General features: G+C 39.1%; 4 protein-coding genes and 1 long non-coding RNA gene across 11 annotated transcripts; 4 read left to right on the top strand and 1 right to left on the bottom strand.

Moving 5' to 3' along the window:
• The first annotated feature begins 5,127 nt into the window (after positions 1-5,127).
• Positions 5,128-32,496, top strand: LOC142109085 (gremlin-1). Of its 2 annotated transcripts, none has more exons than XM_075193115.1 (2): positions 5,128-5,351; positions 31,888-32,496. In XM_075193115.1, exon 2 carries the CDS (start codon positions 31,889-31,891, stop codon positions 32,435-32,437), a length of 549 nt encoding a protein of 182 aa, XP_075049216.1. In that variant the 5' UTR covers positions 5,128-5,351; position 31,888; the 3' UTR covers positions 32,438-32,496. The 2 variants fall into 2 exon arrangements, with proteins under 2 accessions (XP_075049216.1, XP_075049218.1); XM_075193117.1 differs by lacking the exon at positions 5,128-5,351 and adding an exon at positions 26,556-26,625.
• A 36,244-nt stretch (positions 32,497-68,740) lies between these two features.
• On the top strand, positions 68,741-69,948 carry LOC142108242 (gremlin-1-like). Its single transcript, XM_075191868.1, has one exon. It carries the CDS (start codon positions 68,741-68,743, stop codon positions 69,287-69,289), a length of 549 nt encoding a protein of 182 aa, XP_075047969.1. The 3' UTR covers positions 69,290-69,948.
• A 28,307-nt stretch (positions 69,949-98,255) lies between these two features.
• On the top strand, positions 98,256-104,787 carry LOC142109059 (gremlin-1). 2 transcript variants are annotated; one of them, XM_075193079.1, is made up of 2 exons: positions 98,256-98,341; positions 103,579-104,787. In XM_075193079.1, the coding sequence occupies exon 2, from the start codon at positions 103,580-103,582 to the stop codon at positions 104,126-104,128; it is 549 nt and encodes a 182-aa protein (XP_075049180.1). In that variant the 5' UTR covers positions 98,256-98,341; position 103,579; the 3' UTR covers positions 104,129-104,787. The 2 variants fall into 2 exon arrangements, with proteins under 2 accessions (XP_075049180.1, XP_075049179.1); XM_075193078.1 differs by lacking the exon at positions 98,256-98,341 and adding an exon at positions 99,590-99,610.
• Positions 104,788-111,010: 6,223 nt separating this feature from the next.
• Positions 111,011-279,318, bottom strand: FMN1 (formin 1). Of its 5 annotated transcripts, XM_075193565.1 has the most exons (20): positions 274,427-274,764; positions 253,193-255,081; positions 225,465-225,613; positions 220,625-220,742; positions 199,116-199,177; positions 182,086-182,677; positions 181,890-182,049; positions 180,906-181,050; positions 172,992-173,079; positions 141,132-141,193; positions 140,581-140,669; positions 139,732-139,861; positions 138,950-139,096; positions 136,510-136,569; positions 135,847-135,967; positions 128,908-129,000; positions 124,079-124,130; positions 123,485-123,634; positions 119,772-119,856; positions 111,011-117,074 (listed from the first exon to the last, which is right to left on the bottom strand). In XM_075193565.1, the coding sequence occupies exons 2-20, from the start codon at positions 254,961-254,963 to the stop codon at positions 117,030-117,032; spliced, it is 4,119 nt and encodes a 1,372-aa protein (XP_075049666.1). In that variant the 5' UTR covers positions 254,964-255,081; positions 274,427-274,764; the 3' UTR covers positions 111,011-117,029. The 5 variants fall into 5 exon arrangements, with proteins under 5 accessions (XP_075049666.1, XP_075049665.1, XP_075049664.1 ...); XM_075193564.1 differs by lacking the exon at positions 274,427-274,764 and adding an exon at positions 279,282-279,318 and having other exon boundaries at positions 181,890-182,677; XM_075193563.1 differs by lacking the exon at positions 274,427-274,764 and adding an exon at positions 274,792-274,872 and having other exon boundaries at positions 181,890-182,677.
• On the top strand, positions 119,809-120,943 carry LOC142109400 (uncharacterized). The gene is made up of 2 exons (XR_012680364.1): positions 119,809-119,863; positions 120,796-120,943. It is a non-coding gene; the product is annotated as an uncharacterized LOC142109400 (long non-coding RNA).
• Positions 279,319-288,358: the final 9,040 nt, after the last annotated feature.

The following is a 288,358-nucleotide window of genomic DNA, read 5'->3' as shown; positions in this document are numbered from 1 at the left end:
GCTTACTCACAGTTCAGATTGTGCAAATGTTATAAACCTGCACTTCCATAAACATGAGTAATCCTTAGACCCCTGGTGGTTTTATATTGTGACATAACCCAATACAAACAGTAGGCAACCTATGGCCTTACGATTGTTCGTATCAGGGGCAAAATTAGATTTATGCTCTTGAAGGACAATGTAGCACCGGTAACAAAACCTCAAAGTTCCCACTTTTTATGTTCCTCGTGTTATTGTCAGGGAGAAATATACCAGAAAATTTTGCAGAGCCCATTTCATGCTTCAAAATAAAAAACATCAAAAATAATATCACCGACTTTAGCCGGGGTTGAATTCTATTTTTGTAAGAATCATAGGCACCACGATCCCCTCCTGTGCCAATGTGATGCAGCTGAAGCAGAGATAGGTGACATAAGTACCAGATTCAGCCTTGTGAGAATGTGGCTGCCCTCTAATTGCAGCAATATTTCTGTGATGCCGTACATAGAGTTTGATGGTAGAAAAAAACCTACAGGTCCATCTAGGTTATCCCTTTGTGTGATTTTTTTTTGTTGTTGTTGTATAGTTTAGGTAATTTATATTCAAGCCTTAACAATAGCCATATGTTTGTCCCATTATGTATTCTTGAATTCTTTTACGGTCATTCCATGGATCTATCACAGTTTCTGTAAAAGAACAAAAAGCAAAAAAATCATTTGCTATGTTACCTTTCAGTCTTCACCCCTGTAGTTCCAAATGTGCCCCCCTTGTACTAGAAATCCTCATGTTTGAAAATATGTTGCTCCTGAACTCTATTAATACGTATGATGCTGTTTCTATCATTTAAACTCTGTCCCTTTTCTCCTCTAAACTGTACCCCATACCTCCCAGCTATCCCGATTTCAGCAGGGCAGTCTGGGGCTTACAGTGAAGAGGAAGGGGGTTGGGCCAATTACGGTGGGTTTTGTACAGGGCTTATTTTGTTCCGATTTTGCCTAGTTAAATGTTAAAAGTATAGTACTAAACTGTACATATCGAGTGTAGGTACAAATACAGACTGTACACTGTAAAGTAAGTTCTTACCAGTTATTTAACATTTACAATAAGTTTTACACATTTATTCTACTATGTAATTCCCAAATGCCTAAGTAATATCATTGACTTTTAATTTTCAGGTAGTGATAGGTACCCAGGTCATCCTTTCCCTGGCATTATTCAGGCTGACATCGGATGTGGTGCGGTAATGGTTAGGACGTGTATTTTGTAGCTGGCTGTCCTGCCAATATCTCAGCCAGCCACATGATTCTGTAAAAGAGGATAAACAGGGTTGTAATACAAGAATTATTAGTCTGTGGGGGTGTGATAGTAAAAGATACCACTAAACACCAACATGTAAACTTTCATACATGAAGATAAATTATGCTGTTCAGTGTTACCCTTTTATTCTGCTGCTCTGTGAGATAAAACTACTACATCTATTAATGACATTGATAAATATAGATGTGTCAGGAGCTAAACAGGACCAGTACCATTGTTTGTTTAACACTCCCCTCCTATACACCTCTCCTCAGCCATTGCTGCAGACCTTTAGCCAGCACGTCCCTGTGTATGAAAGAAATTAAAAGATTAAGTTCTTTGTTAATTGGTCTAGGAACATTTTAGAATAGGATAACTTTAGTCCATTATAAAGGTGCTTGGCTGCAGCATTAGGATGAGGTTACAATTTGACCATCCATGTAAATGACCAGCCAGATGCTACATCTTTAGCACAGAGTTCTAATTGTCAGAGCACCTTCCTCCGACGAGGCAAATTGCTGCACGTGGCTGAACGGAAGTTTGATGGACATATAGCTGTGGTTGGACTGAGCAGAGAGCTTTAAGTGCCACACTGAGTATTGGGCAGGAGATTTCAATCTGCAGAGACTGCAATGAAAAAGTGGATGCAGCATCTGATTGGACAGCTTCCATCTGATTGGACATGGAAGCTGCAGTCACCCAGTTACACATTCACTCCAAACATCCCATCCTAATGCCCTGAAATGATGTGTTCTTGTGGTGCTACTGCAAACGCAACCAACACAGGAACCAAGCTGTCCCTGTCTGCGGCCTGCACCATAACCAGGTGTTACGCTCTGTATTGAACACCATGCATGCAGAGTGATGTGCCCCCTTCTACTTCCCCTGGAAACCCCAGTGACATTATCCATAAGGTTTATATACAGAAGGGAGAGCCTCTGTGTCTACAAAGATCCGGTCCCTATCTTTACAACATATACGAGGGGGGTACCCAAAAGAAACCAGAATCATGTTCTAGAAGGCGGGGAACTTGTAGTATGGGCTTCCGCTGCTAGTTGAATGTTTGCAGAACAATTCTGAGCCAGTACGCCTGCCGACATTGCGGGAGGAAGGCAGCGTTTGACTCCAGTGATTTTTTTTTTGTCAACGAGTTATTCAATCGTTCGCCTATTTTTTGTGATGGCTGATTCACACGAACAACGTGCTGCTGTGAAATTTTGCTTTCTTTTGTAAAAAATGCAGCAGAAATGGTTGTTATGCTACAAACAGCATACAAGGAAGCTGTCATGAGTAAAACACAAGTTTTCGAATGGCTCTCCAGTTTCAAACGAGGTGAAATGTCAATTGACAATCAAGCTCGTTCCCGATGTCCTTGGACAACCTGAACAGGGGAAAATGTTATGAAAATTTGTCAAGCCATTCTGGAAGATCGCCGTCGGACCATTGATGAACTCGTGGTGTGGACTGGGATTTCATGGAGTTCCTGTCAGTGAATTTTAAACAAGGACTTGGGCATGAAATGAGTTGCAGCAAAATTCATGCTCCGAGTGTTTGCCGTTAACCAGAGAGACTAACGCACCTGCCCACACAGCGATGTGTGTTAAGCAATTTTTAGCCTAAAACTTAATGATACCTTTGCCTCACCCACCGCATTCACCCGATCTTGCCCTGTGCGACCTTTTTTTTATTTTTTTTATTTCTTCGGATGAAAAAAAGACCGTAAAGGAAAATGTTTTGCTGAAATTGAAAGGTGAAATAAAAAAGGCAAAAGTACTAAAAGGCATCAACGACGATGAGTTTAAAAAATGTTTTGAGCAATGGAAAAAACGTTTGGACAAATGCATTGATTCAAGTGGAGAGTACTTTGCAGGTGACTGAAGTTTTAAAATGTACAAATAAATACACTATTTTTTATAAATTGATTCTGGTTTCTTTTGGGTACCCCCTCGTATTAATATGCTTTACCATTGGCTTAGATTTATGTCACTGACATCTATCCTAATGCGTTTTGCATATACTCATATGCTGATCCCATCAAGTGTAAACAAACAAGTCCCATTTAGCAATAGATAGGTGATTGGTCACATCTTAATTGCCACTATGGCAAAAATAGCTCAATCTGGAACAAGCCAACACCGCCAACTCTCCATAGAACAATTTCCAAGGTTCAATTTAGTTTTTAAGATGGCAACACTGGGTATGCCATATTTTACTGCAGTATCTTAATAAAGTGCTTCAGCCGACATGATTACATCACCAACAGAGAAGGATTTCCACAAGACCAGACAATTTATGCCACATCCCCATTACAGGCAAATTTGATAGAAACACCACAATCCACACACTCTAAAAAGCCGATTTGGTATCTTTTTATGTAATGAATGTTGCCTGTACTGTTTGAACTGTGTTCGCTGATATGACTGTGATTGTCGTCTTATCCAACTATCTACCACTTCTCCCCTTTTGTATACCCCCCCCCACACACACTTTTTACATCCCCATGTTTGATAAAAATTCAATAACAATCAATGATAAAAAGTGTAAACAAAAATAAAACAAAAAATGTCTCCCCTTAGAAGAACATAAAATCCCCCAAACTAAAAGGCACATACACATCATTTATATATAGCAGATCACTCAGCACAATCTGTAATAAAATACACATATTAGTCTATACCTATAAGCATTAGTTGTAGGATAAATTTAGCAATATATTTGTGGAATTACACTGCATAAAAATAACAATGGCAAAACTACGACTAAGCATATGTGTTTCCTATTTGTGCTTATTTATCTCTGTAAAATCAAATTTAAAAATATGTATTTATACCAATGTGCTACAATAGGAAGTACAATTTATCCCGAAATTGAAAGTCTAAAATTCACTTGGGTAGACTACAAAACAAAAACAAAATTGAAAATTTGTCTGGTCATATGGGCCAAATCTTCCTTTGGTTCTAAAGGGTGATTAACAATATTCCATTCATATACATACTTTGTTTGCAGAAAATTAAGTCTTTACTTGTCCAGGCAACTATTATTATATGAGATGACTTAGTCATGTTAAATATTGATACTGGTTAAATGCCACTGAAATATTTATAATTCAGATTGAGATAAAGTTTGCAACCTAGCTGGAATATTATTATTAATTATTATAATTATTATTATTATTATTTCAGATGACCAGTTAGAACAACATACCTCCTGTAATCTCTGCTTTCAATAGTACAAGGTCTAGTAACTAATATACAAGAAGTAAGACGTTGGTATTTTATATTTAATAGTGACACTTGGGGCTTATCAAGCTGCGAGTTTGAAAAGTGGAGATGTTACCTATAGCAACAAATCAGATTCTAGTTGTCATTTTGTAGAATGCAGTAAATAAATGATAAATAGAATCTGATTGGTTGCTATAGGCAATACCTCCACTTTTACAAACCCACAGATTGATAAATTTACCCCAGTCTCATACTTGGCACACAACTAGTAATAAATGTAAGGCATTGATTCCATACACCTTGTTTTTCTTATTCATGTTTGTAATCTGAGTGTTGGATTCTACCCAGCTTTTTCCTGGATTTGAGTTGTGTTGTTGCTTTTAATGTACATAGACTATTGCAATTAAATATAACCCCCGCTTCCTTTTAGTATTCCGCATATACTTTTATGTATCGACTTGTATTGGTGCTGCCATTATTTCTCTGTTCTCTGGAAGCTTTGTGACGAGACATCCAGATGTCTATTTTGGGACATGTCACTTTCCACTGCAAACCCCGTCCCAGAAGTCACTCACTTGGACCACGAGTCTGTCCTACTCCTTGTGGAGGAGGTCGGGGAAGTGTTAAAAGGGGCGGATAAGACCGAGCACACAGCCTGAGTGCTGTGCTGTCCACCGGCCAATGATGTGGGAGGTTTGGAGAGCAAATCTCAGCTGGCAGACATTTAAATGAGAGACAGCTCGGCGCTGCTGCAATTTGTAGCCTGGATCTGAAGGATTTCCTCCATCCTCTCGTATGGACAGCTCATCTAGGACACAACTCCTGTGAGGCAGGAACAGCCGGACATTGACACAGGTAAGACTGCTGGGACATTACTGTACATGGGATAAGCATCAAATACGTCATTAGGTAACTTTTGATCTTTGTATGTATGTATGTGTGTGTGTGTGTATATAGATATGTAGCTATACATAGATAGATATCGATGTATATTATTCTCATATGTGCATTTAAAAAAATAATTGGGAAACGTATATGGATACACAGTCCTTTATAAAGAAAAGGTGTAAGCATGCCCAAGCACATTATTTTTAAACACATTTTGCTGTTTGTATATTTACATGGTATATACAGTATGTGCTTCTTTGATTATTTACATAAACTATTACTAATTACTTTAGGGCATGTCTAGTACACTCACATTATATGTACAAATAAATAGTTCTAGCTCTACCAGACTAGACAACCATTGTATATATTGATGTGCTTGAACAAAATAGCATGTGCTATATGCATAGTGTGTGTATGTGTGTGTGTGTATGTGTGTGTGTGTGTATATATGTGTATAATATATATATATATATATATTACACACACTATATCTAAGTTATTAATTCACAGACTAGGGTAAGCAAAGCAAAATTTAATTATTAACTCTATGTGAAAAGTAAATATTATGTATGAAATTCCCATTATCCATAAAAAATACATGCATTGCTTGTATTTTACATGTCAATTCCAATGTAATATTTGCAAATCTTTTGCATATTCCTAAAGTGCTACACAATATCTATTGCTTCTTTTAGCCCAATTAACTCTTTGGCTTATAGTTGAAATTATCCTATTGCTCAGTTTTAAAAAAATAACTTGTACAATAAACAGTGGCACAGCACAACATGTTATGATTATAAAACGGTAATAAAAAAAGATACTAAAAGCATATATTATAATTTCTAATATAACTACAAGGAATGAGACTTCTCTACCCACAGTTTTTAACAAGGGTTTAATAACTTGATCGATTTTTGAGGATTTTCTGCCTCAATGTCTGTTATGTAATGAAGCAGCTTTTTATCAAACAGACTTCCAAGAGAATTTCCAAAATTGCAATTTATTATTGTCGTAAATTTGTAAGCGCCACAGTGCTCCGCAGCGATCAAAGAATTAAGTAGTTCCGCTGTAGTGGCAATTTGCAGATGTAACGGCCTTATGCATATTTATATATTGTACCTTTCGCACCAGGTATGTATATGAAGTTTAGGTGATAAAAAGGTTGATGGTTTATAACAAGGGCCTAGTTTTGTTTATTTAGTTCTCAAATAAAAGCTTGGAATGGGAGAGTCACTTGTGATGTGTAATTGCCGACTACATTTCATTTTTTAACAGAGATAAAGAATCGTGTCTTTACTTCAGACTCCGTAGCAATCACTGGAGGTTACCGTAGTCCATGTGTACAGGTCACTTGCAGTGCTTATATGGGCTGTAGGGCACAAGAGCTTTAGCTGGGAGCTGATAATAGGGCAGATTAAGGAAAACAGGGATTTAGGGGAAGTGGTTTCTACCATACGGGTAAATCTAATATTAGCTAAAAAAAAATATTTTCTTTTATATTGTAAATTATAGTATTCGCAAAGTTTGTATTCACTTGTGTAAGAGATGAACATGGCACTGTTTAGTTGCTATATGCCCAGTGGTCCTGGATATGTTTTGGTGTGACCGATATGCTAGCTCTTAGGGATAGATTTTTTTTCGGTGGTGCTTGTCTGTCAGTTCAGGATTTCAGTGATGTTTAAAATATACATATAGTGCACTGTATATTGTACACTGGTAATTACTGTTTTGTGGGTCTAACTAAAACCACATTTCTAATTTATGTGCTATTAACCTTAGTTAGGTTTTGTTGGTATTTATTTCCACATAGAGCTTATTATGGTGGTGTGGAAAGCACAAGAATAGTTACATAACTGTTGGGGATCTGTAGAGATTTAATTCTGATGAATGGTCTCCCAACAGTTCTTTCACATTGAGTGGTCTAACTACACTCATTATAAATCAATCAGATTGTATTCTAAAGGAATATAGTGGACTGGTCTCTGACTTCTGGGATCCCTGTATAAGCTTCACATTACCATGTCTTGGCATAACTTTCTTTGAAATCAATATTTTCCTCATGCAGTCATACACTTATTTGGTATCCTCGCATATTGGAAAAATAAATACAATTATTGAACATTTTCCACAGGTGTAAACTGTTTTCTACTGGTTTACCTGCTGTTACATACAGATAATATGTTGTCTGTGACATGTCCACAAGGCAAGCAGGGTTACAAATGACCTGGCTAATATATAGCCAGTAGTAGACATGTTTTTGTTTGTGGTATAAAGTATTTACCAGGAAGAAATACATTGAGATACCCCCCCCCCCCCCCCCCTCCTCTCCCTTTTTATTTTTATTGGGCTTATACGGGGGAATGCTGATATGAAACGAGTCCAAGTCTCTTCATAAGTAGTTACCCCAGTCTTTTGAGAATGTCTGTACACAGATGCTGTTTAAATACTACAGATGGGAAACGTTGCTTGCTGCAGAAACTCTTATCCTTGTCAATCAGAGCTATTATACTGTGATTTGATGTTACACAGAATTGTAATGTCAGACACTGTCTGTTAATCTGTAATGCCAGTATCTGCTCTTATATTTTTCTATCAACTAAGCAGGAGTTATTGGATTATTAACTGCTGACCTGGTCACGGACCTGTGACCATTTCATTATTACTTTTTTATGTACCTCAATAGCAATTCTGCTATAAGTATGTATTATGATTTGAACCCTTCCAATAACCTAATTCTTCATACTTTGCACTTGTTTGTTCCCCGCATATGCTTTGAGTCCCATTTACATTTCAGCTGTTAGGGTTATAGCAAATGAGCGATGATCCCATGTTATCCCTCCACTTGAGCTGCATCACACATAGGATAAATGTATTCTGATTCACTCAGTGCAAGGTGAACAGAACACAGTGGAGGGGCAACAATAACTCACTGTCCATGTTCATGCACTCAGATGGGTTTTTAAGTTGCATATCCTACTCTCCCTTTCCCTATTCCATTTTAGGTTGTCTAGCTTACAAGTTTGGTGGAAATGTTCAGTAGTAATTTGCAATAAACAAGTATGACGTTTCAGACAATGCACCGTTTACCAAATTCATGTAATCCTGGGAACAATGTTCCCCTGTTCATAAGTGGCAAATGTGAGCAGGTGTGTAGGAGAACTTGGAAACTGTCAGGGTCTGACACTCAGTCATATTGATACACTCCAAAAACAGAGGGTTTTTGTATATTAGGGAATTTAGACTAAGTTTCAATGGAGCAGGGACTGGTGTCAATGATTCAATATTCTCTGCACAGAGTTATATAATATGGTAGCGCTCTATAAATAAACAATAATAAAAGCAACCAATCAGTTTCTGTGATATTGCAGATATTGGGATGACCTGAAATAACATTCACCAAACTCTTTTGGGAGATTGTTTCCCATTTTCTGTTTTAGAACATTAGTGCATGTAAGCAGGTATCGAATCCTTTCCTAAAATGTAGAACAATCCTAAATGACAGGCTATAGAGCAGTGCGTTTCACGTCAATAGTTGGGCACACGTTTTGAAGGGTTGCTTAATAAAAAAAAAAATCTGACCACAAAATGATTTAGTAACAATGTGGAATGCACTAGCTGCTCTCTGAAAGATGATATCTGTGTTAGCCGACACTGCTGTTCAAAGAGAAACGACACTATTTTTACTGTCTTTAGTGCATATTTAGTGTGATTTGTAGGGTTTTGTTTGCTTTAATGGTATGATTCTACTTTTAGCATGTAATCTATTGATCAGGTTTATTTCTAGTCATCCTAAACAGCTATATTAAAGCGACACCTATAGGCCATAAAAAGGTACAACATAAAATTGAAAAAATAGGAGCATCATAATAACTTTAATGGGTTAAATAAATAAAACCACAAGTTAAAAAACGAAAAGTATAAAAATAATTATGTACTTTTTGTGGGCAGTAAAATAGTAGTAGTACTCCTTCTCTTGTAGTTTATCCTGCAAGCAGAGGTGTAACTAAGTATCAGAGTGGATGCAGCTCCTTTCTACAGCTGAGGGCGAGTCCTCTTCCCTGCCGAAGCATCATGTATATATGTGAGTTTTTCACCATAGGGTGGTACATGGGGACCTGTACAAAGTTTTGCTATGGGGCCCACAAATGTCTAGTTATATCCCCACCTGCAGCAGGAGAAAATTGGAAGAGGTGGCGAGTGCTACTGTTATAATGTTTACAGCCAGTGGGCAAGTACATGGATATTGTGGGAGGTTTTGGAGGAAAACCTGTTATATACCAGATATCATTAAAGTGCACACATATTGAGGCTTATACCTTTTTTCTCACTTTATTGAAAACTGAAGTATGTCACAATGTCTCCTAAGACATGTCATCTAAATATATAATAGATATTTTGATTCAGAAATCTGAATGTAGCTTTAGCGATGATGGATCATCAGTGGAGTACAATAGATAGGTTTGAACCAATGAACCAACACACTATGAAATGTGCAGTATAAAGGGTGGTCCAGGGCAGTCAGTAGCCGTAATGAATTTAGCCCATGCCTGGTGACTGCTGTAGAGCAAACTGAATACAATGCGATGGATGTACAAATTTGTTGTTTTAACTGACAAATAAATTGGCTGGGTAAACTTGTAGTACAACCTTTATTTGTATAGATAAGTTTACCTTCTTTCATCTGGTTGAGCGGTGTGGTTAATTTAGAATTGTAATGTGGAAGCTGCTTGTGACCCCATTATGAGTGTAATACAGATGTGCTCTTAGTAAAGTAATTAATACCTGACGCTTGACTAAAATGTATCTGCCTTTTCCCATTACTTTCCAAGATTTATAACATGAATGAGGGTCAGAAAAACCAGTAAAACATTTGCACTATGGAGGAATTCGGGCTTTACTGCGTTATTTTGCACTTCAAATAAATTATTAGTTCCGACGGCAATGTCCTTGTTAAACATATTTCACAATTCTCATCTCGTCGCGCTGTTTACTTACATTCTTTCTTTAGTCCAGTAGTGAAGATGATTACCATGGATCTCCTAGTTTAAGGTCCTGTCACCTATTGACAGTACCACCGAACCTAAAATATAAGTCGCCTTACATGAAAGACTGCTAATAACATGCATCTGTAATGGTCCCTATACATTGATTTTAAAGCATCTGCATTAATCTCTTCCAATCTAAAGAGACCATTCCGTCACTCATCTGCCTTGCGTGACTTCTCTACTGGAATATCCACCCTCTGAATTCTGTCCAATCTTTTTTCAAAGTGGGCATGGCCATGATGACGCAAATGACATTAACATGGCCCGGCTGTGTGATTATATGAATCATGTCGTCATGCTCCCTGCACTTGGCTCTTGGATCACTCTGAGGGGAAGGCCAAAAAGTAGGCAAGTATGCCCTACCCTCCCCTTAGCAATGAAGCTTTTTCCAAATCTGCTTTTGATCTAAGGGACACTGAGGACACTGTCTAACTTAAGCTTATTGCTGATTGGTTGCTAGGGTTTTAGTGCAGATCTGCACCCTTGGGCAATGGTTGTAAATATTGCTTTATCTTGGTTTTCATCCTATCGTGCATCTCTAGTTGTTCTCAAAATCAGCGCTGCGGAATTAGTGGCGCTATATAAATAAATGGTGATAATAAATAAAATCTTCCCACTAGAATCTGTGCTGGGTCCTCTCCTATTCTTATTACTCTTTCTTCATTGGAAAACAAAAATGTTTTATATTTCTGTGCTAAACGTTTACCCTGTCTTCAAATTCTAATCTACACTGACCAATACCAATTTCACATTGCTGCCCAGCACTATCCCGGGTATATGAACCCGGGATATTGCCAGGTGACAGAGCCTCCCAATTCGACAAAGTGCCGGGTCGACTGGGTCTCCCTGGCTTTGATTGGCTCCTCTTGTGATATTGATTTTTTTTATTTTATAATTTATTTATGTTTTAACTTTTTCCATATATTTCGTTGAGACCCGGGTTGAAAAACTCAGGGCTCACTGTTCAGACTGGCATGTACCCAGGTTGGACCCGGGAATAACCCTGAAAAATTCCCTGGTTCAATTCCCGGGTCTTCCAACCTGAGTAGATGCAGGGGACCCGTTCACACTCCCCCTGGCAATAATCCTGGGTTTTAAGGCAGTGTAAACAGGGTATAATTGCAATCTCCTCTATGATATCCGATTTTTACCTAAAATGTAATCTCTTTAAGGGGTCTATTTATTAACTAGATTAAACACCACTTTAAAGGATATTTATTGAGAAAGTGAATTAAAACAAGCATTTTCACATGATATGGTAATAACCGCTAAGATATTATCTGTTCTAATTCAAGTTTCAAATGATAGCTCACTTTTAGTTGTAGCTTGTGTGATATCGTTACACTATTAATGTTTTTTTATATCTGCTGCACTTAAGACGATTTGTCTGTATTTTGTTGCTTGTTTTGATATCCCCTCTGTATTTGTATTGCAACATTTAATGAAACAGATTTAAAAAAAAAAAAAAAAAAACAATTTTCTCAAAGGGGAATAAATAAAATTATTAAAAAAAAATATTATTTTATAACTTTTTTGGTGGAAAATGGAACTGGAAGTCGGGGTCTTTGTGGGTGGTGTTGCGCCACCTAAGGTGCCTACAGTGCTTAGGACGGCCTTTCAGAGGCCTGCTCTGTACCTTTTATGACTGAGCTACTAGTATTCATACCTTCTACTAACATTCCCCCACTAATTGTTTCATTTGATTTTTGCCCTGTCCTCTTACCGTGTTCATGCACTCTAAAAACATCTGTCACTTCCATCTCAGATATGTCTACCACAACTGTTATAACGTGAAAACTGGAATATTAAAGGGCTTGTTTACTTTTGCAGTGTCGATGCAGGAGGACCCCACTATTTGTTACAGAGGACGGTAGACTGTTTTAAGGGGTGGTTTCCAAAGTTGACAGCCCCTTGAAATCATGCCCTTATTATCTTTTACGCTAATTATTGCAGCCCTTTACTAGCATATCTACATAAGTTGATTTATGTTTAATTTATTTTGAAAGGAACTACGTGACTAATTTCACTTGCTAATCGTTTGCTGAAACACTCTGCTAATCTGTGCAAGGGGTGTGGTTAGCCCTTTACAAGCATTGACCCACCATCTAACCCCACCCATTCTCCCCATTTTTGCTTCTTATTGATCTATGTGAACTCTTCGTCCCACTGGCCTGAGGACTGAGCAGGCTGCCCCTGTAGTGTATCTATGTATCCTATGCATTTATATATCCTACTTGTAAGATTAATAGTATGACCCTTCCATTTCTACAGTTTAAGACAAGACGGATTTTCCCTCTAAATTAAGCTGGGTACACACTACACAGTTTTCATCCAATAATCGGCTAAATCGGCCGACATACGACCGCTCGTTCAAAAGTCGGGTCAGTGTGTACAGTGACACGATGGTCGAAAGTCTGCCCAAATGGACGATTTGTTGCCTCATTTGGTTGGTCGTACCGTTTAATATTTTCGTTCCAATCTCGTTTCCGCTGTGTAGTGGATCGGTCAGAAGTTTATACACACAACAGTGAGTATGAAATTACAGTCATTGCTCACGACAACATGGCTGTAAAAAGTCGCTAAAGCGACATCAGCTCTTCCCTTTATCTTCTAAGACAAGGCTAGTGTGTATGCAGTCCATTGACCGAGCGATCGGAACATCAATCGCATGTAAAATCGCACGGCATAAAAAGTTGGTCGAAATTTCTGTAGTGTGTACCCAGCTTTAGGTAGAGTGATGCGAGGACTTCTCGTTGAACTGATAGCAAGCCCTCACCTGGAATATGCTGTAAAGTTCTGATCACCAGCTCTAAAACAGACATAAGAATTAGAAAAGAATTCAGACAGGCAACCAAATTGGGTTTGTTTACTTTAGAAAGTGGCGCCTCCAAGGTGATTTAATTAACTTGTATAAATATATAGTCTCTGAACAAGAATCTTTGCAGACCAGTTCATCAACCACACTCAAAATCTGTAAAAGGTTTTTCACATCAATACTAATAACATTGTAAAATCTCATACTACTTAGCCTGTGAAATCCCTGGCTAAGGAGAGGGTATAGAGTGTGGAACCCTTTTATGCTCAGGGTTCACAGTTACTCATTTTGGATATTTTCATTTGTGATGTCATAAGGCAGTACAGACTGAAATGAGCTTGGGGGGGGGGGGGCTTAATAATGACGGATATGTACACAGAGACGTTCAATTGATATGTTCTTCTAAAGTGCAATTTCAAGGCATTAATGAACAGTAGGGACTCTTAAATGTGGGGCTATTGATGTTAATTTTGGTGGTAAATTTGAATGTTACCAATTTAATATTGGGGTTGGTTGGGGGGAAATAAGGCCTATTAGATTCAGAGACATAGAAGTAATTAGTGCATACGAATTTGGGTGTGTACTTAATTTAAATCTAGAATATATATGTATTTATTTAAAGGTAATTGGTTAATATAACATAGAAATGTATAATTACATTATACATTCAATAACATTCTAGGATGTCTGCTTATGCTTTCCCAACACAGACTATAGTTGCTGTAATATTAATTACATTATATTTAAGCATTTTCATGTATGTAAATTGACTACAACAACAATTAAAAAAAAAAAAAAAGAATTGCTTCTAAAAACCTACTACCCAAAAAGATAGTAGATCTTTAATTTTTATAGTAATTTCAATATTTTACCCATATTTGACTCTAACTTTATACAATACCCCGTAAATGTGAAGCTGTGATGCAGCCTTTGCAGGTAATATGAGGGAGATTATTAGACATTGTAGGTGGGCTTCCATGCAAGGACGCGTGTGGGGGAAGCTATATGTAGTTTATTAGTATTGTCACATGCCCTCTAACATTAAGTGATGTATCCTGTTCATTTTTGACACTTTATTTGTAGTGTATCCATGAATCAGAACTTGAACTCATTTCCTACAGATCACATGGAAACATAACACGCAAGGATACTATGGAACCTTGTGGCTAATCAAATAGCCCTGTTTGAATAGTGTTTTGTTTTTTCTTAAATCTGAGAATAACTTTATAACTACATATTTTTGCTTTCCCACATTTCCTCTACACATGACTGAATAATTTCTAGTACATCTACTTAGCAGACACCTTTAAAAACATGCATTAAAATATTTAAAAATTATGGCAGAATGACATCTCTGGCTTACTCCAAATATGTGATGTTATCTAATGAGAATAATATTTCAGAGAGCATCCGCTTTGTTTGCAGCAATTTACAATTAGCCATGCAGTATAAATCTATGTGATAGGAGACAACTTGGTGACTGAATGACGTTATATTATATGTGACAGAAGGTGATAGTAAGACAAAGTATAATCTTTATGCATCCAGCTGCAATGAGTATGACCATAAGAAATGTATGCCATTTGAAAGTGAATGATATGTGATAGAAGATGGCAGCTGATGATGGCAAATGTTGACAGAAACTCCACTCAAACATACAATACAGGGGCGCACGCAGGATTGTCAGGGGGCCCCAAAAAAAAAAAACACACACGAGAGAGAGCTGCTGCGCATCCGCTCCATTTCGGCAGCGCTGTCCTATACAGCAGCCGACAGCGCCGCGGCTGCTGTATAGGACAGTGCCGATATGGTGGCCACTTGGTTAGCGCAGGGGGATTTTCTGGAGACTCAGAACCCCCCCTGCGTGCGCCACTGCATACAGGTTGCATCCAGCATTTAGCAGTATGGGATTAAGTGCATGGCATATGACACAAAATGACACTTTAATGATTTAAGTAGCCCATCCCAAACTGCGTCAGCCAATGACATTACATCAAGTAGTTGTCTGGTGAAGGTCTTGTTGATGAGCTTTTGGGATTTCTAGTACCTTAGGTCCGTTTCTCTTGTAAGCCTGTATAATGATTTCTCTGATTCATTTCAATGTGGTCTGTTTGGATGGTGCACACCTTTCCCTGGGTTCTGTCATAATCACAAACCGTTGTTCTGTGTTCCTAAATCCCTCTGTTCAGGATAAGTAAACAGAGATTTGCTCTGACTAAATCCAATGTGCGTAGTGTGTTTGTAAACAAAAGGATGGCCCTATGATTTCCTGAATACTATGAAAAGTTGATACCACTGGATTAGTCCTTATCTGTGTAGACATTCAAAAAAGATTCTACCACAGAGCCTGTAGTTCTCCAATTCTAGAGGCAAAAGTAATTGCCACTAGGAATACCACCTCCAGTGTAAGCCATCTAATAGAGACCTCTTGTAAAGGCTCAAAGGGATCAGACACCAGAGTATTGAAACATAAATTGAGATCCCACGGTGCCACAAAGCTCTTAACATGAGAACAAATGATCTTTACTATTTGAAAAAAAAGTATAATAAAGGTCTAAATCTAACTGTGTCTAGCAATACACTGGTTTCTAAAGGTACAGTTATTTGCACTAAGAGGCTAGCCCGGTGGTTCCCAAAGTGTGCGCCGCGGCTCCCAGGGGTGCTGCGGCGCTGTCACTGGGGTGCCGCGGGCCAGCCATAAAAAAAAAAGAAAGAGCACATAAACTTACCAATCCGCCGGGACCCAGCAGCCTCCTCTCTCCCGCAGCTGTCACTGAATATCGACGTCAGTGACAGCTGCGGGAGAGAGGAGGCTGCTGGGTCCCGGCGCCCCGCTGATTGGTAAGTTTATGTGCTCTTTCTTTTTTCATGGCTGGCGCAAGGCAGAGGAGTGAGAGGGATTGCGACAGCGGGGCAGAGGAGGGTGACAGCGGGGCAGAGGAGGGTGACAGCGGGGCAGAGGAGGGTGACAGAGAGGCAGAGAAGGGGGGCAGAGGAGGGGGACACAGCGTGAGAGGGGCAGTGGAGGGGAACACAGCGTGAGAGGGGCAGTGGAGGGGAACACAGCGTGAGAGGGGGCAGAGGGGAACAGCGTGTGAGGGCAGAGGAGGACAGCGTGTGAGAGGGCAGAGGAGGGGACAGCGTGTGAGAGGGCAGAGGAGGGGACAGCGTGTGAGAGGGCAGAGGGGGACAGCGTGACATCGTGAGAGGGCAGAGGAGGGAGGACAGCGTGACAGAGGGGGCAGAGTGTCTGGATGCAGAGGGGGCATTTTTGCATACAACTAAATAAGTATTTCTGTCCTGACCTAAATACTTATTACAATTTTTTTGACCCAACTACTTCTAAAACAGGACTGCTCAATAATTATTTTGGAAGGGTGCCTTGAAAAAATTTGGAGACTCTAAGGGTGTTGCGAACGGCAAAAGTTAGGGAACCACTGGTCTAAGGCCATTATTCTGTTGGCACATTGGTGGAAGAGTGTGCCCCCCCCCTCCCCCCCAAAGCCAAAACTTGCCAGCCAGCAACCACAGATCTTTCTTATGAGCTTATACAGGATGTGTATTTTGTATTATAATGTAGGTATTATATACTGCGTGATCTGTGTTAAGTTCTATATTCACTTATTGATCGGCTTTCTATATTTCTTGTCAATAGTACATACAGCTATGTAGGGTTTTAATTGTAACGGGAGGCCTAGCGCGTCTCACATGCTAGGCACTCCCCTAAAGAGGTGCAGCCATGGCCAATTCTGTCCTAAGCATCTATGGAGTGAGACCAAGAAGTTGTTGCACTGGGTCCCCAAATTCCTCTTAGTGGCCCTGAGCAGTTATATACAGGGATCATAGGTTGTAGTGAGAAAATGTACACATCAGTTTCTCTCATTAATCCCTGAGCCACATACATTGCTGATGTCTGTGTGGACAGAAGTGCTGTGACATTTATATGCTGCACAATTTCACCATTAGTACATCATTGTTTTTTAATTTGCATTGCTTTTCTAATGCAGCTCAAGAAGCCACTTGAATAGTAGACACACTCTAATGCTGGCTAATGTGTCATTTTATCAGGTCAGCAGTTCGCCCAACTTTGCATAATGTTGATAAATCTAATAAAGGAAAGTAAAACCTTCCTTACAACAAGGCTATGCTGCCCATGCTGGACGAGACTGAGGTCTTTCCTTGCTTGACACAGTTGTGCACAAATGTCTGCATACTTTCAGCACTGCAGGCTTCCCATTACCTGCAGTGCTGACTGCTGCACTCCTAAAACACAGTCTACTGAAAAATACCTTTTCAAATTTAAATGAGACTCTCTGAAGCAAACTTCGAGTATGCATATTTGGTATTAGGATTACCAGCTAATTACATTTTACGGTAAATTGCTTTTGTTATACTAATTGTCCTTGTATAATGCCAAGGAAATTAAAAATCTATTTATGTAACAACCTCATCTCTTTACAATTTCCATCTACAGAAGTATCTAAGCAAAGATATCAGGTTCTTCAGGAGACTTGAACCTTTTATATCCCTGCTCTCCTATGTGTGGCACTGTGGCTGTTTATTATAGATATGGATAATTGTTTCTCTTTGTCTAATCCTATACTCTAAGGCAGGGGTCAGTAACCTTTTTCTATCAGTACGCCGGCAAAAATTCTTATTTTATCACGCCAATATCATTATAATATTGATAATAATGGGACCAAGAAATAAACGTATGTTATATCATACAATAGTGCCCATAGTTCATACTATGCCACATAGTTGTGCCCCAGATCATATTATGCCTCACACCTGTCCCCCCCCCCCCACCTTCTGTTATCCCTGATATTTACCTCTGAAGTCTGAATTGGCACAAGGATCGGCAACCCCCGGCACACGTGCCAGACGTGCCAATCGGACCACTTCTGTCTGGCACGCGGAGCTCCGGAGCCGTCAGGCTAAGCTGCTGAAGATGGGTGAAACAGAGATGCTATGCATTCACCCATCTTTGGTTTCTTTAGCCTGACAGCTCTGGAGCTCGGTGTGCCAGACAGAAGTGGTCCACGTGCCATATCTGGCACACGAGCCGGGGGTTGCCGACCCCTGGATGTAGAGGAATGTGTCATATTATAATAGTGTAATTTTTTACACATGATGTATGGAATCTTTAATTAAGCTCAGTTCACAAGATGAATATTTGAGAATCAAATCAATAAAAGAGACACCTTTCTGATAGAACCAATTACAATTAATATAACTTCTTATTTTATGAGCGGACAATTCGGACCTGTTTAATAAAGAGCAATAAATTTATAAATGTGAATTCATTGTGTTATCATATATCTACAGAATCTTATGACGACGTGGCAGGGTAGTATATCACTACCATTTTAACAGTTAAATGTATTTATCTGGTTCAAGTATATTAAACACATTCTAATATTTTGCTGTAGGTTATGGAGATTACCTTGAGTTATAAAGAGTATTTTTAAAAATTAAATTAATGAAGATAATTATTTTAATATAATTGATGAAAGAGTTCCCCAATTATACACATTTTCTGTCTTTTTTGTCTCATGGTTCTTTATTCAGACCTATCAGCAATGATAGTGATCAATGGCACCCCATCCAACTGGGTTAATATCCGAAACAGTACTAGACAAAGACGTCCACTCTCGCCCCTGTCTTCACTCTGGTTATTGAACACTTACCTGCAGCCATTAGATATTCACAACTATTCCAGGAAAGTTTTCCTCCACTCTTTTCCGGATTACAAACTGATCTGGCTTTGTGGCGCCCCTTTATAATTTTGTGGTTGGGCAGGATAATTATGTATGTTATGTATCCCTTATTTATCTTTAGACTTTAGTTTTGTTTTTAGACTTTTAAACGTGCGTTTATTTTGCACCATTTGTGCAGTGTGCATTTAGCATGTACATTATCCCCCTTAATACGTAAAAGATGACAGGAGACCAAATTCTGCTTTTTTTTTTTTATTCCATACACCTACAGTAACCTTAATGAAACTAACTTAATAGCAAAGCTTAGTCACATTAATACTTTTTCTTTTATTCCTTTTCTTCTTTGTTCCTTTTTTTTCCATTTTCAGATGATCTTTAGGGGGTCAGGCGAAGTGGTTCTTTAACCTTAATGATAACAATGGTCCCATGCAGAAGAAAGATGACACTGTGCTAGCGTGCTAGGCTTAATCACACTAATTCTTTTTCTTTTTTACCTTTTACCTTTTCCTTTTTTACCTTTTTCTTTTTTACCTTTTAACCTTTTTCTTTTTTACCTTTTAACCTTTTTCTTGTTTACCTTTTTCTTTTTTACCTTTTACCTTTTTCTTTTTTACCTTTTTCTTGTTTACCTTTTTCTTTTTTACCTTTTACCTTTTTCTTTTTTACCTTTTTCTTTTTTACCTTTTTCTTTTTTACCTTTTTCTTTTTTACCTTTTTCTTTTTTACCTTTTAACTTTTTTCTTTTTTACCTTTTACCTTTAACTTTTTTCTTTTTTACCTTTTACCTTTTTCTTTTTTACCTTTTACCTTTTTCTTGTTTACCTTTTTCTTTTTTACCTTTTACCTTTTTCTTGTTTACCTTTTTCTTTTTTACCTTTTACCTTTTTCTTTTTTACCTTTTACCTTTTTACCTTTTACCTTTTTCTTGTTTACCTTTTTCTTTTTTACCTTTTACCTTTTTCTTTTTTACCTTTTTCTTTTTTACCTTTTACCTTTTAACCTTTTTCTTTTTTACCTTTTTCTTTTTTACCTTTTTCTTTTTTACCTTTTTCTTTTTTACCTTTTACCTTTTTCTTTTTTACCTTTTTCTTTTTTACCTTTTTCTTTTTTACCTTTTTCTTTTTTACCTTTTTCTTTTTTACCTTTTTCTTTTTTACCTTTTTCTTTTTTACCTTTTTCTTTTTTACCTTTTACCTTTTTCTTTTTTACCTTTTACCTTTTTCTTGTTTACCTTTTTCTTTTTTACCTTTTACCTTTTTCTTTTTTACCTTTTTTCTTTTTTACCTTTTACCTTTTTCTTTTTTACCTTTTTCTTTTTTACCTTTTACCTTTTTCTTTTTTACCTTTTTCTTTTTTACCTTTTACCTTTTTCTTTTTTACCTTTTTTTTCTTTTTTACCTTTTTCTTTTTTACCTTTTACCTTTTTCTTTTTTACCTTTTTCTTTTTTACCTTTTACCTTTTTCTCTTTTACCTTTTACCTTTTGCCTTTTACCTTTTTCTTTTTTACCTTTTTACCTTTTTCTTTTTTACCTTTTTCTTTTTTTTTACCTTTTAACCTTTTTCTTTTTTACCTTTTTCTTTTTTCTTTTTTACCTTTTAACCTTTTTCTTTTTTACCTTTTTCTTTTTTACCTTTTACCTTTTTCTTTTTTACCTTTTACCTTTTACCTTTTTCTTTTTTACCTTTTTCTTTTTTACCTTTTACCTTTTTCTTTTTTACCTTTTTCTTTTTTACCTTTTACCTTTTTCTTTTTTACCTTTTTCTTTTTTACCTTTTTTCTTTTAACCTTTTTCTTTTTTACCTTTTACCTTTTAACCTTTTTCTTTTTTACCTTTTTACCTTTTTCTTTTTTACCTTTTTCACCTTTTACCTTTTTCTTTTTACCTTTTTCTTTTTACCTTTTTTACCTTTTTATTTTCTTTTTCTTCCTCCTTTTTCACCTTTTTTTCTTTTTCTTCTTCCTTTTTCACCTTTTTCTTTTCTTTTTCACCTTTTTATTTTCTTTTTCTTCCTCCTTTTTCACCTTTTTCTTTTCTTTTTCTTCTTCCATTTTCACCTTTTTCTTTTCTTTTTCACCTTTTTCTTTTCTTTTTCTTCCTCCTTTTTCACCTTTTTCTTTTCTTTTTCTTTCTCCTTTTTCACCTTTTTCTTTTCTTTTTCTTCCTCCTTTTTCACCTTTTTCTTTTCTTTTTCTTCCTCCTTTTTCACCTTTTTCTTTTCTTTTTCTTCCTCTTTTTTCACCTTTTTCTTTTCTTTTTCTTCCTCCTTTTTCACCTTTTTCTTTTCTTTTTCTTCCTCCTTTTTCACCTTTTTCTTTTTCCTCCTTTTTCACCTTTTTCTTCTTCCTTTTTCACCTTTTTCACCTTTTTCTTCTTCCTTTTTCACCTTTTTCACCTTTTTCTTCTTCCTTTTTCACCTTTTTCTTCCTCCTTTTTCTTTTCTTCTTCCTCATTTTTCACCTTTTTCTTTTCTTTTTCTTCCTCCTTTTTCTTTTCTTCTTCCTCCTTTTTCACCTTTTTCTTTTCTTTTTCTTCCTCCTTTTTCTTTTCTTTTTCCTCCTTTTTCACCTTTTTCTTTTCTTTTTCTTCCTCCTTTTTCACCTTTTTCTTTTCTTTTTCTTCCTCCTTTTTCACCTTTTTCTTTTCTTTTTCTTCCTCCTTTTTCACCTTTTTCTCTTCTTTTTCTTCCTCCTTTTTCATTTCTTTTTCTTCCTCCTTTTTCATTTCTTTTTCTTCCTCCTTTTTCGCCTTTTTCATTTCTTTTTCTTCCTCCTTTTTCGCCTTTTTCATTTCTTTTTCTTCCTCCTTTTTCGCCTTTTTCATTTCTTTTTCTTCCTCCTTTTTCGCCTTTTTCTTTTCTTTTTCTTCCTCCTTTTTCGCCTTTTTCTTTTCTTTTTCTTCCTCCTTTTTCGCCTTTTTCTTTTCTTTTTCTTCCTCCTTTTTCGCCTTTTTCTTTTCTTTTTCTTGCTCCTTTTTCGCCTTTTTCTTTTCTTTTTCTTGCTCCTTTTTCGCCTTTTTCTTTTCTTTTTCTTGCTCCTTTTTCGCCTTTTTCTTTTCTTTTTCTTGCTCCTTTTTCGCCTTTTTCTTTTCTTTTTCTTGCTCCTTTTTCGCCTTTTTCTTTTCTTTTTCTTGCTCCTTTTTCGCCTTTTTCTTTTCTTTTTCTTGCTCCTTTTTCGCCTTTTTCTTTTCTTTTTCTTGCTCCTTTTTCGCCTTTTTCTTTTCTTTTTCTTGCTCCTTTTTCGCCTTTTTCTTTTCTTTTTCTTCCTCCTTTTTCGCCTTTTTCTTTTCTTTTTCTTCCTCCTTTTTCGCCTTTTTCTTTTCTTTTTCTTCCTCCTTTTTCGCCTTTTTCTTTTCTTTTTCTTCCTCCTTTTTCGCCTTTTTCTTTTCTTTTTCTTCCTCCTTTTTCGCCTTTTTCTTTTCTTTTTCTTCCTCCTTTTTTGCCTTTTTCTTTTCTTTTTCTTCCTCCTTTTTTGCCTTTTTCTTTTCTTTTTCTTCCTCCTTTTTTGCCTTTTTCTTTTCTTTTTCTTCTTCCTTTTTCGCCCTTTTCTTTTTCTTCCTCCTTTTTCGCCTTTTTCTTTTCTTTTTCTTCCTCCTTTTTCGCCTTTTTCTTTTCTTTTTCTTCCTCCTTTTTCGCCTTTTTCTTTTCTTTTTCTTCCTCCTTTTTCGCCTTTTTCTTTTCTTTTTCTTCCTCCTTTTTCGCCTTTTTCTTTTCTTTTTCTTCTTCCTTTTTCGCCTTTTTCTTTTCTTTTTCTTCCTCCTTTTTCACTTCTTTTTCTTCCTCCTTTTTCACTTCTTTTTCTTCCTCCTTTTTCACCTTTCGGGATGCCAGAGTCTTCTTTATGGCCATGTGGCCCCTCCTTCTTTTTCTGCGCCTGCCCATGTTTGTAGCCAATTTGCCTTCAGCCAGGAGTAAATGACTTGTGGGCTCACAGCCCCCTGTTTTATACCCTGAGACTACTGTGTCCTTTATGATGTTATATGGGTGGGGTTTGGGTGTGGTCTGGCCAATTGGTTGTTACATTGTCAGCTTGTCATGTGGGCGTGGCCAATATCCAGCCCTAAGGTTTATACTAAACATTAACATCTGAGCTCACAGCAACAATAAACCAGGTGACTGGAATATATGTTCCAGGAGAAGAACCAAAGAACCAAGCTTTATATTTGGATTGTAAACACAATCACAAATGTTTGCAGATGGCAGGAAAAACAGCTCAAACACCTCATGTAGTGGTAGGGTACAGTCAGGGTTTCCAACTGTCATTTAATTTATTGACTGTAAAATAACTGAATTTGCTACCAGTCAAGGGGTGCTAGGGGAGAAGTTTCCCCATTCCTCTGATGGGTGGGGTTTTAAATTTATGCATTTGCTAATTTGGCAGTTTCCAAGTAATAAAAGTTGAAACCTAGCGCCTAAACATGTTTGCATGTAACTTGGCATAACACACAGTCGCATGCACGTATTGCTGTCTGTGCATGATGCATCTATCCACAGACACATGAGAACGTCACGTGTTCTTGAGATTTGCTTGGGCGAGTGACTCACAACTTCACAGGGGAATAGATTGTTTATAATTGGGAAACTGGACTTATACTGTATTTTCTCCAGCTGTGGAAACCACACACTAAACCTTGTGGGTGTTGACTGCTCTGTATCCTGTAAGAAGAAAATTATTTAATGTGGAACTGTGCAACAAATGTACAATATCTTCAGTTCCTCTCCACAAAGGTAGGAAATTCTGAAAAAGCATCTACCTGCTCACGTCATAATATCCACAACTAGGTGGTCTGTATGCATTGATTCTGTTAAACTAGTTGCACATCATTTGCATTCTATGGGAACGGCTTTATCAAATATTGAAATTCTTAATCTTGTTGCACAAACTCGATCAGAAATTCAGTCCATTAAGAAGTACTTGTCGAAATTTGAATTTGTTCTAATGTCATCTTTGTGGATAACGCTACTTACAATGATCGACCAAACTACCCTCCTTATTGAATGATACAGTGGACGTTGAGCTGGACAACATCAAGGGGGAAATTCAATTGACTGTGTTACTCATGAGATTAAAGCGGCCTATTATTGTCACTACGGTAATAGTGCGCATTATTAGAGTTAGAGCAAAATTGAGCTTTGACATTTCCGTACTATTTTATTTTTTGCTTATTTTTGCTCACAGCTCTGAGTAATGCAGTCAATTGAATTCCCACCCCACCCTAAATGTCTTAACAAAGACATTGAACATATGCGTGATAAATGGGAATGAGATTGCCACTGTGTGCAAAATTGTAGCAAAAAAACATTGAGCCTCCAGCTGAGTCCTCCACCAGTTACCACTTACCTTCTCAATCCGATGCCGAAAAGCAGTGTAGGATCAACATTTTCTATGTAGCCATAGACTTCATTCTGTTTGGTCTTCATTGTCGATTTACTTCATTGGAAGTAATTTGTAACTTGCTTAAGTTTCTTGGGGAGTTCAACAAAATGAGTAATGGAGACCTGTGCTCCGGATGGGAAAAGTTTCAGCAACAATACAACAAAGATATTGCCCAACATTTCAGTGACAAACTGGTTTTCCTAAAGTAAATTTATAACACTAACTTTTAGTTAGAATGCAAGCCAAAGGAACTTCTTACACAAATCCTAGAACTAGGACTCTCTGGGGTGTTTCCCAACATCACAATTTATTTGCACATTTTCCTCAGTTTTCCAGCATCTGTTGCTCCTGGTGAATGAAGTTAAGTGTGCTGAAGAATATAAAAAACTATCATCGCTCAACTATGGGGCAAGAGCGATTAAATGGGCTCACCATGCTTAATATAACTGTGGTGTGGCATGAAAGTTGGATTTTTCAAAATTGATTGCCGCTTTTGCAAAAAATAAAAAAGCTTGAAAAACACTTCAAAGTTGAAATCTCCAATAATCCAGTACGTCAGTATACATATACAGTATTTCTTTACAAATTTTAATAAGGTTAATCATTAAAATCAATTTAAAATAAAGAAAAATGTATTTTGTACATCTTCATCAGAAGCCCTGCTATGCTTCTATCTTTGATATAAAAGTGTTCAATAGAATATGGTGGAAATTCATGTCCCTCACTCTGGAAGCGGTTGGCATCTCTAGAGATTTCCTTACAGCCAATAATATTTGCTCTTTATTCAGGATATAGTAAAAGGGTCATCCAGAGAGGCCAAAACGCTGTGGACTGCAGAGACAGAGGTACCCTCATTTATCCCCCCCGTAAAATAAATAAGTCAGTCGACGCCAAAATAAGGATGGTTGGAAGATTTTGCATTGAATGGCAGGAAATAGCAAAGGTCTTTCAGAAGATTGGCACATCTTGTAACTTAGTCATTGTTCTTAGCCATCCTCCTATGGATCATTATCTCCATAAAACAAAGATGATGATGATGATGATTGCAAAAGCTCTCTGGTTGGCAAACAAGTATGGCTACCGATTTGTCACAGCTCTTAACAGGCCATGTCGTGGCAGGGGGTGGGGGGAGGGGAGATGTGCACAGAGCAGATACAAGAGGCTCACAGACAGGGGACAGGGGTGTTAATGTACTGAAAACCACAACGTTTATTGTTCATTAATAAATAAATACATATGAAGATTTCTACAATCTGTCTTCAATGTTTCCTCAATAGAACATATAAAACAGATAAAATACTATACCATGTTTCATACAGCATCTGGTAGAGTAAAACATTGATCAATTGTGTTCTCATTGCTATTAAAATGCATTGAATGAGAGTTAATAATTCCAATACTTTATTCATCTACTATGAATGGTGACCAGTCAGGGACAAATACAAGATTAAAAGTGCATGAAAACCGAGTATTATTCTAATTACATTCAGTCAGAGGACATGCAGTTTAACCTTAGGCAATTAATATGTTAATATGTTAACCCTTAAACAGTGTCACATCTTAAATCCTGGAATGGTCCCAGCTGTGCCCTACATCTGCCCTACATCTGCCAGGCTCAGTGATACTAATATTCTACATACAGACAGAGCACATATAAATATAATATACAGTGTACAGAGAGAATATTCGGTACAAGATACATACTATAGACAGATGTACTGACACAAGTGACTCCTTTCTCCATTTTACATCCCCTAGGTTACTGGGGCCCTCAGCTATACCCACCCACCCCATGCATTCCTGCACAGGTTCCCCACTAAACCACACATGGAGATCTGAATTTCACATGTTCTTAAATCCCCAGGCTTCTCTCACCTCTTCCCAGTTCTACTGCTTCCTTCAGCTGAGAGCTCCTGCTAACACACAAGCTAACAGCTCAGTCACGTCCACTTAAGAACAGGCCAGCAGCGTCCAACACTGAACAAAGCAATAAAGCTTTTCATAAACAAAAAAAAAAAAAGATGAAAAAAAAAAGTGCAGCGCTTGTAAAGCCCAAAAACCCGCAACCCACGCACAGTTGCCAATTCCGCTTATAACAAGCAGAATTGGGCTTGGTTTTTTTTCAGAGTTGCTGGGTTTTTCTGGTGGTCGCGGGTTGCGGATTTTTGGGCTTCACACCTTTTTTTTTCTTTTTCAAAAAACTTTATTGCCTTGTGTATAATAACGCTTTAGTCAGTGTAAGGACGCTGCTGGTCTCTTACGTGAGCGTGACCTCAGGTGTTGGTAGGTAAACTTCAGCCTTGGCTCCTCTTGGGGGAACCTGTCTGTGTTGTATGCAGTAAATATGGAGAGTATATATGCGACCAGACAGAACATGATGTGTGTAATTATAGTGTAAAGTTGGGGATATATTGTAGTGTACAGAGAAAACAAACCCCTAAAGTGCAGCTATAACTCCTGAATCTTCATCTTTAGCTGCTGTAACAGCAGAAACTGCTGCAGATCCCATTACTATTAATATTATCTTGATATTTGTATCAAATAAAAAAATAATAAATTTTTGGCTTTTTGGGCTTTTTTTAGGATTGTTTATGCTTGTTTTTCACTTAGCGGATGCTTGTTTTTCATTTCAAAGTTGGCAACCCTGAACCCACGGCAAGCAGAAAAAGACAGCAACTTAAAAATAAAACAATCCCAATTCCGTTTGTTATAAGCGGAATTGACAACTATGCTCACAGTCCTCAGCATGTCATGTGACAGAGAGAGGAGGAGGGGGATGATGTTGCAATGAAGAGAGCTGTTAGGGGCAAGTCTCTCACTACATCATGTGCCATGTAACTGTTGTTGCCATCATAGTCCATGATACTGGGGAAAATCTGAAGAATTATTGATCACTAATAGTAATCTAAAGACAAACTAAAGAATAAGGGTATTTACTAATCTTTACAGCCTGCCACAGTGATTTCTGTTAAACACTTAATTCATGGGATTGCTGCTTTAAATTAGCATTGTTCTCCACAACACATTTTGCACATTTCAGGGGGGGTTATGTGGAAACTCACATTTTCAGATATTTTTCACCTGCACAACTACCAAAGACTCATCCCTCTCTCACAGGACCAGTTCCAAAGACCGCAAAGGGGCCTGCACCTTGAAATGTGCTTGGCATATAAGCATATTTATAAAAAATAAATAAAAAGCCAATGTAATAAACACCACCTAACTGCTAGGACCTGCAGTTTGTCAGTTGGCCGAGGTCTGGGTGAAGCTTTGATGACACTGTGAAAAAGCACAGAGCTTTCAATTCCATGGACTCTACAGCTAGCACAGAAATGAATTACCTGCTGCCCCTTGCTGCCATTTAGACAGCATCATATTCTCAAAGAGAACTCTCCTCTCACTATCCCCCAGTTGTGGATTTGGGTGCAAGCAACTCCTTCACGAGCAGAGCAGCATGCAGTGGAACAAAAGTCATTTGGGACAGTTCCCCAAACTCAGGACTGTAACACCAGAACTGGACATTTGGCTATGTGCGTGGATATCTCATACAGGTTCTTGTAGCTTTGACTATCTAGTGCTGCTGCCTTAAGCTTAGCTACCCCTTGTCTGGATCCAGGACTCTTGGGGCCCTGTTTGGGGAAAAAGATAGGTACTTTTTACCTCCTGGAAGTGAGCGAACTCTAGATCTCCATCCCCCCCAATAAGCTCCAACATCAAATTCATAGCAAATCACACTAAATAATTACACTCTCTCCTCCCCCCCCCAACAAGCAACAGCATTAAATTTATTGCATTTGCATTTAATAAATAGGTCCATTTCCCCCAGTAAGCTCTGACATCACATTAATAGCCCCTACATAACATTAATATCCACAACACCAGCCCCCACACATAATACTAAAAGCACCACTACATAATATTAAACCCCCCATCCACCCCAAGACACTTAAAACCTGTGGGAGGCAGGCCTGTGTGTAGAGAGAAGAAAAAAAGCGTAGAGAACAAGAAGTAAGTTCTGAGAGCAAGTAAGGGTCTCAATTTAATTTTTTTTAAATGTATTTATTTTTTAAAATGGTAATTTGGGCAGAGGCAGACACCCTCTCAGGACCCTTCCACCTAGTTTGCCTGCTGGGTGATCTGATCCTTCATACATGTATTGACAATAACATTAGAGCTCCAGGTGCTCCTACAGCAGTGAACTCCATTGTATGCTGAAGGTCATTGCCACTCTCAAACACTAGTAAATGTGCAGGGTGGTTGGGCTCCTGCACTCAGTGGCAGGCTGCAGCAGGAATGAGTGATGGGGATATGGACTGTATTCTGCTTTCCACACTAGCTTTGGGTCTGCTTTGTAGACTTCAACACAATGGCCCCAGATACTATACATAATGTATATAGCGGATCACATTTAGAAATCTGTCTCTTCACAGAAATGAAGCACTGTTTGTGCAGCACAATATGAATCGTGGTAGATGATTACATTGCATTTGTTTTTTTGTTTTGTTAAGTATGGAGAGTATGTTGCAAATATGTATCCCTAGTTTTGATTTTAAAAACTTGGTCACCCTTTTAATACTTAATATACAGTACATTAACATATTTAGCTTATTTGTGAGCAGTATCTTCAAAAATGATGTAATAAGTGTGGAATTGTTGTGAGATTATTCTAGTAATCAATAAGGAGTTGTATATAAAGATTATGTTCAAGTCTAGAACAATACTATTGTTGTCGGCTTGATCATATTGCACTAAAATGTGACTTTACAGCTTTGCTATGTGAAAAAAGGAGAAAAAGAAGTAAACAAACTCAGACATTCACGAAACTGTGCGATTGTTTTGAGGCTTTCAGCTGCTCTAAATATCTAATGACCTAGTCTGTATTACATATGCATATTGAACACAAGGAAACAGGGTGCCAGATAGTGCAATGGATACTCTGAGATTAGTAGTTGTAATATTTCTGATAACATTGTCACAGAACTGGCTCTGATTAAGGTGCACTATGTAGTCCCTTCAGTTATACTTGACTACGCATACACCAAGCATTTAACAGTATAAAACATAACTTTGTCATCAAAAAATATAAGGTATAAATTCTTGTCTGTAGTTGCGAGTCTGATTGGTAATGACGGACTGACAGCAGTTTATCTCACCTGCTGTATTCATTATACAGCTCGTCAATGATATCTACTAGCTTAAATGGCAATGTGAATTACTGTAATAAAGAAAATCCTGCTACAGTCTTAACAACCTAAAAGGCTAGAATTACAATAAGACATCATAGGCGATATGCAAGAGAAGCTAATAGCAGTTACTTTTACTATGAAAATATAGCAGACAAATATGGATATATGACTTATGGCCACACAAGATTTCTATTGGTTGTAATTAAAGCAGACGGCTAAAATAACTAGCGTGATCATTTTCCATAGGAACAATACATATTCGTATGTTGAATATTGGGACGGATAACAATAAAGCGCGAGAATGCATTTCTATTCCAACAGCTGACAATCATCAATAGGGTGTTTTTGCAATAAACAAAGATTCATATACATTTATAGAATAAGAGTCATGCACAGCAACTTTTAAATCACTATTTCAAACTTTTTCACTTTTATATGCTGCTTTTAAATGTACTTCTTTAAAAAAAATTGATGAATAAAAGTGATGTTTTATACTGTTAATAATGCTTGGTGTATGCGTAGTTAAGTATAACTGAAGGGGGGACTACATAGTGCACCTCAATCAGAGCCAGTTATTTTCCCTTCCGTCAGACTTGATAATCAACGTACCGGCTGGTAGCACCTCAATGAAAAAAAAATGTTACAAATAAATATCTTGGAATTCTAAGATTAAGAAATAAATAACTTGGTAATAGATATTTGTAGTCCCACTATTTTGACTAGTGCAACATAAACCTTTATTTTTTTGAAACATTTAGTTGCAGTCACAAATGACTTGGTGTTCTCAGAAACTGACATGGGGATTCTATTTTACGAATGATAATTCAGTTTGGGTGCAAGATAAAGGCAGAAATGAAATATGTATCATTTACATGTCCTTAAACTCTTTTAGCCACTTCATACTTTGCGGTCTTGCCAGTTTCCAATCACAAGCTTCATGTCTTGTCAAGGACCTACATAGTAGCTAATAATCACCAACCAATGAGAAACAATGGGCGTCCAACAGGCGGGGCGACTGTGTGTCATAGAAGACTTGGCAGTGCAGCTGGTAAAATAGGTGGTGATTGTGGACTTGCCAACACATGCACACACTGAAAGGGGGGACCAAAGCGGATTTCACCCCTATCGCTTCCTCCGGCTAATGGGCTCTTCTTCCATTATTTTGTTTTGCTGCATCTACAGATTATGTATAGATGTACCTTTTGCTTATTTACATTAATGGGCATAGGGGGGGTTTGCTAATAGATAGATGCTGCTTTAAACAACTTTTGAAGCTATATCTGGACAAGGCATCGGGCAGGAAACTAATTCTGCACTGTCAATGAGTTGCTCTTGAAATCCAGGGCCATATGCAGAAAGTAACTATTATAGACTTAGTCTAATTGAATAAATGGATTTGAAGAAGCCTTTAATTTCTAATCTGTGGTCTTGAAGTATTTAAAATGGTGCATGCCAGCTCTATTACTTGTAAGATCTAGGAGACCAATTATAAATTACATACTCATACAGATGTCTTGGTAATCTTCATAAAATGATTTCAAGTGTACCAGACATATGTTCAATGGATAAGGGATCTATTTTACAACCCTAAATTTCTGAACTCTGAGATCAAGAACTCTCTATATTAGTGCACTTGCTTAATGGAGATCAGGCTTAAACTGTAATAACATTTTTGGTATGTTGAGATGCCTTCCTATTCTACATATTGGTATATATGGTTGGCTTCTATTTAACTATATCCCTTCCTGAATAAAATAAATATATGGTAAATATCTTAGGTCTACTCATATCAAGACATCTGTACATCATTGTCATGTTCCAATTAAGTCTTGACAGGTTGGTATTACTTGCAAAGCATCTCTTTATTTTAAGAAGTCGGGTCAAAATGTATTCAGTTTTGTTATTAAAGTCAAACTTGTTTCTACAAATTCTTCTGCTTGCTAGAAACAGTTACAGTCTCAGCATTGACATAATGATCCATTACTGTCAGAGTTTGCAACAATTAAAAAAATTACCTTTTAGAATAAATTTGACTTTTACATATTAAATAAAAATTTATTGAAGTTCACAGTTTAGTCAATAAGAATCAATTACATTATTAAAAGACATGTTGTCTCCTGCATCAGCTGCACGTAATTAACTGTGACACTCATGTCTCACTGACACCTGACACATAAGTACCCCCCCATACTGTGGATTACCATTCTATTGTACATTGAAGTGTATTTCTTTCTCCCATTTTTTTTTTTATTAATTGTGGATTTAATTTCTTTGTGGAATTTGGTTTATTTGTTTCTCTTTCCTGTTGAATTTAAATTAAAGGACAATATTATGAAATATATATATTTTCTTTATCTAGGATGAACCGTTTGGTTTATTCACTGGGACCCATGTTCCTACTCTTTGGACTGTTGGTAACCAATACTGAAGGAACTAAAAAGGTTCGTGGATCTCAAGGAGCCATTCCACCTCCTGACAAAGGGCAGCCCAATGACTCTGAACAAGGTCAGAATCAGCCAGGAGGTAAGGTCAGAGGAAAAGGGAAAGGACAAGTTTTGGTGGCCGAGGAGGTGCTGGAGTCCAGTCAAGAAGCTCTACATGTTACGGAGCGGAAGTATCTGAAGAGGGATTGGTGCAAGACTCAGCCACTCAAGCAAACCATCCATGAGGAGGGATGCAACAAACGTACCATCCTCAACCGGTTCTGTTATGGGCAATGCAATTCCTTCTACATTCCCAGACATATACGCCGGGAGGAGGGATCTTTCCAGTCTTGCTCTTTCTGTAAACCTAAAAAATTTACCAACATGATGGTCACACTCAATTGCCCCGAGCTACAACCACCCATAAAGAAGAAAAGAATTACCCGTGTCAAGCAGTGTCGTTGCATCTCTATAGACTTGGACTAATAATGAACTGCTTATGTTAAAGCAAGGACAGACCAATCACATGATACACCCATTTCGCTGAACTGCGCCCCCGCAGATGGTATTGTCATGTTTTATCAAACCACAATTATTCTCTTAGACATTAAATAACTTTCTGTCAGAGTTACTTTCAACCTCCCCAATACAAATCCTGCTAAGGATACAGACGAGTGTTCTCTTCACCAAAGATGATGAACTGAATGCTCCAGTAAAGCACAAAGTGCACCCTTACTTGGAGTACAAAATGCCCCTGAGTGCAAGTACCCATGTATACATTGTGTACATATATATTATTTATTCACACTTACATGTTTCTGATGCACATAAGAGGGCCAATTAAACGTACTGTCTGACTATGCAAAGGATAGAACCCGACTGATCTCTGCAAAAGGTGACCACAACAGAAAAGGCATTTTGGGCAAACCACTGACTTTTGACAAACTACATCACTTATTGAAGCATAATTGCAACAAGTGTAATAAAGTTTCTTATAACTGGTTAAGCTTTAAAGAAACCAGAAATATATCACAGTCTGTTGTTTTTCCTTCCCTAACTCTGTAGAGGTTCATAGTTTCATACATCACATCATAATACAAACCGTTGTCTATAAAAATTAAAATTGCACGTTTTTGCAAAACTTATCTAGAAGCAAATTATTAATTTTGGCTTGAGTGACATTAATGCACCCTTACTAGAATGTCAGAGCAATATGATGGAATATTTATATGTTTTACAGCTTAATTCATAAATTGTAGCGATAGCAACAGTCACTACTAGAGGTTGTGCAAGGTGGAGAATCATCAGCAAACTATTAAATCAAACTGTGCATTTTTTTCTAATGAAATACTCCGCAGAATCCTTTTACATTTAGTTTTATATTCTGACTATTTCAATAATGTACAACATCCAGTACTGACAGGGAAATTATTTTTATGCAGCTCAAATCCCACTGGTACGTCCGTGAGACACTAATACATGTGTATTTACTCCCCTACATACATTTAAACTATAGTCAATCTCAAAATACATGTGGATAAGTAGGTCCAATAGGTCACCAAAAGGTTAAAAAACAAAAAAAAAACCTCCAAAAAAAAACCTATTTCCAAATTATGTGTCTCCTAAGCTGTAACAAATCACGAGTCTACTGCCATTTTGTTGTGGATTGAAAATGTTTTTCATGTGATTTGAAGTAAACAGCACTATAAAAAAAAAACATAATATAACAATACAATTAAAATAATTGAGCATGCACTATATGAAGCACGATTGGTGTGGGTGACTGATGACCCACTCGCACAATCAGATATTGGTCATTGTAATCATTGTCCACTCACATTTCCTAACAGTCCTGACTCAATTCCCGTGATGTTCCTTGGGATTCCTGGTAGTTTTGTGACCATACATCCAGAGATTGTGACTAAAATGAACTGCTTTCAAATAGGATAAAATTCACTATAGCGTGTATATGAGCTCACAGTCATATGGGACCAGGAGGGAGTCGCAGCACTTTAATCCACTCATTGAGCACATAATCTTGTACGGGGCCGCTCTAGCTTACAATTCACCACGTTTATCACAAGCACATTCAATGAACATAAGAAAAAGTGTAGATTAGTATATTCTTTGAATGCGTTTCTGGTAAAGTGATATTTGTAACCAAAAAACATGTTAAGCTTTTAAGAGAAACATGTTTAAATCAAGATTTTGAGGCCACTGGCTTTAAAACTCTGGTACTTTAGGCTTCTACAGCCACAGTGGTGTATTGAAGCCTTATACAAGTTTATCCTTTATGGCACTCGTTGAGAATGAGTATGCAGCTTGGCCCGTACAAGACCTGCAGGGAACATATGAAGGACAGAGAATACATGGCGGTAAATCTAGAAAAAAGTGATACTTAGCTGTTAAGTAGCCACGGAACGCTGCGTTGAGTATCTGGATTTCCCGAGTGTGGATGTCCCAGTGTGGTACAGGTTCCAGGGTTCCGTATGGAGGAAAATGAGGGAAATGACCTGGATTGTGGATATGGAAGGTGTTGGTTGCTGCGAAATGTAAAACATATTATAAGAAGCAGGAAGTTAACATGCACCAGTGGTAATGAAAATGCTACAAGTTAAATCATAAAAACATTGTAATAATTATAAAAGTTAATTTGGATGTAGTGGATAGTAGAGCTGAATAAGTGGTAGAAATATTTGAATGATGTTAAAAGTGTAAATATTTTTTTTATTTTTTTTTGTTTCTTTTCTTTTTTTGGGGGGGTGGGGGGAAAATCCAGAAAAATAGGGACAATAATCTGATCTGAAGTGAGAACAATATAAAGTAAAGTAGCTATTAATAACACTAGTGCAGTTAGTTAAAATATGATTGAAGTAGAGAGATGAAAATAGAAGGCAGAGTGATAGTGGCATGGGATATGGATTGGTCCAGAATGTATAAATAATAAGGTATAGGTAGAAGATAAGTACTTCCTTTACCTCCCCCATCACCACTTCCCTCCATTCAATTCTATACACACTATATCTAAGTTATTAATTCACAGACTAAGGTAAGCAAAGCAAAATTTAATTATTAACTCTATGTGAAAAGTAAATATTATGTATGAAATTCCCATTATCCATAAAAAATACATGCATTGCTTGTATTTTACATGTCAATTCCAATGTAATATTTGCAAATCTTTTGCATATTCCTAAAGTGCTACACAATATCTATTGCTTCTTTTAGCCCAATTAACTCTTTGGCTTATAGTTGAAATTATCCTATTGCTCAGTTTTAAAAAAATAACTTGTACAATAAACAGTGGCACAGCACAACATGTTATGATTATAAAACGGTAATAAAAAAAGATACTAAAAGCATATATTATAATTTCTAATATAACTACAAGGAATGAGACTTCTCTACCCACAGTTTTTAACAAGGGTTTAATAACTTGATCGATTTTTGAGGATTTTCTGCCTCAATATCTGTTATGTAATGAAGCAGCTTTTTATCAAACAGACTTCCAAGAGAATTTCCAAAATTGCAATTTATTATTGTCGTAAATTTGTAAGGCGCCACAGTGCTCCGCAGCGATCAAAGAATTAAGTAGTTCCGCTGTAGTGGCAATTTGCAGATGTAATGGCCTTATGCATATTTATATATTGTACCTTTCGCACCAGGTATGTATATGAAGTTTAGGTGATGAAAAGGTTGATGGTTTATAACAAGGGCCTAGTTTTGTTTATTTAGTTCTCAAATAAAAGCTTGGAATGGGAGAGTCACTTGTGATGTGTAATTGCCGACTACATTTCATTTTTTAACAGAGATAAAGAATCGTGTCTTTACTTCAGACTACGTAGCAATCACTGGAGGTTACCGCAGTCCATGTGTACAGGTCACTTGCAGTGCTTATATGGGCTGTAGGGCACAAGAGCTTTAGCTGGGAGCTGATAATAGGGCAGATTAAGGAAAACAGGGATTTAGGGGTAGTGGTTTCTACCATATGGGTAAATCTAATATTAGCTAAAATAAAAATATTTTCTTTTATATTGTAAATTATAGTATTCGCAAAGTTTGTATTCACTTGTGTAAGAGATGAACATGGCACTGTTTAGTTGCTATATGCCCAGTGGTCCTGGATATGTTTTGGTGTGACCGATATGCTAGCTCTTAGGGATAGATTTTTTTTCGGTGGTGCTTGTCTGTCAGTTCAGGATTTCAGTGATGTTTAAAATATACATATAGTGCACTGTATATTGTACACTGGTAATTACTGTTTTGTGGGTCTAACTAAAACCACATTTCTAATTTATGTGCTATTAACCTTAGTTAGGTTTTGTTGGTATTTATTTCCACATAGAGCTTATTATGGTGGTGTGGAAAGCACAAGAATAGTTACATAAGGGGTTGGGGATCTGTAGAGATTTAATTCTGGTGAATGGTCTCCCAACAGTTCTTTCACATTGAGTGGTCTAACTACACTCATTATAAATCAATCAGATTGTATTCTAAAGGAATATAGTGGACTGGTCTCTGACTTCTGGGATCCCTGTATAAGCTTCACATTACCATGTCTTGGCATAACTTTCTTTGAAATCAATATTTTCCTCATGCAGTCATACACTTATTTGGTATCCTCGCATATTGGAAAAATAAATACAATTATTGAACATTTTCCACAGGTGTAAACTGTTTTCTACTGGTTTACCTGCTGTTACATACAGATAATATGTTGTCTGTGACATGTCCACAAGGCAAGCAGGGTTACAAATGACCTGGCTAATATATAGCCAGTAGTAGACGTGTTTTTGTTTGTGGTATAAAGTATTTACCAGGAAGAAATACATTGAGATACCCCCCCCCCCCCCTCTCCCTTTTTATTTTTATTGGGCTTATACGGGGGAATGCTGATATGAAACGAGTCCAAGTCTCTTCATAAGTAGTTACCCCAGTCTTTTGAGAATGTCTGTACACAGATGCTGTTTAAATACTACAGATGGGAAACGTTGCTTGCTGCAGAAACTCTTATCCTTGTCAATCAGAGCTATTATACTGTGATTTGATGTTACACAGAATTGTAATGTCAGACACTGTCTGTTAATCTGTAATGCCAGTATCTGCTCTTATATTTTTCTATCAACTAAGCAGGAGTTATTGGATTATTAACTGCTGACCTGGTCACGGACCTGTGACCATTTCATTATTACTTTTTTATGTACCTCAATAGCAATTCTGCTATAAGTATGTATTATGATTTGAACCCTTCCAATAACCTAATTCTTCATACTTTGCACTTGTTTGTTCCCCGCATATGCTTTGAGTCCCATTTACATTTCAGCTGTTAGGGTTATAGCAAATGAGCGATGATCGCATGTTATCCCTCCACTTGAGCTGCATCACACATAGGATAAATGTATTCTGATTCACTCAGTGCAAGGTGAACAGAACACAGTGGAGGGGCAACAATAACTCACTGTCCATGTTCATGCACTCAGATGGGTTTTTAAGTTGCATATCCTACTCTCCCTTTCCCTATTCCATTTTAGGTTGTCTAGCTTACAAGTTTGGTGGAAATGTTCAGTAGTAATTTGCAATAAACAAGTATGACGTTTCAGACAATGCACCGTTTACCAAATTCATGTAATCCTGGGAACAATGTTCCCCTGTTCATAAGTGGCAAATGTGAGCAGGTGTGTAGGAGAACTTGGAAACTGTCAGGGTCCGACCCTCAGTCATATTGATACACTCCAAAAACAGAGGGTTTTTGTATATTAGGGAATTTAGACTAAGTTTCAATGGAGCAGGGACTGGTGTCAATGATTCAATATTCTCTGCACAGAGTTATATAATATGGTAGCGCTCTATAAATAAACAATAATAAAAGCAACCAATCAGTTTCTGTGATATTGCAGATATTGGGATGACATGAAATAACATTCACCAAACTTTTTTGGGAGATTGTTTCCCATTTTTTGTTTTAGAACATTAGTGCATGTAAGCAGGTATCAAATCATTTCCTAAAATGTAGAACAATCCTAAATGACAGGCTATAGAGCAGTGCGTTTCACGTCAATAGTTGGGCACACGTTTTGAAGGGTTGCTTAATAAACTAGCTGCTCTCTGAAAGATGATATCTGTGTTAACCGACACTGCTGTTCAAAGAGATATGACACTATTTTTACTGTCTTTAGTGCATATTTAGTGTGATTTGTAGGGTTTTGTTTGCTTTAATGGTATGATTCTACTTTTAGCATGTAATCTATTGATCAGGTTTATTTCTAGTCATCCTAAACAGCTATATTAAAGCGACACCTATAGGCCATAAAAAGGTACAACATAAAATTGAAAAAATAGGAGCATCATAATAACTTTAATGGGTTAAATAAATAAAACCACAAGTTAAAAAACGAAAAGTATAAAAATAATTATGTACTTTTTGTGGGCAGTAAAATAGTAGTAGTACTCCTTCTCTTGTAGTTTATTCTGCAAGCAGAGGTGTAACTAAGTATCAGAGTGGATGCAGCTCCTTTCTACAGCTGAGGGCGAGTCCTCTTCCCTGCCGAAGCATCATGTATATATTAGGGATGTGCACCGGCGACTTTTGAGGTCTCGTGTTTTGTGTTTTGGATCCGGATTTTCGTTATTTTTGGGGTTCGGATTTGTCTCGCAAAACACTTGACGAAAGGTCTCGGTTCGGATTTAAGGTTTTGGATTCGGATTTTTTTTGAAAAAAACATAAAAAGTTTAAAAATCAAGTGTTTGGGCTTATTTTCACTCCTAGGCTATTATTAACCTCAATAACATTCAATAACAAGCATTTCCACTAATTTACAGTGTACCTGGACTGCGTAGAGGAGTGGGTCACCACAATATATTAAAAACCCTGAACTTTTATGAATCGCACCAATAAATGTACCTGGACTGCGTAGAGGAGTGGGTCACCACAATATATATAATAAGAAAACCATCAACTTGTTTGATTCGCACCAATAAATGTACCTGGACTGCGTAGAGCAGTGGGTCACCACAATATATTAAAAACCCTGAACTTTTAGGAATCGCACCAATAAATGTACCTGGACTGCGTAGAGGAGTGGGTCACCACAATATATTAAAAACCCTGAACTTTTATGAATCGCACCAATAAATGTACCTGGACTGCCTAGAGGAGTGGGCACTGGGCACCACAATAAAACATATAAAAAACCTTCAACAGGTCTGCATTACACTACACATACGGCTGCTCCTCTATCCTCTCCATCATATACATGTTGGAGTTTTAGCGTGTGACAACCTCTTGTTTTTGATAATGTCAGTGCATTTTGAATATTTTTCAATTTGCCCCACACCACTGAATGTACTTTATCTATGATACGCATCTATCTATCTTGACTGCGTAGTGTGGTGGCCCCGGTACACAATTTGGTACCAAGGCCACAATATAATTAAAAAACCCTACACGTGTCAGAATTCCACCAAACAAGTATCTGGACTGCGTAGTGGGGTGGCCCCGGTACCCAATTTGATACCGGGGCCACAATAAAATAAATACACCCTCCACGTGTCAGAATTCCACCAAACAAGTATCTGGACTGCGTAGTGGGGTGGCCCCGGTACCCAATTTGATACCGGGGCCACAATACCTCCTCCAAACATGGTACAGACAATTCGTCATTGAGATCCCATCAAGTATGTTAAAGACAGACAGGGTCGAAGTGTTATTGGTTGACTTTGTAAACAAAAAAACTGTCCCTGTTGCACATAGTCGTGCAATGAAGACTGACTTTTTCATTTAAAGGCACCATCTTTCAAGTGTAGTGTTTGTAAGTCTAAGTCATATTATACTTTTGGTAAAATTGGTTTATTTTATTCCTCTTTATGGTAACTACTAATAGAATTAAAGTATTAAATAGAAGCGGCAGTTCCTCTTTATGGTAATTAGTAATAGAATTAAAGTATTAAATAGAATTAAAGTATGAAATAGAATTAAAGTATTAAATAGAATTAAAGTATGAAATAGAATTAAAGTATTAAATAGAATTAAAGTATTAAATAGAGTGGTATAGAGTTGTAGTGTGGTATAGATAGAGTGGTCCCCACAATATAATAATAAAACCCTCAACTGGTCTGAATTCCACCAAACAAGTATCTGGACTGCGTAGTGTGGTGGCCCCGGTACACAATTTGGTACCGAGGCCACAATATAATTAAAAAATTGGGCATCAACTGTCACCGTTGTTTAATATCTGATACACCTAAATATGGACTGCACAGTGGAGTGGCCCCGGTAGTAAATTTGGTGCCGGGGCCACAATACCTCCTCCAACTTCCAAGTGTAGTGTTTATAAAGACAGACAGCGTCGAAGTGTTATTAGTTGACTTTCTTAACCCTAAAATTGTCCCTGTTGCAAATATTCGTGCAATGGACAGTTACTTTTTTATTGAAAGACTCAAGCTTTCAAGTGTAGTGTTTATAAAATATAAACAACAATACAGTAGTTTTAGAGCACGTCAATACCTCTTGTTTTAAATTATGACACGGCATTTTACTTTTGGTTTAATTTCTTGAATTTTTTTAAATTTGGTTTTACTTTTTGAACATGGCAAACGACTGTTGATTGGTCATATAATGCAAAAAAAAAAGTTCCAAGATGGAATTGTCCTTGGGCCCTCACACCCACCCTTATGTTGTTGAAATAGGACATGCACACTTTAACAAACCAATCATTTCAGCGACAGGGCCTACCAAACAACTTTGGCTGAAATGATTGGTTTGTTTGGGCCCCCACACCAAAAAAGCTATTCATCTCTCCCTGTACAGACTAAACAGGCTCTACTGAGGCAAGATGTCGTCCTCATCCTCAACCTCTGATTCCTCTCCCCCTACAGTGTGTACTTCCTCCTCATCACACATTATCAATTCGTCCCCGTTGGACTCCACAACCACAGGTCCCTCTGTAGTATCTGGAGGGCAGTGCTGTACTTCATTGAGGAATTGATTATTCATTTTTATAAACATCATTTTTTCAACGTTGTGAGGAAGCAACCTCCTTCGCCGCTCACTGACCAGGTTCCCCGCTGCACTAAAAACTCTTTCCGAGTACACACTGGAGGGGGGACAACTCAGGTAAAATAGAGCCAGTTTGTACAGGGGCTTCCAAACTGCCTTTTTTTCCTGCCAGTAACAATACGGACTGTCTGACATGTCTACTTGGATGGTGTCAGCAAAGTAATCATCCACAATTTTTTCTATTGTGACAGCATCCAATGCAGCGAGAGTAGACATGTCTGCAATGGTTGGCAGGTCCTTCAGACCGGACCAGATGTTATCAGCATCCCCGCCAGTGCCTCTTTTGGGAAAACTGAGCTTTTTCCTCGCAGCCATAGATGTGGAAGAAAATGAGGGTGGAGCTGTTGGCATGTCACGGTCCTCTTCAGAGGACAATCTCCTGACCAGCAGGTCTTTGCACCGCTGTAGACTTGTGTCCGCCGGAAACAGAGACACAACATACGCTTTAAACCGAGGATCGAGCACGGTGGCCAGAATGTATTCCTCTGACTTTAAAAGAGTGACCACCCTCGGATCCTGGCAAAGCGTACGAAGGGCTACATCCACAAGAGCTACATGCTTGGTGTAATCGCAATGGCTTACCAGCTCCTCCCTCACTTTCTCCAGCTGCTTCTGCAACAGCCTGATCAGGGGAATGACCTGACTCAAGCTGGCAGTGTCGGAACTGACTTCTCGTGTGGCAAGTTCAAATGGCTGCAGAACCTTGCACAACACGGAAATCAGTCTCCACTGCGCTTGAGTGAGGCGCATCCCCACTCCTTTGCCTATGTCGTAGGTGGCTGTGTAGGCCTGAATGGCCTTTTGCTGCTCCTCCATCCTCTGCAGCATATAGAGGGTGGAGTTCCAGCGCGTCACAACCTCTTGTTTGAGGTGATGGCAGGGCAGGTTCATGCTTTTTTGATGTGCCTCTAGTCTGCGGTAGGCACTGGCTGAATGCCGAAAGTGTCCAGCAATTTTGCGCGCCACCGCAAGCATCTCCTGCACACCCCTGTCACTCTTGAGGTAATGCTGCACCACCAAATTAATGGTGTGGGCAAAACATGGGACGTGCTGGAAATTGCCCATATTTAATGCCCGCACAATGTTACTGGCATTGTCTGACACCACAAATCCCCATGAGAGTCTAAGTGGGGTAAGCCACTGGGAGATAATTTCCCTCATTTTCTCTAATATGTTGTCAGCGTTGTGCCTCTTATTAAAGCCTGTAATACACAATGTTGCCTGCCTTTGCATGAGCAGCCATTTTGTAGATGCTGCTACTGATGCAGCTGTTGCTGTTGCTGCGGAAGGGGATGCATCTACCCAGTGGGCTGTCACAGTCATATAGTCCTTCGTTTGCCCAGAACCACTTGTCCACATGTCCGTGGTTAAGTGGACAGTGGGTACAACCGCATTTTTAAGAGCACTGAGGACACTTGATCGTACTTCTCTGTACATTTTTGGTATCGCCTGCCTAGTGAAGTGGAATCTCGACGGGATTTGGTACCGGGGACACAATACCTCCATCAACCCTCTAAATCCCACTCCACTGATGGCGGACACCGGGTGCACGTCTAACACCAACATTGCAGTTACAGCCGCAGTTATACGCTTTGCAATAGGGTGACTACTATCGTATTTTGTGGTCATGGCAAACGACTGTTGGACGGTCAATTGTTTTGTGAAAGACTTAGCGGTCTTACGACTTCCCCTCTGGGAAGATGACCGACTAACAGCAGCAACAGCAGCAGTGGCAGTAGTAGGCGTACCGCTGCAGGATTCCTCGGATGAATCCCGTATTGAGGAGGACTCAGTCTGGCTGCTGACTTGGGCTGCAGGACTGAATCTGATGGAGATTGTGGAGGAAGTTGACGAGGAGGGTGTTGCTGGTGTGTATCCAACTGGACCACGGGATTTAGGTGTCCCTGTACCGATGAGGGTCCTAGCCCCAGTTCCTGAACTAACCACTGAACTATGAAGGTTATTCAGGTGACGTATAAGGGAGGATGTTCCTAGGTGGGCAAGATCCTTACCCCTGCTTATTTGAGCTTTACATAAGCTACATATGGCCATACATTGGTTGTCTGGATTTGGATAAAAATAACTCCAGACCGAAGAGGTGCATTTTTTGGTCTTCTGACCAGGCATGACGATGGGCTTTTTCATCCCATGGACATCAGCTGTTTCCCCCCCTGGTGCCTCATTTACAATAACCACATCACCATCCTCATCATCAAGTTCCTCCACAGCGCCAGCTACATCATCAATAGCCTCCTCCCGAGCCACCTCTTCCCGTACAGTGATGGGAAGGTCAGGCTTGACAACCACCAACATCCTTGGACTCGCCTTGCGGATTTGTGATAATTTCTCTTTAGAAGGCAGAGTTGTTTGCTGTTTTGTTGCTGACAGCATAACTCTCTTCAATTTTTTGTACGGGGGGGAGGAGGAGGAGGGCTAAGATCCGTGGGTGAAGCTGAACCACTAGTCATGAACACGGGCCAGGGCCTAAGCCGTTCCTTGCCACTCCGTGTCGTAAATGGCATATTGGCAACTTTACGTTTCTCCTCAGATGATTTTAAGTTTCTCTTTTTGCTACTTTTTCTTAACTTGGGCTTTTTGGATTTTACATGCCCGGTACTACGAGATTGGGCATCGGGCTTGGAAGACGACGTTGATGGCATTTCATCGTCTATGTCATGACTAGTGGCAGCAGCTTCAGCATTAGGAGGAAGTGGGTCTTGATCTTTCCCTACTTTATCCTCCAAATTTTTGGTCTCCATTATATGTAGCACAAGATACTGCAGAATGTGTGAACTTGGTAATATTGCAGTACCAATGGACTTATACTGCTGGATTGGTTTTGCAAATTTGGTTATAATTATATATATTTTTTTTAATTTTTAATTTTTTTTTACTTTTTTTTTATTTTTAAAAAACTTGGGAATAATGGGGAAATAACTATGCCCTTAGAAGCACAGAGCACAGGACACAGCACCACTGGACTGAACAGGACACGGCACAGGACCCAGCAGCACTACGGAACTCAGCAGGACAGAGCACAGGACACAGCACCACTGGACTGATACTGCAGAATGTGTGAACTTTGTAATATTGCAGTACCAATGGACTTATACTGCTGGATTGGTTTTGCAAATTTGGTTATAATTATATATATATTTTTTAATTTTTTATTTTTTTTTACTTTTTTTTTATTTTTAAAAAACTTGGGAATGATGGGGAAATAACTATGCCCTTAGAAGCACAGAGCACAGGACACAGCACCACTGGACTGAACAGGACACGGCACAGGACCCAGCAGCACTACGGAACTCAGCAGGACAGAGCACAGGACACAGCACCACTGGACTGATACTGCAGAATGTGTGAACTTTGTAATATTGCAGTACCAATGGACTTATACTGCTGGATTGGTTTTGCGAATTTGGTTATAATTATTATATATATATTTTTTTTTTAAATTTTTTATTTTTTTTTACTTTTTTTTTATTTTTTAAAAACTTGGGAATAATGGGGAAATAACTATGCCCTTAGAAGCACAGAGCACAGGACACAGCACCACTGGACTGAACAGGACACGGCACAGGACCCAGCAGCACTACGGAACTCAGCAGGACAGAGCACAGGACACAGCACCACTGGACTGATACTGCAGAATGTGTAAACTTTGTAATATTGCAGTACCACTGGACTTTTACTGCTGAATGTGTGAACTTGGTAATATTGCAGTACCAATGGGCTTATACTGCAGGATTGGTTGTGCAAATTTTGTGGTAATTAAAAAAAATTAAAGTAGTTTTTGGTATTTTTTTAAAAAACTTTTTTTTATTTTTTTAAACACAGGGGAATATTGGGGAAATAACTATGCCCTTAGAAGCACAGAGCACAGGACACAGCACCACTGGACTGAACAGGACACAGCACAGGACCCAGCAGCACCACTGACCTCAGAAGGACAGAGCACAGCACACAGCACCACTGGACTGATACTGCAGAACACAGCACAGCACAGCACAGCACAGCACAGCACAGCACAGCACAAAACAGCACAAAACAGCACAGCACAGAACTAAACAGCACAGCACGAGATCTACCAGGACAGAGGACCACCTAACACACCCTCCCTCTACCCTGATCAATGCCCGAGTGAAGATGGCGGCGACTAGCGGGGAATTTATAGGATCCGAGTATCGCGAGATCCGACAACGGGATTATGAGTCAGAGCCTCAGTTTCAGATTTGAATTTGGCGCCAATACCCGGATCTGTCTCGGATCCGACTCGGATCCGCAACGTTTGGGTGGGCTCGGATTTCATAAATCCGAGTGCGCTCATCCCTAGTATATATGTGAGTTTTTCACCATAGGGTGGTACATGGGGACCTGTACAAAGTTTTGCTATGGGGCCCACAAATGTCTAGTTATATCCCCACCTGCAGCAGGAGAAAATTGGAAGAGGTGGCGAGTGCTACTGTTATAATGTTTACAGCCAGTGGGCAAGTACATGGATATTGTGGGAGGTTTTGGAGGAAAACCTGTTATATACCAGATATCATTAAACTGCACACATATTGAGGCTTATACCTTTTTTCTCACTTTATTGAAAACTGAAGTATGTCACAATGTCTCCTAAGACATGTCATCAAAATATATAATAGATATTTTGATTCAGAAATCTGAATGTAGCTTTAGCGATGATGGATCATCAGTGGAGTACATTAGATAGGTTTGAACCAATGAACCAACACACTATGAAATGTGCAGTATAAAGGGTGGTCCAGGGCAGTCAGTAGCCGTAATGAATTTAGCCCATGCCTGGTGACTGCTGTAGAGCAAACTGAATACAATGCGATGGATGTACAAATTTGTTGTTTTAACTGACAAATAAATTGGCTGGGTAAACTTGTAGTACAACCTTTATTTGTATAGATAAGTTTACCTTCTTTCATCTGGTTGAGCGGTGTGGTTAATTTAGAATTGTAATGTGGAAGCTGCTTGTGACCCCATTATGAGTGTAATACAGATGTGCTCTTAGTAAAGTAATTAATACCTGACGCTTGACTAAAATGTATCTGCCTTTTCCCATTACTTTCCAAGATTTATAACATGAATGAGGGTCAGAAAAACCAGTAAAACATTTGCACTATGGAGGAATTCGGGCTTTACTGCGTTATTTTGCACTTCAAATAAATTATTAGTTCCGACGGCAATGTCCTTGTTAAACATATTTCACAATTCTCATCTCGTCGCGCTGTTTACTTACATTCTTTCTTTAGTCCAGTAGTGAAGATGATTACCATGGATCTCCTAGTTTAAGGTCCTGTCACCTATTGACAGTACCACTGAACCTAAAATATAAGTCGCCTTACATGAAAGACTGCTAATAACATGCATCTGTAATGGTCCCTATACATTGATTTTAAAGCATCTGCATTAATCTCTTCCAATCTAAAGAGACCATTCCGTCACTCATCTGCCTTGCGTGACTTCTCTACTGGAATATCCACCCTCTGAATTCTGTCCAATCTTTTTTCAAAGTGGGCATGGCCATGATGACGCAAATGACATTAACATGGCCCGGCTGTGTGATTATATGAATCATGTCGTCATGCTCCCTGCACTTGGCTCTTGGATCACTCTGAGGGGAAGGCCAAAAAGTAGGCAAGTATGCCCTACCCTCCCCTTAGCAATGAAGCTTTTTCCAAATCTGCTTTTGATCTAAGGGACACTGAGGACACTGTCTAACTTAAGCTTATTGCTGATTGGTTGCTAGGGTTTTAGTGCAGATCTGCACCCTTGGGCAATGGTTGTAAATATTGCTTTATCTTGGTTTTAATCCTATCGTGCATCTCTAGTTGTTCTCAACAATCAGCGCTGCGGAATTAGTGGTGCTATATAAATAAATGGTGATAATAAATAAAATCTTCCCACTAGAATCTGTACTGGGTCCCCTCCTATTCTTATTACTCTTTCTTCATTGGAAAACAAAAATGTTTTATATTTCTGTGCTAAACGTTTACCCTGTCTTCAAATTCTAATCTACACTGACCAATACCAATTTCACATTGCTGCCCAGCACTATCCCGGGTATATGAACCCGGGATATTGCCAGGTGACAGAGCCTCCCAATTCGACAAAGTGCCGGGTCGACCGGGTCTCCCTGGCTTTGATTGGCTCCTCTTGTGATATTGATTTTTTTTATTTTATAATTTATTTATGTTTTAACTTTTTCCATATATTTCGTTGAGACCCGGGTTGAAAAACTCAGGGCTCACTGTTCAGACTGGCATGTACCCAGGTTGGACCCGGGAATAACCCTGAAAAATTCCCTGGTTCAATTCCCGGGTCTTCCAACCTGAGTAGATGCAGGGGACCCGTTCACACTCCCCCTGGCAATAATCCTGGGTTTTAAGGCAGTGTAAACAGGGTATAATTGCAATCTCCTCTATGATATCCGATTTTTACCTAAAATGTAATCTCTTTAAGGGGTCTATTTATTAACTAGATTAAACACCACTTTAAAGGATATTTATTGAGAAAGTGAATTAAAACAAGCATTTTCACATGATATGCTAATAACCGCTAAGATATTATCTGTTCTAATTCAAGTTTCAAATGATAGCTCACTTTTAGTTGTAGCTTGTGTGATATCGTTACACTATTAATGTTTTTTTATATCTGCTGCACTTAAGACGATTTTTCTGTATTTTGTTGCTTGTTTTGATATCCCCTCTGTATTTGTATTGCAACATTTAATGAAACAGATTTAAAAAAAAAAACACAAAACAATTTTCTCAAAGGGGAATAAATAAAATTATTTAAAAAAAATATTATTTTATAACTTTTTTGGTGGAAAATGGAACTGGAAGTCGGGGTCTTTGTGGGTGGTGTTGCGCCACCTAAGGTGCCTACAGTGCTTAGGACGGCCTTTCAGAGGCCTGCTCTGTACCCTTTATGACTGAGCTACTAGTATTCATACCTTCTACTAACATTCCCCCACTAATTGTTTCATTTGATTTTTGCCCTGTCCTCTTACCGTGTTCATGCACTCTAAAAACATCTGTCACTTCCATCTCAGATATGTCTACCACAACTGTTATAACGTGAAAACTGGAATATTAAAGGGCTTGTTTACTTTTGCAGTGTCGATGCAGGAGGACCCCACTATTTGTTACAGAGGACGGTAGACTGTTTTAAGGGGTGGTTTCCAAAGTTGACAGCCCCTTGAAATCATGCCCTTATTATCTTTTACGCTAATTATTGCAGCCCTTTACTAGCATATCTACATAAGTTGATTTATGTTTAATTTATTTTGAAAGGAACTACGTGACTAATTTCACTTGCTAATCGTTTGCTGAAACACTCTGCTAATCTGTGCAAGGGGTGTGGTTAGCCCTTTACAAGCATTGACCCACCATCTAACCCCACCCATTCTCCCCATTTTTGCTTCTTATTGATCTATGTGAACTCTTCCTCCCACTGGCCTGAGGACTGAGCAGGCTGCCCCTGTAGTGTATCTATGTATCCTATGCATTTATATATCCTACTTGTAAGATTAATAGTATGACCCTTCCATTTCTACAGTTTAAGACAAGACGGATTTTCCCTCTAAATTAAGCTGGGTACACACTACACAGTTTTCATCCAATAATCGGCTAAATCGGCCAACATACGACCGCTCGTTCAAAAGTCGGGTCAGTGTGTACAGTGACACGATGGTTGAAAGTCTGCCCAAATGGACGATTTGTCGCCTCATTTGGTTGGTCGTACCGTTTAATATTTTCGTTCCAATCTCGTTTCCGCTGTGTAGTGTGTATAAACTTCTGACCGATCCACAACAGTGAGTATGAAATTACAGTCATTGCTCACGACAACATGGCTGTAAAAAGTCGCTAAAGGGACGTCAGCTCTTCCCTTTATCTTCTAAAACAAGGCTAGTGTGTATGCAGTCCATTGACCGAGCGATCGGAACATCAATCGCATGTAAAATCGCACGGCATAAAAAGTTGGTCGAAATTTCTGTAGTGTGTACCCAGCTTTAGGTAGAGTGATGCGAGGACTTCTCGTTGAACTGATAGCAAGCCCTCACCTGGAATATGCTGTAAAGTTCTGATCACCAGCTCTAAAACAGACATAAGAATTGGGGGCTATTAATGTTAATTTTGGTGGTAAATTTGAATGTTACCAATTTAATATTGGGGTTGGTTGGGGGAAATAAGGCCTATTAGATTCAGAGACATAGAAGTAATTAGTGCATACGAATTTGGGTGTGTACTTAATTTAAATCTAGAATATATATGTATTTATTTAAAGGTAATTGGTTAATATAACATAGAAATGTATAATTACATTATACATTCAATAACATTTTAGGATGTCTGCTTATGCTTTCCCAACACAGACTATAGTTGCTGTAATATTAATTACATTATATTTAAGCATTTTCATGTATGTAAATTGACTACAACAACAATTAAAAAAAAAAAAAAAATTGCTTCTAAAAACCTACTACCCAAAAGGATGGTGGATCTTTAATTTTTATAGTAATTTCAATATTTTACCCATATTTGACTCTAACTTTATACAATACCCCGTAAATGTGAAGCTGTGATGCAGCCTTTGCAGGTAATATGAGGGAGATTATTAGACATTGTAGGTGGGCTTCCATGCAAGGACGCGTGTGGGGGAAGCTATATGTAGTTTATTAGTATTGTCACATGCCCTCTAACATTAAGTGATGTATCCTGTTCATTTTTGACACTTTATTTGTAGTGTATCCATGAATCAGAACTTGAACTCATTTCCTACAGATCACATGGAAACATAACACGCAAGGATACTATGGAACCTTGTGGCTAATCAAATAGCCCTGTTTGAATAGTGTTTTGTTTTTTTTTTAAATCTGAGAATAACTTTATAACTACATATTTTTGCTTTCCCACATTTCCTCTACACATGACTGAATAATTTCTAGTACATCTACTTAGCAGACACCTTTAAAAACATGCATTAAAATATTTAAAAATTATGGCAGAATGACATCTCTGGCTTACTCCGAATATGTGATGTTATCTAATGAGAATAATATTTCAGAGAGCATCCGCTTTGTTTGCAGCAATTTACAATTAGCCATGCAGTATAAATCTATGTGATAGGAGACAACTTGGTGACTGAATGACGTTATATTATATGTGACAGAAGGTGATAGTAAGACAAAGTATAATCTTTATGCATCCAGCTGCAATGAGTATGACCATAAGAAATGTATGCCATTTGAAAGTGAATGATATGTGATAGAAGATGGCAGCTGATGATGGCAAATGTTGACAGAAACTCCACTCAAACATACAATACAGGGGCGCACGCAGGATTGTCAGGGGGCCCCAAAAAAAAAAAAAAACACACGAGAGAGAGCTGCTGCGCATCCGCTCCGTTTCGGCAGCGCTGTCCTATACAGCAGCCGACAGCGCCGCGGCTGCTGTATAGGACAGTGCCGATATGGTGGCCACTTGGTTAGCGCAGGGGGATTTTCTGGAGACTCAGAACCCCCCTGCGTGCGCCACTGCATACAGGTTGCATCCAGCATTTAGCAGTATGGGATTAAGTGCATGGCATATGACACAAAATGACACTTTAATGATTTAAGTAGCCCATCCCAAACTGCGTCAGCCAATGACATTACATCAAGTAGTTGTCTGGTGAAGGTCTTGTTGATGAGCTTTTGGGATTTCTAGTACCTTAGGTCCGTTTCTCTTGTAAGCCTGTATAATGATTTCTCTGATTCATTTCAATGTGGTCTGTTTGGATGGTGCACACCTTTCCCTGGGTTCTGTCATAATCACAAACCGTTGTTCTGTGTTCCTAAATCCCTCTGTTCAGGATAAGTAAACAGAGATTTGCTCTGACTAAATCCAATGTGCGTAGTGTGTTTGTAAACAAAAGGATGGCCCTATGATTTCCTGAATACTATGAAAAGTTGATACCACTGGATTAGTCCTTATCTGTGTAGACATTCAAAAAAGATTCTACCACAGAGCCTGTAGTTCTCCAATTCTAGAGGCAAAAGTAATTGCCACTAGGAATACCACCTCCAGTGTAAGCCATCTAATAGAGACCTCTTGTAAAGGCTCAAAGGGATCAGACACCAGAGTATTGAAACATAAATTGAGATCCCACGGTGCCACAAAGCTCTTAACATGAGAACAAATGATCTTTACTATTTGAAAAAAAAGTATAATAAAGGTCTAAATCTAACTGTGTCTAGCAATACACTGGTTTCTAAAGGTACAGTTATTTGCACTAAGAGGCTAGCCCGGTGGTTCCCAAAGTGTGCGCCGCGGCTCCCAGGGGTGCTGCGGCGCTGTCACTGGGGTGCCGCGGGCCAGCCATAAAAAAAAAAGAAAGAGCACATAAACTTACCAATCCGCGGGGCGCCGGGACCCAGCAGCCTCCTCTCTCCCGCAGCTGTCACTGAATATCGACGTCAGTGACAGCTGCGGGAGAGAGGAGGCTGCTGGGTCCCGGCGCCCCGCTGATTGGTAAGTTTATGTGCTCTTTCTTTTTTTATGGCTGGCGCAAGGCAGAGGAGTGAGAGGGATTGCGACAGCGGGGCAGAGGAGGGTGACAGCGGGGCAGAGGAGGGTGACAGAGAGGCAGAGAAGGGGGGCAGAGGAGGGTGACAGAGAGGCAGAGAAGGGGGGCAGAGGAGGGGGACACAGCGTGAGAGGGGCAGTGGAGGGGAACACAGCGTGAGAGGGGCAGTGGAGGGGAACACAGCGTGAGAGGGGGCAGAGGGGAACAGGTTGTGAGGGCAGAGAAGGAGGACAGCGTGTGAGAGGGCAGAGGAGGGGACAGCGTGTGAGAGGGCAGAGGAGGGGACAGCGTGTGAGAGGGCAGAGGGGGACAGCGTGACATCGTGAGAGGGCAGAGGAGGGGGGACAGCGTGACAGAGGGGGCAGAGTGTCTGGATGCAGAGGGGGCATTTTTGCATACAACTAAATAAGTATTTCTGTCCTGACCTAAATACTTATTACAATTTTTTGACACAACTACTTCTAAAACAGAACTGCTCAATAATTATTTTGGAAGGGTGCCTTGAAAAAATTTGGAGACTCTAAGGGTGTTGCGAACTGCAAAAGTTTGGGAACCACTGGTCTAAGGCCATTATTCTGTTGGCACATTGGTGGAAGAGTGTGCCCCCCCCCCCTCCCCCCTCCCCCCAAAGCCAAAACTTGCCAGCCAGCAACCACAGATCTTTCTTATGAGCTTATACAGGATGTGTATTTTGTATTATAATGTAGGTATTATATACTGCGTGATCTGTGTTAAGTTCTATATTCACTTATTGATCGGCTTTCTATATTTCTTGTCAATAGTACATACAGCTATGTAGGGTTTTAATTGTAACGGGAGGCCTAGCGCGTCTCACATGCTAGGCACTCCCCTAAAGAGGTGCAGCCATGGCCAATTCTGTCCTAAGCATCTATGGAGTGAGACCAAGAAGTTGTTGCACTGGGTCCCCAAATTCCTCTTAGTGGCCCTGAGCAGTGATATACAGGGATCATAGGTTGTAGTGAGAAAATGTACACATCAGTTTCTCTCATTAATCCCTGAGCCACATACATTGCTGATGTCTGTGTGGACAGAAGTGCTGTGACATTTATATGCTGCACAATTTCACCATTAGTACATCATTGTTTTTTAATTTGCATTGCTTTTCTAATGCAGCTCAAGAAGCCACTTGAATAGTAGACACACTCTAATGCTGGCTAATGTGTCATTTTATCAGGTCAGCAGTTCGCCCAACTTTGCATAATGTTGATAAATCTAATAAAGGAAAGTAAAACCTTCCTTACAACAAGGCTATGCTGCCCATGCTGGACGAGACTGAGGTCTTTCCTTGCTTGACACAGTTGTGCACAAATGTCTGCATACTTTCAGCACTGCAGGCTTCCCATTACCTGCAGTGCTGACTGCTGCACTCCTAAAACACGGTCTACTGAAAAATACCTTTTCAAATTTAAATGAGACTCTCTGAAGCAAACTTCGAGTATGCATATTTGGTATTAGGATTACCAGCTAATTACATTTTACGGTAAATTGCTTTTGTTATACTAATTGTCCTTGTATAATGCCAAGGAAATTAAAAATCTATTTATGTAACAACCTCATCTCTTTACAATTTCCATCTACAGAAGTATCTAAGCAAAGATATCAGGTTCTTCAGGAGACTTGAACCTTTTATATCCCTGCTCTCCTATGTGTGGCACTGTTTATTATAGATATGGATAATTGTTTCTCTTTGTCTAATCCTATACTCTAAGGCAGGGGTCAGCAACCTTTTTCTATCAGTACGCCGGCAAAAATTCTTATTTTATCACGCCAATATCATTATAATATTGATAATAATGGGACCAAGAAATAAACGTATGTTATATCATACAATAGTGCCCATAGTTCATACTATGCCACATAGTTGTGCCCCAGATCATATTATGCCTCACACCTGTCCCCCCCCCCCCACCTTCTGTTATCCCTGATATTTACCTCTGAAGTCTGAATTGGCACAAGGATCGGCAACCCCCGGCACACGTGCCAGACGTGCCAATCGGACCACTTCTGTCTGGCACGCGGAGCTCCGGAGCCGTCAGGCTAAGCTGCTGAAGATGGGTGAAACAGAGATGCTATGCATTCACCCATCTTTGGTTTCTTTAGCCTGACAGCTCTGGAGCTCGGTGTGCCAGACAGAAGTGGTCCACGTGCCATATCTGGCACACGAGCCGGGGGTTGCCGACCCCTGGATGTAGAGGAATGTGTCATATTATAATAGTGTAATTTTTTACACATGATGTATGGAATCTTTAATTAAGCTCAGTTCACAAGATGAATATTTGAGAATCAAATCAATAAAAGAGACACCTTTCTGATAGAACCAATTACAATTAATATAACTTCTTATTTTATGAGCGGACAATTCGGACCTGTTTAATAAAGAGCAATAAATTTATAAATGTGAATTCATTGTGTTATCATATATCTACAGAATCTTATGACAACGTGGCAGGGTAGTATATCACTACCATTTTAACAGTTAAATGTATTTATCTGGTTCAAGTATATTAAACACATTCTAATATTTTGCTGTAGGTTATGGAGATTACATTGAGTTATAAAGAGTATTTTTAAAAATTAAATTAATGAAGATAATTATTTTATTATAATTGATGAAAGAGTTCCCCAATTATACACATTTTCTGTCTTTTTTGTCTCATGGTTCTTTATTCAGACCTATCAGCAATGATAGTGATCAATGGCACCCCATCCAACTGGGTTAATATCCGAAACAGTACTAGACAAAGACGTCCACTCTCGCCCCTGTCTTCACTCTGGTTATTGAACACTTACCTGCAGCCATTAGATATTCACAACTATTCCAGGAAAGTTTTCCTCCACTCTTTTCCGGATTACAAACTGATCTGGCTTTGTGGCGCCCCTTTATAATTTTGTGGTTGGGCAGGATAATTATGTATGTTATGTATCCCTTATTTATCTTTAGACTTTAGTTTTGTTTTTAGACTTTTAAACGTGCGTTTATTTTGCACCATTTGTGCAGTGTGCATTTAACATGTACATTATCCCCCTTAATACGTAAAAGATGACAGGAGACCAAATTCTGCTTTTTTTTTTTTATTCCATACACCTACAGTAACCTTAATGAAACTAACTTAATAGCAAAGCTTAGTCACATTAATACTTTTTCTTTTATTCCTTTTCTTCTTTGTTCCTTTTTTTTCCATTTTCAGATGATCTTTAGGGGGTCAGGCGAAGTGGTTCTTTAACCTTAATGATAACAATGGTCCCATGCAGAAGAAAGATGACACTGTGCTAGCGTGCTAGGCTTAATCACACTAATTCTTTTTCTTTTTTACCTTTTACCTTTTTCTTTTTTACCTTTTACTTTTTTACCTTTTACCTTTTTCTTTTTTACCTTTTACTTTTTTCTTTTTTATCTTTTACCTTTTTCTTTTTTACCTTTTACTTTTTTACCTTTTACCTTTTTCTTTTTTACCTTTTACTTTTTTCTTTTTTATCTTTTACCTTTTTCTTTTTTACCTTTTACCTTTTTTACCTTTTTCCTTTTTACCTTTTCCTTTTTTACCTTTTACTTTTTTACCTTTTACCTTTTTCTTTTTTACCTTTTACTTTTTTCTTTTTTATCTTTTACCTTTTTCTTTTTTACCTTTTACCTTTTTTACCTTTTTCCTTTTTACCTTTTCCTTTTTTACCTTTTTCTTTTTTACCTTTTAACCTTTTTCTTTTTTACCTTTTTCTTTTTTACCTTTTACCTTTTTCTTTTTTACCTTTTAACCTTTTTCTTTTTTACCTTTTTCTTTTTTACCTTTTACCTTTTTCTTTTTTACCTTTTACCTTTTTCTTTTTTACCTTTTACCTTTTTCTTTTTTACCTTTTACCTTTTTCTTTTTTACCTTTTTCACCTTTTACCTTTTTCTTTTTTACCTTTTACCTTTTTCTTCTTTTACCTTTTTCTTCTTTTACCTTTTTTAACTTTTACCTTTTTCTCTTTTACCTTTTTCTCTTTTACCTTTTACTTTTTTCTTTTTTACCTTTTACCTTTTTCTTTTTTACCTTTTACCTTTTTCACCTTTTACCTTTTTCCTTTTTACCTTTTCCTTTTTTACCTTTTTTACCTTTTTCTTTTTTACCTTTTAACCTTTTTCACCTTTTAACCTTTTTCTTTTTTACCTTTTACCTTTTTCCTTTTTTACCTTTTACCTTTTTCCTTTTTACCTTTTCCTTTTTTACCTTTTAGCTTTTTCTTTTTTACCTTTTACCTTTTTCTTTTTTACCTTTTAACTTTTTTACCTTTTTCTTTTTTACCTTTTACCTTTTGCTTTTTTACCTTTTACCTTTTTACCTTTTACCTTTTTCTTTTTTACCTTTTACCTTTTTCTTTTTTACCTTTTACCTTTTTCTTTTTTACCTTTTTCTTTTTTACCTTTTAACCTTTTTCTTTTTTACCTTTTACCTTTTTCTTTTTTACCTTTTACCTTTTTCTTTTTTACCTTTTACCTTTTACCTTTTTCTTTTTTCTTTTTTACCTTTTAACCTTTTTCTTTTTTACCTTTTTTTTTTTACCTTTTACCTTTTTCTTTTTTACCTTTTACCTTTTTACCTTTTTCTTTTTTACCTTTTACCTTTTTCTTTTTTACCTTTTTCTTTTTTACCTTTTACCTTTTTCTTTTTTACCTTTTACCTTTTTCTTTTTTACCTTTTGCCTTTTACCTTTTTCACCTTTTTACCTTTTTCTTTTTTACCTTTTTCTTTTTTCTTTTTTACCTTTTAACCTTTTTCTTTTTTACCTTTTACCTTTTACCTTTTTCTTTTTTACCTTTTACCTTTTACCTTTTTCTTTTTTACCTTTTTCTTTTTTACCTTTTACCTTTTACCTTTTACCCTTTTCTTTTTTACCTTTTAACCTTTTTCTTTTTTACCTTTTTCTTTTTTACCTTTTTCTTTTTTACCTTTTTCTTTTTTACCTTTTACCTTTTACCTTTTTCTTTTTTACCTTTTTCTTTTTTACCTTTTACCTTTTTCTTTTTTACCTTTTACCTTTTTCTTTTTTACCTTTTACCTTTTTCTTTTTTACCTTTTACATTTTAACCTTTTACCTTTTTCTTTTTTACCTTTTACCTTTTTCTTTTTTACCTTTTACCTTTTTCTTTTTTACCTTTTAACCTTTTTCTTTTTTACCTTTTTTCTTTTTTACCTTTTAACCTTTTTCTTTTTTACCTTTTTCTTTTTTACCTTTTTCTTTTTTACCTTTTTCTTTTTTACCTTTTTCTTTTTTACCTTTTTCTTTTTTACCTTTTACCTTTTACCTTTTTCTTTTTTACCTTTTTCTTTTTTACCTTTTACCTTTTTCTTTTTTACCTTTTACCTTTTTCTTTTTTACCTTTTACCTTTTTCTTTTTTACCTTTTACATTTTAACCTTTTACCTTTTTCTTTTTTACCTTTTACCTTTTTCTTTTTTACCTTTTACCTTTTTCTTTTTTACCTTTTACATTTTAACCTTTTTCTTTTTTACCTTTTTCTTTTTTACCTTTTACCTTTTTCTTTTTTACCTTTTACCTTTTTCTTTTTTACCTTTTAACCTTTTTCTTTTTTACCTTTTTTCTTTTTTACCTTTTTCTTTTTTACCTTTTACCTTTTTCTTTTTTACCTTTTACATTTTAACCTTTTTCTTTTTTACCTTTTTCTTTTTTACCTTTTACCTTTTTCTTTTTTACCTTTTACCTTTTTCTTTTTTACCTTTTAACCTTTTTCTTTTTTACCTTTTTTCTTTTTTACCTTTTTCTTTTTTACCTTTTAACCTTTTTCTTTTTTACCTTTTTTCTTTTTTACCTTTTACCTTTTTCTTTTTTACCTTTTACCTTTTAACCTTTTTCTTTTTTACCTTTTTCACCTTTTACCTTTTTCTTTTTACCTTTTTCTTTTTACCTTTTTCTTTTTACCTTTTTCTTTTTTACCTTTTACCTTTTTCTTTTTTACCTTTTAACCTTTTTCTTTTTTACCTTTTTTCTTTTTACCTTTTTCTTTTTTACCTTTTTCTTTTTTACCTTTTACCTTTTTCTTTTTTACCTTTTACCTTTTTCTTTTTTACCTTTTGCCTTTTAACCTTTTTCTTTTTTACCTTTTACCTTTTTACCTTTTTCTTTTTTACCTTTTTCACCTTTTACCTTTTTCTTTTTACCTTTTTCTTTTTACCTTTTTTATCTTTTTATTTTCTTTTTCTTCCTCCTTTTTCACCTTTTTCTTTTCTTTTTCTTCTTCCTTTTTCACCTTTTTCTTTTCTTTTTCACCTTTTTCTTTTCTTTTTCTTCCTCCTTTTTCACCTTTTTCTTTTCTTTTTCTTCCTCCTTTTTCACCTTTTTCTTTTCTTTTTCTTCCTCCTTTTTCACCTTTTTCTTTTCTTTTTCTTCCTCTTTTTTCACCTTTTTCTTTTCTTTTTCTTCCTCCTTTTTCACCTTTTTCTTTTCTTTTTTTTCCTCCTTTTTCACCTTTTTCTTTTCTTTTTCTTCCTCCTTTTTCACCTTTTTCTTTTCTTTTTCTTCCTCCTTTTTCACCTTTTTCTTCCTCCTTTTTCACCTTTTTCTTTTTCCTTTTTCACCTTTTTCTTCTTCCTTTTTCACATTTTTCACCTTTTTCTTCTTCCTTTTTCACCTTTTTCTTCCTCCTTTTTCTTTTCTTCTTCCTCCTTTTTCACCTTTTTCTTTTCTTTTTCTTCCTCCTTTTTCTTTTCTTCTTCCTCCTTTTTCACCTTTTTCTTTTCTTTTTCTTCCTCCTTTTTCTTTTCTTCTTCCTCCTTTTTCACCTTTTTCTTTTCTTTTTCTTCCTCCTTTTTCACCTTTTTCTTTTCTTTTTCTTCCTCCTTTTTCACCTTTTTCTTTTCTTTTTCTTCCTCCTTTTTCATTTCTTTTTCTTCCTCCTTTTTCATTTCTTTTTCTTCCTCCTTTTTCGCCTTTTTCATTTCTTTTTCTTCCTCCTTTTTCGCCTTTTTCATTTCTTTTTCTTCCTCCTTTTTTGCCTTTTTCATTTCTTTTTCTTCCTCCTTTTTCGCCTTTTTCTTTTCTTTTTCTTGCTCCTTTTTCGCCTTTTTCTTTTCTTTTTCTTGCTCCTTTTTCGCCTTTTTCTTTTCTTTTTCTTGCTCCTTTTTCGCCTTTTTCTTTTCTTTTTCTTGCTCCTTTTTCGCCTTTTTCTTTTCTTTTTCTTGCTCCTTTTTCGCCTTTTTCTTTTCTTTTTCTTGCTCCTTTTTCGCCTTTTTCTTTTCTTTTTCTTGCTCCTTTTTCGCCTTTTTCTTTTCTTTTTCTTGCTCCTTTTTCGCCTTTTTCTTTTCTTTTTCTTCCTCCTTTTTCGCCTTTTTCTTTTCTTTTTCTTCCTCCTTTTTCGCCTTTTTCTTTTCTTTTTCTTGCTCCTTTTTCGCCTTTTTCTTTTCTTTTTCTTCCTCCTTTTTCGCCTTTTTCTTTTCTTTTTCTTCCTCCTTTTTCGCCTTTTTCTTTTCTTTTTCTTCTTCCTTTTTCGCCTTTTTCTTTTCTTTTTCTTCCTCCTTTTTCGCCTTTTTCTTTTCTTTTTCTTCCTCCTTTTTCGCCTTTTTCTTTTCTTTTTCTTCCTCCTTTTTCGCCTTTTTCTTTTCTTTTTCTTCCTCCTTTTTCGCCTTTTTCTTTTCTTTTTCTTCCTCCTTTTTCGCCTTTTTCTTTTCTTTTTCTTCCTCCTTTTTCGCCTTTTTCTTTTCTTTTTCTTCCTCCTTTTTCGCCTTTTTCTTTTCTTTTTCTTCCTCCTTTTTCGCCTTTTTCTTTTCTTTTTCTTCCTCCTTTTTCGCCTTTTTCTTTTCTTTTTCTTCCTCCTTTTTCGCCTTTTTCTTTTCTTTTTCTTCCTCCTTTTTCGCCTTTTTCTTTTCTTTTTCTTCCTCCTTTTTCGCCTTTTTCTTTTCTTTTTCTTTCTCCTTTTTCGCCTTTTTCTTTTCTTTTTCTTCCTCCTTTTTCACTTCTTTTTCTTCCTCCTTTTTCACCTTTTTCTTTTCTTTTTCTTCCTCCTTTTTCACTTCTTTTTCTTCCTCCTTTTTCACCTTTCGGGATGCCAGAGTCTTCTTTATGGCCATGTGTCCCCTCCTTCTTTTTCTGCGTCTGCCCATGTTTATAGCCAATTTGCCTTCAGCCAGGAGTAAATGACTTGTGGGCTCACAGCCCCCTGTTTTATACCCTGAGACTACTGTGTCCTTTATGATGTTATATGGGTGGGGTTTGGGTGTGGTCTGGCCAATTGGTTGTTACATTGTCAGCTTGTCATGTGGGCGTGGCCAATATCCAGCCCTAAGGTTTATACTAAACATTAACATCTGAGCTCACAGCAACAATAAACCAGGTGACTGGAATATATGTTCCAGGAGAAGAACCAAAGAACCAAGCTTTATATTTGGATTGTAAACACAATCACAAATGTTTGCAGATGGCAGGAAAAACAGCTCAAACACCTCATGTAGTGGTAGGGTACAGTCAGGGTTTCCAACTGTCATTTAATTTATTGACTGTAAAATAACTGAATTTGCTACCAGTCAAGGGGTGCTAGGGGAGAAGTTTCCCCATTCCTCTGATGGGTGGGGTTTTAAATTTATGCATTTGCTAATTTGGCAGTTTCCAAGTAATAAAAGTTGAAACCTAGCGCCTAAACATGTTTGCATGTAACTTGGCATAACACACAGTCGCATGCACGTATTGCTGTCTGTGCATGATGCATCTATCCACAGACACATGAGAACGTCACGTGTTCTTGAGATTTGCTTGGGCGAGTGACTCACAACCTCACAGGGGAATAGATTGTTTATAATTGGGAAACTGGACTTATACTGTATTTTCTCCAGCTGTGGAAACCACACACTAAACCTTGTGGGTGTTGACTGCTCTGTATCCTGTAAGAAGAAAATTATTTAATGTGGAACTGTGCAACAAATGTACAATATCTTCAGTTCCTCTCCACAAAGGTAGGAAATTCTGAAAAAGCATCTACCTGCTCACGTCATAATATCCACAACTAGGTGGTCTGTATGCATTGATTCTGTTAAACTAGTTGCACATCATTTGCATTCTATGGGAACGGCTTTATCAAATATTGAAATTCTTAATCTTGTTGCACAAACTCGATCAGAAATTCAGTCCATTAAGAAGTACTTGTCGAAATTTGAATTTGTTCTAATGTCATCTTTGTGGATAACGCTACTTACAATGATCGACCAAACTACCCTCCTTATTGAATGATACAGTGGACGTTGAGCTGGACAACATCAAGGGGGAAATTCAATTGACTGTGTTACTCATGAGATTAAAGCGGCCTATTATTGTCACTACGGTAATAGTGCGCATTATTAGAGTTAGAGCAAAATTGAGCTTTGACATTTCCGTACTATTTTATTTTTTGCTTATTTTTGCTCACAGCTCTGAGTAATGCAGTCAATTGAATTCCCACCCCACCCTAAATGTCTTAACAAAGACATTGAACATATGCGTGATAAATGGGAATGAGATTGCCACTGTGTGCAAAATTGTAGCAAAAAAACATTGAGCCTCCAGCTGAGTCCTCCACCAGTTACCACTTACCTTCTCAATCCGATGCCGAAAAGCAGTGTAGGATCAACATTTTCTATGTAGCCATAGACTTCATTCTGTTTGGTCTTCATTGTCGATTTACTTCATTGGAAGTAATTTGTAACTTGCTTAAGTTTCTTGGGGAGTTCAACAAAATGAGTAATGGAGACCTGTGCTCCGGATGGGAAAAGTTTCAGCAACAATACAACAAAGATATTGCCCAACATTTCAGTGACAAACTGGTTTTCCTAAAGTAAATTTATAACACTAACTTTTAGTTAGAATGCAAGCCAAAGGAACTTCTTACACAAATCCTAGAACTAGGACTCTCTGGGGTGTTTCCCAACATCACAATTTATTTGCACATTTTCCTCAGTTTTCCAGCATCTGTTGCTCCTGGTGAATGAAGTTAAGTGTGCTGAAGAATATAAAAAACTATCATCGCTCAACTATGGGGCAGGAGCGATTAAATGGGCTCACCATGCTTAATATAACTGTGGTGTGGCATGAAAGTTGGATTTTTCAAAATTGATTGCCGCTTTTGCAAAAAATAAAAAAGCTTGAAAAACACTTAAAAGTTGAAATCTCCAATAATCCAGTACGTCAGTATACATATACAGTATTTCTTCACATATTTTAATAAGGTTAATCATTAAAATCAATTTAAAATAAAGAAAAATGTATTTTGTACATCTTCCTCAGAAGCCCTGCTATGCTTCTATCTTTGATATAAAAGTGTTCAATAGAATATGGTGGAAATTCATGTCCCTCACTCTGGAAGCGGTTGGCATCTCTAGAGATTTCCTTACAGCCAATAATATTTGCTCTTTATTCAGGATATAGTAAAAGGGTCATCCAGAGAGGCCAAAACGCTGTGGACTGCAGAGACAGAGGTACCCTCATTTATCCCCCCCCCCCCCGTAAAATAAATAAGTCAGTCGACGCCAAAATAAGGATGGTTGGAAGATTTTGCATTGAATGGCAGGAAATAGCAAAGGTCTTTCAGAAGATTGGCACATCTTGTAACTTAGTCATTGTTCTTAGCCATCCTCCTATGGATCATTATCTCCATAAAACAAAGATGATGATGATTGCAAAAGCTCTCTGGTTGGCAAATAAGTATGGCTACCGATTTGTCACAGCTCTTAACAGGCCATGTCGTGGCAGGGGGTGGCGGGAGGGGAGATGTGCACAGAGCAGATACAAGAGGCTCACAGACAGGGGACAGGGGTGTTAATGTACTGAAAACCACAACGTTTATTGTTCATTAATAAATAAATACATATAAAGATTTCTACAATCTGTCTTCAATGTTTCCTCAATAGAACATATAAAACAGATAAAATACTATACCATGTTTCATACAGCATCTGGTAGAGTAAAACATTGATCAATTGTGTTCTCATTGCTATTAAAATGCATTGAATGAGAGTTAATAATTCCAATACTTTATTCATCTACTATGAATGGTGACCAGTCAGGGACAAATACAAGATTAAAAGTGCATGAAAACCGAGTATTATTCTAATTACATTCAGTCAGAGGACATGCAGTTTAACCTTAGGCAATTAATATGTTAATATGTTAACCCTTAAACAGTGTCACATCTTAAATCCTGGAATGGTCCCAGCTGTGCCCTACATCTGCCAGGCTCAGTGATACTAATATTCTACATACAGACAGAGCACATATAAATATAATATACAGTGTACAGAGAGAATATTCGGTACAAGATACATACTATAGACAGATGTACTGACACAAGTGACTCCTTTCTCCATTTTACATCCCCTAGGTTACTGGGGCCCTCAGCTATACCCACCCACCCCATGCATTCCTGCACAGGTTCCCCACTAAACCACACATGGAGATCTGAATTTCACATGTTCTTAAATCCCCAGGCTTCTCTCACCTCTTCCCAGTTCTACTGCTTCCTTCAGCTGAGAGCTCCTGCTAACACACAAGCTAACAGCTCAGTCACGTCCACTTAAGAACAGGCCAGCAGCGTCCAACACTGAACAAAGCAATAAAGCTTTTCATAAACAAAAAAAAAAAAAGATGAAAAAAAAAAGTGCAGCGCTTGTAAAGCCCAAAAACCCGCAACCCATGCACAGTTGCCAATTCCGCTTATAACAAGCAGAATTGGGCTTGGTTTTTTTTCAGAGTTGCTGGGTTTTTCTGGTGGTCGCGGGTTGCGGATTTTTGGGCTTCACAACTTTTTTTTTTCTTTTTCAAAAAACTTTATTGCCTTGTGTATAATAACGCTTTAGTCAGTGTAAGGACGCTGCTGGTCTCTTACGTGAGCGTGACCTCAGGTGTTGGTAGGTAAACTTCAGCCTTGGCTCCTCTTGGGGGAACCTGTCTGTGTTGTATGCAGTAAATATGGAGAGTATATATGCGACCAGACAGAACATGATGTGTGTAATTATAGTGTAAAGCTGGGGATATATTGTAGTGTACAGAGAAAACAAACCCCTAAAGTGCAGCTATAACTCCTGAATCTTCATCTTTAGCTGCTGTAACAGCAGAAACTGCTGCAGATCCCATTACTATTAATTTTACCTTGATATTTGTATCAAATAAAAAAATAATACATTTTTGGCTTTTTGGGCTCTTTTTAGGATTGTTTATGCTTGTTTTTCACTTAGCGGATGCTTGTTTTTCATTTCAAAGTTGGCAACCCTGAACCCACGGCAAGCAGAAAAAGACAGCAACTTAAAAATAAAACAATCCCAATTCCGTTTGTTATAAGCGGAATTGACAACTATGCTCACAGTCCTCAGCATGTCATGTGACAGAGAGAGGAGGAGGGGGATGATGTTGCAATGAAGAGAGCTGTTAGGGGCAAGTCTCTCACTACATCATGTGCCATGTAACTGTTGTTGCCATCATAGTCCATGATACTGGGGAAAATCTGAAGAATTATTGATCACTAATAGTAATCTAAAGACAAACTAAAGAATAAGGGTATTTACTAATCTTTAGAGCCTGCCACAGTGATTTCTGTTAAACACTTAATTCATGGGATTGCTGCTTTAAATTAGCATTGTTCTCCACAACACATTTTGCACATTTCAGGGGGGGTTATGTGGAAACTCACATTTTCAGATATTTTTCACCTGCACAACTACCAAAGACTCATCCCTCTCTCACAGGACCAGTTCCAAAGACCGCAAAGGGGCCTGCACCTTGAAATGTGCTTGGCATATAAGCATATTTATAAAAAATAAATAAAAAGCCAATGTAATAAACACCACCTAACTGCTAGGACCCGCAGTTTGTCAGTTGGCCGAGGTCTGGGTGAAGCTTTGATGACACTGTGAAAAAGCACAGAGCTTTCAATTCCATGGACTCTACAGCTAGCACAGAAATGAATTACCTGCTGCCCCTTGCTGCCATTTAGACAGCATCATATTCTCAAAGAGAACTCTCCTCTCACTATCCCCCAGTTGTGGATTTGGGTGCAAGCAACTCCTTCACGAGCAGAGCAGCATGCAGTGGAACAAAAGTCATTTGGGACAGTTCCCCAAACTCAGGACTGTAACACCAGAACTGGACATTTGGCTATGTGCGTGGATATCTCATACAGGATCTTGTAGCTTTGACTATCTACTGCTGCTGCCTTAAGCTTAGCTACCCCTTGTCTGGATCCAGGACTCTTGGGGCCCTGTTTGGGGAAAAAGATAGGTTCTTTTTACCTCCTGGAAGTGAGCGAACTCTAGATCTCCATCCCCCCCAATAAGCTCCAACATCAAATTAATAGCAAATCACACTAAATAATTACACTCTCTCCCCCCCCCAACAAGCAACAGCATTAAATTTATTGCATTTGCATTTAATAAATAGGTCCATTTCCCCCAGTAAGCTCTGACATCACATTAATAGCCCCTACATAACATTAATATCCACAACACCAGCCCTCACACATAATACTAAAAGCACCACTACATAATATTAAACCCCCCATCCACCCCAAGACACTTAAAACCTGTGGGAGGCAGGCCTGTGTGTAGAGAGAAGAAAAAAAGCGTAGAGAACAAGAAGTAAGTTCTGAGAGCAAGTAAGGGTCTCAATTTAATTTTTTTTAAATGTATTTATTTTTTAAAATGGTAATTTGGGCAGAGGCAGACACCCTCTCAGGACCCTTCCACCTAGTTTGCCTGCTGGGTGATCTGATCCTGCATACATGTATTGACAATAACATTAGAGCTCCAGGTGCTCCTACAGCAGTGAACTCCATTGTATGCTGAAGGTCATTGCCACTCTCAAACACTAGTAAATGTGCAGGGTGGTTGGGCTCCTGCACTCAGTGGCAGGCTGCAGCAGGAATGAGTGATGGGGATATGGACTGTATTCTGCTTTCTACACTAGCTTTGGGTCTGCTTTGTAGACTTCATCACAATGGCCCCAGATACTATACATAATGTATATAGCGGATCACATTTAGAAATCTGTCTCTTCACAGAAATGAAGCACTGTTTGTGCAGCACAATATGAATCGTGGTAGATGATTACATTGCATTTGTTTTTTTGTTTTGTTAAGTATGGAGAGTATGTTGCAAATATGTATCCCTAGTTTTGATTTTAAAAACTTGGTCACCCTTTTAATACTTAATATACAGTACATTAACATATTTAGCTTATTTGTGAGCAGTATTTTCAAAAATGATGTAATAAGTGTGGAATTGTTGTGAGATTATTCTAGTAATCAATAAGGAGTTGTATATAAAGATTATGTTCAAGTCTAGAACAATACTATTGTTGTCGGCTTGATCATATTGCACTAAAATGTGACTTTACAGCTTTGCTATGTGAAAAAAGGAGAAAAAGAAGTAAACAAACTCAGACATTCACGAAACTGTGCGATTGTTTTGAGGCTCTCAGCTGCTCTAAATATCTAATGACCTAGTCTGTATTACATATGCATATTGAACACAAGGAAACAGGGTGCCAGATAGTGCAATGGATACTCTGAGATTAGTAGTTGTAATATTTCTGATAACATTGTCACAGAACTGGCTCTGATTAAGGTGCACTATGTAGTCCCTTCAGTTATACTTGACTACGCATACACCAAGCATTTAACAGTATAAAACATAACTTTGTCATCAAAAAATATAAGGTATATTCTTGTCTGTAGTTGCGAGTCTGATTGGTAATGACGGACTGACAGCAGTTTATCTCACCTGCTGTATTCATTATACAGCTCGTCAATGATATCTACTAGCTTAAATGGCAATGTGAATTACTGTAATAAAGAAAATCCTGCTACAGTCTTAACAACCTAAAAGGCTAGAATTACAATAAGACATCATAGGCGATATGCAAGAGAAGCTAATAGCAGTTACTTTTACTATGAAAATATAGCAGACAAATATGGATATATGACTTATGGCCACACAAGATTTCTATTGGTTGTAATTAAAGCAGACGGCTAAAATAACTAGCGTGATCATTTTCCATAGGAACAATACATATTCGTATGTTGAATATTGGGACGGATAACAATAAAGCGCGAGAATGCATTTCTATTCCAACAGCTGACAATCATCAATAGGGTGTTTTTGCAATAAACAAAGATTCATATACATTTATAGAATAAGAGTCATGCACAGCAACTTTTAAATCACTATTTCAAACTTTTTCACTTTTATATGCTGCTTTTAAATGTACTTCTTTAAAAAAAAATTGATGAATAAAAGTGATGTTTTATACTGTTAATAATGCTTGGTGTATGCGTAGTTAAGTATAACTGAAGGGGGGACTACATAGTGCACCTCAATCAGAGCCAGTTATTTTCCCTTCCGTCAGACTTGATAATCAACGTACCGGCTGGTAGCACCTCAATGAAAAAAAAATGTTACAAATAAATATCTTGGAATTCTAAGATTAAGAAATAAATAACTTGGTAATAGATATTTGTAGTCCCACTATTTTGACTAGTGCAACATAAACCTTTATTTTTTTGAAACATTTAGTTGCAGTCACAAATGACTTGGTGTTCTCAGAAACTGACATGGGGATTCTATTTTACGAATGATAATTCAGTTTGGGTGCAAGATAAAGGCAGAAATGAAATATGTATCATTTACATGTCCTTAAACTCTTTTAGCCACTTCATACTTTGTGGTCTTGCCAGTTTCCAATCACAAGCTTCATGTCTTGTCAAGGACCTACATAGTAGCTAATAATCACCAACCAATGAGAAACAATGGGCGTCCAACAGGCGGGGCGACTGTGTGTCATAGAAGACTTGGCAGTGCAGCTGGTAAAATAGGTGGTGATTGTGGACTTGCCAACACACGCACACACTGAAAGGGGGGACCAAAGCGGATTTTACCACTATCGCTTCCTCCGGCTAATGGGCTCTTCTTCCATTATTTTGTTTTGCTGCATCTACAGATTATGTATAGATGTACCTTTTGCTTATTTACATTAATGGGCATAGGGGGGTTTGCTAATAGATAGATGCTGCTTTAAACAACTTTTGAAGCTATATCTGGACAAGGCATCGGGCAGGAAACTAATTCTGCACTGTCAATGAGTTGCTCTTGAAATCCAGGGCCATATGCAGAAAGTAACTATTATAGACTTAGTCTTATTGAATAAATGGATTTGAAGAAGCCTTTAATTTCTAATCTGTGGTCTTGAAGTATTTAAAATGGTGCATGCCAGCTCTATTACTTGTAAGATCTAGGAGACCAATTATAAATTACATACTCATACAGATGTCTTGGTAATCTTCATAAAATGATTTCAAGTGTACCAGACATATGTTCAGTGGATAAGGGATCTATTTTACAACCCTAAATTTCTGAACTCTGAGATCAAGAACTCTCTATATTAGTGCACTTGCTTAATGGAGATCAGGCTTAAACTGTAATAACATTTTTGGTATGTTGAGATGCCTTCCTATTCTACATATTGGTATATATGGTTGGCTTCTATTTAACTATATTCCTTCCTGAATAAAATAAACTAAATATATGGTAAATATCTTAGGTCTACTCATATCAAGACATCTGTACATCATTGTCATGTTCCAATTAAGTCTTGACAGGTTGGTATTACTTGCAAAGCATCTCTTTATTTTAAGAAGTCGGGTCAAAATGTATTCAGTTTTGTTATTAAAGTCAAACTTGTTTCTACAAATTCTTCTGCTTGCTGGAAACCGTTACATTCTCAGCATTGACATAATGATCCATTACTGTCAGAGTTTGCAACAATTAAAAAAATGACCTTTTAGAATAAATTTGACTTTTACATATTAAATAAAAATTTATTGAAGTTCACAGTTTAGTCAATAAGAATCAATTACATTATTAAAAGACATGTTGTCTCCTGCGTCAGCTGCACGTAATTACCTGTGACACTCATGTCTCACTGACACCTGACACATAAGTACCCCCCCATACTGTGGATTACCATTCTATTGTACATTGAAGTGTATTTCTTTCTCCCATTTTTTTTTTATTAATTGTGGATTTAATTTCTTTGTGGAATTTGGTTTATTTGTTTCTCCTTCCTGTTGAATTTAAATTAAAGGACAATATTATAAAATATATATATTTTCTTTATCTAGGATGAACCGTTTGTTTTATTCACTGGGACCCATGTTCCTACTCTTTGGACTGTTGGTAACCAATACTGAAGGAACTAAAAAGGTTCGTGGATCTCAAGGAGCCATTCCACCTCCTGACAAAGGGCAGCCCAATGACTCTGAACAAGGTCAGAATCAGCCAGGAGGTAAGGTCAGAGGAAAAGGGAAAGGACAAGTTTTGGTGGCCGAGGAGGTGCTGGAGTCCAGTCAAGAAGCTCTACATGTTACGGAGCGGAAGTATCTGAAGAGGGATTGGTGCAAGACTCAGCCACTCAAGCAAACCATCCATGAGGAGGGATGCAACAAACGTACCATCCTCAACCGGTTCTGTTATGGGCAATGCAATTCCTTCTACATTCCCAGACATATACGCTGGGAGGAGGGATCTTTCCAGTCTTGCTCTTTCTGTAAACCTAAAAAATTTACCAACATGATGGTCACACTCAATTGCCCCGAGCTACAACCACCCATAAAGAAGAAAAGAATTACCCGTGTCAAGCAGTGTCGTTGCATCTCTATAGACTTGGACTAATAATGAACTGCTTATGTTAAAGCAAGGACAGACCAATCACATGATACACCCATTTCGCTGAACTGCACCCACGCAGATGGTATTGTCATGTTTTATCAAACCACAATTATTCTCTTAGACATTAAATAACTTTCTGTCAGAGTTACTTTCAACCTCCCCAATACAAATCCTGCTAAGGATACAGACGAGTGTTCTCTTCACCAAAGATGATGAACTGAATGCTCCAGTAAAGCACAAAGTGCACCCTTACTTGGAGTACAAAATGCCCCTGAGTGCAAGTACCCATGTATACATTGTGTACATATATATTATTTATTCACACTTACATGTTTCTGATGCACATAAGAGGGCCAATTAAACGTACTGTCTGACTATGCAAAGGATAGAACCCGACTGATCTCTGCAAAAGGTGACCACAACAGAAAAGGCATTTTGGGCAAACCACTGACTTTTGACAAACTACATCACTTATTGAAGCATAATTGCAACAAGTGTAATAAAGTTTCTTATAACTGGTTAAGCTTTAAAGAAACCAGAAATATATCACAGTCTGTTGTTTTTCCTTCCCTAACTCTGTAGAGGTTCATAGTTTCATACATCACATCATAATACAAACCGTTGTCTGTAAAAATTAAAATTGCACGTTTTTGCAAAACTTATCTAGAAGCAAATTATTAATTTTGGCTTGAGTGACATTAATGCACCCGTACTAGAATGTCAGAGCAATATGATGGAATATTTATATGTTTTACAGCTTAATTCATAAATTGTAGCGAAAGCAACAGTCACTACTAGAGGTTGTGCAAGGTGGAGAATTATCAGCAAACTATTAAATCAAACTGTGCATTTTTTCTAATGAAATACTCCGCAGAATCCTTTTACATTTAGTTTTATATTCTGACTATTTCAATAATGTACAACATCCAGTACTGACAGGGAAATTATTTTTATGCAGCTCAAATCCCACTGGTACGTCCGTGAGACACTAATACATGTGTATTTACTCCCCTACATACATTTAAACTATAGTCAATCTCAAAATACATGTGGATAAGTAGGTCCAATAGGTCACCAAAAGGTTAAAAAACAAAAAAAAAACCCTCCAAAAAAAAACCTATTTCCAAATTATGTGTCTCCTAAGCTGTAACAAATCACGAGTCTACTGCCATTTTGTTGTGGATTGAAAATGTTTTTCATGTGATTTGAAGTAAACAGCACTATAAAAAAAAAGACATAATATAACAATACAATTAAAATAATTGAGCATGCACTATATGAAGCACGATTGGTGTGGGTGACTGATGACCCACTCGCACAATCAGATATTGGTCATTGTAATCATTGTCCACTCACATTTCCCAACAGTCCTGACTCAATTCCCGTGATGTTCCTTGGGATTCCTGGTAGTTTTGTGACCATACATCCAGAGATTGTGACTAAAATGAACTGCTTTCAAATAGGATAAAATTCACTATAGCGTGTATATGAGCTCACAGTCATATGGGACCAGGAGGGAGTCGCAGCACTTTAATCCACTCATTGAGCACATAATCTTGTACGGGGCCGCTCTAGCTTACAATTCACCACGTTTATCACAAGCACATTCAATGAACATAAGAAAAAGTGTAGATTAGTATATTCTTTGAATGCGTTTCTGGTAAAGTGATATTTGTAACCAAAAAACATGTTAAGCTTTTAAGAGAAACATGTTTAAATCAAGATTTTGAGGCCACTGGCTTTAAAACTCTGGTACTTTAGGCTTCTACAGCCACAGTGGTGTATTGAAGCCTTATACAAGTTTATCCTTTATGGCACTCGTTGAGAATGAGTATGCAGCTTGGCCCGTACAAGACCTGCAGGGAACATATGAAGGACAGAGAATACATGGCGGTAAATCTAGAAAAAAGTGATACTTAGCTGTTAAGTAGCCACGGAACGCTGCGTTGAGTATCTGGATTTCCCGAGTGTGGATGTCCCAGTGTGGTACAGGTTCCAGGGTTCCGTATGGAGGAAAATGAGGGAAATGACCTGGATTGTGGATATGGAAGGTGTTGGTTGCTGCGAAATGAAAAACATATTATAAGAAGCAGGAAGTTAACATGCACCAGTGGTAATGAAAATGCTACAAGTTAAATCATAAAAACATTGTAATAATTATAAAAGTTAATTTGGATGTAGTGGATAGTAGAGCTGAATAAGTGGTAGAAATATTTGAATGATGTTAAAAGTGTAAATATTTTTTTTATTTTTTTTTTGTTTCTTTTCTTTTTTTGGGGGGGTGGGGGGAAAATCCAGAAAAATAGGGACAATAATCTGATCTGAAGTGAGAAAAATATAAAGTAAAGTAGCTATTAATAACACTAGTGCAGTTAGTTAAAATATGATTGAAGTAGAGAGATGAAAATAGAAGGCAGAGTGATAGTGGCATGGGATATGGATTGGTCCAGAATGTATAAATAATAAGGTATAGGTAGAAGATAAGTACTTCCTTTACCTCCCCCATCACCACTTCCCTCCATTCAATTCTATACACACTATATCTAAGTTATTAATTCACAGACTAAGGTAAGCAAAGCAAAATTTAATTATTAACTCTATGTGAAAAGTAAATATTATGTATGAAATTCCCATTATCCATAAAAAATACATGCATTGCTTGTATTTTACATGTCAATTCCAATGTAATATTTGCAAATCTTTTGCATATTCCTAAAGTGCTACACAATATCTATTGCTTCTTTTAGCCCAATTAACTCTTTGGCTTATAGTTGAAATTATCCTATTGCTCAGTTTTAAAAAAATAACTTGTACAATAAACAGTGGCACAGCACAACATGTTATGATTATAAAACGGTAATAAAAAAAGATACTAAAAGCATATATTATAATTTCTAATATAACTACAAGGAATGAGACTTCTCTACCCACAGTTTTTAACAAGGGTTTAATAACTTGATCGATTTTTGAGGATTTTCTGCCTCAATATCTGTTATGTAATGAAGCAGCTTTTTATCAAACAGACTTCCAAGAGAATTTCCAAAATTGCAATTTATTATTGTCGTAAATTTGTAAGGCGCCACAGTGCTCCGCAGCGATCAAAGAATTAAGTAGTTCCGCTGTAGTGGCAATTTGCAGATGTAATGGCCTTATGCATATTTATATATTGTACCTTTCGCACCAGGTATGTATATGAAGTTTAGGTGATGAAAAGGTTGATGGTTTATAACAAGGGCCTAGTTTTGTTTATTTAGTTCTCAAATAAAAGCTTGGAATGGGAGAGTCACTTGTGATGTGTAATTGCCGACTACATTTCATTTTTTAACAGAGATAAAGAATCGTGTCTTTACTTCAGACTACGTAGCAATCACTGGAGGTTACCGTAGTCCATGTGTACAGGTCACTTGCAGTGCTTATATGGGCTGTAGGGCACAAGAGCTTTAGCTGGGAGCTGATAATAGGGCAGATTAATGAAAACAGGGATTTAGGGGTAGTGGTTTCTACCATATGGGTAAATCTAATATTAGCTAAAATAAAAATATTTTCTTTTATATTGTAAATTATAGTATTCGCAAAGTTTGTATTCACTTGTGTAAGAGATGAACATGGCACTGTTTAGTTGCTATATGCCCAGTGGTCCTGGATATGTTTTGGTGTGACCGATATGCTAGCTCTTAGGGATAGATTTTTTTTCGGTGGTGCTTGTCTGTCAGTTCAGGATTTCAGTGATGTTTAAAATATACATATAGTGCACTGTATATTGTACACTGGTAATTACTGTTTTGTGGGTCTAACTAAAACCACATTTCTAATTTATGTGCTATTAACCTTAGTTAGGTTTTGTTGGTATTTATTTCCACATAGAGCTTATTATGGTGGTGTGGAAAGCACAAGAATAGTTACATAAGGGGTTGGGGATCTGTAGAGATTTAATTCTGGTGAATGGTCTCCCAACAGTTCTTTCACATTGAGTGGTCTAACTACACTCATTATAAATCAATCAGATTGTATGCTAAAGGAATATAGTGGACTGGTCTCTGACTTCTGGGATCCCTGTATAAGCTTCACATTACCATGTCTTGGCATAACTTTCTTTGAAATCAATATTTTCCTCATGCAGTCATACACTTATTTGGTATCCTCGCATATTGGAAAAATAAATACAATTATTGAACATTTTCCACAGGTGTAAACTGTTTTCTACTGGTTTACCTGCTGTTACATACAGATAATATGTTGTCTGTGACATGTCCACAAGGCAAGCAGGGTTACAAATGACCTGGCTAATATATAGCCAGTAGTAGACATGTTTTTGTTTGTGGTATAAAGTATTTACCAGGAAGAAATACATTGAGATACCCCCCCCCCCTCTCCCTTTTTATTTTTATTGGGCTTATACGGGGGAATGCTGATATGAAACGAGTCCAAGTCTCTTCATAAGTAGTTACCCCAGTCTTTTGAGAATGTCTGTACACAGATGCTGTTTAAATACTACAGATGGGAAACGTTGCTTGCTGCAGAAACTCTTATCCTTGTCAATCAGAGCTATTATACTGTGATTTGATGTTACACAGAATTGTAATGTCAGACACTGTCTGTTAATCTGTAATGCCAGTATCTGCTCTTATATTTTTCTATCAACTAAGCAGGAGTTATTGGATTATTAACTGCTGACCTGGTCACGGACCTGTGACCATTTCATTATTACTTTTTTATGTACCTCAATAGCAATTCTGCTATAAGTATGTATTATGATTTGAACCCTTCCAATAACCTAATTCTTCATACTTTGCACTTGTTTGTTCCCCGCATATGCTTTGAGTCCCATTTACATTTCAGCTGTTAGGGTTATAGCAAATGAGCGATGATCCCATGTTATCCCTCCACTTGAGCTGCATCACACATAGGATAAATGTATTCTGATTCACTCAGTGCAAGGTGAACAGAACACAGTGGAGGGGCAACAATAACTCACTGTCCATGTTCATGCACTCAGATGGGTTTTTAAGTTGCATATCCTACTCTCCCTTTCCCTATTCCATTTTAGGTTGTCTAGCTTACAAGTTTGGTGGAAATGTTCAGTAGTAATTTGCAATAAACAAGTATGACGTTTCAGACAATGCACCGTTTACCAAATTCATGTAATCCTGGGAACAATGTTCCCCTGTTCATAAGTGGCAAATGTGAGCAGGTGTGTAGGAGAACTTGGAAACTGTCAGGGTCCGACCCTCAGTTATATTGATACACTCCAAAAACAGAGGGTTTTTGTATATTAGGGAATTTAGACTAAGTTTCAATGGAGCAGGGACTGGTGTCAATGATTCAATATTCTCTGCACAGAGTTATATAATATGGTAGCGCTCTATAAATAAACAATAATAAAAGCAACCAATCAGTTTCTGTGATATTGCAGATATTGGGATGACATGAAATAACATTCACCAAACTCTTTTGGGAGATTGTTTCCCATTTTTTGTTTTAGAACATTAGTGCATGTAAGCAGGTATCAAATCCTTTCCTAAAATGTAGAACAATCCTAAATGACAGGCTATAGAGCAGTGCGTTTCACGTCAATAGTTGGGCACACGTTTTGAAGGGTTGCTTAATAAACTAGCTGCTCTCTGAAAGATGATATCTGTGTTAACCGACACTGCTGTTCAAAGAGAAATGACACTATTTTTACTGTCTTTAGTGCATATTTAGTGTGATTTGTAGGGTTTTGTTTGCTTTAATGGTATGATTCTACTTTTAGCATGTAATCTATTGATCAGGTTTATTTCTAGTCATCCTAAACAGCTATATTAAAGCGACACCTATAGGCCATAAAAAAGTACAACATAAAATTGAAAAAATAGGAGCATCATAATAACTTTAATGGGTTAAATAAATAAAACCACAAGTTAAAAAACGAAAAGTATAAAAATAATTATGTACTTTTTGTGGGCAGTAAAATAGTAGTAGTACTCCTTCTCTTGTAGTTTATCCTGCAAGCAGAGGTGTAACTAAGCATCAGAGTGGATGCAGCTCCTTTCTACAGCTGAGGGCGAGTCCTCTTCCCTGCCGAAGCATCATGTATATATTAGGGATGTGCACCGGCGACTTTTGAGGTCTCGTGTTTTGTGTTTTGGATCCGGATTTTCGTTATTTTTGGGGTTCGGATTTGTCTCGCAAAACACTTGACGAAAGGTCTCGGTTCGGATTTAAGGTTTTGGATTCGGATTTTTTTTGAAAAAAACATAAAAAGTTTAAAAATCAAGTGTTTGGGCTTATTTTCACTCCTAGGCTATTATTAACCTCAATAACATTCAATAACAAGCATTTCCACTAATTTACAGTGTATTCTGAACACCTCACAATATAGTTATTAGTCCAAAACGTTGCAACAAGGTATCTTTCTGGACTGCGTAGAGGAGTGGGTCACCACAATATATATTAAAAACCCTGAACTTTTATGATTCGCACCAATAAATGTACCTGGACTGCGTAGAGGAGTGGGTCACCACAATATATATTAAAAACCCTGAACTTTTATGAATCGCACCAATAAATGTACCTGGACTGCGTAGAGGAGTGGGTCACCACAATATATATAATAAGAAAACCATCAACTTGTTTGATTCGCACCAATAAATGTACCTGGACTGCGTAGAGGAGTGGGTCACCACAATATATTGAAAACTCTGAACTTTTATGAATCGCACCAATAAATGTACCTGGACTGCGTAGAGGAGTGGGTCACCACAATATATATAATAAGAAAACCATCAACTTGTTTGATTCGCACCAATAAATGTACCTGGACTGCGTAGAGGAGTGGGTCACCACAATATATTAAAAACCCTGAACTTTTATGAATCGCACCAATAAATGTACCTGGACTGCGTAGAGGAGTGGGTCACCACAATATATTAAAAACCCTGAACTTTTATGAATCGCACCAATAAATGTACCTGGACTGCGTAGAGGAGTGGGTCACCACAATATATATAATAAGAAAACCATCAACTTGTTTGATTCGCACCAATAAATGTACCTGGACTGCGTAGAGCAGTGGGTCACCACAATATATATTAAAAACCCTGAACTTTTATGAATCGCACCAATAAATGTACCTGGACTGCGTAGAGGAGTGGGTCACCACAATATATATTAAAAACCCTGAACTTTTATGATTCGCACCAATAAATGTACCTGGACTGCCTAGAGGAGTGGGTCACCACAATATATATTAAAAACCCTGAACTTTTATGAATCGCACCAATAAATGTACCTGGACTGCGTAGAGGAGTGGGTCACCACAATATATATAATAAGAAAACCTTCAACTTGTTTGATTCGCACCAATAAATGTACCTGGACTGCGTAGAGCAGTGGGTCACCACAATATATTAAAAACCCTGAACTTTTATGAATCGCACCAATAAATGTACCTGGACTGCCTAGAGGAGTGGGCACTGGGCACCACAATAAAACATATAAAAAACCTTCAACAGGTCTGCATTACACTACACATACGGCTGCTCCTCCATCCTCTCCATCATATACATGTTGGAGTTTTAGCGTGTGACAACCTCTTGTTTTTGATAATGTCAGTGCATTTTGAATATTTTTCAATTTGCCCCACACCACTGAATGTACTTTATCTATGATACGCATCCATCTATCTTGACTGCGTAGTGTGGTGGCCCCGGTACACAATTTGGTACCAAGGCCACAATATAATTAAAAAACCCTACACGTGTCAGAATTCCACCAAACAAGTATCTGGACTGCGTAGTGGGGTGGCCCCGGTACCCAATTTGATACCGGGGCCACAATAAAATAAATACACCCTCCACGTGTCAGAATTCCACCAAACAAGTATCTGGACTGCGTAGTGGGGTGGCCCCGGTACCCAATTTGATACCGGGGCCACAATACCTCCTCCAAACATGGTACAGACAATTCGTCATTGAGATCCCATCAAGTATGTTAAAGACAGACAGGGTCGAAGTGTTATTGGTTGACTTTGTAAACAAAAAAACTGTCCCTGTTGCACATAGTCGTGCAATGAAGACTGACTTTTTCATTTAAAGGCACCATCTTTCAAGTGTAGTGTTTGTAAGTCTAAGTCATATTATACTTTTGGTAAAATTGGTTTATTTTGTTCCTCTTTATGGTAACTACTAATAGAATTAAAGTATTAAATAGAAGCGGCAGTTCCTCTTTATGGTAATTAGTAATAGAATTAAAGTATTAAATAGAATTAAAGTATGAAATAGAATTAAAGTATTAAATAGAATTAAAGTATGAAATAGAATTAAAGTATTAAATAGAATTAAAGTATTAAATAGAGTGGTATAGAGTTGTAGTGTGGTATAGATAGAGTGGTCCCCACAATATAATAATAAAACCCTCAACTGGTCTGAATTCCACCAAACAAGTATCTGGACTGCGTAGTGTGGTGGCCCCGGTACACAATTTGGTACCGAGGCCACAATATAATTAAAAAATTGGGCATCAACTGTCACCGTTGTTTAATATCTGATACACCTAAATATGGACTGCACAGTGGAGTGGCCCCGGTAGTAAATTTGGTGCCGGGGCCACAATACCTCCTCCAACTTCCAAGTGTAGTGTTTATAAAGACAGACAGCGTCGAAGTGTTATTAGTTGACTTTCTTAACCCTAAAATTGTCCCTGTTGCAAATATTCGTGCAATGGACAGTTACTTTTTTATTGAAAGACTCAAGCTTTCAAGTGTAGTGTTTATAAAATATAAACAACAATACAGTAGTTTTAGAGCACGTCAATACCTCTTGTTTTAAATTATGACACGGCATTTTACTTTTGGTTTAATTTCTTGAATTTTTTTAAATTTGGTTTTACTTTTTGAACATGGCAAACGACTGTTGATTGGTCATATAATGCAAAAAAAAAGTTCCAAGATGGAATTGTCCTTGGGCCCTCACACCCACCCTTATGTTGTTGAAATAGGACATGCACACTTTAACAAACCAATCATTTCAGCGACAGGGCCTACCAAACAACTTTGGCTGAAATGATTGGTTTGTTTGGGCCCCCACACCAAAAAAGCTATTCATCTCTCCCTGTACAGACTAAACAGGCTCTACTGAGGCAAGATGTCGTCCTCATCCTCAACCTCTGATTCCTCTCCCCCTACAGTGTGTACTTCCTCCTCATCACACATTATCAATTCGTCCCCGCTGGACTCCACAACCACAGGTCCCTCTGTAGTATCTGGAGGGCAGTGCTGTACTTCATTGAGGAATTGATTATTCATTTTTATAAACATCATTTTTTCAACGTTGTGAGGAAGCAACCTCCTTCGCCGCTCACTGACCAGGTTCCCCGCTGCACTAAAAACTCTTTCCGAGTACACACTGGAGGGGGGACAACTCAGGTAAAATAGAGCCAGTTTGTACAGGGGCTTCCAAACTGCCTTTTTTTCCTGCCAGTAACAATATGGACTGTCTGACATGTCTACTTGGATGGTGTCAGCAAAGTAATCATCCACAATTTTTTCTATTGTGACAGCATCCAATGCAGCGAGAGTAGACATGTCTGCAATGGTTGGCAGGTCCTTCAGACCGGACCAGATGTTATCAGCATCCCCGCCAGTGCCTCTTTTGGGAAAACTGAGCTTTTTCCTCGCAGCCATAGATGTGGAAGAAAATGAGGGTGGAGCTGTTGGCATGTCACGGTCCTCTTCAGAGGACAATCTCCTGACCAGCAGGTCTTTGCACCGCTGTAGACTTGTGTCCGCCGGAAACAGAGACACAACATACGCTTTAAACCGAGGATCGAGCACGGTGGCCAGAATGTATTCCTCTGACTTTAAAAGAGTGACCACCCTCGGATCCTGGCAAAGCGTACGAAGGGCTACATCCACAAGAGCTACATGCTTGGTGTAATCGCAATGGCTTACCAGCTCCTCCCTCACTTTCTCCAGCTGCTTCTGCAACAGCCTGATCAGGGGAATGACCTGACTCAAGCTGGCAGTGTCGGAACTGACTTCTCGTGTGGCAAGTTCAAATGGCTGCAGAACCTTGCACAACACGGAAATCAGTCTCCACTGCGCTTGACTGAGGCGCATCCCCACTCCTTTGCCTATGTCGTAGGTGGCTGTGTAGGCCTGAATGGCCTTTTGCTGCTCCTCCATCCTCTGCAGCATATAGAGGGTGGAGTTCCAGCGCGTCACAACCTCTTGTTTGAGGTGATGGCAGGGCAGGTTCATGCTTTTTTGATGTGCCTCTAGTCTGCGGTAGGCACTGGCTGAATGCCGAAAGTGTCCAGCAATTTTGCGCGCCACCGCAAGCATCTCCTGCACACCCCTGTCACTCTTGAGGTAATGCTGCACCACCAAATTAATGGTGTGGGCAAAACATGGGACGTGCTGGAAATTGCCCATATTTAATGCCCGCACAATGTTACTGGCATTGTCTGACACCACAAATCCCCATGAGAGTCTAAGTGGGGTAAGCCACTGGGAGATAATTTCCCTCATTTTCTCTAATATGTTGTCAGCGTTGTGCCTCTTATTAAAGCCTGTAATACACAATGTTGCCTGCCTTTGCATGAGCAGCCATTTTGTAGATGCTGCTACTGATGCAGCTGTTGCTGTTGCTGCGGAAGGGGATGCATCTACCCAGTGGGCTGTCACAGTCATATAGTCCTTCGTTTGCCCAGAACCACTTGTCCACATGTCCGTGGTTAAGTGGACAGTGGGTACAACCGCATTTTTAAGAGCACTGAGGACACTTGATCGTACTTCTCTGTACATTTTTGGTATCGCCTGCCTAGTGAAGTGGAATCTCGACGGGATTTGGTACCGGGGACACAATACCTCCATCAACCCTCTAAATCCCACTCCACTGATGGCGGACACCGGGTGCACGTCTAACACCAACATTGCAGTTACAGCCGCAGTTATACGCTTTGCAATAGGGTGACTACTATCGTATTTTGTGGTCATGGCAAACGACTGTTGGACGGTCAATTGTTTTGTGAAAGACTTAGCGGTCTTACGACTTCCCCTCTGGGAAGATGACCGACTAACAGCAGCAACAGCAGCAGTGGCAGTAGTAGGCGTACCGCTGCAGGATTCCTCGGATGAATCCCGTATTGAGGAGGACTCAGTCTGGCTGCTGACTTGGGCTGCAGGACTGAATCTGATGGAGATTGTGGAGGAAGTTGACGAGGAGGGTGTTGCTGGTGTGTATCCAACTGGACCACGGGATTTAGGTGTCCCTGTACCGATGAGGGTCCTAGCCCCAGTTCCTGAACTAACCACTGAACTATGAAGGTTATTCAGGTGACGTATAAGGGAGGATGTTCCTAGGTGGGCAAGATCCTTACCCCTGCTTATTTGAGCTTTACATAAGCTACATATGGCCATACATTGGTTGTCTGGATTTGGATAAAAATAACTCCAGACCGAAGAGGTGCATTTTTTGGTCTTCTGACCAGGCATGATGATGGGCTTTTTCATCCCATGGACATCAGCTGTTTCCCCCCCTGGTGCCTCATTTACAATAACCACATCACCATCAAGTTCCTCCACAGCGCCAGCTACATCATCAATAGCCTCCTCCCGAGCCACCTCTTCCCGTACAGTGATGGGAAGGTCAGGCTTGACAACCACCAACATCCTTGGACTCGCCTTGTGGATTTGTGATAATTTCTCTTTAGAAGGCAGAGTTGTTTGCTGTTTTGTTGCTGACAGCATAACTCTCTTCAATTTTTTGTAGGGGGGGAGGAGGAGGAGGGCTAAGATCCGTGGGTGAAGCTGAACCACTAGTCATGAACACGGGCCAGGGCCTAAGCCGTTCCTTGCCACTCCGTGTCGTAAATGGCATATTGGCAACTTTACGTTTCTCCTCAGATGATTTTAAGTTTCTCTTTTTGCTACTTTTTCTTAACTTGGGCTTTTTGGATTTTACATTTTTTTTTATTTTTTAAAAACTTGGGAATAATGGGGAAATAACTATGCCCTTAGAAGCACAGAGCACAGGACACAGCACCACTGGACTGAACAGGACACGGCACAGGACCCAGCAGCACTACGGAACTCAGCAGGACAGAGCACAGGACACAGCACCACTGGACTGATACTGCAGAACACAGCACAGCACAGCACAGCACAGCACAGCACAGCACAGCACAGCACAGCACAGAACTAAACAGCACAGCACGAGATCTACCAGGACAGAGGACCACCTAACACACCCTCCCTCTACCCTGATCAATGCCCGAGTGAAGATGGCGGCGACTAGCGGGGAATTTATAGGATCCGAGTATCGCGAGATCCGACAACGGGATTATGAGTCAGAGCCTCAGTTTCAGATTTGAATTTGGCGCCAATACCCGGATCTGTCTCGGATCCGACTCGGATCCGCAACGTTTGGGTGGGCTCGGATTTCATAAATCCGAGTGCGCTCATCCCTAGTATATATGTGAGTTTTTCACCATAGGGTGGTACATGGGGACCTGTACAAAGTTTTGCTATGGGGCCCACAAATGTCTAGTTATATCCCCACCTGCAGCAGGAGAAAATTGGAAGAGGTGGCGAGTGCTACTGTTATAATGTTTACAGCCAGTGGGCAAGTACATGGATATTGTGGGAGGTTTTGGAGGAAAAACTGTTATATACCAGATATCATTAAACTGCACACATATTGAGGCTTATACCTTTTTTCTCACTTTATTGAAAACTGAAGTATGTCACAATGTCTCCTAAGACATGTCATCAAAATATATAATAGATATTTTGATTCAGAAATCTGAATGTAGCTTTAGCGATGATGGATCATCAGTGGAGTACATTAGATAGGTTTGAACCAATGAACCAACACACTATGAAATGTGCAGTATAAAGGGTGGTCCAGGGCAGTCAGTAGCCGTAATGAATTTAGCCCATGCCTGGTGACTGCTGTAGAGCAAACTGAATACAATGCGATGGATGTACAAATTTGTTGTTTTAACTGACAAATAAATTGGCTGGGTAAACTTGTAGTACAACCTTTATTTGTATAGATAAGTTTACCTTCTTTCATCTGGTTGAGCGGTGTGGTTAATTTAGAATTGTAATGTGGAAGCTGCTTGTGACCCCATTATGAGTGTAATACAGATGTGCTCTTAGTAAAGTAATTAATACCTGACGCTTGACTAAAATGTATCTGCCTTTTCCCATTACTTTCCAAGATTTATAACATGAATGAGGGTCAGAAAAACCAGTAAAACATTTGCACTATGGAGGAATTCGGGCTTTACTGCGTTATTTTGCACTTCAAATAAATTATTAGTTCCGACGGCAATGTCCTTGTTAAACATATTTCACAATTCTCATCTCGTCGCGCTGTTTACTTACATTCTTTCTTTAGTCCAGTAGTGAAGATGATTACCATGGATCTCCTAGTTTAAGGTCCTGTCACCTATTGACAGTACCACTGAACCTAAAATATAAGTCGCCTTACATGAAAGACTGCTAATAACATGCATCTGTAATGGTCCCTATACATTGATTTTAAAGCATCTGCATTAATCTCTTCCAATCTAAAGAGACCATTCCGTCACTCATCTGCCTTGCGTGACTTCTCTACTGGAATATCCACCCTCTGAATTCTGTCCAATCTTTTTTCAAAGTGGGCATGGCCATGATGACGCAAATGACATTAACATGGCCCGGCTGTGTGATTATATGAATCATGTCGTCATGCTCCCTGCACTTGGCTCTTGGATCACTCTGAGGGGAAGGCCAAAAAGGAGGCAAGTATGCCCTACCCTCCCCTTAGCAATGAAGCTTTTTCCAAATCTGCTTTTGATCTAAGGGACACTGAGGACACTGTCTAACTTAAGCTTATTGCTGATTGGTTGCTAGGGTTTTAGTGCAGATCTGCACCCTTGGGCAATGGTTGTAAATATTGCTTTATCTTGGTTTTAATCCTATCGTGCATCTCTAGTTGTTCTCAACAATCAGCGCTGCGGAATTAGTGGTGCTATATAAATAAATGGTGATAATAAATAAAATCTTCCCACTAGAATCTGTGCTGGGTCCCCTCCTATTCTTATTACTCTTTCTTCATTGGAAAACAAAAATGTTTTATATTTCTGTGCTAAACGTTTACCCTGTCTTCAAATTCTAATCTACACTGACCAATACCAATTTCACATTGCTGCCCAGCACTATCCCGGGTATATGAACCCGGGATATTGCCAGGTGACAGAGCCTCCCAATTCGACAAAGTGCCGGGTCGACCGGGTCTCCCTGGCTTTGATTGGCTCCTCTTGTGATATTGATTTTTTTTATTTTATAATTTATTTATGTTTTAACTTTTTCCATATATTTCGTTGAGACCCGGGTTGAAAAACTCAGGGCTCACTGTTCAGACTGGCATGTACCCAGGTTGGACCCGGGAATAACCCTGAAAAATTCCCTGGTTCAATTCCCGGGTCTTCCAACCTGAGTAGATGCAGGGGACCCGTTCACACTCCCCCTGGCAATAATCCTGGGTTTTAAGGCAGTGTAAACAGGGTATAATTGCAATCTCCTCTATGATATCCGATTTTTACCTAAAATGTAATCTCTTTAAGGGGTCTATTTATTAACTAGATTAAACACCACTTTAAAGGATATTTATTGAGAAAGTGAATTAAAACAAGCATTTTCACATGATATGGTAATAACCGCTAAGATATTATCTGTTCTAATTCAAGTTTCAAATGATAGCTCACTTTTAGTTGTAGCTTGTGTGATATCGTTACACTATTAATGTTTTTTTATATCTGCTGCACTTAAGACGATTTTTCTGTATGTTGTTGCTTGTTTTGATATCCCCTCTGTATTTGTATTGCAACATTTAATGAAACAGATTTAAAAAAAAAAACACAAAACAATTTTCTCAAAGGGGAATAAATAAAATTATTTAAAAAAAATATTATTTTATAACTTTTTTGGTGGAAAATGGAACTGGAAGTCGGGGTCTTTGTGGGTGGTGTTGCGCCACCTAAGGTGCCTACAGTGCTTAGCACGGCCTTTCAGAGGCCTGCTCTGTACCCTTTATGACTGAGCTACTAGTATTCATACCTTCTACTAACATTCCCCCACTAATTGTTTCATTTGATTTTTGCCCTGTCCTCTTACCGTGTTCATGCACTCTAAAAACATCTGTCACTTCCATCTCAGATATGTCTACCACAACTGTTATAACGTGAAAACTGGAATATTAAAGGGCTTGTTTACTTTTGCAGTGTCGATGCAGGAGGACCCCACTATTTGTTACAGAGGACGGTAGACTGTTTTAAGGGGTGGTTTCCAAAGTTGACAGCCCCTTGAAATCATGCCCTTATTATCTTTTACGCTAATTATTGCAGCCCTTTACTAGCATATCTACATAAGTTGATTTATGTTTAATTTATTTTGAAAGGAACTACGTGACTAATTTCACTTGCTAATCGTTTGCTGAAACACTCTGCTAATCTGTGCAAGGGGTGTGGTTAGCCCTTTACAAGCATTGACCCACCATCTAACCCCACCCATTCTCCCCATTTTTGCTTCTTATTGATCTATGTGAACTCTTCGTCCCAATGGCCTGAGGACTGAGCAGGCTGCCCCTGTAGTGTATCTATGTATCCTATGCATTTATATATCCTACTTGTAAGATTAATAGTATGACCCTTCCATTTCTACAGTTTAAGACAAGACGGATTTTCCCTCTAAATTAAGCTGGGTACACACTACACAGTTTTCATCCAATAATCGGCTAAATCGGCCAACATACGACCGCTCGTTTAAAAGTCGGGTCAGTGTGTACAGTGACACGATGGTTGAAAGTCTGCCCAAATGGACGATTTGTCGCCTCATTTGGTTGGTCGTACCGTTTAATATTTTCGTTCCAATCTCGTTTCCGCTGTGTAGTGTGTATAAACTTCTGACCGATCCACAACAGTGAGTATGAAATTACAGTCATTGTTCACGACAACATGGCTGTAAAAAGTCGCTAAAGGGACTTCAGCTCTTCCCTTTATCTTCTAAAACAAGGCTAGTGTGTATGCAGTCCATTGACCGAGCGATCGGAACATCAATCGCATGGCATAAAAAGTTGGTCGAAATTTCTGTAGTGTGTACCCAGCTTTAGGTAGAGTGATGCGAGGACTTCTCGTTGAACTGATAGCAAGCCCTCACCTGGAATATGCTGTAAAGTTCTGATCACCAGCTCTAAAACAGACATAAGAATTGGGGGCTATTAATGTTAATTTTGGTGGTAAATTTGAATGTTACCAATTTAATATTGGGGTTGGTTGGGGGAAATAAGGCCTATTAGATTCAGAGACATAGAAGTAATTAGTGCATACGAATTTGGGTGTGTACTTAATTTAAATCTAGAATATATATGTATTTATTTAAAGGTAATTGGTTAATATAACATAGAAATGTATAATTACATTATACATTCAATAACATTCTAGGATGTCTGCTTATGCTTTCCCAACACAGACTATAGTTGCTGTAATATTAATTACATTATATTTAAGCATTTTCATGTATGTAAATTGACTACAACAACAATTAAAAAAAAAAAAAAATTGCTTCTAAAAACCTACTACCCAAAAGGATGGTGGATCTTTAATTTTTATAGTAATTTCAATATTTTACCCATATTTGACTCTAACTTTATACAATACCCCGTAAATGTGAAGCTGTGATGCAGCCTTTGCAGGTAATATGAGGGAGATTATTAGACATTGTAGGTGGGCTTCCATGCAAGGATGCGTGTGGGGGAAGCTATATGTAGTTTATTAGTATTGTCACATGCCCTCTAACATTAAGTGATGTATCCTGTTCATTTTTGACACTTTATTTGTAGTGTATCCATGAATCAGAACTTGAACTCATTTCCTACAGATCACATGGAAACATAACACGCAAGGATACTATGGAACCTTGTGGCTAATCAAATAGCCCTGTTTGAATAGTGTTTTGTTTTGTTTTTTTTTAAATCTGAGAATAACTTTATAACTACATATTTTTGCTTTCCCACATTTCCTCTACACATGACTGAATAATTTCTAGTACATCTACTTAGCAGACACCTTTAAAAACATGCATTAAAATATTTAAAAATTATGGCAGAATGACATCTCTGGCTTACTCCGAATATGTGATGTTATCTAATGAGAATAATATTTCAGAGAGCATCCGCTTTGTTTGAAGCAATTTACAATTAGCCATGCAGTATAAATCTATGTGATAGGAGACAACTTGGTGACTGAATGACGTTATATTATATGTGACAGAAGGTGATAGTAAGACAAAGTATAATCTTTATGCATCCAGCTGCAATGAGTATGACCATAAGAAATGTATGCCATTTGAAAGTGAATGATATGTGATAGAAGATGGCAGCTGATGATGGCAAATGTTGACAGAAACTCCACTCAAACATACAATACAGGGGCGCACGCAGGATTGTCAGGGGGCCCCAAAAAAAAAAAAAAACACACGAGAGAGCTGCTGCGCATCCGCTCCGTTTCGGCAGCGCTGTCCTATACAGCAGCCGACAGCGCCGCGGCTGCTGTATAGGACAGTGCCGATATGGTGGCCACTTGGTTAGCGCAGGGGGATTTTCTGGAGACTCAGAACCCCCCCTGCGTGCGCCACTGCATACAGGTTGCATCCAGCATTTAGCAGTATGGGATTAAGTGCATGGCATATGACACAAAATGACACTTTAATGATTTAAGTAGCCCATCCCAAACTGCGTCAGCCAATGACATTACATCAAGTAGTTGTCTGGTGAAGGTCTTGTTGATGAGCTTTTGGGATTTCTAGTACCTTAGGTCCGTTTCTCTTGTAAGCCTGTATAATGATTTCTCTGATTCATTTCAATGTGGTCTGTTTGGATGGTGCACACCTTTCCCTGGGTTCTGTCATAATCACAAACCGTTGTTCTGTGTTCCTAAATCCCTCTGTTCAGGATAAGTAAACAGAGATTTGCTCTGACTAAATCCAATGTGCGTAGTGTGTTTGTAAACAAAAGGATGGCCCTATGATTTCCTGAATACTATGAAAAGTTGATACCACTGGATTAGTCCTTATCTGTGTAGACATTCAAAAAAGATTCTACCACAGAGCCTGTAGTTCTCCAATTCTAGAGGCAAAAGTAATTGCCACTAGGAATACCACCTCCAGTGTAAGCCATCTAATAGAGACCTCTTGTAAAGGCTCAAAGGGATCAGACACCAGAGTATTGAAACATAAATTGAGATCCCACGGTGCCACAAAGCTCTTAACATGAGAACAAATGATCTTTACTATTTGAAAAAAAAGTATAATAAAGGTCTAAATCTAACTGTGTCTAGCAATACACTGGTTTCTAAAGGTACAGTTATTTGCACTAAGAGGCTAGCCCGGTGGTTCCCAAAGTGTGCGCCGCGGCTCCCAGGGGTGCTGCGGCGCTGTCACTGGGGTGCCGCGGGCCAGCCATAAAAAAAAAAGAAAGAGCACATAAACTTACCAATCCGCGGGGCGCTGGGACCCAGCAGCCTCCTCTCTCCCGCAGCTGTCACTGAATATCGACGTCAGTGACAGCTGCGGGAGAGAGGAGGCTGCTGGGTCCCGGCGCCCCGCTGATTGGTAAGTTTATGTGCTCTTTCTTTTTTTATGGCTGGCGCAAGGCAGAGGAGTGAGAGGGATTGCGACAGCGGGGCAGAGGAGGGTGACAGCGGGGCAGAGGAGGGTGACAGCGGGGCAGAGGAGGGTGACAGAGAGGCAGAGAAGGGGGGCAGAGGAGGGTGACAGAGAGGCAGAGAAGGGGGGCAGAGGAGGGGGACACAGCGTGAGAGGGGCAGTGGAGGGGAACACAGCGTGAGAGGGGGCAGAGGGGAACAGCGTGTGAGGGCAGAGGAGGAGGACAGCGTGTGAGAGGGCAGAGGAGGGGACAGCGTGTGAGAGGGCAGAGGAGGGGACAGCGTGTGAGAGGGCAGAGGGGGACAGCGTGACATCGTGAGAGGGCAGAGGAGGGGGGACAGCGTGACAGAGGGGGCAGAGTGTCTGGATGCAGAGGGGGCATTTTTGCATACAACTAAATAAGTATTTCTGTCCTGACCTAAATACTTATTACAATTTTTTGACCCAACTACTTCTAAAACAGAACTGCTCAATAATTATTTTGGAAGGGTGCCTTGAAAAAATTTGGAGACTCTAAGGGTGTTGCGAACTGCATAAGTTTGGGAACCACTGGTCTAAGGCCATTATTCTGTTGGCACATTGGTGGAAGAGTGTGCCCCCCCCCCCTCCCCCCCAAAGCCAAAACTTGCCAGCCAGCAACCACAGATCTTTCTTATGAGCTTATACAGGATGTGTATTTTGTATTATAATGTAGGTATTATATACTGCGTGATCTGTGTTAAGTTCTATATTCACTTATTGATCGGCTTTCTATATTTCTTGTCAATAGTACATACAGCTATGTAGGGTTTTAATTGTAACGGGAGGCCTAGCGCGTCTCACATGCTAGGCACTCCCCTAAAGAGGTGCAGCCATGGCCAATTCTGACCTAAGCATCTATGGAGTGAGACCAAGAAGTTGTTGCACTGGGTCCCCAAATTCCTCTTAGTGGCCCTGAGCAGTGATATACAGGGATCATAGGTTGTAGTGAGAAAATGTACACATCAGTTTCTCTCATTAATCCCTGAGCCACATACATTGCTGATGTCTGTGTGGACAGAAGTGCTGTGACATTTATATGCTGCACAATTTCACCATTAGTACATCATTGTTTTTTAATTTGCATTGCTTTTCTAATGCAGCTCAAGAAGCCACTTGAATAGTAGACACACTCTAATGCTGGCTAATGTGTCATTTTATCAGGTCAGCAGTTCGCCCAACTTTGCATAATGTTGATAAATCTAATAAAGGAAAGTAAAACCTTCCTTACAACAAGGCTATGCTGCCCATGCTGGACGAGACTGAGGTCTTTCCTTGCTTGACACAGTTGTGCACAAATGTCTGCATACTTTCAGCACTGCAGGCTTCCCATTACCTGCAGTGCTGACTGCTGCACTCCTAAAACACGGTCTACTGAAAAATACCTTTTCAAATTTAAATGAGACTCTCTGAAGCAAACTTCGAGTATGCATATTTGGTATTAGGATTACCAGCTAATTACATTTTACGGTAAATTGCTTTTGTTATACTAATTGTCCTTGTATAATGCCAAGGAAATTAAAAATCTATTTATGTAACAACCTCATCTCTTTACAATTTCCATCTACAGAAGTATCTAAGCAAAGATATCAGGTTCTTCAGGAGACTTGAACCTTTTATATCCCTGCTCTCCTATGTGTGGCACTGTTTATTATAGATATGGATAATTGTTTCTCTTTGTCTAATCCTATACTCTAAGGCAGGGGTCAGCAACCTTTTTCTATCAGTACGCCGGCAAAAATTCTTATTTTATCACGCCAATATCATTATAATATTGATAATAATGGGACCAAGAAATAAACGTATGTTATATCATACAATAGTGCCCATAGTTCATACTATGCCACATAGTTGTGCCCCAGATCATATTATGCCTCACACCTGTCCCCCCCCCCCCACCTTCTGTTATCCCTGATATTTACCTCTGAAGTCTGAATTGGCACAAGGATCGGCAACCCCCGGCACACGTGCCAGACGTGCCAATCGGACCACTTCTGTCTGGCACGCGGAGCTCCGGAGCCGTCAGGCTAAGCTGCTGAAGATGGGTGAAACAGAGATGCTATGCATTCACCCATCTTTGGTTTCTTTAGCCTGACAGCTCTGGAGCTCGGTGTGCCAGACAGAAGTGGTCCACGTGCCATATCTGGCACACGAGCCGGGGGTTGCCGACCCCTGGATGTAGAGGAATGTGTCATATTATAATAGTGTAATTTTTTACACATGATGTATGGAATCTTTAATTAAGCTCAGTTTACAAGATGAATATTTGAGAATCAAATCAATAAAAGAGACACCTTTCTGATAGAACCAATTACAATTAATATAACTTCTTATTTTATGAGCGGACAATTCGGACCTGTTTAATAAAGAGCAATAAATTTATAAATGTGAATTCATTGTGTTATCATATATCTACAGAATCTTATGACGACGTGGCAGGGTAGTATATCACTACCATTTTAACAGTTAAATGTATTTATCTGGTTCAAGTATATTAAACACATTCTAATATTTTGCTGTAGGTTATGGAGATTACCTTGAGTTATAAAGAGTATTTTTAAAAATTAAATTAATGAAGATAATTATTTTATTATAATTGATGAAAGAGTTCCCCAATTATACACATTTTCTGTCTTTTTTGTCTCATGGTTCTTTATTCAGACCTATCAGCAATGATAGTGATCAATGGCACCCCATCCAACTGGGTTAATATCCGAAACAGTACTAGACAAAGACGTCCACTCTCGCCCCTGTCTTCACTCTGGTTATTGAACACTTACCTGCAGTCATTAGATATTCACAACTATTCCAGGAAAGTTTTCCTCCACTCTTTTCCGGATTACAAACTGATCTGGCTTTGTGGCGCCCCTTTATAATTTTGTGGTTGGGCAGGATAATTATGTATGTTATGTATCCCTTATTTATCTTTAGACTTTAGTTTTGTTTTTAGACTTTTAAACGTGCGTTTATTTTGCACCATTTGTGCAGTGTGCATTTAACATGTACATTATCCCCCTTAATACGTAAAAGATGACAGGAGACCAAATTCTGCTTTTTTTTTTTTTATTCCATACACCTACAGTAACCTTAATGAAACTAACTTAATAGCAAAGCTTAGTCACATTAATACTTTTTCTTTTATTCCTTTTCTTCTTTGTTCCTTTTTTTCCATTTTCAGATGATCTTTAGGGGGTCAGGCGAAGTGGTTCTTTAACCTTAATGATAACAATAGTCCCATGCAGAAGAAAGATGACACTGTGCTAGCGTGCTAGGCTTAATCACACTAATTCTTTTTCTTTTTTACCTTTTACCTTTTTCTTCTTTTACCTTTTTCTCTTTTACCTTTTTCTTTTTTACCTTTTACCTTTTTCTTTTTTACCTTTTACTTTTTACCTTTTTCTTTTTTACCTTTTACTTTTTTCTTTTTTACCTTTTTCTTTTTTACCTTTTACCTTTTTTACCTTTTTCCTTTTTACCTTTTTTACCTTTTTCACCTTTTAACCTTTTTCTTTTTTACCTTTTTCTTTTTTACCTTTTTCTTTTTTACCTTTTACCTTTTTCTTTTTTACCTTTTAACCTTTTTCTTTTTTACCTTTTACCTTTTTCTTTTTTACCTTTTTACCTTTTTCTTTTTTACCTTTTACCCTTTTCTTTTTTACCTTTTACCTTTTTCTTTTTTACCTTTTACCTTTTTCTTTTTTACCTTTTACCTTTTTCTTTTTTACCTTTTTCTTTTTTACCTTTTAACCTTTTTCTTTTTTACCTTTTTCTTTTTTACCTTTTACCTTTTTCTTTTTTACCTTTTACCTTTTACCTTTTTCTTTTTTCTTTTTTACCTTTTAACCTTTTTCTTTTTTACCTTTTTCTTTTTTACCTTTTACCTTTTTACCTTTTACCTTTTTACCTTTTACCTTTTTCTTTTTTACCTTTTACCTTTTTCTTTTTTACCTTTTACCTTTTTCTTTTTTACCTTTTACCTTTTTCTTTTTTACCTTTTACCTTTTTCTTTTTTACCTTTTACCTTTTTCTTTTTTACCTTTTAACCTTTTTCTTTTTTTACCTTTTTCTTTTTTACCTTTTACCTTTTTTCTTTTTTACCTTTTACCTTTTTCTTTTTTCTTTTTTACCTTTTAACCTTTTTCTTTTTTACCTTTTTCTTTTTTACCTTTTACCTTTTTCTTTTTTACCTTTTTCTCTTTTACCTTTTTCTTTTTTACCTTTTACCTTTTTTTTTTTTACCTTTTACCTTTTTCTTTTTTCTTTTTTACCTTTTAACCTTTTTCTTTTTTACCTTTTTCTTTTTTACCTTTTACCTTTTTCTTTTTTACCTTTTTCTCTTTTACCTTTTTCTTTTTTACCTTTTACCTTTTTTTTTTTTACCTTTTACCTTTTTCTTTTTTACCTTTTTACCTTTTTCTTTTTTACCTTTTTACCTTTTTACCTTTTTACCTTTTTCCTTTTACCTTTTTCTTTTTTACCTTTTTCCTTTTTCTTTTTTACCTTTTACCTTTTTCTTTTTTTACCTTTTACCTTTTTCTTTTTTACCTTTTTCTTTTTTACCTTTTACCTTTTTCTTTTTTACCTTTTACCTTTTTCTTTTTTACCTTTTTCTTTTTTACCTTTTACCTTTTTCTTTTTTACCTTTTACCTTTTTCTTTTTCACCTTTTTCTTCTTCCTTTTTCACCTTTTTCTTCTTCCTTTTTCACCTTTTTCTTCTTCCTTTTTCACCTTTTTCTTCTTCCTTTTTCACATTTTTCACCTTTTTCTTCTTCCTTTTTCACCTTTTTCTTCTTCCTTTTTCTTTTCTTCTTCCTCCTTTTTCACCTTTTTCTTTTCTTTTTCTTCCTCCTTTTTCACCTTTTTCTTTTCTTTTTCTTCCTCCTTTTTCACCTTTTTCTTTTCTTTTTCTTCCTCCTTTTTCACCTTTTTCTTTTCTTTTTCTTCCTCCTTTTTCACCTTTTTCTTTTCTTTTTCTTCCTCCTTTTTCACCTTTTTCTTTTCTTTTTCTTCCTCCTTTTTCATTTCTTTTTCTTCCTCCTTTTTCATTTCTTTTTCTTCCTCCTTTTTCATTTCTTTTTCTTCCTCCTTTTTCGCCTTTTTCATTTCTTTTTCTTCCTCCTTTTTCGCCTTTTTCATTTCTTTTTCTTCCTCCTTTTTCGCCTTTTTCATTTCTTTTTCTTCCTCCTTTTTCGCCTTTTTCATTTCTTTTTCTTCCTCCTTTTTCGCCTTTTTCATTTCTTTTTCTTCCTCCTTTTTCGCCTTTTTCATTTCTTTTTCTTCCTCCTTTTTCGCCTTTTTCATTTCTTTTTCTTCCTCCTTTTTCGCCTTTTTCATTTCTTTTTCTTCCTCCTTTTTCGCCTTTTTCATTTCTTTTTCTTCCTCCTTTTTCGCCTTTTTCATTTCTTTTTCTTCCTCCTTTTTCGCCTTTTTCATTTCTTTTTCTTCCTCCTTTTTCGCCTTTTTCATTTCTTTTTCTTCCTCCTTTTTCGCCTTTTTCATTTCTTTTTCTTCCTCCTTTTTCGCCTTTTTCATTTCTTTTTCTTCCTCTTTTTTCGCCTTTTTCATTTCTTTTTCTTCCTCTTTTTTCGCCTTTTTCATTTCTTTTTCTTCCTCCTTTTTCGCCTTTTTCATTTCTTTTTCTTCCTCCTTTTTCGCCTTTTTCTTTTCTTTTTCTTCCTCCTTTTTCGCCTTTTTCTTTTCTTTTTCTTCCTCCTTTTTCGCCTTTTTCTTTTCTTTTTCTTCCTCCTTTTTCGCCTTTTTCTTTTCTTTTTCTTCCTCCTTTTTCGCCTTTTTCTTTTCTTTTTCTTCCTCCTTTTTCGCCTTTTTCTTTTCTTTTTCTTCCTCCTTTTTCGCCTTTTTCTTTTCTTTTTCTTCCTCCTTTTTCGCCTTTTTCTTTTCTTTTTCTTCCTCCTTTTTCGCCTTTTTCTTTTCTTTTTCTTCCTCCTTTTTCGCCTTTTTCTTTTCTTTTTCTTCCTCCTTTTTCGCCTTTTTCTTTTCTTTTTCTTCCTCCTTTTTCGCCTTTTTCTTTTCTTTTTCTTCCTCCTTTTTCGCCTTTTTCTTTTCTTTTTCTTCCTCCTTTTTCGCCTTTTTCTTTTCTTTTTCTTCCTCCTTTTTCGCCTTTTTCTTTTCTTTTTCTTCCTCCTTTTTCGCCTTTTTCTTTTCTTTTTCTTCCTCCTTTTTCGCCTTTTTCTTTTCTTTTTCTTCCTCCTTTTTCGCCTTTTTCTTTTCTTTTTCTTCCTCCTTTTTCGCCTTTTTCTTTTCTTTTTCTTCCTCCTGTTTCGCCTTTTTCTTTTCTTTTTCTTTCTCCTTTTTCGTTTTTTTCTTTTCTTTTTCTTCCTCCTTTTTCGCCTTTTTCTTTTCTTTTTCTTTCTCCTTTTTCGCCTTTTTCTTTTCTTTTTCTTCCTCCTTTTTCACTTCTTTTTCTTCCTCCTTTTTCACTTCTTTTTCTTCCTCCTTTTTCACCTTTTTCTTTTCTTTTTCTTCCTCCTTTTTCACTTCTTTTTCTTCCTCCTTTTTCACCTTTCGGGATGCCAGAGTCTTCTTTATGGCCATGTGGCCCCTCCTTCTTTTTCTGCGTCTGCCCATGTTTGTAGCCAATTTGCCTTCAGCCAGGAGTAAATGACTTGTGGGCTCACAGCCCCCTGTTTTATACCCTGAGACTACTGTGTCCTTTATGATGTTATATGGGTGGGGTTTGGGTGTGGTCTGGCCAATTGGTTGTTACATTGTCAGCTTGTCATGTGGGCGTGGCCAATATCCAGCCCTAAGGTTTATACTAAACATTAACATCTGAGCTCACAGCAACAATAAACCAGGTGACTGGAATATATGTTCCAGGAGAAGAACCAAAGAACCAAGCTTTATATTTGGATTGTAAACACAATCACAAATGTTTGCAGATGGCAGGAAAAACAGCTCAAACACCTCATGTAGTGGTAGGGTACAGTCAGGGTTTCCAACTGTCATTTAATTTATTGACTGTAAAATAACTGAATTTGCTACCAGTCAAGGGGTGCTAGGGGAGAAGTTTCCCCATTCCTCTGATGGGTGGGGTTTTAAATTTATGCATTTGCTAATTTGGCAGTTTCCAAGTAATAAAAGTTGAAACCTAGCGCCTAAACATGTTTGCATGTAACTTGGCATAACACACAGTCGCATGCACGTATTGCTGTCTGTGCATGATGCATCTATCCACAGACACATGAGAACGTCACGTGTTCTTGAGATTTGCTTGGGCGAGTGACTCACAACTTCACAGGGGAATAGACTGTTTATAATTGGGAAACTGGACTTATACTGTATTTTCTCCAGCTGTGGAAACCACACACTAAACCTTGTGGGTGTTGACTGCTCTGTATCCTGTAAGAAGAAAATTATTTAATGTGGAACTGTGCAACAAATGTACAATATCTTCAGTTCCTCTCCACAAAGGTAGGAAATTCTGAAAAAGCATCTACCTGCTCACGTCATAATATCCACAACTAGGTGGTCTGTATGCATTGATTCTGTTAAACTAGTTGCACATCATTTGCATTCTATGGGAACGGCTTTATGAAATATTGAAATTCTTAATCTTGTTGCACAAACTCGATCAGAAATTCAGTCCATTAAGAAGTACTTGTCGAAATTTGAATTTGTTCTAATGTCATCTTTGTGGATAACGCTACTTACAATGATCGACCAAACTACCCTCCTTATTGAATGATACAGTGGACGTTGAGCTGGACAACATCAAGGGGGAAATTCAATTGACTGTGTTACTCATGAGATTAAAGCGGCCTATTATTGTCACTACGGTAATAGTGCGCATTATTAGAGTTAGAGCAAAATTGAGCTTTGACATTTCCGTACTATTTTATTTTTTGCTTATTTTTGCTCACAGCTCTGAGTAATGCAGTCAATTGAATTCCCACCCCACCCTAAATGTCTTAACAAAGACATTGAACATATGCGTGATAAATGGGAATGAGATTGCCACTGTGTGCAAAATTGTAGCAAAAAAACATTGAGCCTCCAACTGAGTCCTCCACCAGTTACCACTTACCTTCTCAATCCGATGCCGAAAAGCAGTGTAGGATCAACATTTTCTATGTAGCCATAGACTTCATTCTGTTTGGTCTTCATTGTCGATTTACTTCATTGGAAGTAATTTGTAACTTGCTTAAGTTTCTTGGGGAGTTCAACAAAATGAGTAATGGAGACCTGTGCTCCGGATGGGAAAAGTTTCAGCAACAATACAACAAAGATATTGCCCAACATTTCAGTGACAAACTGGTTTTCCTAAAGTAAATTTATAACACTAACTTTTAGTTAGAATGCAAGCCAAAGGAACTTCTTACACAAATCCTAGAACTAGGACTCTCTGGGGTGTTTCCCAACATCACAATTTATTTGCACATTTTCCTCAGTTTTCCAGCATCTGTTGCTCCTGGTGAATGAAGTTCAGTGTGCTGAAGAATATAAAAAACTATCATCGCTCAACTATGGGGCAAGAGCGATTAAATGGGCTCACCATGCTTAATATAACTGTGGTGTGGCATGAAAGTTGGATTTTTCAAAATTGATTGCCGCTTTTGCAAAAAATAAAAAAGCTTGAAAAACACTTCAAAGTTGAAATCTCCAATAATCCAGTACGTCAGTATACATATACAGTATTTCTTTACAAATTTTAATAAGGTTAATCATTAAAATCAATTTAAAATAAAGAAAAATGTATTTTGTACATCTTCCTCAGAAGCCCTGCTATGCTTCTATCTTTGATATAAAAGTGTTCAATAGAATATGGTGGAAATTCATGTCCCTCACTCTGGAAGCGGTTGGCATCTCTAGAGATTTCCTTACAGCCAATAATATTTGCTCTTTATTCAGGATATAGTAAAAGGGTCATCCAGAGAGGCCAAAACGCTGTGGACTGCAGAGACAGAGGTACCCTCATTTATCCCCCCCATAAAATAAATAAGTCAGTCGACGCCAAAATAAGGATGGTTGGAAGATTTTGCATTGAATGGCAGGAAATAGCAAAGGTCTTTCAGAAGATTGGCACATCTTGTAACTTAGTCATTGTTCTTAGCCATCCTCCTATGGATCATTATCTCCATAAAACAAAGATGATGATGATGATTGCAAAAGCTCTCTGGTTGGCAAACAAGTATGGCTACCGATTTGTCACAGCTCTTAACAGGCCATGTCGTGGCAGGGGGTGGGGGGAGGGGAGATGTGCACAGAGCAGATACAAGAGGCTCACAGACAGGGGACAGGGGTGTTAATGTACTGAAAACCACAACGTTTATTGTTCATTAATAAATAAATACATATGAAGATTTCTACAATCTGTCTTCAATGTTTCCTCAATAGAACATATAAAACAGATAAAATACTATACCATGTTTCATACAGCATCTGGTAGAGTAAAACATTGATCAATTGTGTTCTCATTGCTATTAAAATGCATTGAATGAGAGTTAATAATTCCAATACTTTATTCATCTACTATGAATGGTGACCAGTCAGGGACAAATACAAGATTAAAAGTGCATGAAAACCGAGTATTATTCTAATTACATTCAGTCAGAGGACATGCAGTTTAACCTTAGGCAATTAATATGTTAATATGTTAACCCTTAAACAGTGTCACATCTTAAATCCTGGAATGGTCCCAGCTGTGCCCTACATCTGCCAGGCTCAGTGATACTAATATTCTACATACAGACAGAGCACATATAAATATAATATACAGTTACAGAGAGAATATTCGGTACAAGATACATACTATAGACAGATGTACTGACACAAGTGACTCCTTTCTCCATTTTACATCCCCTAGGTTACTGGGGCCCTCAGCTATACCCACCCACCCCATGCATTCCTGCACAGGTTCCCCACTAAACCACACATGGAGATCTGAATTTCACATGTTCTTAAATCCCCAGGCTTCTCTCACCTCTTCCCAGTTCTACTGCTTCCTTCAGCTGAGAGCTCCTGCTAACACACAAGCTAACAGCTCAGTCACGTCCACTTAAGAACAGGCCAGCAGCGTCCAACACTGAACAAAGCAATAAAGCTTTTCATAAACGAAAAAAAAAAAGATGAAAAAAAAAAGTGCAGAGCTTGTAAAGCCCAAAAACCCGCAACCCACGCACAGTTGCCAATTCCGCTTATAACAAGCAGAATTGGGCTTGGTTTTTTTTCAGAGTTGCTGGGTTTTTCTGGTGGTCGCGGGTTGCGGATTTTTGGGCTTCACAACTTTTTTTTTTCTTTTTCAAAAAACTTTATTGCCTTGTGTATAATAACGCTTTAGTCAGTGTAAGGACGCTGCTGGTCTCTTACGTGAGCGTGACCTCAGGTGTTGGTAGGTAAACTTCAGCCTTGGCTCCTCTTGGGGGAACCTGTCTGTGTTGTATGCAGTAAATATGGAGAGTATATATGCGACCAGACAGAACATGATGTGTGTAATTATAGTGTAAAGCTGGGGATATATTGTAGTGTACAGAGAAAACAAACCCCTAAAGTGCAGCTATAACTCCTGAATCTTCATCTTTAGCTGCTGTAACAGCAGAAACTGCTGCAGATCCCATTACTATTAATATTATCTTGATATTTGTATCAAATAAAAAAATAATACATTTTTGGCTTTTTGGGCTCTTTTTAGGATTGTTTATGCTTGTTTTTCACTTAGCGGTTGCTTGTTTTTCATTTCAAAGTTGGCAACCCTGAACCCACGGCAAGCAGAAAAAGACAGCAACTTAAAAATAAAACAATCCCAATTCCGTTTGTTATAAGCGGAATTGACAACTATGCTCACAGTCCTCAGCATGTCATGTGACAGAGAGAGGAGGAGGGGGATGATGTTGCAATGAAGAGAGCTGTTAGGGGCAAGTCTCTCACTACATCATGTGCCATGTAACTGTTGTTGCCATCATAGTCCATGATACTGGGGAAAATCTGAAGAATTATTGATCACTAATAGTAATCTAAAGACAAACTAAAGAATAAGGGTATTTACTAATCTTTACAGCCTGCCACAGTGATTTCTGTTAAACACTTAATTCATGGGATTGCTGCTTTAAATTAGCATTGTTCTCCACAACACATTTTGCACATTTCAGGAGGGGTTTATGTGGAAACTCACATTTTCAGATATTTTTCACCTGCACAACTACCAAAGACTCATCCCTCTCTCACAGGACCAGTTCCAAAGACCACAAAGGGGCCTGCACCTTGAAATGTGCTTGGCATATAAGCATATTTATAAAAAATAAATAAAAAGCCAATGTAATAAACACCACCTAACTGCTAGGACCCGCAGTTTGTCAGTTGGCCGAGGTCTGGGTGAAGCTTTGATGACACTGTGAAAAAGCACAGAGCTTTCAATTCCATGGACTCTACAGCTAGCACAGAAATGAATTACCTGCTGCCCCTTGCTGCCATTTAGACAACATCATATTCTCAAAGAGAACTCTCCTCTCACCATCCCGCAGTTGTGGATTTGGGTGCAAGCAACTCCTTCACGAGCAGAGCAGCATGCAGTGGAACAAAAGTCATTTGGGACAGTTCCCCAAACTCAGGACTGTAACACCAGAACTGGACATTTGGCTATGTGCGTGGATATCTCATACAGGTTCTTGTAGCTTTGACTATCTACTGCTGCTGCCTTAAGCTTAGCTACCCCTTGTCTGGATCCAGGACTCTTGGGGCCCTGTTTGGGGAAAAAGATAGGTTCTTTTTACCTCCTGGAAGTGAGCGAACTCTAGATCTCCATCCCCCCCAATAAGCTCCAACATCAAATTAATAGCAAATCACACTAAATAATTGCACTCTCTCTCCCCCCCCCCCAACAAGCAACAGCATTAAATTTATTGCATTTGCATTTAATAAATAGGTCCATTTCCCCCAGTAAGCTCTGACATCACATTAATAGCCCCCACACATAATACTAAAAGCACCACTACATAATATTAAGCCCCCCATCCACCCCAAGACACTTAAAACCTGTGGGAGGCAGGCCTGTGTGTAGAGAGAAGAAAAAAAGCGTAGAGAACAAGAAGTAAGTTCTGAGAGCAAGTAAGGGTCTCAATTTAATTTTTTTTAAATGTATTTATTTTTTAAAATGGTAATTTGGGCAGAGGCAGACACCCTCTCAGGACCCTTCCACCTAGTTTGCCTGCTGGGTGATCTGATCCTGCATACATGTATTGACAATAACATTAGAGCTCCAGGTGCTCCTACAGCAGTGAACTCCATTGTATGCTGAAGGTCATTGCCACTCTCAAACACTAGTAAATGTGCAGGGTGGTTGGGCTCCTGCACTCAGTGGCAGGCTGCAGCAGGAATGAGTGATGGGGATATGGACTGTATTCTGCTTTCTACACTAGCTTTGGGTCTGCTTTGTAGACTTCAACACAATGGCCCCAGATACTATACATAATGTATATAGCGGATCACATTTAGAAATCTGTCTCTTCACAGAAATGAAGCACTGTTTGTGCAGCACAATATGAATCGTGGTAGATGATTACATTGCATTTGTTTTTTTGTTTTGTTAAGTATGGAGAGTATGTTGCAAATATGTATCCCTAGTTTTGATTTTAAAAACTTGGTCACCCTTTTAATACTTAATATACAGTATATTAACATATTTAGCTTATTTGTGAGCAGTATCTTCAAAAATGATGTAATGAGTGTGGAATTGTTGTGAGATTATTCTAGTAATCAATAAGGAGTTGTATATAAAGATTATGTTCAAGTCTAGAACAATACTATTGTTGTCGGCTTGATCATATTGCACTAAAATGTGACTTTACAGCTTTGCTATGTGAAAAAAGGAGAAAAAGAAGTAAACAAACTCAGACATTCACGAAACTGTGCGATTGTTTTGAGGCTCTCAGCTGCTCTAAATATCTAATGACCTAGTCTGTATTACATATGCATATTGAACACAAGGAAACAGGGTGCCAGATAGTGCAATGGATACTCTGAGATTAGTAGTTGTAATATTTCTGATAACATTGTCACAGAACTGGCTCTGATTAAGGTGCACTATGTAGTCCCTTCAGTTATACTTGACTACGCATACACCAAGCATTTAACAGTATAAAACATAACTTTGTCATCAAAAAATATAAGGTATAAATTCTTGTCTGTAGTTGCGAGTCTGATTGGTAATGACGGACTGACAGCAGTTTATCTCACCTGCTGTATTCATTATACAGCTCGTCAATGATATCTACTAGCTTAAATGGCAATGTGAATTACTGTAATAAAGAAAATCCTGCTACAGTCTTAACAACCTAAAAGGCTAGAATTACAATAAGACATCATAGGCGATATGCAAGAGAAGCTAATAGCAGTTACTTTTACTATGAAAATATAGCAGACAAATATGGATATATGACTTATGGCCACACAAGATTTCTATTGGTTGTAATTAAAGCAGACGGCTAAAATAACTAGCGTGATCATTTTCCATAGGAACAATACATATTCGTATGTTGAATATTGGGACGGATAACAATAAAGCGCGAGAATGCATTTCTATTCCAACAGCTGACAATCATCAATAGGGTGTTTTTGCAATAAACAAAGATTCATATACATTTATAGAATAAGAGTCATGCACAGCAACTTTTAAATCACTATTTCAAACTTTTTCACTTTTATATGCTGCTTTTAAATGTACTTCTTTAAAAAAAATTGATGAATAAAAGTGATGTTTTATACTGTTAATAATGCTTGGTGTATGCGTAGTTAAGTATAACTGAAGGGGGGACTACATAGTGCACCTCAATCAGAGCCAGTTATTTTCCCTTCCGTCAGACTTGATAATCAACGTACCGGCTGGTAGCACCTCAATGAAAAAAAAATGTTACAAATAAATATCTTGGAATTCTAAGATTAAGAAATAAATAACTTGGTAATAGATATTTGTAGTCCCACTATTTTGACTAGTGCAACATAAACCTTTATTTTTTTGAAACATTTAGTTGCAGTCACAAATGACTTGGTGTTCTCAGAAACTGACATGGGGATTCTATTTTACGAATGATAATTCAGTTTGGGTGCAAGATAAAGGCAGAAATGAAATATGTATCATTTACATGTCCTTAAACTCTTTTAGCCACTTCATACTTTGTGGTCTTGCCAGTTTCCAATCACAAGCTTCATGTCTTGTCAAGGACCTACATAGTAGCTAATAATCACCAACCAATGAGAAACAATGGGCGTCCAACAGGCGGGGCGACTGTGTGTCATAGAAGACTTGGCAGTGCAGCTGGTAAAATAGGTGGTGATTGTGGACTTGCCAACACACGCACACACTGAAAGGGGGGACCAAAGCGGATTTTACCACTATCGCTTCCTCCGGCTAATGGGCTCTTCTTCCATTATTTTGTTTTGCTGCATCTACAGATTATGTATAGATGTACCTTTTGCTTATTTACATTAATGGGCATAGGGGGGGTTTGCTAATAGATAGATGCTGCTTTAAACAACTTTTGAAGCTATATCTGGACAAGGCATCGGGCAGGAAACTAATTCTGCACTGTCAATGAGTTGCTCTTGAAATCCAGGGCCATATGCAGAAAGTAACTATTATAGACTTAGTCTTATTGAATAAATGGATTTGAAGAAGCCTTTAATTTCTAATCTGTGGTCTTGAAGTATTTAAAATGGTGCATGCCAGCTCTATTACTTGTAAGATCTAGGAGACCAATTATAAATTACATACTCATACAGATGTCTTGGTAATCTTCATAAAATGATTTCAAGTGTACCAGACATATGTTCAGTGGATAAGGGATCTATTTTACAACCCTAAATTTCTGAACTCTGAGATCAAGAACTCTCTATATTAGTGCACTTGCTTAATGGAGATCAGGCTTAAACTGTAATAACATTTTTGGTATGTTGAGATGCCTTCCTATTCTACATATTGGTATATATGGTTGGCTTCTATTTAACTATATTCCTTCCTGAATAAAATAAACTAAATATATGGTAAATATCTTAGGTCTACTCATATCAAGACATCTGTACATCATTGTCATGTTCCAATTAAGTCTTGACAGGTTGGTATTACTTGCAAAGCATCTCTTTATTTTAAGAAGTCGGGTCAAAATGTATTCAGTTTTGTTATTAAAGTCAAACTTGTTTCTACAAATTCTTCTGCTTGCTGGAAACAGTTACATTCTCAGCATTGACATAATGATCCATTACTGTCAGAGTTTGCAACAATAAAAAAAATGACCTTTTAGAATAAATTTGACTTTTACATATTAAATAAAAATTTATTGAAGTTCACAGTTTAGTCAATAAGAATCAATTACATTATTAAAAGACATGTTGTCTCCTGCGTCAGCTGCACGTAATTAACTGTGACACTCATGTCTCACTGACACCTGACACATAAGTACCCCCCCATACTGTGGATTACCATTCTATTGTACATTGAAGTGTATTTCTTTCTCCCATTTTTTTTTTTATTAATTGTGGATTTAATTTCTTTGTGGAATTTGGTTTATTTGTTTCTCCTTCCTGTTGAATTTAAATTAAAGGACAATATTATAAAATATATATATTTTCTTTATCTAGGATGAACCGTTTGGTTTATTCACTGGGACCCATGTTCCTACTCTTTGGACTGTTGGTAACCAATACTGAAGGAACTAAAAAGGTTCGTGGATCTCAAGGAGCCATTCCACCTCCTGACAAAGGGCAGCCCAATGACTCTGAACAAGGTCAGAATCAGCCAGGAGGTAAGGTCAGAGGAAAAGGGAAAGGACAAGTTTTGGTGGCCGAGGAGGTGCTGGAGTCCAGTCAAGAAGCTCTACATGTTACGGAGCGGAAGTATCTGAAGAGGGATTGGTGCAAGACTCAGCCACTCAAGCAAACCATCCATGAGGAGGGATGCAACAAACGTACCATCCTCAACCGGTTCTGTTATGGGCAATGCAATTCCTTCTACATTCCCAGACATATACGCCGGGAGGAGGGATCTTTCCAGTCTTGCTCTTTCTGTAAACCTAAAAAATTTACCAACATGATGGTCACACTCAATTGCCCCGAGCTACAACCACCCATAAAGAAGAAAAGAATTACCCGTGTCAAGCAGTGTCGTTGCATCTCTATAGACTTGGACTAATAATGAACTGCTTATGTTAAAGCAAGGACAGACCAATCACATGATACACCCATTTCGCTGAACTGCACCCCCGCAGATGGTATTGTCATGTTTTATCAAACCACAATTATTCTCTTAGACATTAAATAACTTTCTGTCAGAGTTACTTTCAACCTCCCCAATACAAATCCTGCTAAGGATACAGACGAGTGTTCTCTTCACCAAAGATGATGAACTGAATGCTCCAGTAAAGCACAAAGTGCACCCTTACTTGGAGTACAAAATGCCCCTGAGTGCAAGTACCCATGTATACATTGTGTACATATATATTATTTATTCACACTTACATGTTTCTGATGCACATAAGAGGGCCAATTAAACGTACTGTCTGACTATGCAAAGGATAGAACCCGACTGATCTCTGCAAAAGGTGACCACAACAGAAAAGGCATTTTGGGCAAACCACTGACTTTTGACAAACTACATCACTTATTGAAGCATAATTGCAACAAGTGTAATAAAGTTTCTTATAACTGGTTAAGCTTTAAAGAAACCAGAAATATATCACAGTCTGTTGTTTTTCCTTCCCTAACTCTGTAGAGGTTCATAGTTTCATACATCACATCATAATACAAACCGTTGTCTGTAAAAATTAAAATTGCACGTTTTTGCAAAACTTATCTAGAAGCAAATTATTAATTTTGGCTTGAGTGAAATTAATGCACCCGTACTAGAATGTCAGAGCAATATGATGGAATATTTATATGTTTTACAGCTTAATTCATAAATTGTAGCGAAAGCAACAGTCACTACTAGAGGTTGTGCAAGGTGGAGAATCATCAGCAAACTATTAAATCAAACTGTGCATTTTTTCTAATGAAATACTCCGCAGAATCCTTTTACATTTAGTTTTATATTCTGACTATTTCAATAATATACAACATCCAGGACTGACAGGGAAATTATTTTTATGCAGCTCAAATCCCACTGGTACGTCCGTGAGACACTAATACATGTGTATTTACTCCCCTACATACATTTAAACTATAGTCAATCTCAAAATACATGTGGATAAGTAGGTCCAATAGGTCACCAAAAGGTTAAAAAACAAAAAAAACCCCTCCAAAAAAAAACCTATTTCCAAATTATGTGTCTCCTAAGCTGTAACAAATCACGAGTCTACTGCCATTTTGTTGTGGATTGAAAATGTTTTTCATGTGATTTGAAGTAAACAGCACTATAAAAAAAAAGACATAATATAACAATACAATTAAAATAATTGAGCATGCACTATATGAAGCACGATTGGTGTGGGTGACTGATGACCCACTCGCACAATCAGATATTGGTCATTGTAATCATTGTCCACTCACATTTCCCAACAGTCCTGACTCAATTCCCGTGATGTTCCTCGGGATTCCTGGTAGTTTTGTGACCATACATCCAGAGATTGTGACTAAAATGAACTGCTTTCAAATAGGATAAAATTCACTATAGCGTGTATATGAGCTCACAGTCATATGGGACCAGGAGGGAGTCGCAGCACTTTAATCCACTCATTGAGCACATAATCTTGTACGGGGCCGCTCTAGCTTACAATTCACCACGTTTATCACAAGCACATTCAATGAACATAAGAAAAAGTGTAGATTAGTATATTCTTTGAATGCGTTTCTGGTAAAGTGATATTTGTAACCAAAAAACATGTTAAGCTATTAAGAGAAACATGTTTAAATCAAGATTTTGAGGCCACTGGCTTTAAAACTCTGGTACTTTTGGCTTCTACAGCCACAGTGGTGTATTGAAGCCTTATACAAGTTTATCCTTTATGGCACTCGTTGAGAATGAGTATGCAGCTTGGCCCGTACAAGACCTGCAGGGAACATATGAAGGACAGAGAATACATGGCGGTAAATCTAGAAAAAAAGTGATACTTAGCTGTTAAGTAGCCACGGAACGCTGCGTTGAGTATCTGGATTTCCCGAGTGTGGATGTCCCAGTGTGGTACAGGTTCCAGGGTTCCGTATGGAGGAAAATGACCTGGATTGTGGATATGGAAGGTGTTGGTTGCTGCGAAATGAAAAACATATTATAAGAAGCAGGAAGTTAACATGCACCAGTGGTAATGAAAATGCTACAAGTTAAATCATAAAAACATTGTAATAATTATAAAAGTTAATTTGGATGTAGTGGATAGTAGAGCTGAATAAGTGGTAGAAATATTTGAATGATGTTAAAAGTGTAAATATTTTTTTTATTTTTTTTTTGTTTCTTTTTTGGGGGGGTGGGGGGGAAAATCCAGAAAAATAGGGACAATAATCTGATCTGAAGTGAGAAAAATATAAAGTAAAGTAGCTATTAATAACACTAGTGCAGTTAGTTAAAATATGATTGAAGTAGAGAGATGAAAATAGAAGGCAGAGTGATAGTGGCATGGGATATGGATTGGTCCAGAATGTATAAACAATAAGGTATAGGTAGAGGATAAGTACTTCCTTTACCTCCCCCATCACCACATCCCTCCATTCAATTCTCCAATAACAGTGTCATTTTACATATAATTCTATTTATTAATCTACTTACTGTATTTTACTCCTATACCATGTTATTGCATGCCATCTGGACCAATCCATATCATGTGCCATTATCACTTTACCATCCATTTTCATCACTCTATGCGAATTCTAATTTTAAAACCCACACTTTTTTTTTTTAATCCAGACGCCTCGTTATTGCCTTCAACTAGCTTCTCACTCCAACTGTCCCACCTCTCCCTTCCTCCCTCACAGCTCATGATTTTGCCACCTACTTCAGAAATAAAATAGTCTCCATTTGACAGGCTCCTCATGCCAGACCCTGCACACATTCACCTTCTCCTACATATCCAATACACCAGAGGTGGCCAAGTTCAGTCCTCAAGGGCTATCAAGTTATTGGCCCTTTGCTTTTCTCACTGTACATCCCTTCACTTGGTGAATGAATTTGCTCATTTGGCCTTCAGTACAAACTTTATGCTGACCATACCCAGATCTACCTTTTCTCCCCATGTCCTCTATCCTTCTTTCCCAATCCGATGCACTGCATGGAGAAGGGTAAAGATGATGACTGTCCAGAGTTACCATTTAATTTAGAGGCTCTTGTTTCAGCATCCTCCATAACATCAGATCATGTCTGAACCACCTGGAAAACAAGAACTGTGTAAGGCAGACACCCGCTTATTAAGAAGCAACACAGAGTGAAGCAGGTGCCTGCGTGATGAGAAGCAATGCAGTAAAGGTATTTACAGGCGCATACTACACCAGAAGGATCATCAATCTGCAGGTGCCTTCTTCACAGCATTTAGCTCCGTGTAGAAAGGGAGAGCAGAGATAGAGGGAGGAAGAAGGGCTGAGGGAGGAAGAGAGAAGTAATGGGGAGCTGGGTTCAAAAAGAGAGACATGAGCAAGGGCAGACGGAGAAAGAAGAGCTTGGTGATCGAAACAGATGTTCATCAATTTATTTGATGATGGTGTTCAGGTCTTCACCTGTCCCCTCTCTCACTACTGTTTATCCTCAGTGTGCATGGCCTGGTATTCTGCTTCCTTTCTCAACTCACCATAGGTCTTTTATTTAGTTTTTGTGTATATTGAGCATACCATACCTGAGAAAACAATATATTATGGTTGGTTCTGTAATCTAGAACCCTAGGGAACACTTTAATGAAGAGTGTGTCATACAAGTGTGGAAGGTCTGTTTACTTTTGGATGTAGAGACAGAATAGGTCAGCACAGTAAGAGATATTTCCATCAATAAATACACCTGCACGTTATAACACAAAGGAGGAGACATAACTTCCAGTATTGCGGATTGCCAATAAGATATCGGCTACAGATCATACAGATATTCACATCCATCTTTATTAAAAATAGACAGTGTCCATGTGTAACAGAGTGTCCACAGCACTCGGTGTTCTTCCAATAATGTTGTGTAGATATTCTGACTGACGCCACCCAAAATTTAAATCACATCTCAAAGCCTATTGGCCTCCTCCTGCTACATATTTCTCAACTGCCCCTAAGTTTGACCCAAATTCCGCGGTCTTATTTTCCTTCCAATGTGTCCTCCTTTTGAGTCTGGTATATAGATCAGTAAAACCTCCAACATTAAACGTTGAAGGTACCTTTCTCCTTAATGTATGTATAATTGCATGCACCATGTATACTTGCAAGCTTTGTGGCATGTGTGCGTAGTAAGTGTGTATATTATGAAATGTACCTGAAAGTCTTTCATCGTTCATATGCTCAAAATGCTGTTGGTAAAACTACAATTTACAGAAAAGTGCATGCGGACTGCTGTAGATTGTGTATGCAGTGATGTTTTCATCTAGAGCAGCCCATTAAGGATGTACACCGCTAGGGATATTGTGTTTATATTTCACACACTACTGTATGCACACTATCTATACTCTGTTAAAAGATTCCTTAGTACAGGTCAGATTTAGGCAAGCTCCTGAAGGAGATGTATTTGTTTTAATGGCCTCTCTAAAGCTCCCTTGCTTGGCTTGGCCAGATGTTTGGTTCCCTTTGATCTGAACAACACGTCAGGCTTCAGACAATAAGATTGGTTTACAATTTATTGCGCCTTTGATTCCTGCACACTGAGGAGTTTTAAATTTGTTACCAAGCGCGCCGCCCGCACGAGGAGGGACCACAGAGGGAAGAAAGGCCTGGAGGCTTTGGGCAAAAGTATCTCAGATTTCAACTTCTACTTGAAAGTCAATTCAAAACCAAGACTGACTGACTGACTCAATAGCTGCTTATCTTGCTACAAATACATTCTGAGTGGACAAAAGAGGCAGGTGGAATATGTATTGGTATCATATATACTGAATATAGACATGGACATTTAAATAGCAAGAATTCAGAAATACACATGGAAAAGGTGAATATCCTAAAAGAAGGTTATGGAGTGACACAGCAGACACAATCATCTATTACATGCAAGAATGGACCCCAAAGTATTTCTGTTTGTGCAAATGCACTTATTACTCCACCTTGCACATACATAAGTGAATGCTCAAGTTCCAATCTCTAGAACAGCTCCCATAAAACAAACAGTTTACAAGGCTGGCTGCATAAGGACATCACTTCAGTACTACTGCTGACTACCATCCCTGTACGATCACTCCCTTTGTTAGATTTAACTTTTAGATTTTTATCCTAGCAATGCTACTCTCCAGCCTCAGTTGTGCCTTAAATTAAATATGAGAATGAGGACAAACATGTGTCACTTCTGTGTGCTTGAATAATTTTATTACAGGACATTTTTGCCCATGCCTTTGGATGCCTCCCAATTACCAGCATTCCTGGAACAAAAAGGCTCTGTGAACACACCCCCGAACCAGGGAATAACCCAGAACAGTTCCATCTCCACCCCCTGAATCTCATTTTAATATGCGGGGCAGCATTTCACTAGCAATGTCCCGACCATTGAAGCTCCTTCCAGTATAACATGCAAAATCGCGGCACTGTTTTGATGTGCAGACCTACGCGCTTCCTGTAACAGGTGCAATGGCAAATGTCCTTCAGACAACTTATTTTGCACAGTCATAAAAACTCTATACCGAGTAAATTCTAATCCTCTGTTAGATAATCTTTATTCTAAATACATAATGAATGCATAGAATTAGGAAGATCTTAAAATGAATCACCAAATAAAAATAATTTTAAACACATCTGAAATTTTGTTTTGAAGATTATTTTTTACTGAATTCTGTATACATCCTCACTGCAGGTTCATGTAGACCTGGCTCAAGCTGCTTGTTCATATTTCCAGTATTGCTAGTAAATTGAAGTAAAATAATAGAAGATTTTATAGTAGGAGAACATCGGGTGATAGGATTACAGTAATGGAGTATGCATAAATTTAGTTACCTGCAGACTGAAAAAAAAACCTCATCCGTAATCTTACTTTGTGTGTCTGAGGCTCTGAGCTAATGACTGGAGTGCACCAACAGGAGCAGAATTAGACATGTGTAGGCCCCACAGAAGGGTGAGAGAAACAAGAACACAATCAAATTGAAACAAATAACAGCATTTTAACATTTCCAGTGGAAAGTGTCATGTAGGAGGTTTTGGGGACTCAAAACATAAGTACTACTTTGTGATGCAACAAATTGACCATTGAATTTTAATTTAAATCAAGTAAAAAGGTAAATACACTGTAGATCATCTTCCAAGGACAAACCATGTATTTAATAGTATCGGTATTCCAATTTTATGTCATGTACACTTCCACAAAAGAATTTGCTGTACCACACAGCTCAAGAGTCATTTAAACTTGTGTTATCAAGCTGGAAAAAGAGTAACAAGCATGGAGTGTCCATTGTGAGGTTTTATCTTGCCCTATTTTTCTTTTGCTAATTTTGATCTGGCTTGGGATTCTTTAAACAGAATGACCCCATGATGTCTGAGCTTGGCAGTAAAAACGTCTTACGGCTTTGCCAAGAGAGGGATTTTGCAATATTCAAACCATCAGAGGTCTGAACGCCGCACAACTTCCCCCTAAATCCTTAGAAGTCTTCCTACTTCTGTGATGAAGCAGTATATTAAGGGGAGGAAATTTAGAACCTCATAAAAACAAACAGCATGAAGCAACAGACACATGAGAGCAGTTTTTTATTAAAAGTGACTCTCAACATATTTACATCTGTATGCCATAAATATTGTGTTTTTTACAAGTTAAAAATATAAGTGTTATGTCAACTGGAGGTTTACAAAGAACAGCAAGGGCCTGCACTTGCGTGACATCATCACACACACCTCGCATCACTAGCTTCAGCTCAGACACAAAGCAGCCAAACAATTAACCTTTCAGCACAGAGACATTAGAGGTATAATAAAATGAAAGGACTGGGACATCTCAGAATTTCCAAATAATATTTATTAATGAGATCAATGCTGATCCTCCAATTCTGCAGCTTTTTTATGAATTCTAAATACAGCATTATATTCATATTATGCATGTACAAAAATACACTTAAAATGGTTAACAATATTCAGAAAAGGGAAAATATACATATCTCCTATTTTTTACAGACTTATTACCTTCTGAAAGATTAAAAATAAGAATAAAAATACAATTTTTGGCAGCAGACTAAGCTCTGTATTTCAGGAAAATAGTGAGCTTTAGCAGTTCTTCAGAGGCACAATGCAAGGTTATATCATGCAAGAATCAGTGAAACAAAAGTTTGAAAGCAGTTTACAATTTATCAGTGCAATAAGATTATCGGGTTATTTGTTGCTATGGGTTACGCTACGTTTGCTTCGTTACTGGTACACTAGTTTTCATAAATGTTCTGCAATTAGTCAATGTTTATACAGTATACACCAGTGTAGCTTTTTGGACAAACTCCACCAGATCCCCATAGACCTTGTGAATAAATACATAAGTGTGATTTACCAGTAATTTAAGAATCCCTGGCTGAAACCCCCTCCGCCTAAATAATAATAATAAAAAAAAAAAAAGATTTAACATTTGCCCGCAAAGAGTCTGCAAAATCATAGACGATGCAAATGGCACTTTTTGGCTTGAATGCTAAAATGTAAGTATGGTACAAATCAAACTCTGTACACCAGCCAAATAGTACCATTTCCACTGACAAATATGGTGGCGGTGGTAGCCTTGGTATACGTATGCTTTTCAGTGGCAGGGACTGGCAATCTTTTTATGTTTGATGCACATTTCAGACAAATCCTGGACAAAAAAAAAATGCTACTCTCTGTCCTCCTCAAAGGCAAACTTCCTCCCCATTTTTAGGTGTATTATTATTATTAATCTATTTAATAACACTGCAACTCTCAACCACTACTGGGGTGTAAGGGGTATATTCAGCGCAGACTGCAACCTATGCCTATTAGGGTGGATGCAACTAGCAGGTTTAAAGCCACTGAAAGAGCTGCAGAGACAGTGGAGGAGTGGAGTCAATGGGCAGAGACCCAAAGGAGGAGGTGCGCAGTGTAGCTGGTGAGCAAAAGTTCTAGGTAATGAGTACATGGAGGTGTAAGGGGATCTGAGGACAAGAAGCAAGAGTGTGAGAGATGGGAGGATAAAAGAGGGTGAGGTATACTACATGGTGAAATGGTTAAGTGGAGGACTGTCAGGCTTTTCTAAACAGGTGGGTTTCAATGACTGTTTGAATCTATACAATTACGGGAGTCTGATAGAATGAGGGAGATCCCTTCCAGTGGTGGGGGGCAGCATGGGAGAAATCGTGGACAAGGGAGTTAGATGTGGTTACCAGAGAAGAGGAAAGGCGACAGTCATTGGCCGACCGGAGAGGGCAGTGGAGTTGGAGAGGGCCTTGTACGTGAGGGTGAGGAGTTTGAAGAGGATTCTGTAGGTCAAAGGGGCCAGTGTAAGATTTGGCAGAGAGGGGAGGCAGATGTGGAGGAGCAAGAGAAGATGATAAGTCTAGATGCAGCATTATGTATAGATCGAAGAGGAGCGAGATGGGAGCTAGGGAGGCCAGTAAGAAGTTTGCAGTAGTCGAGATAAGAAATGATCAGCAAGTGGATAATCGTGAAATGCAATGTGATTTTGAACACTGGCAAAACAAGAGTGGTATAAAATTATGAAAATAGATGTCTTTGACTGTCACAGTCCTGATCATATCCCAGCAAAAATATCCCCCCACCCCCCAAATAATAGTTGACCCTTTTGTTAATATTTCAAATGACCCTTTAACTTGCTATATTTAAAAGAAAGCATTTAAACTTCCCAGTCACTGGCTGACCCGGCTCAACCATCTGGCCATCAGGCATTTGGGTAGAACAGCCAAGTCCAATGGGGCACAGTTAGTGAGACTGGACACTGTCTGCATAGATGATCTAATGCGGTTATCGCCTGGCCAGATTTAACATCTGTTCAGATGAACATCGGATAGACTTGGTCCATAATCAGTGTTGATCAGACTCTGTTTCTTCCCATATATACGGTAACTTATAGAAAATGAGGTTTAAAGCTGCTTATCCGTAGCATTTATGGGCACCTAAAGAGTGTCTATTGTTGTGCAGACCCAAGCACCTTTCCAGGTGAGATTGGACAAATATTGTAGTGTGAAAATGTTGTCAATGCCTGAACTGGACCATTATTGGGCATGTGGGTAAAAGTGGTTGCAAGACGGCAGATATCTGACTGTGTCATCTTCCTACTACTTCAACAGGTTGCAGTGATGCTGGAAGTGATCCCCGGCTCATCCACTTTAGCTAGCTGCACAGAAACCGGCCCTTATGTGGCCAACTTAAAAATTGAGTAACTAATCTTGGGGGGCAAATGTTATCAAGCTATCCCATACAATGCTCTTAATGTGCAAATAAATTAACTATAAGCCACTTCCAATTTCAGAATTGTAACTTTTTTTTGTTTCTTTCTACGAGTGCTCTAAATTATTTGTTGTTTTTACCTCATTGTTAATTGTGGTTTGCACCTTTGAATGTCTCTTGTATAGAGCAGGCTGGTGGTAAATGGATTTGTTCTTTGTTGGGACAAGGGGCTGTGGAATCTGACACTTGCTGTGTAATTTAAGAGCTGTGCGGAGGAACATTCCATTTTTAAATGATTAAACAGCCTTAACTCACCCTGATGACAATGTGCTGTTATTACTTCTAGTTCTGTTTTTATTGCATACCACATAGTGGGCCCTGTCAGGTACACAGTGGACACGGCCATCCTAAGAGCTAAAAGTATACGCAGCCTATCATTTCATCAGGAGCTAGTGACATCACTACAGCATGAGGCAATTTGTACCTCTCGCCTCAGTGATGTCACTAGTTCCTGGGTTGCATTCTCATGAATATTGGTTCAGCTCAATACATGCTGTCTCCACTGTGTGCCGGTGGCGGGCCACTGTAAATATTACATTTCTGATCAGGGACTCACATACTTTTTGAATAGGATAAAGTAGTTTACTATTTTTACATAACAGGAGACATGCCACTTTCCAATAAAACAAAATTGTGGTTTACAATGGTAGCGGCCTATAAGAGGATAAACAGTTGGTGTTGCGAGACAATCCTGAGAAGGAGGTTTAAACTGAATAGCTCCTCCACAGAAGCTGAAATGGAGGGCAGTCATGGGGTAATGTTGCCTGGATTTTCCATTGCCTGAACCACTGTTGCTCTATTAATTTCAATATTTTCTTGAAAAACTTTCAAGGGTCAATAGCCCTAAATACAATTTGATCCAATATGAATCTGTGACAAATCTATATATGAAAGATTTCTCATATGACTGACATTTCTATTTAGACTATTGACCTCTTATCAGCCATTTTGTCTTCTAAAACCTACCCTCCATGTCCATGTACAGAGTTATTGAAAGGAAGTTTGTGCATAGGGAAAAGCTCCAATCAAGAAAAGTACTTTACACATTTGACAATAGTTTTGTTTTGTTTTTTTAAAAAAACTATCACCAAATATGTTCTGGTTATGTACCAGCATCTATTAAACATTAAGCCATAGAACCTACGATGTCATCAAGACGATTTGGATATGTGTGATGAACTCATTAGGAGCTCTGAGCTTGTAGGGATATATTTCTGTCCCTAGACAGTCACCGGTGGGGGCCAAGGGCTGTCACTGAATGATGATGTAATGGCGTCTCAAAGCAGTGTACACAAGATCAAGTTACTCCCCTGGAAACGACTTGCAACTCCCAGCACAGCCCAGTGACAGCCGATACTCAGCATCACAGGTAACCTATGTGGAAATGTCACGAAATGCCAAGGGTTAGATACACAGCGTTCAGACAGGCCACAACGTCCCATCTATTACACAGCCATCTCTAGAGGGAAGTGGCCTCATTCACAGTAACACAGAACTTTTATCCATTCACTTATTAATGTAAGGGGGATACAGTTACAATACACATTTCCACTATACAAAAATCTACTTGTGACTTGTGAATATAACTTATCCACGTAAAAACTTCTATACCTGGACACAATGCAAGATAGCTACAATTTTGTTATTTTGCATGCTAAAATAATTAGAACAGGGATGGAATTAACCTTATTAGCATTTGTTTGTTTTACTCACACCAGAACACTCTCAAAATGACTGCTCTGAAGTTTTTACATTTATTAGAGATAACATTTTTCAAGGTCCTCTCCCAAGAAAATTTTGCCCCAGGATCAAACAAACTGTCAGGGGAACATAATCCTTATAAGCAGTCTAGCAAAGTGAATGGAATAAGAGATATCACCAAGTGAGACCAGCCTGCTGGTCAAGGATCTTCTAAAGACCCTGCACTCCTAGACATTCCAAATCATGGTACTGCAGCCAGATGGTCAGAGGGTAGTGTTGTATAGGAGCCAGGGTCCCAAGATGGTGGGTGGGTGAGGGAGTGGAGTAAATACTTTTCGATTTGTTTTTTTTTGTCTCAAAAAACTTTTTCCCGACACCAAAAACAAAACTTGAACTAAACTAGAGTATACATCAGAACCTGTCTTGCTTGTACTCGGCTTCCTTCACCCACTGTCTACAGACCCCGGCTCCTGTACAACACTATTCCAACATTTATATCCAATACCTACAAGCAGAGATCCATGGCTACAGAAAGGAAAGTATCACTTATTTTCTAGGTTCATTAGGTGGATGACTGATTTTTTTGTAACATTTAAACATACTCTCCCCCACAAATAACTAAAAGCATTAATGCACGTGTAACCAAGTCAAAATACTTGTCAATTCATTTAAAACAAGAACTTTATTCTATGAATATAACAGTAACAAATATTGGATTTTATGGCAACTGGCAGCTACATAAAACGGTCTTTAAACATAAATAATATTTCACAATACAATGATAGATTCCCTGTATTTCTTAGCTTGCATTGTGCTGTGGAACACAATAAGCACAACTGTTATCAGAAGAGAAAAACAAATCCAAATAGACAAATCCATCTCTGTTGCTTTCACCTGTAGTCTGGTTGTTCTTTCCATATTTTTCCTTCTATAGCATTGAAATAAGCTGTTTGTTGCATACGTTTCTTGCAAATAGTACTAAATATATGCCTACCAATGGGGTGGGTCCCCTAATAGCTAGATCAGGTAGGTGTGTTTTTTTATACTTCATCAGTACAGATAAGCCAGTCTCAGTGCAGAGTCACATGCCATGCAGAGCAATCATTGTTGCCACAAGCAGACACCAGATCTCTCTGTGAAAGGTGTCGCTAATACTCACCATATCTGCACATACTCTTCTACGGATAAACAATGAGGGAAAGAAAAAGTCTGAAGTGCAAGTTTTTAGCTGCTCAGCGAACAAGGGAAAAATGTACTTGGCTGCAACTTCCTACTGGACCAACATGAACCAGTTATAAGGCGTACGAAGGAGGAATCTTGCTGCAAGGGCTATAAAATTAATCTATATATTCTACACACAGAATGTGCAATAATTAACATTTTATTCTGCATACATAAATAAACTTTTATATATATATATATATATTTTTATCTCAAATATTCTATACATGAATATACAACTGGATTCTATAAAAGTAACAGAAATAAAACAATTGTTGCAAATAGGTTTAGTAAAAGAATCTGGGACATTTCCAACAGTTTGTTCTGTTCCCGATTAAGGAGTAAACCTATCTGCTGTTTAAAGCGCTCTTTTCCTTCAATACACGACATATACAGATTGTACGGCCCTCTGCAACTGGAAGGGCCAAATGAAGTATACATATCTATTTACACGTAACTCTGTAGAGAAGAAGGGCGGATTCAGTGTCAGACTGAATGCATAATGCATCTGCTTTGTCGGGTAGGTTTTGAACTTGTGACTCTCCTCAGCGTAACTCTGACGCAATATTATTCTGCTGCAAGTGTCCCGAATGATTGTCAGCCATTGCAGGTCTCCAGGGTACACTTATTGAGTATTCTCAGTTGTTGCTGACACTTGCTTCTTTCTGCCGTAATCTCGCTTTCTGTATTTCAAGAGAAAAACATACAGTCAAAGAAAGATTCATGAACAGACCTCCTTACCTCTGACAGAAAGCCACTGCAGTAATTTCATTTTTTTAACTGTTCCCTGAATAAAATGTATTCCTCTTTTGCCTGTTCATCACCTGCTTGACAAATGTGACTGTGGGGAGCTTAAGGCAGGACAAGAGTTGGTCAATAGCAACTTTCTGTAATAGGTTCCAGACTTGCCATGGTTCCTCAGTGAAAGTGGTCTTGAGCCACCCCCTAAACAGCATCCTTGGCTCTCAGACTGGCTGCAGCAACAGACATAACACAGAGACATCTCTCGTTAAGGCTGTCTAATGATTTCTGTCTCTCTGAACAGGCTGGATCAGATTTGCTCCCATAGCTCTGAATGAGGACATACCTTGACCGCTTATGTAAGGCTGGGAATTTCCACTGCTTGGGAGTAACAATTACAATGATCAGCCAAGAAACAACAATTCACCCTGTTTTACCCTTGCTGGACTATCTTTAATGTTCCTGTATATAACCAGACATTTGCCATGCATCCTAGGATATTGAAAAATATCCTAAAGTTATTGTCAGATTTATTTTTTTTTTTTTTTTTTTTTTTAAACACTGGGGATCCAACATTTGAAACTTGTTCTACTATAGATCAAAATGCAGTGCAGGTGTCATTGGGACAACTTATTTTACCTTTGAGAAGAAGCAATTCAAAAACCTCCTGCTCCACTGTACACAAGGAAAGGGGATTTTTTTAGACTGTTAAAATTTTAGATCAAGCACTTTGCCGTCACCAAATACCATACAAGGTTATGCAAGAAAAACTGATGACATAATGTGTTTTTATCTTCAAACGAGATAAATGGAAACGGTTTGTATTGGTCTTAGAAACCCTCACATGCAGCCTAGGTCCCTGACGGGTCTCCATATTATATTGTGTTTTAATGTCACTTATGTAACTGCTCTGTTTCATCTATGTTCCTGTATCACTCCCAAGATGTTTCTACACAACTCTGCAGGTTGCAGATGGAATACTGGCACTTGAACAAAACCTGTTTCTTAAGGTTTTCATAGACACTTGAAACTAAAATTCTGACCAAAATAGACTGACAGTTTATGGCTATTGAAATGCAAAAAAAATAAAATAAAATAAATAAAAATGAATAGGTAGAATAGAAAATCTATCAATTTCAACCATTCATCAATTCTTTCTGGGGTCACAAATCAAAACTCCCAGTAAGGCATTTGTCAATTAACCTAATAAGGGGTAAAAATAAAATCATTCCCGATGCCAAAAATAGGATTAAATACCTGAATATCTCACCTCTTGATACATTCTACAAATACAAATACCCATCAAGGGCACAACTGGAAATGTTTGGACCTTACAGCAAAATCTAGAAGGGACCCACAAAATTTCAAAAGGAGTGACACCCCCCTGAGCAGAGGTTTGAGCCCTAGAATGCCAGCTCATACGCACAGCATTCTGGGTCTTCAAATGCCTTGTGGCATCACCGTTCACTCATTAAGTTCCCTGCAGACTCATCAAGTTCCCTGGTCAGTGGAGATGGCAGAGAGAAGCATTCCGCCCCGGGTCTGCACAGATGGCAGCTACACTGGGCCCCCTTCCGCAGCCATGCTTCGTAGCCAGGTAGTTATACCCATGGATATAATTGTATGTAAGAAATTCTATATATTTTTATATTTTGTTAAAGAAGGCCTGTTTCATAGCAGTGTGTTGAACGATTTCCCAAACCAATTGATGAGTTTTGATGACAATTTTTGCTCCATTTTGTTTCCTGCAACATATATTGGAATAGCAACTTTCAAAATCATTTCAAATATTTTACCCATTACTAGAGTTTTCAGGTTATGATTTTATTCCCTTTTGAAGATTGGTACCTCTTCTGCTTTCTGTCAATCTTTTTGCAAAGACCCAGTTATAAAGAAGACCATAAATATAAGAAATAGTAGTCTTGCAATTACTGGACTTAATTCCATTAGCACCCACGTGGGAAGACGTCTGGGCCTGATGTTTTATCAAATATAACTGCATCTCCACTAAAGACAGGTAACCTTTACTAGTGTGCATGCGTTCGTGCTGCACAATTTATTTCCTAGATGATAACGTGGTGTCCAGATATGACTAATTATACATAAGATCTTTCATGTAATAGATGTGATACGCCTTTCTCCAATTTAAGCTTAAACATACCCCTGCCTTTTCTCAATCTCTATCGTAACTGCTTTAATAAATGGAACAAAAAATAGTAATAATCCACAATTCCAATATGCTGCTAATCAGTCAGTGACAGCTTTATACAGAACGATCAGGTTTTTAGCTGGTCTTAACGTCAATAACTCCTAATTGCTCCGACTCTATATCAATTTTATATATTTTGAAGCGTACATCTCAAGAAGATGTTCAAATTTAGATGATATTCATATGAATATATTTTTTACATAATCTTATTTATTGGTAATGAAACCTATTCCCTTGCTTTCTAAATTTGTATTCCATCAAAAATATATATATATATATATATATATATATATATATATATATATATATATATATATATATATATATATATATATATATATTTTTTACATGGTGTGCAGAGGAAGAGGTTAATTATAAAGGTAAACTTTTTACAACAGCATCATAGTAACTAGGGTTTCACAATATTTACCAGACTGACTGTTGGGTTAATCTTCTTTGTTTCCACTTTCTTCTCTGCTGTCAGTTTGTTAACAGACTCCTGAGCCAGACGGAGCCTGAAAGGTGAGAGAAAAACATCAGGACACAAACTAGATTAAGTACCACAACATGAAGAAAATCTCTTCTGGAGAGCAGGGGATTTGTCTGTAATCAGAATAAGCAGTGATTAGCACAGCTAATAACCATTTCACTATGGAAAGGAATGCTAGGAACTATTGTATACAATGATTCACGATAACTAACAATAAGTGAAACCTCATTACATTTAAAACTGCATCGGTAGAAAGATAAGTAGCTGCTATATCACTTGTCTGGAGTACATGCTTCTGTGACATTTGGGATGGGAGCATTATATTATATAAGGAATTTTGCCACAGTGTTCCAAGGAATTTAAGCCTCAATCTTATGTCATTTAGTAAGACTACTGGAGACTATGATCTCAACATCCACTGTACTATGTGTTCTACACTTCAAGTACAGCTTATAAAAAAATCCATGAGCCCTCAAAAGTGGGTTAACAATAATAATAAAAAAAACAAGCAAAAACACACATCACATATTATAGTACTGTTCTTTTCCTGTAGCAGGTTTTCCCCACCCCCAGAACTTTAAATTCACAAATTTAAAGTATTGATGGGAGCACTTGGAACCCAAATCAAGGAGTAGATTTTATGCCCTGTGCAAAGTTCTCATCACATGAATGCCTCAGTTTTTCCATCTTAAAATTATAGAGCCCCAAGTTTGTCTCCTCCCGCTGCAGGATTCTGAAGGAAGAATTCTTATTTCAGGATATGCATTATGGACCATATCTAGGAGCCCCAAGCAGTCTGTAACCCTCATTTATATAAGGAATGGATACAATAATGAAAATACTGCAAGAGACAGTTGTCTCTTCCATTCAGATTTGCAGAAGAAAAACAAACAAACGTTAAAATATTTTTTGTTTGATAGGATTAAAACAAGGACTTTTTTTTTTTCTTCTTTTTCTTTTACAGCTGTTGCTTAAAAAGAACGAAAAAAAAAAACAAAAACAAAGAAGAAAACAAGTGAATGGCTGTTTTAAAATGTCAGACTGGACTTTTGAGCCTCAAGTGGTTTATAACAAAAAAAAAAAAAAAAAAGAATAAAAAACAACAAAAACAAGACAACTGAGCAAAACCAAACTATGAATGCAGTAAAGCTTGCGTGCATCTGCTACCAGACTGGTCTCCGCACTTGGTTTATACTTCTCTAGAGTATGTTGTGCAAATTCATCTGGAAATTGCTGCATTAAGTGTGTTGCCACTTAGAAAACATCCCCCGCTCCCCTGCTGGAGCTTTACATGTCCCACAGGAGGCTGCAGATTCAACTTCAAACTATTAAATGCATCTGGTTACCCTTTTCCCACCACACTGTGTTACACTGTTTAAATCTCTTAATTGATTTATTCAAGTCAATAAAATAAATGCCACAGATCCCCACGCTGCTGTTTCCAGGTTTACGTTGAAACGAGACGTTCGGACAGAGATGGGGACAGGGGAGTGAGCAGAGATCAGCAAGCTTTTTATTACATCTATATAAGGAAATGTGTAATGCATAGATGGGTAAGAAGTGAATCTGCTGGGTGGCCACCTAGGTGTTCTAGTAGAATCATGTGCATAGGCGCTCCTGTGAAATATATTAATATAATAGTAATCCTATCAATGAAGTACTTATACATTTTCCTGTGCACCAGTTGCACATGATTTTAATCAATATTTGTAAATACAACTTCGATTTCACTTCACCCGAGTTGAAAGGCAGAAAACGGAAGCACTCTTCTGGTAGTGACACTGTTCTTAATAAATTAGTTCCACTATTCCTCAGTGACATCTCACAGCCAAAAGGGCAGTATGACTGGATCACTTATAAATAAGTTATGGTATAAATTTATTTAAAGAAAATAGCGCAGGGCGCTTATTTATATAATTTCACATGCACTTATTTTTGATATTGTGTATATTTTGGTAAGGGAAATCTTTAATTTCTGAGACCAGGGGGAGAAAATAAATTTTTTTCGTTAACCTTTCTAGAGGAAATGCCTTATTTCTGATGGATATATCTGATAAAATAAGCCTTTGTTTTAAAAGCCTTTTGTATATCTTGGTGTAAGGAAATGTCTTGTTGGGGTTTACAACTTTTTCTGGGGAATTCTTTTCTTTGGAAGAAACGTGTATTCTGCAACTGTTGGAAGAAAGGACTCATGCTAGATAGACCTTTTCATGTGTGAGGGTCATATGAAGATGTAATTAGACTTGCTGTCCAACTGTAAGATGCAAGATATCACAGCAAGGTTTTAAGATATCACAGATAAGGGTAAATATTGTTAGCTTTGCAATGCATGTAAATCCATGTTTGTGTAAACACATTGCATCCTGATTCTAAAAATAGCCTGTGTCCAAATCAGTATAAAAAGCACTGTCTTTTACACTGAGATGTATCATTCTGATGTTCCATCTGACCTGACCACTGATACCTTTAATCAATGGAACTGTGGTTAAATTAGCCTGCTGCCTTAAAGTAGTTCAGTGGTGGCAGCAGGCTCCTCCTACTGAGGCAGGAAAGGCGTATTCGGAATAACGAAAGGGGGCGGTGGCAAAGTAAGCCCAGCCGGTTCCCAGCAAAAACAGACAGGGTGGCATAGGCGGTCCATTATGTCAAAGGCAGTAACAGAAAGTACATGAAAGAAGCAACTAGTGCTGGCAATCACTGAGTTACTGTGTGTATAGAATATTCCTACTAGAGGGAATTATAGTATGTTTATCAAAAATCTGCTTCATACAGTATCAGAAGTTCAATCAGTCTTGTCAGAAGCTCCATCCATGCTTTATAGACTTTCCCATCACTGTCCTTCTGACAATTTTAAAATAGGTAAACATGCCTAAAAATGTGACCTTGGAAATCCTGCAATATTATGCACGATTCAACCCAACCCTGTTACCCAATAAAATGTATCAAACTTTATGTATATTTTGAATCATTGCATTGATAACAAATGTTTCAACAGAAATGTAACTGAGCAACATGTTCACTTGCTGTGCGGCATTCATGTCAGCTTACTTCTGGCTGAGCAGAATGAAACTGTGCATACTCTGACAATCTTTTCTGGTATGGTTAGTAGAGGAAAAAACAGTGACCGTTTTGTTTTTAGCATGCTGCTCGGACCATGATGTGGACCACAGAATCTCATTGTGCACAAAGGATGCTAAGTTCTGACTGGCCGCTATTAAGCAAATATCTCAAAGAATTCTGTTGGTTCTGTCCACATACTAAGATAAGTGTGGACATTGGGACCAACATCAGCTCATTTTCTGTAAGTCAGACACCACTGAGAATGAAGAAAAAAAAAAAAAAAAGATGCAAGGGAAAAAGCACCAGAGACGGCGGTGGAATCTGTTCCAAATTAGCAGAGGTCTCCTTTCATTTTACTAGCAAGTAATTGGAAGCGGTAAAGAAAAGTGTAACTTATCGGATCTGGCGTGTTTATCTTTTCGTGAGGACAGGCAGCCGCTGGCGGGTTCCCTCTGGAGCCCTGGGGGGGAAATCACCTTCCCTTGATGTCCATTTGATCCGAAAAGAAAACAAAGGCGCCTGTGGAACGAGTGAGTAATTTGGGCGGCCCAGATGCTGTGTAATGCAAGGAGGGGTCTTGATTGGAAACGTACCTTTCTGTGGAGAGGGTTTTGCTCTCTTGTTTCCACACACTCTTGAAGTCACCGCAGAATTCGTACCACACCACAAAGAAGGAGTTGGGGCTGATTTCCTTCTCACCGGCCTTTGGCTTGGCTCCAAAATAACAAACGGTTTCTTCAAATCTGTGAGCGGGAAGAGGAGCTGTCAGCAAGCAGGCTCTCCTACACACAGGATATGTCCCCCGACTTACTATCTCCACTAATATGAAAAGACAGTGAACACCTTTTCCGCCCATTGTATAAAGGAAAAAATAAATATACTAGTTAAGAGTGTAAAGGAAACCATGAACCTAAAGAAATATGATCCAATCATGCTGGTTTCAGTTGTAAATTAGATTCTAAATATATATAATTTTATGACTATTATAAGAATTATTTACATCCAGTAATGTAAAAAGCCTGTGAAAGTATGTGCAGTTTCCGGAGTTAAAAGTGAATAACTCCTGTACACGTATGCAATATATACAGGTCCCAACGAGCAGAACTTTATCAATAAGTGCGTCAGGTGCATGAGTATCACTAGCCAGAGGACTAAAAAAAACATTTTATAGGAAAATGTTCTGTTACCTGCTCTGTGCTTTACGAAGATTATCTTCTTCTGTTTTATGTTCTTCTTTGGCTGAAAAAATAAGGAACAGATTCAATTATAAGACTGATGTTAAAGAGACATAACATAAAACAAAGCCAAGATTCGTTATTTAACAATGTTGTAGCCAGAAGAAACATATAAGCTAAACACAAGCCCCTTTTTGTTTTTGGAAGACAAAAGTTACAGATTCTCTAGTGAAACAATTAGAGACAGTTGAGGTCTTGAAATCGCCTAGAAAGCCTGAGCCAACAAGACGCACCCTGTTTCATTGGGCATGCTTTGTTTACCGTTATGTCTCAATATAAATATATTAAACTAATGACTACCTCGATTTAAAGTATCCACGGAAATCTTCCACATGAATGTCTAAATTGATGAAGAGCACCCCTCAACCCGAGCACAGGGTGCAATCAGGGCCATCTTAACAAAATTATGGGCCCCCGGGCAAAGCAGTGCACCGGGGCCCCTAGATATAGATATATAGATGTATACAGATACAGATATAGATATATACAGATAGAGATAGATAGATGTACTTGCTCAGTGACCCTTGTAGTTTTTTTTTTGCAGGTTTTTTTTCTTTTGCAGGATTATTTATTCTCATTAAGAGCTGTGCCTATGGGGCCCCCTTGCCTGTGGGGCCCCCGGGCAGCTGCCCATCGTGCCCAATGGAAAACATGGCCCTGGGTGCAATACAAGGATTTCACTCTACAAATGCAGCACAGTTATTTTGTTACCTTTAGGTGAAATCTATTTGCTGTACTTTAGCAGTTGTTTCCAAACACTCAGCATACATGCCAAAACCACATTTTAGTTGTGTCCCGTTTTAGACTGTTTAACAAATCTGAACATTTGTTATGACCACAACCACCAAACATTACTGATTGTGAGATCAGGCAAATGGAGAAATACCTCCAAAACTACACACTGGTTATTTATTGTGTGCTCTTCTCTACCTGCAATTACTACACATCAAAATGCTACACTAGTTCAATTAACTTAACCATTTGAAGGTCACTAATGAAAAAAAAAAAAAAGAAGTCTTCATAATCAAAACTATTCATAAACAAATAGTACATTGGACGTTTTTATGATATTACTAGCATTTATCTGAGCATTAGTGTTATTCACAAAGAGTGTTTTTTTGTGTGTGGGGGGTAAAATCTTACAGAAAAAAAAACGGAAATCTATCCAAAATAAATTTGTGAACTTTTTTAGCTGGAGAAAATTAATGTTAAAAATAATTAATAGTCATATTAATAAAGAATGAAAGTCAATTTTAAGACGCTATTTGACAAAAGGTGAACTTGCATCTCTATGATTGTCTTTGGAAACGGACTTCATTCACTAATGGAGCTTCATACATTCCTGGTATAAGTGAGAACTAAGACAATATATCTTACCACTCAAGCCAATAATATATTTTTGTGGATTTAAGTAATCTAGGCACCAATAGTTACAAACAATGTGATCATGGTAAGAAATAGGACATTGTAAGCGACATGCTCAGAAGTCCTCTGTAACTGTATTATTTGTGACAGCTGTTTGTTTTGAGTTAGGACTGCACTAGTGATGTGTTTAACATAACTGCGTGGTGCTTGAAAAAAAGCAACTTGTTAGTCCCTGTAGACAAACGGTTAGTGTACCTTAAGCTGGGTACACACTACACAGTTTTCATCCAATAATCGGCTAAATCAGTCGACATACGACCGCTCATTCAAAAGTCGGGTCAGTGTGTGCAGTGACACGATGGTCGAAAGTCTGCCCAAATGGACGATTGTCGCCTCATTTGGTTGGTCGCACAGTTTAATATTTTCGTTCCAATCTCGTTTCCGTTGTGTAGTGTGTATAAACTTCCGACCGATCCACAACAGTGAGTATGAAATTACAGTCATTGCTCACGACAACATGGCTGTAAAAAGTCGCTAAAGGGACGTCTGCTCTTCCCTTTATCGTCCTAAACAAGGCTAGTGTGTATGCAGTCCATGGACCGAGCGAACATTGGAACATCGATCGCATGTAAAATCGCTCGGCATAAAAAGTTGGTTGAAATTTCTGTAGTGTGTACCCAGCTTTAGTCCTAAACTTTGTGCTCTAAAACTTAGTGTTGAAAAGTATAGCAGATTCTCAGTGCAGTCCTTCAGGTGGAGTATTCATTAGATACACACTTAACCTTAATTTCTAGAGCCTACATCTTAGAGGGTACAATGTTTGCTTGTTAGCATTAGCCCACTGCCATCAGCTATTATATCTTTGGACATCACTAAGCCAGATGGATAGCATTAGATTATAATCTGGTGTAATCGTTAACTAGCTTTTGACATTGCTTCCAAAGTCAGTATTCATGTGTTTGCCATGGACAAGAATCAATCAGTATTTACATGTTTAACTCTTCTCACAGTCACAAACTGAGCAGAGGATAGATTAATGGTTCAGCACAGTCTGTCCTGGGTCCTCAAAATTAGAAAAACACCATCACTAGTTCTTACTGCATATATGAATGGTAGGACCTCTTTAAAGGACAATTAAAGCAACTACTGGATATTAAGCCAGTGTATTTGTAAACTAATTAATAAAGCTGAAATACTGGAGGTGTTTATACCCAAGCAAACTCTGCATGCTATCTATCCAATGACTCTGCTGGGTGCTCTCATTTTTCAATGTTCTTTGAAAAGTCTATCTGACATCACTTTGGAATAAGAAGAGGGAGGAAAGTGCACTGAAGCCGAAAGCTTCATACGTTGTAAGACTGGCTTACACTGGAATTCTCTGTACAGACCACAAGGTACCATCTCAAGTGCATAATAATGGACATGAATAAATTAAACTCAAATAGCTTAAGAGTATGCTGTGTTATATCGCTTTCATACTGACGCCCCGGCAATATCCCGGGTTATTGCCGGGGCTCGGAGCGTCCCAGCTCAGAAACACCATTCATACTGCACCTCGGACCCGGGAATTTCCCGGGTTGACCCCATTCATACTGCACAAGTCTGTGCCCTGGCAATTTGTGGGAGTCATCACCAGAGCAGTTTTCATTGGCTGAAAAATGGTGATACACAATATAATAATACAATAATGAATAAAGGATACCTCCAATTGGCTTATATATTTAGTCGTACTAGTCTAGGAGGGCTTTCTGAAAGGCATAAAGAGACTGGCAAACATATATTTAAGGGAAGGTTGTAGGAGCTTTTAAAGCTAGGCATTGCATATTTCAATGATTACCCCAAAAGACTAGACTTCTAGATGGAAAATTAATGGCCTCTTTTTGGCAAGCATAAAATGAATGAGAAATGCCTAATTCCAAATCCTCCAGAGACAGGCAGACAGCCAATCAGCTTGTTTTCTGTGCAACCCGGGTTGAAAAACCCAGGTTGCACCATTCATAGTGCAGGCAACCCAAGTCCGACCTGGGAATTACCCCTCGATAAATCCCGGATTGAAGACCCGGGTTTTTAGACCCGGGATTTTTGACTTGTACCATTCATACTGCACCAAGACCCGGGTCGTTTGAGCTCGCCCCGGCAAAAACCCGGGATTTTGGTGCAGTATGAATGGGGTATTATTTGTTTTTAAATCGATTTCAGACGACTATAAGACACTAATGGCATCTCGTGAAATGTTTGAGATGGACATGCAGGAAATACTACTATTGCAGTTTGCCGCCATGCTTTAAACGCTGTATTACCATTGGTTAAAATAACGTGTATTGCTAGTTCATTTATATATCTTAGATTGACTACATACAATTCCAGTATATTCTTTGCTACACTATGGGATCTTTTAACATTCCCACACTTTTATTTTGCAATTCTTTCCAAGGGACTCATTCCAGTGATTAGATGAATATTTTTTACTGGCAAGATTATTACATTTTGCACCAAACATCTCTCAGCCGTTCTCGGATAGACCTAAGTGGTTGAACAGGTTCTTGGATAACTTGCAATTCCAGCAAACTGTTACAAGGTGCCTGAGCACAATTTGCATGTTTCACCAATGTAAAGATGTGTGTCTTCTCAGCTTGCATGCCATCTGTCCAAGATGATCTCCCTCACACAACTCACTTCAAATACTATTTACGTTTAAGTTGCAGCACTGCCAGAACATGTTGTAACAATATGATTCTAATAAAAAATGTTATCTCAGAAGAGGAATTGGATGAATTATAAGGCTGCAGGGGCTTGGGTAAAACAATGGAGTGACACTCTCTAGAGAAGACAGAGTCAGCCTGGAAAATTGGGAGTGAGAACGAGCACAATAGTACGGACTTGTGACAGCTTAAGGAAATATACTTCTCCTTGTGAAATATATACATGTAAGAAACCATAGAGGCATAAATGGAATCAAAATCCACTAGTGGTTCCAAAAATTGTATACGATCCAATCTGAACAAGCAGCCCAATATTTAATATATAATGCACATACATTTATACATGCTATTATACTTTTATTACTACATTGTTTTAATTGCATTACACTATGTATGTGCATATTTTTGGGAGTTTTGCTTGGTTCTTGTGAGAATTACTTTGGTCCCTGCTAAAAGCTAATGAAGATTATCCTGTAACACAGTGGATCCCAAACTTTCTCAGTTCAATGACCCTTAGGGTCTCCATAATTTTTTCAATGCACCAGCAAGCCAAAATAATTACCAAGTACTCCCCCGCTTTGCTTACCTCCGGCCCTGGCACCCCAGAGTGTGTGTACATATATATATCACAATATTGTGAATTTGGGGAATATATAATATATATAGATATATATCTATCTGTCTATATCTCTCAGTTCATTAAAGCACACTCACCTTTCTGGATAAACTCTGTCATTCTGTCTTTGAAGGGCTGGACATGATTCTCTGGGGAGTCTTCCATCACCACTTGTGCTTGTTTCTCACACACTATGGAGAAGGACAGTGGATTATCATAAAAATAAAATAAAAAAAAAAACAGTGGATCAGAACACACACACACACACGACAGGAGGGCTGCACGGTGGCTTATTGGTTAGCACTTCAGGCTCACAGCACTGGGGTAACAAGTTCGATGCTCGACCATGGTCTTATCTGTGTGGAGTTTGTATGTTCCCAGTGTTTGCATGGGTTTCCTCCAGGTATTCCGATTTCCTCTCACAATCCAAAAACATAGCAGTAGGTTAATTGGCTGTTTACATAATTAACACTAGTGTGTGTTAGGGAGTTTAGACTGTAAGATTCAATGGGGCAGGGACTGATGTGAATGACAAATATTCTCTATACAACGCTGCGGAATACGTGGCGCTATATAAATAAATGAGGATGTTCTAGCTAAATAAAAAAAAAAATAGTACCTATTTAAGATGAGCTACATAATTCTGTCCAACACTGGTTTTAAACCAAGCCTTTTAATGTCTTGACCACTTCAAGAACCTCAAAATGTCTATAAATGTTCACAAATATCACTATATATGTTTTTACACATTCTAAAGTGTTCAATTGTGCCATAGAAGCCCAATAGGTGTCCACTCATGACAGTAAGACAGCAAAACCCCCAGTCTGCTGGTCATTGAGCCAAGGGGATAATATTCATTGATACGATGACACTTCATCCAACAAAGGCTGCTATAAAATACTTCACCATTGAAATATGTTGATCATTTGTGAAGCACGATGGCACAGTTATTAGCATTGATGCTGCATAACACTGGAGTCATGGGTTCAATTACAACCAAGATCCTATATGTGTGTAGTTTATCCCTTGTGTTTATATGTTAGGGAATATAGATTGTAAGCTCCATTTGGGCAGTGACTGATGATATCTGTAAAGCGTTACACAATATGTAGGTGCTATACAAATAACAGTTAATAAAAAAATATTTGGTTCATCCTGTGATGAGATATGAAGAGTAGAGATCTTTATTTATGAGTGATGTGTTTCCTTCCACCTGCAAACAATACACATTAACGTCCTCCTTTTCAAGGAGTTTTAGGTGCAGTCCAAACAGATAACGGTGTTCACTATACTTGTGAAAAAATCTCTAATGACCTGTCCCATACGGTCCCAGAATTGGGACCACATGGGACAGGTCACAGTGTAATGTCAGGTCCTGGGCTGCTGATATTGGACACTGAACAGATAATATGCAAAACTACTCCTGGGTCAAAGGGTCTGTTAAATTACCTTAAGATTAACCTCTGCAACTCAAGGCAGTTGAATCAACAAACACATCTACTTTAAGATCTCTGAGCAAAGTTTCCAGCTCTGCAAAACTCAAGTATCTGGGATTGATTTGTTAGCCTAACTTGATTTTTGCAAAAAGAAAAAAGAAAAAAAAACTTTTACTGTAGGGGAGCTATGTTTCAGATTATGTCTGGGGGCCAGGAGAGGTCTATTGATCCAGAAATAAAGCTAATGTTCACTCTATGTAAAGTCACAGTGTGCCAGAATAGCCTTAGCTCTGTCAAGTTGAGTATCCTGTGGAGTTACTTTTGATGGACTGGCTTGGGTAAGTGCAACTTGCTTGTTGAGCTAATCAGATGGTAACATCATGTCCAGTGGTGCTTAATAGTAAATCATCGTTCACTTAATTTTCTCAGACAGATAGACATATGTATAATTATATAATATTTATCCTTGACACATCCCAGTACCGACAGAGCTTACAGTCTAAATTCCCTAAAATACAAGCACAGGGTCTATTTGCCTCAGCAGCCAATTAACCTACCATCTAGGTATTTGGAGTTTCGAGGAAACCGGAACACCTGTAAGAAACATGGGGAGAATATACAAACTACACACAGATAAGGCCTTGGTCGGGAATTATGTTTAACATCAATCCAGTCCTTATAACTGTGAATTTAAGTCTAATAAGAAACAAAATTCTAATACCTTAAATATATTTAAAAACAAATACACTAGCAAAATTCAAGCAAAGACCATCCAAGTGGAAGAAATGGGTTTAAAAGTTTGCATACTTCCCCATACAATGAATCTATTAATGCTGTACTTTACTGTATACAGTCGTGTCTACTTTAATTATCTGTTTTTTAGGTTTTCATGTCTACAGTTTCAAGAGAAAATTTGGCCTTCCAGTTAAATCACCTCTGTGCAGACAATTTCTGTCATTAAGTGAGAAGGTAATATTTAAAGATTAAAACAAGGACTAATATATCTCATTTAAGCTTCCCATGTACTGTAGGGTGTATGTCAGCTGTCACAGGTAGTATAAGCTATATCCCTCTATAATGATATTTTGTCTGCATCAGGGAATTGCATATTTTTTTTTAGTGTGAATTATATATTATGAAGAAAAAAAATATTGATTCATTAATGTACCCCACCGTTTACAGAATAGATTTTTCTGCAATTTATTTTGTTACCCAAAAAAAACCCTAAAAACTTTTTTTTTAATTTTTTTATAACAAGACAAAGAATACACAGAATGCAGCACATCAGTCTCTTAAAACACAGAAACAATTCTTAAATAAGCATAATTTCTAAAAGTAACAGCGGTTACATAAAGTAAATATCTTACTACATGTGAACAAGGTTGTGCACTAATCTGGCGGGGGGGGGGGGGGGGGAAGGGGGGCCAGAGACAAACCATCATAAGTGGAGAAGGCCGGCTTTAAGTGATTTTATTTGCAATTTTATTGTTCCAGTCTATGAGCTATAGACATTCTTCAACTTGTTAATATGCTTTCCTAAAATTAAGCCATGCATGGTCTCACATTCACTTGTTTCTTTGAACTAATTTCAAATGGGACCATGATGTCAACACTAATGCTTAAAGTCTTTTATTTGGAAATTTTAAATAAGCTTTGTATCATTGAATTTAAACAGATCCAAGAGAGCATATGGTTTATTTGGTGCATGTACCAACTGACAGATGTCATTCAGCAACGGAAGATTCCATTATTGTTTTCCATTTTTGCCAATAGGCAGATCATTTAATTCTCCATTGTTAAAACTCCAACCAATTTAGTAGGTATATTGTGATGATATAGGTGCATTACCAGTAATAATGAGCAGCTGCGGTTGGCAGAAGATTTTTGAATTTCTTCTTTGACATCTTGTGTCAAGACCACCGACTGAACAGCTGCACAAGTTGGAGGAGTTAAGTTTACAGATATATCTTCAGTTTGGATGGACACCCCCTCTCCTTCCTCGTGTCCCAGTCCTAAATAATAATACAGCTATCCATTTTATTGGTACAGCATGTGTAATAGCTTCCATTATACTAGCTGCAATACACATCTTATTGTGAATACTATGTTTTACTACATTGAACATCCAAGTACTTTATACATTAATTTTGTGCCCATTAGTTATACATCTTCCATATTAAAACAATATAGCAGTTCACAGAGCCATCCTAATAAGCGAGAACGGAAGTAATTTAGAGTCAGTTTCTTATAATCCAAGTGTACTACGCTAATCAACGGTACTAATCAGGAGTAAGGGACACTAACTAAGAGTGGCAGCCAAAAACATTTGTTAGATGGAGCACCGGGGGTCAGACTGGTATCATGTTGGCGCAACCTTCCAGAGATGTGGTCAGGAAATATAAGAGTCTAAGAACACAAATAGTGTCTAGGTTATGCAAACAAAGCTCCTAGTCCTGGAAGATCAAGTAAGCCTTTAAATTTCCTCTTGTGAAAGGTTTATGCTTCAGTAGCCCCTATGTCTACCACAGAAAAGTTCAAAGAAGAATAACATTACACTAAATATGTTAGACAAACAGACAAGATTGTGAGTAGCTCTTTGCCAGGGATACAATATTTGTGTTATAGGAGAATCCACATGCAATGTTGTGAGTGTTTTGTATCCTTGTTTACATTTGTCAGCCTGCTGGAATAATTAGAAAAAATAATTGTTGCCCTTTGAGCCTTCAGGTCAGTAACATTACTAAGAAAATATAACCTTAGACTTTAATGGTAACACTCAGCAAGGCATGTAAAAAAATAAATATTACACAAAATTGTGGCGTAAACCAGGGTTTCCCAAACCCAGTCCTCAGGGCTCCCCAACAGTGCAGGTTTTCCATATCTCCTTGCTGGAGCACAGGTGTATTCATTACTGACTGACACATTGTAACAGATCCACAGGTGGCCCTAAACAGGTCACATGTGATTCAGAAAACCTGCACTGTTGGGGAGCCATGAGGACTGGGTGTGGTAAAACCCTGGTGTAAACAAATGTAATTAAACAGGTAGCTGATATTTATCAAAGCTCACTGAAGACTACTGCTAGTGAAAGTCCCCTCTGGCAATGCCCAATCCTCATGGGCGGGTGGTGGTACCAGTACTGCCACCAACCTTTGATCTCAGGATAGCGTTAGTCGGGGGGTCACTGCAAGAAAAATGCTTTATTGGGAAGATAAAGCTTGAGAGCAGGTTACTTCAGCCTTGAAATCATCTATAGCTCTTTTAAACTACTATTAGGATGTAACCTTGACATCTTGGATGAGGTCTGAATTGATGACTTGCGCTCCAGCTCTCAGCTCAATATGTGGGGGAGAAGGCAAACCGGGGAAGCCCCGCAGGTCAACATTCAGCTGTTGAGATAGGAATTTTTTTCTTCAAAACACTGAATTAGAAAGCATAGCTTTTTATTTGCTCCTCTTTGGACATTGTAAGAGAGGAGTGGTTGTGATACTTAAAACTGGTGACTTGGAAAAGTGGAAAGTAGAGAAATCGGGGGATGGAAGTCTCAGACACCAGCCATTTTGGAGTCCATCAGGTCAGGGCATATTGAGTTATACATCTGCATGGCACCACTGGAGGCTGGCTTCAGAGAGTGAGACACGCGGCTTTCAGGGGCTGTGGAAGCAGCTGATGGGGCAGCTATAATGCTTACTCTATAGCATGTTGCTGTCATAAAATAGTTCTGATACAGACACCCTTAAATGACCAAGAAAGAAAGTCAAACTGAGCAGGCCCAGAGCTGAATGGTCTGCAATCAACTGAAGACGTAGGCCCCAGGTGCCTGGCCATAACTGGCAGATAGTAGCAGCTGGTCAAGAGCTCAAGCTGTATGCTTTACCATATTGGTCAGTCACAAAATACATAACACGCATGTAAAATTAAAGTCATAAGACTTCAGCCATACATGTATGTATGTTGAGAATGAAGTCATCATTCCTTCCAATTTCCCATGAATTTCGCTTGAATATGTTTGACTATTTTCCAACATACAGAAAACTAACTGAACATTAACTAAAAATGCTGTACAGAGAAACCACCCATTGATAATATATTGTCCATCATACTGTACAGATAACATCCCCAGTAGCCATTGCAATTGCCAATACATTGCAGAAACACCCAGAGATGCCCCCATTGACAGTCATATAGTACATATGTCCATTGCAAACAATAATTTGTAGAAATACCAGCTTGTGCCGGCCATATATTGCATGGATACATGTTACATATATCTTCCTGTGACATGCCCGTTCCCACCTCCCATTGCTAGTCCCATGAGCCTTGCCTTGCTCTCATTGTCACATATGTCCAATCAGGAGGTTATTGGTTCAAAGCACTACGAGTCTCTGAATATGGCATTGAGTGACCCTTAGGCAACCAGAGATCAAGTGCGCGATGTGGAGGTGTCACAAGAACGTTCAGATGGTTCCATGGTCACTTAATGCCGTAAGTGCTCATCACTTAGAGCATTGAGTCAGCATCAATGGAGACACTGGCAAGTGCACCCATCACCTCTGCTCTGCTGTTACAATAGTTATCAGTGAGCAGATCCTTTAGATCAGTGCTGGGGAGGGAAAGGGTGCAGGGATAAAAATTGTCCATGACTGCGCAGCTTAAAGGGAATGTTCCATCAAGACTTACTAAAAAATGAATAACTGCAACAATACAAATCAAAGTTTTCCATTTATTCCATATTAGAATAAAATTTTGAAATTAAGAAACATAATATGCGCATAGTAGCAGCCTTTGATCTTTGAGCCTCAAACATACCCATCAAAGCATAAGCATAGCTTTTAAACTGTTTATTTTATGTCCCAGTGTTAAAAACGGTATCTCTCTAATCTTGGCCCTCTCCTTTGCTGCCAAAAACCCCTTTTACCAATTGAAAATTCTTTTCTTGAAGCTGTTAAGTTGTTGTTACACAAGCACGGCTAGAAGTATTTCTCTTATTAAACAAGAAAGCTCCGTGGAGCTAAACACATGGCCTTACAGATGACAGAGAGGAATTCTTGCATGTTTGAAGTCCATTTCCCACAGATTTGGCGTACACGGGTACGAAACCTCCCACCCCCAAGTTCAGTTTTATTATTGCTATACACATCATATATTAACAAAGTATCCATGTTGTTTACATAATCTTTATCATTTCATATTGCCCAGAAATTAGATATCCATTATTTTTAGCTCAAGTTGTAGAACTAATCTTTTGCGGCTTCAGATCCAAGACTGAATATTCTTCTGCTTATTCATTTCCCAGCAATGATTAGTTTATTTTTAAAATATTAAATGTGTCTTTTAAATGTATTTAATTTAAATATTTAACGCCACTATAGATATTTTATGTTGGCACTGTGAGATATAAAAAAATATATCCGATTTTAACAGAGCAAGTAAAATGTCTATTAGCATTTAAAAACGCCCTAACAGTGTTCCATAGTGCTTCAAAACACCAACTCAACCTACCTAAAAAGAATGAGGGTGGCACCCCTTAGTATGTCTGCAGCAAAATGATTAAATCCAAAGATGTGCAAAAGGGACAGTTAGGTAATGATCCACCTTTACCTTCAAGATCTTTTTGCAGTTTCCTTAAGTCCTTTTCAAGGTCCTCAAATTTCACCTGTGCAGCCAGGAAGAAATCCTGAGGCTCTAGCAGTGGAAAGACACTCTTCTCTGTCCCGCCGTCCTAGAAGACAGCCAGATCTCAGCACAAGCAGCTTGCATGTAAGTTAACAAATGAAGAATTCTGGTTTAAATTACAAGATCTGTCATTACAGGAATCAGGCAGCAAGGGTCAGTGGTTAGCACTACTGCCTCACAGCACTGGGGTCATGAGTTCAGTTCCCGATGTGGCCTTATCTGTGTGAAGTTTGTATTTTTTTTCCTGTGTTTGCGTGGGTTTCCTCCGGGTGCTCCGGTTTCCTCCCACACTCCAAAAAAACATACTGGTAGGTTAATTGGCTGCTATTAAATTGACCTTCGTGTGTGTGTGTGTATATTAGGGAATCTAGACTATAAGCTCCAATGGGACACGGACTGATGTGAGTGAGTTCTCTGTACAGCGCTGCGGAATTAGTGGCGCTATAAAAATAGATGATGATGATGATGATGTCAGGAACTAACACTTGCTGACAGTAACTAAGGCAATATAGGGGCACAGGGCATTTTTGTGTGTATAGAACAATCATCAAATTAAAACATTATAAGAATGTCTTACAAATATCTCACCTTGTCAAAGTGTCGAAGATAATAACGGACCACGTAATTAACAAGGCTGATGCCACTATCCTGAAAATACAAGGACAATATCACACATATGTAATTATTGTAATGTATCCATGATCAAATCATGTGCCTGGTAAAATAATGGACAGAAGCTATGTTTCACGGTAAACCTTCTGAATTCCTTGCAGGGAGCATCCCTCAAGCAAATGGTGAGTGATCCTACTGGCAAAGACGCAATATTAGACATAATTCTTACAAATGGTGACAGAATATCTGATGTAAACATAGGTGAAAACCTAGGACTCAGTGATCAGGCAGTATGGTTTAGTATAAAGACAGAGACAGACTCATACCGCACAAAAACAAAGGTGTTAGATTTTAGGAAGGCTGACTTTGTAGAGATGGAAAATGTGTAAGTGACTCTTTGGCAGAGTGAAGGAGCTTAAAAGGAGTGCAGGAGAGGTGGGAAAAATTAAAAAGTGCAAGACTAAAAGCAACATTCTTTTGTATCAAAAGGGTTAAGGAAAGCACAAGGAAAAGGAAGCCAGTGCGGTTTGCAAAAGAAGTAGCAAGTAATGTGAAAGAAAAAAATATGGCTTTTAGGAAATATAAGCAGACCCAGAATAATGACGACAAAGAGGCGTATCTTGTTAGACAGAAGGAGGCTAAGAAGGTAATCAGATGTTCAAAGGCACAAGCTGAAAAGCAAATGGCCCAGTTAGTAGGTAAAGAGTACGTCTGGCCACTACTGTACAGCCCTGGGTAATTGGCTTCAAGTCTGCTCTACATTAACACAGGTACCGAATGTATTTTGCTGGCAAAGTTTAAGCATAAATTATTCTGTAAATAAAGTCAACACCAATGTATGATCAATGACCAATTTGCTTTGAAGAATTGCCTTTTAAGCCAGATAAAACCCAACTGTTTATTCTCGATCGACTCTAGCATCTTGTGTCTCCATCACCATGGTGTGAAATAAATGTAAATGAAAGATTTTGCTTCCCGGCTTTACAGTTTTTAATTTTATTTTTTACACAGATGAACTACTACCTGTATGCATCTACCATATCCAATCTTCGTTTATCTGTAAGGTATATACTTCCAGAGTTACATTACAGCATAGATTATGTTATTTCTTGGCAAACTTACACTAGTCAATAAGTATCATAAAGCCAAATCTACTTCTCACAGCTATGTCACCCAAATATTCATGCATGGAGGACATTCCCCACATTCCACAGCATTGTATACATCGCTGTCAACCAGACATAGATCAAATACACACACACACACACACATAAATAACAGAGAAGCAACCACCAGTCCAAACTTCCAACAGATATTGCAATTTATACATGTAAACCACTCAATTCACATCTCAATAACATGGAGAGTACATGTTAAACATACACACGATTGGTCATACATGCATGGTACGATTCAATGTCAGTCCCATAGCAAGAGACATCCAAATGTCAAACTATATATTCTGAAGGAAGATGGATATGCCAGATCTACAAGACAAAGTGAGGCGGTACTGTATGATATATGTGTGTATATAGAACATTTGATAAAGTAGATTAAGTTCCCAACACATAAAACCTCACTGGTGTGCCTTTAAAATATCAAGGAAGGATTTGTCTAAACAACAGTGGAACTTTTGTAAATACTTTTTCATCTACCTGTCTAATACACGGGTGGCCAAAAATACACTAGCTTTAAACTACTAAAATATCAACTGAAGCTTTCTCTTCCCTGTATGTTAGGGTGTCAGCTTCATTATTAAGGGGATGCCAAACACAGGGAAGAGAGAGAGACAGATGAACTAAAAAAAACCAAACTAAAATAACATGAACTTCTAGAACTAAGGGAGCAAAGTTTTTTGATAAATTATTTACAAAATTCATGGTGACAGGCCTACTCAAAGTAAAAGCAAAAAAAAGTTGTAGAGTAGTGAAGAGACTGTCAGAACAGCTCTGTTTGATGACTACATGATTTAGAAGTTGCTAAGTGCTCTCTGCCATGTCTCTGTGAAAGTCTATCCTAAATCTATAGCAGTGACTTGAGCCAGTAAACTACCCACCAAAACATATTTTTTTTTTTTTGTAACAAATAAGCATTCAGATCAGGCACTAAATTATATAAAGCACTAAACTATACATAGCATAGAACATGGTTGCTCATGGTCAGCAAGAGCATGCATTACTATCCTTATATACAAGAACAAAGGCATGTTACATAGAGTTTTATAGTATATATGGTGTGCGGAGCTCCATTTTAGATGGATCTCTAGCCGGTTACAGATAAAGGCATACAATGGTCTTTTTAGATCCTATGGTCAGTTACCAAAAGACCGATATTCCAATAATATGGGTATAGTTTCCCTTTCTTGTCTGGCTAATTTATCCCTAAATAACCATGTTCAACAAGTTCTGAAGCTCACCCTACTCTTGACGTCTTTTAATTTGGGCAGAATTTCCAGCCCAAATCCATCTGCTTGTCCCCGTGTCCGGTTGCCTCCATTCATGTAGTTTCCAAATGCAAGGATCAAACCAATTATGTCTTTCACACTCTCCATTTCCAACAAGCCCTGTGAAAGAATCATACCATTAACCCACAGCTATCTAATGTAATACAAAGCAAGATATCACAAGCAGGTGATGAGTTATGTGGTGTAAGGTGCAACTCTTTAACTACATATTGTATTATGGATGGATTCCAAACACTGGCATAATAACAAATTTTGTGCAAAATTTAGAAAAGAAATGGTGAAATACAATAAAACATACATAAACCTAACCCACGCCCCCCCCCCCCCAAATAACACCTATGTTTTTGAAGCTGTAAATTATGTCACAAGAATCAGTAATAATCCTTCCAAACCTTTCAAAGGATTCTCCAATATTTTAGTAAGATAGAGTTTATTTCCCAAAGCCATATTTGAAGAACCCTCATGCATAACGATAATATGTAAATTAGGGTACAGATTTTATTTGGCCTTTAGCAGGTTGGAATTGCTGCATCCATACAGAAAATACCATAAAGTTCAGGTAATTTCGCCTTCTATGGCGCTTCACTTTTCCCATTTTAAAAGCTTCCTCAGCTGAACGCTATAAAAATAGGATTTAAAATTTAAAGATGCTTCGAACCGCCCCCTACAAGGATCGGCCACGGCCGATGGAAAGTGGTACTTCATTTATGCTCTTGGTACGTCGTCACACTTACATCACAGGTCCGGATGACTATGTCTATTTTTCTGTGCACTGAGCCAATTACTTCAGCAAAGACTGACTGGAAAATAATACACTGTGATCGCTCTTTAAAGTTTGGGATCTGCGATAACTCATACAGGAACCTGGACAAAAATATAAAGCATTATTTCAATATATATACTCTAGATAAAATACCTGGAGTAACATTTAATTTAAAGCGTTGTTTTTAAAACACACACACAGTATGTACAGTAGACTGACAATCGCAAAAAAACCCCAGAATATCACTTCTATTTCTGCAAAGAATATGTACGTCACAACAATAAATTTGCATACTTTTTACACTAATTCTGAAAACAAATACCATAGCGAAGTACAGACTGAACAGGAAGATCTTGATATATGGCTTACACCTATGCAACCAATATTATTTATATTAGTGTACATCCTAATATAGCAATTCTACTTATATACTTACCGTGCTGGAGATATGCCTACCAGCCTTGCAAACATATGAAAATAGTTATATAAAATGACCATTGTCCAACACTGTTGTCAAGCTTTGCTTTAGTGTTAGATCCTAAATGCAGATCCCATGAGCAGACACTCTCTGAATTCAATCTTTATAATGGAGTAAACGGTTAAGAGGCATTTTCAATTATAAAAATGAAATTAAGAAAATATTGGCACATGGGACTAGTAGTCAAGATCCAACAGTGACACAAACTTTGAAAGTGGTGTTGGGCTTATTATCAAACTGCCATGTTATATACCAAGCTGCTCATTTAGAACAACTGTGGCCATACTTCCATGTTCTGAACTCACAATTTCTTGCCTAATGGCAAAAAAGGAAATCTCTTACTGTTCAGGTTTGTCCAATAATTTTACATCTTCTGCTGTGGATTTCTCATAGTGTTTCTTGATGGTTTCAAACTCCTCTTTTTGTGCTCTCTAGGATAATATAGGTAGAATTAATAGGGCTAACATCCACCAGATAAGGGTACTGAACAAAGTAAAGGAAAGTAAAGAAATACTGCGTGACAGAGAGAGTCTGAACACAGAACCATGCTGATATAGACAACTCTTTCACCACTCTCTAAACACAATCAGAGACTAAGGAGAATTGATACAATCATACCGTCAAAAAGGATATACTGTGGCAGGATGTCAGAAATGTGAGGAAGAGAGATTTACAGACCTGTATATAAACATCTCACTATTTTAATAAATTTGGCACAAAACCTCTAATGTATATGTTCCAGAGCTTGTATTGAAAAAAAAAAATAATTATATTATATATTTATTTTGGTGTGTGACATTTTCTGTTTGTTTACCGACATCAAATTTTAGTAATGTCAGTATTTACATGTATGTATGTATACATAAGTGCAGGTACACACAGACGCTACTTACATTTTCGTACAAGGCTTCCAACGTCTCCAGGTCCACCACTGAATCATCTACATTTAGAACAGCTGCAAAAGACAAACAAATTGTTTGTATGATACGAAAAAACAAAAACAGAATAAAAAGATCAAAATGCCTCATTAACCTTAACGTTCTGAAAATAGAGAGTCTTCCACTGATGTGATAAAATGTATTACATCATACTGTAGGAGCAGAACATACACTTGTATGTGGCTAGATTCTAGATGCTAAAAGCACATTGAGAGCAAACCAAAACTATTGTAAAACAAGGACTGGATGAGACCGGGGCTAATAAGCAGCGACAGCATGTAAAGCACACCAATCCCCAGTCACGCTCGATTACAAAACATTGCTTCTTTGTCCTTTCTAATGTCACAGAGGCCAGCGCCATTCTTTGGGTGACTTGCGATTGAGTCTGTTGGTGCCATCAGCATTCCAGTACAGTAGTGAAAGTCAAGTGCAGAGAACACAGTGGTTGCAGCCCATTGGTGGAAGACTGACAAACAGAACAGTGTATTTCAAAAAAAAAAGTTTAAAGTCCGCACTAGCCTACTAAAACTGTAAGGAACACTGGTCCTTCTAGCAAGCGTTCTAGTTGCCAGTCAACGCTTGGCTATTATACACAACCTCATGACCAGCACTTACAACCCCATTATATCCACCCAGAATACTCAACCTATGTTAGTTGGGTCTGCAAGTAGGTATAAGTTCTATGTTTTGTTCTAGATGTGCATAACAAAATGCATTTTCATGAACTTAGATCTGTAAATTTGTCAAGGTGTGTGCATGTTAGGGAGCATAAAATATAATGCATTACAGCAAATATTTCATAGCCCTTTTTGCCTATATGACATGTTAAGAGTTAGATTTTTATAGCATCAATACAGTTGCCAGTCCAGCCAAACAAAAAATAAAAAAAATTGTGTGCGCCAGACACCAGTCTAAAAGGAATGGCACAGTTTCCTTTTGATGATGCCAATGCAGCGATCTGCCATGTAGCTTTTCCCTGTGGCACTTTTAGCATATCTGAATATCTTAGCAGAAAGGCTACTTAAATACTACTAGAAAACATCAGAATACAAGTAACATACTAAACAAGAGCATGGGTCTTCTCTTCCATCATCTCACAGTCTACAAAATGAATATGCTGGTTTTAGACTAAACAAAAGATGACACCGACTCTTCATGACATCATTCATTGCTGTCCCTTTCAGTTTACCCCATAAGCACCACACACTAGAAGTGCCTCGCAATAAAAGGAAAATGGATTAAAGAGCAAAGGCAACATACTCGAGATACACAACTGATATTAGCCTTGATAATGAACTTTCTTTTATTCAATTGAATTTGACCTTCACAGTGAATTATATTCCAACAGTGATGGAAACCAGCGATGGAAAAAGTTCTCTTTAATCCTTCCGAGATAATGTTAAAACTAACAGTTAAAAATATACTTTTTTACGTAAAAGAGCTACCTTTAACATTCACATTATAATACATATATGCACAAATGTCCTGTAAGCCTAAAGCACAATGTTACCTTGTAGAAATTTTTATAACAACAGGTAAGGTACAAAACATATTAGCTTCAAATTAGAACACAGGAATTAATTTTTTATATCTTTATTCTAGCTCTCATTTCAGTGCAGGGATACAAGGAGTTTGCTGGAGTTTATATTCTCCTCACCCACTACAGTGACGGCAGCCATGTTTTCCAGGACAGTCCCCATTTTCCAGCCAAAATACTTTAACTAGTGGGAATGTAAGCTATTTGTGAGTTAAACTCCTAAAGGATTCCAAATCAACAGGACAAGTGGAAATACATACATAGAGCTCTTATATGGTTTTCACACTGGAAGTATTTGGGAAATGTGTCCTGAGCAAAACTTGAAGTCATGTGGGTGTTAGTTTTTCACTACTTTAAATGCATAAAGCAATGGGGCAACCATTATAGTTTGTTTTGTGCAAAGACTTTTCACTTAAATTCTAAAACTCTCTAAATGTAAATGGACTATATAATGTGTTTTTAAAAGAGTACATTCTCTTGGAGCTAGTGCTTTACTAGTGGTGACGGATACAAACACCCCAGAAGCCGTTAGACAAACTATGAGTCTGACATTTTAGCACTGTGACAAAAGAAAGCGGCACTTTCAGGGCCGGGCTTACAATAAGGATCCTCGGTCACCTAGTTGGTGATCTGCATTACAAGGATTATTGGGGATGTCTCTGACCTAAAGGGGGTTAGCCCATTGTGCTCCGCTTCCTGATGGCTGGCCACAGGGTCGGTCAAGACGAAGGGACATGCACCACGTTGGGTCGGATCCCCACTAAATGTTTAGGGATGGAATCCAGCCTTCCTGGTGGTCCAGTGGAGGAGTTTGATGCAGCGGTGTGGCAGCCCCTTTCACTGATGTTACAGGGCTCTTGCAACTTATGGCAGTCCTGTAGGACCAACATTGAGTTCGTGAATGATGCTGCATCAGGTAGTAACGTCATGCAGTCACCTCTGCAGAAGTCATCCACTTAAACAGAATTGGTCCTGCAGGTGTCCCGTAGTCTAATGGGAGTTCTTATATGACCAATATTGTTACAGAGTGATGTGGCTGCATGGGCCACAACCACAATTTTCCAGCCAGCCTGATGGTGCCCACTGTGTGAAACTCGAAAGGTATAATTTCATTAATTATTATTCAAATTTGTTTATATGTAGTATGAGGCTTTTGAAACGTAACCAAACATGTTTGTAATTGGGCAGTAGAAGTATGCAGAATGCGATTTAGTAGATGGACAGCACTTATTTCTATGTAGTTTCTGTTACGACGGCTTGTAAAACAATTACAGTTCATTATAACCTTTCAAGTAGTCAAAATATAGGTGAAATGACTGAAGTTTCTAGCAGATTTGTACACCATTGAATATTATTTAACATACAAAACATATGTCCTGAAAAAATATTTTTTGTAGGGATTAATCAGGGGCATGGAAACCAATATCTTTACTCAGGCCCCATCGGGTCTTAATCCAGCTCTGAACACTTCTATACACTATTTCAAAAGATCCACACACATGGCTTTATCTAGCAATCTGTCAATGAGCAGTGCCGTATATCACAAAATAGGAAATGAAGTACAGTCCATAAAAACTATTAGGTGAATTATAATGTGTCCTGTTGTCATCAGAAATGCCAATGTTAAAATATCAGCCTACTCCAGGTCCTAAAGATTATGGGAACCAAAGGAAAGTAGAAACAAACATATACAGTACAACCAGAGGCATCGCTAATCTTACTTTTAAAAAAAACAAAAACAACTAATTCTAGTTGTAAATTCAGAGAATGGAAAGTCACAGGTTGGCATTTTCAGGGCAGCACAGTGCTGGGGTCATGAGTTCAATTCCCGACCATGGCCTTATCTGTGTGGCGTTTGTATGTTCTCCCTGTGTTTGCGTGCGTTTCCCTTCGGGTGCTCTGGTTTCCCCCCACATTCCAAAAACATACTGGTAGGTGAATTGGCTGCTATCAAAAATTGACCCTAGTCTCTGTCTCTCTGTGTGTGTGTGTATGTGTATGTGTATGTGTGTGTGTGTGTGTGTGTGTGTGTATATATTAGGGAATTTAGACTGTAAGCTCCAATGGGGCAGGGAATGATGTGAATAAATTCTCTGTACAGCGCTGCGGAATCAGTGGCGCTATATAAAAAAAATAGATGATGGTGATGATGATGATGATTTTCGGATCACCTGGGACAAATCTAAACAGTGAATTCCCACCAGTTCATTTAGTTTGTTACATTTTATTCTGTGGATGGTCAGTGGTGGTGACCCGAGGAATTTGTGGAGAGCCATTGTTCAGATACAACCAAATATGTTTTGTATTAGTAGGAGACGTTACTAGACATTTGAAATGCCGTAAAATTGTAATACCAGAAAAAGGATTTAAATAAAGAGAGTCCCTAATTATAACTCCCTCTGTGTCTCAGTCTTCAGTGATAAATCCTACATACAGCAGAAATCGCCTCTCTCTTTTCATATGTAAGTGAAACACGTGGCCCCACAAGGTCACTGATCCTTCCTGCTTTAGGGCAGCTTATGGAAGAAGTATACTGGAGAACTGCATACAGCTTGTCTTATAGCCCACACTAAGCTGTTTAGCGGGACAGAGCTGCTTCCCATTGTATAGTGTACAAAAGATGACAGAGCACAGATGACGCCACTTTACATTTTCAGGAGCGATAAAAATGTCTACAATTTTTACACCTCATTTATCGCCACAATCCATTTTTAAGCAGCGTACCTTTGTCCCATTTACCAGACGGCCTGAGCATCTCGCAGGGCTCACACCTCCAACAGTCTTAAAAGTGCTAATGTTATGAAGCTTGTCTGCATGAAGCTTGCCATGTAATGCAAATTAGTCTCATTAAAGCCAGTCTCCCCTGGTGGGTTTTCACTTCCCTCCAACATACACGGTCAGCCGCCTGAATATCTCACCTACACCTCCCAATAACTCCAAAAGGAAGCAGACGCATGCTGTGCGAGGCTGGTAATTTTATTGGGTTCCTCAACCTTTAAAAAATCCGTTACAAGCCTGGTCTGGTTTCGGAGATCCTTTTTTGCAGGGAAATTAAGGCAAACATTTTTATGTGGCCCTACAGTGTCTGCTCACTGCAAGAAGAATTTATACACAGCAGCATCATTAGAGCAAACCTGCTCCCATTAGGACATAATAGCCGTCAGAAGGGACACAAAGCAGAACATAACCCAGCTTCCAGGCAGGCAGGCGCTCATAAACAATAAAAAAAAAAAAATAATAATACACGCCAGCTACATTTCACACGCTCTGGTTATTGGATTGTTTTAAATAGAAACTTTACTTCACGCCCTGCACTTTAACTTACTGAATTTGAAATGATTATACAAGCCTGCTCTCTGTACACCTCGCAATTTGGAACATGCTCTAGGTTGCCAGATCTAGGAGGACAAACCGCTCCTGTGACAGAGTACAGTCCAAATATTCTCCTAAGAGCTTACAGTTATGTCACATAAAAAGCATTATGACAGATGTGGAACTGTAATACTAACGATATGGAGAAGATGTTATCACTTATAAAGGTGCAAAACTCATTCCATAGCGCAGTCAATGTCTGAAACAGAAAATGCAATAACATTTTTCATGCACATATCATCGGATGGAATAGTAAGCAGTGATGTAATGTTAAAACATGGAAACAAAATATGCATTCCAGGGGTCAAGTAACACAAAAAGATAAAACACAAAAAAGTTTATTGTAAATTTGTTCCCAATCTAAAAAAAAAAAAAAAAAAAAAAAAAAAAAAGAAGAAGTTTTTATATCATGCACAAATTTAGGAGTATAGTATAGAAGGACTTGTTCTTCAATTACAATGTAATCTTGTCCCCTTCTTCAAACTTCTTTGTGTGGAAAACAACCTCCATTTGAAAGGGATTATATTAATCAGCAGCCAATACTACCAGTGTGCATTGCTACACATCAATTTTGGGTTCAAAAGTAGCCAAACAATACCGCTTTCTCATAAAACTCATCAGTTAATTGTTGTTTTGAGAAATGAAGACTATTCCATGTGTCGGGTTGCCAAGATTTCATACAGCGGTGTCCACTACGGACTTGAGAGTAAAGAGCAAACTGGATCTAACCAGGATAGTAAAAGTGGAAGGCCCAGATACACAAGAGGATAAATACATCAGTCTGCAGTTTAAGAAACAGACGTCTTACAGGTCCTGAGTTGGCGGCTTCCTTAAATAGTGCACACCAAATATAGTGTCATCTGCAACAGTAAAAAGACAACTCGGGATGCTGGCCTCATAGGCAGAGCTGCAAAGAAATAGCCTGATTTGAAACTGGCAAATAGGAAAAAAGGTTTCAAATGGGCAAAATAATACAGGTATTGGACAGTGGATGACTGGAAAGAGTATTATGGACGGAGGAGGTGGTTAGCTCGAAGAGGACAACACATGGGAGATGTAGAGCAAAATAAAAGGAAGTCGAATGTCAAGCATGCTGTTTTGGTAAATTGGGGGATATACACAAGGTGCAAGGAATAACGAACCAGAAAGTTTACCACTCTGATTTGCAACATCATGCCATCTCTTGTGGCCAGCACTTTATTGGTGCAGTTATCATGCAGCAAGACAACTGCTCAGCTACACAAAAACTAGTTGAAGAAACAGGGATTGGAGTACTGTCTATGGTGGACTGACCGGCACAATTGACAGATCTCAACCCTATGGAGCCTGACCTTAGCACCAGGGAAAAATGCCCGACAAGCCAGTCACACATTTAGGAAGAGCTGCAGAAATCATTGGCACAAATTTCCTCTGTATATCTTAAACTGACAGCTACAATGGCAAATGTTGGATTCTTTCATAAAGTAAAGTTTGATGAATAGAAGAGTGATGTGAAATAAATATAATAATCACGTTGCCGCCATGGAGAAGATTACATACTACCTCCATGAAGGGCCATGTCTTCAACCAAGTATCAGGCATGGCTAAGCAGGGGGAACACGCCTTTCCCCCTCAACCCACCGCTTCCCCCAGCCTGACCCATGTGCGATGATTATGCACCCTCCTTACATACACCGTTCCCATTCATCGTGGCTCTGAATATTCACACTGCTTAACTTTGTGGTTCCACTCCCCACAATTCCACTTGTTCTTACTGCCTACTCTTAATGACGCTTTCTAAACTGTAAAAACTGGGCACTTCTTGTCTAACGTTACTCTTGTATACGATATATCACAATTGCTGTTTTCGTCTTATGAATGCAACACAGTATTATCGTTCTGCTTTCTGAATATTTTTTTTACTGACCATTGAAAATAAAAAAAAAAATATAAAAATAAATAAGTTATGACAATGTCTATATTTTCACTATAATGCCAGGTCAATTTAATGATACCTGGACTTAAAATAAAAAATAATATATTATGGAGACAGAGCTTTACGGCATTTCATCTTTCGTAATACGAATATTCTATATGAAATCACTCGTCCTATAAATAAATAAAAAATGCTGTACGGTACACCGCTCTCTACTAGCGCGTTAATAGATATGGAGACCTCAACTAGTATAAGCCAAAATAAGGCTGAAAATCAAAAAATAATTGAAATCCTACCTTGCATTCTACAAGTTCCCATTATTTTGTCATTGGAGTGACAGCAGTATCACATTTTTATTTTATTTTAGACTTTAAGGTACCGCCTTGGCACAGAATTTTAATCATGCATTACTGGACAAATTTGATGCACCGTAGTTTAAAAATAGGAGTGATTTTTACATATGTACAGTACAGTCACCTCTAATAAAACAGCGTGGAGCTTGCAAGTGCCATTTTAGCATATGTTCTATTTGAAAATACACTGTTACAAAATATACTACTTAAATAAAAAGGGAGACACATTGTTTTATGGTATTAGTGTTTAACACAAGTATAGAACGTAACTCTCTAACAACAATATGCAGATTCTTTATTACAATTGGCAGAAATAAAGTAGATTTATGGCAAAAATGCAAACTCCCTGTGATATTTAAAAAAGGTCAGATGCAGGACACATCGCTGTAATATATAATCTTTTATGATGCACTACTGCCTTATTCAGACACAGCTGAAACGTAAACATAGAAAATTGCCTGCAGACGACACAACTTCTCTAAAATAATGAACACAATGGTCGTCATTTACAAAAAAACAAAAACAAATGTATGGCGGGCATTTAGTACACACAAGTATTGGTATTGACTTCATAATACAAACATATTCAAACCCTCTGTGTAAAATGAATTGCAGATCATTTTTTAAAAACTGTAAATTGTTTGGTAACCAACATGCTCAAACAAAGTCTTTGGAGATAAACAAGCTACTTTTCAGCAGATCTCTAAAAGAAAGTCGCCCCCCCCCCCCCCCCAAAAAAAAAAAATATGCTGTTTGAATATAAACATAAGTTTCCTGTGATCTGAAAAATTCTAAGTTTACACAGGCAACTATAGAACCAATTACAGTAGGTTACCTTGTGTTCATTAAGGTAGCAAAGCCTCAGAATAATGATATATTAATTACGGCTAGGACCGAGCTGTCAGAATTCACAGTACTGACCTTAAATGTTGGCCTGACAAAAATTATGCTGCTGTGTTCAGGATCCATCCAGCACTGGAAATCAAGACCATGTACCATAGGGAACCAATAATGTAATCTATAGTGTGAATATCTTTACACTACATTGCACTTCCATGGACCATTTGAGCAGATGCTTTATGCAGGTTTTGAACTGAAACGTGCAAGACTAAAAAAAGTAAAAAGCTCTGGCTACTTTATGCAGCTAAAGAAAATTAACTTCCCCATCAAGTTCACCAGAATGTCTTGTCCCACAAAAAGAAACCAGGTGCAATTACAGAGAACTGACACACATCAAGCACGGAGGAATCTCTCTAGTTTTGTAACACCGGCATTTTTCCACATATGTAATCAACCCAATTATAAAACTTATTTTACATTTCAGTATCAGAAGCACCTACTCTCTGAATGTAACTAACTAGTAATTACAATATAATCATCATCATCACCATTTATTTATATAGCGCCACTAATTCCGCAGCGCTGTACAGAGAACTCACTCACATCAGTCCCTGCCCCATTGGGGCTTACAGTCTAAATTCCCTAACACACACACACACACACACACACACACACACACACACACACACACACACACACACTAGGGTCAATTTTTTAGCAGCTAATTAACCTACCAGTATGTTTTTGGAGTGTGGGAGAAAACCGGAGCACCTGGAGGAAACTCACGCAAACACGGGGAGAACATACAAACTCCACACAGATAAGGCCATGGTTGGGAATTGAACTCATGACCCCAGTGCTGTGAGGCAGAAGTGCTAACCACTAAGCCACCGTGCTGCCCACCATCTGTATAATCTTAGCCTTTGCAAATAAGATGCTGGTATGATGTTTTTCTCAGTGGTGGTTGTTGTGTCTATTATGATTGTATTGCTGGTAACCCTAAAGTCTGTAAAATTTTGCTTTCCAGACAAAAACTACTGTAGACATCAGTAGCCATGCTTGGGTGCAAGAAATTTGTCAAAAAGTTGTACTTGCAACCAAATAGAGAAGAAACAAATCAGGCCAGCGTCATCCTGCTGAAGGCGTCTGCCAGTGTGACACTTAGCTGCGTTCCAGTCCATCTTGAGAGAGTGGCCGAGACTGAGAGGTTGTCTGCCTTGACTTTGGAAGAGGACAGAGTTGCATGAAACGGAGGAGTTCCTAACCCTGACAGGTCTCCACTGGCATGACGAGAGAATACGGTTTATCCCTACACACAAAGGAGGAGTTGAAATTGGACCACCCCATTTGTATCGCAGTTGGTGTGATTGTAAAGCTGCCAGATGAGGTTTCAAAGTCCTACATTGGTAAATTTGATGGTAAGTTTCAAGAGTACTACAAGCTGCAGGGATGGTTTTGAAACTAAAGTGATTCTTTACATGTGGCCACTTCCATGATTTCCTATTTCTCATTTTAGAAGTGGAATACATAACGTGGATGTAGCCTATAGGGATAGTTGGCATGTTTTAGTTGTGCAGATTTAATTTCTGTCCGTGAAACATAGATTTGCTATAATGGGACCATATTAGTTTTGTCAACTGGATGCTCCAGTGTGTGTTGTCCCAAATCATGGTTCTCATTGGTGGGGTCAGCTGCTGACTTCTTGTCATTGCCTCCAGGTCTTCTTAAAGAAAGGCATATCACTTTCTGAAAAGGTAAAGCCTCATTGATCTGAAAGGGTTCCCCACAGTTACTCAATGTATAACATGTCACCAATTACCATCTTGGAATATTGGCAGGGATTAGTGTTGTTGCTTTGTCCACTTTTTAGCAGTACTTATTGCCCATATAACTGTGGGAGAAGAGAGGGAGAAGTTCTGTTCAACTGGGTTTTTATTTTTTAAATGTGAGCACAAATTATTTTCTAATATTCTGAAATATCTTCTTGGATTGAGGGAATAAAAAAAATATTTCAGTATTTTTGCCAATGACTTGCAGGAAACATTCAGTGGAAAAGAGCAAATCTACAATTGAGATAAATTACCAACTCAAAAGGATGGTCTAAGAAAATATATTGGGGATGCCAAACACCAATATATTTAAGAGGCTAACTAGGATTGCAACATTCATGTGCAGAACCCAGAAACCAATTCCTGGCAGCAACTTTCTGAATTCTGAGAAAAAAAAATAAACCATAAAAGAAGGGTTTTATACTAACAGTATTTGTAGTCATTCTCTTTTGGCGGAATTAAAAACGCATACAAGAGTCATGTCTAATTAGTTTAACAAGTTGAGAATGCAAATAACAGCACATTCCGAACCAATAGAGTAAATAAAGAAATGCAATATCGCTACATAAAAAAGCAAAACTTCCAAATCAGTTCAACCAAGAAATCCAAAGTTTTGGAAGAATAAATAACACAGCTTTGAAAAATAGTCTTCAGGAAGTATCAATCCTAAGTATTTACATAGGCAATCTAAAGCAAATCAGTGGATTAAGATGGACTGCGCCTCTAAGAAAAATCACTGTGGTATAAAAGGATTTTTTTTTTTTTTTTCTATTTTTAAAAGAGATGTAAAAACATTTTTCCCATGTTTCCACCTTCACCGTTACCCATATTTGGTACTACAGAGTATACCATGACATTACATACTTACCATATACTGTACATCAAAACAAAACATTCCCAGTAATGTTAAATAATTTGAAGTACGTTCTATTCATTAGCGCATGAGAATCAAATTGGTAAGTTTCAGTTTTTGAAATGTATTGTGTCCATGTCAGTGAAACACTTTACAAATGTGAGGCAACAAAAAAAACAAGTACATAAAAAAACACCAACTAAAAACTATAAAAACGTTTTCAAAAAGAATATGGTCAGTTGCTTAAGTTTAATTGATAACACTAACATGTCAATCCCCTCTGTTCTGTTCCTTCACAGGCCTTACAGAGAACTTATGACTGGCAGTGGTCTACCAATATCACTATCTCACATCATTTTCTGTTTTAATTCCTCATAAACAATCCATACAAAACATGTGCAATAGCTTTGTATGACCAGTTCTACGCATACACCTACAAATACTGTAGTTACAACTTACTTTGTCCTACCTCCCATTACAAAAAGAGACTATATGTTCAAGAACATGCACCCTTATCTGCAATAAACAAATATTGCACTTCCTGCAGGCTGAGCAGTCCAGTCATCTTCAAAAAAAAAAAAAAGGAGTACCCCAATCATCTTTCTCTATGTACATGAACTGGAAGTTCCAGGGATAGGGACAACCCCACTGCCAGTTTCGAAGTAGCCCACTTGAGCATCAGAGTGAGTCTCCTGCTCCAGGCTGTTACATGAGGTAAGATTTTGAAATGTAACTTGCCCTAGTGAGTGTTTTTATGTTAATTAACAGACAGTGGCTGCCACCATTACATGACAGGCAGCAAATCAAATTGCGGTTATGCTGCCTTAACAGTACGGGCCACGGTTCTTAGTCTGGTCTCGTGAGATGTGGTAATCCTTTTCTCAGGAGACCAGCCTAAGATCCACAGCCAACATGGACAGACAGCATAACAGCACTCTGATTTTCTGTCAGGCTGCCTGACATGTATTGGTGATCAATACCATTGTTCTATACCTTACCTGAGAGGAACGTCGGTTCATTGTACTGTCAGCAGCTAAGTGCAGCACTGGTGACATGAAATGAAGGAAGGGGGGGGGGGGTTCAAAAAAATAGGGCAGCTTCAAGTGATATGTTTGATTTGTCAATTTAAGGACGTCCTCTGCAGTTTCAAATGCTCTAATTCTACTGGCTATTGAAGATCTTCTAAATTTAACTAACTTTGGCAATTCATGCAGCCTATTCATGCTTGTCTCAATCAGGCATGAAATGGCTAAAGTGGGGTGGGAAATGAAATGGCTGGGGGAACAGGATATGGTCGGGGGCATTATCTCCGTATTGTGTGGCGGTCACAAGTTTGTTCTCCATATTGTGTGGCGGTCACAAGTTTGGTCTCCATATTGTGTGGCGGTAACAAGGCTGTTCTTCGTATTGTGTGGCGGTAACAAGGCTGTTCTTCGTATTGTGTGGCATTACAACTTGCCGAGTACAAAACGTAAATATTGGTGGCGGTGGTGATGTGGAGCGTCGGATGCATTAGCCTAAGAACCTTAATCAGGCTATGTGAAGTACTAAGTTATATGAAAGAAAGCTTTCGGATAGAAACTTAATTAAATATGCTATACAAACTATCATGGCAAAGATTCAGGTTTCAAAGACCAGGGAAAATTTACCAGCAGTGGTTAAAACACTAGAAAACAAGAGGTAAAATCAGCTGCTCTGATCGAGTGTATAGGGGGCACAGACTAAAAGGCAGCACAATCCTCTTTGCAGCGAGTGTATATATGGAAAGCAAAAAACAGTGTCAGAGGAGGCAGCAAAGAGTAATTGATGACCCTTCAGTCCTGTTTAACAGTCTCCCATGAACTTGACTTTTCAGACACTTCCCTTCCTAACTGCGTCTATAACATGCCTGGTGATTTATGATGCGGGGAAGATGCAAGGTCTTAATGTGGGATCAGGAGACTCCCTTGTTACATAAAGTCGTCAGCACAAAGTCTCTGGCACCAGAGATACACAGAACACATCCAGCAGGTCTGCACAGACACAGTATGTAGCCCCACTTCCTAACCCATTAACTGCTGGAAGAAGCAAAGTACTAGTGTAGAGCTCAGATATACAACACAAACTGGACGACAGGATCTAAATAATCCAAGTGTTTCAAAAGACAGTGCTTAAAACAGCGTTTTACAGTGTAAAAATATATCTATCCCTCCGGTCTACCCCATCCCCATACTTTACACTTTCTCTACAGTTGAATTTTTGTTTTGGATGCTGCATATAAAACTGTAAAAATGGTCGCTTATCACTATAAGTCTCTTCTAGCTACATGTTGATTTTACTGTATTGACTGTTTTTATATGTCTGTACAACAATAATACAGTGACCTCTCTTGTATTTGCTTTTTTTTTTTTCGACCAACTAAAATAAAGAATTATAAAAAAAAAAAAAAAAAAAAAAAAAAATATATCCATCTATCTCCCCCCCCCCCCCCCCCCCCCCAAAAAAAATGGTTTCCGCTCAGACTAAATTTAACCTACCAGTCTGTTTTTGGACTAAGTTCTCTATCACACACTGCTAAATGTGAATGATTGCAGTACGGTGGCTAAGTGGTTAGCACTTCTGCCTTACAGCACTGGGGTCATGAGTTTAATTCCCGACCATGGCCTTATCTGTGTGGAGTTTGTATTTTCTCCCCGTGTTTGCGTGGGTTTCCTCCCACACTCCAAAAAACATACTAGTAGGTTAATTCGCTGCTAACAAATTGACCCTAGTCTCTCTCTCTCTTTTTGTCTGTGTGTGTCTGTATGAGGGAATTTAGATTGTAAGCTCCAATGGGGCAGGAACTGATGTGAATGAGCTCTCTGTACAGCGCTGCGGAATTAGTGGCGCTATATAAATAAATGATAATTCTCTGTAAAGCACTGTGTAATATGTTTAAATAATTAAGCTTCAAGCTGTCTATAAAAGAAAAATACTGCCTAAAAAAAACTGCTGACAAATCTAGAATTAGGAAGAAAATATTATGTAGGATAAGCCATGAAAGCTTCTGGTCTCCGACATCCAGTGGAAACATAAACCAGCTCAGAGCAGGAAGATTAAAAGCAGAGAAGCATAAAGGAGAAACTGATTGTTCTAAAATATAACTTCACACAATTTAATATGTCTTAAATTCACTGCAGGTATGAGACCTCTTGTATAGAATTCTGTAACTTATAGATAGAGATGTTGTTTCTATCCACCCAACTGAATGAAACTATATACTTGGATCAAACAAGGAAAGCAGTTGGGACAAACAAAAAAGGATTTTGTTTTCCAAATATTTAACATGAATATGAAGCATAATAAACAACCTTCAATCAAATCTAGATCAAATCGAGTTTAGACAAAAAAAAGAAGCATCATCGTGTACAACGTTTAAATAGGCATTTTTTTCTGTATACCAGCCCATCATTTACCATATCACACAGCATTCTCTGCCTTGTATGTCAATTTACTCAGCGATAAGATTTACTATACAGTGCAGAGTCAAGCAGAAAGATCTACACATAAAATACAAAATACAAAGAAATGCATAGTGGGCTCATACAAAATATAACACAGATCAAACATATGGCATATGGCAATGTGTATGACAGGTGATGGTGTATCAATGCAGCTCTGCCGGCCAATCATTGCACTAAGGGAACATTACAGTAGTAAGTTCAGCAGTTTTGGAGCACAAGTTTGCCTGAGTTTTATTCCCCCCCCCCCCCCCTTGCCCAGAGATAATCACAGTTTTACTCCATCTGCAGCAGGAATTTGCTTCATCTGTGATATACAGTATGAAGGTTAATGCGCTTGATTCATCACTTTCCATTGTAAGATGATCCTGGACAAAACGTCAAGACAGTCACGTCAGTAGCTTAAAACGCAGCCTTTTCTCTTTGAATTAGCCACGCTTAGAATTATTTTCAAAGGAACAACAAATCATGTGATTACGATTCTGCTCTAGAGATCAAAGCTTGCTTTTGGACCTGCGTTAGAAAGACATATCTCAGGTCAGGGAGAAAGAAGTCTACAACTCCATCTGCAGGACTGGTTATGTGCCATAAGACGATCTCAAATTAAACCCCTTGCAGCTAGAAACATCTACAAAAGACATTAAAAAGGCCCTCGACAAGCTCCGGGAGGTAATACAAGAGGGGTTCAAGAACAAGGGGGTAACCTTGATACTGGATAGGGGAAAAATTCAACAATATTAGAAGATACAGCTTTACCAAAAGCATAGTTTATTTGAAACACACAGCAGATTTAACAATTAAAAAAAAGATTTAAAAAAAAAAAATTACAAATATTGAAAATGGTTTTCATTATGATTGAGACAAAGGGCCTTGCCTATAACAAAATAAAACATTAAAAAGGAGTTGCCCACTTCTAGACAACCCCATTAAAGCATATAGAAGAAACTTATCACCCTTACCGCCTGTTAGGCTGGGTACACACAGTGTTTTCAGACAATTATTGGGCCAATCAAACAATAAACAACCGTTCAGCCCGATATCGCATTAGTGCGTACGCTGCAACGATGAACGATTATCGTTCCAAAGCACATCGTATAATTTCATTTAATTTTTAAACCGGACTAAAAATCTCGTTCGACGAAAAAACAATGTCATTCCAATTCTGCAGAGTGCATGCACTCACGATCGGCAGTGTCCATAGATCTCTATGGAGTGTGCAGGGTCAGGATCTTTTCAGTGGCTGTTGGTTTTGACATGTGAAGAGCACAGATCTGGAGGTAAATATTGTTAAACGTGTTTAGTGTGTATCAGTAAAATCGGCATGCTGATTGGGACTTTTGTTTTTTTTAATCGTTAAGGATATTGCATCATATAGTGTGTACCAAACCTTACCTGAAGCCACCTCACCCTGTATTCAAGGACTCAATTTTGTCCAGTCCCTTTTCTATGGAGATTCACAGTCTAGGGAATATTGCTCCATGGAATTGTATGGAAGAGGACTGGACAATGTGTTCTAGACTAAAGAGACACACTGGGGGGAATTTAATTGAATGTGGTATATTTTTTTTTTCAGCGTTAAAAAATTAAAATTATCCGCACCAGTTTAGACTCAACTGGTTTTAGGTATTGCAACGTAAAAAATTTGTGCTATTCAATTTAAAAACATTTAACACTGCCCCTGCGTGGTAAACATTGGTACTTGCAATTTTTTTAGGGGACTGGAGGGGAGAGTTTAACGTGGTCATCTATAATTAAAAAAAAAAAAAATGCATTGGCATACATTTGCTGCATTACACAACCTTCTATTTTAGAATATCTACATACAGTACTTTTTTTTTTACTATACAATTATCTATACCACAACAAAAAAACACATTCGTACATACATTAGTGATTAATTTTATTTTACATGCTTTTTTTCCATTCATTCCATGTTGTAAAAAAAAAAACCAAAAAAAAAAACAAAAATTATGTTTCTCAGTAATGTATGTTACATGATTTCAATAGTTTTCATATGTCTTTCATTTTTTGCACAGCCATGAGGTGCGAGATAAAAAACTGGTGATTTGACAATTTACTGCACCGCGTTAAAAAAAGAATTGAATGCTAAATATGTCTTTAGTCATATTCTGATTGCCGCAAGAGCGTCCTTAGCTCAAGGTTGGAAGTCACCACAGATACCCTTGATATCGAAAGTAGTGGCCAAGGTGCAATTCAACTTTGAAATGGAGACAGAGGGGATGCCCTACTCCACTGCCACCTCGTCCCCGATAATGAAGTGGTTCAGCTGGCATGTGTATGTTACGGACGGAGAGGGAGTGCGTCCAGACCGAATAGACTTTGATTTACTACCTGCATCTCCTACACTTAGCGAAGTTCCCCAATGTCCCTATTAGTAGTTCCATGGTGACCATTCGACCAGTGTAACTTTCACGAATTGGAAGGGATCCTATTAGGTTCCCTCCCTCATGTGTTCAATATGGTTTAACAGCAGAATTGTTTAATGTGTTCCCCCCACTATGTACCCCTTCAATCCTTCCCCTTTTTATTTTGTGTCCTTTCCTTACCCCCATCCCTTTCTTCTTTCTGTACCCCATAATTTTTGAAAAATTAATAATAAAAATACTATTGAAGTTAAAAAAAAAAAAAAAAAAAAGAATTGAATAGCTTTTAACGCTTCTCCCTTCGTCCCATACCTTCAATAGATCATCTACTTGTCCGTGATTGTACCGTTTTCGCTAACAAATGGTGCGTTAAAAATAGATTTGAATAATGGATAAAGTTAACGAGCTCCAGAATGAGTGAAAACCGTGTTAAAATCACTTACTGTGGTGTTAAAAGAAAATTACCACTGAATTGTATTCCTCCCACTGAATCAATAAATAGTTTTAATGTTACAGCACTGAAATGTCAAGGTTTATTTTTATCGTATTGATCCTCTGTGTTTCTAAAAGAGCAGCTAGGTCTCACTTTCTATTTCTTCACCCATTCAATTACTCGTTATCATTTAATCAACAATGACACAAAAGGAACTATTGTTTTGCCAAAAGTATTTTGGTAAATACTCCCCTTCTGATACTCTCTTACCCACCTGTATTGAGAGCCTGTGGTTGACATTTATAGGAAAACCACATAAGTAGGACAAACATTTCATAAACAAAGAATGTAAGACTTGTGAGCTATGTAAAATGTTTAGTTAAAGGGACAAAATCATGTCATAAATATTTTAATACTTCACATATTTTAAGTGTTTCTGTTTAATAAATTTAGCTGAAGCATAGTTTTTGAGTTCGGCACACAGTCAAGAAAAAAACACGGATGATCAAATCTTTTATGTATCTTGGAGGTACGGAAATTTTCACTTAGATTTATGAATGTAACAAATTGCATTTCATTCAGGAAGACTTACATTTTAGCATGGCATGTTTAATAATATTTAGAAATAGAACACTTTTAGTTTATTGGGAATGTGAAGCTGGTGAGCAAACAATGTGTTATGAAGGAGACACTTTTAAACTCCATAAACGGGGATAAATATTGTCTTCATAGCGAAGACAGTAAATTTTAATATGAGCATTTGTGTAGTGTTGGCAAAAAAACAGCTCTGATCCTCATAGTTAGGGGTATATTTAGACAATATCCCCACTTTTTCAAACCCGCAGTTTAGTAAATCTAGCCCGAGCCTTCTATGTAATGTGTAATTACAAACCCCACTAGCTCTCCATCAATGTACCATTCAACTTGCCTTTGTCTAGATGCAGACTATGGCAGTTGTCCAATAAAAATGAAAGAATCATAAAAACAAAACGAATAAAAAAAAATAAAATACATACATCCAGTATATATTTAAAAAAAATTACATGTGGCTCAATATCACCCCCTGTTAACTACTAGCAATACTGCAGCAACTGATTCTCTCCCCCCCCCCCCCCTTATTCAATCCTCAAATTTTCCAAGCAATATTTGTTACCTGCAGGAAGTGTGAAACATACCGTATCTCTCTTTTTTTTCAAAATGATAGCATGGTTACAACTTGTAAAAACTCACAAGGGCAGAAGCGAGGGATAAAGGCAGCACAAGACCCACTGTATAGCAGGACTGGAGGAATGCAGGTAAGTGATATTTTTAAGTTATCTTTATCCTGCCTTTGACATTTAAACGGTTTACACCCATCAACCATATTTTTTAAGGCTAGTGGGGAGTGGGCCATATTCCTATGAGCCATATTTTCAAGACAGCCCAGGACTCCAGAGAGACAGCCAGTAATAACTATAGATGCCGCTCAGTTTTGTACTGTGCCGGATTATGAAGGGGGAACAGGAGGCCAGACGGGGCTGTGTCATTTGTGCACTGACACGCGGCCGCTCGGTTACATTGGGGGCACAGCCTTTCATGTGAGCCCCCTAACCCTACCTTTATTCTTCCTCCACAGAGTGCCCCCCTGCTTCCCTCATTGTTCCGCTGTCTGCACCCCCTCATGTGTCTACCTGTCTCTTTCACATCCAGTCTCTGTCTCTTCTTTTGATTTGCCTGTCTCCAATTTTGCCCGTGTACATCTTTTATTTTGTTGATGTAAAGGTCTAATTTTATATGTGCAGCTCTGTCTCTCTCTGCCTCTCTTTACCCGAAGTGTTTGGGTGTCTGTCGTTTCTCTCTCCACTTTGTGGGTCTGTTTCCCTTTACCCCTCTTATATGTATCCCGACCTTCTTCTGCCCTGTGTTCTTGCCTGCTTAAGTCAGAATTTAAACACTTATTCCTGGGTTATTAAAAGAGAGCACAGGACACTTGGTAAATATGGTGCAAAAAAATATACTAAAATAGAACATTTACTTCAAACACACTTCTATCAATGTGTCTCTTTACGTCTCCTCCAGCTACATCAAAATACGGACTACAATAGATTATTAAAATAATAATTGTCTAGGACAGTGCTAGCCAACTTCTTTTTGTGACAAAACCTTTTTATGACGAGATAAAAGCAAGAAAATAACCCCCCAGGTAAGACATGTAATCTTTATTTAGACTATGCAGCTTTTGTATCGAGAGGCTGCCAGCTCCAGTACGGAAGGAGTGGGGCCAGAGGTCTTCCTTGGCACCAGCACAGCCTGGATGTTGGCGTGTAGGACACTTCTCCGAGCCATAGTGACCTTCTCTGAGCAGTTTGTTCAGCTCTTTGTTTTTGCTGCAGACGCTGAAACATGATCAGCGTTACTTTGTTAATCCGTGCTGTATTCCCGGTTAACTCCAGGATCTCAGCTGTCAGATAATCCATCACCACACCAAGAAGATGAGTCTCTGTGAAGACTGGGGCCAAGGTGAAGAGTCCCAATTGCACAATGCCTGACATCTCCACCTCTGATCAGTAGCTAATGACCACCACAATAACTAAGACTTGAGGAATCACAGCTATTTAGAGCAAACTAGTTGCTTAAGTATTGGTGGGGAAATAGGAGTGCTTGTGACTAAACAGAATTACTAATATCAAAGATGTGTTCTGATTAGTCATCCAGCAAGACAATCTGAAGGTAGCGCGCTTAGTTGAATCCAGTATAGTAGTAAATCTGTGAGTGGCCCTCTGGGGTTCAACATCTAAAACTGGTTTTCAATATTTAAAATAATGAGTAATCATTCACTACAAAAACAGCTGAAGTGTCATATTACACCTTAGGCACATTGCTCTGCAAAAAAATGTTTTTCACGTTAATTTCCCCAGTGAACAAAACAAGCAAATATTTTTTTGCTAGTCATTTACTTAACTCAGACCATGCTAAATCAAGTGTCAATTAACTGATTTAAAAAACATTAGAGCGTGTGTCACAAGCAAAATATCTGGCTATTGTCAGGAGCGACAAGGGGTAAAAAGAAAATGGGCATGTGCCTTGGGCCCCTTCTCTTTGGCATCATCAGGAGTTTATTAACGCCCATATCACTTGGCCGCCATCAGGATCACTCTCCTCTGTACAGAATCTTCCTGTACATCGTGCTCGCACCCTGGTCCTACCTCTGCTCCTCCTCTCCCGCTTCCCTCACTGTTCTGCTCTCCACATTCCCCCAGCCCATGTGTGTGTGTGTGTATTTATCACCACTGTCTCGGGTTCCCTTTTAGTGTTTGCCCCCATCGCTCCAATTTTGAATGTGTACTTCTCTCTACCTCTGTGTCTGTACCTTCTTTCTCCACTCTGAGTATGACCATCTCTAATTTGCATGTGCACCTCTGTCTTCACATCTACATCTCATTGTCCCCTCTTCTTTGTTTGTCTCTGTCTTCTCATTGAGGGTGTCTGTTCATTCTCCCCTTTGTGTGTGTCTCCCCCTTTACCCCTTTTATCATACGTATTCTGAACCTTCATCTGCCATTTGCACCCACCACCCTCTTTTTCCCTATGACACTCAATTTTCCTCATAGCCTTCTCCCACCTCCCTCCTACTCTTCTGCTGAGGCCAGTGGAGTCCCTGTGGCTGCCAAATGGTGTGAACGAAAGGTGGCACAAACGTGTCCAACAAGGATGGCAGGTAAGCACAATCCGATTAGTCCTATTCATCAAGCTCACCCCATTAGCACAGGAAGGATGCACTAAAAGGCATATTTATTGTAAGGTGAAAACCCCATTGCCGAAAAACCGGAGGAGTTTTTCTGGCAACAGGTCTTTTTTCTGTTTTACTCTATAGATCAAAGATTTACTGCCAGTGATAATCCAGCTGATGGTAAAATTCACTAGATTGCACCAGTAAAATGTATCGCCACAATGCCTGTTCTGTTAGTGCCATCTCAGAATGGAGATTTTTTTTTTTATTTATAAAAAGGTTTTTGTTTTTTTTTTAAATAAAGTTTAAGTCGGTTTTTAAACTTTTTTTAAAATTTATTTCCACTTTAATGGAACTGAAATGCTAAACCTGGCAAAGGCTGACCAGCCACATGCCAAAGAATGGCCTAGAGAAGCCGTAAGTTATCCTTACCACTTTAGATGAGTACTGCAAAGACAGCTCAATATCTCTGACCTGCCCCAACGATCAATTTTTTGATAACTTGTGATCATAAATGTTATTACCGCTGTGATAAAAAACATGTAAAAAAATAAATGCCATATTGCTGCCCATATCTTTGATCTGGATCGCTTTTGAAAGAAATAAAATTCATCAAGTTGGCCATATTGATAAAGTTAGACGTTATCTTTAAAACCATTTTTTGGGTCTTTTTAAATTTCAGACTTGCAATTACAAAGTAAATGTGTTATGTATAGCTAAGTAATGAACTCGGAGTTCATCCCACATGGAAGCAAGTAGAGTATATATTCCAACTCTGACAGCGATTAATAGAACATATTACAGCATGTAGCCCTTCGGTATCGGAGGCTTCCATCCAGATCCCAATCATCAGGTATCCCCCCTGCAGGAGAGGGAACTACTGGATCCAAGATGATTTGCGCAGCTTTTTTTTTTTTTTTTGTAAAAAAAAAAAAAAAAAAAAAAAAAAAAAGCAGACATTCAGGTTTGTTTCATCAGTAAGGAGAGCAAACAAACAGGAGCTGTAACACTGAAAACATATTTCTAGTATCATCCAACATCTCTGGGGAAGCGTTCTGACCTACTGGGAGACACTTAAAAAACCCAAAATGTTAACAAAAAAATAAATAAAAATAAACTAAAACAAAAAAAACAAAACACACACCCTCACTTCTAGCCCCAGCAATTCCCTAAACTGCAGTAAACTAAATATGATCATTTTCTATTTTGTTTTGAAATGCTATATGAGTATAAATCAGGAAAAAGGATTTTGTTTTGTTTTACTATTTCAGTCTAAGCCAACCCTAAAATATAAAAGGCTATTCATTTTAAGATGCCAACAGAGTTCCATCATATACACACACAAAAACCAATTTAACATTCACCCCGATAATTCTTCCGATTGCTCCTTCAACAGCGACGCCTTGTCCTCATATAGCAAATATGCAAACATGATTTTACATGGCATTACAATGTATCCTTTCTCAGGGGTTTCCATAAAAGCATGAGTCCCTCACACATTATTTCTCTAGGCGAAAACTTTATCTATATTGTATTCATTACAAATAAAAACACGTTGGTGGCATAGTGGGGATTTCTGATATCTGTCCGGTCTGGTGATCCGAACAAGTTCTTTCTGCTACAGTCAATATAATCTCAGGTTCCATCGTGTCTGCTGTTTGTTTAGAAGTGTAATCATTTTTATCCAATTCCTGGTAGAAGGCTCTTTTGTAAGAAAATAAATACCTGTCATGTTTCATTGCATACATTTTGTTGCTAAATGTGAGTGGATTGGAAACAATTTCTCTTGGATGTTATAATAAAATTTGTATTATGCTAGACTTTTTTTCCTCTACTGATAGATATGATGAGAATTGATTTATTGAGGAGGAACAAGGAGTTGCAATCAACAAAAACTATTGAAAGTAACCTTCATACGAGTGCATTCACAACGGAAATGGCGTGTTGGCGTGAGATTCATTCAGCACTTTTATGTTTGATTTTAAATAATTTTACTGAATAATATAATATATATTCCCCTTTATTTTAGAAATATATATTGGAATGTAGATGGATTACTTTATCAAGGAAGGATTTTCACCCATGTTGAAGAGGAGTATGTGAGAAATAATAAATTTGAGAAATATTTAGAGGTTTGCACATTTATTTGATTTCTGGATTTAATTGCGTTTCACACAGATAGAGCGCTAATATTTTATCCTATTTTTGCACAAGTGTGTCAGCACCTACTGAACTCATTTCTGGTCCTGTGCAGCACATCAAAAAGGGAACATTTTTATGCACCTGTGATGAGACTGTTTATACAAATCTAAGCGTCTGCTTCTATGGCTCCTCCCATGTCATTTGACCGTTATTGAAAATAGATGCACGTCTACCATGTTTCACCACAAAATGAAAGTTCGTACATACAATGGCAGGATGAAGTTTGTCTACAGGTGAAGAATAAGCAGTGCGGCACTCTGGTTTACAAATTGGAATAAAAAGAACACACTCATTACTGTAATTGTAACCACTAAGTCACCGTGGGGCAGCACAGTGGCTTAGTAGTTAGCACTTCTGCCTCACAGCACTGCGGTCATGAGTTCAAATCCTGACCATGGCCTTATCTGTGTGAAGTTAGTATGCTCTCCCCGTGTTTGCGTGGGTTTCCTCTGGATGCTCCGGTTTCCTACCACACGCCAAAAACATACTGGTAGGTTAATTGGCTGTCTGTCTGTGTTATGGAATTTAGACTGTAAGCTCCAACGGGACAAGGATGCCAATAATATTGAGGTTGCAGGTTTGTTTGTTTGCTTTTTAAAGCTAATGAAAACATGAGTGAAAATGAGAGTGACATGTATTTGTTACTAGTGTTCAGGGCCGGACTGGGACTAAAAATCAGCCCTGGCATTTAAAGCACACAGGCCCACGTGTTGTGGGCTCCATGCACTATATTGTTGCACTCTGATGCTGGTGCAGTACAACATGATGTAGTATGAGTGTGTGTGTGGGGGGGGGGGGTGGATTTATTTCTCCTAATGACCCTCAATATTACATTATTAGCACCCAATTTACAGCAATAAATAACCCCCCACACACACTCATACTACATCAATCACCCCCCACATTACAGCAACCGGCATCACCCCCCACATTACAGCGTCCAGCATCACCCCCCACATTACAGCAATACCCTCTCCTACTTATTAGCAATACTAAGCACCAAACACAGTACAACATTGCCACCAGCACGCCACCCCATACTACAGCAATACCACCAATTATACAGACGCCACTGTAGGAAACAATGTTTTGCTTTTTTCAAATCTCCCACAAAATAGCAACAACGAACAGAGTACTTACACACACATATAGGTAACAGGTACCCTTTTCCCTCAATTAAATAGTAATGGCAGAATTTTCATGAATCATTCCACATGAAATAAAACTAACATATATCTAAAAAAAACATAACTATTGAATGATCAGTTGAACCCACACGGCCGCATTAAAAGTATTTCCATCTACAGCAAAATGTCAGAGAAAAATATTTTTGTTTTACTACAGTAATTGGATATGCATCTTTTCTATTCATTTTAAATAACACAGTATATAAATTAAGGGGGATAGAGTAGGTGGGTGAGAAATAATTGGATGTGATCCATCAGTTTGCTTAGATAGGAAACATTTAGATTATTTACCTGAAGGCGTCTACCCCCTTGACTCACAGGCAGGGCTGACAAGAGGAATTTTGGGCCCCGATACAGCAACTTCTTTGGGCTCCCGTCATATTCAACAATGAAAGACTTGCCTTTGGCAGAAGTTCATATGATGCCACACCGTAGTGTGCCCAGTTCATATTATGCCACATCGTAGTGCCCCAAGGTCATATTATGCCACATAGTATTACCCTCAATTCATATTTGGTCATGCAAAAGTGCCCACAAATCATATTATGGCATAGTAGTGCCCCCAAAATATATACCATACAGTAGTGCCCACAAATCATATTATGTCACAACAGTGCCTCCAAATCATATAATGCCACAATAGTGAACCCAAATAACATTATGCCATAGTAGTGCCCCCAAATCATTAGTAAAGCTCAGATAAAAACTCAGTCACAAATAAAAATTGGTACAGCATATCAGATACTGAGTGTGAGTCCCAAGAGCAGCTTAATACATCATTTACAATGCAAACAAAAATAGATATATTGACACAATTACAGATAAAATTTATGACAAGCAATGTTTTTTCCTCTTAATTAAAAATCTCTGTACAGATAAATATGCAAAAAACATTACAGCGCAATAATGAGCAATACATAGTGTTAAACATTATTGGATACGCTGTAGTGTCCCCAGTTCAAGAAAGGATGGTTAAAAACATATTGCACACGAGAAAATATATGAACTTACCTGATTATGGCATTCTGTGTTCTGTTCTCCTAGTGGGCGCGCTGGGCGAGGAGGGATCAGCAGCTGTCAGCTCACACAGGCAGTCGGGAGCAGGAATAGAGGGCAGTGGTCGAAGCAGAAATTTAGGAGTGGGGGTATAGAAAATATAAGTGAATGGAGTATGAAGGCTTTATTTTTTATTTTTTTTTAACACTTGTCCCCTCTGTGCATTTCCATTCTTCATTACTACTTGTGTTTTATGATGGCTGCATCCCTGACATTCCCATTCTTAAGATGTTTCTCCCTTTACACTTTCTTTTACCTATGCCCCTGCACCACCTACTCCCCTGGCTCTCTCACTCCTCTTCCTGCACCCCCTACCACCCTGGCTCTCACACCCCCTCTCCCAGCGCCCCCTTCCCCCTGGCTCTCTCACCCCCTCTCCCAGCACCCCCTTCGGCTCTCTCACCCCCTCTCCCAGCACCCCCTTCGGCTCTCTCACCCCCTCTCCCAGCACCCCTTCGGCTCTCTCACCCCCTCTCCCAGCACCCCCTGGCTCTCTCACCCCCTTTCCCAGCACTCCCTGGCTCTCACCCCCTTCGGCTCTCTCACCTCCTTTCCCAGCACCCCCTTTGTATCTCTCACCCCCTCTCCCAGCACCCCCTGGCTCTCATCCCCTTTCCCAGCACCCCCATTCGACTCTCACCCCCTCTCCCAGCACACCCTTTGGTTCTCTCACCCCCTCTCCCAGCACCCCCTGGCTCTCACCCCCTTTGGCTCTCTCACCCCCTCTCCCGGCACTCCCTGGCTCTCACCCCCTTTCCCAGCACTCCCTGGCTCTCACCCCCTTTGGCTCTCACCCCCTCTCCCAGCACCCCCTTAGGCTCTCTCACCCCCTCTCCCAGCACTCCCTGGCTCTCACGCCCTTTCCCAGCACCCTCTGGCTCTCACCCCCTCTCCCAGCACCCCCTGGCTCTCACCCCCTTTCCCAGCACTCCCTGGCTCTCACCCCCTTTCCCAGCACTCCCTGGCTCTCACCCCCTTTCCCAGCACTCCCTGGCTCTCACCCCCTTTCCTTTCCCAGCACTCTCTGGCTCTCACCCCCTTTCCCAGCACCCCCTGGCTCTCTCACCTCTTTTCCCAGCACCCCCTTGCTCTCACCCCCTTTCCCAGCACCCCCTGGCTCTCTCACCTCTTTTCCCAGCACCCCCTTGCTCTCACCCCCTCTCCCAGCACCCCCTGGCTCTCATCCACTTTCCCAGCACCCCCTGGCTCTCATCCACTTTCCCAGCACCCCCTGGCTCTCATCCACTTTCCCAGCACCCCCTTAGGCTCCCTCACCCCCTCTCCCAGCACCCCCTGGCTCTCATCCACTTTCCCAGCACCCCCTGGCTCTCACCCCCGCGACCACCCCCCCCCCCCCCCCAAAAAAAAATCGCGGGCACGGCACCGAAAATCGCGGCACCCCCGCGACCCCCCGAAAATCACGGCACCCCCGTGACCCCCCCCCCCCCCCCCCGAAAATCGCGGGCACCCCCTGGAAATCGCGGCACACCCCCCCCCCCCCCCCCTCTTCAGTAAAAAAAAACCCCAAATAAAAAACAGGAAACTCACCAGTGTAACTGGCTGCACAGCATAACGGGGGAGAGAGCTGGGGAGCGCGCAGCAGAGGTGGCACCAGCCACCAAGAAGACAGGGGGAGTCGGGCCGGCCCATATAGCCATCGGCCCTTCTGGCATTTGCCAGAAGTGCCAGATGGCCAGTCCGGCCCTGCTAGTGTTTGATCTATAACTAGCGTTATAGGCTTCCACAACGCGTTTACCACAGGTATAGATGGAATATAATGTGCATTCCGAAAAACTGGAATGCAAAAAGCAACTCTTGCAAATGCTAGTAAAAGTGTTAGTAGGTATACAGACAATTAGTTCTAGTGTCACCTGTTTATATATATTGTAATGCATTAAAACATGCTTGTAGTTAACAACAGTTGGAAAGTGGACTAAGGGAGAACACTACGTAACAAATTAAAACACCAAAAAGATAATATAAGAGAAAGATTAAAAAGCAGAATAATCCAGAGGAAGCCATACATGGAGGCGAAGTGCTTTTGTCACGCACTGACTACTCGCTCTGACCTTTGTCCTAGAACCCGACACATCCGCCACCACCTTTTCCAGAGCTCACACATATCCCTTTACATCCTAACATTTAGAACTATAGTAGATATCAATCCACAGGACATCTATGGTTAACCTAGAGTGCTCCATGGCTACAATAGGATGAATATTACTTTTTCAAGTTTCACTAGGTGGAGGACACAGGGTTTTATTACACTTCTACAGACTCCCTCCCCACATACTATACCTACCACAACTACAGCTGAATAGTACACTACCTCAAGGTACTCTATATATGAGAAAATAAATTTATCAATAGTTATTTTCAAATATAGTAAGTAAGACAATGCATGAAAAGTATGCTCCTTAAGAATATTGCATTACTAACTGATTGTATTAGAAATGAAGTCTATTAACGTTCTATTCCATGTATCATCATAATCATATATTTATATAGCACCAGCAAATTCTGTAGCACTTTACAATTGGGAACAAACAGTAATAAAACAATACTGGGTAATACATACAGACAGAAGTAAGAGGGCCCTGCTCGCAAGCTTACAATCTATGGGACAATGGAAGTTTCATACACAAGGGCACATGCTACATCATATTGCACATTGGTCCAGCTAGAATGCAAAGGTAAAAAGTATTGAGTGGGCTGTATGATCAGTCACACAGCAATGTTGGTCAGAGTGTTGTTGCCTTGTGTTAGCTGTGTAGAGAGTGGCAATAGGGTAACCTAGGGAGAATAAGATGGTGGTTGAGGAATATTAGGAGCTTGTCAGAAGAGGTGGGTTTTCAGAGAATGCTTGAAGACTAGAGGAAAGTCTTATTGTGCGATGGCGGGAATTCCACAAATTGGGTGTAGCCTGAAAAAAGTCCTGCAACCGAGAATGAGAGAATGTGATGAGAGCGGAAGAGAGACACAGATCTAGTGCAGAACGGAGGTGTCAAGTTGGGAGATAATTTGAGACAAGTGAGGAGATGTATGTCGGTGCAATTTGTTGATGGCATTGTATGTTAGTAAAAGAATTTTACATTGGATTCAATGAAATCTAACCACTGCGTGCAAAATAGATTGTAGGGGTGAGTCCGATTATGGAAAGACCAGTAAGGAGCAAATTAAAGGAGCAAATAGTCAATGCGGGAGATGAGTGCATGAATTAAGGTTTTTGCAGCGTCTTGCTTGAGATATGTACGCATTCTGGAAATGTTTTTTAGATGTAATATGATTTAGATATAGAGTTGATGTGGGAAACAAAAAATAGTTGTGAGTCAAGGATCACACCTAGGCAGCGAGCTTGTGGGGTGGGGTTTATAGTTATGTTATCAACAGAATAGAAAAAAGTCAGACAGGAAGCTTTTGTTTTCGGGTGGGAATATTATTAATTCTGTTTTTGAAAGATTGAGTTGGCGAGAGGACATCTCAGATGAAATGGCAGAAAGACAGTCAGTAAACAGAGACAACATAGATGGTGAGAGATCAGGAGAGGATATATAAATTTGTGTATCATTTGCATAGAAATGATACTGAAATCCAAAGAAGCGTATTAGTTTTCCAAGAGAAGTGGTGTAGATAGAGAATAGCAGAGAACCTAGGACTGAGCCTTGTGGTACTCCTGATAAAGGAAGCAGAGTGGAGGTTGATCCAGAGAAATTAACACTGAAAGAGAGATTAGATGGGTAGGATGAAAACTCACTTAAAATGAATAACAAATGGTTAACATAATTACAGTTGCTGGAATAATAAGGAGGTGGTAAAGAGATTCCAGAACTAGAAGCTGCATCAGTTTGCTAAAGGAATATTATTAAAACTGCATCTGTAGTTTGTTTCAACATACAGACAGGCAGTAATGCAGCTTTCAATACCTTAATAGTAAGTAACAGTGTTCCATTTCACATAGCCTGTTCCCTTAGAAAGAAAAAAAAAAAGATTACAAAAGGTAAATGCCAACATTACTATAAAGCTACATGGTATACCTGGTATTTTCTAAGATTTACATTTCCTGATGGGGATTACCTAAAACAGGGCAACTCCATTAGCAAACCTTCCAGTATGACGTGGCCTCAGTATTGCGTCTTTCTCCCACTCTCCTTACTGCTACAGAAGCACCAACATGTCCTTATTAGCAGTTATAGGGCAAATCTCCAGGTAAGGTAGGTGTAATGTGTGCAGTGTACATGTATGTGACAGGGGTTAAGTATACACGGCAAAAAACTTATTGGGCATAGCTTAACTTTTAAACACAGACAAGATCAGAAGAGTCTCTAAGAAATTATTTTCAGGTTTAATATCGTCTTGAACATGGCAGATGTTCTAGAAATCAGGAATAGTTATTATGGATCTCTATAAGCAAAATCATCAACCAGAAAAAGAAATACTGAAAAACACGGGTCAAAAGTAGATAAAGCAGTAAAACGGCGCAATGTTTAACTAGAAAAGCTATAAATGGGAAGGTTACGCAAATTAGGAATGATGAAGTTCTAGATGTTACAAGTTTATAGACAACACATGAAGCTCTAAACACCAGAGAACACAAACTAATCACTGGGTACCCAACATTATATGTATCACTATAGCACATGGGAAATGTATTTATACATTTAGGGATTCATACTATCCTCCCCACAGGGTTCCCGTAATGTAATTAAAAGCCCAGGCTAATTGAATAAAAAAAGGATGAGCAATATATTAAAAGAAAAACTGAAAAAAAAAAAAAAAAAATGACAGCACAAAAATAAAGTTGATCTAGGAGCAAATTCTCTCTTGGGTACAGATTTTATAAGAAAACAAATATATTTCCATACAACACAGGCAAGTATTTTTAAATTCCACAAGACGATGAGGGAGCAGGAGGCCCAGCACGCTCTGAAATGGTCGAGCATGTCCATGCCATCATCATGTTGAAACTCAATGTGTTAAACTAATTAAAAAGTAGCTAAAGCCTTAATAATGAGCAGTAAGAGGGCAAGGAGGAGGGGGGTTGGGATTGCTAATTCCTGAAGGGACTGGAGGGGAAAGTAGTGTAAAACAAGGCAAAGACCCTGTAATACTTCCATCTAAATGGCCCTTGATCTAAGGAGTGCTGTACTTCAAAGGCTAAGGTCAGCGCTGCCATAATGGGATACAGATGGACTAGTATGCAGTAGGTGAGGGACACACACACACACACACACACACACACCTTCTCCCTTGTCACAAACTACTGAGCAGCTAAATATTATGTTAAGCAAACACCAAAACATTATGCTTGTGGGTTTCATGAGACATATCCGAAAGACACAATCAGTAGGTAAATAAATAAAAAAAAATAGAATAGTCTTGTTAACCAGAAAGCTAGGTAAACTATAAAAAGTAAAGTAAATATTACTGGTGTTTGGTTAATTTTTCACACAGACCTGACCACTAAGTAACATGAAAAGGTTGTAAAGGGTGTGCAATTAGTTTAAACCCTCACCAATAATTAGCCATTTATAATTACTGGAAAAACAGACTTCTCTATGGTAAAGTAATCTATGCAAGGAAAAAGGAGGTAGTTTATACTGTAATTATAAGAATGAGTCTCAATTATTGCTTTGTTATAGTTTTAATTGTATTCCTTAGTATACATATGTAAATCTTGTAACTTTTAGCATTACTTTATTTGTTCTACCATCAGTATGTGTCAATAACATCCAGGCCAGGGCAGTCACACTAGGTTCTAATAACAGTTACCACTTAATTACTTGCTATGTCGGCATAAAACCATCTTGTATCTAATCATATTTCATTTTACTCAATTTTCTATACAAGGTTAATGGGGAAATAAGATTTTTTTTTTACTAAAATTAAATAAATATATCTTTGTAATTTTGCTGCATTATCCACATAAGATCCATATTCAGGAGATGTAGGCTGCCAACCTCTCATGTGGCTGAATAGGAATGATGCTTTTGCAGATAGAAGACTTCACCTGCGTAGTCCACCTATTTCCATTCTGCATCTGATCCCCACCACCTGCTCGGCCTATTTCCATCTACCAGAGTGAAGGATGGATGCATACATACATACATATTTTTAACACTCCATATCCCCCAAAGGTGTAATTTCCGCACTTGGAGGTGTCTTCAGTTCCCCTTGGAGAGTGGCATACACCGATTTACAGATATAAAATATGGAGAACTCATACAAAAGGACAAATTCTGAAAAGTAGGTTATTTCTTAGAAAAGTCTACAATATAAACAGCTTTAGCTTCCTACAACATCATCACATACAATCTTAAATAAAATCGAAAAAATATGCAGTTGGTAATGCGGTTATTTGCTTTGCCTTATTAAAACACAATAGTCAAGATGTCATGTAATTTGAATAATAGGCTTTCATTATTATTATTTTTTCAAATACATTTTTGAGAATACAGAGCTTTATCCTCAGATTTTCACACCACATTATTCATCAGACTTTCACAGCATCTGATATTCCCTTATGGATTCAGCAGAAGTGTAGGTAAATCAATTGGAACAATTTATAGTTTATGATTATTTAGAGCCACTTCTCTATACTCAGACATTAAGCTCCAGTGGCTTCTGACCATGACTGTGAAACACTTACTTCCTTTAAGAGGCACTCACCATGTTGGATGTCCTTCATGTCCAGGTGTAAACTGGATATTAAAATGCCTACAGCCTGCGATCTCTTCCCATCCAACAGTTTTATAATCTGGAAGTAAGAGCAAAGATTTCAGTATAAAACTTATCTTTTTATGACAGACATGGAGCTTATAGTTAAACATACAGTTACAGGATCAGACAGTTTATTACTAGACTCAGACAACATAAGGTGAAGGCTACACAGAAAAAATAGTTGCAAATAATAATGTGGTCATCCAAACTTCCCAAGTCTTATCACTGTGTCCTACGGAACATGCCAACCAATGTGCAAAACTGTATACAAAAGGCAGCTGAGCCCCAAGTAGAGGGCTGCCACCAAAAATTGTGGGGCCCAGTACAAATGTAGCAGGCAGGGACCCCCTCCTTCCTTCTCTCATTCCACCCCCATTTTTAAGTTATTCTGTACCCAACATTTGACTTCTTCCTGTTCTCTTCAGTGACCCCCCATCCCAGGCCCTGCTTCTTCTTGCCGGATCCTCTTGGTTCCCCTTTGTGGCGCTATTAATTACATGACGTTAGCGAGGCTGCAGGGAGCTTCTCTGCCTTGCCATGACTCTGTCTGGGAGCTCGGAACCTTTCTCTCCGGAAGATATGCACCCGAGGGCTTGGACTGGTTGGGCCCCGACATCTTGGGAGTTGAGGCGCACGTGCTGCCTACAAGAGGGCCCACTGCCGCATACCTTAATTCATCGAGGAGGTCTCTCCCCACCGGTCATATCTCAGGAGCAACTGCTGCCTAGAAATGAAGCCCACTATGTCCCTTAATACACTGTGGATGGCCACTGCTGTTGGGCTCCACACTGTTGTACTCCCTGTACCCCCCTCCTCGATGGCTATCCTGCCCATGTAAATGATGCAGCATTTTGTACTCCTCCACTGCATAGTGACGTGTAGCAGTATTTTAGAGGACTACATATAAGCAATAAACACTACTCTTCCTACAAGATCCTGCATGACACCCATCAGCTGCTGTAATTCTGTGACCTATGAATAAGCGCCAACACTCTAATCCACTCTGTGGCTGTCCTGTGTTGAAACCAGAACCTACCCTCTGCATGCTGCCCAGCAGTCCTGATCCTAAGTAAGCAGTCCGGAGGATCCTACCACGGTCACCAGCAAGGAGGTGCTGCAGCAGCTACACACCACATAGAAGTCAGCATTTCCAGCCAGTGAAGGTTCCTGGTGGTGGTAGCGATTACTTTCCTAGGACTGTCGTAGGCACTTGCATATTGGCAGAGCGCTCTTCAGCAGTCTCTCAAAGCTATCCAGACATTATTGGCCTAAGAACCTGACACTTCCAGTTCCCAATGCCTTTAAAACACGGACAGCAGAAACAGATTGCAAGACCATTTAAGGTTTCATAAACCTAACTGTTATTTGTATCTTGTCAAATCTTAAGTAATTAATAAGTAAAATGATTTTAAGTAGATTTAAGACCGGTTGCTCAGAAACATCTATGGATGATCCATCATTCGGAAAAAATGAATACTGGAAACTTGGGAAGTGTATTATACCGGGACAATGTCTGTGGCCACAGAGTTGTTATGGGAGCAAACAGCTGTCTAGAACCTGCTTCTCCATAGTGACTATGTATTACAAGTGACAGATACAATGAAGCGATTGATTACAGTGCTGGAGTCAAGCAGACGCATTATTTAAAGCCAGTCTGTCTATCCAAGGCACACTAACCCTTTCCTGAACATAATGTAAACAACTGATCACAAATTGTGGACAGCATGGGTATGGAGTAAAAGGTCTCAGAATTACAGTAGTCACTGGAAGCATACTAAGCACAGATAAATAGGTTAAATACGGTAATGCAGACTGCAGGAAGATTCAGACCTAGGATCCTTTGTGTCATACAACAATGCAAACTGCTATGGAATCCAGACAGGCTAAAATTCTACCTTAAAAAGAAGTAAAAATGAACTTGATGAATCCAAAAGAGGCACTGTTGTAACATAGTGCTCTTGCCAGAGACATAAGATACCACAACGAGAGGAGACATGTTATAAATCAAACCTTTTCAAAATTGACCTGTAGCATATTGAAAAGAAACAAAAAGGGTGATAAAGATTAGTTGGTGCTGCCCATTATGTACTGTACGTCACATGAGTTCAAAAGGAAATCCAAAGCCAATTATAGGCAGGCTCTGCCAGCAGTGAATAGTTAAATATATTTAACAAATACAGAAATATCCAGAGCAAAAGAACTAGGGAAAAAAAAATCTTAGTGATAAACACCCCACACCCAAACTCCTTTTATTCTAAATATTTGAGAAGTCCACGTAATGCTCAGCCAAGAAGTTCAGGTCTCTAAACACAAATACACATGGTCACAATTACTCACGAGACTGGGCCCTCTGGGAGCGAAACTGAATCATTAACGCTCTGCTGACCAGACTGAGCCATCCCACGATAACTGCGGTGGTGCCCGGCTAGGGCACAACCTGGAGAGCAATCCTGTTTATACACACAACTTTTTATGCCACCCATGATTTTTGTAAAGCAAAATAATTCTTGTGTGCTAAATTAGTTTGAAGATAAACTGCTTTTATACTAAACGTGCATGTTGATAAGCAATTCAAATTAGTGATCAATAAACTTTATTATCCTTTATTCATAATGTGTTCCCACATATGGATATTGCAGTGCAGCAGGGGAATAAAGGAAGCAATTACTTTTCGGTAACTTGATAGAGCACATGCTTACAATTCTCTTGTTTCTTTTAACTGGTCAAAAATCAGGCTCGAATGGTTGATGTTAAGGCAACAGAATTCATGGGGTGCTGAATATAAAATACTAAGTGCATGTTAAACAAGGACTTGGGATTTGAATTACCAGCATGAGATAAAATTGCACATTTGAAAATCTATTTTTATGCTTCTCAACAAGTATGTGAGACTCATCTGGGTAAACAAATACTTTGCAGCAAATTGTCTTCATCAAAAACATGTTATATTTCTACACTGCTAAGATGGAGCGATGAAACAAAACACTTTAGGATGATGTATAGGAGTGGGTGGCGGATGAATGAGCCATCTAATCTTTGCTGTCTGGTCTTGTATAAAGTTTCAAATGCATGCATCATTTTCCAAATAAGCTGTACTCAAATTTCTGTCCCAAAAGAAATGCATTAACCGCAGTGTTTTCACCAGATAATGTTGGCAGCCGGGTGGCATAAAGAAGTAGCCGGGTTTGGGCAGTGTAATAGTTTGCAGGAACAAGAAATGTTGGGAGTTTATAATGTGTTCTCAAAGACTTTAGAGGTTATTGCCCCCTTTCTGGCTGGACTGGACACACCTATATATTGTTTTATAATGAATACTTTTTTTCATGCCTGGCAGCTGAACATCTGACTGCCTGGAGTGATCAGACTGGTGGTCAGTGAACTCACACACTCTGCTGGCTGCAGTGCTCACTATATAATAAGATAAACAATGGTACTCAAAGAGCCGGTGGCAAATACAAACAACCAGGTGGAACACCCGGGAAATAGGTCCTGGGGAGATCACTGAACCGGCAGCGGGATGGGGATCAGTAAGAATAAAAAAAAAACAACTCATTAAAATGTCATTCAACAGTCATAGGAGAAACCTCATCTCCCATATAGAACGTTTTGGGTCCTGGAGTATCATCTTCAATTTAGAACCACGTATACATTATTTCAGTGTTAGATGACCTCATCTCAATATGCAATTTGTCGCAAGTAAGTTGAGCTCATAGATCATAATTTCACTATGTACTTGTATGGAACGTGAGTACTGAACTCTTATCTGGGATGTACTGTAAAGCAGACCCTACATGCGCTAGCTCAATTCTAAATAACAGTGCTAAATTAATGCTGCCCAGTATTCCTTTACTATATACTATAGGCAGCATCTATTGGATGCAATAAATCAAATCACTTGCTCCTAACTCAGGCCCATTGTAAGTCCAGAAACCATATGTCAGATACAAAACGTGATACAAGGTGGATCCTTGATGTAGAACCACCCACAAATAATTTGGGTCCTGTATCCTCTTCTCTGATGTACAATGAGTCACACACTCCATACAGGTATTAGCTTTTTCAGAATCTATAATTATCCCTAGATATATTGTTATATTATAATTTTGTTTGTAAAATTACTGCGGCATAGCTGTATCTGAACAGGTCACACTATTACATTGTATTAATACCATCAGATCAACATACAACACATGCAACAATATTGACCAATGTGCAATCCAACAACAATATACCACGATCATTACTGTAACAATCAAGACAACCTGCTGAAGATGCACCATAAACGCTATATACACAGTTGAATACTATATAATTTTTTTCTTTGTTTATAGATTACTATAGTCTATATGATCTGTGCACAGAGAAGACCTTTATTCCTACTCCTCCTGACCTAAAGACTCCCAGCTGTGATCAACATGACCCTCACACAGAATCTCTCTCCTGGGACTATCCCCAATCAAGCTGCAGTGACATCTCTCCATTGACATCGGACCCTTGTCCCTCTGTTCCAAAGCTTATAAAAACACATGCAAGTAATTAGGGAGATCCAAGGGGGGGTGAAGACGCCAGTGAGGCAGTTATGCTAACCCCGTCTTAAGCTTTGATATGTTAATCATGTTGCTGACAGATGCAGGGTGATGGATCACAACTCATATCTCAAAAACATCCTAGTGTATGATCAGAACACTTCACATGCCTACACATGGTCCGCTTTTGTCATTCAGTCCACAGGAATTTATAACAAAGTAATATGGTATTCAGAGAATACTTTATAAAACAAATCCACATTTGTCTCCTGCTGATCAAATATTGCATTATTCTCTGATAAGAGTATCATCCCAGGATAGAAAACAGGGACTAAGGGGATGCTTTACGTAAAATAAGGTTATATTGCTATTTAACATTAGCCTAACACAGGAGATATCAGATATCTCCTACATTAAGCAAACTACCCCAGTCCCCATTATTTTCAACGGAGACTGCGGTCTGGTACTATGAACCAAGCTCCAAAAAGCTAACGCGTCCTATGGGGAAGAGCACTGCAGGAGAGGAATCTTTGGATCTCTCCCCAGCAGGTTTCGTGCTCCTCCCCTCCTATCCGTCACAAATTGTACTGTGACCATGAGCAGCCTTATGGGCGTGCATGCGTAGTGTTAAAGCCAGGTCTGGAACTGGAATAAAAGTGACTTTACTATAGACTATGCACCGGGACAGGACCCTATTAGAAATGCTGTCCCATCTGAAGTATACTTTTTTTTTTTTCCTTTCAATAAACGTGTTTTTTTTTATTGAATTTTACAAAAGCAGATACAGCATAACTGGAGACAAATTAGTTCCCAGCTGAAGACTTTCAATAAATTGCCACATTACATAATTTCTTATCATTGCGATAAGAAATGATAATTAACATGCAAAAAATAGAAACAATGTGATGACAACAACTGGTCTTAAATATTGAGGGGAGCTGATTTTACAGAATGTTTATAAAGAACGGGCTGACTACAAGTCACCAGTGTTAAAATTAAGGTTCAAACGAAAATGTATTTTTCTTTGTAGTCAGCAAAATTATTGATGAAAAATTATCACCATTATTGAAGTCACTGAAATGTTATATTAGAGGAAGGTAATCTGTTGCTTTCCAGCTTTACTGGGACTTGTAGTTCTACAGCAGCAGGGGAGCACCCGGCTGCCTGTCTGATCTAGAGAACACTTTAAGGCATAACTGCACCAAATATAGAATCACTACAACATAAATACATTAGTACACTTCAAATAATAAGCTAAACTGAATAAGCACTGCAGGTACACAACCTACTTTGGGTTTTCAAACATCAATTCCTGCGTCCAGGCTTAGTTCTGTCCTTGTCTCTCTGCTATGACTACATTGCTCAAGCAGAGCCACCGCAGATCAATGGCAGAAGACAGAGCCTGACTCCAGGGCTGGACAGAGCTGCTGTACCCAGATACCAACAATCCAAGAAAGAGTTACCTGCGTCACCAGTTTCCCAAAATATCTCAAGAGCGTGGTCTGCAGTTTTAAATTGTACGGTAGTGACAATGTTTTCCTAATGTGTCAGTGCTGGTGACACAATACAAATATAATAGTGTATAAAGTTATTGATAGAAACCTAATTCACTGCTCTGTTCACCATTAAGGTTACTTTCTCTTGTACAGTCCAAACAAACTAGACACCATATCATTATATTCTTGTATTATACATATTAGTGGTTTTCCACGTTCAGCAGACTTTAATTTATAATCTTGTAGATGCCCCCCTACAGCTTTTATTAAACGCACAGCTTTATAATTCTGCCACCCTGCAATTTTATAGCCCTGTGTTTATGTCACTGGGGAGAGTGGTTTCTCTAGACACGATTATCCCACAGGCTGAAACCCTCAAAATAGGAGTTGGGAGGTGCGGGTGGACTGCAGTTAAGAAACACTGTTCTAAGGTTAACTGATATACATAAATATGTACAGGGTAACTTTCCCAACATATGCATTATTTTTATCTTTGAGAAGTAAACATAGAAGGACCGATTCATCTGCGGACACAACCTGCATTCAACTTGCCTTTAAAAACGAGCATGGAACGGTAGTTATGACCATATTCAAGTACAAGCTGATCTCAAGATACGTTTCCATTTAAATCTGGGTATAAGTCAGTTCTGGCTAAACTTGCCGTATGAAGACAGAAAGAACAGACTGCAGGATACGCAGAGGCATATGTGTCATTTAAACTCCTATCAGAATGCATGCACAAAGAAAAATTTTAGAAAATTATATTAAAGCTCTTATGGGACATATCAATTTTCAATGCGTTATTCTGTGCATTATTACCCTTCGCAAGGGTAATTTTAACACAGTTTTGTCCGCACCTATCGGGCCGCGAGTAAAAATCCGGGTTAAAATTACAGTATTAAAAAGTAATCGTACTAACGCTGCATTAATTCCTAGACTAACGTGGACAAATTGAATTTGCCCCTTAGGGAGAGATTCAATTGCTGGTGATGTGACACACGGTAATCACCATGATTTGCCAATGTCTGCGCTCATCGGCAGCTATTACGGTAAGAATCTCTGCTTATTTTCCTTTGCTCCTATCTTGGGCGAGAGAAAAAATGAGCGGAGATTCCTGCCATAATATTGGCGCAACGTGTCTCCGTGGACGTTCTGGAGACACCTTGCGTCGAATTGGATCTCCCCCTTAATGCTATAATCACTAATAAAAATATTTGTAAAAAAAAAAAAAAAAAAAAAGAATGCTTTTTTAAAACATAGTAAATACATTATTCAGGATGTTCTTAATGTGTACTGTATATATAATGTGTTATCTTAATTTCACACACATGTTCTGTGCTAGCTAGTGACACGCATACAGTCGTCACCATCAGTCACAACCTGCTCCTGCCCCGTAGCTGGTGCAGCTGATACGGCTTAAACCAGATGTACTCAAGAGAAACTTGCATCAGCCTCACCTGCGTTGTCACGCCCGACCTGCACATTGCCTACGTTCATCCGTCCCCTCCCTCCCCTGTTCCACCCTACAAGCTGTAGGCAGTAGTAAGTGTCATTTGTGCTCAGATATGAATTGGAAGCAATTGCGTTAATTGACGCAAGGTCCACTTCAGAGCACATGCAGAGCTATTTCATGCTATATACGGCAAGCAAAGGGACTTTTATCAGAAGATGAAATCAGGCTTAGAATGTAGACTGTACAACAACACATGAAATAAAAGAATGATCACAAACAGAAAATCCACTTCTTGGTTATGCACAGTTACAGTAATTTTATATTTTAAACTCTAATTCTAACTGTCCATGAATACAACATGAAAAAAAGCACAAGTTAGACTCTATACCTTCCTTGCTTTTGTTTTCTTCTCATAAGACTCTGAAAGTGGCTTTTTCTTCTTTTGTATACTGGCTTTGCAAAATAGGTCCTCAAATTCTTTGGTGTCTGCAATATCTGGCTCTCTCAGGGCATCCCAAAGCGAGGGATAGGCACTAGTGTTGTACAAAATAAATATATTACAAGTGAATATACCTGAAAACAGGAAAAACAATTTGGTGCTATTCTGTCGTCCACCAGAAATATAACATTAAATGTTTTTACAGTCAGCAGAGCTCCCGTCACAGATTTCATTGCCACAAAGGTGTTAATGGAATTCACATAAACTGATCAAATCAATTTTTATGCAAAATAATGCAGGATAAAAATGCACTTGGACAACGCTGTAATTAGATTGCATGTAGCACAATCAGGCTCTCCAGCAAACTGTAGCAATACACTGTTAAAAGTAGTACTTTTATATCCTACATTAATTTTTCATTAAAAATTAGCTGGATCATGCCATTGTGCCCCCCTCATCTTTCCTCTAGGAATTCCCAGCAGACTGCTTTTTCGGTGCTGTGAAAAACTTCAAGGACTGCCTCATAATTTTACAGCACCGAAATAGCAGTCAGGCTTTCTATTAACAACATAGTCACTTGAAAAGTATCATTATTTTTGCTGCTTTTCATAAAATAAGTTGTGCTGCATTCTTATACTACGGAGTGCTGGTTACCTAGTATTTTTACACTTGGTCGGAAGGTGCGAATGCAATTTTTACCGGGCACTCTTGATCCAGAGTGCTTTATCATCAGATTATTATTAAATTTAACTTGACCAGATATTTCACCTCAATCAGATAGAGTCGTCATTACTCACACTGTACAATAAGATATCATTTAGAAAAATGTTCTCATCACTCAACAGTATCACTCAATCCTACAAACCAGGTATGGGTGTCCAGTGTACAGTATTCGTTAAATTATTTATTTGCCAACTAATTTTTATTAACTACCTGTTGCTTTTAAGCTGTATCCTTGTCCAGTAAAGTGGCTTCATAGGACAACCAGGCTCAACTGGGGGCTTACGAGGGGCTTTGTTCGTCAACATGAGTCCACCAAAGAGAGAACCAATAGATGGAGGCGGAGGAGGACCAAAGCCCGGGAGTGGTGGTGGTGGAGGAGGACCAGAGCCTGGGAGTGGTGGAGGAGGCGGCACACCAGAGCCTGGAAGTGGTGGAGGAGGCGGCGGACCAGAGCCTGGCGGTAGTGGAGGCGGTGGTGGCACAGACCCAGGTAAAGGAGGAGGAGCAGGCGGTCTAAAACCTGGAAAGGGTGGGGGTGGTGGAATAGGACTAGCACCTGGAAAAGGAGGCGGTGGTGGTGGCTTGATTGGACCTCCCAACGGAGGGGGAAGGGGCGCTAGTGGTGGAAATGTTCCAACATGCGGTAAGGAGTTGGGTACAGTCAAAGACAGCTCGTGATCTTCTGTAGGGCTTGCTAGGCCCTGATTCAGTGATGGAATGTTCAACTTTTTAGGAAGTATGTGGTTGCTCTTTTGAGGTTTGTTGTCCTGCTCACTGGGCTTCAGGAAGGTGTCCCTGTCAGTTTGAATATACACATTGCGAAAGGTCTTTGGAAGGTTCTCATCTTCAGTTGAAACACAGGCATCAGTGACTTCTCCCTTTTCCTTATTCAGTCTGTTTTCCAGCTCCTCTCGCAGGCTCTGTATGCTATCCTCCAGCTTCGAGGTTTGGACAGCCTGCTCTCCTCGGACATTGAAAATCTGAATTTCAAACTCTGACTAAGGAACACAAAACAGAAAACATATGTTACGATCATGGATATTATGCCGTTTACACAACACAAAGTGTGAATATAGCGGAAAAAGAAAGAAAAGCACATTAGGACAGTTCAAAAGTTGCCTGCAAACAAAAATATCAAAATGAGCCAATGACTTTCTAGAATATTCTGCTTTTTCTAACCATCCTCTTCGCATATGGACCATGTTATATATGTTATCCATTCCAGACAGGCGCAACCACAGAATCTGAACTTTTTGCAAAAAGTTAACTAAAATTACAGTAGAGTTAAAGAAAAGCAATAGTAATGTTTCAGGGTAATGTGCACTGTATCTACTAATGATATTCCAACAGTGTAACTATATACTTGTAGTCATCCCAAAATGACAAGCACATATAACTTTTTCTTGTCCTGGACAGGAACAGATCTGTAGGTTTAGTCTTGGATAGATTGAATTCATTACCATTTCCCCATAGAGGTTACACTGAAAATTTTTAGGATCTCAAATAAAAAAAATAGTTGTCTCTCACCACCCCTCCCTCTAGAATGTAAGCTCTTACGGGCAGGGTCCTCTTTACCCATTGTCTCATGTCTGTCTATTATGCATCACCCTCATACGTCGTGTCATGTCTTTTGCTACATTCTGTACGAGTCTCCACAGTTTTAGTCAAACTCATCTGTACTACTTATGCGTAACTGCTTCTTGAATTTGTGATCTTTCTTACTGTATTAGTCATGTCCTATCTGTATTTGTACGACTGTCCAGCACTACAGGGACCTCAGCATCGTGCTGAACAGTATAGGTTGACTATGAACACCATGCGGATGGCTTCCCTGTTAGGGTCACCTGAGCAGCCTGTCTTAGCCTAGTGTTGTTCATCCCCCCAAAACTGCTATGATAGCATAACATGCTCTAAGGTTTAGCATTCAAACGCAATTCCGTGCATATATATGTGTAATTGTTTGTTTACGAGTGAAACTCGGCATCAGGCCCAGTGGAGAAAGGTATCTTTTGCCATGTTTCTTACCAGTGTGAGTTTTACACAGTCAACTCTTCAGCTCATGTCCCACATAACTTCAAATACACAGGAAAGTGTTCACTGCAAAGTTCCACTGTGCTTTTAGAGCATAAAGTACAGCATAGCACATGTATGTGCTGCACAGATCTTCACTGCCAATAAGGCCTCGCAAGACAAGAAACAAAGAGTAAACTAATGGCTTGAATGATAAAGTGTGTGCACAGAGAATCCTTGTATCTGACTTCAGCCATGTGGAGAGTTGTATACATTGGCAACATTGCACACAAAAAAACAAGCGGCATAAAGACAGATTTTATTTTCCATATTGTAAACTTTTGTACTAAAGTTAATCTCTCCTATTCTAACAAAGTCAACATATTAGAAAATCTGGAGAACAGATGAAAACGATGGCTGATAAAATGCCTCTTAGTTGATTTTCTCTAGGACTTAATAATGCATCATATTTTCCCCGACAATGTTTTGTAGTCAGTCATACTGCAATTCTATTTGTGAGCAGGCTGGAAAAAAAAATTTGATGTAATGTGGCATGGGTCATTAAATGGTAATTCTGCGGGGCCTTCTCATCATCATCAAATTGCCCTCAATTAATAATGTCTATCTGGCAGTTGGCAAGAGACTAAACAACTTGCATCTGGTCGGAATTAAGACAAGTAACCATTTTTGCTCAAAAAACATAGCAACCAATTTTTCAAGACAGGTTCGGTTTGAGAGCACAAGACACATTAATGCACAATAAGTTGGATGCCAATGAGCCCAGGATTTCACATAGCACAAAGTATTTAAAGCAAACATGTTGGGGTCATCAGAATACCAGACACAAAAACGAAGGATTGTTTGCTTTCAGATAACTGCTCACAAACAATGATGTAGAACAGCATCACCATCAGGAGAAACAGTGCTGTCCAATGTATGGCCTTATGTCTGCTCTTACCTAGTAGCTTATTAGAATTACTCTGTTTATAAACAACATTACTTCCCTCAGAGATGTGAAATAAGGAAAAGAGGGAAGCACACAGGTAACAAGTGAAAGAGTCCTAAAGTGCAACATAATTGTTTCATGGGCCTCAGTAGCAGACTTTGGTCCAAAAATGGGGCCATACATTACATTTTAGCAGAAGCATCAGGTCATCATCACATGAGATCAGAGCACATGCACTCAACTCAAGCATCAGGGTAACCTTTAGGAGGCGAGTCAAGCTATTGAGAAGAAATCCCCATCCGAATACGTACTAGCCTGCTGCATACAGTGTAAATACACAGAGCTCACTCCGACACCATGACCACTAGCAAGAGGAAGAAAGAATGGAAATTACTCTGGCTAGGAGGGGGCGATAACAGTCCAGCACTTAAAGAAGCACAGGGAACCTATACAAACGCACATGTGAATATCGCTCTGTAGGGAAATTACTCTGTGGAATACAGTCAATGTCCATAGCAAGTAGATTTAGTGCATTTGGCACCTAAAAAAAGACATGAAAAGCTTTTGTAGACTGAGTACACATTTTGTTTCAGGGTTATTCCTTGTCTTGTGCTTCATTATATAAGTTACACAGTATATACATTTTAATAAAGATTGAAAATCGCAGATTTAATTTTTTTCCCTGAATTAAAATATCATTTTGTGCCAATTAAATATAAAAAAACAAAAACAAAACAACACAACAGCAAACTACATAACAGTTCTGATCTAGAAGAGATCCTAATTCTAGGGGACTGTACGGACTGCTGGGGCTACTGGAAAAAGTTTTTTTGTAGGGAAAGGGACATTATGCACGGCAGGGAGAGACACCCCACCATGATGTAACCCTGCCCAAAAGCCAAACCCTGTTTTTGAAGGTCCGTGCTAGCCCGATCTTAAAGAGTCAAATGTTTGGAGGTTTGCAGAATTTATTTATTAAAATTTTTTTTAAAAAAAATCCATCAAATCCCATCCCCCCCAAAAAAATGTCTGTCTGGACACAGTCTACTCTACATAGTCCACTGTTTCCTACCCCCCCCCCCCCCATCTTTAAAATGTTGGCTAACATGACTCATAGGGGTTTTTTTCTGCTAGCATAAAATCCCTACTCAGTATCCCTTCAGTATACCTAATAATCTGTGGAAATTCAGTTACTGTAGCATTCAACCCCAAAGTGCTGATGACCCCACGTGTCTCTCCTGGAGGCGGTGGGGGATTGGCTAACAAATAGACAATTTTTTTTTCTCTCGTCTATACAGGCTTCTTTTTTTGGGGGGGGAGGGGGGGGGCGGTGTTGACATTATAATTGTATTCCACTGTACCAGGCTTAGGACACGTGTAGCTATGTCGTTGTAAATACAAAGCCGAGCATCCTAGAGTTTATTCTTCAACTGCAGGCTTGAGACTACTCCTCACTGATTAAGAGCACTCTGGTGGTTGCATTGAGTACCATCTCCAGAGTTCATAATGTCGTCCCCAATCTGGCACCATGTGTGGGACTGGGGGCCAGTATTCTGTCAGCACCGAGTAAGGAAAATTCAAAAATTAAAATTAAGTATAGTACAACAGGTCTATTTCAGTGTTCTCCCCAGAAAATCTTGCAAGTCGGTGGCATTAAGAAGTAACCGGGTGGGGGCAGCTATAATACTTTGCAATAATATTGAAAAATGTTGGAAGCTATTGCCCACACTTGTGAGGACTGGTCAGACCGGTGGTCAGTGGTTTAACACGCTGCTGGCTGTAGTGCTCACATAGCGCCTGTTTTAATAGGAGAAACAATGCACCAGGTGGCAAATAAAAACAGCCCAGTGGAGCACCAGGGAAAAAGGTGCTGGGGACAACACTGTCTATTTACTATGTCTACAAATAAGCCATTTACTGTGACTCCATCAATGTCCAATATACTCATCTTATTAGTACATCTTACTGTGCTTGAGCTACACTTTTCTTTGTAAAGAATATTTACCAAAAGCATTAATTTGAACCAATGCCCACAGTACTCTACTGACAAGTAAAGAAACCTGGCAATCTATTCTTACTGCACGGGATCACGCCAAATACAATGCATCTTCCAGCCCTGCAATGTGTTGTGTAAACATAAGAGTATGCATATAAATAGAGAGAAATAAAAGTTAAATCATCTCCAGAACAAAACATGTTTGCTAGAAAATGAAAAACACACCAAAAAGAGTGTTCATAGGAGCAGAGTTTAGAGGAAGCATAATTTAGATTCAGCCAGCATCTATGAAATGGAGGTTGTGGAGTCCAAGTACCTGGTACCATAGGATGAGATTTACGAGGGGCTTCACCTCTGCAGCACTGAAGCGCACTGCAGGCCCTCTAGGAAGAGAAAGGATGATATTTTTAAAGCATTTACAATGTTCCTTGAATTGAACAATAAAGCTGGGAGCACATCTACACAATCACACGATTCACAACCGTGTGATCAGACACTGCAAGAGTGTGTACGCTACCACGACCATGCTTTATCGTACTAAAACACATTGCATTTGTTCATTTGATAAACTTCCTAAATATCCCCAATTGTAAAGCGATACGGCATATGTTGGCGCTATATAAATAAATGATGATGATGATGATGATATCATGATCAATGATGGAACAACGTCTTTTCAGCAGATGGTTATGAGAGATGAAGATCACAGATCTGAAGGTTAACTGTGTAGGTGTGTACGCATGAATCTGAATGCTCATCGGGACTTTCCATCATTGGTGAAATTGTTCGAGACATCGCATGTTAAGATCACATAGGTGTGTACTCCGCTTAAGATGCTGCATTGTAAGCAAGGCAAATAGTAGCGATGGCATGCCAAATAGCAGTGCCCACGGCAAGGAAACAGTATCAAGTTCACATTGCATTTTCTAAACTGGATAGCTTAACTACTTCTAGCCTTTTATGTTTGTGTGTTTAAGAACCATTTCATTTATATTTCAAAGCTTATGAAAATCTAACAAGATAATTCAATCAATTGTCTTAATTGTAATCTCAATCATTAGGCTCCGCAAGTTTGGTTGCCTACATTCAATAAGCGATTTCAGAAAAAAAAAAAAAAAAAAAAAGATCTTGAAAGTGCTACCAAAGTAGATGGTGCCGGGACGGAATTAACAGGAATGTTGCTCAGTTCATGAACATAAAGAAAAAGAGGTCACAAATATTGTTTTATCTTCACGTTTTCTAAGCATTTCAAAGTAAATTTTAAAGCTTATATTAGCAAGTACAGGGTAAGAGAAAGTGTTAATATGGCTCACCGTGGAGTGAAAATAGATAAAAAGCAGAAGTTATCATGAAAACAACAATTTTCAATACAGTATGGATGGAGGCAGGAACACCAGTGGAAAATGCAGTCCAAACCTATTGCAGATTTGTTCAAAAGTTGCTTTCTGGACAGCATACAGAAATGTTATCGAGAAATCCATTGTGATGTTCCAAGTATCATTAAAACCATAGGAATCTAAACAACATCTACAGCCAACCACCATTAAACATGCAAACTGTGAAAGATATAAAGCACGCCAGTCTCTCAAAGCTTTCATCAAAGTCTCAGCTCCAAAAACTACAGCCAAGTTAGGAATCAACGAACGATTAGAGGGCTGAGAGAGCAAGCACAAAGTATTCTAGAGTGAAACTTTTGTTACCAGCAAGTGTCGCAACCACCACACAATCAATAGAACATACTGCCTAAATCCCTTTTTTTCTTTTCTTTATCAGTAGCTGTGTAGTAAATTAAGTACACTCCATGAATCTGGAAGTGCAAAATGATAAACTTAAAGTTTTGTGCGATTGAAATTAAAAAAAAAAGAAAAAAAAGACAGGTATGAAATCTTAACTGGATAAAACAAAAAAAAAAAAACACATTGTCAAGAAAATGTAAAAAGAAAAGAAGATGGTGTTTTGTGAACATGAACACAAAACACTATAAGAGCAACAACCATCACCATCTCTCCCTCCTGAGTTTCTCTCACAGTTCAAATGTTTTGTCTCCCACGCCAGACAAAATCTGGGGTTGTGTGATAGAGCAGTGATGAGGGCGACAGGATTAATGTCCAAATTGGCTACACATTCAGCCCTTTGGGCCAAGTATCGCAATCACTTCTGGCATCTTTGGAGCCCATCAGTGCGGTCCGAAGAGGAGTACATGCACAAGACAATAGGGGTCATCTGTATTTACCAACATGCCCAATAATCCTAATGATTTTGATAGAATTATTGGAGATCAGAATTAATCGGCCATTACCTGCTGCGAGTCAGCAGAATACATGGCCAGCATTACGCACTATGATGATCACTGAAACTATTTACATGCAGAGGGGGGATACCAGGAGCAGCATACGTATGGAAAGATAGTACATTTAATAATAATTTCCTCTGAGTTAAGGGGAATAAAAAACACTGGTGAAAAAACAAAAAGTCCCAAGTTGTACAGGAAATGGATCCCATACTTGTAATTATTCTTTTGCAGAGTAAAAGTAAGCTATGGAAGCAGAATGACAAAGTGGTTATAAACCACAGGACAGCCAGATGTTTGCATTGTGTGAAGCAATGGTGGCGGCTTGTTACACAAAATGCTACGGTCATTTGAATACTAATAAAAAGTGGAATTTATCCATCTACACAGTTCTATACAAAAAACAACTTCACATGGGATCATTTCACAAACACTGCAAGCTTAGCCTCATTGTCTAGGTCTGTGGAAAGAACAGGGGATTACAAAGTCATAAGTGCAGAGACCCATAACCATCAATTTCCCCAATGAGAGCAGAACTCTGGCTGTTACAGGTTGCTGTACATTTGCACTTTGTTAGTAGATGACCTGTAAGGTAATTATATAGATATTATTCCTCGGCACTTGACATTTGTGAAGAGTTGTCCATTTTTTCTTGGGAAGAAGTGCTACTAAAAATCCAGGCAGATCAAATATATGCATTGTGGTCCTGAGCAAAACAATGAATGCCTGTACCTGTGAAGGCAAGACCATTTTTATGGAGAAGAATAAAACATTACAACTTTGAGCACCACACAAATAAAAAAACAAAACCCCCCAAAAAAAAAAACAACGAAAAAAGGAGAGAAGCCCATCGGATGCAATGCTTCAGCTTCAACCGGCTCAAGGAGAATACTACGGTGACTACCACACTGCAAGGCGTTTGTGCTGCTAGCAAGGCTCTTTTCTAATTTCTCTCATTCTGATTAACCTTTTAATTACTCTGCTAACGAGATTCTGAGCTTTGGAAAGAGTGATCCCAATCCTACAGCTCTTTGATCTTGGGCAGCACATAAATACAGAGCTGTAGCACATTCCGCACTATTATTAGCACGGCTGAGGACTGGACTGTGTACGCCATCAATTTTTACAAACCAGGAGACATGTTTTTGTATGAAATCTCAACAACAAGATTTGAACACAGGAGAATTAACAATGTCAACTAAACAGCAGGACATAAGTTACACATTAACAGCGAGACCAGAGATACCGGAGGCTGTAGTCATAACCCTCCAGAGCTTAGGTCATTGCACAAGAACTAATAGTTATTCACCAAGCTTTATACTATTACTATTTGGTCCTTGAAAATGCTTAAATGCAGATTTAGAAAGAAAACAAAAATCTTCCAATCTAAATACTAATTATTGTGTATTTCACAGCTATTTATTTGTAAAGAAATGTTCATTAAAATATATGTACATAATCAGACATATTAATCTGCACAGAAAGCAGTAAATAAATTAACAAAATAACTTCTGACTTTAACTTGGGGTATGTTCAGAAACACAATACTAAAAAGGTCCATTATTGAAGGCACTTTCTGTGTCTGTGGTGTGTTACAGTGAGTTATCGTGCATGCCACTATAATGTGGCACAAAATGGTATTTCTTTGCCAGCACTTTGTAGCAGGATATACACACAGGGCAGTGGTGAGTAATATATGTTAAATTTATACTGATTACACCCTGGTCACAGGGCGCTGCATGACACACTGGTCATCCCCTCCCTGCTTATGGGATGGGGCGCTGCATGGCATAATGGGTACCCCCTGGCGATGGGGCACTGTTCAGCATACAGGTCACGGGGCGCTGGATGGCATATTGATCACCCCTCTGGTCATGGGGTGGGGCACAGTACAGAACGCTGGTCACACCCCCCTGGTCATGGGGCACAGTACGGAACGCTGGTCACACCCCCCTGGTCATGGGGCACTGTACGGAACGCTGGTCACACCCCCCTGGTCATGGGGCACTGTACGGCACGCTGGTCACCCCCCCCCCCCCCGGTCATGGGGCACAGTACAGCACACTGGTCACCCCCCCCCCTGGTCATGGGGCACTGTACGGCACACTGGTCACACCCCCCCCCCCAGGTCATGGGGCACAGTAGAGCACACTGGTCACACCCCCCGCCCCCCCCCCCCTGGTCATGGGGCACTGTACGGCACACTGGTCACACCCCCCTGGTCATGGGGCACTGTACGGCACACTGGTCACACCCCCCTGGTCACGGGGTACTGTATGGCACACTGGTCAATGTATTCTAAAGCTTAGTGTGGAGTAGAATATATCACTATGGTCTCTCTTATGGTAGCTCCCACAGTAAAAAAAAAAATATGAAATTCTGCAAATATGAGTTCGCTAAAACATCACTAGTTCTGCTAGGTAATAAAATCAATTATTTACAAAGCCACATTTTTATCATCAGCTACACAATGACCTACTGCCTATACGACATGTTTTATAATCTCATGGAAGAATATAAAAAGGATAACTCTCTCAATAAGTAACAGTGACAACAGTCAGCGCTACACCTGATGCTTTTCCAAGGCTACCTGATGCAGAACGACTAATCAGTTTCATATACAACCTTGAAAACGGAACTTTTAATATATAAAAAGTAATATATTATCCAGAAGCACTCCTTATGTGCATGTAATAGACAGAGCAATGGCAATAGATCATTTGGGAAGTATATTATAGGTATTACGGAGACCTGGTGGGATGACACACATGACTGGGCAGTCAACTTGGAAGGCTATTCTCTCTTCAGGAGGGATAGGGGAAAAAAAAAAAAAGGGGAGGAGCAGTATGTCTTTATATTAAGTCAGAGTTAAAACAAAAGTATTCAGGAAGTTATTTAGGAGAATATTGAAGATAATATAGAGGCATTGTGGGTGGAAATATCCAGTGGAGGAAAAAGTTCAGGGAAGTTGCTGATAGGGATATGCTATAAACCGCCAGATATTACTATGAGTGAGGAAGACCAACTTCTACAGCAAATTGAAAAGGCTACACAGCTAGATCAAGTTTTAATTATGGGGGATTTTAATTATCCAAACATTGATTGGAGTACTGAGACCTGTGGTACAGCTAGGGGAAAGAGATTTCTTAACATGCTAAAAGACCATTACATGTCCCAATTAGTAGAGGAATCAACTAGGAACCAGACTATACTGGACCTAGTAATAACAAATAATGTAGACGTATTATCAAATATTCAAGTAAAAGAACACTTGGGAAATAGCGATCATATTATGGTCTCATTTGAAAAAATTTTATATATTTATTTATGACCTTGGTGATGGTTTAGAGAGTAAAGTTTCAATTTTTGCTCTAAACTCTGTAAGGTAATAAAATCAGAGCAAGATATAGCTTCTCTACAGAGGGACTTAAATAAACTGGAAGATTGGGCGGCCAAATGGAATATGAGGTTTAACATAGATAAATGTAAGGTTATGCATTTAGGGATCAAAAACAAGAACGCAATCTATAAATTAAATGGAATTAATTTAGGATAATCTATAATGGAAAAGGATTTGGGAGTGCTTGTAGACAGTAGACTGCGCAATAGTGCTCAATGTCAAGCAGCAGCTGCAAGGGCAAATAAAGTATTGGCATGCATAAAAAGGGGTATAGATGCAAGGGAAGATACAGTAATTTTGCCACTGTATAAATAATTGGTAAGACCGCATCTTGAATATGCAGTACAGTTCTGGGCATCACTCTATAAAAAAGATAATTTGGAACTAGAAAGGGTTCAGAGAAGGACGACAGAATTGATAAAGGGTCATTAAGTTATGAGGAAAGGTTAGCCATGTTTACTTTAGAAAAGGTGTCCAAGAGCAGATATGATCACTATGTACAAATACATTAAGGGTCAATACAGAGAACTTTCATGGGAACTTTTTACCCCAAGGACTATACACAGGACACACGGTCATCCCCCAAGATTAGAGACAACGAAATTTCCCAACCAGCAAAAGATGGGGTTCTTTACAGTAAGGGCAGTCAAGATATGAAATTCACTGCCAGGGAAGGTTGTGATGGCAGATTCAATAGATATATTTAAGAAAGGGTTAGACAAATTTTTTGCGCAAAAAGTGTATCCAGGGATACGACTGTTAATTAAAATAAAGGATAGCAGTGGATACAGGGAAAAAAATAGGACTGCAATATTGGGTCTATAGGAATTTATCCTGATTGAAGCAGATTGCCGGTTGCTTAATCTGGATCAATTCCAAATATAAGGGAGGGATGCAGGAGATCCAAAATAGGTTGAACTTTATGGACTGGTGTCTTTTTTCAACCTCATCAACTATGTTACTATGTTAAGTAATAAACCAAGCATTTTCTGTGGACAGAAACAAACAAGTGGAGATCCATCTACAGGGAGAAAGAAAATACTGTAAAAGCAGGAGAAACTAACATCATTACCAGTACCTCTCCCTACGCCTACCAGTGCCTGTTCTAGAATTTAACTTGTTTTGGAAAATAACCGATTGATGAAACCTTCTACGTACTTAAATATTCCAGTTATGTGCCAATTCATCTTCTTTCTTTCCATTTGTACATATTAAGCTCCAAGACTTTTACGGCACCAGCTCCATTTTTGTAGCTTCTCTTTAGCTCTCCTATATTTTATTACTATCCTTGTGAAAGTGAGGTCTCTTCAATGAACACAATACACTGAGCTGGATCTTACTAAAGCACTGCACAGTGGAATCAAAAGCTTCCTCTAGGGCCACAAACAGAAAATAAAAAGTTGATGCAATATGTAAAAATATCCCAAGACATACACAAATTTTGGAAAAAAGATCGGAGATGGTCGATCATTTTATGGCAACTCACAGACAAAGTAATATATGAAAATATATATAGGCCCTCTTACCTCTCTCACTGTATGTATTACCCATCATTGTTTTATTACTGTGTTTGTTTCCAATTGTAAAGCGCTATGGAATCTGCTGGAGCTATATAAATAAATATTGATGTTAATGCTGATTAATAAATGTTAAACACCATCAGATAATTGCCACGATATAACTCTAGAAGCTACTTGATGGCCAGTTTATCACAGAAAGAGAAGGCTGACACGAGGCAAACAACTAATGTACGAAAGAATTCTTCATACATGGGAGCACCACATCCAACCAATGAAAAATGTTGCCAGCCCCCTAGAACAAGGAACATTAAATTATTTAATGTGGATGTAGGGTTCTGTGCTTTATCTATGTAAAAACTATAGATTTCACATATTAACATTGTGCTTCTTAGTGACAGGAGGACCGGGCAGACTGACTGTTCAACTTCAAGACCCCACTGCAATCCAAAAGGGATATTTCTGCCTGTGCAGACCATGTCTAATTTCTATCTCAATCATTAACTTACTAATTAACCCTACAAAGTTAAAATCAGGAATAGACTGAACACCCGGCCCATTAACGCATTCTAAGTATAGGGGTGAAACACGGGTACAGGATGTGCCAATGCTAGCCATGTGAAAAGTGGTACAGTGTTCAGCCTTGGCACATCTTGTGGGTGCGTCACAGCACTGAGTCATGAGTTTGATTCCAACCAGGGCTCAATCTGTGTAGAGGTTGTATGTTTTCCCCGTGTTTGCATGGGCTTCCTTCCACACTGTAAAGACATACGGATAGGTGTTAATTGGCTTCTGCAGACATTAACCCTATGTTTTTTGTGTGGTAGAGAATGGAGCCTGTAAACTCCACTGGGACAGGGACAGATGTAACGGACTAAATATTCTCTTCAAAGCGCTGCATAATATATTTGTACTTTTTTTTTTTTTATTTAAACTTAACAGCAATAAAATTACGGCTTTCACTATTTTTTCCACTCCTCAAGCATGGGTAAGTCTTTTTCTTCTTCTGGAATTTAGTGGTCATTGTTTTACTTGTGAAAAGCTAAAAGCATATAGAGTACATCCAATATGCCTCAGACTGCATAAGATTTTTAATTTGGTAGCTTCCCCGATACAGCATAGTGATAAGTTCAGATGTTGTACTCTATCTGCTGTATGGCATAGAAAATGTAGGGAAATTATGATATCTCAGATTGTCACGTTTTATGGTCTTTGTGGCATGCCAAGAGGATAAAAACCTTTTTATTGCAATGACGTGATACAGTGTACTATGCTAATCAAGTTTGGTGACGACATCAATGTCTACAACGCATACAAAATTGGTATGTGTATATTGACCATAAAATGCCTTTCACTTGGGATGCACAGAAGCAGCTGTGACAAGGGCTGATTTATCAAAGGGCTTTTTTTTTTTGCTTTGCCCAATATACTGAAAGGGTTAATACCAACACAGGCTTCCCCATGGTTTTGCAGCCTATTACTACTACTGCAGCCATACCGTTTCTGCTAACACCACCTCACGAGGGCATGAACTGCGGAGACCACAACACTTTTTTTTTTTTATTGGCAATATTTATTTTCAATGCAGTCTCTTAGAAACCAATATGGCTATTGTCCTGCACCCCCTCAGGAACTATTTATAAATATTACTTTTATTTGTTTTTAATAGCAGTGGAAGCTCAAACAGAGGCTCTGTTCCACACGTATCAGGCACCGCACATGCTCAGTGCAACAAAATGGGGGGCTTCAGAGTTATAATTATCCCTCAACACTCAGGGTAGATATCAGTGTGCTAGTATCTGAGATAAAACACTATTAAAACTGCAGTTAAAAAGTAATTTTTACAAACTACACTTAGGCTAAAACATTTTTATTTTTTTTTTTTATAAAAATCGGCACCAAGTTTCACAGTAATGTTAACAAAAAGGATACAGGTCCAACAACCTTTTATAAATTCTAAATGTGCTGTGATGACAGGTTCAGGTGGGAAGGAGGGCTAGATAAACAGCAGAAGCTACTGTTAAAGACTAGCGACTCGTCACAGATCTCTCACAATGCTTTACCCCATGTGAAAAGCTGCAAGGATTCCAAAATGACTGATCAAACTACAACTGCAATATTGTGAAAGGCATCTGCCTTTTCTTAAGAGTATCATTAATAAAGCAATTTTCCAAAAGATCTAATAAAAATCAGCTTCAGGAGATGCTTCACATATGAAATGAAACGGGTTAAACAAAAAAAAACAGATTTCTTATGTCTCTGAACCAACACGCAAGGTCCCACGACATCCGCACACACATGAACTGCACTTGGCTGTCTGGAGTGCAAGATGATTGCTCTGCTCATTAGAACTTTCCCTTGTTTGTTGCGTTCAATCAAAAGGCTCTTCCACATTGCTTGGGATTCTAGAACATTAACATTATTGTTTGGTGAAGTAATCTGCTAACAATTTCAAATTGCATTCCCATTTGCATGGAACTCTGTTTATAAACGACATTAAAGCTGTATTTTTTAGCTGCCACCAGAACTGGCCAAATTCACTACTTTCAGATAATGATGCTCCCTTAGAATGTTCTGCCTGTTGTGGAATGTACATCCGGAGACACTGAGAGCAGCTGTGAACAAGCCATATTAAAGACAATTATCACGAACAACCACATAATTATGCGAACACATTGAGGGGTAGGTGTTAATCAAAGAACATTTACATTTCATGCTCAATTACAACGCTGTGGTACAGTCTCATAACTTTTTTTTTTACTTGTATGTACCTGAAGCACTTTGATACTCTCTGTGCCTATACACCTTTGCATCTTACAGAAAGATTATTATTTATTTATAAGGTGCTACAGAATTCGCAGCAGCAGATACCGAAGTCACAAATAGATTAAGGGACACACATAAGTAGCACAGAGGAGTGCGAGTAATGCTATGGGGACTCACACGGAGTGCAGTAAAATACATAACAGGCCATACAAGGGAATCAGACTGTAGACAGATGTGGGACAGTAGGTAGAGAGGACCCTGCCTGTGAGACCTTACATTCTAGAGGGAGGGGTGGTATGACAGTAGAACCAACTGTGATAACTGAGATTGTGGGAAGAGGAGGTGACAGATAAGATGGTTAAGAAGTGGTAGGATAAGCGAGCTGGAAAGGTGAGTTTTGAGTGAACGCTTGAAGGACTGAAGGTAGAGGGAGACTCGAGTAAGGCAGGGTAGGGAGTTTCCAAGAAAGGAGGCAGCACGGCAGAAGTCTTAGTGAGAGCATTTGAGGAGGTAATGAGAGATGAATTGAAGCAGAACAGAGTGGTCGGGTAGGTATGTATCTCGAGACAAGGTCAGAGATGTAAGGGGGAGATGTGTTAGAAAAGGCTTTGTAAGTGAGGGTAAGGAGCTTGAACTGAATTCTGAAACGGATGGGGAGCCAATGAAAGGATTTACACAGAGGAGTAGCAGGAGAGGAAGATGAGCCAAGCCGCAGCATTCTGTATACATTTAAGGTCAGAAAAGTGAGAGCTAGGAAGGCCAGTGAGAAGGAGTTTGCAAAGTCAAGACGAGAAAGGATGAGTGAATGAACCAGGATTTTTGTTGCTTCCTCAGGAAGGGACAGATTTTCATGATGTTACGGAGGAGGAAGTTGCAGGATTTGGTGAGTGACTGGATATAAGGGGTAAAAAGCTGAAGGCAGAGTCAAGGGTTTTTCAAGTCGATTATCGGGCCAATCACCAGATAAATGACTGTTCGGCCACATATCACGTTAGTGTGTATATTTACACGATGAACGACAGTCATTCCAAAGTGTCAATTGTTGTTTCATTTGGTTGGACCTACTGTTTAATAATCTTTTTCCAATCATGGAATTTGAATCACAATTTCCATTGAATTTACAGAGTCATGCTCTTTTAAGCCGATGCCGGCAATGAACATGTTCTGGTGACTAAATGTAGAGAATGCTGTACTGTATACTGAATAATTAGTTTGTTCTTTCTGAGACTGAATATTAAGTTCCAGAGTCACAGAAGCTAAAGGAATTCGTTATCACATGTGGATAGTTATAACAACTTGGTTAAATCAGTGTGACAGGAATGAATGCATATTGTGCCGTCGTTCTCAAAACGACTACAGGACCAGATGAAGAGCACAGATCTGAAGATAAATCGTGTGCAGCGTGTGCGCATGAATCGTCCGACAGGTAGGACCTTCAGTCTCAGGTACAATCTTTGGAGAATTTTCCGACCAATCTGTTATCTACAGTGTGTACCTAGCCTAAGAAAAAAGTTTCTATCATGTTGAATATAGATCACGTTTTCAAACCCTGCACCCAGGTCAAAGTTACTAAGGCAGCTGTTACCCTTCATTTACGGGACGTGTAGAGAGTGCTGCTGTCACATCATCTCTATTCACAGGTGCAATGTCTTCAGTAACCAACCTCACAGGGACATACTGAATATATCAATAACAGATATACAATCTACAGACCTCTCTGAATGACTACATACACAGGTCATTCTAATTCATTATAGTGAGAAATGTTGACTCTGATCAAACGAAAAAACAAAATCAGAATTTGTCAGTTTTACTATTTTTATTATGCAAAAGGAGGGATTTATTTTTGGATGACTAATCTTTACTGAAACAAGCAACTAACAGTCTGCAACTTGGATTTAAAAACATGCCCAAATATGATCCAATCAATTTGAATTGGAATATTTTCTGGTGCTGCACACATTTTAAGGCCACAAAAGTTGCAATAATGCAATGCATATTCACTAGTACTAACCATTCATCTGGGACACACATTAAAAAACAAAAAAACAAAGACCTGAAAGCTTTTGATGCCTCTGATACACAGGATAAACATGCTTGGTTGATACCATAGTGAAGAGTGCCAAGTTACCCAAGCATAGTAATAATTGGCCCCTATGCTAAACTCCCATTCATTGTACAGGAGGAGGAAATTGTTCATGGATCATGAATGGTTATTAACCACTTTTCACTTATTCATGGTCCTTCGTGTGTCAGAGTTAGTTCACCAAGGTGTGAATGGTCTTTAAAGTGAAAGTATATAATTACTGTCTATTTTATACCTTGACATTCCGTTTAAGTTGAGTGGTTAATATACTACTTAAAGATAACTCCATACATAAATTCTTACATGTGCATAAATAAGAGGCTAAAGTAGAGAGTAATACTGCCCTCAAGTGGTATACAGAGATACTACAACTTTGCAATTACATTTTTATTGTTAAAAGTAAATAGAATATGGACACAAAATACCTTCAGATTCTCCACCTCCTCCTTGTGCGACCTCTTCTGATACAAGATTGCAGCCTGGTATTCTGAAAAATAAGATTTCAGAGATTTACACCCAAATCCATCATCCAGTCGATAATTTTTTGAATTGTAATTTTCATTTGACATAAAAATAAAGGTAAAATAACATTTGTTAAATAAGGGTCAGTGCCATCACAGAAACCCTAGGTCTAAAAAAACACCACTGGCATTTATATGTGACATAACATATTCTTCTCTATTTTAACCGTGTTGTTGAAAACACTAGTGATATAATACAAACCATAAAAACATACAAACATATGACTGTGTACATAGTTTAAGAAATATACTTCCTTTTAGATTTAGACCATACTATTTCCAAAACCTCAATAGTGAAAATGCATTTATCTTTCAGTCTCATATGCAGTCTTCTTCCCAGAAAATGTTGCCAACCAGATGGCATTAAGAAGTAGCCGGGTGGGTACAGTGTAATATTTGTAATAATAATAATAATGGAAAATATGTTGGAGGCTATTGCCCACTTGCTGGCTGGACACATTTATTTTTATAACCATCATTTGTTTTTTTCATGCCTGACAGCTGAATCTCTGCCTGCCTACACTGGTCAGACTGGTGGTCAGTGGTCTAACACACTCTGCTGGCTACAATGCTAATTATAATAGGATACACAATGGTTTGAGTCCAAAGGAGACCTTTTAAAATAGGTTCAAAGAGCCAGATGGCAAGTAAAAGCAGCTGGGAAATAGGTCCCAGGGAAAACACTGTATGTGTCATTAGGAAGGCTCTGCAATAATAACGCCTCAAATCAAGGGAGGAGAACAACAATGCCGAGTCTCTACATTTAGAGGATTAGGAAAAGAAAGTGATGCAGCAAAATTCACATTTCATGCACCTACAAGGCAAGTCAGAGGCAGGTTACATTATTATAGGAACACTCTGTCTGCAAGCTTGAGGCGGATGCAAGATTAGGGAATTAATTTAGAAAATGCTTAAAATATACAATAATGGTCCTTTAAAGGGCTCACAACCATGAGTAAATGTAGTTTAAAGTTTGTGCATGGGAGAAGAAAGGAGACCTATACGTTGTAGTTAATGACTACGGTATAATGTGTAGTCACACCCCTGTGGGAAAGGTACATAAACAATTATAAAAAAAAATAAAAAAATGAAAAAACGCTATTGATCCCATGCAGCCACCCAATGTACACATTTACCACACATTTTAATTGAAATTCTTACTGTATTTAAAAAACAATCACAGGACTTCTGAGAAAAAGAAAAATATTTCCCACACTAATAGTTAATTGAATTTCATTAGCAATTCAAATGAAAGTGGAAAGCATATATTTAAAATTCTCAACACTTGCAACTGCTATACACAGTGGCCTACTCTCCTGGAATGACTACCAAGACTCTAGGAACAGCAGCCATGATGATTGTGTCATCAAGCCCCACCCTACAGCTCCCAACATGTCGGTTCCTGGCAGCAGAACAGGGAGCGTGATCACAGCCCGATATGGGGGCATGGCCACGCCCCCAGAGGGCTACATAGTGCTGTCAAGTGCTAGGCTGCCCATTATATACCTCCCTTCCCCAAACATTCCCACTCACGAGACAAACATGTGCCTGGGCTGGAAAGTGGGACAGAGCTGTAACTTCGGGACTGTCTCGCTGAAATCAGGACAGCTGTGAGGTATGCCACCCACCTCAGTTAGCATTAAGGGGCTGATGCAGAATGGGATCTACGGCCATTTGTTTAGCGCAACACACACATTTTCATACTGCGCAGATACAGACACATGTTACATTTGGGACTCCTGCTTAGAGAGGCGGGACACAGGAAGGAAGGTGTGGGTATGTGTAGTTGCAGTACAATAAAGGCAGGCTTGAACACAGACGTGTATACGGCTGTCAGGATCCTTATTGCTTGTGGCTACTGGAGGGTTGGTGTAACACCTGTGTAGCTGCTGATAACCTGCGTGTGACGAAAAAAATAAAATCTAATCTAAACAAAATAATAATGTTTAAAAGTGATCCAAACAGTAGCGTTCATAGCCTGGGCTGGTTACAGCAATTGAGGGAACTCAACACTAGGCTATGAGAGGCTGGGCGGGTCACCGCATGGGGTCCCCCTTTTGTAATGTCACACAGCTTCAGCCTGTTCAACATGGCCTGAATTCCCTAGGGAAAAATGTGAGCCCCCTGCCTACAAAAACAAGGCAGCGTAGCCTTGCAAGAACCATGTTCCCCCAATTGGATTAAAAGCTGCAATGGATTTAGGTTTGTAATAACTTGGCAAAGTGTCTCCCCCCCCGTCCCCCCCCCCACCCGTGTCCAATTTTATTCAACAGTATTTTGTTCATGTGGCACTACAATTGCCAGCATACCCTAGCACTTTATGGCAGTCAGGAATTACTTATCTATCCACAGGAAAATTTTGGATTTCTGAATTGTAACTATTACCCGAACACCCATGGGGCATGGGTGTGGAAAAGAGGCTTGGTGCTTACTGCCAGGTTGTTTATTTTCCCTTAGGGGGTGGGCTCCTCATCCTTTTTGCATCCCCGATCCCCCCTGAGGAATTCAGCTCCACGCTGAACAGACTGGGTCTGCGTGATATTATAACAGTGGGACCTAGCGCATTTATGAAAACTAGTGAAATGGTGGTGCTCATTGCAACCAGTTAGATTCTGACATTTTGCTAATACTTTTTACTAAACCAAAGATCTTGCGACGGTTTTAAAAAAAAGTCCTTATTTCAATTAAAATGTCCAGTACCCGAACACTGCCATCTTTTTATTGAAAACCTATGACTTATCACAATTACTGGTATATTAAGATATTGACATGTTCTGTAAAGCGTTTGGGCATAGCCTAAATGTTTTACAGTACATTATATCATAAGTATCCATGCATGCAAGCCTCACATCACCAAGACCAATGCCAAGCGTCGGATGGAGTGGTGTAATGCACACCGACACTGGACTGTGGAGCAGTGGAACGTGTTCTGTGGCATGATGAATCATGCTTCTCTGTTTTGCAGTCAGATGGGCGAGTCTGGGGTTGGCGGATGCCAGGAGAACGTTACCTGCTTGACTACATTATGCCAACTGTGAAGTTTGGTGGAGGAGGGATAATGGTTTGTGGCTGTTTTTCAGGGTTTGAGCTAGGCCCCTTATCTCCAGTGAAGGCCAATCTTAATGCTTCAGCATACCAAGTCATTTTGGACAATGCTATGCTTCCAACTTTGTGGCAACAGTTTGGGGAAGGCCCTTTTCTATTCCAACATGAGGGTGCCCCGATGCACAAAGCAAGAACTACAAATACATGGTTTGATGAGTTCAGTGTGGAAGAACTGGACTAGCCCACACAGAGCCCTGACATCAACCCCATTGAAAACCTTTGGGATGAACTGGAACGAAGATCGCGAGCCAGGCCTTCTCATCCACCATCAGTGCCCAACCTCATAAATACTCTACAGAACGAATGGGCACGAATTTCCCTTTTGCTATCGCTGCAACTGGGGGGGCCAACTCCTTACGTATTTGAATACAATGTCATTACAGTCCCTGTTGGTGTAATGGTGAAGCGTCCAAATACTTTTGTCCATATAGTATGTGTAATACATACATACGTATATACATATATACAGAGTTTTGTTGCTGCATGGCTGTAATCATTCTTTAAGATGGATTCAAATGTGAGATACCACACCACAATTAACAGTTTTCGCAAATTAGAATTTGAATATATATCAAAATTTTCAAATCTATAAATTATTGTCAAGTTATATTTTTCAGTATTAACTTTTGCACTAATGAGTATTGTTGGCACAATTAGTTGCAACATTTTCCCAAAGGCTATTGTTTAATTTATTATTTTATTGTATATTTGCACAGAAATATCTTCGTATTACTATTCCACCATTTTACAATTATGGCATTAGGTGGCACTGCTCTGCTAGAGCCTATAATAGATGTCTCGCTAGCCAACAGCTGATTAAGCTTTGTGACAGCTCCTGCTTGAGTTAACAACGTCCTATATGGCATACGGACATGTTTAACTAGTATATAAAAATAGAGATAAGAAAATACAGCAACTAAGAAACACAGTACATTGTAGTCCTGAGAGATGCCATAAAACCATTGTGGTGACATATGTAAAGCAGAAATGCAGGACAGAGAATAGTGTATACTGTATATATTAATAATCAAATCAAACATAATGGGGTTCATGCGGAGTTGGGCATACACCTGTTTGCTAGGCATCAAAGTACACAAATTTGTACTATGCATAACCACAAAAAAAGAAAGTGCATGTCTACATACACATATTTAGTGTTTGTGCCTCATTACGCTTGGAGAGGTGGAATGGGGGAAGACAATAGTGTGCAAATGTAGGCTGATAACAGTAAGGGCATGTTTCCATAATTGTGGACTAAGGCAGACCCACACGAACAAGCATATATGCTTGTCAGTCGCCGTGTCAATTGCGTTTGCCTGAGGGCTGGTGTAAATACACTCTCTCTTTGTAATAAGACTTCTGAAGCGGATAGGTACTTAATTCGTTGATTGTGCATATATTATATGATTCCTTGGGCATATTTTAACATTAAAGTTTTTGCTACTTTCATTTGCACGTAGGAAGGATGGGTCCCCGCAGATCACCATACACCCACCCACAGGCAGACGACGACCATACACCCACCCACAGGCAGACCGCGGCAGAAGACGGCCATACACCCACCCACAGGCAGACCGCGGCAGAAGACGGCCATACACCCACCCACAGGCAGACCGCGGCAGAAGACGGCCATACACCCACCCACAGGCAGACCGCGGCAGAAGACGGCCATACACCCACCCACAGGCAGACCGCGGCAGAAGACGGCCATACACCCACCCACAGGCAGACCGCGGCAGAAGACTACCATACAATGACCATATTATATATAGGCTGATATGTCAGTACTGTACTGACAAACATGGCCTAACCTGAACATTTTAGGGGATCTAAATAAAGGCTGATACAATATGTAAGTAGTAGAAAGCTATGTAAAAACGTTTACAGTTTGCACCTAGAAGGAGGATAAGTAAATACTGAACCTAGCAATTGGTCTAAGGAAGGTTGATCTAATGTTCCCAATTCAGCCAATGACTACATAACCTCTATACAGCACTGCATAATATTGTTGACACTATATAAATAAACAAATAAGGGGGTTTGCAGCGTAAAGCACAGTTTGCCCAACAAGTAAATTTTGCAATGTACATTAAAATTTCTCCAATTGGCCTGTCATAGTATAGCAAGACAAACTGTTTAAAATCGTTTGAATGTTACAGTACGCAAGGCAAAATAGCAGCTCATTAACAAGGACACACATCAAGTCTTAGTTTAATGATTTTTTTCATGTCAAATCAAATTATATTTCAGGTTGAGCAATAGCAGATAGGGCTATGTAGTCAATCCTGATACAATATAATTTTAGCAGCATAGTCCATACAAGGAGTAGTACAGTTCATAGTCCAGCCTCAGAATATAACACCATCAATTTCTGCATGATCATGTTTGCAGAAGGAGTTGCTTCAAACAGAAAAGGGTGTCAGCCTAAATCTCTCCTTGTTCTGCTACTCCCATCTTATCTAGGGTGATTAATTGTAAACTACAGGTTTAATCATCTTGTTTAGCTAGTGTTTCCACAACTTGTCACAAGCACGAGAGTGCAAATTGAAGGCATTGCTGTTGTCAGTGCAGCAACACCTGTCTTACGTAAGCCAAAACTCTAGCCAAAGCTTTATCCCATTACTCCAATTCCAGTTACTTTGCTTCATTGTAATAGAAAATATTCAGTATGACCACATCATTCTCACACATTATATAGAATACCCATACTGAATCACAGCAACCTAACAACCTTTAGCTTTCATCTGCCCAGTGCAAGTTAGACAATGAAAGCAATAGTAATTAGGTGCACCTTGACCCAATTACCAACAGATCAGACAACGTTCAAATGAGCCTTAGTGTTTTGTCTTGGCTCTCAAGCTACCCAAGGGTAGCAGTGTGTAGCTTCAGTTGTGATACTATGGAGTAATTGTATCACATGCTCTCTCTCAGGCCAATGGTAAATAATGATGGAAAATGGGTGGAGAGAACTGTGTCCTGTGTCCAGGGCCGGACTGGGACTAAAAATCAGCCCTGGCATTTAAAGTACACAGGCCCACCTCAGTTTCAGCAGGAAAGAAACAGGCGCCGAACAGGGCATGACCTCATTGTGTTGTGGGTGTGGCCAACATGGGGCATTGATACATACATTATAAAAAAACATTCCATTTATCACGCCCTCCCAGCCACTTCACGCCACCCCCCAACCCCCCAGGCACGTTATGACACCCCCACCCACTGTACTTATTTAAGTTTCTGGTGCTGCTGAAATCCATAAGGGTCGGAACTTCCTGTAGAGTGAGCAGGGAAACTCTTTGTCTCACGAGATTACCAAATCTTGTGATACTTAGAGCTTCTCGGCTTGCTCTGCAGTCTGTGTCCTGTCCGAGAACTGGGAGCAGCTATCGGTTCCCTTCCTCTAAACAGAGGTGGATTAAGGCCCAAGGTATTTAAGACAGCAGGGCCCCTAACATGGTTATCATTTTAGACAAATACACAGGAACTACTGTTAGAAGCACACAGCTCTGCCTTCACAAGCAGTACGTTGTGAAGCAGGACATACCTCCCCAACTGTCCTTGCAGTCGGACAAAATCCTGACTAAGTGAGACAGTCACCCAAATTCAGGACTGCCCCACTAGATGCAGGACAGTTTGCAGAGTGTCCTGCTCTCGCCTGCCTGTCTTGGTCACTTTCACCACTTGTAGCAGCTGGTTTCTTTAGCTCAGTTCATTCTTGTCTTGATCCTGAAATATTTAATAAGTAGACCTATTTCCCTCCAACCAGCCCCAACATTAAAATTAACAGTATACCCATTTACTCAAAACATATTTCCCTCCCTCCAAACAGTCCCAGCAATAAATTAAATAGCATTAAAGTTTGACAAATATAAACATTTTCCACAACCATCCCCGACAACAAATAATTCATACTCACATTTAATAAATAGCCCTCCTCCCCAAAATCAACCCCATATTCAATTGATAGCCCTAAACCACCGCAGCATTAAATTAAAGGTTCCTTCATCTCACCTTAAATAATTAGCCCCCATCTACACTCCACCATTAAATAGCCTACCTCCTACACTATATTAAGATCCTCCCTTCCCTCACATATTATATTAAAATACTGCGGGCGCACACACACACACACACGCTATATTTACAATACTGTGCGCACACACACGCACACTGTATGAACATGGCCAAACACACATGCACACTATAGCAACATGGAGCCACACATGCACACAATTAGCCACACAGCCCCACTGTTACTTACACACATACACTTACCTTTTTAAATCCAGCAGCAGCACTCTGTGCGCTGGTCAGCGAACGGAGAATCAGTGACTGCCGCCTATGCTAGTAATCACATGGGACAGCACCCGTCACGTGGTGCCGTCCCATGTGATTGCTCGCATAGGCGGCAGTCACTGATTCTCCGTCCGCCGAGCAGCGCGCTGCTACTCGGCAGACATGCGGACCGGCCCATCTAGCCATCGGCCCTTCTGGCATTTGCCAGAAGTACCAGATGGCCAGTCCGGCCCTGCCTGTGTCCATATGTCAATACTTTAATGTTTTATCACTCAGCTGGGCACTCTGAGAATTTTGTTCACCGATGCCAAATTACAAGCTGGTGGGCAATGTAGAGCCCTCATGTACCCCAAAGGATGAATGCTTGGATTTGTAAAGTGTCATCAAAAAAAGTAGGCTTTACTCTCTTTCTACCCTCTGTCTCCACCTACTGAATAAGGGAGGATTCTGAATGAGTGTGGGCATTAGAGCATAGTTAGATAGAAAGTTCTGCTTCTCAAGCAGTACTCAGTGTCCATATCACCATGCATTATGTTGGACACAAGCTGCCTGCTTATAATTCACTAATAACGGAGACCTATTAGAATCCAGTAGCACAACCCTCAGATCATGTCAAGAAATATGAAACACACTGATGGCTTTTAATTGGTCATTATTACTGCTGGCATTATACGCATTTAAGTACTATGATTAATATGGACTGAAGTTTTATAGAGTATTACTACTACCGCTATGCCTGGTGGTTTAATATAACAATTACTAAGCACTATTGCTAGTGCTGGTATTTACAGGGCATTACTACTAAATAACATCCTAGTTAAGGCTATTACTAATCTGACTTCTTAGTCTGTCTGCTTTATAAGAAAGCTGAGAACAAGTAGCTGGCTTTCACGTCATGTGACCTCCTTCACATACGGCAGGGAGTTCATCCAGCATGACCAATCAGAGGAGGGGGAGCAGTCTATTCTGCAATAAATGGTTTCCTACCTTCATTCTTTACAGGGTGACATAAAATGTATGCTTGCATTTCTGTATTACTTTACTAATAAAAACTGAAAGTCCCTTAATGTCAATTTATCACATTTATATATACACATTCCGCCCTCTTAATACACTTGGAGAAAAAAAAAGGAAAGAAAAAACGGATCAAAGTTTACTGGAGTGCCTGGTAACTAGGTCTGAGTGCCGTGCTAGGGGCACGTGAGGAGGTCTGAGTGGCATGGTGGGGGCTTGCATGGAGGTCTGAGTGGCAAGTGAAGATCACGTGGGGAGGTCTCTCAGCAACATATTTGGGCATCTGAGTGTAATGTCAGGGGGCTGCGGATAGATCTAAGCAGCATGTCGGGGGCATGTGGGGAGGTCTGAGTGGCATGTGGAGAGTTAGGGGCATTTTGCCATGCTGGGCTGAATGATATGGGAGTACTATGGTTGATTAGGGGGCTGCTTGAATTCTTTTGAAGGTTTGGGGCTGGCCCTTGTAGTATGTTGTCCATCACTGCTGTAAATGGTTAACATTTGCTTTTTACGTAAAAACTAACATTTTATTATTCTTAATTATTACCATATGAGTATATTTTGAATTGTTTCCTTCTTTTTATGAAACCTAGGGCTAGGACTAGGATGACTTTACTTATACACTTGTGGCAATCCTAAACGATAATAGACAAATAGGAGCATTAGTTTACTTACATTAGTAAGTAAACTGAATTGCACTGTGCCTGTATATTTACAATTTTCATTATTCTCCATTAACTGTTTTTGAAAGCTGGCTATCTAACCAACCATTTGAAATCAATACAATTAACCATGTGATTATATTAAATACACACATATGTACACAATGTAATACACCCCGTGTCAGGTCGCTGGTGACAAACCTTCATGAAATAGAATATAAGACAATACGGCCACACACTCCTATCATAGCTGTAAATCGATGTCAGTACCTTCAGGACAGGGAAAGAGGGTGTGATGGGAGCAGCAAGACACTGTTACAACAACCTCTAATCCTCTAAAGCCAACTGACAAACAAGCAGCTGATAGGTCCCTTCCGGTATCACAAACACTGTTAAATATGCAAGTAAATCAGCTCCTTTGGAGATAATCTGCAATGAATCTTTTGGACCTGTATGACGATATTGTGATAGAGGGCAGAATCCCTTTGTCGCTGGGCAAGTGGGAGAGATAAGACTAATAAAAATAGGTGCCAAATCTCGCAAGTAAATGGACTACAAGATCCTTGTCAAGGTACTAGCCAACCAGCTAAAAGGCATCGTTTAGATCAGGCCTGTCCAACCTGCGGCCCTCCAGATGTTGTGAAACTACAAGTCCCAGCATCCCCTTCCAGCTATCAACAGGTTGTCTACTGGCAAAGCATGCTGGGGCTTGTAGTTCCACAACACCTGGAGGGCCGCAGGTTGGACAGGCCTGGTTTAGATCATTCAACTTCGCCAGGCCTGTAGCATTCCAGGGTGCAGGAGAGCAGACAGTCTTGCCCTAATCAAGAACACTGTAAATTAAGGATCTCTGTGTGCGTGGGGCTAGTCTTTGATTGTGTTTCATCACTTTAAAGGGTAGAGTTCTTGTGTTTGTAACTTAACCTGATATACCCTGACATTTACAGCATGGTGCTGGTGAATAAGCTGGAAGACTGACCTCTTTCCTGTGTACTCGGGTGTCAGATAAGTTTGCCCTCTATCACCTCTTCTGATTGTTGTATAGAACATACACTCTACATGGATGACTATGCCGTCTACTTCACAGCCCAGAGCTCATTGATAATGGATAGCAATTATCTGGATCTGCAAATACTTTGACCATAATAAAAAGGGGCACAGATCAACTGCAGGAAGTGGCATCAGTCATTCACCAAAATTTGGTTCAGAGGACCAGGCACAGCCCTGAAATGCAAAGACAAAAGACTGTCTATGATCAAGCAAGAGACTATGCCTGTGGAGCCTCACAAATTTTACCACTGAGGGTAAAGCGATTGCGCATAAGATGTCCTTAATATAGAGAAATACAGTATGATAATAAGACCAAAACAGTAATGGATATAAACTGATATTTACTAGGTATACAGAGAGTTAAAACAATTTAATACATGTACCAATATAACACATGATCCAGTGCACAGGCTCAATGACCCTTTAGAAAAAAACCAAAAAAAGTGTTTTAATTCCACAGAACTTCCAATGTTTCCAAGAAATGTCCTAGAACAATTAGATAAAAATGTTGGACAAAAGATGTATACACGGCTCCGTAATGTCAAATCACAACCTAGCTTCAGATGACAACTTGCCACTTACTGAATAAGGCGATGGAGGTGATTAATTATGCACCTCTTTGATATTGGTTATATCGCATTCATATGGCAGCGGTAAATTGCAAGTATAGAGAGTGTATCCGTCTTGCTTGAAAAAGTCTGCTCTGACAGACGAAACGCGTCGCAAGGTTTTGCTGGCTCTACGGAGTAATTATACTCTTTCTCTCTGGCCTCATTTATTGTGAAGACCTTTGTTACATTGTCTCCAGAGGCGTTCTTTACAGTTACAAGCTTCTTCAAGGAACCTTCCACCCAAGTCTGTGGTTGTCCGGACGGATTTACTGGTGCGCACCAATATTCAAGTTTGCTTTGGACCGCCTAGCCGCTCAGACGGCGGACTTACATTTTCTATCTGGACTATCGAGGCGGGTAAGCTTGAGTCTCCTTTATTTATGGCTGGATTCATTCCATTTTGGCTACATTAAGATATGCAAGACGGATACACTCTCTATACTTGCAATTTACCGCTGCCATATGAATGCGATATAACCAATATCAAAGAGGTGCATAATTAATCACCTCCATCGCCTTATTCAGTAAGTGGCAAGTTGTCATCTGAAGCTAGGTTGTGATTTGACATTACGGAGCCGTGTATACATCTTTTGTCCAACATTTTTATCTAATTGTTCTAGGACATTTCTTGGAAACATTGGAAGTTCTGTGGAATTAAAACACTTTTTTTGTTTTTTTTCTAAAGGGTCATTGAGCCTGTGCACTGGATCATGTGTTATATTGGTACATGTATTAAATTGTTTTAACTCTCTGTATACCTAGTAAATATCAGTTTATATCCATTACTGTTTTGGTCTTATTATCATACTGTATTTCTCTATATTAAGGACATCTTATGCGCAATCTGTTTATCTGTTTCTATATCTATTTAGAGGATTTGCACTTCCTCTGTTTGATTTGCTGCACTTGATGTCCTATCTATATTCATCTGTTTGTTTATTGCCTATTAGCGCCGGAGACCCTTTAGTACACTGAGGGTAAAGCATTCAAGGGGCACAACAACATGCTTTCCATTCTGCAGGAATCCAAAACGAACATTTATAGCAAGTGTGTACATGGAGCCCTGCAAAAGTTGTGAATGGAATACCCAAAGATCACCACCATACTGTGTGTGCCTTCTTTGTCTACAACCTCCCCTACAGGACTCTGGTAGACTATGTTAATGGCTCTCCATGTCTTGCTTTGTTATTATGTCCCTCTGGTGGGGGCTGGAAATGGGACAGCTCACTCCCTTACAAACTTTAAATTCAGGGAGTATTACAGTTGTAAGTGAAAATCAAATAGAGGAATCTAAGCCAGACTTGTGGAAACTAAATATTATCCAGAAGCTCATCAGATTTAAGGAAACAATGTCTTCCAGCAAGCTCACCAGACACCAAAGCATGACATGGATGGCCAAACTAGGTGGGCCTCCTCTCTGGACCACTGTAGCAGACACTGTCCATGGGTAAACATCTCTTCACCTCTTCTGGCAGTGCTACTACACACAGACCCTGTTGGAAGCCCTGGAACATACACTCAAAAACTGTTCTGAAAAACACTATTCCCATGCACTTGCACCTATGGGACTGGTACTACGTGTGTTATGTTAAACATCCTTTGCGGCTCTTCAGGAATCAACTTGTGCAGAGTAGGGAGATGTCCATTTAGGCTGTGGCAAACATATCTACAGTCTGCTTAGACCCTTCCATTTTTCCAGTTTGAGGAAGAGTATTACCTGCCCTCTCCCTCAACCTCTTTCCCTGTATGGGTCTGCCAATAATAACGTTTTAATGCTGTATAATCTGAATTGTTATAATGTGTGCACAATTTATGTATTCGGGTGTAGGCAGTACACAAAGGCTATCCTATGTCAATGTATGATGCGTTTTGTTTTTAATGCATTTTATGCAAATATAGATTTTTAAAAAGTATAATAAATGAAATCCCTGTGTGGATTACAAACATTTGCCTATTTTGTGTAATCCACATGGGGCTACCTAAATATAGACTAGAGAATTTTACTGAAACACACAGGTAATTCACATATGAGTATTCGCAAAAACAGACTATTAGAAGAGTACTGCAAAATGCTTCATGTGGACACCCGCAGCTCATTGGAACAGAGCTGTAGTTACAGATAGTCCGGATACGATGCACCTTGCTAGATGAAAAGCTTATCTGCGTTGAAGACAGACTTCGGTTAATACACGGCTCTTATCCAAAATCATGGTGGCGGGACCTGATGTAGGGACTCCCACCCAACTGGTATGAGTGAGAAAACATTTTAAAAAGGTGGAGAAACTCTAAAAAAATAATAAAAATAAAAAAATAATGTAGCAATAGCTGCACATTACTTAGCTGAATAATTTACATAAGTGCACAGCTTAAAGTGTGAACTTGGCAAGAAAAAAAAAAAAAAAAAGTTGTATAATTGAGCCCTCCAGTCCACCAATCATAATAAAAACATTTTTATTCATTATACCTTAAACGAAAACGGAGTATTTGATTCTTAACCAGGTCTCGATAAGGCGAATGTATTAAAATCAAATACATAAAGAAAAGTGAGAAGCCAAGTTCACACTGTAAACTGTGCATTTGTTTGGTTGGGAGAGTACCTCTCACATGATACAATTTATCTATTATGTGTATAGGACAAGTGAGGATAGTTTAATCCCTAAGCACCATTCCCCCCCCCCCCCCCCCCTGTTATTGTGCTATACTTTACAGAAGTATAGACCATTCAGTTATATTCACTGAATGTGTCCACAAAATTCTACCTCACCCTCTCCAGCAAGTTACCATGTTCACAGGGAGGTTTTTCCATAACGAAGTAGGTAAAAACTAAGTAGGTAGAAAGAGAATGACAGCTTGGAAGACTTGCTCTGTACAGCTGCACTATGGGGCCGATGCAGAGTTGCGCCCAAAACGGCAATTTGCATCCTTTAAAAATAGCAGGAAATACAACCATATGCAAGGCAGCAACTATCTTAAGATTCGTGCCAATCGGCAACAGTGGCATATGTGTCTGGTTTATGCCAGGCATACGGCCAATACACTTGCGCCCATGTTTCTAACCATTTTATTTGCAACAAATGCATTTGCTATTAGGCATAAATAAATCTGCATAAACCTCTAACACAGCAGAAACAACTCCCCTACTCATGTACAGCCAATCTCAAGCGGTTTGCCAGTCCTGGGGACCATAGTCATCAACAGCTATTTGCACCTGCGTTTGACCACCCACCAATAATACGGCCTTCTTATGTACATATGCATCTTTGTCCTGGCCTACATCTGTTAATGATTGTGTGAACACACCCGGACTGTGCTCGGCCTACATTAGAATGCCACCATCCTGCCTATCCAGGCAGAAGTGGTAGAATTAGGTAAACTTAAGTGGGCGCATATGTGTGCTTCTACTTTTATGAGCATGTGTAGAGTGAGTCCTACCAAACTAGTGACATAGAACACATACTGCATCAGCCCCCATGTTGTTAAGTGGATTCACACACAGGAGGTAGGCCCAGTGATGTCACAGCAAAGCAAACGCCTTCTAAGTCAGCTTTTTGTCCTGCACCAAATACTATAGTACACTGCTGCAGTTCTAGAGAGGTTATACTTGATCTGACATACCATTGTAGCTCTATAGTGCAGAGTAAACACCGAAAAGTGTAATTTTATTTTCAGTATTCATATCTATTCCATTTTAGGTTTAGTGATCGTTCTTTATTAGGGACAGTTTATTTTCATTTTACTTTATCACTTACTTTTCATCTTCATAGTAAAAACTGCCTGAATTGGTCTCTTACAGCAGATGCAATCCTTTATCACAACAATCAAATACCACTTCCATCTCCAGTGTCCTGGCATCAAGCCCATGTTACCTCCCCCTAATTCCCTGGTCCTCCTGCCCTGTCGCTATAAATGAAAGAAGGCTGGAAATACTGCAGTCACAGAGATGTTAGTAGGAAACCACACTGCCTCATATCTCTTCTGAAGACCACATGTATTTGCAGGCACAGTTGTATAGTAATATCAGAAATGTTTATACTCGACAGTTCACACAGACCATCATGCTATGGCAAAGTTTTACAAAAGAAGAGATACATATATACACACACATATATATACACACATATATACACACATAGACACACACACACGTATCAACATATCAAAAACCATTTTAATCACAAAACCAGCAAAATACTGCTAATAAAAAAATAAATAGAAAAAGCTTACAATCATTCTTTAGGATATAGCTGAAAAGTTACGTGAACAATGTGTTCAAAATTGCATCAGATTGGTCTGGGTTTACTTTATAACACTTCAACTACTTAGCAGATGTTTAGACAAACCTAGTAAGTTTCTAGAATGAAAACAAAGCACAGGGGTACTGAACATTTCCATCATTTAATGTCTCATTACTATACCAAGGCTCCTACTTTCAATTTATAGTTGTCCGCAAATTAATTTAATTACTGGTAATATACAAAGAATAGGATATTGGGGAAACCGTATTATAACAATTAACGGGGCTCTTTTTCCCCCTTCTATTTTGTCTAATACAAATGTCTATATATACTTTTGTTACCAAATCTGCATGTAGAAACCACCATTATGTACAGTTCCATTGTTTCTCTTTTCTCCCCATAAGCCCTTTATCTCCTTCCAGACCTCTGTGGTTGCTGGCCACACACATTTCTGGCAATCGGACCAATATTGCAGTGTGTATGGCCTGGAAATGGCAGCCAGCCAAACACAATAATGACCCTATCAAAGCTGTTAGGATCATTATTGGGTGTGTTTGTAAATGTGGTGGGAAGGTGATCACAGATATTCACCTATTGGTCTGTGCCTGCAGTCATCATCCAATGGTAACAACAGGCACCAGTGACACAGGGGGTGGATTCAGTTGCTCGACCTAATGGGCCAAACAGTGAGATCATACCCAGACTAACATACCCAGAAAAATTAATCAAGAAACTAAGCCTGTTGCTCGGTTTGCTGTACCACGTGTAACTGGTGAGTACAATTTAACCACCCATAGTGGCCAAATTAGAGGAGACCCAAACATTAAGGTGGATCACTGGGGCTTGTTGGTGGGTCAGATGGCCACACACCGTACAATCTGCTATCTGCATCTTCTGACCAAGATTACCAATATGCAAATAATGATCCGATTTTGTTCAGATCATTTGGCTTAATATCGCAGCATGTGTAGTCCCAAAACCATCCTTATGCCCAATGCTGGTATTACCAATATTGCAGCATGTGTGGCCAGAAATACACAACAGGATAGTGACATAATAAGATTGCCAGAAGTGGTAATCAAGCATCAAGTAAACTGTAAATTCCCCAAATCATAGCCACAAATTGTGTTAAATAAAAAAGCCACAATTGTGGGCATGTGTAAAGCTGCAAGATATGTGCTGGACTGCGCCAGTAGTATATGTGTCTGGTTACGCCAGGCATATGTCATACACATCTCAACTAATGTTTACAACCATTAACCAGACTGCAACTACACCCTTACTGGGTCTACATTAGAATGACCCTTCCCTCCCCAGCCTCTCTTGTGGACGCAGATATCAATCATGCAAATTTGCAGACACATGTGTGCAGCCACTATTATGGGCATGCAAAATATGCTACGCAAACCAACATAGTACTCGCTTTGCAGGAACCCCATAAAATTAAGTATCCCATGACACCTCTGTCACTGGCTACTGCAGAGAACAGAGGTGGTGGGGGGCTGGGAAATCACAGATACACAGTATCTGGGGAACCAGAAAGAAAAATCACTACCGTATGTCAGCTTCCCTTCCTACTTCCACCACAAAGGAAAGTAGGAGTACACTGTACCCTGTGTAATAAATGTCAGCAGCTTCTAAACCAACGCCTGCAACTCAATATATATCTATATGCATGCAGTCAGCCATCCTTTAGTTCCTTCCAATCACACAGACTCAGTTTGGTGAATCATATTTTGCATTTCAACCAATAATCTAAGAACCCCTGATACACTGCAGAAACATTGCTGCTGTATCAAATTTATAACTAGCCTAAATTGAGGCAGCGAGCTGACAGGGGCTACACTGAGTGGCCATACTACAGTAGGAGCAGGTGCAGCACACAATATTGATTTTAAAGGCTGATCAACAAATGTAATATCGGATGACAAAGGGTGTCATGCTAAAAAACTGGTTCTACTTTCACTCTAGCTATACACTACACGCAACCAAATAAAAACCTATTATATCCCAGGCTGGTCACATTTATACTATCCAAATGGTCAGATGAGAAGTATTTATGACTAGCCTATTAACATATCTCTTCTGACTCTAAATGCAGAGAGAGGCTTTATATACCTGTAATATTGTACTAGAATGATCTTGTCTTCCCAATGTTGAAAGCGAGCAGGTGAATGTAAAATCCTTCAATTTGTAAATGTTGATAATCAAATAGAAATGTTATTGCAATAGCCGGAGGTGATGAAGCAGTTGGACATTCTTACAAGGACACCATTTATAGGGTTTCGCATTTGCCTGTTAAATGTTGCACATTTCAGCAGCAGATCTTCACCTCTAATATTCTCAGTCCTACACCATACCTCCCAACTGTCCTGATTTCAGCAGTACAGTTCTGATTTTAGGGCCTCTCTCCCACTTGCCTGTCCTGGGACAAGCTTGTTCTATGTGTGGGAATGGAAGTATGCAATGGGCAGCCAAGCGATTTACAGTGCTAGACAGCCCTCTGGGGGGTGTGGCCACACTCACATTGCAACGTCGTCACGGCCCAATTTTACAGCGACTACACCCCTGTCCCGCTGGATAGGACAGACATGTTGGGAGGTATGTTATACCAACGCTATCACCCAAGAGAATGAACTGACCATCATTGACCCAGGCTCTATTCATTCACAAATTGTAAATTTACAAATATAGTGAGGAATTGTATAGCAATTGCACAGCACAAAGACTTTACTGGATGGAGACACCTTTGTGAAGTGGCCTGCAGTAAAACTGTGAAAAAATTCACTCATCCCTAATCAAAATGTTTGTGTGGGCAGGAAAGTAAATGTGAAAATACTGTCCATGTGCTTCTACCTCCAGGGAGGAATAGTAGCTGTAACCTAATTTTAGGGTTAAAACAGAAAGATTCAGTGAAGGCCACCCAGGTCTGTCTACTGTATGTCCACAACAGAAATGTCTTTTACCAAATACTAGAAAATAAAATCATAATGTAACTGTGGGAAAACAAGAGATGGTGCTGCCCTGCCAAGTCTCCACAGGCTGTGAGCAGTGTGAACACAAAGACCTTGTTTAATGGAGATGAGACTCAGTCAAACAAGGGAGACAGAGATGATGCAAAAAGAGAGAGAAACGTCCAAGAACCTGTCAGATTTCATAATGAATTACCGTCTACCTACCACGTATTTGCCATTTATGTTGGACATATTATTAACATTGCAACCAGACTCTCACCCCACACCCACAGATCTTCATTAAAGCATTTACAAACATCATAAAATGTCTAGTGCCTAATTATTTTTATTCCCACACCAAAACACTCACTAAGATAATAGCTCAACACACTCAGAAATCATGTACAATCTACGCAGCCACTGCCATATAAGTTGAGATAACTGCATACACCTCAGGAGGTTGGCACTGCGGTCCTTCAGCTTAAGGCTGTGGGAGGATTCCTACTCCGTGGTGTTTGTGTGGCACATATTGGCAGTTTGATGACGAAGAATTTTCTTTAGGATTTTTTGTACAGTTTGTAAACAGTAAGGGATTTGTTTTTCCACATATATTTGTTATTATCAATTGACTGTCATAGTCACTGAATCATTTGTATATGAAACGCCAAGTCTCACAGCGTATGTAAGGGTTATGGTGTAGACAGGTGCATCAGTTAGTGCTAGAGAAGTGTTCATATTTATTCACATATTTCTACATGCTGGAGAAAAATATGAACAAAACTTGTCATTTGCAATATTGCCTCTGCAAAGGTTGTGCAGGAAATATGTATAGTATTGTGGGCCTAGAAGACCATTGCATAACTAATCACTGCAATTATTATCTTTAACCTAAGAGTGCAACAACTTGAGATGAGCATTTAGCATGAAATTAACACTGCATATAAACCAGGCTGCTCACATTCTTCTAAACACATGGCCAGACATATAAACAGACACACACCTACATGTATAAAGACAACGAAGCATTCTTCAGCTCTTAAAAACAGCTCTTTATTTCCCTAACACATCTCCTCTTAAAAGCACAGTCGCCAGTTATGGTCATTGCAAGCTACCTCCTGTTCTCACAGACACCAGTGACGCATAAAAGGGTCATCACTCCTCCAAACATATAAAGCTGATGGTGTATTAAATGTTGGCTCCTAATAAGATTCTACTGAAATATAAACATTGGGGGCACAATTCCTTATAATAAAACAGGTAAATCAAATTGCTGCTGTTCAATACATTGATCACTGTTAAACTTCAGATGACACTACAAATTATAGGTATATTTTGATAAAACGTTTGTAATTAAAAAACAAAACACCTCCTCTGCTACCCGCCTGGATCGCTAAGCATAATGTCACCTTTAGCTCCTATTGTCTCTTACTACTCCCCCTCCCTCTAGAATGCAGCTCTCACAGGCTGGGCTCATTACCCTAGGTCTCATGTCTGTCCACTTTCGGTTGTCATTGTTTGTTCCCGCCATGTCTTAAGCCGATTCTTTTCTGCATGTCAAGTGATTCCTTCCGTTAATTGCATCCATGAATGTATTACTCTGCTCAATTGTACACTCATTTCTATTATTAAGTATACTGTTTTCACTCATCTCGTTTATGTCAGGCGCTACAGAAGAACGACGAGGATGATGATGATGAACCACATTTTTAATGTTGCGTTTGACTAGGGTCAGAGAACCTTATCGTTTTCATCTCCGGTGTTTCCCCAGTTAGCCAATAATATTGTCACAACAGCACAACATACTGACCTTGGGGTAGGCAATGACCTGTCTATTCATGGATTATGTTAGTGAGGACATGACTGCATGTGATGGACCACTGTCATAATAGGAGGAAGAGGATATAGAAAAGCAAGAGAGTATAGAGCAAATAGAATATAAATGTGAGGAACCTGTCTCCACTTATGCAAGTTGATTATGGTTTGAAACACACCTATATGAAATCTGGTTTTTTTTTCTGTACTAAACTCCTCTCCACAACTAGCTAAACGGTGCATGAATCACCTGCAATAAACAGAGAAACACCTCAACACGCATGGATGTCACAGACTTGTGCAAAAATATGTGAATGTTACACAGAATGACAATGAGCCCAAAGCTTTTCAAATGGTGCATAACTGTCCTCCTACCTACAGCCCCAATCCCCACATACCAACATTGATGTCAGACTTTGCTTAAAAGTGCATGCGTTTAGTATCCCTTTGCTCAGGAGACCTGGCGGAGTATGTATAGGGATACATATTTTGATGGCACTAAAAGTAAGAATCATTTTTTCCTCTATAATGCCCAAACAAAATAAGGTTGTTACTCTATTTTATCAAAAGGAAGCTCTAACCAATCACATATAAAATAATCAAGTGCAGACTATGAAATATTAGAAGTCCTATCTAGACAAGGCAGTTAAGACCTGCAGGAGAAAATGGGGCATAGAAGTCACTATGCTCCCCCCCTTCATAGCCCTGCCAAAATAGAGGCCACTGTACAAGCAGCAAAGTCAGTGCAACAAATTAATTAGTCAATGCATTGTTGATCTTTAATTCATTTTAAAAACGTGAAGTTTAATATGCAGGAAAATATGAATCGTGGTTCATAGCAGCTTATACCTCTGTTTTACTGAGTAATTATATAAAACAAATGACTAAACAAACAAGGGTAATGTTTCCTTTAAATACAGCTATTGCAATGTGATATCTATTTAATTGATATTACGGACATACAGTAATCTGACTCACTTATAAAATGCAATACCCTAATTTCCTACCAATGTAACATAACCTTAGACCAAAATATGCCACACTTGGTATTAAATGTAACTGCAGCACACTGAATATGAACACAATCTGACAGACAATTAAGGACTCTCACTCTCCAATCATTCAAATGTACACCAGTAATTTATCATATCGGTTTCTCCAATTAGAAAAAAGGTGTGTACTATGTTCCTTCTATAAATATCAATACTAAAGTCCCTTATGTCACAACACACAACAATATAAGCAGCAGAGATCACATTAATATACAGAAAACCATACAATATAAATGAATATTGTAGGTCTTAATACTCACACCACCGCAATCTAACTTTAGACTTTACATACAGATCTAGAGGACAAATATCCCTCAAAAAAGATGTGAGATGAGGATCACTTCTCTCTCATCTCACAATAGCAATATGCTATAATGAAAGTGATCGCTCCATTGGGGTATCTGGTAAAGGACAAATCATATCAATCAAGAAATAATATGCTCAATTGTGTGTAATGTTCAGTCAATCATATGATAAATTGTTGCATTTTAAAACAGAAGGAATAAAGTATTCAGCAATAAATCATTACTAAAAGGTACATAGATTAAAGTTTCTTGTGCATTCTCCAACAGACCACAACCCCGTTGGAGCGCAGTAGGTCTATGTGTTACACATGGCCGTCTACCTGCTTCAGTATATTTCAGCCCCACTTTCTCCTCCTCATCTTTGGGTTTTGGTGGTGGCCACACAGCCTGCAGTCTCCCCGGGGTCCGGTCATCTGGATCAGAGGGACTATTGTCTGGCTGTAACAGAGGCACAGAAACGATCAGATAACAAACAAAAGCAAACGATTAAATATATTACTGATCTAATGAAGCATTTACTATATTGATATTTAAACAAAATCCTGATGAATTCAGACATTTCAAGATGCACGACGTTTAAATGTCAAAACCCAAAATGCAGTTTTTACAGAAAAATGATCCTCAACTACTACATATGCCCCTATGAACTAAAGAAAAAAAAAAAAAAAAAAAAGCAATGCAGATCACAAAATACACATTGCTAATACGTGCACACTTTAGCCTATAATTAGGACAAGAACTCAGCATTTGTCCATAGTGTATTTAAGTGAACCTCTTGACATTATTAAACTAAATTTTGCTATTAACCATATAAAATGTGTAACTAGAAATGGAATACAATACATTCTACAATAGAATACCAAAATAAATAAAATACCAAGATAAATAATATCGTACACTTTTCACTTCTGTAGACTGGTCAGTGTCTGTGGATCTGGTTTTCTCAAAGATAGATTTCAGAGAATCTTTCTCAGACTTTTGCTTGCGCTTCACAGCCTCAAGATCAGGAGAATCCAGTTTTGGGCTCCTTTTAGGAGAACCTGTGAAAAAAGATTTAAATGCATCCAGTGCAGACTCTTGTTTCTCCTCTGTGTCATCAGTATCCTGGCTATTGTCATCCATTTGCTCTGGAAGCGTATTTTCCTCATTCTCCTCTTGCTTTGGAATATCAAAGTTCAACAGCTGAGAAAGTTGCTCCATGAACTTGGAGTTTGCTTTAGGCTCCACTGGCTTCCTCACTTCCCGCTTCTGGACCTGGGACCCATTTGGAAGCTTAGACCTTTGCACTGGCTGGGAGAGTTTTAGCAAAGCCAAATCACTATCTCCTTGTTTCACAGGGACAGTTTCCTTATCATCTGGAGATGCTCCCTTTTTGTGCACACGAAAGCCACTAAAAATAGCTGGCAATTGAAATGGCTTCTCTCCAGGGGTGTCAGGAGCAGGGTCAGATGTTTCAGAACTTGAAATGGTCCCCACTAAATTCTGATCAGCGATGTCCTTTTCATCCCTATTGCTTCCTGCATTTTCTGACCTGGTGAGGTCCAGACCACCTTGGTCCTTTCCATCTAGGGCATCAGTACCTTCAGTCTTTTGTGTTTCTGGATATTGCTTGGGGCCACTGTTCAAGGATACACGAGAAGATGATAAATGCTGGGACACAGAAACCTTTGTTGCTCTCTGGCCTGTATCTTGCTTGGAGCTCTCCCCGTCAGAATCTGAATCACTTGATATGTGAACTAGAGTACCATGTACCAGCATACCATCGTGGTCACAGTCTGTTTCACCTGGTACAGTGTCGGCCATGGAATGCATCTCAGACTTCGCATCCTCACGAATGTCTGAAGCTTTTGTGTACACTCCTTTCTTTTCATCCATTTGTTCTCGTAAATCCTGAGCTTCTGTCACTCCCAGATCTATTTGTGGATGATATTCTTTGTTTTGCGAGCTACTATTACCTTGTCCCCTGGTGACTTGTGAATCCACCACACTTGTAGTGTGTAAATCCATGTCTAAGTGGTCCTCCTGGCTAAATTGTTCATCTTTTACTGGCTCTTCTTTTAACTCCTCGGGGTCCTTGGCATCTTCCAGTGCAGACTCTGGTTGTTTCATAAGCTCACCACCACTTGCACCCTTTACAGCGTCCATGGGGTTAGACTGCACCTCTACTTTATTCCCCAATGAACGGAATGCTTTTAGAACTGCACTTTCCTCCTTGGGCTTTTGATTTTCCATCTTTGTTGTAATTCCAAAAAATGACTTTATGGAAAACTTGCCAAGCAGCGACGGTGCAGCAGTATCTGGTACATTTGCAGGTGTAGACACTGGAGTGTGTGGCTCAACAACAATGGTTTCTTTGTCTTCCATGTTTAATCGATCTTTAAAGTGAAAAAGTAGGTCCGCAATTTCAAGAGCAGCTGGGAGACTACAGGACAGCCATTTACAGCAGAGTGAAATAGGAGACTCACTTTCTTACAAGTGTCTCAAGACTGAGGAGCTGGCAAAACTTAGAAAAAAATGATAATAAAAAAACCCAACACACACATCTGGTGCACTTTGCTGCTGAAAACGGTATCTAAGTAGTCAAGCCATACGACAGATGTTTTAGTAAAACATAATACAGTAAATATAAATACAATTGGCCTCTGCTACCGTCCGTTGTAAACTCTCTCTCTACAGCACACAAGCCTGCAGATTCCAGCTTCCTGGTTTTTAAAACTGAGCTCACCAGTTGCTTGGCAGCTTAATTACAGACATATGACACAGAGTTTGTGAGCAATGACCAGCGTGTCAGCTATGAAGAGATCTCTGTTCAACACTCCACTAATTAAAAGCCAAGCAAAAAACAAAAACCCCACAAGATAAAAAGAAGCAGCCAACGTGTCACAGAAGACACAACAACCAAAAATAAGTTGTGTTTCACAGGCATACAAGTCCTTTCAGCTGAATCAGGACGAGATCTCCCTCTTCCGCCTTGTTGCAGTCTATCTGCAGAATGTAAATGTCATCGTCTGGAGTCAGCCTGAAAGAGGCCAGGATCAAATTACTTTACCTCCCAACTTTCAGGTAACAGGTATTTAATGAGAGGGGAGTGTATGCCACACCCACCCCTTGGGATGAGAGGCGTGCTAAACAGTCCAGACACTATCTGACCAGCAATTCACACAGATCCCATGCAACAGACTACTTATGTATTATGTATGGATAATGTATACTTGAACACTCAAATTGACCAAAGTGCTACAAAAACATACAGCAGTGCCACCAGCCTTACAAAAAAGGCGATCAATCCATGGAAGTGTTTCCCTGCAGATATGCTGGGAGTCAGTTAAAGAATTGAAAATGTATGAATTACACATAATGTTATGGTTAGGATAAAAAAAAAAAAAACAATAAAGAAAACCTACTACTAAAAATAATTCTAAATACTCTCCTACACCAAAACCCCTGTAACCATAACAGTAAGGCATTGAAATGGGCAGACTAAACGTATATATCTGTTATTCTCTGCTGTAAAACTATAGTTTTCTATTTTTAAAATAATGACATTCTACGACAATTCCAGTAAGCTAACCACACCCTCAAAAACACAACAATCATTTTCAAACTCTATACATGAGCCAACTATTCATGTTTGAAAGTGCTATAAGGTTGGGTAGACACTACACTGTTTTCAGTCTATTATTGGGCCAATCAAACGACTGTTCGACCCTACTGCATTAGTGTGTATGCTGCAACAATGAACAATCATTCCAAAGCACATCGTATTGTTTCATTTGATTTTTAAACCGGACTAAGAATGTCATTCAACAATGGAACAATATTGTTCCAAACCTGCAGTGTCCATAGATCTCTATGGAGTGTGCAGAGCCACAAACTTTTCATCCGATGGTTATGACAGATAAAGAGCACAGAACTGAAGGTAAAACATGTATAGTGAATGAATCAGCATGTCGATTGGAATTTTTTTTTTTTCTCTGTCGGTAAAATCGTTAAAGATGTCGCATCAGGAGAAATTGTCTGTAGTGTGTACTCAGCCTAAGCAATACATACAGTATCCGTTTTACAAGCTCGGGGATCACACTGGGAACTGCCATGACACCTCTCCCTTAATGGTTAGCACTACTTATATAAGCCGACATACTGACTAGGCCGTATGGCTCACCGGTAATATAATGCAGGGGGCAGATACAGTATACAACAATTGCATCATGCTAGCAGCTTCTGATACGCAAGCTGAGCACATACAATGCAAATAATAATAATCAATTGAGGTAACACCATCCATATAATCCATATTAACATAGCTGTGTCTACTAATGCACATCTTACCAGTGCGGAATATTAGAAGATAGGTGGGCGCTGCTGGGCACCTCTCTAATAATTAATGTACTGTTAGCCTCTGATTTGGAATATGTTAATGTTCCATATGGCTTTGAACTATACAGAATTTACTGCACCACTTATTGTTTTTTAAAACTGGTGGAAGAATGTCTGGTTCTTGTTCGTTATGTTATTTACCTGTCTACACTACTGTTCAATCTAATCAAATGGGAGGTAGAGAGAATCAGATGACTCCAGGTGTGAAAATAAAGATGACCAATGCCACTTTGGACAGATACATTTAAAAGGTATAACATACATAATCAGTTCTGCTAAAATATAAGAGCTATGTTGAAATGCCACACATACTATGGCTGAGAAAATCACATAGAAGCAAGGTCAAGAAATGGAACTTAAACCTTAGTGGGTATATTTACTAAACTGCTGGTTTGAAAAAGTGGAGATGTTGCCTATAGCAACCAGATTCTAGTTATGTATTTAGTACATTCTACAAAACGACAGCTAGAATCTGGTTGGTTGCTATAGGCAGCATATCCACTTTTTCAAACCCACAATTTAGTAAATATACCCTTAGGTGTTTATTCATGAAAGAAAGGACTGGGCTAAAATAACATCTACTCAAATAAACCCAGATTCCAAAATCACACGGACGACGTACAAGTACTCAGGAAAAACATTATTCCATCAAAAAGTATTCCATTATGAAGTCACATTTGCAAAAAGACTAGCGTCCACAGACACTGTGGTCCAATCAGCTTTGCACAAAATTTATGCCAAGTCCATTATTTTCAACACTTCTTTCCCTTCATTTACACTTACATGTATTTCCAGAGTCAGGTGGAGAATGTTTCTATCAGGCCGTGCATGCTGATTCCTGTTTGCCAACGCTCTTGTATCACAAACACCAGACACTTCAGCTTCTGAATCTAGTGGCGATTTGGTGACATCTCTTTGTATAATTCTACCTCCTGTACAAAAAAACACCAGTTAAAAGCAAAACTATTTTCAGTAAAAAAATAAGATTAATATATTCAGGAGTTGAATTATTTTAATCTTCAGTGTATTACACAGCACAAGGTTTATTGCTAGTTTGGACAAAAACTCTATGCACAATATTGAATTTTGGGCGAAATTTAAACAAAATGAGTTTTTGGTGGACTGTATAAAGCTGGGTACGCACTACAGGTTTTTCCCCCCCAATTATTGTGATAATTACACGATAAACAACCGATCGGTCCAATATCAGATTAGTGTGTATGCTCCAACTATCATGTCTTATTGCTCCAAAGCACATCGTATTGTTTGATTTGATTTTATAAGCGGGCTAAAAAATTCTATAAACCAATGGAATGATGGATGTCAGCAAATTCTGCAGTGTGTATGGACTCATGATCAGCAGAGTAGGCAGATCTCCATAGACTTTACAGAGGCACAGTCTTTTCACCATGGCTATGACAGAAGAGCACAGATCTGAAGGTACATCATGTAAAGTGTGTACACATGAATTGGCATGTAGATCAGGAATTTCTTTAGTATGTACCTGGCCTAAGGAATACGTTTTTTAGTAAGCTGTAGAAAGATCCTTTTTCCCACAATGCATTCCTGATGAAGCCGCTTAGTACCACGGCTGAGACTTTACCCAAGCACAGACGCTGATAGGAATACAGTACAGGAGAATTGGACTTCTGCTTATGGACTGTTCTTCATCTGCCTTGCATTGGAATGCACCCTTTTCAATTACACTGCAAGTGTGATATCATATTTATATGTACAAACATATACCCCATTCTTTCTGCACTTTGGGGTTCTTTGTCTGTGAACAGCGCACACACAGCTGCAGCATGAAGAGCCAGCTAGCTGTGGAATGAATAATATATCATACGTACAATTTTTTTCGTTATCCCCTCTTTACCTTTCTAAAAAGGTCTACTCAATGATACCAAATCAATATATGCCATTTAATAATTTAGGAAGGAAAAAAAAAATAATTCATATAAAAAGGAGAAACTGTGCAGAAACTCATGATAATTACACAAACAATTAACTTTGTAAGTAATACAAATATAATACATACATAACACAGATTCCTAAAAAAAGAAGGCTGCATAGAGCTGCAAAATATTATATTGTATCTTTAAAATTGCATTCCATGGATTTTCACTGGCTCTGAATTCCAAGCTAGTCACTTCTGTGTGTTTTGTAACCAAACCATAAAATATGCACACACTAAGTCTTTTCGGTCATGAGGTAATGAAAATAGAAGACAATAAGGGACCACAGCAGTCTGGAGGACACAGAGGGCAATATAATATATAGTATATTGTAACAAAATGCCTTTCTGTCTGCATAATCAATTCTAAAAGGAAAATCTTTGCTGGGAAGATATCATGAGCACACTCCAGCCAATTCACAAATGATCATAATGTACGATAGTAACTTTACACGTAAAATATTTATTACACCTCTATCTCTACTTTGTAACATAAGATATACAGCACCTCATGCATTATAATCAGTGTTTTGAGGATATCACAACAGCATGATTCATTAAACTGAATGGGGAGCATTTGTGAGAACTGTTCTACAAGCAACTGTGTGGAAACACATAATTTTTGACCTACTGTTTAGACCAGTGGATTCCAAACTTTTTCAATTCAAGGCACCCCTAAGCCAAAATAATTACCAAGTAGTCCCCCGCCTTGCTCACCACTGGCCCTGGCCGAGGCTCCCCTGTGAGATCGCTGAGGCACCCCAGGGAGCCTAGGCACAGATTGGGAACCACTGGTTTAGACGATAAGAACAAATGTTCTATTTCTTGCTACGAGCAACACTGTCTTTTCTACAGTTACTTGTAGAACAGTTTTCAGAATTGTCCCCCACTGTGTGAAATCATAAATATTTTAGATCTCACTTGTTTCACCTGACACATGGTGGCAAAGCCTCAGTTCAACAAATGGGTTTCAACTGGTGTTCAGTTGTATGCTGCAGGATTATGGATATCTGCCCCCTATGCTGAAACGTATGTGCTGTTCAGAAGGCCTTATACACAATAAGCACAAAGATAATAACTACTGCATGTTTTTGTGATACACAGATTCATGCATTTCATTTAAAAAATTATTACCTCACTCACTCGACCGCAGACCGGTGCTTCCTGAAATAAATCACCTGGGTTCCTCACCATTACCACTGAATCCCCTAAACTTAAATTTCTTGCTTCATTTAGTAGACTTCCATGTAATGCCCATCGCAGCCATTTTCAGCTGCTTCCATCTTTTACAAGTCAGTAGCAAAATTAAGTGGTGGTGGTGGTGGGGGAGGGGGGGGGGGAATACAACAAGTGCATCTGGAGCAGTCGCCTCCATATTCTGACTGAAGCCTCCGCTTTTTTTCCCCCTGGCGTCCTATAGAGGTGCGCAAAAAAATGAGCAGAGATTTCTTACCATAATAGGTGGAAATATGTGCACCATCGAGGCCGTGCTCAGCGGTAGCTCAGGCTGACCCGATGCTCTCCCTTAGAACCTGTTCAAGTATCCGTCTCAATTCCAGCGAATGCAACAGCTACTGTGCACTTACCATCCTCGCCCATTTACAGTTTTTTCCCGCTATAACATGGCTCACAGAACATCCGTATGACCAAGGGATACCGCTGTCCACAACAATGCTGACCGTGGAGTTCTGCAGCATTACAGTGACTTCATTAAAACCTGCACTGTGTGAGGACTGCAATATACTATAGGACTGTTCACCAGGAACTGTAGTCATCCTGTAACTATAGTCTACTATGCATTACACCAACAGTAATTATGATGCTTTGGGGTCCAACATCAGAAAGGTGCTTTATTTTAACAATCAAGTGAAATTCTGAGGGAACATACTAGGTCATTTTAATCTCAATACATTTAACATCTCACCTCAAACAGCCAACATGTTACAGCTGTCTCACAAATGGTTTCCATTTACATATACCTTTTTCAAACAAATGTAAATTTAGTTTACACAACCGGTTTCCTCTACTGCATACATAAATACACTGCTTCAGGTCTCTGCTGGGACAGGAACTCTACACACAAAACTTAAGTAATTCATTATGTAAATTTTCTGTTTAGATCCTCTGCAAAACAGACTACAATAAAAGATGCTCCAGTTGCCTTTGAGATTACCAGGTGATACCCAGCCATGCTTCTGGCTTTCTTCAATGAAAACAAAATGGTGCAATATTGGTTGTACTCCTGGCATTGCGCTGTACTGCATATATGGCAAATAATAATGTGAACAGACAACTAAAAACGGGGCCTGCCTATAAAGGCAATGTATTGCCGGGAACCACTACAACGGATACCTGGCAAATACAGATTGCAAGCGTGTTGTTACACACCGTGCCATTACAGCAGTCAGAACCACTGCCTAGTGTCTGTCCGAAGCCCCTGTGACATGTCATTAAGTCTATGGGAGACAGCACGTTTGACCTCTAACACCAGAGTGATAAAGGGTCCCAGGAAACAGACTGCAGAGTTTAGAGAAGCTCCAGTTGAATTTAAAAATAAGTTTCTCGGACCGCCTTGAAAAATGGGTTCCGATTTATTTTTTGCTAGGAAATCGCATCGATTGAAAAACAATTTATTTATTCAAGAATACAAATATTTTATTTTTTTTGTTTATTTAACTTTTTGATGCAAATTAAAAAAAGTTTTGAAACAAAAAAAATTAACACAACCAAAAGTAAACAAGAACACCTATTAGGACAGTCATTAAATACTAATAAATAACGTTTAAACGTGTACATGAAGAAAGAAAAAATACGCCTAAAAATATTGTATCATACCAAAAACTCACGTTGACGTTTGTACTCAAACGTTACAAACACGTGCAGTCTCTCATCGAACTGGCGAGTGCCCAGTGGCAAAAGTAGAGGGCTGTAGTGGGGTCATATCGTCGTAGAGTTTGCCAGTGTATAATGGGTTCTGTGAGTACATAGTACTGTTGAGTCAAATTTATAATTTTAGATTACAAATCTAAAAAAGTTAAAAACCTATTGTTGCCACTCGCACACCTAGAAATGCTTTTTTGCACCCCTGGTTAAGAAGCGCTGTACTACAGGATACAGCCATAGGACACCGTGCGCTCTGGGTGGAGGGGAGCCACAGGGCGACACCGTGTGATAGGAGGATGGATACACTGATATAATATGCTGAGTATTTAACAGCAGTGGGTTAACTGGAATACACACACACACACACACACACACACACTCTTCTAATGAATAACACAATGTTTACCTTCGATATGCATCTCCACACACCCACACATAAACATTTGTGTTGCATGCTAAATACACACATTATATAGGCGTTGGGGACACTTATAAGCTTAATGAGTACTCAATCACTATCAATGTTTCTTAGACAAGCCTGTTTGTGGCTCCACTATACTATGTTCCTCTGACACAGCAGGTAGCTGGAAGCTTTAGAGCAGGGTTGTCCAAGCCGCGGGCCGCATGTGGCCCAGCCCGCCTCTAAATGTGGCCCAGCAGTTGTGGCAAGGGGGCAGCGCTGTTAAAAAAATATCCTGCAAAAAAAAAATATAAAAAAAAAAAAAATACTTCCCTTGCGGTCACGTCAGCTGGCGCTCCGGCTCCCTCCTTGGTCTCCTCCTCCGTGCGGTGCTCGCAGTGAATGTCGGGGGTGACGTCATCACATCCGACATCCATTGCGTAGCGCAGCACAGAGGAGTCAGCAGCAGTGAAAGATTATCCAGTATCTTATTGTTGTTACTCTGAATTTGGACTTTCTGCACCATGCAATTATGAACTAGCTGTGTTCTCTATGTATCTAATATAAATATTAAGATGATTGTATTTTTAATATTTTAAACCATTTTAAAATGTGCAGTGGTGAGTAGGATGAAATTATCACCCACTGTTAGCCTCATCGGAGGCTGCTCCATGAGCCATTTTTCCTGCCACCCAATCTTTAAATCTCTGTAGATTTCTATTAGTCCTCCTGATGCTACCTATATCGGTGACCATTTCAAACTGGTCAATAAAAAAAAATAATTCATGGGTGCAGAAAGAGAGGAAAAAAAGGTTTTTGGCATTTAATTCCCCGAACCCCACTAAGGGGCAGATGCAGGCAAGTTAAATTGTAGCTGGTAATGGGACTACTGCTTTAATCATGATTCTGCAACAGGTTTCCGAACTCTTACTAACTTCATTTCCAAGTAAGTTTAATATGCTAACTATGTTTTCTATGTTTTTTTGGATGATCAGCTATTATTAGTGTTAGTGTATTTTATGTGCGGCCCAAACCAACTCACCGTCTTCCAATGTGGCCCAGGGAAGCTAAAAGGTTGGACACCCCTGCTTTAGAGGGTGCGATCTCTGCAGCAAACATTACCTTTAGTAAAGCAGAAATTACTTTCTACTAATAAGAGCGAGTAAACCTGAGTACACACTACAGACCATTACTGCAGATGCGATGTGTGTAACGATTTTACCAACGACATGCAGATTTAGGTGTACACACCTATACGATTTACTTTCAGATCTGTGCTCTTCATTTCTCATAACCGGCGGCTGAAAAGACTGACTCTGCACACACTAGAGATCTGCTTACACTGCTGGTCGTGAGTGCGTACACACTTCCTAAAAATAATGACCTACATTTGCCAAACATTCTTCCATCGTTGAAGTTTAGAAAGCCAAAATCAACAGATGTGATGTGCTTTGGTGCGATAAAACAGTATCGTGGAAGAGTACACATTAATGAGATATCTGACCAATGGTCGCTTACCTGTGATCGGCATGATTATTGCATTAAATTACTGTACTGTATACCCAGCTTTATACTGGAGGATCCTGTAGATGATGGTACAATCAAACAAATGTGACGAGGAGAGCAAGACGATCCCTATCTGTAAAGTAAGCAGTGTGTTGCAAGTCATTGTGACAAGTAAAGTTGGTAAAAAGGACTGACAGTCAATCAGGGCTGCACCAAGCCAGGCTTGGGGATGACAAGTCATTACAGTGGCCCAAGCTGCGTTCCTGTGTTTGTGGAACCCAAGAGACATCATGACTGGGATTCACTGTAGCAGTGAGCAGGGCTAGACATTCTGCTGCCTGACACTTCCTCATCATTCATACAAACTATTATAAACATGTACATAACTTGTGTGACCTTTAAAGAGACATATTATAATATTAAATCTACAACAAGGTTAATCCCCGAGTTTAGTGCAATGTCCGAAACATCTGCCCAAGGCTGCCTCATTATAGGCTCAACCCTGGGATCTGGCACAGCTCGGAATGCTTTAAAGCAGTGTCCCACTGTATTATTCTAGAAGAGGGAGGGGGTTTTTAAAAATAGATCTATCCATTGGCAGAATAAAGGCATTACAGCACACAAGCATAGAGAGTGATGGCAAAGGGGATTGGGGAGTGTGTGTGTGTGTATATATATATATATATATATATATATATATATATATATATATATATATATATATATATATATATGTCCCTTCTACCGAAATCACGCACAACACGGTAGTGTTACAGTATTACCGCTCAGAAATCTATGACTTATTTATTGCCTTTACATCTTGTTTAATAGCACAGCTTAAGTTATAGTGGAGCCTCAGAGTACTCACTGCTAGAATATAAGCAGCAAAGGGGAGAAAGGCAGAGAATAGGCGGCACAGCGTGCTGCAGTAGGATGGGTGGCACAGGCTGGTATAATTGCTGGTCATCTTTAGAGTATAATGTACAGGGTAAATATATACTAGTCACTAGGAGAAAAGCTATGTCACCTGCCAATGCCAATCACTACACCTCTATAAATGTTTGAGAGCCTTACACTTATTTGTAACAAAACAGTTAGCTCCTAGTGTTCTTCCCTGGTCCCTAACAATTGGATGCATTTATCCAGGGCTGTATTAAATATAAATATAGAGAAAGATATATATAGCGCAGGGAATTGCACTGTATTTTTCTGTCTATTTGTTTTTTAGGAAGGTCACAGACTTCCCATAGAGCTGTGAGAGTGGTCTTATCTTAAGCGAACACCCTGCACCATTAGGAGAGCTTTTCAGATTATCTGTATTTGGTTGCCATTTCTGATACAGAAGTAACACTGATGTTTAGGAAAATGTTCTAAATACTAATAAGGCATTTGTTTAAGTGCTAAAAATCACACTGGCAACATCCTTCCAGATAAACTAACAAAATGAGTGGGAACTAAGACGACAGCTAACAAATAAACCAGGTGTGAACCTTGACTCACAACTATCCTTTGTTCCCCACATCCATTCTATATCCAAATCATGCTACATACATCTTAAAAAAAAAGATGGACTATTACAATTCCCTCCTTAATGGTCTTCCCAAAATCAGACTCTAACCCCTACAATCTATTTTGCACATAGCAGCTAAAATAATTTTGCTTGCAAACCGTTCCTCCTCTGCCGAGTCACTCTGTCAGTCTCTACATTGGTTGCCTGTTTTTCAACGAATTCAATATAAAATTCTTCTACTACCATACAAGGACGTCAACAAAATTGCACCAACATACATCTCTTCACTTGTCTCAAAATATCTCACAACTCGACACCTCTGTTATGCACAAGATTTGCGTCTCTCTTCCTTTCTCATCCTATCTTCCCATTCTCAGTTACAGGACTTTTTTCAGGCTGCATCCACTTCATGGAATTCCCTCCCTCGCACAATAAGACTTTCCTCTAGCCTTCAAAACCACAGTGGCCTAGTGGTTAGCACTTCTGCCTCACAGCACTGGGGTCATGAGTTCGATTCCCGACCATGGTCCTATCTGTGTGGAGTTTGTATGTTCTCCCCGTGTTTGCGTGGATTTCCTCCAGGTGCTCCGGTTTCCTCCCACACTCCAAAAAACATACTGGTAGGTGAATTGGCAGCTATTAAAATTGACCCTAGTCTCTCTCTGTCTGTGTGTGTGTGTGAGGTAATTTAGACTGTAAGCTCCAATGGGGCAGGGACTGATGTGAATGAGATCTCTGTACAGCGTTGCAGAATTAGTGGCGCTATATAAATAACGGATGATGTTGATGAAACCTTCAAGCGTTCTCTGAAAACCCACCTCTTCAGACAAGTTCAAGATATTCCTCAACCACCATCTTAATCTCCCTAGGTTACCCTATTACCACCCTCTACACAGCTAACACAAGACAACAACCCTCTGACCACCATTGCTGTGTGACAGATCATACAGCCCAGTCAATACTTTTTACTTTTATATCAAAATACGCCAAGCAGAAAGAAAAAAAAAAAAAAAGATAAAATAAGTTCGGTATAAAATAAGTAAAATTATCTTCAAATATAAAAGCAACCCGTATATAAGGAAAACTTCCCTTTCTCAAAAACAAAACAAAAGTTCTAAACATAACTTTTAGCAGACATTACACATACCAAATAAATAGCAATTTACTGGAAACCAGAAGTACTCTCAGTTTTCCCTGCAGTGTCACACAGTTCCACAAGGAGGCTGTAAACCTACATTACATCATCCATTTCCGTAAATCACACAAGTCTAAAGCAGACTACAGCTCCACCTAGTGGCCAACAACAACATTGAGATGTTTAACCATTTGAGTAAAAAGAACTCCAATTTACTTATTAAAATGTTTAAAAATGCCAAAAGAAATACAAGATAGTAAGGGCATATCAGTTCTTCTTTTGCAGAATCTGTTACTATTAGGCATCTTAAATTTTATGACACTAGGGTGTATATTAAAAGGTAATGCAATATAAAAAGAAAGCAATATATTGCTCTAAGTCTCTCGTCTTCTATAAAATGTGATATATAAAATGAATAACAAATGTGCTGTAGTATACAAGGAGAAGATTGGGGGATTTAGTTAATGTTAAAATGTGCTGACAGGTCCAGAAATAATGAGTTGGCATTTAATGTGCTGTACCTTACAACGTTGATATAAGTGGGTGCATTTAGGGATTTTTTTGACACAAAACCAAACCAAGAAGTTGCCTACTGTTGAAGAACCTTCTCCTATGATATGATTCTCAAGCCATTTCATGCATTGTTCAAAAGTATCTCCCATCATCCCAGCCACATGGCAAGATTAGCTATTTTGCATGTGTTTGTAAAACCCCCCACACAACTCTGGTCAGTTTCAGATAACAGCTTTGAAGCCTGAGACAAAGGAGGGTGTTGGGACACTGGAAGGGTCACTTGCTTTTTACTGCTGGACACATACATAGTGGGGAGAACAGACAGTGGTGATGACATCATCATCCCTGGACCCAAGAAGCTCCATGTGTGTGTGGTGAATCACCACACACATGCTGTTACTTGGGAGGCTGGGAGTTTCCAAGTTTGGACTATAAAAGTCCAGACCCGGGACCCTCTCTCTCTCTGGATGCCTGCTGCCCCTTGACAAAGAGCTCTACACTACACTGCAGGACATACACCAGGGATACACTACACTGCAGAAAACATCTATAGGATTACAACACACACACATATATATATATATATATAACACTAAGCTACAAGAAAGGATTCTATACTACAGGAACGTTCCCTACACTGCAGATAAGAATCGGACCGAGGATACAAGGACTTGATAAGTATCAATAATATATATATATATATATATATATATATATATACCCATAGAGCTATATGTGTATTTGTAATGTGGATTTAACTATTTATATACATATAATTGAGTAGCTATTGTCTGATATCTGTGATCGTTAAATCAATATTATAAATACTGATTCTTATTAAGGATACATATGCAAAGCTAGGATAGTGTAAGGAATAACGGTGGTGAACCTAGGGTTAATGTTATATTTATATACTAAGTTATGTTGAACAACGTTATGATATATGTGTGAACTGTGAATACAAGCTTTTCTGTGTTAACAGTAAAATACTTTGATTTAAATACATACATATGTTGTGAGTATTGATTATTTATAACGAATACATACTGTGAAGTACTGCTGAGATACAGTGAATATTGGAAAAATAGTTCTGTAAAACTTGTGTTATTTAGTGTGGTCAAAAGACTGAGTAAGGCAACATTGTGTAAGGAAAAGTGCATAAAAGTGCGAGTTTTATAGCGAGTGTATCTAAGAATATAATTAAAGGATAGCGTGCGCATGTGAGGCGCTACCACAGGTCCTTTAACACCTACAAATACCATTTCATAGTAATAATATTCTTGTGGTTAATATACATGGGACTATTTCAATACTGGTGCTCATACCGAATTGAACATACGTGACAAAAAAAAAATATAAGCTCCAAAAAGCTGCATGTAAAAATAGTGTTTTTACACCCATATTATAGCTTATTAGCACAAGCAAAAAAAAAAAAAATCAACATTTGCTTTGATCGGCAAAATCGCATTTACAATTGGCTTTCATTCAAACTTTTTTTTATTAAAAAACAAAACAAAAAACACCTGTACAAATACAGCTTTACAATGAAAATGGAAAAAATAATAAATATTCTAAAATACCCCCACAAAAATCATAATACATGTATGAACAATAAAGTACGCTTCAGATGTGAATCCGCAAATAGCCAATCAGAATCAGTTAGAGCGACAGTTATTCTTATTGTGTATCTACACTAGCCGTCAGGCAACCGCACGTGACAGAGCTACTCACTCAAGTATACGAGTCTCCCCATAAGAAGGTGCAAGTGTCAGATCTGTTTTTTTGCGCTACGCAACCAGGTGCATTCCCAAATCCGCTTGAGCCCCGTTATCTCTAAATATTATAATTAGAGGACCAGTTCACCCAAAACTAGGGAATACAAAAGTTTTTGAGGCAATTAAACACTAATAACTTGTGCTCCACTGATACAGCAGGTCCCATAATGTATCAAAGAACCTCAAGCAGGAGACCCTGACAAAACACAGGTGAGTAACATTAGCTATTGTATTCCCAATTCCACCAAAAACTCTACATTTTTTTATTTGTGTAGAATTAGCCCAAGTCCTCATCTGTGTGGAGTTTTGTATGTTCTTCCTGTGTGGGGGTGGGTTTTCTCCCATACTCAAAAACAAACATACTAGTATGTGAGAACAACACACACTTAATGGAAACACAAGAAACAATTACCACAGGGTAGTGTTAAGGTATCTTCCTATGTGTTATCTAAACACTGTTTATTCTGTATGATTATTTCTGTCCAGAAAATATTTTGCTATTCACATTTCTTACTGTTATTATAAAATAACAACCATCACTCCACATATGTACACCAATATACTATAGTAGATTTCATGCGCGCCATCAGAAGTCCAAACGAGGCAAAATGTCACCGTTGCTTCTTCGGATCTGGCAAGTTTGATTCTATAAAGTACTGTCCTCCACGGTGATCCAGCGCCATTTCACAGACACACACAGAAGGGGTAGCACAGTTTTTGGCAGTCTCTAGTGCAGTTGGGCAGCGTCATATCTAAAACAGAGAGAGGAGGTGTGGCAGTGACCTTGTCACTCTCCAATCCACAGTAACATTGTTCTTGTTACTCTCCAGTCTCAGTAATGATGATACTAATCCCTGTACGTCATGTGCTAAAGCTTATGTTCAAGTGCACAGTGGTTTTAAGTCAGGGAAACAAATATGTAAAAAAAAAAAAAAAAAAAAACCTTGTACCTCTCTAATAAAGTTGAAAGTTTACTGTAGAAAAACATAAAATTGCCAACATGCTATTCTACCCAAAATATTACCAAGCATACCAGCATCAGCTAGGTCCCTTCTCTCAGCTAGATCCCAGCACCTGCAATCTACACTGTCCTCATCCGCACACAGTACTAATTCATCCTCGCTGGAATCCACCATTACAGAAGTCTCTGTACGTTAATGTAATTGCTGGTAATGACCTTCCCCGTAGAATTTGTAGTTCATTTTACGACCGAGCAGTCACGATTTTTGGGCAATAATTTTACACCAGACCAAAATGTCAAAATGTTGTGCCGACTCCTCTGCATCACCACTGTGTGTCTAGGGAAAGCCAAGTTTTTTCCTAGCAGCAGTTGCCAAAGAAACTGAGGGAGAATGTGTTGTTGCGTCATGTACCACTTCAGCTGTCAGCTTGCTGAACAGAAGCTCATTGCATCTCTTGTAATCTGGGACAGTGGGAAATAAAGTGAAGACATAGCTCTTAAACCGAGGATCAAGCCTAGTCACCAAAATGTAGTGATCAGATTTCAAGATGTTAATAACTCTCGGATCCTGGCGAAGCAAATAAAGTTTTTGATCTACAAGTCCTACATAGTTAGCGGAATTGCTTAGTTTCATCCTCCTTCAATCGCTCTAGCTGCTTTTCCAAAATTCTAATTAGGGGAACCACTTGCCTCAAGCTAGCAGTGTCTGAACTCACTTCACAGGTGGCTAAGGGGTATATTTACTAAACTGCAGGTTTGAAAAAGTGGAGATGTTGCCTATGGCAACCAATCAGTGCATTCTACAAAATGACAGCTAGAATCTAAATAAATGACAGCTAGAATCTGATTGGTTGCTATAGGCAGCATCTCCACTTTTTCAAACCCACAGTTTAGTAAATCTAGCCCTAAGAGTGGTTTCAGCAGCTTGCAAAACACGAAAAGTATACTCCACTGCGCTGTACTAAAGAACATTCCCCCTCCAATTCGATTATTCTAATGCAATCTCCTACATGCTGCTGTAGAACGTTGAAAATTACCCAAATTATTTCTGGACACAAACAGCATCCCCTGCATGTCACGGTCATTTTTTAAAAAGCTCAGTACCACCAAGTTGTTTGTGTGAGCAAAACAGGGAATGTGATGGATTTCTCCCCGCTGTAATGCTCACAATATTTGTGGCGTTATCACAAATGACATATCCTCAGGAGAGTCCAAGTGGGATAAGCCATGTTGCAATGACATTCCTTCGTTTTTCAAACAGGTTGTCGCGGTATGCCTTAGTGTAGCCGGTGATGCACAAATGTAGGAAATCACTTTGTATATGCAACAGGATGAGGGGGGGATATTTTTTTAAGTCCGGAACCAGTGGAAGCAGTTCCTGCCAGTGATAAGAAGGCGGCAATTGTCATGCTTGGGCATAAGACCAAAAAATCCACCTTTTAGGTGTGCAGATAATTTTACCCAATCCCGGCAACATCTGTCTAGCCATTTGTAGCGTTCGTAAAGCCACACCGGCAACACCTTCCTCATCAATATCCTCACTAGTGATTGGTGTTAGTCCAGCATCCAAGTTGCTAAGGCTAGATGACTTCTCCCCGATCCAGGATTACTCTGAAGAATTCTTGAGTGTTAGTCCCGCTGCTGCTGCTGCTGCTAGGGGGTGGATCTTCAACCCAGAAGTAGATCAAGACGACAACTACTAGTAGATTACAACAATTGATTGTTAAACAATCTTTTGCAAGAGGAAGCACGTATGAAAGCTGTCACCCAGTCGCAAAGCGGATCACAGACGCCATGACGAATATGCTAGTATTAGACCTGCGTCCAATATCCACTATTAATGCAGCTGGTTTTAGACAGCTACTTGAGGTTCCCGTTACCAAATTCCATCACGACACCATTTTACTAGAAAAGCAATTCCACACTTGTACCAGAAGGTTCCATAAAATGTAATTACTGGCCTACAAAATGCCATTCTACCCACAGATATGCGGACAAGCGGTACTGGGCAAACTAAAGATTATATGACTGACAGCCCACTGGGTTGGTGAATTGCCTTCAGCAGCAGGAACAGTAGCAGCATGTACCCAAGTACGTCACATTTGTCAGAGGCAGGCTACTCTGTATCACCGGCTTCATTAAGAGGCATACAGCTGACAATCTGCTTGAAAAACTAAGGAATGTCATTGCAACAAGCTTATCCCATTTGGACTCTCCTGAGGATAGGTCATTTCTGATAAGGCCACCAATATTGTGAAAGCATTACAGCTGGGTGAAATCCATCACATTCACTGTTCTGTTCACATAATCTAGTTGGTGGTACGGAGCTTTTTGAAAAATGACAGACGTGCAGGAGATGCCGTCTGTGGGCCGAAAAAATTTGGGTCATTTTCGGTATTCTGCAACAGCATGTAGGAAATTGCAGCAGCTGCAACAATTTATTTTGCCCTGCCAACTGAAGCAATATATGGTAACAAGGTGGAATTCCACACTTTATATGCTTGTGAGGATGGAGGAACAGCAAAGCCATCCACACTTACTCCACAAGCCATGGCTGGGAAAGGAGAAGGAATGTATTTTATTCCAACACAGCGGAGAATACTTTCAGTGTTGTGCAAGGTGCTGAAACAATTCAAATTAGTCACCAATGAACGGAGTTCAGATGACACTGATAGCTTGAGCAAAGGGATTCCCTTAGACTTTTCGAAAAGCACTTACTTTTTTTCATCTCCTTCAAAGTATGTCGGACTTGTAAATGAATTACTTTAATCACTTCACCAGGATCCAAGAGTTATCAACATCCTGAAATTGTATCACTACATTTTGGTGACTATGCTTGATCCTAGGTTTAAGAGCTTTGTCTTCTCTTTATTTCCCACTGTCCCAGATCACAAGAGAGAGAGATGCAATGAGCTCCTGGTGAGCAAACTGACAGTTGAAGTGGTACCTGACACAACAGCGTCCCCTCCTTCAGTTTCTCAGGCAACTGCAGCTAGGAAAAAACTAAGCTTTTCTAAGAGACCCAAGGATGATGCAGATGATTCAGCAGAACATTTTGACATTTGGTATGGTCAAAGCATTGCCCAAAAATCATGACAGCTCTGTTGTAAAATTAACTCCAAATTTCACGAGGAAGGCCTTTACTAGCATATAGATCAAAGTACAGAGACTTCTGTAATTGTGGATTCCAGCCGGGATTAATTAGTATTTAGTGATGATGTACACACCGATGAGGGCGAGGACGACGACGACAACAAAGATTGTAGGTGCTGGGATCTAGCTGAGAGAAGGAAGCTAGCTGATGCTGGAATGCTTATTAATATTTGGGTAAAATGACAGGTTGTCCATTTCATGTTTTTCTATAGTAAAGTTTCACCTTTATCATCATCAACATTTATATAGCGAAATTCCGTAGCCCTTTACAATTGGGAACAAACATTAATAAGACAATACTGGGTAATACATACAGACAGAGAGGTAAGAGAACCCTACAATCTATTAAAGAGGTGTGTTTTTTTTCTTTAAAAAGGTAAGCTTTTTTTTATTTTTTTACATTTTTGTCTTTGACATTTAGGTTACAGAGACTTCTGCGGGGTTGAATTAATATGGTGTTAGGATGAAGTTTGTTTTCAATCATCCTTTCAATTACTCCTCTCTCGTATGTGTGACCACATACTTTGTTTTTCACCAAGTTCATCATCTCCAACCCGCCAGAACACCCCGAATTGGTTTTGGTCTGATAAATGCACGCATCAGCGCTAGTTGCCATGCATTAGCTGTAGAATTACCAAATTTATCAAGTAATGGGTGGAGCGATCAAAAGGAACCATAACTGATTTAATGAGCCATTCACAGTTTCACTCTACTGGCCGTGTGCTCTGGGTGACGGCAAACTCCTCGTTTTAATCTTTCAAATCTTTGTATGCAAGGACCGGTGACACACCCATTTGTTTTCTCAGGTGTCTTAGCTGCTCTTTAAACTGGACATATTTATCATCCTGCCTCAAGGCCTCCGCTGTATTATTCTGCTGAAGCGCAGTGTAGCTCTCGTTTACAAGCTCTCTTAAATCTGTGATCACATCCGGTGGGTCACAGGAGAAGAGGAGATTAAAGATGCAGCACGAGCAGACATGGTTTAATAATGTAGCGTTCATTGACAGCACTGTTGGGCTTAAGGCAGCTAAGCTATTGGTAGGTTGTTTGGTGGGTTCAGGGGTTGGCAACCTTTTTCTAGCAGTGTGTTGACTAAAATCTAGTCAAACCCAGGTGTGTCAGGCGTGTGTACATAAATATGTATATATTTTAGGATGTTAATATCATAATATTAATAGTAATCGGACCAACCAATAGACGTTGTGCTACACAGTAGTGCCCCAAATTATGACACAGTAGTGCAATACATAGTATGCCACTTACATGTGCCCACAATAGATGGTGTGCCTCATCTGGCACTTATGCGGGGGGTTGCCAACCCCTGCTCTAGTTCTTCAAATAATTTAAAAATATGCAATAGTGAATCCCTCAGGACTTTTCCCAATTGCTATCCGTTTCAATGCCGTGACTAATTCAGGTTCAGTAAAGGGGGCAATCCAGTTCTTCTATTTGGTCAGCAGAAATGGATTTAAAATTACCCAACTATAAAAACAATCATAAATTTGTTACATTGTAGGATGGGTGTCCTTGTTTTTCCTGTTTCGACCACATGGAGCCCCTAATTTATGGAATTTAAGTGGTTAGTTGCCTTTGTATATTTGATATTAAATAAAATATTCAAGGCATCCAACAATAAAAAAAATAAACTTTCACAGTAATTAGACTTGAAACAAGGGAAAAACAAAATGGTATTAACTATCCAAGTGTAGCCCTAGAAGACCCTGGAAGAGTCAGCACGGCATTTGATGTTGATACTCCACTTTCTCACATTCGTTAATTATGCAAAGCTGGGGTCATCTTATCCTGATATCAAAACAGGAAGGCTCGGGGTCTGTATACAGGATCAGGATTACAGAGAGTCTTCATAATGTGGAAAGTGGCTGACTTGCCATCATGATGCACGTGTAGGCAAAACAGAAATTTCAAAAGGTACGGAAGAGCTAAAAGGCTTCAGAAAGACTTTAGTACCCATCTCTGGCTCGGTGTACAGCTTGAAAGATTTAAAGAAAAGGAAAAATTTTGAAGGAAAAATTCATTAAACAAAGTAACAAAAAAGGCAGTGTCATGCATTGTTTATCCTGCAAAAAAACACCCAACAAAAAAAGTCACTGATATGGCATTAAACACCTTGTGGTGCCCTCCCTCTGGTAATGTTAGAATGCACAGAGTAGATCAACATGTCAGTTGGGAAAATTAAATCCATTTTTAAATGATAGGTCTGCAAATACAGAGGTCATTATCTCCCATCATTCAGATACAGATAGTCAAAGAAACATAAAGATTAAACACCTTGACAAATCTGAGGTTCTCTTGATTATCCAGTGGGTTTTCTCAGTGAGTAAATCATTGTAGCCAGATTTCTCCTCTTAGTGCAGAAATGTCATCTATAGGTTTTATTCTAAAGAAAGAATATTTTATCCCCAACCACTACTGCCAGAAGTCTGACGGGTACAAGGATCCTTAGACCATCTTCACGCAAGGCCTTCAGGGGGTTCTTGTACTCTGGGATCTACAGGAGCTTCACTCAGGAAATGAAAGTCTTCACCCTCCCCAAAAGGGCGAGACTCCAGGAGGGCAGAAAGGATTGAGCTACAGGGCTAGACTACATCAGGGGGGAGGGGGGGGACAGAGCTCAAAAAGATCAACCACAACCATTCAAATACAGTGAAACAACATCACAACGAACGCAGAGAGACAAAAACAAGCAAAAAAATAAAAAATAATAAAGTGGTCTAGTCCCCATTTTCAGAGAGGGAATGGTCACATCCTGAATAACCTCCAAATGTTGGGAGGTATGCTACACGTAGTCTTAACCAAAAGGCTGAGACGCTATAAAAGTATGAACTGTTTAGGATAGGGTTAAGAGATTACAAAGAGAAAACAAAATAATGGTATGTTATATCCTTTATACCCTAAACTATACATTTAAACAATAGCCTCCTTTAGACCAGAAGACATTTTACATATAGCATATAAAAGAGCCTGCACGAAAACTATGACAAATTTAACCCACTATGGAACCTAAAGTAGAGGCTGGGGTAACATACTTGCAGTCAGACAGCCCCATGGTACTAGCACCACAGCGCCTTGAGGAGCTGTATGTAAACAGATAGAACAGTACTGGCTGCTCTGCCCTTAATACTGAAGCATGTTGGGAAGTTTTGCTCACTGGGCTGTCACTGGAAATCTGCACCTCATTTAGATCAGCTGTGTGGGCACTTACGCTTGTGCTTGGCAGAATTACCTCATAAAAACCTCATTGCAGAGAGAGTTCAGCGACTCAGTAAATCAGATCTGACAGAGTAACCTGCACACAAGGAAGTCTTAACCTCCACAGGCGCCTCTTATGTAATGTGGTAGACATGGCGACAAACAGTGGGCAACAGGGTGGAAACAATGCTGAAACATCATCAACAAAACTAATCTGCAGTACTACTACTACAAAGTGCCCAACAGGAGTGTTTATTATCACAGAGGCTCAATATTTACTTAAAGTGCATGGGGAACGTACACATCGATAGAAAAAGAGAGTGCATACTGATTTTTGTTCCATGGTAATTCATTTTTCTGAATTGGTGTTAAGCCTTTTTTTTTTCCTCTATCTCCAATCATTTAATATGAGAAAAGAAAAAAAAAAAAGGTGTATTTACGTTCCCATCTACATTTCATTGCTAATGTCTACAGCATCAACCCTTCTCCAGATGATCTGGTCACAGCCTAAAAATACTGTATTTACAATTTCGGAGTGTCCGCATAGTAACAAGACAAAATTCAGGCTTACCTGCAGCGAACCCCAACATTCTAGCTATGGCAGCTTTAGACAACTATAGCCACCACAATATATACATACGCCCCCGATGAGACAGCTCTTACACATATACACATGGTGTTGGAGGGATAGCATCACAAACTTAGTTTTGTGTATTACTTACTTCTGAAGTTTACCAGGAATATCCTCTACAGCACAGTATTTAAAAGCGGTCTTCACATTAAAAAATAAATATGTGCTGTATGTGGGGGGGGGGGGGGGGTGCATAGACAAATAGTAGTATCTGCTCCCTCCTGGCATGTAAGTGGCTTGCATAATGCAATTCAAAGTGGGTTCTGATCATGCGATAGATTACAATCTAATGGGAAAACAACATGACTACTCACTCCTGATGGCTCAGCTAATCTCTAATATTGAGGTGGGTTTTCAGTAGATACTAGAGGTAGATCTAAGGGTGTGTAAAGGACAGTAGTTTGAGAGGACGGTACAGATGTATGGGAGGAGTGGTGTTGGGGGCTTTGCAAGGTAAGGGTGAGTAATATGAAGAGTATTCTACAGGATACGGGGAGCCTACGCAGGGATTTGCAAAGAGGTACAGCAGTATGAATTGGCGAGAGAGGAAGGTCAGTTTTGAAGCAGCACTTGGGGCAAGTTGAAGTCGGGGTAAATGGATGTGGGAAATGCCAAATAGAGGGAGGTTGCAGTAGTCTAGGTGGGAGATGATGAGAGAATGGATAAAAGTTTTTGGAGCACTTTAGCAATATTTCAATAGTGGAGGCAGCTGTGAGAGACTAGAGGCAAGCAGTAATACAGAGGGTGGAGTCAAGAGTGACACCAAGGCTGAGAGCTTGAGAGACTGGAGGGTATATTTACTAAACTGCAGATTTGAAGAAGTGGAGACGTTGCCTATAGCAACCAGATTCTAAAATGTACTAAATAACTAGAATCTGATTGGTTGCTATAGGCAACATCTCCACTTTTTCAAACCCGCACCCTGGGAGACTGATAAGATTGTGGTGTTGGCAGTAAAGGATATTTGAGGGGAGCTGGTGACAGCTAAATAAGTACCAATATTTATTATGGATGACCAATGTTTTAGCACTCCATTGTATCAAGATAAAATATATACAGATATTTCCAAATGATCTTAATGAAAACTGGTGCCGACGCAGTGAGAAATACAGAAACCTTGACCTCCCACAAAGACATTTATTTATACATAAAGCCAGTCGAGGATTCTAAATAAGTAGACAGAACTTCAAGCAATCTAAGGGGGAAATTCAGTTAGAGGCGATGTCCTGCCAGACCTCACCACGCATCTCTATGGGACCAGGGGCAAAATTAGTGGAGACTACAAATTTCGGCGTGACATGTCTCCATGAACTGTTCCAGAGACACAACGCTGCATCTCGCACAAAACTGAATAACCTCCAAAGTTAGGTCTAGACAGCCATTTGTCACCAGGTCCGATAATCTGTGATCAATCACCACCGGTTATATTTTCCTGGTGGTCTAGTATTTTTTTGGGGTATAAAGTTCCATAAATTTCTCTATATCCCAAAAATACTAGATCAGCAAAACATACACAGGAGTGATGAGGGAGCACATAAGTTCTCTAAAGATCTCAAAAACATATGTATTAACAATTGATCAACAGAGGTTTACATTCTCCAATTCAATTGTAGATCACCAACTACCATTACATCATTGCTTATGCCTGAAATGCCTGCTTTCTTTAGCCAATTACTACTTAACATCTTCATTCTTCTTTCCTCTCTAAAGCCAGTGTACTTCACTCTGGAATCTCTTACGTTCCACAATTTAAACTAGCAGTTTAAAAAGTTCTAAACGATAGATGACTGTTCCCACTATTCATTATGTGGAGAATTACATGTGTCCGTTTTAAACACCATAAGCTCTTTTCATAGAACACTAAACAAAACAAAAAAAAAAAAACTCATGGAGCAAAAATAATTTACTGTGTTTATGCTAATGATGCACAAACAGGTATACAAAAAACACACAATGTCAGAAAAGGCCATGTATAACTGCGCTCAACAGCCATGGAAAGAATATTTTGCTTAAATATACCGATATAATTTTGAAATAAAAAGGGGGCACACCATGTGACCCATGGCTTGCTCATGCCTTAAAGACATTCAATATGTGGCTAGATCACGTAGAAATAATTTATTGTAGAAATTTCCTTTAGTGGTGGAGGTGCCTAATGACATTTTTTTCATATTGATATGTGTTTTGTATGGAAATGTATTAATTTTGGAGACAGTATGTCATGTTTGGGTTTTGTAACTTTTCTACAGGAAGTCCTAAGTAAGCATATAAGTGGAAGGGATGTGTTTTTGAACTGTCTGGAGACAGGTAATCTGTGTTAATTAGACCTTTTCCTCGCTGAATGATCAACATGTGTGTTGTGCCTGAAAGCACAGGAGGGTAATTAGACTGTGTCAGGATAAAGCATAGATCTGATATGCTGAAATAGAATATTGGATGTCAGGACCCAAATAAATCTTTGCATGAATATCTAAATTAACCTGATGGTCAATTCAGATAAAGGTGTGACCAAATGAGGTCAAGAACATGTAATTGAGTTAGGTAAACCCTTTGTGCAGAGACCAGCTTTAGATATGCAGATCACAGACATCCATTGTATTTGATCATGTATTTCCCTAGCTAGTTTACTTCCCTTCAATAGGTAGTATAAACACAAACTAACCCCTAGGTGTAAATTAGAGAGCTTGCAGTTATTTACAAGGGATAATTCATAACTGCAGGGTAAATAGGTTGTATCAAATGAATCCATTGATAAGCTAGTGTAACAGTTAAAGACGCAGCGTCTGATGTAATGGTGTTTGGAGGTTCTTACATCCCAGTGTGAGGAGATAAGCCTGCCACTTTTAGCAGCTTTCAGGACATAGCACTGTTTGCTTGTAACACTTGAATAGACTTGTAGGTACCGCTCAGCATGTGGCCTGGCTCAATGAGGCCAGGGGATAACATAGCCTATATGTAATACTGTATAGACAGAAAGAATTCAGTTTTAAAATATGCCACTTAAAATCAATAAAAGCAGAGATCAACCACCTATTCCTCAATAGCATGATGAAGGGCAGCTCATATGGTAAATTAAGAATTCTGCCCCACAGAGAAATGAAGAAAAGGAGTGGAAGCTCTGCGAATGCCCTGTACTTAGGCATGTTTGATATGAAAAGATGAACAAAGTCATAGGGGATTTGTTAATGATAAGATTGGATCGATGTAACGCTGTCCAGGACAAATATATCACATTGTAGAATTGGTTAATAAATCAGGCAACAGGTAAATTTGGTTTGAAAAGGTGTCCCAGGACACAACCCCGATTAGCATTAACCCTGCCCCTGTGAATGCCGCACCCATTTGAGGTTGCTTAAAAATCTGTGTTCTGAGGGAACAAATTGTCAGACTTTTGGGGATCAATCTAATTGAAGGACTGTCCATTATTTCTGCCTGCCCCAGGCATACAGATTATTATATGTAAGTAATGCTCTGTAGGTTATCGCTTTTATTTTAAACTGTTCTGCTTGTTATGTCAAATTTATTATTTGTTTATTCCTTATTTTTCTTTATATCTGAATGCCCTGTACCTTTTGTATATTAAATCTAAAATTTAATAAATTGCGTCCTTGATACTCTAAATAATCCATAGCCTTTGTAGAGGAGATTGCTCGTCCAGGTAAACCCTTGGAATGCCAGTGTGTGATTTGTTGATACATTTGATTAACAAGCTGTGTGTGCTTGTATGTACATTTGTGTAACAGTCTGGAGGTGTGAAGAGTTAACCCTGTGTGTGCTGGTGGGAGTCTTGCTAGTTTGTGGAACTAGGAGCCTGTGTGCCAGTGTGAGATAGTATATTGGGGTCCTATTGCCCATAACCAATAGGTGGTGGCTGTACCTGAAGTGTCGGGGGGGGTGTGAGAGCGCTGTGTTTGGGGGCGATTCCGTAGGTCTAAGAACCTGTGTGATAGGTGAGAGAGACTGCGGGCTGAAATCGTGTGTGACCTCATACAGCAAACACCCCAACGTCACGGCAGCTGGGAGCGCGTTCGTGACAGACTGGCTGGTAGACTTCTTATGTGTGCAAGACTCAGGATGCAAGTGATCACAGATTAATGTGAATTTTGCAAGTTAAATTGCATTAAACACAAGATTAGAGAAAATGTAATATCCCGATGGTAAACTTTCAATATAAGACCTCAAATGCTGTGGTGCCGCTAGCAGCAATGTAAAAACATGTTAAACCCCTCCAGGCTTTGTTATTTGCAGGCTACATGAAGCACTTGGATTGGTTAGATGGATTTTAATCCCCTATTCATCAGCAGTTGTCCGATTCCTTCGCTGAAGAGATCGCACATTGCATACTCTAGTTAGCGATGTTAGGGAATAAATGTTTTAAGAAATACTGACTATAAAATGCTAATAGACTAGTTGTAACTGAATTCTTGGCGGGAAAGACAGAGCACAACGTCTGGAGAGATGACCCCCACCTTTGGATATTTTGGTTTGAACTGGCCTATAACCTGCAGCACTCTGGACCTTCCTGATACCTGGACCAATAGAAGCAAGCCACACCATCTGCATTGTTTTCACTGTAACACCGAGTGTATATAATACAGCTCTAACTGGTACTGGCCTCAGTCTTTTCTGACCACAGTATTCTGGAGTGAAGTACTGTACGCTCGTACCAGTGGGAGCGCAGCGGTATGTATGTATCTTTTGGTATTGGCTGTACAGTATTATAATCATGTATTGAATTGATAAATTTTTCATCTGCTAAAATAAATTACTTTGTGCTTTGAAAACACAAATTGCTTATGCAATGCTTATTTGAAAACGATAAAATTACTTTAATACCACATCTAAGTTTTAACTCCTCTTTATCTGGTGAACACATTTTACAGAATTGCTGGCTCTTTATTTTGAGACAATTGCCTTCCCTAAGGACTGGTTTGTAAACCAAATCAGATTAAAAATGGTCTTTTAATACTTGATCAGAAAAGTGTATCATTAAAATCTGTTCCTTTTTTTTTTTTTTTTTTTTAAACATTCACAAGTGTATATAAATAAATTACACTAGTAAAGCTTTATGCAACACAAATATTGTTTCATATTTCAATGTTGCTCCGCAGGATGCCCAATTAAATTTTTTTGCAGCTGGATTAGTGAAACAGTTCTGCATATTTGCAAAATCTGTTAATCAGATGTCATAAAAAATGACCTTTCTGTGGTGTGTTAGACCCTGGCATAGTGTTTACTTGATGTCAACTAAAATCGTCCAAGCAAATCAACGCACCTCCAGTATCCATCAACATCCTGTAATAGAAAACTGTTGCAACTTCCAGGATGGCTTGTGTTACCAAGTGCTCTGATGTTTACAGAGCACATTGTATGATAAACCGTAAGTAATCTAAAAAAAAAATCTGCACTTTACTACTGGAGGCTACTGAAAGACACCAAAAGGGCAAATATCATAAAAGGTGGTTACTTAAAAATACTGCAATTTTATTAATGCAAAACCCAATGGGCCTTGCCTTTAATAAAGTAGCCGTTTTAATAATGACAAACAGAAGTGAATCAGCAGTTTTACGAAACCTCTGATTAATACATTCATCCCCGTGAGTTTAAGACAAGAAGAGAGAACACCCTTTGGTATAACCTATCCCTTTTTACAAAAGTAAAAAACTTCTGGAATTCTCATAAAAAACAAAAAACAAAACAAAAACAAAAACAAAAACAGCACAATAAATTGGGAAACCAGTCACTGCTGAGACAGCAGACTTTAATTTTGAAAGAAAAACTAATTCTGTCTCGACACTTTTTGTAATCAAAATGCTAGATTTACAGATAGCATCATTACTACACCACTTTAAACCACAACATTTGCCCTCTCTGGCTATTCTGTACATACAGCTATAATTTAACCCTGCACTACCATAAAGAGTTAAGAAAAATAACCCACCCACGAATCAGTCCTCTTATTGAATCCCAAGGAGCTGCTGCATGCAGCAGGTTCTCCCAAGCCCCCCCGGAGATTGCAGCTCCTTATTGATCCTCCAGCTCACACCGCTGCTGTAGTAGACAAGCAGAGGAGCCCCAGGAAACATGGTGTCAGCATGCAGCACCCGAGGCTCCACAAAAGGACAGCACTCGGCAAGTGAATTCTACTGTAATGAGAGCCATGGTCCAATGCATACAACAACGCAGGGAGAAAACGGCACTAAGGGGCATATTGAATTCTTTTTTTTCCGCGCCGCGGAAAAACTATTACCGTTAATACGGTAATAGCTAGCTGGATTTCAGCTCGCGCCTCAGGGAGCTGGGAACTGAAATCCAGCGAGTAAATTACCGTATTAACTGTTTTTCCGCGCATGATTACCGTAATAACGGTAATCGTGCACGGACTGCGAGATTTTCGCCGAGAATTGAATATGCCCCTAAGTGTTATGTGTTTGCATACCACCACTGATGCATAAAGGAGGGCGACAGTCTTCTCTATTGGCAGACTACTGTAGAGACAATGGGTCTGCTGTCTGGGCCTCAAAGCTACAGTGAACACGCTAGGAGACTTTGTATTTGTTAAAACTTAGTTTTCTGTAAAGAACATGCAATCACAGTGTTGTTCTTTGTTTCTATGACCTTGGGTTTAGACATGTGCATATAAAAAATATCAAATTGCATCATGAGGCATATTTAGGTCTGGGCGCTATCCAAGACCAAATTATATACCACAGACCTTGACACAAGGTTTTGTAGTTTGATTGGGTCTGCACAAATGAAACAAACAAGCTCCAATAAAGAATTAAAACTTTAGCAAACTGTGAAGGTGACAAAACGTAACTTGTTATAGTAACACACCTCTGGACATAGACCCTGGTATTAAGCATAGTTAGGACTGCCACTCCCAAGGCATGCTGTGTGATATGTGGTGGGAGAGGATTTAAATTCCTAATCTCTTGGTTTCAATGAGTGCTACAAGGACATCTAGAGTAACGGCAGGCATGTAGAGTGATAGTGCGACAAGACAAACGCTGCTGGTCTGAGTGCTGAGACCAGGGGAGGAGAGGGAGAGAAGGGGACATGGGAAGCCGATAGACAGAAGGACGATCACCCAGGCAAGTGAATATTAGATCTGAGACATACCAATGAAGACGCCTAAAGCAGAACTTTACCATCTAAATTTATCTATATAGGATTGAACTAGAGTCCGGGCACCTTTCTGTTATCCCTTTTCATCTCCTGTTTATACATATGTCCCTTGTTTCAAAGTGTGCGAGCATAAAACAACCTGCAGCCAATCAGATCATCAGAATCCTCACAACACAGACTATTTCAGGCCAAGAGAATGCACATTTTACAGTCACCTGTCCATTTATATCACTTTGCAAGAGCTAGCACTGCTGGTCTGGTACGGGGCAGTGTCATGATGTGAAGAAGGAAATGGAGGGCAGAAGGAGGAAGAGCAAGGTAGCCCAGCAGAACAGCATAGTGATGTGAGGCTTCTGTCACATTGTTTTCATAATATTGTTGTGTTAAATGTACTGCTCTAGGAAGTGTAGTCTATACATTCTACACTATAAAGGATAGCGAACCCAGCAATGTCAGCGATAGGCAAATTATATAATGGACCTACGATAATTGCATTTTCTTAACAAAGTGAAAGGTACATTTTAACAAACTACAGGGCTGTGATAAGTGGTTACACTAAATGCAATAGGGCCTGGTCCTGCCCTGCGGCACAGAGCAGAACAAGGCAGCCGAGACACTGCAGTCTGTAGTCAGAGCCAAAGCTCACAGACTGCAGACATTCCTTCTGATACACGGGCCTGAAAAAGTGAATTCTTATTATCTGCTGCAAAATAACCTATAAAGAAAAATCCTTACACCCGACAGCTTATGCTTGGTCACACTTCACTAATTGGCTGTGAACTCAGTCACATGATCCAAGAATTACTCAACCTAAATTCTACATAAAACATTAACAATTGCTGTGTAAACCAAGGAATGAGATTTCTGACAAACATTTACCCGTACATCTGCTAAAAGTTGGTATTTTAGAGATAAAACGAAAAGATCATGCATTTGCAGTCTCTTGGGTATAAACCTGTAATTTACTAGGTCAAAAGAGACAAAGTTAACAACAATGGTAGATAATCAAATTCTCTTGCAGCACATAAAACAGACAGGTTGTTGCAAGCACTAAAAATTCTATGCAAATACAGTTGAGATTTTCAAAGTGTTACAGAAAAGTCACACACACCCTTTTCAAATAAATTGTGAAACTGTTCAGGTAATATTGGCAGTGAATCATACAACTATCTCATTCCACGTATACATAAAACACATACGTTTTTTATAAAATTAAACTTTTGTCTTAAGAAACTGCAGCATGACATGTGAAAACTGAATACCCAAGTCAAAAAAAAAACAAAGCAAAAAGCATGCTGCCCTCATTACTGCCTCAAGGACATTTCTACAGTCCACAAGATTATTTTAAAAACTCACTCTGTATTCCCAAAAAGCCGACACTTGTTCACCCCTGCATTTTAGAATTATTGTTCTATAAGCACCAGCTATAGCTAGAGAAACTATATGATCTTCTCTTTGCTGGCGCACTAGTGGTTAAGAAGCTTCTAAATACCAAACACACAGCAGAAAAAGAAACCAAGCTGCTTAAAACCAACACACAAGCCTTGGAAATCCATTAAAGCAGCATTTTTCCTAGCAGATAAACAGTCATAAATGCTCATAAGCACGATACTAAAATTAGTCTAAACATTTGTATGTAGTAGATACCAGCTCCTTCTTAAACACCATCCTAAATGAAACAATGTAAATAAACTTTGCTGCATTGCTGTAAATAATATTTTGCTGTTGATGTGGAAAGATAAAGTTACCAACCTGGAGGAGGCAGGTCTAGCTGCAAGGAGGGGAATTTCCCATTTCCGGACAGCTTTTGCCTGGATTCATCAGTAAGACAGGATTCCGGTCCCTGGTTACAAAGGCTGGATGATTTGGTTCTACCCCCCACTGCAGGGAGTGATGAGGACTCCTTAGTAAAGTCACGTGGTAATTGCCAATGCACCTCTTCCCCTCCTAAACCTAGATCACCCTGAGATAGCCGGTTGGGCAATGGGAGAATCCGCTGATGCAGCTGTGGGCTGGGCAGCCTGGATGAAAAAGGGGACTGGAAAGGAGACAACTCTTTATTGACATTATTATTGGATGGGAAAGAGTGACTGAGCACAACACAGTCTGCAGGACAGGTTGTTGTGTATTTCTCTGCTTTAATGGTGTGAGATACTATTGGTAAGTTTAAGGATTCTTGTGAACTCATCACCTGTTTCATCAGGCTGGGGCTCACACGGCCGTGCCTTCCTCTGTGATCCAGCTGTCCCAGCCAATACTCCGTCTCCTCCACACTGTCACTTTTAAGGACCCTAAGGAGGCTTTTGTTAATAAAGCCATGTGATTGCAGTGTCTCCATATCAGGCATGGCCTCGGCACCTAAAGGTCTCTCAGCACCAGCATCGCCCTCCTGGGGTCTCTCAATATGCTCCTTCAGAGTAAGCACATCCACCTTAGAGACAAACTCATTTGGCACAGCAGAGAGGACAACAGCGGTGACATTTTCACATGTGCCTTTCAGCAAATCCTCTGAGAAGCTATAAGTAGTCACCACTCTCTGTACACAGGGGCTAAGGTCTTGTACTTTAGCTACAACTGTCCTAATATCTCTCTGACTGCAAGAGTGATCACTGCCATCCTGTTCTAGAGAGCTTCTGCTTGATGACATGCCATGTGCTAAGGCCTTCTTCTGCTGTTCCTGCATAATCCTGACAACATCCTGCAGGTCCCCCATGGGGCTGCTGTTCTGAGGAAGTAATGAGAAGTCAGCAAACACATCATTGTCATATAAAGATTGTGAACTGCCCATTGCAGACTCTGGGCCAAGCATCCCTGAGCTCTCACTGTGTTTACCATGTGTGTTTTTCAAAGAAAGCCCTGCCACATAGCTGTCCTTATTCTCCACAGATTGGAGTCTTGGACGTAACAAGTTCTCCACGGAGCCTGCCCGAGAAATCTTCATAGAGGGTGTTTTCTCTTTACCTTGTGCAATCCCTGCCTCTGGGGGCCCTTTCCACTTCATTTTCTTGTTCACAAAGTCCTCTATGCTCTCTTTCCTCCGGCTGAACCGTCTGCCTTTTTTTCCTTTTGTCGAGGCAGTCTTTTTTTCCACGGAGGCTGTCAATGACTCTTGGAAATCAATGGGGACAGAGGAGTCCTCTAGAAACCGAGATGCTCCGGCAAGGTCCTGAAATTTGCCATCCTGATTTCCCATTTTAAATCCTGGTTTGCTGGATGTGTGGAGGAGATCAACCAGCAATTTATCTTTAGCAGCAGTGAGCTTGTACAGCTCTGTCAGCAGGTCCCGTGTAGTGGATTTCCTTAAGGCCTGTGTAAAGCTTCTATAAGGTGGATCCCTGTGCTGTGCCTGCTCCGTCTCCTCCCTGACTCGAAAACAGTTATCAAAGCATGCTCCGGCTTTGTCTCGTGTTACACAGCATTTGTATGTGAATCCCCTGACATTACCCCGAGGAAGATAGAAGCTGACGTAACAAAGCTCCAAAATGGGCTTGTGCAATTGGAGGTTAGAATTAGTGCTCTCCATTATACGCCTCTAATTATTCAACAATTTAAATAATGTTGTCAATGTTCTCCGTGCTTCATGACACAGCATGTGATAACCAGGCGGAGAATCATCTGACTGAGATCCACAATAACTTGTCCTGTTAGAGCAAGAACATAAAAAAAAAAAAAATATATCAGATACTCAGCATGTCAGATACACAACATATATCCAGTGAGTCATCCCCATTTGTGCAATTAACTATTTCCTCACTAATGTGCATTCACAATAAACAAAGGCTAATAAAAGGTTCACATGGAAATGCAAATTCTACTAGTGCCCTGGAGAAAAGGCCCTTTATACTGCATTAAAAAAAAACCTACATTATTTTACACATTATATAATCTCTCACACACTTTTTTTTTTTAAACACTATTTGGATACAGATTTCAGATTTTATACATTCACTAAATGCAACAGGTAAGCACAATGTGTTGTGTGTCGTCAGGTGCGCAGTCATATATAGCAATATTGTGCACTAGCAATAAAAACTGCAGTGATCAGAAGGTATTCATGTCTTCATATATGTCAAGCCCAAGATTACCATACACAATTTATTACCACTTTTTAAAAAAAACAAAACAATTAAATAAATGATAAAAACCTTTGGCAGACACTTCAAGACTTCAGTAAACTGCTTATTGCTTTAGTTCTGGGGATGCACAGTGTGCAGTATATTTGCATGGATACATTTGAAAACTGTATTATATGAAACAAAATAAGAACAGCACTTCCTAGTGGTTATTGCAGTATGACATAAATAACTTATCAAAAAGTAACAATACATTGTGACTCACCTTTGCAGACACAGAGAAAAAGTCTTATGGGGAATGAAGCCAGTGGTCTCATCGTACTAATAACTATGTATAAAAGGTAGTCGCTGCTATACAAAAAGGTTGCCAGCAGACAGCACGGTCTGTCTACACTGGGTGGGGTATATGTAAGCAATAGGCACATATCATCCGCGAACTGGCAGTAACTCGTGCTCAATAGGACATACAACGACTGGGTGAGACAGCAGAAAGGTTGTATTTACAGGACAGTGGGCTGATGCTGGCTCTTCACCTTGTTTTCTGATCAGAAGATAAAGATAAAGATGACAGGAGAACGCTGCCATGTTATTTACTCCCCAGGCAGAAGGGATATTAAGCATCAACAGACTCTCTCTCAGACTACAATTACATTAAAAGCAAACAAATAAAATGTACCTTGCTCAGTAATTACATTAATGATTCCTGACAAGACTCTGGTGAATGTTTTGCTTTGATTTTTTTTTATTTTTTTTATTTATATAAACTAACAGCCCACAAAAAGTTAAACAAATTATTCCACTGCTGCCCTTTTCTGCCAAGATTCTGGCAGCAAGAACACAATCTGATGCGGCAAGTTGGCAAATGCCGTCTCTGGTGCTTCACTCAATCAGCTGGGAGCAGCAGATGAATGCAACAGACCTGTGCAGTGTCTGACATGTTTCACAAATCTGCTACATCGATACAACCATATCTGTGTATATTGGCCGTTCACATTTTATTTGTAGCAGCAGAGAGAATCAAACAAAAGGTCAAAAAAAGAATAAATATAAAAACAAAGCCACATTTACATACTAAAAACACAAAATGATATAGGACCCTAATGCTAGCCTACTGGGACAATAATAGTGACTGCCAGGTACGTGACGGCTATTCTCATTTTCATCCTACGAGGCATATTCAATTAGCTCAGGAGATCGCGGATACGCGGCAGCTGTGCATTACATAAGGTAATACAGTACCGCAACAACGCAGATTTACCGTTGCAATACTATAGGGGGCGGGGGGGGGGGGATGTGAAGGGAAACTGGCATTTTTGCGCTACCGTGGGTTAACTTTGCAAGCCGTTTAGCAGCGTAACCGCGAATCTGGAGCTAAATGAATATGCCCCTAGGTGTACATCAGAAATCCTGAAGTGTAAAGGGTCTGTGGGTTTTCCTGTGGCAGGGGGAAACTTTTTTTCTTTTTTTTTGGAAGACTGACCAGGGGCATTTTGTACCTCAATGACTGCACATTACAAACACATGACATTTGATTTAGAGTTCACAAGGATAATCTATCAATGGACATTTATCATATCTGAATATCTGTTAAGTGCACTATATCGAGCTTAAAAAAAAAACAAAAAAAAAAAAGACAGCTTTAAAAAAGGTAGCACGGAACAGCTGGTGGCCCAGCATATGGTCCGCCAGACAGTGTCAGACTGGGGCATGAAGGGCCCACCGGGGCTGCAACGCTAGAGGCCCGCCAGAGGGGGTGTGGCCAGCCATCATAGAGGCGAAACCAGACACTAGAGGGGGAGTGGTCAGTCCAAGAAGGACAGATAGCACCATAGTGTAGTATATAAACAATGCAGTGTGTATATAAAGAGTACACAGTCTTGACTTATCCCTTGACCTATCCCTAGCCCCGGATTAAATCAATAGGACCCACGATTAATACTTAGGCCTTCCTCCAGTCTCAACATTAAAATAATAGTATTCCCATTTAATAAATAAACCTATATTTCCCTCCCTCAAAACAGCCCCAGCAATAGATTAATAGCATTTACGTATAATAAATATACCCATTTCCCGCAACTGCCATTAAATAAAATTCATATTCACATTTAATAAACAGACCTCATGCTCCTCAAACTCAGCCTTACATTCAATTAATAGCGCCCAAACCACCCCATCTTAAATTAATAGCCCCCACTATAAAATTAAATTGCCCCACCATCACCCCACAAACAAAATAGCACCCATTAGTTAGCCACCACCTACCACACACATTACACTGCCACAATCCCGCTGTGCCATCACACACACACATTACTGTGCCCCTTCATCACCATGCTGTGCCCCCTTATGATCACACTGCGCCATCCATGGTGCTCTTCCTACCCCCTTCTCCTGGTCCTCCATCACCCTGTGCCATGGTGCTTTGGCCCCCCTTCACTCTCTGCTATGCTGCCTATGCCGTCTTTGACCCCCCCCCCCCCACTTACTTCCGTTTTTCACTTACCTTTTCGATCGGCTTTCTTCTCTTTTCTTCTCCTCTTCTGTCTTCTTTCGACTCCTCTCTGCGCCGCTCTTCACTGAACAATTAGTGCAGGCAGAGCAGAGAGAAGAAAGGGAGGGGCACCGTGATAACGCAAGTATTTTTTTTTTTCCCCTTTGTTTTTTTTAAAGTGTCCGCTCCCCCCACCAACGAAGAGGGGAGCGATCAGGGTCGGGGCCTACCGGGGGTCCCTGGCTAGCCAGTTCGACCCTGCCGCCAGACCACCTACAATAGACCACGTTATAAATGGACGGCAATATTAATGTTACACAGCACTGCCTTACAGATGTAACTGGTTATTAAACACTACCACCGTGACAAAGAGCACTGTAGTATGTTCAGTAGCCTTTGAGCAGTACTCAGCATATTAGTATGAAAAATGCTATTACAAAAAAAAGAGTTTTGTTTATTGGCATTTGTGAAAACGAATGTTTGCATTTTTTATTTTTTTAGCACTATTTAAAAAAAAAAAAAAAAAAGTGTGCACTGCTAAATGTACTACAGAGCAAACCGTTGGGGACAAACGTTAAACAGCCCAAACAATTATTTTAACACAAGAGTGGATCATTTACAGATGAACAGAGATGTTCGTAAGTACTACAGGGGTCTTGTATTTTTAATAAAAGTATTGGTAAAACGAGGTGTGTAGTTTATTTAAATTTTGGGTAGGTTAACGACAGGTCCCAGCAGGCCCTGGGTGTCAGGACACGCTGCCACTTGTGGTTCCCCAAGCAACAGCATGCCCTGGATGCAATGGAAATGCTGGTGCTTGTAGTACTACAAGCACCAGCATGCCCAAACGTAATGGCAGCCTGGGCTTGCTGTAGCCTGTAGTGCACAACACAAAATAGTGTCTTTATTATTAAAACATTTTATTACCCCACACTCACCCAGGGGTTTGGGAAGTGCCATAGTGCTTTCAGCATGGGAACCCTGTGTTTTGTTTTTTTTGTAGATTTCATTCTCCCTATGGAACCCAGCCCCGTGATAACCTGGGGCTGGTTGTCATCATGGCAGGGGGACCCCACACTGTGGGCTCCCATGCTATGGTGTCACCAAGCCCCGGCTGGCTAAGCCTAGTGCTAGCTGTAGTCAAAATAGGGGGGACTTCACGCTTTGCCCCCATGATTTTGCTAGTACCAGCACTAAGCTGCCAGCACTAGGATTAAACGGATTGGCGAGAGGGTGCGCGTTGGGGGTTATTTTTTTTTTTTATCCCCTCGTGTGTCAGCTGCAAGCACAACTTTTTAGGTGTTTGTGAGGGGGGGGGTGGATTAGTGTGATCCTTTAATATGGTTTGGATGTTTGTTTGCTTTTTAATAGCTGTCTTGTGCTAGTGGGACTGGCAGCTCTATAGCCACGGGACGCCAGCTTTGCTTGTTTAATGACGTCAAATCACAATGTCTACATTTTAACCACGTAGGTAACAGGTATGTGTGGATATTTACCCTGTCAACTGCATAAAAGTGTCAGCATATCGGAAATAGGACTACCCTCGCCCCAAGGTGGGAAGGAGAAGGGGGGGGGGGTATTTTATATTGATAAAAATATTATAGCTATAGATAATATCAACCCTCCCTCTGACATTTTTCACATTTTATTTTCTTACATCATAGAATCAAAATGGGTTTATTGTGGAATTGTTGCCATTGATCAACACAATAAAAAGAATATCTAAAGCAATTTAATTACCAAATTTTCGAAAAAAAAAGGGGTGGAAGAAAATAAAATGGCAAAAGGATGAAAACTTACTAGCGACTGTACATAAACTCCAACTAGTGTAACTATTTTATGCATTTGGAAAATGATTCAGTAACAGAAACAGCACAGAACCACCACCACTGTGGAAAAAGATCATGAAAATTTAACTATGCTGCACATTAAAAAATAAATATATTTGTAGCATGAGGATTAAACAGTGACTGTCCTGGTATCTGTCACGAGCTGCGGCGGTACTCACAGCCGCCGCGGCTCGCTTCTCATGCGCCCCAGCGTCCCGGCCGTCACCTTGACGACCGGGACGTCATTTCCTCTTCCTGTCCGGCCGTCACCAGGGCAACGGCCAGACGCTAGTACACTAGCGCTGCGTCCCGGCGGTGCTGGTAGCCGGGCGCATGCGCATAGCAGGCAGCCTGTGGGCTGATTAGGCTTATTAACAGGCATTAGCCTGCAACTGTGTAGGTCAGGGGCAAGCCCTGATTGGCCCTGCTGGATACTAGTAAATTAGCCTGCAGGAGTGTGTTCAACTGCTGATTGGTCTGTGTCTGTATTTAAGGCAATGAGGTCTGCTGCCTCATTGCCGGTTATAGCTTCTGTGCTCCAGTCTGCTGACCTGCTTGTTCCAGTTCCTGTATCCTGTTACCTACGTTTTGACTACCCGTGTTTGACCCTTTGCTTTGTATTGGACTTCGCTTGTGTTTCCTGTGACCCTGATCCTTGGCTCGTTTACCCGTTCCGCTTCTCTGCCTGTGACCTCTGACCTCAGCTTGTTCATCGGTACTGATACCTGCTGCCGGCCTTTTGACCTCTGCGTGGACCTGACTCTTCTTGCCTGGGTTCTCCCCAGCCGGTACACACTTCACGACCCTCTGTCAGTCTGCAGCCCAGTCTGTCCCCACCATCAGGGGCTCCAGTGAACACCTGACTGGCAGAGTAGACTCCGGGTTGTGTTGTGCCGGCTGGAAGAGTTCCCAACAGTATCATAGTAACCCTAATGTCTAAGACACTGCACTTAAATAGTAGGTCTGTAATTAGTACATTAGCATTAAAATGTATATCTCCTGTATATGAACTAAAAATAAGCAAGCATTTTAGAACTCAAAATGACTGCACTTGTGTAATGTATTTTAAAGCTCACTGCAGAATTAATCTACTTGACTAAATCCCATTTTTTTGTTTCCATTAAGAAGAAAACTGAAGAAAATAATTCCCCAAGTCATTTGAAATCACTCATACATTGCACATTAATTATTCGTCTCTTTGTAATATAATCAGATTTGAATTCAGATAAAACAGAGCTTAATCCATCTCAAAAGAATAAAGTATGCAAAATACATATTTCTACTTCTTATTAAGAAAGGCATGCGACTATAGGAAACCCTGTCTCTCTAGATAGGAGTTACTTATCCATGCAAAGAGAATCTGGTTGTAAAGACATCATTACTGCTATAACACAAAAATGTTTATTTGTGACAAATAAGAAAACCTACACAGGAACATTTTGAAAAACAAAAGAAATAAAAATGTACCCTCCCCCCCCCCCCCCCCCATCATCAAAAAAGAAACAGACTTTAACCAGTATTAATGAATGTTCTTGCTGAAGGTCTGTGCCTGCAAAAACTTTGCAGACAGAAGGATAGTACAAAATGCAGCTTATAAACACAAAGCAATACTTGTCTACTTACGGGAGTCTATTTTATACATTAAACACAAGGAGTCAGCGTTGTATTAAAAGTGCAAAGAATATCATATGATTACAAGGACACGGGGAACCGCAACACGGAGGTTTTAATGATGCATTTCATGCTGGCCTGATGTCTGAATCCATGTAGGATACTGCGACAGAACTTCCAAAGCCTGATAAGAGGCCACAACTCTCTGAAACAGGCTGCGCAATCTCTTTGCCAACATGTGATATTAAGATATTATCTAAGGTTCATGCTTCTTGTCTTCAATTTGACCAAATAGGATTCAGTAAAACTCCAATAGCCCAGATAGATCAGTAAATCATCACATAATATAGATGTATTGATCCATTACACACCATTGACTATTTCATTCTCTGCAAAGACCTTTGTAAACATGATTAAGGCCAAAACAGATTATTCCTAAGCAGGCAAGATTCAGCTTGTAAAAATGATAATTACTACAAGAATGAATAACCCAGATTTACTAAGTATGGCACAAAATCTGGACAAAGAAAATCTAATACAACATCCTCCTGTCAATCATGTGTCATATCCACCATCTGTCCCATTCCACACACAGCCAATTACCCTACAAACCTTTACTTACAATCATGCAAGATTAGAGAGAACTAGGAGAACTCACTCAGTGGTTGTGCGGCACAAGCTGTGCATGGACTAATAGGATATAAGCGACTAACAAGAGATTCTGTTTGAAGGGATAAACAGCATGTGATACAAGTTCTTATAACAACAACTACATAGTAGTCATACACAAGTCATGCTTTCTTTTCTTGTCAAAAGACTGTAATATTACCTCAAATAAATTCAAAATTACAAAAGACCACTCATTTCAGTGCCAAAGAGCCCCTAATAATATTCAGTATTTAAGTCTGGAGTCTACACCACATTAATGTATAGTATTATATATAACACAATAGGAGCTATGTATATACAGAGTTCACCTGTTAGCACAAGACTTTCTCTAGGAGGAGGGTCAATTAAGGAGACAAACATGATCCAGGTCTCCCCTGCACATCAGTACTTTCCAAGTATTACCACGAAGATGGCCGCATGTCTGTTTGCATGCCAAATAGTGTGGGGGTTTTTGTTTTTCTTAAAAAAGCCCAAAACAAAAAAACACAACAAACTATCAGATTCTATGGCGCTCTCAGAGAGGTTGTGGCTACAAAAAAAAAAAAATAATAAAAGAATAAAGCAAAAGACTTTGGAAGGCTGCGTGTAAAAATCATCAGATGCTAGCTGGCATTAGAACACAGTTTCAAGTAGCCAAATATTTTTGAGCTGCAAGGGCGACCGGGATCAGTTTATGAAAGCACCAATCCCATTACTGCCCTGCCCCCTTCCCCATCCCATATAAATCACTGTGGCAGTCTGTCTAAAGAAGCTTGGTAATACAAGTTCCCTTGATTTGTTTCTTAAGGCTGCTATTGAGGATTTATACTTTACATGGCGCATGATGCAATGAGCAGGCATAGGCTTCAGTACAGCCCTGCGAGTTGTCTGCATGTGCACTGTAAAATCCCCCTGCTTCTCTCCCCATGACTACCACACAGAAATATAGAAACAGCAGGAATAGAAGCTTTAGAAAAAAAATATTTTTAGGTTTGCAAACGTGACTTTAGCAACTTTCACCATTTAAGGATTAAATATAAATTTATATTTTGATATATACTGACACACAAAGGTGTTCAGTCTGAGAATCTGTGAATGTGACTGGCAGCCATACTTGTCTCCACTCGAGAGATTTTGAAAAAAAGAGATTTGTAGCAGGACATCCAAGAAAATAAAATAAAAAATAAAATAAAAATCAGTTGCATACTTAAAAAGGTTCTTAACTTGCGCTTTAAAATGGAAAAAAAAAAAATAATCTATGTGGTTTTGCTGCTTTAAACCGTTGAATCAGTAAAATCATATAATGATTTTCCCTTCCTACTTTAATATCTGCACTTATAACGACCAATCTTTATCAAGCTCTTTTGCTCACTTTTTCATGCCCTTGCTCGTTTGTTTTCAAACGTACCCAATACTAAAAATGCCTTGTCCGATGTCTGTCCAATACAGTCCTCCCTTATTAGGCTACTTGCCCATTTTAAGCAGGAGTTGTTGTTGTCAAAACACTTTCTCGGGTCTAAACTACACAGATTGTTTAGTCTGTGTGATACTAATTTCCTTCGACATATCTCCCTGAAATGTAATGTGTCATACATTTGCCTTAAAAATTATAATTAAAAATAGCTTGAAAGAACAATTTATTGTTAATGTTATTATTATCACTATATGTGATTAATCATGTTGCGGGAGCGTCAAATTATTAAACTGTGGCACCTTTTGAGTTAAGAACACAGCAATTAAACATCACTTGTGTAGATGGGCAGCACAGTGGCATAGTGGTTAGCACTTCTGCCTCACAGCAGAGGGGTCATGAGCTCTATCCCCGACCATGGCCTTATCGGTGTGGAGTTTGTATGTCTCCCTGTGTTTGCGTGGGTTTCCTCCGGGTGCTCCAGTTTCCTCCCACACTCCAAAAACATACTAGTAGGTTAATTAGCTGCTATCAAAATTGACCCTAGTCTGTCCGTCTCCCTCTCTGTGTCTGTGTGCGAGTGTGTGTCTATATTAGGGAATTTAGGTTGTAAGCTCCAATGGGGCAGGGACTGATGTGAATGAGTTCTCTGTACAGCGCTGCGGAATCAGTGGCTATATAAATAAATAAATGATGATGATGATGATGATGATGATGATGATGATGAATGACTCAATGGCAAGCAAGACTCTTACAGACAGAGTACCTGCCAGATGAGTACTGTACTTTAGGTAACTTCTGTATAATGCAGAGACTTCTTTTATTCCATCCAAAACTTAAAATAATTATAAAGATTTTATTAGAATTCAAGCTTAAAATTAACAGGAGGTATAGCCATTTTATTCTCCTTTTTCTTTTTAAAACGAGGCACACTACAGATCTAGCAGCGAGAGTATTGCTTTAATCCTTTTTATTACCTTGTTAACAGTTTTTAAAGTATGTAATTACATAAAGGAATGTGGCTCCTTGCCAATTGTAATAGATACACCTAATTTGTCTGATCTTGAATGCTCTAAAAACAAAAAACTTGCATACTCCAATGCTCTACCACAGGAGCTGAAAAACAACACCTATTAAAGCAAAGACAAAACTTAGTAAATTGTTGATGCTTTTATATCGAATGTCAACAGCGTCTTCTCAAGGCCTCGCTGAAGCATAGAGTACAATGTACTCGTACTGAATGAGAAATACTATTATATTACAGAGTGTTAATTCATGAACGCGGCAATGAAAGCAAGGCAAACACGGGTTGTTTTTTTGGGCAGATAGCATTTTCTTACAATATTGTTATTCTTTAAGCGTTAAAAAGAGATTAGTAGGCTTTAACAACCTATGTTCACCTCCTGATTAGGAGACCCCTAAAAGTACTGATCTAGAGCCAAGTGTTAACCTCTTTCACCTGCTGGATGTCATGGTGCTAAATTGGATCTGTGAGGTTGTGTGCTAGCCTAAGGACACACTAATTTAATTCTGAGTTGGCAGCATAGTGTGTAGTGTGTGGGGTCTCTTCTTAAGGCTGGGTGAAAGGACAGCTTAAGACTATATTAAATGTGCTTATAGGGTGTACATGACCGATATAAACAGGTCAATTTATTTTACGTATGGCAATATTTGAATTTTTAGTATGGAAAAATAATTAGAGACTATATTGTAGGTAAAATGTCCCCTGAAATAAGATACTGGAGATTACATTAACCGGCTCATGTTCTTCAGAATTTTGCCTGGCAGCTGACAGATAACTAGAACACGGATTACAGAAAGATAGGTCAACTTCAGTTGTCAGGTTAAATTGCAACTGAAACTAGGACCAGAAAACAAAATTTGTTCTGAAAAATATATATTTCATAGTGAACAAATTTATCTAAATGGAGGTCTGAGAAGGTTTCATACCTCTTGAATTTTCTCAATTGAGCAACGACAACCTAAAATACACACGGTTTTACATACAACTACCAACAACATTTCCAAATAAAAATGTAAGCGTTTCAGGAGTTTATCAGATTATGAAAATATTTGAGATAAATTGCAATGCAGACAAATTGCATCTGAAAAAAACCACTGTCATTTTACAAAGGTATGATGAGCCAGTCACATTCAAGCCGATTGTCATAACCATCAGTTCGCAACTTACACCAGTGGTTAAGTATCCGCATTTCAGTCTACATAAGTTGCATTTGTTCCAACATGCTGCCCTCCTTCTCCCGTTCGGAGTTTTAAATCCTTAAGCGGCCATAAGAGCAAGATGCAACTCAATCTACGGACTGTAGAGCTGTGAAAATTGCGGTGGACCAGCACACCAAAGCATTACAAAAAGGAATAATTACATATACTCCAAGATATTGATTATTTCAGCAACACATCCAGACAGATTCTTTTTTTCTATTCTCTCTTACAAGCTATTTTATTATCCATAACAAGATAGGATTGTATATTTCACACCTGTGCCGAGTCTCCTACCCCTTCCTCAGGTGCAAGAGAACATGCACCAGAAACATTGTGGACTATGCAACCATGTCTTCCCATGGATGGCAAACTAGATCATGTAAGAAAACCAAAATATCATCTGTCTACAGGTGTGCTGGTTGAATGGACAGCATTTTGGAACATATGTAATAAACAAAATTAAAAAAAAGGTACCCAAAACAACTTTAACCTATCAAAACACCCTGAGAATATAGACCAGGTATTTGGTAGTTATTAATAGGGATGTGCACCGGCCACTTTTGGTGTCTCGTGTTTGGATTTGTTTTGCAAAACACCTGACGAAAGGTTTTGGTCCGGATTCTGATTTATTTTGAAAAAAAAACATATAAAAAGTGTTAAAAATCAAGTTTTTTGGTTTATTTTCACTCCTACGCTATTATTAACCTCAATAACATTCAATAACAATCATTTCCACTAATTCCCAGTCTATTCTGAACACCTCAAACACCTCTGAACAATATTGTTTTTAGTCCAAAACAGGCTCTACTGAGGCAAGATGTCGTCCTCCTCCTCACACGTTATCAATTCGTCCCCGCTGGACTCTACAACCACAGGTCCCTCTGTAGTATCTGGAGGGCAGTGCTGTACTTGATTGAGGAATTGATAATTCATTTTTATGAACATAATTTTTTTCAACGTTCTGAGGAAGCAACCTCCTTCGCCGCTCACTGACCAGGTTCCCCGCTGCACTAAAAACTCTTTCCGAGTACACACTGGAGGGGGGACAACTCAGGTAAAATAGAGCCAGTTTGTACAGGGGCTTCCAAACTGCCTTTTTTTCCTGCCAGTAACAATATGGACTGTCTGACATGTCTACTTGGATGGTGTCAGCAAAATAATCCTCCACCATTTTTTCTATTGTGACAGCATCCAATGCAGCAACAGTAGACATGTCTGCAATGATTGGCAGGTCCTTCAGTCCGGACCAGTTGTTATCAGCATCCCCGCCAGCGGGTCTTTTAGGAAACCTGAGCTTTTTCCTCGCAGCTTTATCCTCCAAATTTTTGTTTTCCATTATATGTAGCACAAGAGAGCGTACCCTAAGCCACACACACTCGGCAAAGCCTTTAAAAATTATATGCGGCACAGGAGAGTACCACTGGACTTTTACTGCAGAATCAGTGAACTTTCTAATATTGCAGTACCACTGGACTTTTACTGCAGAATCAGTGAACTTTCTAATATTGCAGTACCACTGGACTTATACTGCAGGATTGTTTTTGGATTTTTTTTTTTTAATTTCTTTTTTTTATAATTATTTCTTTTTTTTATAACTTTTTTTTATTTTTTTTTATAAAACTTGGGAATAATGGGGAAATAACAATGCCCTTAGAAGGACAGAGCACAGGACCCAGCAGCACCACTGAACTCAGAAGGACAGAGCACAGGACACAGCACCTCTGGACTGAGCACAGCACAGCACAGGATATAGCAGGGCAGAGGACCACCTAACACAACCTCCCTCTACCCTGATCAATGCCTGAGTGAAGATGGCGGCGGCCAGCGGGGAAGTTATAGGATCCGAGTATCGCGAGATCAGACAGCGGGATTATGACTCAGAGCCTCGCCTTCAGTTTTGCAATTGGCGGGAATACCCGGATCTGTCTCGGATCGGCAAGGTTCGGGTGGGCTCGGATTTCAGATATCCGAGTCCGCTCATCCCTAGTTATTAATAGAGTGATAAATACAGGGACTGTAATTCCTACAATTGAATTGTTGTTCATTTGGTGTGGAGAATTAATATTCTACTAGTACTGGTTAATGGGGGTTTTTGTGCACTGGCTAGTGTGGCCAACACACCAATTGATATGAGAATTGTTCTGGCCTGATGGCTTAAGCAACCGTTTATATACAAACTTATAGAAGGGACATCTGTGGTCAGTTGCACTTGCTAGTGGTCAGACTCCTCATTCATCACAGCCTCATTCGCACACTGCGTGTACGGCGTGGAGAATTTACGGTGCCATTTAATAACAGCATGCTACTTTACTAGATACAACTGCAGCCCAGCTGTAAAGCAGGTGAAATTCATGTAATTGGATCCGAATTTGGTGTACTAGAGGAGAATTACTTTAATGGGTATTTATTGTTTGCCCACTGGCCAGAGGCTAATACACCCTGTGAGAATTGCTGGGCACTTAGTTGATGACTTCTCTTGAAGGGTCACAGAACAAGATGTAAGCAATCAAAAGTGATGCAGCTGCTTAACAGTTACTATTGAGCAGAAATCCATTTAATTTTAATGTTGACAAGGAAGCAGAGCAAGCGGGGGCAGTTAGAGTTTAGGTGCATGTGTATAACAATAAAAAGAAAACAAAAACAGGATTTTGACAGTGATAGTGTTAGAGAAGAGCAAAACTTTAAAAATGGACAGATTTTATCTAAAAATTAATGCAGTAATAAAAAAACATATGCGTTGTCCTTACAGGAGACCACTGCTCGGAGCACCTCATCTGTTCTGAATAAGGCCATTACAGTTCTTTCCTCAGAACCAAAGCTAAAAACATTCCATATGAGACTTCATTTTAGCAACATAATGTAATCCAAAGTCTTCTAAAATCACACACACACCGCACAAACTGCACACATGAAAGAAACAAACATGCTTACAGTAAGAAATATACATCTTCCAAAAATTAAGTGATCAATTAAAAAAAAATATGTTAAAAGATGGCTTTTACTCATCACATTATGAAATTTTCATTTTACTATATCAATATAACAACAGGTGTTCACTTTGAGACACCCCTATTTAGTAGGTTCTATTTTAAATGTAGATCAAACCTTCTAAGAAGGAAAAAGTGGAGGTGTTGCCCATAGCAATCAGATTCTAGTGACTTATCTAGTACAGTGATGTGCAACAGGCAGCCTTAGGGCCGCATGGACATTTTCACTTATCTGCCATGGTATTTCTAAGCCCTCTAGTCTCACAGAGGATCCCAGGATTTGACTATGGATTTTGCACACAGGGCATTACACGCTAAACCAGATCAGCTCAGAGAAAGCCTGCAACTTTATTGTCCATGCTACAATACATAAAATAAAGAGGAATCATGTGACCTGCTAGAGAGGCTTCTCTGGACTTTAAGGCATTACACACCAGCACTTTGTCAATTTAACACCACCCACTCTTTTGAAGCACCATCTGCATGGCCCACTAACAGAAGCAATAAAATCAAAAAGGTATTTAATACAGCTGATGCTTTCCAGTAAAGCTAGAAGTAGAACACAATGGTTTAGTTTACTCCACTTTGAACATTGAGGATGCCTTTAATTTCTTCTAAATTCCCATCCCACCTATAAGGGAGGTACCCAAGCATATGAAATATTATGGCTTCCAAATGATGCATTATTGGTTATAGGGTAAGTCTCTACATATGGTACCAATACATTGTACCCGCTGTTTGTCACTTACTACTACACAGTAGTACTAGCTTACATTACCTACCAAACTTCTCTTCTTGCTGTGAACAAATATGACAACCTTTCTGATGGTTATATTGTTTATTAGCGTTATCTAAATATTCAACTCAGGTCACCATGTTGTATGCAACTCGCAAATAATAAAATACACCAAGCAGAATGACTATTCTCATGCAGGATCTAGGCACCAACAAAACGCTTGTTTATTTAAACAAAGCTAAACTTTAATTGTGGCAGTATAAACATGCTGTGCAGGAGATTAGGGCCAATGGCAAGCGAACCATTTTCATACCCCAACTGGTGCTTCCGCAGACATTAGCCCGAGGAAACTAGAGAAACAATACAATCTGAATCTGGCTACCATCACATACTGATACAAGCACTCTGTTGAGGAATCTTTCATCTCGTCTTATCTCACCCCACAGCATCTGTCTCCAACTACCACCCTATTTCTCGCTTTCTCTTTGCCTCCAAACTACTTGAGCGATTAGTGTACAAACGCCTGTCTCACTTTCTCTTCTCTCATTCCATTCTCGACTCTCTGCAAATCAGGATTCCGCCCCCAAAATTCCACTGAAACTGCTCTTAAAAAAAAAAAAAAAACGACCAATGATCTACTTACTGCAAAAGCTAAAGGTAATTTCTCCATACTCATTTTCCTGGACCTCTCTGCAGCTTTTGATACTATTGATCACCCTCTTCTCCTACACACCCTTCATTTCATTGGCTTTCGTGACACAGTTCTTTCCTGGTTCACTTCTTACCCATCTAACTGCTCCTTTAGTGTTTCTACCCCTGGCACACATTCTCCCCACCACTCCCACTATCTGTTGGGGTCCCACAAGGCTCTGTTCTTGGTCCTTTACTTTTTTTCATTGCACACCCCTTCTCTTGGAGGCAGAGTTAGCTAATTCCTGCACCAATAGCACCTGTACATTGATGACACCCAAATCTATCCCTCTTCCCTTGACCGCTCTCCTTCTGCACTCTCATGTAATCAACTGTCTTTCTGCTATCACCACATGGATGTCCTAACATTACATAAAGCTCAACATGTCCAAAACTGAGCTTATTATCTTCTCTCCTGCCTGAGTCACCACTTGCCCTCAAATCTCGCTCCCTGTCAATAACACCAAAATTTCCTCAGTCTCCCAAGACCGCTGCCTTCGTGCCACACTTTACTTCGCCCTCTGCTTTATTCCTCACATCCAAAATCTCACAGTCCTGTCTACTCCACCTTAAAAACGCTGCCAAAATAAGCCCTTTTCTTACTCAACATGCTACCAAAACGCTTATCCATTCTCTCATCATCTCCAGTCTCGACTATTGCAGCCTCAATCCATCCTAAATGCTCCTACACATCTGCTGCACCACTTTGCAAACACCTACATTGGCTCCTTGTGTCCTCCAGAATCAAATCCCTCACCCTTACCTACAAAGCCTTCAACAACACCACCCCTGCATACATCTCATATCAAAATACTCTTCCTCCCGCCCTCTTAGATCTACCTCTGACCTGCGCCTTGCCTTGCCTTGCCTTGCCTTTGGTAACCACCTCTCATGCCTGCCTACAAGATTTCTCCCATGCTGCTTCCCAATTATGGAATCCCCTATCACGGACAATCAGACTTTTCCACAGCCTTCAAATGCTCTTTGAAAACCCATCTCTTTTTTAGAAGTGACCTTATCCTCGACAAGACTATTCACACTATTGCACCCTCACAACTATCTCAATCCCTGCTCTGAAACACATTTACTCCTCTTGATTCTTCCACTTAGAATGTAAGCTCTCTAAAGAACAGTGTCCTTAATACCCTTTGTTTTCAGGTCTGCATTTTGTCTACCTTGTATGTCCATTTTATGTAAGTACTGTTTTCCCTACTGTACTGCACTGCAGAGCACTGTTGCGCCTTACAAATCTATGATGATAATAATAATAATACTATTCTTAAGCTAAATACAGTACACACGGATGCAATTATTATGCAGATCACGATATACATGACCATTGGTTAGATATTGCACAAGTGTGTACATCCAACATTCATGTTTTACTGTACCAAAGCACACATTATCTTTAATTAGACTTTGTGGAAATCCTTTCTTGATATAACATTTATTCTTACCTGTATTATACTGTGGTAATAAGACTAAACAGAGCAGACACTGAAATTGAATTATCTTTCTAAGAATTGGGCTTAAAATTGAAATCTACCCTGTGTAGTGTTAATGAAGTTTATTAAATGGTTATTACGATATTAGCATTAACATATTTGCCTCATCATTAGACTCATGATAACAAGGGTAAGTAGCACCAGACACAGCTACCCTTTTACACAGGGAAGCAAACCCAGTACCTTCTAGGGATCCAACAGACACTCAGCCAACTGCAGTTAGCAAGGCACAACAATACATTTATTGTAATAAAAGTCTAAACATTTGAGCCACTGGTTGGCTAGGCTTTGCTTAGATCCTCTTCCTGGTAATGTCAGCTCCAGGTCAGGTTACTGTGCACTATAGAAAGGCATGGGGTTGTGGAAAAGTTAACAATCATTTAAATGAAAGAAAAAGGTTATTTTTTTTCCGAAAAAGAAGGGTGCTATTAGCTTAGTCATAGATTAGTTTACCACCAAGGTGAAAAAAAAACAAACAAAAAAGACAAAACACAAGTATCTCTCTGTCAGTCCTGTAATTATCATGCAGCTGGTTAAACCACAAAATATGCAAATTGCCCAATGTCTGAAAACCTTGTCTATTCCTCAGTTACTCTTATATGAAAACACTACAGGAGTGAAGCATTTTGAGCGGAGACTTGTCCTTTCTTGCTGTGAAAGACCATTCCTCGTGCAGAATTATTCAGCTAGTGATAAAGCTACAGTGGATCCTCAGCAGTCACAGTTTGAACACTTCAGCTACATCTGCACTCCTGCTTTGACCTTGTTATATGCTCCCCATTTCTGAGCGTGAAATTGCTCTGCACATGTAAAATATACTACGCAACCAGGCGTACGTCCGAACATGAATCAGGCCCAGTTTCTCCATGCACGAATCAAGTAACTGACTTATTAGAATGATATGAGTTCACGTCAGGGCCGGCTGTTTAAAGTGTGGTCGCCCATATATTTAACAAGTACCCAGTATTTTACAAATGCAGAATGATGGCTCTGTACCATTGGCCATAACCGCCCCGAACAAATGTTGCATATATGTTACACATTATCTCACTAACTACCATTCTTGCCTACTGTCCCAGAATGTTCAGGAGACAAGAGTTTTGGTGACTTGTCACAGAAATCCGTCAGGGTAGGCCATCCTCCAGGATACCATCCAACTTCATGGACTAGATTATTTTTTTATCTTGCTGCTGTACATCAATCAGCAAGTCAAAGATAATTTTACAGTATGAATAAACACATAAACCAGACCTTGGAATCACGCATTGCCTCCATAACTCATACATTGAGGAAAATAAAGAGTGTACTACATGGCATGGAGTACATTTAAAAATTGGTGCAGGGTCAAACTGATTAATTCTGCGGTTGTACATATTATTTAGCTCAAATGTAGTTTTAATTTTTTAATATAAATAAAAGTACAAATAATGCAAAGTTAACAAAAGCAATATATTTCAGATGCCTGTCTGCAGGCGATTGTGAAAGGACACAAGAAGTTTTTCTTCTTGATCCTAGGCTGGTAAGTGCCAATACAAACCTCAGTGGGGGCAGAGCCCTTATGTTCAAGAAGAGAGGAGTCACCATGGGGCTTGGAGGTTTAAAAGGTTAATCCGATTCATCCTTTCAAAGAACTTAGAGAAAGGAGGCTGGATAAACACGAACAGCGAAGCAGAAAAATGTGTGAAAATGGGTCAGCATACGAGCATATACGTTAATGCCAGCTGCACAAATGTAGTTCACATCAAGTACAAAAGAACATATTGTCAGATCAAATAAATGACAGCAGGACAGATGCAAGGAAGCCCTTCTTTATGACACAAACCCTCACATCATAAAGCAAATCTATGAAGCAAGGCCATAGAAATCTACTATGGTTCAAGCCCATCCAATCTAGTCTAATGGAACCAACAAGTTAAAACCCTTGCACAGCTACAGTGACATATCCCAGACACAGAGCAGTAACTTAAAATTTGAGCGCCCAGGGCAAGATAGATAACTGCAGCCCCTAGACTTCAATTTTAACCATATGAACCTAAAAGTCAGTCATAAACTGTGCCCCGTTCAGCATTGCTCCCTGAGCGGTTGCCCCTCTCGCACAGCCCTAGTTACAGCCCTGCCCAGACAATACAAATCTAGACAACAGCCATAGTGTCACCTTAAACGCTATTAGCAATGAAATATGTACTGAAACAGACATCCACGGTTTCATATGGATACAGCAAAAGTTCACAAGTTTGTCACAGGAAAACACACATCTATAGTCAGCCATATAAGAAAGTCATATGTTGATGTTTATAGAGAAATGCAACACATTGCAGAATTATAAGTATCAGGTATGCAAGAAGGGCATTAAAATGTAAACAAAGTGCTTAAGGGATTGCCCCTTAACATCACTTCAAATGTGAGAATTAAACAGGAATCCCATACCAGGCAGTGAGCCCAATTTTACCGCACAGCAGTAAACTATATATCCCATGCATAACATGATGTGCTCTGTACACATTTATATTACAATGTCCTCAGTTATGCTCTGTATATTATACACGATAATACATCCAATGTAATTGAACATATTTCAAGAACTTGCCTAGAGGGCAATGACTATCCTCTATCAAATACCGTAGAGCACAGATTTGTTATTCCTTGTATTAAGTAGAGTATGCAGTAACTCAAAGTCACATTCATTTAAAAGAAAATACATATTTGTTACACAATATTCTTAACATAAAAAAAACCCTCACAATAATAATCCAAGTACCAGAGCAACCTATTGGCACATCACCTATAAAGGACGTAGTCCTGATCTGGCTGTCAGCGGTTGCACGGGTGTCTGCAGTCTCTCCATGTCGGGCTGAGCTGCTCCCTCCAGTCTCTTCAGCTTGCTCTTTACCTTCTTATTTCTTTAACCTCTTTCAGTCTGTTCCTCTGCAGCCCATGTCATCCTCTCCATAATCCCCAATCACGTCTTGTCCTACATTTACGTTTAGAACTCTCGGCTAATTCTGCCTAACACTTTCCAAAACTAGCTCCAGGCTCCCTGTACCCGCTAATGCTGCTCGGGTCTCCGATCCCTCTCCCAACAATCCCATAAGCTAGTTTATAACGACTTCTATATTAAACCTTCCGTTTACTATACCAGCCTCCCACCTCATTGCCTTGTTGTGTCATTACACAGTATCTATCCGCGACTACCTCTGCTCCACTCCTGTCTGCATCTGTCTCCTTATGTGATGTCTTCAGCGTTCTGCAGCCCGGTGCTCACTGGAACATCGCCATCCAATCAGCGCTCCTGGGGGCGGGGTCTAAATAGATCCTTAAGAAGGGTTAAAAGGCGGGAAAGAGGAGGAACAACGGTGAGAAAACGCAGAACGCGCATTATGTTACATTACTGACTGCACAGCTGAAGCTGGCAGGTCATATCTGCAATATAAAAAACTGTGGTGTGACGGTACAGAAAGTGTAAACAAGCACCTGTTACCGGTAAAATGTTAGCAAACTCCCCTGTAGTCTTAGCACAAGGGATTCAATTACGTGTGAGGTGCTGCGTCCATATTGTCGGCCAATACGGTACAGAATCAACACTCATTTTCTCGCGTCACTAAAAGAATAAAGGGAAAATGCACAGGAGACTGGAAAAATAACTCGAATGTGATGGAGGATTGTTTAGGAGATTCATATCTGCACCTAAGGGGGAATTAAATTGGCCACTTTACTGCCAAAAGTAACACGGCCTGCACACTATTTCCATTAATACAGTAATTGGTAATTTTAACGCTGATTTTTGCACGTGGCCCTGAGAGCAAAAATCCAGGTTAAAATTACTGTATTAAAAGTAATCGTATTAGCACCGCCTTATTCCTAGAATAACATGCCCAAATTGAGTTGGCATCATGGCTTACTCCAGTGGAACCCAAACTTTCTCAGTTCGAGGCACCCTTAGGGTTTCCTGTAATTTTTTTCAAGGCACCCATAAGCTAAAATAATTACCAAGAAGTCCCCTGCCTTGCTTTCCACTGGACCTTGCCGCGGCACACAGTTTGAGAACCACTGTCTTACTCAATTCCTTCCTGAGCTCAGCAAAGACACATATTGGCAACCAATGTTTTCCATTCATTTCCAGGGGAAGTCATGCAGTAATTTAGCATATATGGCTCTTCCATACACTAAATATCCACCATAATATAATTTACTTGGTTTTAATGTAATTTTTCCAGTTTATATATTACTTTTGAACGGTGATTATTCCCATAAAATGTTGTTAATATTAAAAAACATGGATACTTTTAAGGGCAAAACATTTCAAATACACCACTATAAATTATTCTCTCCCAATTATGGCCAGTTGGCTATTGAGATACAGGTACATTAATACAGACAAGCACACACGCCCTCAGGTATGCACATGTGTGCGCACACAAGAAATATGAAAAATACTACAACACAAATATACAGGAACATTTATAAAGATTTCACAGCAGGCATTGCTTGAGTTATTTTTTTAGTATGTCTATATAACTGGACAAATTTACCCAAAAGCTAAGAACGGCAATCTTGGAGGGTGCAGCTATGCTATGGCAGGTACCAGTATTACATCAAACAATGACAAGCAAATTACTGTCCAAATGACCAGCACAGAATACACAACCTGTATCCAACACATTATACAGCCAGCGTCTACTCCAAATATTATTGTAACCTGTGACCGCAAACACAATAGCACGTGCCCCTCAAATATTATTAACGATCAGCCCATGCCACCAAAAAAAAAAAAAAAAAGTTACACAGCAGACTATCCTCAAAAAATAGTTATACACCAGCCTGTCCACTAAAATGTACGATACAGTCGCAGGTGCCCCCATCAATATTCTTACAAGCCAGCATGCACACCCATAAAATTATAACACTCCAGTCTGTGCTCCCCCCACAAAAATAGTACATACCAACTTGTGCCCTCCAAACAACTTTACAGGCAAAACTTTGCCAAACTAGTCCACAAAAAGAAACAAATGCTTTCCAGTCTGGGCACTCACTGAATACTTCATGTAAGTACTACCACCATCACAGCCAAAGACCCTCTCTTGTTAATTCTCTAGGGTTTCTGGCTACAGTAACCAATAGCGGTAATAGTAAGGGGGATCAGCATTGCCAAACGCTATTACTATAACAGTCAGAGGTATATGTGTGTAACGGATAAAAACAGAGACCAATTTTAATGTTTTCCGACAGGTGAACCAGATATAGAAAGGGCTGCCATCCACAGCCGATCTCCAGTACAGAGGAAGAGGGTAAGTGCACAGAGAATTTTTGCAGTCACCATGCTGCATTTTTCAGTCACACACAAAACACATTTATAACAATGACAGAAAATTAATTTACAATCTCAAAATCAAAGACCAAAATTATTTTTATGTATTGTGTTTGTAAAAGGACTCCCATGTGTGCCTGGTTTCTTTGAACAGTGTCAAACTTTCTTTCTGAAAATCTTATCATGGGTATAATTATTTTTACATATTTCAAAGTACTCAGGCAAGCCCATTACTGCATTTGGCATGAAATAGAAGAGAAACAGCTCATTTTATAATTTGTAATTATCAAAGTGAAGTCCTTAAAAATGACTAGTTTTGGAAACTTGAACAATGTAGTTAAACCCTTTTGTTCTTGTTCTAATCCCTTTTTATCTGTAAATATATATGTAGCCATTAAAGATGGAGGGTCCATTCTCCTGTACAAGCCACCATCAATGGACCCTTTAGGCGTTCAGTCTTGGCAACAGGAACGGTTTTGTTCTGTTGTTGGTCTCGTGGTGATAAACACACTACGTTCCAACTGCTAATGCAGAGTGCACAGCACTTCCTCGTATAATGGTAATCGTGATATGTTATCACTAAGACATCCCTCTAGTACAGGGTTTACTGACTGACACATTGTAACAGATCCACAGGTGGTCCTAATTATGTTATATGTGATCCAGAAAACCTGCACTGTTAGGGAGCCCTGAGGACTGGGTTTGGGAAACCCTGCCCTAGTATAATGTAAATTAGATTAGAACATACAATATAAACAATGTCCTTGCAATACTGGAGTGTATTGTGAATCCTGAAGGTCAGCTCTGGTTAATTTAGAAAAAAAAAAAAAAATCACAATATTAATAATAAATAAAATCCTATTCTTTTTGTCCTGATATGAACGTACAAAATATTTGATAGAAGTATACATATTTGATATCTCTCTACCAAGTAAAAAAAAAAAAATCACTATACAAGTTATTTTGGGCAGAGCTTAAAAACAAAGAAAATTACTCAGCATTAGTTATCTTATAAACTCTAGAACATTGATCTTTTTTCCCCCCAAGTATTTTAAACTTTTGTATTTAAGTATTAATGTATCATAATGGCAAATAGTCCAGATTTCCACATAACTGGTACAATTTATAAGGTCAAAATTAGTGTGGTCCATCATGACAGGGACATGGCTTGCTGAAAAGGGGGTGGTTTATTGGCCTTGGGCAGGTTTTATTAGGAAATTTGGACAATTTATGCCAGATAGACATGTTTTATTAAATGTGATGCCAAACAATGATTACAATTTTAAAATCTTTGGAACCCTTTGCAAATAATACTGTTCATAATTTCATTCACTATTGCTAAATATCACACTATCCTACAAAATGCATGATGACAATTCCTGTTTAACTTAATAAATACTATTAGGCTATGGATCGCACATACAATCCTGTGAAAATAAAAAAAAGTATATTATGGAACACTTCCCGATTTAAGACTACTACGATTACTACGACTATTAGAGTCAGGAATTGAGGTATCAGCACGAGTGAGTTAATCAAAAGCAAATTACAGCCCCCTTGCACTTGTATTTATATAGAGAATGTAGTTTTATTTTGAGCTGACCACTGCTGGGAGAAATACCACCACAGTATGTCTCCAATTCCCTCAAAAAAACTCCTCGTAGAATATAAGGTGTATCTTATTACCCACTCAACTTCTAAAATTCCACCTATGCTAAAAGATTCACTTGTAACAGTTCTGCAAAGTATGTTTGACATAAGGTAAAATTTGTACAAACTTGAACTATTCCAAACCTAAAAATAAATCAATGTCACTGAAAAATGTAACACTTAAGGGCTTATGTAATAACATAGGGCAAAGAGCACAAATATATAACTGACCAAATAGTTTTCTTAATTCCATTTATCAAAGCATATATTTGATAGACTTATGAGGTACAATACATTGCATTATGTGTGATTACTAATCCTTACAGTATGTTACCACATTGAGCAGGTGTTTTGTAATATTAAAATATAAGCAAACGTGTCACAGTTCCCAGTGAAATTTCGTTTATACTAATATGAAAATAACATTTTAATGCTTATATTAATTCATAGAGAATCTTGCAAACAATATGAATGCAACTAGAAAATAGCTTTATATACACATTATGACCTGTGTTTGGAGGATACAGTTGATAATTTAAAAATATTTCCAGTTCATGCATATGTACTTGCAACTGTTAAAGTTTTGTTTTTCTACAGCTTGTATTTTAGCTATAACATATAAACAGAAAGTATAGTACACCAAATGATTATGGTAGTAGTACAAATAAATTAACATACTTACCACACTGACTCCTTTTCACAGTGAGATAATTCTCATTTTCTGCTTTTCAAACTAGTTTTTCATATGCAGTAACCTGGGTTGTATTCAACCAATTAAAAAAAAACAGCCTTTAAATCTAGATAATTAATTCAGCCCAGGTGATTGCAGTTGGAAAACAAGTGTGAAAAGTAAAGTAAAGTAAAGTATTATCCCACTATGAACAATAATAAGTTATGCATTCATTTTGTAGTCATGTTAAATGTTACACCCACTGCTACCAGTTAACATGAACAGAATTATCATACAAAGATTTGTAGTATGCATAGAACAACTTTTCCAATGTTAAAAATGATGATATATCTCACATACATGATCTCTGTTTTTGGCAACTTTCAAATTGTAACTAAAGATTTCCACTAGCCTCACAAGTACAAAGACAATTATGTAGATATTTCAACAATATTATATATTGGTTGAAATAGAGACTGTTGCTAAGAAATACAAAACCTCATATTGATTTCTGCTATAAAAGTTTTAAATAACATGAAAATGAAAACCTAACCTGATTCCAACTAAATGTAAATGTTTCAGTGATACAAGTGCTTGAGCAGGAAGTGAGATCACAGTTATCTTCCTGCATATGGATTACAAAACAAAAGCAACACTCACACTTATAGAGTATGAACCTTTTTTTTTTTGCTGGTGAAGTGAAAGGTAAGGGAAAGAAAACTATAAACTAAGAAGAATAGTTATTTGAATACGGTTTCTAATTAAAGCTGCACTACCACCTTGGAAAATAGTTTCCTCAGCTGTGTGTACAGATGAACATAAGGGCCATGTAAAAAAAATGGTTGCATGTGTGAGATGTATCTTAGTAAAATCGTTTATTAGGTTGTAGTGCAACTTTATTGCTTGGGATAGTTTTACAGAACTAAATAGGGTTTAGACTGCATGTCCTAATGTTAGTATTAAAATTAGGATTGGTTTATATTTTTGTATAAGGTGGATTATTTTTTTGCTCTGCAGTTATGGCTATAGCTGAGAACAGTACATTTACCTAGCAGAGTGATCCATGTGATGGCTCCAAAGTAATTTCTCTACATGATAAAAACCAGGTTATATTGGATCAGGTTTCTTAGCAATGGCAAAAAGAGCAGGTTGAATGGTGACTATATCGTCACAATGATGCAAAGCATTTCCCTTTGGTTGTTTGGCCCATTGTCTAAACAAATAGATATAAATCATTTTGCAAAAGGGAAGGCTTTTGGATCTTTAATCTTAGATCTTTTCATATGGAAGGTCTGCGTTAAATTATCCACTTCAATTACCTTTATCTCCTCTGCCTCCTATTTCTCACTCTTTTTCTTTTTTGTATTTATTTTACACTGAACTGCCTTACTTCATATAGGAATTGTATAGCGCTGGTGAGCTTTCATAGTTCTATGTATAATTTGTGCAATATTACTGACTTATTGTAGCTGATTTAGAATATATTTTCCACTTTGCCATTAAGATAACCACATTTACTTCTGCAGATGAATTCTAGAAAACTGTAGTTAAATTCGGTGTATAAATAAATATCTATCTTTTCATTTTGTTAGGATTTAGTACAACAGGTTAATTTAAGCCAATAGCTGTTTATTAGTTATATGGGGAGATGCACTAATTCTACACCCCTGTGTTAAATTCAGCGGTGGGTACAGCCACTAGCCCATACAGTTGTTTAGTAATGACAACCTGTTTATGATTCTGTTTGAACCACTGCCAGCCTCTGACCATTGCCTGATTGAACTAGCTCTTAGATCTTGCCTGTTCGTAAACTTGCTACTATACTGTGCCTAAAGGTCTCCCATTGTGTCCTGTCCATTACCTCAACTACCCTGAAGTTAAAAAGACCCTACTACTACAGGTTACGTTATGGGGGCAACTGAGTATTTGCAAACAGAGTAAGTTCTACAGAAAAGGGGTATACTGTAGGAGAAGACCTTGTGAAGTGGTTCTAGGTGTCTTATTATCTCACAGGTATTTCCATAACACTCTAGATCAGAGGTTGGCAACCCCTGAAACACGTGCCAGACGTGATGCGTGGACCATTTCTGTCTGGCACGCCGAGTTCCGTAGAAGTCAGTCTAAAGAAACCGAAGATGGGTGAATGCGCAGCAGCTCTGTTTCAGTCATCTTTAGCTTTAGCCTGACATCTCCGGAGCTTAGCGTGCCGGACAGAAATGGTCCGTGTTCCATGTCTGGCATGCGTGTCGGGAGTTGCCTATCCCTGTGCTAATTCAGACTTCAGAGGTAAGTATCAGGGATAACAGGAACTGGGGGCACAAGTCTGAGGGATACGAAGAATTGGGGCCATAAGTGTGAGAGAAACCAGGAACTGGCGGTACAAGAGTGTGTGATACCAGGAACTGGGGGCACAAGCCTGATTGATACTAGGAACTGAGAGCACAAGTGTGAGGGATACCAGGAACTGGGGGCACAAGTGTGAGAGATTAAATCTGGGGGGGTGGGGGTGCACAGGTTTGAGGCATAATATGATCTTGTGTACAACTATGTGGCATAGTATGAACTAAAGGCACTATTGTGTGGCATAACATAAACGTCTATTTCTTGATCCCATTACTAATAATATTATAATGATATAAGCGAGAAAAACTAAAAAATAATATATAAATAATATATAAATATATATGCACAGTGGTCAAAGTGGAAATTTAGTAGTGGCAGTATGGAAAAGTAAGTGAATGAAATTTGATAGCTTTACAATCAAAACAGTAAAAGAGGTGGCATGTGACATACTACGGTATACCAGCACACTTTGACTATATATATATATATATATATATATATATATATATATATATATAGATGTCTATCTATAGTGTCATCCCAGTGGCGGATCCAGGGGGGGCGATCGCCCCCCCCTAGCAGAGGCTTGCTGCCGACGGCTGCACACTATGTGCAGGTCCATTCGGCAGAGACAGGCAGGGAGAGTGTGCTGCCCGGCTGCTCTGATTGTGTTTAAAACACAATCAGAGCGGCCGGGTAACACACTTTCACTGTCGAACGGACCTGCACATAGTGTGTAGCCGTCGGCAGCCTTAGATGTCAGAAAGGGGACGGGGCCTAAATCCCCCCCCCTAAATTGCCCCGGGTAGAACTATTTTCTAGATCCGACCCTGTGTCATCCAATAGTTTCATTTGACCCGCCCACTACAATTCTCAATTGGTTGATCTTTGAGAGTTAAACAAAACAAAGCGACATTAGGGAGCAGGATTGTATTCATCTGTTTTGCAAAGCACTAACCCATATCGGGTAAGTAACAGAATTGGATTGCATTAATCAGTTGCTAGCAAAGAGATGTACTATTCTGGCCACCATTAGCTTGTTATAAAATTCGTCAATATCAACATCATTTTTTATTAGACAGTATGGGGCATATTCAATTCTTTAGAAGTCCCGCGGCGTTAAAACTATTACAGTTAATACGGTAATTTGTAGCTGGATTTCAGCTCGCGGCTCAGGGAGCTGCGAGCTGAAATCCAGCAAGTAAATTACCGTATTAACTGTTTTCCTGCGCACGATCACCGTAATAACGGTAATCGTGCGCGGACCGCGGGATTTTCGGCGTTTCCGCTGACAATTGAATAAGCCCCTATATATCATGCCAGATCCCATCAATAAATGGATAATAGTTGGATGATCAATTGAACTGAACTTGGTGCCTAGACCCTCACTATTTATAATATTCATATGTTATCATTGACATTTATAATATAATAGATCCCATTAATTATAATCGATATCATGGTAACTATAAGTAAACTGTAATAATTTGTGAAAGTTTAGGCAAATAGTTTGCAATCCTATAATAAACCTATTGCAAAACATCATGGGTGTGAAAAAAGGAATAAAATGTGATTGGTGATAACAATAAATTGATAATGAACCTGCAATCGTGATTAAAGTTAAAAATGCAATAATTAATATGCCAGATGTGGCACGTGGACCACTTCTGTCTGGCACGCCGATCTCCGGAGCTGTCAGGCTGAAGATGACTAAAAGAGAGCTGCTGCGCATATGCAGCAGCTTCGTTTGACCCATATTCAGTTTCTTTAGACTGACAGCTCCGGAGCTCAGTGTGCCGGGGGTTGCCGACACCTGATGTAGGGGATATGTGCCATATTATAACGTAATTTTTTACACGTGAAGATTAATAATTGAGACTCAAATTAATAAAAGAGACAATTTTCGGATATTATAACTTTTTATTGTAATTGGTTCTATGAGTGGACAATTCGGACCTCTTAAATAAAGAGCAATAAATTAGTAAATGTGAATTCATTGTGTTATCACATATCTACAGCATCTTATGACAACATCGTGGCAGGGTAGTATAACACTACCATTTTAACAGTATAAAATTATTTATCTAGTTCAGGTATGTTCAACATATTTTGCTATAGGTTATGTAGATTACCTTGAGTTATAAAGAGTATTTTTAAAATTAGTTTAATAAAGATCATTATTCTATTATATTAAAATTGATCAATGAGTGCCCTCGATTATACACATTTTCTTTCTTTTTTGTCTTATGGTTCTTTATTCAGACCCATCATCAATGATTGGGATCATTGACACCCCATAACGACAGGGTTAATAATCAAAACGGTACTAGACAAAGATGTTCGCTCTCATCCCTGGTCTTTGCTCTGGTTATTGAACTCTTACCTGCAGTCATTAGATATTCACAACTATACCTGGAAAATTTTCCTCCGTTCAAGATGACAAACTGAACTGGCTTTGTGGTGCCCCTTTATAATTTTGTGGCTGGGCTGGGTGTATTTTATGTGTCCCTTATTTATTTTTAGACTTTAGTCTTAGCTTTAGACATTTAAATGTGTTTTCATTCTGCACCATTTGTGCAGCATGCATGTAACATGTAAATTAGCCCCCATAATACTTAAAAGATCATAGGAGACCAAATTCTAGTCTAACGGCCTTCCGGTCTTCACCAAGAACCACCGCAAGGTAGTGTGGTCTTTGCTGCCGAAGAACCGCAGGTCGCGGTCCCCAGGTTAGCCTACTGACGTAAGGGAGAAGGTTCTAAGTGATGGATAGTCAGACAGGCAATATGACAAAGCGATGCAAGTACAGGCACTAACCGTGAATTCTAGGGTTTGAAGGTCTGGAGCAGTAAGCGGTAGATGCACAGAGTTAGTGAGTGCGTAGCAGGAGATGGGTCCAGGAACACAGCCAGGTCGGTACACAGGAGATATCAGGTATACGGTGCCAGAGGGAAATCCAGAGAGTAGTTGATAACACAGCCGGGTCGGTACACAGGTAAGACAGTCCAATACGTGGTGCCAGGAATAAGCCAAAGAATAGTCAGGTCACAGCCAGGTTGGTACACAGGAGTAGGAGGAATAAAGGAGTACACAGGGAGCAGGTTCACAGGAGTCAGGAACACAGGAACTGTTAGCCAGGAACAGGAAACACCATTGTCTTGACACAGATAGCGTGTCAGAGCAGGAATAAGTAGTTTTTGAATTTCCCGCCCAAAGTCACATGACCCCTGCTGCGAGAATCCGGAAGTGCAGCGGCGCCATCAGGGAGAGCGCTTACCGCTGAAGATGACAAGCTGCCAGACCCGACCGGAGCGGGGAACAGGTAAGATCCTAACAAAAGATAAATAAGGGATACATAAAATTTATAATTATCCTGCCCAGTCACAAAGCCAGATCAGTTTGTAATCCGGCAAAGAGTGGAGGAAATTTTTCCTGGTATTGTTGTGAACATCTAATGATTGCAGGTAAGAGTTCATAGTGAAGACCAGGGATGAGAGAGGACATCTTTCTCTAGTACCGTTGCAGATATTAACCCTGTCGGATGGGGTGCCATTGATCACTCTTATTGCTGTTGGGTCTGACTAAAGAACCTTAACACAAAAAAGAAAGAAAATGTGTATAATGGAGGCACTCTTTGATCAATTTTAATATAAGAAAATAATTATTTATTATCTTTATTAAATTTTTAAAAATACTCTTTATAATTCAGGGTAATCTCCATAATTTATAGCGAAATATTGAAATGTGCTGAATATACTTGAACCAGATGAATAAATTTATACTGTTAAAATGGTAGTGATATACTACCCTACCATGTCTTTGTCATAAGATTCTGTAGATATGTGATAACACAATGAATTCTCATTTATTAATTTATTGCTCTTTATTAAACAAGTCCGAATTGTCTGCTCATAGAACCAATTACAATAAAGATTTATGTTATTAGAATAGTATCTCTCTTTTATTGAAATTTGTGTGTGTGTATGTGTCAGACGCCGTCCCCGCGCCTCCTCGCTGGCCGGGGACGGACGTCTTCCTCCCCCGCTGAAGTGCCCCGTTGCTAGGCAATGGGACGCTCTTTCCGACCGCCATCAGGGAGCATGCGCCTCCGTTTCCATGGCAATGGGACGCGCGCCCTGACTTTCTGTCGGTGGTCAGCACGCCTCACCCCCGCACCACAGCCCACCAATGAGGGCTGACCTTCTACTATTTATTGCTGGCTCTGGCACCATTAGGGTGCCAGAGCAACTAGTTTTCTAGCCTCCAGCACTCCTATGTTCCATAGCCTCCTGTTTGATATTCTGTGTATCGACCTGGCTTTCCTTGACCTTGTCTTGGATAATCCTCTGGATTTGTGCTGTATTCTCTGGTTTGACCCTTGGCTTGCTGACTACTCTGTTTCCTGATTTGGTTCTGCACGTGGTTTGCAGCAAAATCCAAACTCCCTTGCGGGGGTCCCTGGTGAAGTCCAGCGGCGTGTTAGACTCCGCGCCTCCTGGTGTAGCAGTGCCAATATCCGCAGGTTGCCGCATTCTTATATAGTGACAGTTTGCTCTGGCCATGACTTCAGAAACGCCAGGTGAACCGTCGGCCTGGAATTTACTTCTCCATCTTGCTCACAGAGTTGAGAAACAGGAGTCCAAACAGGCGCAGTTGCTCCACTGCATCCAAGGAGTCGCTGCACGGCTTGAGTCCCTTCAAGCTTCTATGACCGCCTCCCAAGCTATACCAGTGACCACCTCCAGAGCCGCGGCCACGTCCTCTTCCTCTGTTGTGGTATCCACCTCTTTGCTAAGACCCCCCCACCGAACAAGTTTGACGGGGAACCTAAAAAATGCAGAGGATTTCTAATCCAGTGCTTAATTCACTTCGAATGTAACCCTGCATCCTTTACCTCTGAAAGAGTAAAGGTGGCCCTTATCATTTCTCTCTTGTCCGGACAAACCCTTGCCTGGGCCTCTCCCATGTGGGAGCGGAACGACCCTCTCCTATTGAACGTTTCTTCCTTCATTGAGGCATTTTGGAGAGTTTTTGATGAACCCGGCCTGGTATTTTCTGCCGCCTCTAGTCTTCTGAAACTTCGCCAGGGATCTCTGACAGTCGGTCAGTACGCGATTCAATTTCGCACACTCTCCTCCGAGCTTAAATGGAACAATGAGGCGTTGCTGGTGACATTCTGGCAAGGCCTGGCAGACCGCGTCAAGGACGAATTAGTGTCATGTGAACTCCCTACAGATCTAGATTCTCTTATTTCCTTGTGTAACCGGATTGATCTGCGCTTTCGGTAGCGAACTCAAGAACATTCCTTTACCAGACGGGTCTCTCCACACTTCGCTCTTCTCTTCCAGAACCGTGGACTCCCTGAGGAACCCATGCAGATTGGCCGCACTCGGTTATCCCCTGAAGAACGTCAGAGACGTTTCAAACAAAATCTTTGCCTGTACTGTGGGGAACCTGGCCATGTCCTGTCCATCTGCATCAAGAGACTGGGAAATGCCTACTCCTATTTGGTGGCAGGGAGGCCGACTAAGGAGTTAGGTTTACCACTCCCTACACCAATTCCGGTTCTGATTTTCTCATGCCCATCTCTCTGGATACTCCTGTCGGCCCCTATGAGACCTCAGCCTTTGTGGATTCCGGCTCTGCCGGGAATTTCATCTCTGCCACATTGCCATCACAAGTCCAGTTATCCACTCGAAAATTGCTTCAGCCGCTCTTCCTCACCGCTGTGGATGGGAATAGAATTTCTAACTGTTCTGTTTCCCGCATCTCCTCTGCTATTCGGCTGACATTAGTGGTGCTACATTCTGAGGATATTGAGTTCTTGGTACTTCCTCGATCTGTGAATTCCGTTATTCTAGGATTACCTTGGCTCAAGCTTAATTCACCCCAGTTCGATTGGAATCGTGCCATGGTTACCTCATGGGGCGCCCAATGCTTCAAATCTTGTCTTTCAGGAATAAAATCCAGACAACCCACTGTTCTGTGTCTCCTGTTGTCTCCTCGGGTCGACCTGCCTTCCTTCTACATCTCTTTCCAAGACGTGTTTTGCAACACTGCGGCAGAGAACCTTCCTCCTCATCGCCCCTGGGACTGCGCCATCGAGTTACTACTGGACAAGCCGCATCCTAAAGGCATAATTTGCCCGTTATCGCTTCCTGAGAATTTGGCAATGTCCACTTACATCTCTGAGAATCTCCAGCGAGGTTTCATCAGGAAGTCCACATCTCCCACAGGTGTGGGCTTCTTTTTTTGTCAAGCAAAAAGATGGGACCTTACGGCCTTGTATTGATTACCGGCGACTAAATGCCATCACCATCAAGAACAGATACCCTCTGCCGCTTATCTCTGAACTCTTTGACAGGATCAGTTTATCTAAGATCGTTATGAAGTTAGATCTGCGTGGGGCTTATAACCTCATACGCATACGACTAGGAGACGAGTGGAAGACTGCTTTCTGTACTCGAGAAGGAAACTTTGAATATCTTGTTATGCCCTTCGGCCTTTGCAATGCTCCTGCAGTTTTTCAGTCGTTTATCAACAAGATTTTCCAAGACCTTCTCTACATCTCCGTGGTTGCTTACTTAGAAGACATTCTAATATTCTCCCCTGGTTTGCCTTCCCACCACCTGCATGTGAAAGAGGTTCTATCACACTTACGATCTAATCACTTGTACTGTAAACTTGAAGTGTGTGTTCGAAGTTCCACAGATTCCTTTCTTTGGCTACATTGTTTCAGGAGCCAG

Source organism: Mixophyes fleayi, chromosome 12 (assembly GCF_038048845.1).
Source record: "Mixophyes fleayi isolate aMixFle1 chromosome 12, aMixFle1.hap1, whole genome shotgun sequence".
NCBI classification, from domain to species: Eukaryota; Metazoa; Chordata; class Amphibia; order Anura; family Limnodynastidae; genus Mixophyes; species Mixophyes fleayi.
This window is presented reverse-complemented; position numbering and strand designations above follow the sequence as displayed.

Coding starts and splice junctions, on each gene's coding strand:
- LOC142109059 (XM_075193079.1), top strand. CDS start 103,580: ATGAACCGTTTGGTTTATTCACTGGGACCCATGTTCCTACTCTTTGGA.
- LOC142108242 (XM_075191868.1), top strand. CDS start 68,741: ATGAACCGTTTGTTTTATTCACTGGGACCCATGTTCCTACTCTTTGGA.
- FMN1 (XM_075193564.1), bottom strand. CDS start 254,963: ATGGAGAGCACTAATTCTAACCTCCAATTGCACAAGCCCATTTTGGAG. Junction 181,051..181,889: donor ATACAGCTTAAAAGCAACAG/GTAGTTAATAAA, acceptor GTACAACACTAG/TGCCTATCCCTCGCTTTGGG. Junction 139,097..139,731: donor TAGTCATCCGGACCTGTGAT/GTAAGTGTGACG, acceptor ATTCTTTCACAG/GGCTTGTTGGAAATGGAGAG.
- LOC142109085 (XM_075193115.1), top strand. CDS start 31,889: ATGAACCGTTTGGTTTATTCACTGGGACCCATGTTCCTACTCTTTGGA.